The sequence below is a fragment of the Microcaecilia unicolor genome, chromosome 1, assembly GCF_901765095.1.
Source record: "Microcaecilia unicolor chromosome 1, aMicUni1.1, whole genome shotgun sequence".
NCBI lineage: Eukaryota > Metazoa > Chordata > Amphibia > Gymnophiona > Siphonopidae > Microcaecilia > Microcaecilia unicolor.
In genome coordinates, this window is record NC_044031.1 from 767,873,171 (window position 1) to 768,113,896 (window position 240,726).

Genomic DNA, 240,726 nt, shown 5'->3' on the forward strand with positions numbered 1-240,726 from the left:
GATGGGAGTAACTAGTGAGGTAATTAAATTTGCTGATGACACAAAGTTATTCCAAGTTGTTAAATCGTGGAAGATTGTGAAAAATTACAAGAGGACCTCACGAGACTGGGAGACTGGGCGTCTAAATGGCAGATGACGTTTAATGTGAGCAAGTGCAAAGTGGGAAAGAGGAACCTGAACTATAGCTACGTAATGCAAGGTTCCACATTAGGATTCACCGGATCAGGAAAGAGATCTAGGTCTCATCGTTGACGTTATGTTGAAACCCTCTGCTCAGTGTGCAGCAAAATGGTAGAGACTATTATTAATAACAAAATTACAGAGCATATTCGAAAGCATGGATTAATGAGACAAAGTCGACATGGATTTAGTGAAGGGAAATCTTTCCTCACCAATCTTCTACATTTCTTTGAAGGGGTGAACAAACATGTGGATAAAGGTGAGCCAGTCGATATTGTGTATCTGGATTTTCAGAAAGCGTTTGACAAAGTACCTCATGAAAGACTCCAGAGGAAATTGGGATAGGAGGTAGTGTTCTATTGTGGATTAAAAACTAGTTAAAAGGGGGGGGGGTCATGTGATGCACTAGAGAGTGAAAGACGTGGTTCTGCGCTCTCTTAGGCCCTTCCGTCAAATTTATGCAAATTTGTGGAACTGCAAGGAAAAAGTTTACCTGCCAGAGGAGGAAAACGGGAGAAAGAAAAGCTGAAGGTGGCGAGTGGACAAGATGAACTGGCAAAGCGCGAGAGCTCCGTTTTCATCCCGGAGCAATTAAAACAAATTAAAACAAATCACCGAAGCAGTGAGCTTAGCGCTGGAGCCGAGGTTGGCGTCCTTCACTCATGTGACACCGGTACATGAGTGAAGGACACCATAGCTTAAGGTATCGTGATTTGCCATTAGTTACTTGGCCCCCTGACGAAGCAGATTGCAGAGTGAAACGGAGAGCCCCGTTGGGCAATATAGCAGAAGCTAAGTAACACTTTTCTGTTTAAGCAAGTGATAAACACCACGATCCAGTGGAGTTTTTTATGACCAATGAAAATAACGGAGTCAATGAAATGCTGGCATTAAATATATTGATTGTCATATTGCCATGCTTTGACTATTGAGGTCTTTTTCTCCACTATAAACAAATCAAAAAAAGTTTTCAAATTGACACCACTTCCATTTCAACATTAAGTTGTTCTAATTATATTCAGCTCTGTATTGGTATATCTTTTTGGTCTCCAGAATTGTACACAATATTCTAAATGAGGTCTCAGCAGAGTCTTATACAGGGGCATCATCGCCTCCTTTTTCCTACTGGCCATTCCTCTCCCTATGCACCCAAGCATCCTTCTAGCTTTCGCCGTCACCTTTTCTACCTCTGTCGAGTGGGGACTGTCTCTTCGTGTTCAAGTGTACAGTGCTGCGTACGTCTAGTGGCGCTATAGAGATGATAAGTAGTAGTTTTTGTTTTGCTGTTAGAGACTATTATTAAGAACAAAATTACAGAGTATATTCAAAAGCATGGATTAATGAGACAAAGTCAACATGGATTTAGTGAAGGGAAATCTGGCCTCACCAATCTATTACATTTCTTTGAAGGGATGAACAAACATATGGATAAAGGGAAGCCGGTTGATATTGGGGCTGGTGGTTGGGAGGCGGGGATAGTGCTGGGCAGACTTATACGGTCTGTGCCAGAGCCGGTGGTTGGGAGGCGGGGCTGGTGGTTGGGAGGTGGGGATAGTGCTGGGCAGACTTATACAGTCTGTGCCCTGAAAAGGACAGGTACAAATCAAAGTAAGGTATACACAAAAAGTGGCACATATGAGTTATCTTGTTGGGCAGACTGGATGGACTGTGCAGGTCTTTTTCTGCCGTCATCTACTATGTCTATTAGATTGTAAGCTGTTTGAGCAGGGACTGTCTTTCTTCTATGTTTGTGCAGCGCTGCGTACGCCTTGTAGCGCTATAGAAATGCTAAATAGTAGTAGTAGTAGTATGTTACTATTACTATGTACTGTACCTGTTTGGCCACATTAAGATCATCATATAGGATCACACCCAAGTCCTGCTCCTCTTTCGTGCACACAAACTGTACAGTTCCCTTGGGGTTTTGCAGCCCAAATGCACGACCCTGCATTTTTTAGCATTAAATCTTAGCTGCCAAATTTCAGACCATTCCTCTAGCTTTGCTAGGTCCTTCCTCATGTTATCCACATCATTAGGGATGTCTATCCTATTGCAAATTTTGGTATCATCTGCAAATGGGCAAACCTTACCAGACAGCTATTCAGCAATTACAAAAATGTTTAAAAGAAACAGCCCAAGAACCAAACCTTGTGGCACACCACTTCAGAACGAGCTCCATTCACCACTACCTTCTGTCATGTTCCACTCAACCAGTTCCTAACCCAATCAGTCACTTTAGGGCCCCTACTGAGGGCACTCGGTTTATTTATTAGCCGTCTATGTAGAACCGTGTCAAAGGCTTTGCTAAAATCTAAGGACACCCATATCTAGCGCTCTTCCTTGCTCCAACTCTCTCGTCCTGAGAAGACCTGCCTCTAGTGAAATCGTATCAGGTCCTGTAATCCACTGGATTCCAAAAAACGTTACTATTCTCTGTTTTTAAAGTGTTTCCATTAATTTACTTACCACAGAAGTCAGATCTACTGGTCTGTTGTTCCCAATCTCTAACTTACTTCTGCTTTTGTGGAGAGGGACCATATGTCCACACTAGTGATATAACTGTTCAAAGAAGACTAGCTGAAAGTTGTTGAAGGTTGAAGGAAAATTGAGTGTTGCCTAATGCCACCCCACTTGGTCCTACATTACTGATTTTATAGAGTCTTCACCGATCGAGATACCTTGGGTCAAGCTTCTGCTCAGGATGGGGGTGAACAAAAGAAACTGACCACATTTGGATGGGTTGACGTTGACTCAAAAGGAAAAATATTTACTATTTATTTATTTGTGGCATTTATACCCCGCTCTTTCCCACTCAATAGCAGGTTCAGTGCGGCTTACAAAGTATGGTACATAGTATCATAGAGATAATACGAAGTATGGTACAAAGTATCAAGGAGATAATACAAAGTATGGTACAAAGTATCATGGAGATAAGACATTTATAAAGAGTGGGACAATAGTATGCGATGTGGGGAAAGGATTGAAATTAAGCTTGTAATACAGAATAACTTGAGGTGTTCAAGACTCTTTAGTGAACAGTGCACAGATGAAATAGTATTTAAAGTGCAAATGATGTTATTTATTAAACAAAATGTTAATATAAAATATTAAAACAGTTAAAATTACTATTTAAGGTTAAAAAGAGTTTTAAAAGATTTTTTTAAAACAGATTCAAATCCTTTTTAATGCCCTGTCTGAATTATTCTAAGACTATTACTGGATCTAGTTTTCCCCTCAACAGTATTTTGGGAGGGGGGGGGGGGGGGTCCCTTAGAAAACAAACACCAATAATAAATTTACCAATTGAGATTCTTCAATATAATTGATCAGCTGTCAGCTAAGTATAACAATATTTTTATAATTGAATTTTTTCTTAAATATTCACATTAAGAATTAGGTTCTTTGTGTAATAAATGGTTTTTTTTTCTTTTCAGTTATCCTTTCAGGAATATTCTTATAAGAACCTGATAGGTAAGTATAAACTGGTCTATTTTGTGTACGGGTTCAGTTTGTTTCTGTCTTTAAATGGCTTTAATGTTTAAATGTCCTCTAAGCCTTTGCTTCTTTTTCCACTTAACTGTTCCAACCCTCTTGGCTTCTTTTCTTCATCTATCTTGAGTCTTCTTCTGTATCTTCTTCCTTAAACCTGTTTCTGAATTTAAATAAAATAAAGACTGGGGATACGAATGCCAGATAAAATTTAATGTGGACAAATGCAAGGTGATTCACATTGGAAAGAATAATCCGAATCATAGTTACCTGATGCTAGGGTCCACCTTGGGGGTCAGTGCTCAAGCAAAAGATCTGGGTGTCGTTGTAGATAATATGCTGAAATCTTCTACTCGGTGTGCAACAGCAGGCAATAAACAGTGCTAGGAATTATGAGGAAAGGGATGGTGAATAAGACTGAAAATACTATAATACCTTTGTATCGCCCCATGGTGCGACCTCACCTTGACAATTGCATTCAGTTCTGTTCTAATATTTAGCAGGAGAAAAACAAACTCTATTGAAATGATCTAACTCTCTAAAAGGAGTTTGCAAAATTTATTTTAGTTTGTGAGTGTCCCTTCAATTGTGGAAAAACCTCCACTTTGAATATATTACAAAACAATTCCGGTACCATGCTTGATTTTAAAGATAAATTACATATTACTAACAATAGTTCTGCAAGTTCATTTTTCAATTCTATTAGTACTCTGGGATAAATACCATCCGGTGCAGGCTATTTGCTACTCTTCAATTTGTCAAATTGCACCATTACATCCTCCAGGTTTATAGAGATTTCATTCAGTTTCAACGACTCATCAGCTTTGAGTACCATTTCTGGCCGGTCTTGTTCGAATCCTCCATGCGGCTCCAGGCTCTCCACTGCTCCTGCGGTGGCAAGCAGCACCTGAGTCCACGGTCTTGCGGATAAGAGTGAGAAAGCCCTAGAGAGCTGCTTGTGCTCAGAGCTCTGGTCAGAGGAGAACCAGGAGGATAGACCTGCTGTTCCTGCAATCCCAACCTTTACTGGTGCACCTAATTGCAGGCTCCTGGCATCAGCAGACTGCGGCACAGTATTTCAAAAGAAAAAAAAAATTTAAGCTACGCTGGCTTTCATACCTGCAGCTTTTCTGCGCGTATGAGAGCTATCTGTAGCATGCGCAGAGCAGCCACACTTAGCAATTGGCTTGTCAATGCATGCTCAGCTGGCCGACTGGCTTCCCCCATATCGCATGCAAATGAGCCTGTTTGCAACAGCAACGAGCAGCTCATTTGCCTGTGATTCTCTTCAGGAATCCCTCTGTATTTCCAAATCAGTAATGTTTACTGATTTGGAAATAGAGAGGGATTCTTAATGGGGACCTTTGTGCATCTGGGCCTTAGTCAGCAGTAGAACAACGGCTGTTTTGAAGAAGGTGCTCTACCACTGACTGAGCCCACTAACAGATTCTTCTGGGCTCCCTGTCTGCTTTGTTCCTGCACAGTCCATCTGTAAAGCCCATACTCATACGCATGCCTGGAGAAATTTTACTGGTTGGGCCTTTAACGTGGGAGCACCATTGGCTCACCTCTACTCTTTTAGGTATAGGATCAAAATGTCGACATCGACCAGGACCCAGACATTTATGTGAGTGTTGGATGAATTATATCCTTTACTTTACAAACCCTATTCACAATTTCTATGTGTAAATATCGGCATTTAAATGTATACTGTACATCTTTAGAATGATTGTGTTAAGGAAAATAATATTATAATATACCTGATTTATTATGGCTCTGCTTTCGACCATAGCGAACCCAGAATAAAGTAGAAAAATCCAGCTTTACAAAGCTGTGATTTAAGTGTGTCAATCTGCATGACATGCATTTGGGAAGGGGAGGTGGTTGGGAGGACTGCGACAGCACCAAAATGTACATGTGTATACCCCTTCTCAGAAGGGGGATCGTACAGAGATCAACATCTGTTTGCCAATAGATAAACGTTTTGTAACGGTGCTCTTTTTGGGCAGCTCTTTTCGGGAGGGATTAAGGGAAGACTGCTCATTAATTCCATCCATACCCCCCCCCCCCCCAAAAAAAAAAAATTGTGATCTTTGGACTTAATTAGGAACATTTACTACTACTACTACTATTTAGCATTTCTATAGCACTACAAGGCGTACGCAGCGCTGCACAAACATAGAAGAAAGACAGTCCCTGCTCAAAGAGCTTACAATCTAATAGACAAAAAATAAAGTAAGCAAATCAAATCAATTAATGTGTACAGGAAGGAGGAGAGGAGGGTAGGTGGAGGCGAGTGGTTACAAGTGGTTACGAGTCAAAAGCAATGTTAAAGAGGTGGGCTTTCAGTCTAGATTTAAAGGTGGCCAAGGATGGGGCAAGATGTAGGGGCTCAGGAAGTTTATTCCAGGCGTAGGGTGCAGCGAGACAGAAGGCGCAAAGTCTGGAGTTGGCAGTAGCGGAGAAGGGAACAGATAAGAAGGATTTATCCATGGAGCGGAGTGCACGGGAAGGGGTGTAGGGAAGGACGAGTGTGGAGAGATACTGGGGAGCAGCAGAGTGAGTACATTTATAGGTTAGTAGAAGAAGTTTGAACAGGATACGAAAACGGATAGGGAGCCAGTGAAGCGACTTGAGGAGAGGGGAAGTACACATATAGGTTTCCAAAATGACAGACATACTCCCAAATTCTACAAATGGTGCTCAAAATTGCGCATGCGCCCAATTTAATTGACTAATGAGCCAATTATCACCAATAATTGGCCACTAACAATTATGTGTGCTAACTGGCAACCGTTTGCACTTACGCGCAGGTGTCTTCCTAGTCGACATTCTATGAAGCGGTGAGCGTGAATTTGTAAGCACAGATCCAAAAGTGGGCGTGGCCATGGGAGGGGCATGGATGGGTCAGGGGCATGCCTGGAATTCGTGTGTCGTGTTGTAGAATACGGCAGATCCACACCTAATCCAGGTGCAAGGAATTACGCTAGGTTTCCGTTGGTGTAAATTGGATCCTAGTGCTCTGTAAGTAGCGTCCTACTCAGAGCGCTTTATAGAATAGCACTTAGCACTCAGTTTTTTTCAGCGCCAGCACTGTCTGTCTGTCTAATTGTCAGCATTTACACATCTAGGTTCGGAAATACCATTTTTCACATGTCCGTCCCTGGTTCACAGCCCTTCCAGAGGAGGCTGTCACTCTTCACACAACAGCCACAAGTGGAGGCCAAACTCAGTCTCCATGTTAATCCATTTTCTCTTCTGAAATAGATTATTAAGATCTTCCACGCTCTGTTAAGAAAGCTTTTAGTGTCCTGGCGCTGTAAAAACCAGTGGCGTAGCCAAGGGTGGGCCTGGGTGGGCCCACACCTACCCACTTTGGGCTCAGGCCCACCCAGTAGCAGCACACCTATGATGTGGCTGGCAGGGATCCCCAAGCCCCAGTGTCAGGTTTTCACGGCAGAAACTAGGTTTGTGAGCCATTGGGCCACTGCCGTGGAGCAGCAGTGGCAGGCAAAACCACCCCCACACCAGAGACAAGGCAGAACTCTGACAGGAACAGCTATTCACCTGCACTTGACCGCCGTTCCTCAGGATTTGAGCCCCTGGGTGCAGGCAGCCAGCAGGACTTACCGGACAGGGCAGGAACTGAATACCAACTAGGCTGAACAGAGACTGAGGGTAAGAGGGGAAAAGAACATACATGGGCAGCAAGGCAGGAACTGGGCAAGGACTCACAGACAGACCATACTACACAAGGCAGGAAAAAGAACAAGCTAAAGGACAGGAACTGAAAGCTGCCAAGCAGCCACTGAAACAGGGTACAAATACTGACAGACAAGAGACAGGACTGAAAGCTGCAGAGCAGCCACTAAGCAAGAGACACAGACAAACAGAAACTAGACCAGGAAGACAGACCAGAAACAAGACTAAGAAAATAAGCAACAAACCTAAGCTAAACTATACACAGACTAACTATGCAAGAAACCAGACTAGGCAGAAGTGCAACAAAGCACCAACAAACCAGGGACCTTAGACGATGCAAAGGCAAACACAGAAGTTTCCAGGTGATTAATAAAGCCCATCAGCTGCTGAAATTCAGCTGCAGGAATCACAAGGCAGCTACGGGTGCTGTTCAGGCACAAACAAGAGAAGCAAGTCTGGCAGCCTGGAAGATCCGGACCGGACTGGGCTGAAGTCTGGAACGTGTGACAGTTCATAGCAGCCACTGATTCTGGCCACCAGGGGGCGAGGTGAGCCCAGACAAGGAAACGGTGACACCCACCAGCTGAAAACTCCCGACAACTGTCCCTTCTGCATACCTTGTAAATAACACCTTTGCCTGCAGTGAACAGTGACTGATACATACTACTCACACTGGCCCCACAGCCTTGCCTCTGATGTATTCCTGTCTATGCAGAAACAGGAAGATGCATCAGAGGGAAGGCTGTGATGTCAACATGAGCAGTGTGTATTAGTTGCTGCCAGTGAAAATCTACTACTTAAAAGGTATGTGTGGGGAGATGGGATGTTTTAGAGACCATAAAGCTAAAGGTGGACAAAGCCATGGGACCGGATGGGATCCACCCTAGGATATTGAGGGAGCTCAGAGAGGTTCTGGCGGGTCCTCTTAAAGATTTGTTTAATAAATCCTTGGAGACGGGAGAGGTTCCGAGGGATTGGAGATCGGCGGCTGTGGTCCCTCTTCACAAAAGTGTTGATAGGGAAGAAGCTGGAAACTACAGGCCGGTAAGCCTCACTTCGGTTATTGGAAAAGTAATGGAAGCCATGCTGAAGGAAAGGATAGTGAATTTCCTGGAAGCCAATAAGTTGCAAGATCCGAGACAACATGGTTTTACCAAGGGTAAATCGTGCCAAACGAACCTCATTGAGTTCTTTGATTGGGTGACAAGAGAATTGAATCAGGGACGAGTTATGGACGTAATCTACTTAGATTTCAGCAAAGCTTTTGACACGGTTCCCCACAGGAGGCTCTTAAATAAACTGGATGGGCTGAAGATAGGACCCGAAGTGGTGAACTGGATTAGGAACTGGTTGACGGACAGACGCCAGAGGGTGGTGGTGAATGGAATTCACTCGGAGGAGCGAAAGGTAAGTAATGGAGTGCCTCAAGGATCGGTGCTGGGGCCGATTCTGTTCAATATATTTGTGAGTGACATTGCCGAAGGGTTAGAAGGTAAAGTTTGCCTATTTGCGGATGATACTAAGATCTGTAACAGAGTGGACACCCCGGAGGGAGTGGAAAACATGAAAAAGGACCTACGGAAGCTAGAAGAATGGTCTAAGGTTTGGCAATTAAAATTCAATGCGAAGAAATGCAAAGTGATGCACTTAGGAAGTAGAAATCCACGGGAGACGTATGTGTTAGGCAGGGAGAGTCTGATAGGTACGGGCGGAGAGAAGGATCTTGGGGTGATAGTATCTGAGGATTTGAAGGCGACGAAACAGTGTGACAAGGCGGTGGCCGTAGCTAGAAGGTTGTTAGGCTGTATAGAGAGAGGTGTAACCAGCAGAAGAAAGGGGGTGTTGATGCCCCTGTATAAGTCGTTGGTGAGGCCCCACCTGGAGTATTGTGTTCAGTTTTGGAGGCCGTATCTTGTTACGGATGTAAAAAGAATTGAAGCGGTGCAAAGAAAAGCTACGAGAATGGTATGGGATTTGCGTTACAAGACGTATGAGGAGAGACTTGCTGAACTAAACATGTATACTCTGGAGGAAAGGAGAAACAGGGGTGATATGATAGAGACGTTCAAATATTTGAAAGGTATTAATCCGCAAACGAATCTTTTCCGGAGATGGGAAGGTGGTAGAACGAGAGGACATGAAATGAGATTGAACGGGGGCAGACTCAAGAAAAATGTCAGGAAGTATTTTTTCACGGAGAGAGTAGTGGATGCTTGGAATGCCCTCCCGCGGGAGGTGGTGGAAATGAAAACGGTAACGGAATTCAAACATGCGTGGGATAAGCATAAAGGAATCCTGTGCCGAAGGAATGGATCCTCAGGAGCTTAGTCAAGATCGGGAGGCGGGGCTGGTGGTTGGGAGGCGGGGATAGAGCTGGGCAGACTTATACGGTCTGTGCCAGAGCCAGTGGTGGAAGGCGGGGCTGGTGGTTGGGAGGCGGGGATAGTGCTGGACAGACTTATACGGTCTGTGCCCTGAAGAGCACAGGTACAAATCAAAGTAGGGTATACACAAAAAGCAGCAAATATGAGTTATCTTGTTGGGCAGACTGGATGGACCGTGCAGGTCTTTTTCTGCCGTCATCTACTATGTTACTATGTTACTATGGGTGAGAGAAGAGAGGCCAAATCACTTGTGGGACAAGGCAGAGTTCTTCTGCCCACCCATTTTGGACCCAGGCCCACCCAAAATTGGGTGTCTGGCTACTCCCCTGGTAAAAAACAAAAGGAAAGAGCCCAGTGGTGTAGCCAGAAAACAATTTCTGGGTGGGCCAACGGGTTGGACGGAACCCCTCCCCCCCCCCCCACACACGCGTCTTTCCAGCACATTTAAAGTTATCAGCGCTGCCTCCACTCACCTTCTCCCACCCCCACCGTGGCGCTGCCTTCTCTCCTGCACTTCATGGTCTCCATCTCCAACCCCCGTGGCAGCGCTCTATCGGCGCTGCCTGCCTGACAGCTGACAGACGCGGTGCGATGACGTCGTGCTCCGGGACCTTCCCTCTGCCGCGTGCAATCCGCCCTGCGTAAACAGGAAGTTGAATCAACGTGGCAGAGGGAAGGCCCCGGAGCAGGAGGACGTCGCGCCGTGTCTGTCAGCTGTCAGGCAGGCAGCGCCGATAGCAAATTGCAAGCGCTGCCGCGAGGGTGGGAGACAGAAACCGTGAAGTGCAGGAGAGGAGGCAGCGCTACAGCAGGGGTGGGAGAAGGTGAGGATGGGCCTGAGACAAAACTGGGTGGGCCTGGGCCCATCCAGGCCCACCCATAGCTACGCCCCTGAAAGAGCCACAAGAGAGAGAGATGGGAGGAAGGTGTTGGGCGATGTCTCCAGGGATTTGCGTTAGATCCCTTGAAGAGAGAACGTCAACATACACCTGACCAAATAAGGCAGGTTTGTTTGTTATGTGATTTCTTTCTCTCCTGTCCCCCAAAATGACATCAGGTTTGCAGAAAAAAATTCCAAAATACCTTCCTCCTTCTGGAAAAAAAGACAGGAAGGAGCAGCTGAAGGAGAAGGTTTTGCTATGATGTGGAGTCTGGCTGCTCTTCAGCGTTCCTGTAAAGCTGGTATTTATAGCACTAGGTAAGAATTACTCACAGACTAAAATAACGCCAAATCCTGGCTACTGCTCGTGGCTTGCAAAATCGGAAGTGGGGAGTACAGAAGCTCAGCCGTACCCGGGTACATTGCATTCCCCTTGCTGCAGTGCACACGCTTCCCTCTGCAGAGATAAGCAATTGGAACCATGTGTTTCTGATTAATTGTTCTTCAGCTGAAGCTCGGAATATGATGCTCTGAACGAGAATTTCTCCGAGACATTGAAATGCAGCCTGATGAATGAATCTGGCATGTTCCCAGGCCCAAGAATTTCTGCCTTTAATCAAAATGTTTAGGTGTTGCAATGTGTCAGGGATGCTGACTAACAACCCAGGCAGCCGCAATAAAAGTGCTAGGAAAAGAAATGAAGAAGAAAAGACGTGTCTGACAGCAAAAGGATATAGATAAATTACGGACAGCAAACCGTACTTGGACAAGAAGTGAAATCCTACAGGTGGCTAATCTTCTGCTCAGTGTGCGGCGGCAGCCAAAAAAGCAAACAGGATGCTAGGAATTATTAGGAAAGGGATGGTGAATAAGACCGAAAATACTATAATGCCTTTGTATCGCTCCATAGGGCGTCCGCCCCTTGAGTATTGCGTTCAGTTCTGGTTGCAGTATCTCAAAAAAGATGTAGCAGAATTAGAAAAGGTTGAAAGAAGAGTGACCAAAATGATAAAGGGAAACGGAAATGCGACTTGATATATGAATGGAAGTCCTCTTGTATGAGGAAAGTCTAAACAGGCTTGGGGAAAGATATGGTTGAGGGGAGATATGATTGAGGTCTACAAGAGTGGTGTAGAATGAGTAGAAGTAAATCGATGTTTTATTTGTTCCAAAAAGCACAGACTAGGGGACACTCGAGGAAAAGAAAAACGCAAGTGAAATAACTAACTACAGACCAGTAGCATCTATACCACTAATAACCAAAATAACCGAAGGGATGGTAACCAAACAACTCACAAACTATCTCAACAAGTTCTCAATACTGCATGATGCCCAATCAGGATTCCGGTCAAATCACAGCACAGAAACAGTATTAATTACCCTAAATTCAAACAAATGATTGCAACCGGCACCAATATACTCCTCTTACAATTTGACATGTCAAGTGCCTTTGATATGGTCGACCATGGAATCCTACTACACATTCTTGAATATTTTGGCATCAGAGGCAATGTTCTAAACTGGTTCAAGGGGTTCTTAACTTTACGCTCATATCAGGTCACATCAAATTCAACTACGTCTGATGCATGGACACCTGAGTGTGGAGCACCGCAGGGATCCCCCCTCTCACCAACTATTTTCAACCTTATGATGGTCCCCCTGGCAAAACTTCTATCAAACCATAACCTAAACCCATACATATATGCCGACGATGTAACGATATATATTCCTTTCAAACAAGACATTAATGAAATCTCCAACGAGATCAACCAAAGTCTACACATCATGAACACGTGGGCAGATGCATTCCGATTGAAACTGAACGCAGATAAAACTCAATGCCTCATACTTACCTCCCATTACAACACGAATAAATTTACTGCTATTAACACACCCAAACTAAATCTACCAATCTCAGAAACTTTGAAAATCCTTGGAGTCACTATAGACCGCCATCTCACACTTGAGACTCATGCGAACAACACTACCAAAAAGATGTTCTACTCCATGTGGAAACTGAAAAGAATAAGACCATTCATTCCGAGATCTGTCTTCCGCAGCCTAGTGCAATCACTCGTACTCAGTCATCTGGACTACTGCAACTCACTATTCGCAGGCTGCAAAGAACAAATACTGAGGAAACTTCAAACAGCCCAGAATACAGCAGCCAGACTCATCTTCGGAAAACCAAAATACGAAAGTGCAAAACCCTTACGTGAGAAACTACACTGGCTCCCACTCAAGGAACGCATCACCTTTAAAGTATGCACATTAGTTCACAAAATCATTCATGGTGAAGCCCCCACATACATGTCTGACTTAATAGACCTGCCACCTAGAAACGCTAAAAGATCATCCCGAACTTTCCTCAATCTCCACTTCCCCAATTGCAAAGGCATAAAATACAAAGTACTGCATGCATCAACCTTCTCTTATATGACCACGCAATTCTGGAATACACTACCACGCAACCTGAAACCGATCTACGAATTAACTGACTTCCGCAGACTATTGAAGACTCATCTCTTTGAGAAGATTTACTGCAAAGACCAAAACACATGAATCCATACACACGAAAAGAAAAGCACCAATACACTCTCTTCTGAATTCTCTTCCCCTTACTTTCACTACACTTAAAACTCCACCCACAGATAAAATTGTTATACCCTAATGTTCTCCTGCTATTGTTCTATCGCCCTATCATTTCCCCATTGCTACATTCCATTGTTCTATTCCCAAATGATACTTGACTTTGACTTTGTCTTCCCATAACTCTCCACAACGTACCCCATAATCGTACTGTGACCAATTGTATTTCGATCATTCACAATGTATTGTAAGCCACACTGAGCCCGCAAATAGGTGGGAAAATGTGGGATACAAATGCAATAAATAAATAAGTTACATGGAAATACTTTTAAAACAAATAGGGGGAAATATTTTTTCACTCAACTAATAGTTAAGCTCTGGAACTCTTTGCCGCAGGATGTGGTAACAGCTGTTAGTGTATCTGGCTTTACAAAGGTTTTGGAGAAATTCTTGGAGGAAAAGTCCATAGTCTGCTATTGAGACAGACATGGGAAGCAACTGCTTGCCCTGGGATTTGTAGTATGGAGCGTTGTCACGATTTGGGTTTCTGCCAGGTACTTGCGACCTTGCTTGGCCATTGTTTGGAAAACAGGATACTGGGCTAGATGGACCATTGGTCTGACCCAGTATGGCTACTCTTATGTTCTAAAAAGGGTGCTTAAAATCATGCACCCACATTGGGATGCATGCGTAATTTACATGAACTTTTTAAATGAGTAACGAGCTTCAATTGGGTGTTATCAATTATTGGCAGTAATTTGCAACAATTTGGATTTATGCATGCATCTTGCTAAGCGCTATTTCATAAAGATGCACACGTAAATTCTTTAGTGCAAAACTTAAAAGGGGATGTGGCAGCCTGAAAATACTCGGCGTTACAATCGGTTGCAACCTTACATTCGAGAGCCAAGTGAACGCCACAACAAAGAAAATGTTCCACTCAATGTGGAAACTTAAACGCGTAAAAACTTTCTTCCCGATGGAAATATTTCGTAAGTTCTGAGAGAAAAGGACATTTCTCTGGTAAGTGAACACTATTTTGCTTTGTGCTTTGGGAACTTAAAGATTGGGGTTTAAAGGAGGAATTGTAGGTTAGTGTTAGGCAAAATAAAAATATAAAAAGCACATTTTAACAACTAATCTCCATAGTCTTTTCCACTTAGTTTTAAAAGCCTTAAACCATAGCATTAACAGATAGAATCTAGCAGGCACTGTAGGATCTAGTTTAGTCTTCCCACCCACCCACTCTTCAATAATGGTCAGTTATTGTAATTAGGGTAACAAGCAAGGAGTGCTCTTACAGAGTTTTAAATACATTGCATTACCATCTAAGAAGGAAACACTAAATAAATCATACAATATACTATATAAACTAAAAGACACTTTTATATTAGGCTAATATCCTTAATACTGTAGCAAGTTTTAAATTATTGAAAAACTCAAAAACACTAAGATGGAGTCAGCAGTCCAGCAGCAAGTGAGATGCTATCCAGTCTTTTGCATTGAGTGTCACATGTATGATTATCTCCCAGTTGGTGAGATGTCATATGTGTGTGCCCGATGCAAAGAGCTCCTAGCTCTTGGAGAACGTGTCCGTTCTCTTGAGGCTAGAGTAGCAGACTTGGTGGAGCTGAGGGAGACAGAGAGGTACATAGAGGAGACCTACAGGAATGTTGTAGAGAAGTCCCACGTCCAGTCTGGTAGCCCTTGTGCTACCTTGGAGGAGAGAGGTCTCCTAGAAGGAGAGCATCACCCTGGTGAAGTAGGAAGTACTCCTGTAGCCAGGACCTGCCCACCAGGGGATATACTATCCTCTCGCACCGAGGATATGTCTCCAAGTGCTGCCCGGGAGGGAAAGGTTAGAACAGCCATTGTAGTTGGTGATTCGATCACTAGGCATATAGTGGTAGACGTGAGGATCGCCTGGTGACTTGCCTGCCTGGTGCGAAGGTGACGGACCTCACGCGTCACCTAGATAGGATTTTAGATAGTGCTGGGGAGGAGTCGGCTGTCTTGGTACATGTGGGTACCAATGACATAGGAAAATGTGGGAGAGAGGTTCTGGAAGCCAAATTTAGGCTCTTAGGTAGAAAGCTCAAATCCAGATCCTCTAGGGTAGCATTTTCTGAAATGCTACCTGTTCCATGCGCAGGGCCAAAGAGACAGGCAGAGCTCCAGAGTCTCAATACGTGGATGAGATGATGGTGCAGGGAGGAGGGTTTTAGATTTGTTAGGAACTGGGCAACATTCTGGGGAAGGGGGGAGCCTATTCCGAAAGGATGGGCTCCACCTTAACCAGGGTGGGACCAGGCTTTTGGCATCTGCATTTAAAAAGGAGATAGAGCAGCTTTTAAACTAGAAATGGGGGGAAGGCCGACAGTCATGGTTTGGGATAAGGTATCTTGCAGGGATACCTCACAAACAGGGAAGATAGGGTTTCTGGATAGTGAGGTTGCACAACAGACCGTGGTAGGCCAGGTGCCCTTAAATACAACTAAAGATCAGACAAAAGATGGCAAATCAATAGTGTCAAGTACTAAGCATCATGCAAATAGGAACAACAAATATACTCTGAAATGTCTATATGCAAATGCTAGGAGTCTAAGAAATAAGATGGGAGAGTTGGAATATATTGCACTAAACGAAAAATTGGATATAATAGGCATTACTGAGACCTGGTGGAAGGAGGATAATCAGTGGGACACTGTCATACCGGGGTACAAAGTATATCGTAGTGATAGGGTGGACCGGACTGGTGGAGCATTGTATATTAACGAGAGCCTTGACTCAGATAGATTACAAATTCAGCAGGACACAAATCACACCGTTGAATCATTGTGGGTTGAAATTCCATGTATAAAAGGAAAAAAAACGGTGATAGGAGTGTACTACCGTCCGCCTCGCCAGGATGTGCAGGTAGACGCAGAAATGATAAAAGAAATCAGAGACGCGAACAAAATGGGCAATGTGATAATAATGGGTGACTTCAATTATCCAAATATAGACTGGGTAAATGTAACATCGGGACACGCTACAGAGGTACAATTCCTTGATGAAATCAAGGACAGCTTTATGGAGCAGCTGGTGCAGGAGCCGACGAGAGAAGGAAAAATTCTAGACTTGGTCCTTAGTGGAGCGCATGATCTGGTGAGGGACGTTATGGTACTGGGGCTGCTTGATAACAGTGATCATAATATGATCAGTTTTGATATCGACCTTGAAGTAACTATACACAGGAAGTCAAATACGTTAGCATTTAACTTTAAAAAAGGAGACTATGATAAAATGAGAAGAACAGTTAAAAAAAACAGGGGGGCAGCTGAGAGGGTAAAAACTGTACAACAGGCATGGACGCTGTTCAAAAATACCATCCTGGAGGCCCAGGCCAAACATATTCCACTCATTAGAAAAGAAAGACGGAACTCCAAAAGACAGCCGGCCTGGTTGAAAAGTGAGGTGAAGGAAGCTATTAGGGCTAACAGAAACGCCTTCAGAAAATGGAAGAAGGAACCGTCTGAAAATAACAAGAAGCAGCATAAAGAGTGTCAAAGCAAATGCAAGGCGCAGATAAAGAAGGCCAAGACGGATTACGAAAAAAAGATAGCATTAGAGGCAAAAAAACATAGTAAAATTTTTTTTGGTATATTAAAAGCAGGAAGCCGGCAAAAGAATCGGTTGGGCCACTGGATGACCGAGAGGTAAAAGGGGCGATCAAGGAAGATAAAGACGTAGCGGAGAGATTGAATGAATTCTTTGCTTTGGTCTTCACCGAGGAAGATTTGGGTGGGATACCGGTGTTGGAAATGATATTTCAAGCGGACGTGTCGGAGAAACTTACTGACTTCACGGTAAACCTGGAGGGTGTAATGGGGCAGTTCAGCAAACTGAAGAGTAGCAAATCTCCTGGACCGGATGGTATTCATCCTAGTGTACTGATAGATCCACATTGTGGTTGGGGTGAGGAGGAAATGACATCAGAATTTGTGCATCTGGTCTTGGGGCCTCTTGCAGTGCACAGTGGTTCCGGGTTTGAGATCTTTGCGTAATTTTCAAGTCGTTTGTCGTGCCTCCACCTCCTAGGCAAAAATTGTCTTTATTGTGAGTAATGCTCAACTTAAAGTGATGTATCGGGGGTCGTTCAAGAACAAAAATGCAAATGCATCTATAGTACAAACATAGTTCTTGTCTTATTAAGGATGGATATCCAGCGCTGTTTCCCATCTGGACCACCCGGTGCTCACACGCTTCGGGAGCTTTTTGGTGGTGCGCCTGCGTCTGGGGTTATAACACCCAAAATATTGTTCACCAATAGAAGCGCTACAAATGGGCCAAAATAAAAGTAATAATAGGCAAAAGACGCCAAAGACATTTAACCCCGGAAGCAGGTGTGCCGCTGAAGTGCTTGTGAGGTGTGTGAGCGTCGGGTGGATTGTATGGGGTACAGTGCTGGATACCAAGAAACAGCAAGGCAAACAATCCGCAGACTGCAAAGTGAAAAACAACCAAGCAGATCAGTATTAGAGATGCACGATCTTTATTAGTATAGTTGTGTATATCAAAGATTGCCCGACAGGCCGTGTTTCGCACAGCAGGGCTGCCTCAGGGGCAAAGCTACTTGGTAATTCTTACTGCAAAAATGCTAGTAAAAGGACATAGGTTCCAACAGTTGGTAGCAGAAAAAACCTGCTGAGATCATATATGCTGTTCTAAAATGGCTGCCGTATAGAGGACTCAAGAACCGTTAGCTCCTGACCCCCTCACTGAAACGGACCGCTGTTTGGCTGTAACTGGTCTGATCTTTTCGGCAACTGCCCCTTCAGATGCTGCGGAACTCCGTTCATCATCTGTTCGCCTCCCGTCTCTTAAATCATCCTGCAATCGTCCGTCCTCGCTGACCACCAGCGTCTGGCAGGGGATTTGTGCATCGAGGGCGCGGTGGTGGGTGCCGGAGAGCACGGCCCGGCTTTGATCCACTCAGCAGGGGCCAGGTCATTGCAGGGGGCTCGATCGGGCCAGTGACTTCGGGCTTCCTTTTGTTCATCCAGGCCGCTGACTTCCTCTGCTCTGCGGGTATCCCCCCGGCGTGCTCTGTCTGCGCCTACTGTCGCTAAGCCTGCCGCTCGACCGCTGACCGTTGACCACTGCCGTTGGGGCCTCTTGAGGGTGCGTTTCATGGTGGGGAGCCCCGTCTCCTCTGTCTTGTCGGTTCCACTTGACGAGGTTCGCCTGCTTTTACTGCCTGCAGTTCGTTGGCTTCCACTACTTGATCAGCTGCTTGTCGTTGAAGATGCCCAATAGTGAGTGGATCGCTGCATCGGGAGGCTGGAGTAGACGGATGGGTGGTGCGGATCTTGGCACCTTATCCGCGGAGCAGGGCCGTCATGGTCTGCTCAAACAACTCGCTTCTCTTCCTGCCAACAATGATGATTCTTATTGCAGCACGATTTTATCAACTTGTCTGGATGGGCATCATTACAACCCTGCTGAAAGCTGCTCACATCATTCCACAACATCTCAGCATCGGGAATCTACCTCAGGTATTTGCGGGAAATTCAAATGCACTCAATGTTGTTAATTGCAAGCTCCAGCATTCCATCAAAGCAAGATTCCTACGGTTTGTTCCTTCCTGGGTATTACTACAGTTCCCAATTATGGATTATCTTGCCGAGAGCTGTTCAAGCCACCCTGATCCGTTTCATCATCTGGTCTTCCACAGTCCATTTTAGACTCTCTTACCCTTTCCCTTTTACCCTATCTAATGTAATTGTATTTGATTCCTGTACATTGTAAGCCACTTTGAGTCTGCTTAATGTGGAAAAAAGTGGGGTATAAATGTTCATACATAAATAGAACTGAAAAATTAGCTTGCGGAGATACTGTTAGTGATATGAAATTTATCCTTAAAATCGAGCGTGATACAGGAAGATTGGAGGGTGGCCAATGTAACGCCCATTTTTAAAAAAGGCTCCAGGGGAGATCCGGGAAATTATAGACTGGTGAGTCTGACTTCGGTGCTGGGGAAAATGGTAGAGGCTATTATTAAAAACAAAATTACAGAGCACATCCGAGGACATGGATTACTGAGACCAAGTCAGCATGGCTTTTGTGTGGGGAAATCTTGCCTGACCAATTTACTTCAATTCTTTGAAGGAGTAAACAAACATGTGGATAAAGGGGAGCCGGTTGATATTGTGTATCTGGATTTTCAAAAGGCGTTTGACAAGGTACCTCATGAAAGGCTACAGAGGAAATTGGAGGGTCATGGGATAGGAGGAAATGTCCTATTGTGGATTAAAAACTGGTTGAAGGATAGGAAACAGAGAGTGGGGTTAAATGGGCAGTATTCACAATGGAGAAGGGTAGTTAGTGGGGTTCCTCAGGGGTCTGTGCTAGGACCGCTGCTTTTTAATATATTTATAAATGATTTAGAGATGGGAGTAACTAGCGAGGTAATTAAATTTGCTGATGACACAAAGTTATTCAAAGTTGTTAACTCGCGACAGGATTGTGAAAAATTACAGAAGGACCTTACGAGACTGGGAGAATGGGCGGCTAAATGGCAGATGACGTTTAATGTGAGCAAGTGCAAGGTGATGCATGTGAGAAAAAAGAACCCGAATTATAGCTACGTCATGCAAGGTTCCACATTAGAAGTTACGGACCAAGAAAGGGATCTGGGTGTCGTCGTCGATAATACACTGAAACCTTCTGCTCAGTGTGCTGCTGCGGCTAGGAAAGCGAATAGAATGTTGGGTATTATTAGGAAAGGTATGGAAAACAGGTGTGAGGATGTTATAATGCCATTGTACTGCTCCATGGTGTGACCGCACCTTAAGTATTGTGTTCAATTCTGGTCGCCACATTTCAAAAAAGATATAGTGGAATTGGAAAAGGTGCAGTGAAGAGCGACTAAAATGATAGCGGGGATGAGACGACTTCCCTATGAAGAAAGACTAAGGAGGCTAGGGCTTTTCAGCATGGAGACGGCTGAGGGGAGACATGATAGAGGTATATTAAAATTCAATGCGAAGAAATGCAAAGTGATGCACTTAGGGAATAGAAATCCACGGGAGACGTATGTGTTAGGCGGGGAGAGTCTGATAGGTACGGGCGGAGAGAGGGATCTTGGGGTGATAGTATCTGAGGATTTGAAGGCGATGAAACAGTGTGACAAGGCGGTGGCCGTAGCTAGAAGGTTGTTAGGCTGTATAGAGAGAGGTGTGACCAGCAGAAGAAAGGAGGTGTTGATGCCCCTGTATAAGTCATTGGTGAGGCCCCACCTGGAGTATTGTGTTCAGTTTTGGAGGCCGTATCTTGTTAAGGATGTAAAAAGAATTGAAGCGGTGCAAAGAAAAGCTACGAGAATGGTATGGGATTTGCGTTACAAGACGTATGAGGAGAGACTTGCTGAACTAAGCATGTATACTCTGGAGGAAAGGAGAAACAGGGGTGATATGATACAGACGTTCAAATATTTGAAAGGTATTAATCCGCAAACGAACCTTTTCCGGAGATGGGAAGATGGTAGAACGAGAGGACATGAAATGAGATTGAAGGGGGGCAGACTCAAGAAAAATGTCAGGAAGTATTTTTTCACGGAGAGAGTAGTGGATGCTTGGAATGCCCTCCCGCAGGAGGTGGTGGAAATGAAAACGGTAACGGAATTCAAACATGCGTGGGATAAGCATAAAGGAATCCTGTGTCGAAGGAATGAATCCTCAGGAGCTTAGTCAAGATCGGGAGGCGGGGATAGTGCTGGGCAGACTTATACAGTCTGTGCCAGAGCCAGTGGTGGGAAGCGGGACTGGTGGTTGGGAGGCGGGGATAGTGCTGGGCAGACTTATATGGTCTGTGCCAGAGCCGGTGGTTGGGAGGCGGGGCTGGTGGTTGGGAGGCGGGGGTAGTGCTGGGCAGACTTATACGGTCTGTGCCCTGAAGGGCACAGGTACAAATCAAAGTAGGGTATACACAAAAAGTAGCACATATGAGTTATCTTGTTGGGCAGACTGGATGGACCGTGCAGGTCTTTTTCTGCCGTCATCTACTATGTTACTATCCAGCTTATAATCGAAAGTAATCGCCGGCTATTTCCCGACACAAATCGGGATATGGCCGGTGATTTCGCAAAAGCGGCGAAAAGCGTATAATCGAAAGCTACATTTGTGATAGCTTCGCCGCTTTCCCTTCGCCTCACCGGCGAAAGTTACATAAGTACATAAGTAGTGCCATACTGGGAAAGACCAAAGGTCCATCTAGCCCAGCATCCTGTCACCGACAGTGGCCAATCCAGGTCAAGGGCACCTGGCACGCTCCCCAAACTTAAAAACATTCCAGACAAGTTATACCTAAAAATGCGGAATTTTTCCAAGTCCATTTAATAGCGGTCTATGGACTTGTCCTTTAGGAATCTATCTAACCCCTTTTTAAACTCCGTCAAGCTAACCGCCCGTACCACGTTCTCCGGCAACGAATTCCAGAGTCTAATTACACGTTGGGTGAAGAAAAATTTTCTCCGATTCGTTTTAAATTTACCACACTGTAGCTTCAACTCATGCCCTCTAGTCCTAGTATTTTTGGATAGCGTGAACAGTCGCTTCACATCCACCCGATCCATTCCACTCATTATTTTATACACTTCTATCATATCTCCCCTCAGCCGTCTCTTCTCCAAGCTGAAAAGCCCTAGCCTTCTCAGCCTCTCTTCATAGGAAAGTCGTCCCATCCCCACTATCATTTTCGTCGCCCTTCGCTGTACCTTTTCCAATTCTACTATATCTTTTTTGAGATACGGAGACCAGTACTGAACACAATACTCCAGGTGCGGTCGCACCATGGAGCGATACAACGGCATTATAACATCCGCACACCTGGACTCCATACCCTTCCTAATAACACCCAACATTCTATTCGCTTTCCTAGCCGCAGCAGCACACTGAGCAGAAGGTTTCAGCGTATCATCGACGACGACACCCAGATCCCTTTCTTGATCCGTAACTCCTAATGCGGAACCTTGCAAGACGTAGCTATAATTCGGGTTCCTCTTACCCACATGCATCACTTTGCACTTGTCAACATTGAACTTCATCTGCCACTTGCACGCCCATTCTCCCAGTCTCGCAAGGTCCTCCTGTAATCGTTCACATTCCTCCTGCGACTTGACGACCCTGAATAATTTTGTGTCATCGGCGAATTTAATTACCTCACTAGTTATTCCCATCTCTAGGTCATTATAAATACATTAAAAAGCAACGGACCCAGCACAGACCCCTGCGGGACCCCACTAACTACCCTCCTCCACTGAGAATACTGGCCACGCAATCCTACTCTCTGCTTCCTATCTTTCAACCAGTTCTTAATCCATAATAATACCCTACCTCCGATTCCATGACTCTGCAATTTCTTCAGGAGTCTTTCGTGCGGCACTTTGTCAAACGCCTTCTGAAAATCCAGATATACAATATCAACTGGCTCCCCATTGTCCACATGTTTGCTTACCCCCTCAAAAAAATGCATTAGATTGGTGAGGCAAGACTTCCCTTCACTAAATCCGTGCTGACTTTGTCTCATCAGTCCATGTTTTTGTATATGCTCTGCAATTTTATTCTTAATAATAGTCTCCACCATCTTGCCCGGCACCGACGTCAGACTCACCGGTCTATAATTTCCCGGATCTCCTCTGGAAGCGTAGGCGGGACATGGGCAGGCTTGGGCGTGGCTACCAGATGGCCGGCTTTCGCGGATAATGGAAAAATAAAACCCGGCGATAAGCAGTATTTCGCCGGGTTTACTTGGTCCTTTTATTTTGCCCAAACTGACCAGATGACCACCGGAGGGAATGGGGGATGACCTTCCCTTACTCCCCCAGTGGTCGCCAACCCCCTCCCACACTAAAATTATTAAAATACAAACCTTTTTTGCCAGCCTGTATGCCAGCCTCAAATGTCATACCCAGCATCCTGACAGCAGTATGCAGGTCCCTGGAACAGTTGTTGTTGGTTGCAGTGGACTGCAGAAAGGCAGAGCCAGGCCCATTCCCCCGTACCCTGGGTAATTTTGAGCCCTCCCAAATCCCCCGAAACCCACTGTACCCACATGTAGGTGCCCCCCTTCAGCCCTTAGGGCTAGGGTAATGGTGCACACTTGTGGGCAGTGGGTTTTGGGGGAGGTGGGGATTTGGGGGACTCAGCACACAAGGGAAGGGTGCTATCTATGCACCTGGAAGCTAATTTGGTTGTTTATAAAAGATGTTTGAAGTGCCCCCTAGGGTGCCCGGTTGGTGTCCTGGCATGTGAGGGGGACCATTGCACTACAAATGCTGGCTCCTCCCACGGCCAAATGCCTTGGATTTCGCCGGGTTTGAGATCGCCGGCAGTTTTTTCCATTATCGCGGAAAAACAAAAGTGGCGATCTCAAACCCGGCGAAATCCAAGGCATTTCGCCGGGCCACACCATATTATCGAAAAAAAAAGATGGCCGGCCATCTTTTTTGAAAATACGGTTCCGGCCAGCTGTTGCGCCGTCGCCAAAATAGATCGCCGGCGACGTTCGATTATTCCCCTCCACTTTACTATGTATATAAAATAATGAGTGGAGTGGAACAGGTGGATGTGAAGCGTCTGTTCATGCTTTCCAAAATATTAGGACTAGGGGGCATGCGATGAAACTACAGAGTAGTAAATTTAAAACAAATCGGAGAAAATTTTTCTTCACCCAACGTATAATTAAACTCTGGAATTCGTTGCCGGAGAAAGTGGTGAAGGCGGTTGGCTTAGCAGAGTTTAAAAAGGGGTTAGACGGTTTCCTAAAGGACAAGTCCATAAACCGCTACTAAATGGTCTTGGGACAAATCCACAATTCCAGGAATAACATGTATTGAATGTTTGTACGTTTGGGAAGCTCGCCAGGTGCCCTTGGCCTGGATTGGCCGCTGTCATGGACAGGGTGCTGGGCTCGATGGACCCTTGGTCTTTTCCCAGTGTGGCATTACTTATGTACTTATGAATGAGAGGGCTCGGTGTGCACGGGTCCCCAATTGGGCTTGCGGCCCGTTTGAGCATTTTCTCTTCTGACTTTACTTGGTTCTGTCCCTGTGTTCCCTGCCTAGTCAAGTGCTGTTTCTTAGTACTGTCTATGTACATTGCACTTCTAGTCTGTTCCAGTCCTGCTTGTTCAGTCCAGTCCTGGTTGGAGGGTTTGCCTGCTGCTGCCTTTCGTTCATCGACAGCAGCCCAAGAGCTCACGTTGTTCCTGAGGTCGTGACAGTTTGCTAAGACCCAGAGACCGTGACACATAGGCTAGCAGTTATGGGACTATTCTAACCATAGCATCAGTGTAGAGCAGAGCTGATAGTCACAGTAAACCCCAGTCTAGAGTTTTAACTTTAGTTTTGCAGCACAGCTTAGTTTCCATAATATAAAACCCTTTTCCCTATGATTTTAAAACTTGAACTTTCAGCCACAACCTACAACACTAACAGATAGCAGGGCCTAGTTTCATCTTCAATCCCACCCACCCCTTCCCAACTCCCACCCAACCACCCACCCCTAGCATATCTCTTCATTATAGTCAGTTTTAGGATAACAAGGGAGGAGTCATCTTATAGAGTTTTAATTACATTTCATTACTTTCTAAGTAGAGGAGTGTGGTAGCCGTGTTAGTCCACTCTTAAGGTTATCAATAGAAATCAAACAAAATAAAACATGGAAAAGAAAATAAGATGATACCTTTTTTATTGGACATAACTTAATACATTTCTTGATTAGCTTTCGAAGGTTGCCCTTCTTCCTCAGATCGGAAATAAGCAAATGTGCTAGCTGACAGTGTATATAAGTGAAAACATTCAAGCATTACTATGACAGTCTGACAGGGTGGGAGGAGGGGGGTGGGTCGGAGGTTTGCATGGGGACATCAAAGCATATCATTGATATTCTAACAGGATGGGTGTGGATAGGTGAGGGGTGGGGAGATCAACAGAGACATACAGCTTTATGGTTTATAATGGGCTAGGAACCCCAGGTCCTTGTTAAGTCCTTTCTGTTGGGTGTTAAAATATTCAATCATTCTGACTTCAAAGGTCTTACGTTCTTGTATGGTTTTAAAGTTACCTTTCAGTATTCTCACTGTGAAGTCACTGGTACAGTGTCCTGGTCCTGTAAAATGTTGACCAACAGGCGTGGGAACCCTGCTGGCACCAGTATTGTTCATATGATGTCTATGTAAATTGAATCTTGTCTTAAGCATCTGGCCTGTTTCTCCATTATAGCATCCTTCGTTACATTTTTTACACTGAATGATATATACCACATTGGAAGATCAGCAAGTGAAAGATCCCTTTATGTTGAATATCTTTCCTTTGTGGATGACTTTGGGGTCCTGTGAAATATTTTGGCATAGTTTGCAACTGGATAAATTACAGGGAAGTGTGCCCTTCTGTTCCTTTCAGTCTGTGATGGAAGTTTACTTCTGATTAGCTTGTGTTTTAAGTTGGGTGGCTGTCGGAAGGCCAGTACTGGTGGGGATGGGAATATCTCTTTCAGTAATTCATCCTCCTGGAGTATAGGTTGTAGATCTCTTATGATTTTCCTCAGTTTTTCCAGCTCTGGATTGTATGTCACTACAAGGGGGATTCTGTCTGTGGATTTTTTCTCCTTGTACTGTAGCAAATTCTCCCTGGGTGTTTTGAGGGAGGAGGCAATATTCTTGGAGATTATTTTGGGGTTGTAGCCTTTCTGTTTGAAGGATGCAGTCAGGCTTTTAAGGTGTCTGTCTCTGTCCCCTGGGTCAGAGCAGATACGGTGGTATCTTGTGGCTTGGCTGTAAATAATGGATCTTTTGTATGTGAAGGATGGAAGCTGGAGTTGTGGAGGTAGCTGCATCTGTCTGTGGGTTTCTTGTATATAGATGTTTGTATACAGCCATCACTGATTGAGACCGTGGTGTCCAAAAAATTGACTTTTTCTGGGGAGTAGTCAATTTTGAATCTGATTGTAGGATGGTATGTATTGAAGGCAGAATAAAATTGTTTCAGAGTTTCTTCACCCTCCGTCCAAATCATAAAAATGTCATCGATGTACCGGTAGTATTTTAGAGGTTTGGTCTGGTGTGTATTCAGAAATGTCTCTTCCAGCTCAGCCATAAAAGGTTGGCATATTGGGTGCTGTCCTGGTGCCCATTGCAGTGCCCATTATTTGTAGATAGATATCATTGTTAAAGCGGAAGTAGTTGTGAGTTAAAATGAATTGATTAATTTTGTAATAGTTTCTGGTGAGTATTGATGGTCCAGTGTGGATTTTTTTAGGAGTCTTCCACATGCAGCTATGCCATCCTCATGTGGAATGTTGCTGTATAGTGATTCTACATCCATCGTGACCAGAAGGGTGTTAGGTGGTAGTTGCTTGATATTTTTCAATTTATTCAGAAAGTCTGTGGTGTCTTGTATGAAGCTGTTAGTTTTGTGTACGAGAGGTTTCAGAATTCCCTCTATGAATCCAGATATTTCTTCCGTGAGTGTGCCAATACCTGATATGATTGGTCTGCCAGTGTTTCTCGGTTTGTGGATCTTGGGTAGCATGTAGAATGTGCCCACAGCAGGCTGGTTTGGTATGAGTTTCTTCAGGTGAGGTTGCGCTTGTGTAGGAAATGTTTTGATAAGGTCTTCAGCTGTTTGTGTAATCCTGTGTGGGGTCCTCAGTTAGTTTCCTGTAGTATATTGTCTGAGAGCTGTCTGTGCCCCTCTTCAATGTATTTTTGTATGTCCATAATTACCACTGCGCCTCCTTTGTCTGCGGGTTTGATGATAATGCGTTCGTTAGTTTGTAGGGTTCTTATGGCCGCTCTTTCTGGTGGGGTAAGATGGTACAGGATTCTCTTTTGTTTGTTGGAAAGTTGGGATTTCACCCTATGTCACTTTCTATGTAATTATCCAGCTCGTAGTTTTGTTCCTCCTGTGGGGTGAAATAAGTGTTCTTTTGTTTAAGACTGTATTCCGGTCTGTTGGTGTCCCTTTATTATAGAAATGTGTTTTAAGGCGCATTTTTCTAAAGAATTCTTCTAGGTCTGAGTATAGTTGGAGTTCATCTAGTTGCCTGGATTCAATTTTCATAGACATCACATGAACAATGCTGGTGCCAGTAGGGTTTCCACACCTGTTGGTCAACATTTTACAGGACCAGGACACTGTACCAGTGACTTCACAGTGAGAATCCTGAAAGGTAACTTTAAAACCATACAAGAACGTAAAACCTTTGAAGTCAGAATGATTGAATATTTTAACACCCAACAGAAAGGACTTAACAGGATCTGGGGTTCCTAGCCATTATAAACCATAAAGCTGTATGTCTCTGTTGATCACCCCACCCCTCACCTATCCACACCCATCCTGTTAGAATATCAATGATAAGCTTTGATGTCCCCATGCATACCTCCTACCCACCCCCATCCTCCCACCCTGTCAGACTGTCATAGTAATGCTTGAATGTTTTCACTTATATACACTGTCAGCTAGCACATTTGCTTATTTCCGATCTGACGAAGAAGGGCAACCTTCGAAAGCTAATCAAGAAATGTATTAAGTTATGTCCAATAAAAAAGGTATCATCTTATTTTCTTTTCCATGTTTTATTTTGTTTGATTTCTATTGATAACCTTAAGAGTGGACTAACACAGCTACCACACTCCTCTACATGTTGAGTAAAGAAACATTTTCTCCAATTCGTATTAAATTTACTACTTTATAGCGTCATCGCATGCCCCCTAGTCCTAGTATTTTTGGAAAGAGTAAACAAACAATTCACGTCTACCCATTCCACTCCACTCATTAATTTATAGAACTCTGCTCTATCCAGACAGCCAGCTCCTCCCCAGCACTATCTAAAATCCTATCTAGGTGATGCGTGAGGTCTGCCACCTTCGCACCAGGCAGGCAAATGACCAGGCAATCATTACATCCACCAGCCACCCAGCTATCTAAATGCCTATTAATCGAATCACCAACTACAACAGCCATCCTAACCCTTCCCATCTGGGCAGTAGCTCCTGGAGACACATCCTCGGTGCGAGAGGATATTGCATTCGCTGGTGTGCTGGTCCTGTCTACAGGATTACTTCCAGCCTCACAAGGGTGATGCTTTCCTTTTAGAAGGCCTCCCTCCTCCAAGGTAGCACAGGGGCTGCCAGATTGGAGGTGGGACTTCTCTACAACGTCCCTGTACCTCTCTTTCTCCCTCATCTCCTCCAAGTCTGCTACTCTAGCTTCAAGAATGGACTCGTTCTCTGAGAGCTAGGAGCTCTTTGCATCGAGCACACACATATGACATCTCACCAAATGGAAGATAATCATACATGTGACAATCAATGCAAAAGACTGAGGTTGAAGGGGGCAGCCTCAGGAATGATGTCAGGAAGTATTTTTTCACAGAGAGGGTGGTGGATGCTTGGAATGCCCTCCCGCGGGAGGTGGTGGAGATGAAAACGGTAACAGAATTCAAACATGCGTGGGATATGCATAAAGGAATCCTGTGCAGAAGGAATGGATCCTCAGAAGCTTAGCCGAAATTGGGGGGTGGAGCAGGTGGGGGGAAGAGGGGTTGGTGGTTGGGAGGCGAGCATAGTGGAGGGCAGACTTATACGGTCTGTGCCCTGAAAAAGACAGGTACAAATCAAGGTAAGGTATATACAAAAAATGGCACATATGAGTTTATCTTGTTGGGCAGACTGGATGGACCATGCAGGTCTTTTTCTGCCGTCATTTACTATGTTATGTTACTATGACTGGATAGCACCCCTCTCGATGCTGGACTACTGACTGCATCTTAGTGTTATAGAGTTGTTTAATTAAACCTTCTTGAGGTACTAGGGATTTCAGATGAGTATAATGATCCTTTTGACTGGTGTAATTTGTAGTTTATTTAGGGTTTGCTTCTTATAAACTAATTAAATGTAATTCTGACTCTAATGAAAATTGAAAATTCCCCTCTTGTTGTCTTAATTAGAATAATTGACTGTAAATGAAGAGTTGAGCTAGGGGTGGGTGGGAATGAGGACTGCTGTGGCAGAAACTTCAAGTTTTAAAACTATGGGGGAAAGGGTATGGAGACTAACTAATTTATTTATTTATTTATTTATTGCATTTGTACCCCACATTTTCCCACCTCTTTGCAGGCTCAGTGTGACTTACAATAATCATGAATAGTGGAAATACATTAGAAAATAGTTTGCTTACTTTTTATTTTATTTTAAAATTAAAATTTTAACTGTGTTTATCAATATCCTACAATTCCTCTTTTAAACCCTAATCTTTGTTCTGATGGGTCATACCCTGTTGCTCAGGGCACCACAAATCACACTGACTGCACAATTTTCAAGGACCCTAGGACATTTAGCTTCACGTCTGGGACCCCCTAGGAGCCACTCAACTCACCAGTAGCCCCAGATAACTAAAAAAAAAAAAAATCTTTTTTGGAATCACTGGTTACATTACTAAGCCTTTGTCTCTATCAGTGTATAGGAGCCTGTAAAATTGTCTAAAAAAAAGTTTCAAAAAACATTTGGGGTGTATACCATCCAGTCCAGGTGATTTGCTGTTCTTATTTTGTCCTATTACATCTTCCATGTTCACTAAGATTCGTTTTAATTCCTCTTAATCATCACCATTACATGCCATTTCAGGCATGGGCAGTTTCCTTACATCTTCCTCAGTAAAGACCAAAACAAAGAATTAATTTAGTCTTAGTCATCCCTGAGTGCTCCTTTTACCCCTCAATCATTGAATGGTCTTATTGACTCCCTCAAAGCCATGTTGCTTCAAATTAAATCATGTTCCATGTATGTCTCCACATATGTATGCACTCTAACGCAATACCATTTGTAATCCTGCTACATGGAAATGGCAACCGCCATTCCGGCAAATGTAAGCCACATTGAGCCTGCAAATAGGTGGGAAAATGCGGGATATAAATGCTACAAATAAATAAATGTATATGAACTACTACTACTACTATTTAGCATTTCTATAGCGCTACAAGGCGTACGCAGCGCTGCACAAACATAGAAGAAAGACAGTCCCTGCTCAAAGAGCTATGTAATAAAAGTGAGCCAAGTATAGGACAATCAAGCCATTGTGACATCACTGATGAGGTTGGCTCTTATTGGTGGCCTGAGGCATTATGACATCACAATATCACCTCTGATTACAAGAGACTACTACTACTACTATTTAGCATTTCTATAGCGCTACAAGGCGTACGCAGCGCTGCACAAACATAAAGACAGTCCCTGCTCAAAGAGCTTACAATCTAAGGTTTTATTATGATATTTTCCCTCCACACCAAGCTTCTTTTCAAATTCTCTTTGCCTTCCTTAACAAAGTTTTGCCTCCAGCTTTCTAGCGCTTATGCTGTTTCCTATGGTCTTCATTTGGAACTTTTTTCTATTTTGTAAAAGATGTTCTTTTAGTAACAATAGTCTCCTTCATCACACCTTTCAACCATGACTGTTATTATTTGGCCTTCCTTCTGCATTTCACACATGGCATACCAGGAGCGTAGCCAGACAACAGATTTTAGGTGGGCCTAGGCAAGAAGTGGGTGGGCCCCAAGTGTTCTCCCCTTCACCTACCACCCAAACAAAATCTCAGCTGGTGGGAAAACGCTTCTTTCCACCTTGGCAGTCTGCATAGGGTTACCATATGGCTCCAAAAAAAGGAGGACGGATTGAGCCAGCCAGGTTTTACTTCCAATGCTTTCCATTGAAAGCAATGGAAGTAAAACCCGGCTGGCTCAATTACTTCCATTGAAAGCAATGGAAGTAAAACCCAGCTGGCTCAATCCGTCCTCCTTTTTCTGGAGCCATATGGTAACCCTAAGTCTGCAGCAGGCATGCGCTGAAAACTGAGCATGTGCAGGTGCCGGTATCGTGGAGAATAGTGTTTTCGTTACCATCAGGGGGAAGTCTTCAGCTGGCGTAGCATGGGATCCCCACCAGCTACCGCTAAACATGTGCTACTGTTGGGTGGGCCTGAGCCCGAATTGGGCCCACCTGTGGCTACGCCACTGTGGCATACTTCTGGCCTAGAACACTCTCTGTTCAGTTTCTTTTCCCAGAACATGAAAGAGTATCACTCAGCATCATGTTCACTGTCTCTCTGCTTCCGAGACCAGGAGAGAGCATTCCCGGTCTGATGCCTCACTAAGTCACCTCACCAACCCACTCAACTAGGAACGCCCACCTTCTATAACTACCCTAATCACTCCCTTCCTTCTTCTCTCTTCCCTTCCTAATCGCTACACATCACTAACTGTATCTGATATCCTGAAATGACAATGTGATCAAACCTATGTAAGCCACATTGAGCCTGCAAATAGGTGGGAATATGTGGGATACAAATGCAATAAATATATATAATATAATATAAGCTGACCATGAAGATGAAGCTGAACCACTGTAACATCCAACAAAACACATTTGCATTATTCATTTTATACCTTGTTACCTTATTTTCTTAAAAATGCTTTTCTGTCTGCAAAACTGCACCTTTTACTTTTTCCAAAAAAGACATCAATTGTGTGTGTAAAACAAGGGGAAGTGTATTAGTACAGGGATGAGATTAATAAAGGTCTCAGATGTAATGCATTAAATCTACCACAAGGGGGGGCGCTTGCTACATTATGCCGAATTAAGAACACACAAGGTCTGGTTTAGCCAAATTATTTTCTGCTAGGTTAAGCTTTATATTTCTAAACCTTTTTCTCAATAAGTGAAGTACAGAATGACAGTTAAGCCTCATGGTTTTGGTAGTGTGTTCATAAGGGTTGACAAGCGACTTGTAGGTATGCCTTTTTACTGGACTAATTTAAATGAAGTGGTCCTTTAACTAAGCAACATGAGGTGCTAACACACCCCTAAACAGAGCTTAAAACGTACTGTAAGATGCATTCGGACATCTTGCAGTAACTGCTAAATTAGCACACACTAAAAAATATTTTTTTTGCAGGGGGCTTCCCTGTGCTAAACAGCAGGGCCGCCGAGAGGGGGGGCAGGGGGGACAAAATTCCCTGGGCCCGGGCCTGCAGGGGGGGCCCGGCGCCGGGGTCAGGCCGCCGGCGCTGCAGTCCCCGGTCTCACCTGCCTGCTCTCGGCTCCGTCTGCCACCGGGCCCCCTGCATTAAGATCGGCAGCACCTCAGCTCCTTTTGGAAAGGCAGATCGCTTCCCTTCAGGCCCTCCCTGTGTCCCGCTCTCGCGGAAACTGAAAGTTAGATCAGATGAGGGCGGGACACAGGGAGGACCTGAAGGGAAGCAATCTGCCTTTCCAAAAGGAGCTGAGGCGCTGCCGATCTTAATGCAGGGGGCCCGGTGGCGGACGGAGCCGAGGGCAGTCAGGTGAGACCGGGGAGTGCAGCGCTGGCAGCCTGACTCCGGCGCCAGGGCCCCCCCTGCAGGCTTGGGCCCAGGGAATTTTGTCCCTCCTGCCCTCCCCCCCCCTCTCGGTGGCCCTGCTGTTTAGCACAGGGAAGCTCCTGCAAAAATATATTTTTTAGTGTGTGCTGAGGAAGGTTATCAATATTGGTTCTTTTTAACAAAGGTCTCATTATTGCAGATTAAAGTTTACCAGGGTACACTCCCTCTATGAAGGATTTGTTAGCATGTAACCGGTATAGCCAAATGTGCTTCAAAAGTTTTAATATCGGTCCTCAGAGGGAGTGGACAAGATGGCGTCCTGAGAGGTAATGCGTCTTGTGATATATTTTGATATAATGTCATTCCTAGATAATTTCTTACGCATATATTTTTTATATACTATAGGTTTTTCTATATACTAGAGTTCATTTGGTGTATATTAATGAGATTGAATGTAAGAGTTATTCCTATAAAACATAGATATACAAACGTTTATTTTCTGTATATTAATTAAGCTATACGTAATAGATATCCCAAAATATTCATTATTTTTTCTTTGATTATTTTATTACTTTTTATCATTGATATATGTATTTGTTTTTTCTTTTAACTTGATAGCTACCATGCCTTGAGTTTGATTTTTAATGTCATTTGTTTGATTTTAGTCTTTTGCTAATATTTTATTCATTTACTGTGTATGTGTTATGTACTGTTTTAGGGACTCCTGAGGCAGGCCAGAATGGCCGAAACACGACTCGTGTTGAGTCCAGGTTTTATTAATAAACTTTTGCTGTGAACATTTTCAAGTCCAGTGGAAGTTTCTTGACATCATCCATCTTGTCTCCTTCACTGTGACTTTGTGCAATGAAGAAAAACATGGTGTTTATTTAAACAGGAACGCCGACTCATAATTAACCAATCACTATTCAAGCTTTCTTCATTAACCTATGGGAAAATACTACATCATTGAAGTGTCAGAGAAAAGCTGTCCATTCAATTGAAATATTGAGACCTTCCAGTTCCAATGTTTTTAATTTGTGAATTCAACGTTGTTCTAACTGGAGCAATTTTAAATTTCTATCGCCACCCCGTATATTGTGCTGTACTTGGTGAATCACAAAACACCACAAGTGGTCAAATGAATGTTTGAATGTTGAATAGTGTGTCGTCAAAGGGGCCCCAGGTTTGTTACGATCTGCCCCTCAACAACTCACAACAGACCTCACGAATCACCTAAACTACATGCTAAAAAATGGCCTATTCCCCACGGATAAAGGAAACATTCTACTCACCCCGCTACCTAAAGATGCTAAGAAAAATACAATGGACCTAACCAACTATCGCCCAGTAGCATTTATTCCGCTTATAAACAAACTCATGGAGGGCTTAGTGACGAAACAACTCACTGACTACCTAGATAAACATTCAATTCTACACGAGTCTCAATCAGGATTTCGATCGAATCACAGCACCGAAACTGTACTAGTGTCTGTAATGAACTCATTCAAACAATCAATCAATCGCAACTGGCAACAACATACTCCTCCTACAATTCGACATGTCCAGTGCCTATGACATGGTCAACTATGGAATACTATTACACATACTAGAATACTTCGGAGTTGGAGGTAAAGTTCTTAGCTGGTTCAAAGGATTCCTGACCACAAGATCATACCAAGTAACAACGAACGCAGATACATCAGCCCCATGGACACTCGAATGTGGAGTCCCCCAAGGATCCCCCCCTCTCACCTACCCTCTTCAACCTGATGATGATACCCTTAGCTAAATTACTAGCTAATCAAAACCTCAACCCCTACATATATGCAGATGATGTCACGATCTATATCCCGTTTAAACATGACCTAAACGAAATCGCCAAAGAGATCAACCAAAGCCTCCAAATCATGCACTCCTGGGCAGATGCATTCCAGTTAAAACTGAATGCAGAAAAAACACAATGTCTTGTACTCACCTCACAATATAATACAAGCAACTTCACCACTATAACCACTCTAAACTTTTCTCTTCCTGTCTCAAACAATCTGAAAATTCTTGGAGTTACCATTGACTGAAACCTCACGCTCAAAACCCACATGAAGAATATTACAAAAAAAGAGTAAAACCTTTCTTCCCAAGATCCATCTTTCGTATCCTGGTACAATCAATGGTACTAAGTCATCTGGATTACTGCAACACACTGTATGCTGGCTGCAAAGAACAGACCATCAAGAAACTTCAAACAGCCCAAAATACTGCCGCAAGACTCATATTTGGAAAACCAAAATATGAAAGTGCAAAACCCTTAAGAGAGAAACTCCACTGGCTCCCACTAAAGGAATGGACCACGTTCAAGATCTGCACGATCGTACACAAAATCATCCACGGAAACGCTCCAACCTACATGCTAAACCTCATGGACCTACCTCCCAGAAATGCCAAAAGATCATCTCGAAAATTTCTCAATCTACACTTCCCCAGCTGCAAAGGACTAAAATACAAGCTTATACACGCGACCTCCTTCTCCTACATTAGCACGCAGTTGTGGAACGCACTATTAACTGACCTGAAAACAATCGACGAAATATCCAACTTCCGTAAATCCCTGAAGACGTATCTCTTCAATAAGGCCTACAAAGAGGACCCATAGCTTAACCATACCACCTCACCTATACACCCCAATCCGAAAGTCATCTTTCTATATCTATTTTCTTAGTACTTCTCTCCATCCTTAATTTCTTTGCATCAACAATTGTATCTGACACTCTGGAATGGCAATGCCATAACAGAACTCTGTAAGCCACATTGAGCCTGCAAATAGGTGGGAAAATGTGGGATACAAATGCAATAAATAAATAAATATGTGATTTATGTTCTCAAAAAACACACTGAGAGCTTTCTTGTTGTTTTTCCCACATAAGTACGATTACAGGAGCATTTTAAAGCGTATACAACAAAATTGGAGTAACAATTAGTCAAAGTTGGTAATTGATGTAAAGAATTATCGCTATAATTAACAAAATTGGAGCCTTCAAACATCAAAAAGCAGAAGTGGAATTCCCCGCATTTATAATGATCCCTTTTATCCAAAGAAGTTGTTCTGCCATTTAATGTTAGTAAGGCAGCTGGACTCAAAAGTTACTTTAAATTACGACTTCTTGGAAGGCGATCTGTGATCACAGAAAACCGGATGAGTTTTCATTATGTCCCAATTCTTTTGAATTATCGCAGCTACCTCCTTTTGAAATTCTCAACACACAAGTTTCACAAGGATATTGTTCAGAATTATTCCTTGAGGACTGAAGTGAAAGTTTATGATTATTGTATTTAGCTCTGGTGTATGGACTGAATTTGGATATCCTCGCTTACTTAAATTGTTACTTTGAAAATATCAATCTGCAAACAAACCTTTTCTGGAGACAGGAAGGTGGTAGAACTAGAGGACATGAATTGAGGTTGAAGGGGGGCAGACTCAGGAGTAATGTCAGGAAGTATTTTTTCACGGAAAGGGTGGTAGATACATGGAATGCTCTCCTGTGGGAGGTGGTGGAGATGAAAACGGTAATGGAATTCAAACATGTGTGGGAAAACACAAAGGAATTCTGTTTAGAAGGAATGGATCTACAGAATCTTAGTGGAGATTGGGTGGCGATGCCGGTATTTGGAAGCAAAACCAGTGGTGGGCAGACTTCTATGCTCTGATCATTAACTGACTAGATAAGGATGGGCTAGATTGTAAATGTTAAGGGGCTTTGACGTTAGCTTCAGAACTTTTAGTACAAGAACAGTGCTGGGCAGACTTTTACGGTTTGTGCCCTGAGAAAGGCAGGGACAAACCAAACTTGGATATACATATAAAGTATCACCTACTGTGTAAAATTAGTTTATCTTGTTGGGCAGACTGGATGGACCATACAGGTCTTCTTTATCTGTCGTCATTTACTATGTTACTATGTTAGATCCTTGGCTTGAACTTTATAATCTGAATCTTCAGTGCAAATCCTGCGGAATCTTAAACATTGTGAAAAGGGAACGAGAGTGATAACTCGGGTATTGCAAAAATGTATTGTGATCTGTTGGTTTCTCATGAACTCATGTTAGAAATTTATTGTGTAATTTCTACATCAAGAAAATGAATCATTGTCTCAGAAAAATCATATGTGAACTGTATTGCTGGATTACAAGTGTTTAACCAATTCACAAAATCATGTAGTTGTTGTATGTCTCCGTTCCATAACATAAAAATGTCGTCTATAAAACGATGGCAGGTTTTAATTTTACATCTGTGTGTTGACATAGGGAACCAATGTTCTTCAAAATTTGTCATGAAAAGGTTCGCTCTAGTTGGTGCAAAGGTAGCAACCATCACTATACCGGAGGTCTGTAGACCCAACAAACAGGTTACAAGAGTGGATTAAAACATTCACTCAAGAAGGAGTTGATCAAGGTTTTTTGACAAAGAAAGAAACGCAATTTTTACATGTACAACATCCTACAATTCCAGTTTTATACACTCTGCCAAAGATACATAAAGGGTTGGAGAAGCCACCCGGACATCCTACTCTTTCATCTAAAGGATCTTTATTAGAACCTTTATCGATATTTGTGGTCTATATCATTAGCTCAATCTTATATAAAAGATACCACACATTTTTGGAAAATGTTGAACAATTTAGTAGGTCCACAAGTTGGTGCTTTCTTAATGGTATCATTGGATATCAAATCTCTATACACCTCAATTCCACAAACTGAGGCATGCGTGACATGAGGGGAAAAGCAGCCACAGGGCTTGGGGACCCCTGCCAGCCAAACCAGAGGCCCCCAAAGCCATGTGTCTGCTCCTCTCCAGTCTCTAAGGGGGGCCCGGACCAAGAGTTTTCTCTCTTCTGCTCCTGTCGGGATACGATCACCTGAGTACTGTCAGGAGCAGGAGAGAGACAGACCCTGGTGCCAGGCCTGGGGCCATCTTGCCCCCAACCTCAGTGGCCCTGACTGCAAGGTGTCTATCCCAGTGATCAGCATATGGAGGATAAGTGTACAGTACCTTACAGGATCACAAAATATGAATTTTGCATTTGTTATTTTTGCCAATAAAATTAGCATATTTGAAAGCACTGAAGTCCAAAAGAGTGCTATACGGAACCAGTAAACACTGACACAACTGTTGCCACGATTGTCTCACGATTGTCTGAGGCGAGTTCAAGGCTTGACACTCTGCAAACATCCAATGCTCTTCCCCTGAGCCTGTAACAAACTGGAGCTTCAGTAGGGGGTCATTACAGCATTAACCAAAGTGAAACACCCCCTTCTCGGTGCTTCCTCGGGTCTGGGGTCCGAGCACGCGGGGAGCCTCCTCTACGGGCAGACTCCTTCGGACCCTTTCACCTCACAGTTGACGCATGCCTTCACCTGGGAAAAAGAAGTGGTTAGAGGGTTCAAAGACCCTTTTCTCCTTCCAGGAACTCAGAGTCTGCTCCAAATCTCCTGAGGGATGTAAGCTGGCAGTTAGAATGACCCCTGAGAGCCTTTGGTTCCCAAGGCACTTTCCAAGACTAAATCACTCCACAGTCCGGTGATTTATATGAAAACAACTGGAACTTTTAATAACTTCTGCAACCAGCAGCTCAGACAGTTCAAACCAGTGAAATGGATAACAGTCCAATATAAACAACTTGATTTTAGCAGAGTATTTACAAGAATGCAGATCAGAAATAGTAACATAGTAACATAGTAGATGACGGCAGAAAAAGACCTGCACGGTCCATCCAGTCTGCCCAACAAGATAACTCATATTTGCTGCTTTTTGTGTATACCCTACTTTGATTTGTACCTGTGCTCTTCAGGGCACAGACCGTATAAGTCTGCCGAGCACTATCCTCGCCTCCCGATCACCAGCCCTGCCTCCCAACCACCGGCTCTGGCACAGACCGTACAAGTCTGTCCAGCACTATCCCCGCCTCCCAACCACCAGTCCCGCTTCCCACCACCAGCTCTGGTACAGACCGTATAAGTCTGCCCAGCACTATCCCCGCCTCCCAACCACCAGCCCCGCCTCCCGATCTTGACTAAGCTCCTGAGGATCCATTCCTTTGGCACAGGATTCCTTTATGCTTATCCCACGCATGTTTGAATTCCGTTACCGTTTTCATTTCCACCACCTCCCGCGGGAGGGCATTCTAAGCATCCACTACTCTCTCCGTGAAAAAATACTTCCTGACATTTTTCTTGAGTCTGCCCCCCTTCAATCTCATTTCATGTCCTCTCGTTCTACCTCCTTCCCATCTCCGGAAAAGGTTTGTTTGCGGATTAATACCTTTCAAATATTTGAACGTCTGTATCATATTACCCCTGTTTCTCCTTTCCTCCAGAGTATACATGTGTAGTTCAGCAAGTCTCTCCTCATACGTCTTGTAACGCAAATTCCATACCATCCTCATAGCTTTTCTTTGCACCGCTTCAATTCTTTTTACATCCTTAACAAGATACGGCCTTTGTACAGCGCCTCTCCTTGTCCACCCCTTCCAAGGGCCTGTGTGGTTCCTGCGTACAGATTCCGAACTCAGGTGTCCCGGTTCCACTCTCCCCAGTTCCCATCTCCAGCTCCTCGACGTGACTCCCCCAATCAGTGCTCCAGAACTCCTGACAGTCTCTGTCCAACTGGACTATGACTTATTTCCTTCAGTTCTTAATTAGGGACTTCCCCTTACTCCACACTGGTCTCCGATCAAGGGATTTTGGACATCCTAAAGACATCCTTTTATCACTTCTTAACTCCTCCCAACATTTCACTCATCCCCTTCGCTGCATTTTATTTCCTAACCTGTCCCCTAAGGTTGGGCTTACTTCCCACCCAAGGACCTCCAGGATACCCCCCCACCCCCACCCAGTGACCTTCTACCAGGGCTCTATCCTCTCACTAACTGCATGTAATGGGGGTTGGGGGGTTACAAAAGCAACTGACTTGATAGTCACACAATGACTAGCTGTTTTCCCGACTGTTTACTTTCTTTTGAGCTGGACAGAGTAAAAGCAAAGAAAATAATATTCTGTCTTGCGATAAACAGCAGCAAAACATGATGTATCCTACCACCAGACCAGAAACAGGGTCTGAGCAGCACTTGTCAAGCCTCTTAAGACTTGTTAACTGTAAAGTCTCGATATCTTGAAGTATAACCTTGGCACACCAGCACACACCTGAAGTCTCTTTATTTTTCTGAAGTTTCCTTTATTGAATAAACACAGATAATTTACTCACAGTCAGATGTTCAGAAGTGTTGCCCCAGGGCACAGAGACTCCGTAATTCTGAGAGCTGTATCAGTGGTTGGAGGTAGAAATCTGAAGAGAGGCAGCTTTATTGCAGAAGTGAGAGAATAGTTGAATGGGTAGAAGTAGCTCAGAGCTGGGTGACTGGAGAGTGCATTATCTCAGGAAGATATATTCAAGGTAAAAAAAAAAAACAAGTTCGTTCCAAGGACTGAAGCAGGACAAGTGCTGTCTGAAGCAAGATGGAGAATGCCTCATGGAGAGGGAGAGGCTAAGAAGGGCTCACACAGGCCAAGGGAGGAGGGGGTAAATAGACCAATGGAGACAGAGCCTGCCATCGGGTAGCAAGGGGTAGTCCTAGAGGACAGCCCTCGATTGGAGGGAAAGGTCGTACCTGGCTGACCTCTCAGGACAGAGATAGTAAGAATGACCAGGAAATGATAGCAGGCTGAGAAAGAGAGGAGGTCTAGGCAGCAGCACAAACCAATAGTAACAGTTCTTATACAGACAGGCAAGTGTGGCTGCATTGCCTGTGAACTACATTACACACAATGCATTGCTCACGTATCTTTGCAGTGGGAACTGCACAATGAAGATCCTTAGAAGTGAGAATGACAGCAAAGGCATTAAACACATTTTAGGGTCACATTATAAACTAGTGCAAGGCTGTCAGAGGACAGAACAGCACTAGAACTTGGGAATTGTCCTCATCACTGTCTTCCCTATAATTTTATATTACTGCTAGTTTACAAATTGTATTTATTTATTTATTAAGATTTAAGTACATAAGTATTGCCATACTGGGACAGACCAAAAGGTCAATCAAGCCCAGTATCCTGTTTCCAACAGTGGCCAATCCAGGTCACAAGTACCTGGAAAGATCCCAAAACAGTACAATACATTTTATGCTGCTTATCCTAGAAATAAGCAGTGGATTTTCCCAAATCCATTTTAATAATGGCTTGTGGACTTTTCTTTTAGGAAGCTATCCAAACATTTTTTAAACTCCGCTAAGCTAACTGCTTTTACTACAGTCTCTGGCAACGAATTCCAGAGTTTAATTACACGTTGAGTGAAGAAATCTTTTCTCCGATTCATTTTAAAGTGACTACTTTGTAGCTTCATCGTGTGCCCCCTAGTCCTAGTATTTTTGGAAAGAGTAAACAAGCGATTCACGTCCACCCGTTCCATTTCACTGAGTATTTTATATACCTCTTTCATATCTCCGCTCAGCCATCTTTTCTCTCTTTACACAGGGAGAAACAGATCTGAGTTTAGAAAAGTCATTGACTCCAGAGTACAAGGGGGAGTGTCCTAAGCAGGGGCTTAGCTACCTCTTTTTCTGGTTTAGGGGGTGAGGTTTTTTATTTTATTTTTATTACATTTGTACCCTGCGCTTTCCCACTCATGGCAGGCTCAATGCGGCTTACATGGGGCAATGGAGGGTTAAGTGACTTGCCCAGAGTCACAAGGAGCTGCCTGTGCCTGAAGTGGGAATTGAACTCAGTTCCTCAGGACCAAAGTCCACCACCCTAACCACTAGGCCACTCCTCCACTGTTAATGTGGCCGCGCAGGCTTCTGCTTCTGTGAGTCTGACGTCCTGCACGTATGTGCAGGACGTCAGACTCACAGAAACAGACGCCTGTGCAGCCTTCTACATGGAATGTTGCTAGTGGAATAGCAAAATTCCATGTAGAATCTCCAATAGTAGCAACATTCCATGTAGAATGTCCAATAGTATCTATTTTATTTTTGTTACATTTGTACCCCGCGCTTTCCCACTCATGGCAGGCTCAATGCGGCTTACATGAGGCAATGGAGGGTTAAGTGACTTGCCCAGAGTCACAAGGAGCTGCCTGTGCCTGAAGTGGGAATTGAACTCAGTTCCTCAGTTCCCCAGGACCAAAGTCCACCACCCTAACCACTAGGCCACTCTTCCAGGCCACTGCTGGTTTCTCCTACAGACCATCAATAGAAATCAAACAAAATAAAACATGGAAAAGAAAATAAGATGATACCTTTTTATTGGACATAACTTAATACATTTCTTGATTAGCTTTCGAAGGTTGCCCTTCTTCCTCAGACCGGAAATAAGCAAATGTCCGATCTGAGGAAGAAGGGCAACCTTCAAAAGCTAATCAAGAAATGTATTAAGTTATGTCCAATAAAAAAGGTATCATCTTATTTTCTTTTCCATGTTTTATTTTGTTTGATTTCTATTGATACTTCAGGAATGAAATGCTCCAGTCAGGTGAGATCCCAGATGATGGACCCTCAGTTAAACTTTCTAATGCCAAAGACACGTGGAGGGGCATTTTCGAAAGAACGTCCTTCTCACAGCCATTTTCAAATAGGAAAAACACTGGGGTGGGGGGGGGGGGTCCTGTTTGAAAATGCTTGAGAACCAGCGGCGTATCCACGGGGGAGCCTTGGGGGCCTGGCCCACCCACTTTGGGCTTTGGGCCCCCTCCCCAACTGCAGCACCCCTTTGCCTTTGCTGAAGCCCTGCAGCCAAATAAATTCAGTGCCACCACTCCCTCCCTTATCGCAGAAGTTGGCGGCGTGCCTTCAGCTGCTGATACCAGGACTGAGCATGTGTGAGAAGTTCCAGCATCAGCAGCTGAAGGCATGCCACCAACTTCTGGGGCACCTGTATTTTTTTGGCTGGCAGGGCCTCGGCATCCCCAGCAGAAAGGTATGTTTACCATGGGGGGAGGGGAGAGAGGAGGAGGGAGGAATGGGAGCCCTCAAAATTGGAGGGCTGTCTATGGCCCTGTTGAGAACTTCCAAAATGAACAGCCATTGTCCAAAATAAAATGTGCAAATTACGAACACAACCCCCCCCCCCTCCATTAACAAAACAGGGACAAGGATGTCTATCTGGTAGCATTTTTATAAAAATGGCCACCCAGACGTCACTGAAGAGCAGAGGGGAAGCTTAGTGCAGTGAACTTTAATCCCCCCCCCCCCCCCCATAACTCTCTTTTTTATTTCAAGTACTGAGCCCTCCAGAGACAGGAAAATACCTACTGTACACCACCTCAATAACCCTCAGGCTTGCAGGTGTGTTTAATATATCTCTGTTTCTGGAGTTGAAGTGGGATTTGAACCTGGGTTCCTTGGTTTCTAGTCCACTGCACTGGCCACCAGGCTACTCTTCAGACCTGCTTGCCACTCTGTTCAGAATGGGCTTCCTGATATCATCAGATATTGTGGGCACTTTCAGGGGTGAGGGAGGGAGGGAGGGAGGCAGTAACCACCGTAGAACGAAGGGAGAGGTCATGCCTTAATCCCTACTCAATCAGGGCAATGTTTGTACCCTGGATGTGCTTGAAACTGGTCTAACTTAGAACATCTGGACATTTCTTCCCATTCAGTTCTCGCTATTGGATGTCCTAAATTTGGGCCCTCTCTAGTCCCCGCCCTAAACACACCCCTTTGCTATTTGGACGAACTGCAATGTAGGACATCCAAATTCTGCCTTTTGAAAATCGCAATGTGGACATTTTTTACAGGTGGACTTTATTGGTGCATTTTGAGACCTCCGTCTGCTTTGAAAATGAGCGCCATGGTCCTTTAGGGTCTCCAGCCCTTCTTTACAATCTTCATGCACCCACTGGTGTTCGATGTACAACTAGTTACAGAGATGCTACTCACATACCATGCCTGAAGGCAAGCTGCTTGCTCAGGCAGGTACTGGTTGCGGAGTACACGGAAGGCAACGTAATAAAGGAATTCTCTTTATAACTTCTTTGGACAGTGACTCAACCCAGAGCTGGAACAAGAGGTAATTTTAAGAGGAGGCTCTCACAATGTTTAGTAGGCTTCAGGTCTAGATGGGTCCTGGCAGGGATGGTTTCTGAACCCTGCTCAGCTCTTCCCATTCTTGGAGATCTCACTCCTCTTTGGGTCTTGCTCTCGCCTGGGGTGGCACAGGCTGGGAAAGGGTTGGTTGAGGGATACCAGCAGAGCTTTTGAGGAGAAAGAGGGGGGCCCCTTCCTGGTATTAATTGCACTGGTCCCAGGTCTTTGGCTTTGAGTGCAGGTCTTGCTCTCTTTGCTTCTGCAGCTGAACCTGCTCCCCGATAGCGTCTTGCAGTGGTGGCTGCCCTTCCAGGTTGACTCTGGAGCCTTGGTACATACGTAGGTCCTCTGGCTCGATGAGATCCTCCTGGCACTCATGACACTGCAGGCTCCATAGGGATTGGTTTTCTAGTGGTCAGTATTGCGAGCACTTGATGCATTCCACCATTCAACCCCCTTCAGATGCAAGGAGGGGCATTTTCAGTATGACGTCTAAATCTGACTTTGGACGTTTGTGGAAAATGTCCAGCAATCAAGTAGTGAAAATGACCAGAACAATGTTGATCTTTTTGCTTTGAAAATGATCATTTGCTAGATGTTGTTGTGCTTAGTACGTCATCTATCTTTTTGGATCCACATTGAAAAAAAAAATCCATATGAAAAACGCATTGGAGGAGCCAGTTTTCCTAGTAGACTGGCCACACAGGCATCCAGCAGAGCAGTGGGGCAGGGCCGCGGGGGGGGGGGGGGGGGGGGGGGGCAGGGGGGACAAAATTCCCCAGGCTCAGGCCTCCAAGGGGGGCCCGGCGCTGCAGTCCCCGGTCTCACCTGCCTGCCTCCACGGCTCCAGGGCCCCCGCATTCAAAGCGGCAGTCGCAGATTGCCTCTCTTCTGGCCTTCCTTCCCTGTGTGCCGCCCTTGCGGAAACCGGACATTACATCAGACGAGGGCGGGACACAGGGAGGGAAGGCCAGAAGAGAGGCAATCTGCGACTGCCGCTTTGAATGCAGGGGCCCTGGAGCCGTGGAGGCAGGCAGGTGAGACTGGGGACTACTGCAATTTGCTTCTTGCTGGCCTCCCACTTAGTCACCTCTCCCCTCTCCAGTCGGTTCAAAACTCTGCTGCCCGTCTCATCTTCCGCCAGGGTCGCTTTACTCATACTACCCCTCTCCTCAAGACCCTTCACTGGCTCCCTCTCCGTTTTCGCATCCTGTTCAAACTTCTTCTACTAACCTATAAATGTATTCACTCTGCTGCTCCCCAGTATCTCTCCACACTCGTCCTTCCCTACACCCCTTCCCGTGCACTCCGCTCCATGGATAAATCCTTCTTATCTGTTCCCTTCTCCACTACTGCCAACTCCAGACTTCACGCCTTCTGTCTCGCTGCACCCTACGCCTGGAATAAACTTCCTGAGCCCCTACGTCTTGCCCCATCCTTGGCCACCTTTAAATTTAGACTGAAAGCCCACCTCTTTAACATTGCTTTTGACTCGTAACCACTTGTAACCACTTGCCTCCACCTACCCTCCTCTCTTCCTTCCCGTTCACATTAATTGATTTGATTTGCTTATTTTTTATTTTTTGTCTATTAGATTGTAAGCTCTTTGAGCAGGGACTGTCTTTCTTCTATGTTTGTGCAGCGCTGCGTATGCCTTGTAGCGCTATAGAAATGCTAAATAGTAGTAGTAGTAGTAGTAAATTTAATACGAATCAGAGAAAACCTTTCGTCACTCAACATGTAATTAAACTCTGGAATTTGTTGCCAGAGAATGTGGTAAAGGAGGTTAGCTTAGCGAGGTTTTAAAAAGGTCTGGACTGCTTCCTAAAGGAAAAGTCCATAGACCATTATTAAATTGACTTGGGGAAAATCCACTGCTTATTTCTGGGATAAGCAACATAAAACGTATGGAACTTTTTTGGGGATCTTGCCAGGTATTTGTGACCTGGATTGGCCACTGTTGGAAGCAGGATGCTGGGCTTGATGGAACTTTGCTCTGTCCCAGTCTGGCAATACTTATAAGAGAAGATAGTTCATCCTCTAGAGAGCCGGTCTTGGCTATAGGCGTACTTTCTACTTCACCAGGGTGATGCTCTCCTTTTAGGAGACCTCCGTCCTCCAAGGCAGATATGGTGACAAGAATTGAACGCAACACTCAAGGTGAGGTTACACCATGGAGCGATTCAGAGGCATCATAATATTCTTGGTCTTATTTTGCATCCCTTTTCTAATAATTCCTAGCATCCACCTAGATCTTTTTCTTGAATGCTGCTCCCCCAAGGTAGACCCTAGCATCAGGGAACTATGATTCGGATTATTCTTCCCAATGTTCATCACTTTGCATTTGTCCACACTTATTTATTTTTTACATTAATAACCCACTTTAATCTCAAAATGGGTTACATAAAAACATTCATAAAACTAGCACAAAACACCAGATAATAATAATAATAATAAAAACAATATTATATACTAAAAGAAGGGCTGTAGGACTAATTCTAAGGACTAAATCTCCATAAACACCAGTACAAAATAAGTCTTTCAAAGTTTCTTAAATTGGTGCTTGCTAGGGCATAATCTCAAGTGGGTAAATTATTCCATAATTCTGCACCTGCAATAAAGAAGGATAATTTTCATGTGTCTCAAGACTGTTCAAAAATCACACAATGGAATCAGACCCTTCAGTTTACTGACAGTATACAGTTTATTTATTTATTGCACTTGTATCCCACATTTTCCCACCTATTTGCAGGCTCAATGTGGCTTACAAAGACCTGTTATGGCATCGCCATACCAGGGTACAGAATACAATTGATGTTATACAGAGGTCAAGGAAAACAAGAGGATCTGGTCAAGCAGTTATAGGAAAACATGTCGAAATAATGTAATCTACTTTATTGGTAGCCAATGTAGCTTATAATAAGAAGGTATCAAAGCATTAGAGGCAAAAAAACATAGTAAAAAATATTTTCGGTATATTAAAAGCAGGAAGCCGGCAAAAGAATCGGTTGGGCCGCTGGATGACCGAGGGGTAAAAGGGGTGATCAAGGAAGACAAAGACGTAGCGGAGAGACTGAATGAATTCTTTGCTTCGGTCTTCACCGAGGAAGATTTGGGTGGGATACCGGTGTCGGAAATGGTATTTCAAGCGGACGAGTCGGAGAAACTTACTGACTTCACGGTAAACCTGGAGGACGTAATGGGGCAGTTCAGCAAACTGAAGAGTAGCAAATCTCCTGGACCGGATGGTATTCATCCTAGAGTACTGATAGAACTGAAAAATGAGCTTGCGGAGCTACTGCTAGTGATATGCAACTTATCCTTAAAATCGAGCGTGGTACCGGAAGATTGGAGGGTGGCCAATGTAACGCCCATTTTTAATAAAGGCTCCAGGGGAGATCCGGGAAATTATAGACCGGTGAGTCTGACGTCGGTGCCGGGGAAAATGGTAGAGGCTATTATTAAAAACAAAATTACAGAGCACATCCGAGGACATGGATTACTGAGACCAAGTCAGCATGGCTTTTGTGTGGGGAAATCTTGCCTGACCAATTTACTTCAATTCTTTGAAGGAGTGAACAAACATGTGGACAAAGGGGAGTCGGTTGATATTGTGTATCTGGATTTTCAAAAGGCGTTTGACAAGGTACCTCATGAAAGGCTACAGAGGAATTGGAGGGTCATGGGATAGGAGGAAATGTCCTATTGTGGATTAAAAACTGGTTGAAGGATAGGAAACAGAGAGTGGGGTTAAATGGGCAGTATTCACAATGGAGAAAGGTAGTTAGTGGGGTTCCTCAGGGGTCTGTGCTAGGACCGCTGCTTTTTAATATATTTATAAATGATTTAGAGATGGGAGTAACTAGCGAGGTAATTAAATTTGCTGATGACACAAAGTTATTCAAAGTCGTTAACTCGCGACAGGATTGTGAAAAATTACAAGAGGACCTTACAAGACTGGGAGACTGGGCGGCTAAATGGCAGATGACGTTTAATGTGAGCAAGTGCAAGGTGATGCATGTGGGAAAAAACCCCCCGAATTATAGCTACGTCATGCAAGGTTCCACGTTAGGAGTTACGGACCAAGAAAGGGATCTGGGTGTCGTCGTTGATAATACACTGAAACCTTCTGCTCAGTGTGCTGCTGCGGCTCGGAAAGCGAATAGAATGTTGGGTATTATTAGGAAAGGTATGGAAAACAGGTGTGAGGATGTTATAATGCCGTTGTATCGCTCCATGGTGCGACCGCACCTTGAGTATTGTGTTCAATTCTGGTCGCCGCATCTCAAGAAAGATATAGTACAATTGGAAAAGGTGCAGCGAAGGGCGACTAAAATGATAGCGGGGATGGGACGACTTCCCTAGGAAGAAAGACTAAGGAGGCTAGGGCTATTCAGCTTGGAGAAGAGACGGCTGAGGGGAGACATGATAGAGGTATATAAAATAATGAGTGGAGTGGAACAGGTGGATGTGAAGCGTCTGTTCACGCTTTCCAAAAATACTAGGACTAGGGGGCATGCGATGAAACTACAGTGTAGTAAATTTAAAACAAATCGGAGAAAATGTTTCTTCACCCAACGTGTAATTAAACTCTGGAATTCATTGCCGGAAAATGTGGTGAAGGCGGTTAGCTTAGCAGAGTTTAAAAAGGGGTTGGACGGTTTCCTAAAGGACAAGTCCATAAACCGCTACTAAACGGACTTGGAAAAATCCAAAATCCCAGGAATAACATGTATAGAATGTTTGTACGTTTGGAAAGCTTGCCTGGATTGGCCGCTGTCGTGGACAAGATGCTGGGCTCGATGGACCCTTGGTCTTTTCCCAGTATGGCATTACTTATGTACTTATGATTCTTCCCTTCTTAAAGAGAAGATAACTCTAATTGCCAGGTTTTGTACTGAAAGCCTGACCGTCTGGGCTGCCTCCAGGACCAGGTTTGGGTACCACTGACCTACATAAATCTTTTTATTTTCTGTCTTCCTGCTGGCTGCAAAGTTTGCTTCTTCCATTTAGTTTTGTCGCTCTACAGTTGGTGACGGGGCTATGACTGATGCTGATAAAGGCAACCGAAGAGAGTTTGGGCTCTGCATTCAGGAAGCATCTTGTGATCTTGGCACATTGATCAGGATTCCACATCAACAAAGAGAAAAAAAAGAAAAGAAAAACTGAGGCCTGGCAGTCTGCTTCAGAACTGGCCACAAAGATGTAATATCTTGCTCTTTGCCACGTTAATGGTGACTTAGGGCGTCTCTTACTAAGGCGAGCTCACGTTTTTAGCACACGCTAAAATTGTGGGTGCGTTAAGCGGTGCAAAGAAAAGCTACGAGAATGATATGGGATTTGCGTTACGAGACGTATGAGGAGAGACTTGCTGACCTGAACATGTGGAGGAGTGGCCTAGTGGTTAGGGTGGTGGACTTTGGTCCTGAGGAACTGAGTTTGATTCCCACTTCAGGCACTTCAGCTCCTTGTGACTCTGGGCAAGTCACTTAACCCTCCATTGCCCCATGTAAGCCGCATTGAGCCTGCCATGAGTGGGAAAGTGCAGGGTACAAATGTAACAAAAAATAAAATCAAAACATGTAAAAATCTCCAAACATACCCAGAAACTTCGTAATGCGTCTAAAGTCTTATAATGTGTTCTGCTATACTATACCACTATCTTATATTTCATGACCATGTAACCCAAAATCCTTCTGTTAAATCAAATGTATATTCTCCTCTCATTTCCAGTATCCATGATGTACTGTAAGCCACATTGAGCCTGCAAAGAGGTGGGAAAACGTGGGGTACAAATGCAATAAATAAATAAATAAAATACCCTGGAGGAAAGGAGAAACAGGGGTGATATGATACAGACGTTCAAATATTTGAAAAGTATTAATCCGCAAACTAACCTTTTCCAGAGGTGCGAAGGCAGTAGAACGAGAGGACATGAAATGAGATTGAAGGGGGGCAGACTCAGGAAAAATGTCAGGAAGTACTTTTTCACGGAGACAGTGGTGGATGCTTGGAATGCCCTCCTGCGGGAGGTGGTGGAGATGAAAACGGTAACGAAATTCAAACATGCATGGGATATACATAAAGGAATCCTGTGCAGAAGGAATGTATCCTTGGGAGCTTAGCCAAGTTTAGGTGGCAGAGCCGGTGGTGGGAGGCGGGGATAGTGCTGGGCAGACTTATACGGTCTGTGCCAGAGCCGGTGGTAGGAGGCAGGGCTGGTGGTTGGGAGGCGGGGCTAGTGCTGGGCAGACTTATACGGTCTGTGCCCTGAAAATGGGAGATACAAATCAAGGTCACGTATACACAAAAAGTAGCACATATGAGTTGTCTTGTTGGGCAGACTGGATGGACCATGCAGGTCTTTTTCTGCCGTCATCTACTATGTTACTATGTTAGATGCCCATAGGAAAGCATTGGCGTCTCTAATGTTTAGCACCCACCAAAAATGTGAGCGTGCATTACAGTGGCGTAGGAAGGGGGGGTGGGGCCATCCGCCCCGGGTGCACGCTGCTGGAGGGGGGGTGTCCGCTCCATTGGTTCCTTGCTCCCACTGCCCCGGAACAAGTTACTTCCTGTTCTGGGGCAGAGAGAGCAATGAACCAACGGAGCCGACACAGCTCCCAGCGACGTGGACTCGGGGGCGGATCCGCCTGCCTCTCACTTTTAAATCAATTAAAAATGCGCTCCGGGGGGGAGGGTGCGCTCCGGAGGGGGGGGGGGGTGCGCGCTGAGGGGGGGCACCATGCTGCACCCGGGGGGGGGGGGGTGCGCAGCGGCGACCCACCCTGGGTGTCAGCCGCCCTCGCTATGGCACTGGTGCATTAGTAAAAGACCCTCTTAGTGTCCCCCCCCCAAATTGCCTGTGTGATGGCATGAAGCAGAAGACCAGTGATTCTAGTTCATATGTACCGTGCAGGCTGAATGGAGCCTGGGAGGCTGCACATCCTGGGAGAGAGAACTGCAGTCATTGTGCAACAGTGACACCTAGTGGCCAGGTGTACAGCCTGCGACTGGAGGATCTGGATGGAGCCCTGGTGCATGGCCCTCAGCTGAGGATCATTGCTGCAAAGTCTGGGCAGAGTGAAGTGGGAGATATAGAAAATAGAAGAGGAAAAGATCCCCAGTGGGGAATGGTCCTGACTGAGACACGGGCCCAAAGGAGCAGAAGGAAGCCGTGGAAAATGCCTTAAGAAACCCTAATACTTTCCTGGATGTCTTGGAGCCACTGGAAAGTGTTTCAACGTGGTGGACATATCATACAGAGGCCTGGAGTGACAAAATGTACCCCTCCGCAGGTACGCCTTGATCTTTCTTGTACAGAAAATCAGGGGCGTAGCCAGACACCCAGTTTTGGGTGGGCCTGGGCCCAAGATGGGTGGGCAGAAGAACTCTGCCTTGTCCCACAAGTGATTTGGTCTTTCCCTCTCTCGTCTGCATACCATATGGTCTCTCAAACATCCCCACCCCACACACACATACCTTTTAAATAGCAGATTTTCACCGGCAGTGAGCGCACTGCTCATGTTGGCCCCACAGAATGTATCAGTCACTGCTTTCTGCAGGTGAAGATCTATTTACAAGGTATGCAGGAGGGACCGTTGTTGGGAGTTTTCAGCTGGTGGGACTTGGGAAGAATCCCTGCCAGCCACATCATAGGTGTGCAGATACTGGGTGGGCCTGGGCCCACCCTTGGCTACGCCACTGCAGAAAATATGCATGTCTAGAGCATGCTAGGAAGGGCTGCTTTCTCCCCCTGGACCATTTGGGAACGCAGAAGAATGGGCGATAGTCCCTCTCCCATCCCAAGCGAATACATGCTGGTAATGGGGGAGGGCTGGGTTTCAGGATGCATCAGTTATCCTGGCAAGTGCTCCTTACAGGCCACTGACCTTGACGAACATTATACTGGCCACCAGTCACTAAAGGAGGCTGAGCTGGGATTGAAGAATATTCCAGTCTGTGTCATCTTCCCTCCCCAGCACTTTGAACCAGTCATCCAGGTTCATTCAGCTCTGGATCACAGTTTCCAGGATAAAGTGGGCTGGTAGCCCTGTTAGTCCACTTTAAAGGTAATAAATTGAAGTAAAGCGAAAGAGGAAATGGGTCCAACTAAGCACATTTTTAATGAGTTTTTCAAGGCTCGTCTTCAGGTCAGTAATGTGCAAAAGATGACAATATGGAAATATATAGAAGTGATTCAGTGAACCATGAAAAGCTTTCAAGGACACAGGGTGGGGGATCAGAAGGTGAGAAAGCAATATAATTGTATAGTTTGGAAGGAAACCCAGATCCTTATCAAATTAACTTCAATGATCTTGTGGTCTCGGATTGTCACAATGACCCTGACACTTAGCTTTTGCTTTTTCATTTCCTACAGGAGTGGAGAGGTGGGGTTTTCTGTCTGCTGAAAATCGCCCCTTTCCATCTGGACACTCACTAGTGAAAGCAGGATGTCGCTTGTGAACTCTGGGCACACGTGCGACAGAAAGTGACTTTGCTTCCGAGTCTGAGGCAGGAGCAGCAGGTGACTGTCCTGGATCTGGCAGCCCTGCGCTCCTGGCACTGCTTGGCATCGAGCTCTCGGGGGGGGGGGGGGGGGGGGGGGGGGGGGGGGGGGGGGGGGGGGGGGGGGAGAGGGGGGCCGCCTTTCTGCTTTTCTGCACTGCAGCCTCCCCTCCCGCCAGGAGGAGGAGGAGGAGGAGGAGGCGGTGACTGCGCTGCCTCTGGCCCTTCCCGCACTGCAACCAATGAGGCCGGTCCCTGTGCAGAGAGAAGAGCCTGCGCCGCTCCTCAGCCACTCTCTGCATGACTGTCACCAAGGTAAGACTGGCTGGGACCGATCCCGGGGGGAGGGGGCGAGGATGCACCCTCCGGGTGCTGCAGTTTTAAACCCTTCAGGGGTGGCAGCAAGCTGTCTAGATCCGGTGCTCGAGAGCCGGGGGGGGGGGGGGGGGGGGGGGAGGTGGTGCAGCTGAAAGGTGGCTTGTTTGCATGAATACTGGGTTCTTGCCCTGCCCAGTGGAGGCTGTGACCGGCATCTACCTTAGAGGTCGTTACTCTTTCAAACCGGACCCTGGCACCGGTGGCACCACAGGGGCAGCGTCTTCCCTTGTCAGAGGTCATGACTTTCAGGGAAAGAACGTAGCCCAGGGATCGGGTCTGAGGGTTCCTGGGTTCGGTTTGCCAGGGCTCCTCCACAGGTGGCTTCCTTCGCCTTCGCAGCCACCTGGGCTCTGTCTCCTGGACCGAAGCACAGAGACCGCAGCTTCTCTACGGCCACTAGGTGCCGCCATCGAGCAATGGCTGGAAGTCCCTCTCCCCAGGGCTTGTGGATGCCACCTCTGCAGCTTCCCTAGTCTGGCTCTGGAATCAAATCCAGCACTTCTGCAGATCAGCCATGCAGCACTAGTTCTGACCCAGTACCTCACTTTAGTCCATCCACTTTGCATATTCACAGACCAGCTCCTTCCTGTGACTGTCACAGGTCTGAGAGTTTCCTCTGCAGGCTCTTTTTGGACTGGAATAAGTAACTGAGAAGACAGGGTACTAATTTGAGTGGGTCTCACACAATGGTGAGCAATTGCAACAGGATGTGGGGGAGCAGCAAAGACTGGGGGGGTGTGGATGGGGGCGGTGGAGATGTGGGGTACCGGTCGGTGCTATGCTTTCCTTCTTGTTGACCAAGGAGGTCCATTTCCCAGTCTGTGCCAGGGCAATGTTTGTTCAGTAGATTTTGTGTGGCAGGGCTGGATTTCAGTGATGTGCACCCATAAGCATGATGAGAGGAGGTGGGGGGGGGGGATTGGCTCTTCCTTCTGAAATCTCTGGGGAGGGGGGTTCTCCCTCATTTTCCCCTCCTCCGTCTCACAGGATTTCCCCCTCCCCCAACCTTTACCTTGCCCTGGTGTCCCACCTCCTCCTGCAGCACACATGGAAACCTTAAGAAGGGCGTGGTGCCGCAGGGGCTGGCAGTGCAGGAAGGCCCCACGCTGAAGTTTCTTCCTGAAGCACTGGGGTAGCCTTTGACGCAGCTAAGCCAGGCTTAGATCAAATGCTCCAGGACCCATTAAACCACAGGAAAAGCCAGGCCTATATCCTGGGCTGGGCAGCTGCTCCTTCTGCCCAGTGCATGGGTCTGCTCCCCCTCCCCCATTCACGTGTGTCAGGAATTGATTGAAATGGTGGATAAAGTCAGCAAAGCACAAAGCAGCTTACTTAAACTCAGCTGAGGACGGAGGGGGGTGGGGGTGGGGACCTGGGGAGGGGGTCATAGGATTGTTTTCTTGGGATGATAACTGTGTTTTCGGTAGCTCTGCTGGTCAGTCAGGTTCACATAAGGGAGATGCTCAGGCCCTGATGCTCAATACCACCAGAGCAGCACAGAACCACGCCCTAATGCTCAATGCTAATGAGATGCAAATATAGGCGCGCTCATAGCAGTCAGCATTAGGGAGGTCAGCGGGAGGATTGTGCTGGCGCAGGCACAAAAGAGTTTCGAATTAAGCTCAGCTCCTGTGTTCCTGGTAAAACCCGAACATGAAGCAAACATTGGCATCTGTTTTCTGCAGCCTTATTTTTTTTCCGGCTTGGACGCTTATACTTAGATGCAGGAAACAGACCCCAATGTGTGCTTTCGCTTGGGTCTGCTGTTTCTCACAGCCAGCGCTTAGGGGCTTGCACGGGTATTCTTCCGCTTCCAAAAAAGCAATCAAAACCTGCAGATTTTGCAGAAAGAATCATGAGAGAAGCTCTTTTCCAACATCCTAATGCCTGCTCCGACCTGGGGTTATTTCTTGCAGCGGTAAGGCAGGAATACAAAATGACCTAATTTGCATGAGCTTAACTCCATTTTGAATGCTATCTGCGCTAGTGCCTGGCGCGTTTGTTGTTTCCCGCGCTCGAGCCCTCTGAACATTCGGTGCAGGTAAATGTGAGCGCTAGTACGCCTGCGTTGACTTTTGAGCGTCATTCCTAAGAGAAGTTGGACTGTTTGTACTGAAAGAATCTCACGGAAAAGGAAACTGATAAAAATGTCCCGAGTTTATACAAGACTTTTTGGGTTTATTTTGTTTGATCTTATTCCTGCATCTCTGTCCCTTTTCACTTTAAGTTACATACTTTTGGATGGCTGCATAGAAACAGGATGTGCACCATTTTGTATTTATAAAAGCCTGCTTCACTGAGTCTAGTTTTGCCAGCTGTCTGTGCTTTATTCACATTGATACTTTCATGAGGTTCTAATGCAGATGTCTGTGCTGTCTTCATGCTTAGCAGATGATGACATAGGGGCAATGTGAGTGCCACACTGGAGGTCTCCTGTCTCTTTCCTCTCTGTGAAACATAAGGCCATGCCGAACATTAGGGTTAGATGTGTTACCGAATGATGACGGAGGTGCTTGAGAAGGGATGGGAGGCCATAGTGCAGACTTGAGATGCACTGTCTCCCGTCTCCTCGTATCTTGTGGTGATTGTGACTGGCACTTTGCAGTAAGTACACCAGGGAGCAGCCAGAGGAACATGAGCCTTGCTCTCTTCACCTTCTGGCCTTGAACTGGAATTTAATTACCAGGTCCAGTAGCTGCTTCCCTGTAGCTGAGTCAGTGGAGGGTTAAGTGATCTGCTCAAAGTCAGGAGGATCATCGCTGGGATTTGAACTCGGGCTTCCCTGGCTCTCCCTCTGTTCTAACCATTTGCTCCAATGCTAGGTGTCTCTGATAGCCAGGGGTAGCTGCCATGGGATCCCTCTACAGACCTTCCTTGACACGTGGCTTCACTTGGGATATTAGAACTGAGACCACCTTTCCAGATCCACAGGCCTAGAGGAAACAAGGGGTGATTGGGGGAAAGGGAAGTGATATTTTTTTTTTTTGCAATTACATTCAAAGCGGTTTACATCTATTCAGGTACTTATTTTGTACCAGGGGCAATGGAGGGTTAAGTGACTTGCCCAGAGTCACAAGGAGCTGCAGTGGGAATTGAACCCAGTTCCCCAGAATCAGAGTCCGCTGCACTAACCACTAGGCTACTCCTCCACTCATTCCACCAATAAGAGCCAACCTCATCAGTGATGTCACAATGGCTTAAAGTCCATTGCACTAACCACTAGGCTACTCCTCCACTCATTCCACCAATAAGAGCCAACCTCATCAGTGATGTCACAATGGCTTGATTGCCCAATACTTGGCTCATTTCTGATATTGTGATGTCATAAGGGAAAGGGGGAAAGGGAAATGGGACTTGATATACCGCCTTTCTGAGGTTTTTTGCAACTACATTCAAAGCGGTTTTCATATATTCAGGTAGTTATTTTGTACCAGGGGCAATGGAGGGTTAAGTGACTTGCCCAGAGTCACAAGGAGCTGCAGTGGGAATCAAACCCAGTTCCCCAGAATCCACTGCACTAAGCACTAGGCTAGTCCTCCACTTGGGGCTTGGTGAGGCCTTTGGTCATAGGGACCAATTTTGTGGGTGCTCGAGTGTGTCCAGGGAGGGGTACCTTCCGCTGAGTTTGGCGCCCCTGATCATTTTGAAAAGTTGGCTGCCGTGCCTTTAATAGTGATTCCTGGTTGAGTCTGTGGAGTTTGTTGTTCAGTGATGCTTCACCATATAAATGTGTAGGACAGGGTTGTCCGCTGAATGGAGGCTTCTGCCAGGTACTTGTGACCTGGATTGGCCACTGTTGGAAGCAGGATACTGGGCTAGAAGGACTATTGGTCCGGCTCCGTGTGAGTATCCTTATATTCGTACCCAGTTTCCGTGCCTTGCAGGGTGAGGTTTTTGTATTGATATTATAATTTGCTATCTAATTGCTTTAAAAATGGAAATACTGGTCATTGAAAGTCATGCATAAAAGAGGTTAAGCTTCTGGGCTATTTTCCCTCTGCGTGCTGTTTGTTTTGCAGCTTTCCAGAAGTCGTGTAATTGCTCCAGGATACCTCGTTTCGTAAGCTCTTTGGAGAAGGGACATTGTGATGATATGAACTGCTTCTCTAGTGACTTGGCAGAGTGGGAGCCCCCGGAAGACTGGGAGCTGAATAGAAACTCTGTAAGTCGGAGCTGCCGTTTGCAGCTTCTCCATGGAAACACTTTGGAAAAACTCTTTTCTTCTAAGGGTACATCATTGTACAACAGATGGCCTGGAGAGAGCTCGTTACATATGCCAGAGCTCAATCAAACCACAGAACAGAAATTTCTCATTTGTACAGAGCTCGTGACAAACAAGTGAACTTCTGGTTCCAGCAGGAGGTTAGAACCACAGAGGTCTGAGTTCCAATCTAGCGCTATACTTAGCATTTCTGTAGTGCTGCAAGAAGGTATGCGGCAGAACAGACTGTGGAGCTTCTGCTGAATTTTGAATGGACTGTGGTGGAAGAGAGCTGATTTGCAGAAGCAGAAACTGACTGTGTGGATAAGGATTTTGGTAGCAGAGATGTGCACGGGGACAGGGGATGGGGTGGGGCTAGTGAGGGGATGGTAGCACTATGATGGGGATGGTGAGGGGACTGGAGCACTAAGATGGGGACGGGGTGGGGATGGAAAAGAATTGACTGGGGATGGGAACGAGATAGTGTCCGAACGCACACCTCTGTTTGGTGGTAGCTGAGAAAGGAATAGATTTTGGTGATGGTACAAAGAGAGAAGCAGATTTTAGTGAGAGAGAGGGAGAGAGAAGATGACTCCAAGGCTATAGCTGGGGGAATGGGAGAAAGACATTGTTATCCACAGAGACAGAAGTACGGGGAGGGTACCCAGGGGCCAGGGAGGACATCCTGCTTTTCTTCTAAACCAGATCAGTAGGGGAGAGAACTTGAAAATGTCTAATTGGGCTTATGATTACTGTCTCTTGGGATAATCTCAGAGACAGCATAAATTGCTATCCAGAGGTGGGCTCCATGGGAGTCAGTGTTCAGTCCCATGTAGCCCTGAGGTTGACATGCTATTTCCAGTGTCTACATAGTAACATAGTAGATGACGGCAGAAAAAGACCTGCACGGTCCATCCAGTCTGCCCAACAAGATAACTCATATTTGCTGCTTTTTGTGTATACCCTACTTTGATTTGTACCTGTGCTCTTCAGGACACAGACCGTATAAGTCTGCCCAGCACTATCCCCGCCTCCAAACCACCAGCCCCTCCTCCCCACCACCGGCTCTGGCACAGACCGTATAAGTCTTCCCAGCACTATCCTCACCTCCCAACCACCAGCCCTGCCTCCCAACCACCGGCTCTGGCACAGACCGTACAAGTCTGTCCAGCACTATCCCTGCCTCCCAACCACCAGCCCCGCCTCCCGATCTTGACTAAGCTCCTGAGGATCCATTCCTTCGGCACAGGATTCCTTTATGCTTATCCCACGCATGTTTGAATTCCGTTACCGTTTTCATTTCCACCACCTCCCGCGGGAGGGCATTCCAAGCATCCACTACTCTCTCCGTGAAAAAATACTTCCTGACATTTTTCTTGAGTCTGCCCCCCTTCAATCTCATTTCATGTCCTCTCGTTCTACCACCTTCCCATCTCCGGAAAAGATTTGTTTGCGGATTAATACCTTTCAAATATTTGAACGTCTGTATCATATCACCCCTGTTTCTCCTTTCCTCCAGAGTATACATGTTTAGTTCAGCAAGTCTCTCCTCATACGTCTTGTAACGCAAATCCCATACCATTCTCGTAGCTTTTCTTTGCATCGCTTCAATTCTTTTACATCCTTAACAAGATACGGCCTCCAAAACTGAACACAATACTCCAGGTGGGGCCTCACCAACGACTTATACAGGGGCATCAACACCCCCTTTCTTCTGCTGGTCACACCTCTCTTTATACAGCCTAACAACCTTCTAGCTACTGCCACCGCCTTGTCACACTGTTTCGTCGCCTTCAAATCCTCAGATACTATCACCCCAAGATCCCTCTCTCCGCCCGTACCTATCAGACTCTCCCCGCCTAACACATAAGTACATAAGTACATAAGTACATAAGTAGTGCCATACTGGGAAAGACCAAAGGTCCATCTAGCCCAGCATCCTGTCACCGACAGTGGCCAATCCAGGTCAAGGGCACCTGGCACGCTCCCCAAACGTAAAAACATTCCAGACAAGTTATACCTAAAAATGAGGAATTTTTCCAGTCCATTTAATAGCGGTCTATGGACTTGTCCTTTAGGAATCTATCTAACCCCTTTTTAAACTCCGTCAAGCTAACCGCCCGTACCACGTTCTCCGGCAATGAATTCCAGAGTCTAATTGCACATACGTCTCCCGTGGATTTCTACTTCCTAAGTGCATCACTTTGCATTTCTTCGCATTGAATTTTAATTGCCAAACCTTAGACCATTCTTCTAGCTTCCTTATGTCCTTTTTCATGTTTTCCACTCCCTCCGGGGTGTCCACTCTGTTACAGATCTTAGTATCATCCGCAAATAGGCAAACTTTACCTTCTAATCCTTCGGCAATGTCACTCACAAATATATTGAACAGAATCGGCCCCAGCACCGATCCCTGAGGTTCTCCACTACTCACCTTTCCCTCCTCCGAGCGAACTCCATTCACCACCACCCTCTGGCGTCTGTCCGTCAACCAGTTCCTAATCCAGTTCACCACTTCGGGTCCTATCTTCAGCCCCTCCAGTTTAGTCTGTCATTATAAAATAAAAATCTCCCCTGCAATCCCTCCCCCAAGCCCTCAGAACAGGTATAAAGTGTCCTGTGACAGGCGACTATATAACTGGTGAAGTCTCTGAACAGACACACAAAATCCACACTGGAACAATATCTGCAGTAGGCTGGAAAGGATTAGAATAAAAACACCCATTTATTGCCCCCCCCCCCCAAAGTCTTCAAAATCTACTAAAGGAGAACTGGAAAAACAATTAGGCATGTGAAGGGAACTCTAAAACTGGGTGTGTGTGAAAATATACAGGACAAGCACTTACATACACAAGTGCACACATAAGTGCATAAGTAATGCCATACTGGGAAAAGACCAAGGGTCCATCGAGCCCAGCATCCTGTCCCCGACAGCGGCCAATCCAGCACTTATATGCACAAGCACACAGTTTGCGGTGAATATGTACGCAATACTAGTGCTTACACGCACAAGCATGTAGTTGTGAAAATGTACACAATACTAGCACTTATATGCACAAGCATCCTTTAATGGACATCTGATAATTGGCTCCCTCCAAAATCCAGAAAAAACAGCAGTGAAAAAAACGAAAAAAAAAAAAAAAATTAGAGAAAACCACTGCTTCAAAAAAAAAAAAAAAAAAACGGATTTTGAGTTAAATATTACAACATCTTAACTTCATTCCAAATCAAAACTAGTATTTGAAGATAAAATTACAAACATTTTTGCAAAGTCTCAAAAAACTGTAGTTGAATATCCAAGCATGTGACCAATCACTTATCTGAAATTGCAAGACGATCTCGGCTGGGCATTGCAACTGCTCCAAACCTTCAAATCGGTCCAAAATGCTCCAGTCCCTTGTGTTGATGTATCACAGCTTCCACAGTGCTAAGCTGTTGCCACTACAGGACCAAACTTCTCTGCCTCAACAAGAGACTAGGGCCCTCCTTGTTTCGATACCCTGGAGGAATGCTATGTCTAAATGTTGCCATATAAATGCCAAATTACGCCAATATTTTATAACAGTAGTTGTGAGCTTAATTACTGTTATGCCCTCCCGCGGGAGGTGGTGGAGATGAAAACGGTAACGGAATTCAAACATGCGTGGGATATGCATAAAGGAATCCTGTGCAGAAGGAATGGATCCTCAGGAGCTTAGCTGAAATTGGGTGGCGGAGCAGGTGGGGGGAAGAGGGGTTGGTGGTTGGGAGGTGAGGATAGTGGAGGGCAGACTTATACGGTCTGTGCCAGAGCCGGTGATGGGAGGCGGGACTGGTGGTTGGGAGGCGGGAAATACTGCTGGGCAGACTTGTACGGTCTGTGCCCTGAAAAAGGCAGGTACAAATCAAGGTAAGGTATACACATATGAGTTTATCTTGTTGGGCAGACTGGATGGACCATGCAGGTCTTTTTCTGCCGTCATCTACTACTAAATAAGATGGGAGAGTTAGAATATATTTATTTATTTGTACATTTATACCCCACGTTTTTCCCACAGTTTTCCCATATATAGCACTAAATGATGAGGTAGATATAATAGGCATCTCAGAAATTTGGTGGAAAGAGTACGATCAATGGGACACTGTGTTTACAGGGTACAAATTGTATCACAAACAAAGGATCAAATTGGAGGGGGGTTGCTCTATATGTTAAAGAGGGAATTGAGTCAAATAAAATAAACATTCCACATGACACAGATAGCAGCGTGGAAACACTATGGATAGAAATTCCATTTGTGAAGGGAAGGAGTATTCTTGTAGGGCTGTACTACTGTCCGACGGGACAGAACAAACAGATGGATGAAGAAATGTTTACAGAGATTAGGAAAACTGGCAAACTGGACAGCGTCCTTCCCTACACCCCTCTGTTCCCTTCTCCACTACTGCCAACTCCAGACTTCGCGCCTTCTGTCTCGCTGCACCCTACGCCTGGAATAAACTTCCTGAGCCCCTACGTCTTGCCCCATCCTTGGCCACCTTTAAATCTAGACTGAAAGCCCACCTCTTTAACATTGCTTTTGACTAGTAACCACTCGCCTCCACCTACACTCCTCTCTTCCTTCCCGTTCACAGGCAGCTCCTTGTGACTCTGGGCAAGTCACTTAACCCTCCATTGCCCCATGTAAGCCGCATTGAGCCTGCCATGAGTGGGAAAGCGCAGGGTACAAATGTAACAAAAATAAAATAGATACTATTTGAGATTCTACATGGAATGTTGCTATTCCACTAGCAACATTCCATGTAGAAGGCTCGCGGCCACATTAAGTACATAAGTACATAAGTACATAAGTAGTGCCATACTGGGAAAGACCAAAGGTCCATCTAGCCCAGCATCCTGTCACCGACAGTGGCCAATCCAGGTCAAGGGCACCTGGCACGCTCCCCAAACGTACTGGTGATCTGCAAGGGCCGACTTCTACATGGAATGTTGCTAGTGGTTAGGGTGGTGGACTTTGGTCCTGAGGAACTGAGTTTGATTCCCACTTCAGGCACAGGCAGCTCCTTGTGACTCTGGGCAAGTCACTTAACCCTCCATTGCCCCATGTAAGCCACATTGAGCCTGCCATGAGTGGGAAAGCACGGGGTACAAATGGAACAAAAATAAATATTTCAAATTATGCTTATGGTCACTAAGTCTTTGTTTCAGAGACCGCAAGGTTTTCCCTACATATAATTTTAAACAAGTACATATCAAAATGTACACCACAAGTGTAGTGTCACAGTCAGTATCAAATTTAAGATAATATTCTCTGGCATCTAACGGATTGATGAATAACTTTGCCGTCATCATGGCTGGACAGAAGCTGCATTTTGTACATCGTCTATGTCCCTGAGACCTGACTGTTCTTGTAGCTGACACCTTAGCTTGCAAAATTTCTTTTTAAATTTGGATTTCGTGTATATGCTGTTCTCAACTTGTGGTTCTGAAAAGTAGGTGTAACTGCATAATTTTTCAATGTTTTCTAATTATTTGTACTGCTGCATTTGTCCCCTGCGAGTAACGTAATTTACAAGTTTGTAAATTCTCTGTATCAACTTTGAAGGAGTAAACAAACATATGGACAAAGGGGAGCCGGTTGATATTGTGTATCTGGATTTCCAAAAGGCGTTTGACAAGGTACCTCATGAAAGGCTACAGAGGAAATTGGAGGGTCATGGGATAGGAGGAAATGTCCTATTGTGGATTAAAAACTGGTTGAAGGATAGGAAACAGAGAGTGGGGTTAAATGGGCAGTATTCACAATGGAGAAGGGTAGTTAGTGGGGTTCCTCAGGGGTCCGTGCTAGGACCGCTGCTTTTTAATATATTTATAAATGATTTAGAGATGGGAGTAACTAGCGAGGTAATTAAATTTGCTGATGACACAAAGTTATTCAAAGTCGTTAACTCGCGACAGGATTGTGAAAAATTACAAGAGGACCTTACGCGACTGGCAGACTGGGCGGCTAAATGGCAGATGACGTTTAATGTGAGCAAGTGCAAGGTGATGCATGTGGGAAAAAAGAACCCGAATTATAGCTACGTCATGCAAGGTTCCACGTTAGGAGTTACGGACCAAGAAAGGGATCTGGGTGTCGTCGTCGATAACACACTGAAACCTTCTGCTCAGTGTGCTGCTTCGGCTAGGAAAGCAAATAGAATGTTGGGTATTATTAGGAAAGGTATGGAAAACAGGTGTGAGGATGTTATAATGCCGTTGTATCGCTCCATGGTGCGACCGCACCTTGAGTATTTTGTTCAATTCTGGTCGCCGCATCTCAAGAAAGATATAGTAGAATTGGAAAAGGTGCAGCGAAGGGCGACTAAAATGATAGCGGGGATGGGACGACTTCCCTATGAAGAAAGACTAAGGAGGCTAGGGCTTTTCAGGTTGGAGAAGAGACGGCTGAAGGGAGACATGATAGAGGTATATAAAATAATGAGTGGAGTAGAACAGGTGGATGTGAAGCGTCTGTTCACGCTTTCCAAAAATACTAGGACTAGGGGGCATGCGATTAAACTACAGTGTAGTAAATTTAAAACAAATCGGAGAAACGTTTTCTTCACCCAACGTGTAATTAAACTCTGGAATTCATTGCCGGAAAATGTGGTGAAGGCGGTTAGCTTAGCAGAGTTTAAAAAGGGGTTGGACGGTTTCCTAAAGGACAAGTCCATAAACCGCTACTAAACAGACTTGGAAAAATCCAAAATCCCAGGAATAACATGTATGGAATGTTTGTACGTTTGGAAAGCTTGCCAGGTGCCCTTGGCCTGGATTGGCCGCTGTCGTGGACAGGATGCTGGGCTCGATGGACCCTTGGTCTTTTCCCAGTATGGCATTACTTATGTACTTATGTAACTTTTTTTTTGTTATTTGTGCATAGCAGTTGATTTCGATGATTCTATTTAGCACGTGTATAAGCTGTTTTTACTACGTGCTCTGGGTATCCTTGAGTTTTAAACTACTGTTTTTGCTTGATCTTTAAATACACTTTTGCTACAGCAAATCCTGCGATACCTCAACATTTGTGAGAACGGCAAACTCTCCTTCATATTTTGGGGATGATTAGTAACATAATGCAACAATGTGTTGCGGTCTGTCGGTTTAATATAGACCGAGGTGTTAAACTTATTGTACTGTTGAGTATTAAGTACGTCCAAAAAATTGATTTCAACAGCCGCCTGCTGCATTGCGAACCGGTTATTTACATCCCTGGTGTTCAACCATAACATAAAGATGTCATCTATGTACCTGTTCCGCTTAATTATACTTTGAGACCAAGGGTTATTTTTTAACTACTACTACTACTTGACATTTCTAAAGCGCTACTAGGGTTACGCAGCGCTGTACAATTTAACAAAGAATGACAGTCCCTGTTCAAAGGAGCTTACAATCTAAAGGTCAAATGTACAGTCAGTCAAATAGGGGCAGTCAAGATTTCCTGAATGGGGGTATAATGGTTAGGTGCCGAAGGCGACATTGAAGAGGTGGGCTTTGAGCAAGGATTTGAAGATGGGCAGGGAGGGGGCTTGGCGTAAGGGCTCAGGGAGTTTATTCCAAGCATAGGGTGAGGCGAGGCAGAAAGGGCGGAGCCTGGAGTTGGCGGTGGTGGAGAAGGGTACTGAGAGGAGGGATCTGTCCTGTGAGCGGAGGTTTCGGGTAGGAGCGTAAGGGGAGATAAGGGTAGAGAGGTAATGAGGGGCTGCAGATTGAGTTCATTTGTAGGTTAGTAGGAGAAGCTTGAACTGTATGCATTTGTATGCATTATGTATGTATTTTTTAACCAGCATTCTTCGAAGTTGACCATATATAAACATGCAGTTAAAGGGGCAGATGACGTGCCCATGGCCACTCCTTTGTTTTGTTGGTAAAATTGATCTTTGAACAGATCCCTGGGGACCCCCACTATCACCCTTCTCCATTGAGAATACTGACCTTTTAACCCTACTCTCTGTTTTCTATCTTTTAACCAGTTTTTAATTCACAATAGAACACTACCTCTTATCCCATGACTCTCCAGTTTCCTCTGGAGTCTTTCATGAGGTACTTTGTTAAACGCCTTCTGAAAATCCAGTTACACAATATCAACCGGCTCCCCTTTATCCACATGTTTGTTCACCCCTTCAAAGAAATGTAGTAGATTGGTGAGGTAAGATTTCCCTTCACTAAATCCATGTAGACTTTGTCTCATTAATCCATGCTTTTGAATATTCTCTGTAATTTTGTTCTTTATAATAGTCTCTACCATTTTGCCTGCCACCAATATCAGGCTCACTGGTCTATAATTTCCCAGATCCCCTCTGGAACCTTTTTTAAATATCCATGTTACATGGGCTACCCTCCAACCTTCCAGTACCACCCCTGGAGAACCCCATAATCTACCCTTCTCCATTGAGAATACTGACCATTTAACCCTACTCTCTGTTTTCTATCTTTTAACCAGTTTTTAATCCACAATAGAACACTACCTCCTATCCCATGACTCTCCAATTTCCTCTGGAGTCTCTCATGAGGTACTTTGTCAAACGCCTTCTGAAAATCCAGATACACAGTATCAACCGGCTCCCCTTTATCCACATGTTTGTTCACCCCTTCAAAGAAATGTAGTAGATTGGTGAGGCAAGATTTCCCTTCACTAAATCCATGTTGGCTTTGTCTCATTAATCCATACTTTTGAATATTCTCTGTAATTTTGTTCTTTATAATAGTCTTTATCATTTTGCCCGGCACTGACGTCAGGCTCATCAGTCTATAATTTCCCGAATCACCTCTGGAATCCTTTTTAAAAATCAGCGTTACATTGGTCACCCCCCAGTCTTCCGGTACCACGCTTGATTTTAAAAACAAATTACATATTACTAACAATAGTTCTGCAAGTTCATTTTTCAATTCTATCAGTACTCTGGGATAGATACCATCCAGTCCAGGCAATTTGCTACTCTTCAGTTTGTCAAATTGTGCCATTACATCTTCCAGGTTTATAGAGATTGCATTCAGGGGCCCTTTTATTAAGCCACGGTAAAAAGTGGGGCCTCACCAAAGACTTTTTTCAAGGGCATTTCCTGCCTTCTGCTGGTTATGCCTTTCTCTACGCAGCCTAGCATCCTTCTGGCTTTGGCCATGGCCTTACCACATGGTTTCACTACTTTGAGATTCTTGGACACTGTCACCCTCTCCCAGTCCATGCACCTCAGCCTTTCACCCCCTATCACATCGAGCCTGTGGCGTAGCAAGGGCGGGGTGGTGGGGGCGGTCCGCCCTGGGTGCACGCCGCTGGGGGGGTGTCGGCTCCGCTGGTTCCCTGCTCTCTCTGCCCTGGAACAGGTTACTTCCTGTTCCGGGCGGGGCAGAGGGAGCAGGGAACCAGCGGAACCGACACCCCCCAGCGGCGTGCACACGGCAGGCAAAAATGCACTCGGGGGGGGGCTTGGATGATGTGCCGAGGGCGGGGCTTGGGTGATGTGCTGAGGGGGGGTTTGATGCGCTGAGGGGGATGTTATGGTGCACCGGGGGGGGGGGGTGCGCAGCGGTGAACCGCCCCGGGTGGCAGCCGCCCTTGCTACGCTACTGCTCCTTTGGATTTTTACACTTCAAGTGCATCACTCTGCTCTTCTTTAAATTTTAACTGTTAAGCAGCACAGAGTTCACTAATGAACCTTCTGTTCCACTCAATCCCCCAGATCAGTGATGAGATAGTGGAAGGATGGGGGAGGGTTTTCAGCAGTAAGACTGAAATGTTCTGATAGTATGTAGCAATAATAAGACAACAAAAGAGAGGGATGCGAAGCACAGAAAATCGAGCCAGGCAAAAAGAGCACTATGATCCTCCAAGTGGGTCGGCATCCAGTACTTTATTGAGAGACCCAACAAGGGTCGTGGTTCGGTGGAATGTCAACGTGGTTAAATTCATTCAAATAAGAGACAATTCAGCAGATGCTCTAGAGTCTTGGCAATGGAGGGACTATAAAGTCAGCAGGAGGTCAGAAATATAGCAAAATATATGAGCAAGCAGATCTGTAAGTGAGAGGAAAGGAAGCTTTTTTTTTTCCCTTTTGTTTCTCCTGTATAGGGTAGATGGAGATAAAGTCAGCAAATTTTCAAGGAACAAATGAAGAGAAGGACACACAGTTTAGAATCTATGAATCAAGCCAAACACAAAAATTGGCAAATACATAAATTCAGAAAGGTTTAGCTTTCTGGCTTGCAGTGCTTCTCAGGAATTCCCAACTGTCCAGGAAGCAGCCCCCCCCCCCTTTAATGACACAGACTCTACTAAGCACCAGGTAAAACGGGAGCCACACTAATTAAATTAAACCTGGGTCAACTCTGTAGTCTTTACAAGACCAGAACACTGCACCAGTGATTTCATAGTAAGAATCCTGAAAGGTAACTTTAAAACAATACAGGAACGTAAGACCTTTGAAGTCAGAATGATTGAATATTTTGACACACAACAAACAGGACTTAATAAGGATCTGGGTTTTCTAACTCATTATAAAACATAAAGCTGTATTTCTCTGTTTATTTCTCTGTTTATTACCCTCCTCTCACCTACCAACACCCATCCTGTTAGAATATCAATGAAATGCTTTGATGTCCCCATGCATACCCCCACCTTCCCACTCTGTCAGACTGTCAAAGTAATGCTTTGATGTTTCTCTCATATATACTATCTGCTACCTCATTTGCTTATTTCCGATCTGAGGAAGAAGGGCAACCTTTGAAAGCTAATCAAGAAATGTATTAAGTTATGTCCAATAAAAAAGGTATCATCTTATTTTCTTTTCCATGTTTTATTTTGTTTGATTTCTATTGATAACAGAGATCTGGAAATAAAGCAGCCTTCTTGAACAGCCAATTTCAGCAGAAAAACACAAGGCAAAAGAACAGTTATCAGCAGGAGAACAGAAATATAGTAAATTATAGGAGCAAACAGACCTGCACATGAGAGAAAAAGAACTCCTCCCCCTTGTATTTTCCTCCTGTATAGGATAGATGGAGATAAAGTCAGCAGATGTTGTAGGAAGAAATTAAGAGAGGGATACACAGTTTAGAATCTATGAATCAAGCCAAACACAAAAATTGGAAAATACATAAATTCAGAAAGGTTTAGCTTTCTGGCTTGCAGTGCTTCTCAGGAATTCCCAACTGTCCAGGAAGCAGCCCCCCCCCCCCCCTTTAATGACACAGACTCTACTAAGCACCAGGTACAACGGGAGCCACACTAATTAAATTAAACCTGGGTCAACTCTGTAGTCTTTACAAGACCAGAACACTGCACCAGTGATTTCATAGTAAGAATCCTGAAAGGTAACTTTAAAACAATACAGGAACGTAAGACCTTTGAAGTCAGAATGATTGAATATTTTGACACCCAACAGACAGGCCTTAATAAGGATTTGGGTTTTCTAACCCATTATAAACCATAAAGTTGTATTTCTCTGTTTATTTCTCTGTTTATTACCCTCCTGTCACCTACCAACACCCATCCTGTTAGAATATCAGTGAAATGCTTTGATGTCCCCATGCATACCCCCACCCTCCCACTCTGTCAGACTGTCAAAGTAATGCTTTGATGTTTCTCTTATATATACTATCTGCTACCACATTTGCTTATTTCCGATCTGAGGAAGAAGGGCAACCTTCGAAAGCTAATCATAAGTACATAAGTACATAAGTAGTGCCATACTGGGAAAGACCAAAGGTCCATCTAGCCCAGCATCCTGTCACCGACAGTGGCCAATCCAGGTCAAGGGCACCTGGCACGCTCCCCAAACGTAAAAACATTCCAGACAAGTTATACCTAAAAATGCGGAATTTTTCCAAGTCCATTTAATAGCGGTCTATGGACTTGTCCTTTAGGAATCTATCTAACCCCTTTTAAACTCCGTCAAGCTAACCGCCCGTACCACGTTCTCCGGCAACGAATTCCAGAGTCTAATTACACGTTGGGTGAAGAAAAATTTTCTCCGATTCGTTTTAAATTTACCACACTGTAGCTTCAACTCATGCCCTCTAGTCCTATTATTTTTGGATAGCGTGAACAGTCGCTTCACATCCAACCGATCCATTTCACTCATTATTTTATACACTTCTATCATATCTCCCCTCAGCCGTCTCTTCTCCAAGCTGAAAAGCCCTAGCCTTCTCAGCCTCTCTTCATAGGAAAGTCGTCCCATCCCCACTATCATTTTCGTCGCCCTTCGCTGTACCTTTTCCAATTCTACTATATCTTTTTTGAGATACGGAGACCAGTACTGAACACAATACTCCAGGTGCGGTCGCACCATGGAGCGATACAACGGCATTATAACATCCGCACACCTGGACTCCATACCCTTCCTAATAACACCCAACATTCTATTCGCTTTCCTAGCCGCAGCAGCACACTGAGCAGAAGGTTTCAGCGTATCATCGACGACGACACCCAGATCCCTTTCTTGATCCGTAACTCCTAACGCGGAACCTTGCAAGACGTAGCTATAATTCGGGTTCCTCTTACCCACATGCATCACTTTGCACTTGTCAACATTGAACTTCATCTGCCACTTGCACGCCCATTCTCCCAGTCTCGCAAGGTCCTCCTGTAATCGTTCACATTCCTCCTGCGACTTGACGACCCTGAATAATTTTGTGTCATCGGCGAATTAACTTAATCAAGAAATGTATTAAGTTATGTCCAATAAAAAAGGTATCATCTTATTTTCTTTTCCATGTTTTATTTTGTTTGATTTCTATTGATAACAGAGATCTGGAAATAAAGCAGCCTTCTTGAACAGCCAATTTCAGCAGAAAAACACAAGGCAAAAGAACAGTTATCAGCAGGAGGACAGAAATATAGTAAACTAGGAAAAAATGCCCGTTTCTGAGCGGAATGAAACGGGCGCTAGCAAGGGGCCCCCTCCCTCCGTCCCTCGAAGCTACTTGCCTTGTTCGCTGTGGGCCGTTTCAGCCCTGGAGTGTGAATAGCTCCGCCCTCGACGTCATGACGTTTTGACGCATCATGACGTTTTGACGCGAGGGCGGTGCAGACACTCCAGGGCACACCGGATATCTCGGGCGCCTCAACTTCCGTGGAGGCTTCAGAACGTTGGGGTTGCCTTTTATATATATAGATTATAGGAGCAAACAGACCTGCACATGAGAGAAAAAGAACCCCTCCCCCTTGTATTTTCCTCCTGTATAGGATAGATGGAGATAAAGTCAGCAGATGTTGTAGGAAGAAATTAAGAGAGGGATACACAGTTTAGAATCTATGAATCAAACCAATCACAAAAATCTGAAAATATATAAATTCAGAAAAGCTTAGCTTTCATACTAATACAATCGCACCACTAACATACAAAGCCATAAAAAAGCATATGAATCCATAAAAATAGACAGGCATCACCCCCTATAGAATCATACCAGTAACATATAAAACCTTAAAAATACAGACAGGCATCACCCCTCAGTAGTGCCCCCTCCCCCATTCAACTAACGTTTTGTCAAAGACAGAACACAGTCTGGGTAGCCAAAAGAGTGGCTAAGTAATAAATGGCCAGAAATATGAAGTCACATTGAATGAATTCTGCAGAACAGTAGGAGTCTGAAGTGGACAGAGAGGATTTCTGTCTCTCGGGTGCATATGCAGATCAGAGGACTGTATTCAGCACTGTTTCTCTCTGTGTGACACGGCCACAGCTGCTGCAGTGAATCCGTGACTGCTTCTCATTCTGGACCTGTGCCCAGAATATCAGCACTGGGAAACTTTCCCTCCTTTGTTCCTCTTAAAGCCCTTCGTCCAGCAGCTCCAGTGAAGCCAGGGCCTGCCATGGCACAAGTTGGAGGCATGGTAGCAGAGATCAATTAACTCTGGATATTCATTGCTCTGGCATTGTGCTCACCCAGAAGTTAACCGGTCACTGGCCGATATCCAAGCTCATGTCCCAGTCAGGACAGCCTTTTTCTCCAGCTAACTATATCCTCTTACTTAGCCAGTTAGCGGTGTGAATATTGCCGCTAACCGGTTCATTTCCGGCTCCACCTACGGGTGGCTGCAGCACTAACTAGACGGTGTCTGTGTGGTCGCAGGCAATATATGGTGACACTAAGGGCCCTGTTTACTAAGGAGCCAGGGCCGGCCCAAGGCAAGATGTCGGTTGAAGCGGAGCTTGCATACCACACCCCCAGGCATTTTACCTGGTCACGGTGACTTTCCAAACCCGGTAGTGGCAGCGATTCCCATACATTGCCCTGCTGCCGCCGGAACCCGCCTCATCCCTTTACTGTGGTTGCCTGAATGAAACAGGAAGCTACTTCAGGCGGCTGCACTAAAGGGAAGAGGCGGGTGGCGGCGGCAGCAGGGCAGTGTATGGGAATCGCTGCCACTACCGGGTTTGGAAAGTCACCGTGACCAGGTAAAGCGCAGCGAAGCCGCCTCCCGAGATCCTGCTCCTAAAGAGTGCCGCCTGAGGCCCCCGCCTCAGGTGGCCCGATGGGCCGTCCCTGTAAGGAGCACTAGCATTTTTAGCATGCATTAATGCTAGAGACGCCCATAGGAATATATAGGTGTCTCTAACGTAAGTGCGCACTAAGAACGCAAGAGCACCTACAGCACAGCTTGTCAATCAGGGCCCTAACCGCTTAAGTGCCGATGATCATTGCCAGATGGCCAGCTCAATGGCCTTGTTAAACCTTTTTGAATATTGAGCCCAGGATCTTTAGCTGAATTACGAAGCATTCTGTGCAGTGAAGGATATAGTTGGAAAGCCAACGTTTGAGATGTTTCTGAGGTTTTATCCACGTACTCAAGTGGGTACTAGAAGGAAGACGCTGTACTTTGTGACATGAGAACCACAAACTCCCCTGAGGACCAGATTTCAAGTCTAAGGGACAAAATCCTACAAGTCAATTTGTTGCCACCATTCTGAAATAGGACATTGTTACCCAAGCATTTACCCCTGGATTCTATATAGCGTGCCCAGAGATCCGCGCCGAAATCCAAGCATATTCTATAACTATGTACATAACTTAATTAGCTTAACAAGCGTTGATAAGAGCTCCTAACAAGCAATAATCAGCACTGATTGGCAATAATTAGAATTTACACGCAGAAATCGTTAAGTGCATTCTGTAATACAGTGCGCCTAACTTCTAATGCGGGCAGGCAAAAAGGAGCGTGGTAATGGGCGTTCAGAAATTTACGCGCATAATTATAGAACATGACCCAGTTCGCCTAAATCTACGTGCCGGGATCTACGCCACATTTTTGTTGGCGTAAATGGAGGAGCGTAGTTTTAGGCGCTAAGATATCAACTTAGCGTATTCTATATACTACGCATAAATCTAGACACTGCTTATAGAATATGTTCAATCAACTTTGAATTCCACGCCAATTTCTTAGGTTCCATATATAGAATCTTCCCCTTAATTTCCTGTGCTGATGTAGGAGACACATGGACAATGTCGCCTCTGGCCTCGGTGGACATCACCCACTACAGAGCCAATGGGTGGCCTAAATTGTCTTCCCTTGAGCTCTGATTCACTACTTTTTTATTTATTTATTTATTTATTGCATTTGTATCCCACATTCCCCCACCTATTTGCAGGCTCAATGTGGCTTACATAGCTTTGTTGACATTGTCATATCAGGATATTTGACCCTATTTTAGCCCTAGTGGGCTGGGAGAAACGGCCATTAAAGTGGGTGGGGTTTTTATCTGCTTCTCCCTTGTGAAATGCTTGTAGGTTTGCTATCTCCTGATTTCCCCAGAGGAATTAGATGCTGGTGGGGCTTGGGGATTACCTATGGATACACCAGTGGTGCATGTAAGTCTCTTGTATCTGCATTTATTTTGATAACTAAACAATCTATGAAGTGGTGGTGGATTCGCTAACATACAACTCGAAAAAATATAATCAAAAAATCCACTCAAGCAAATTCTGAATGAACAAAGTGCTATGATGGAGTGGTACACGTCATCTGTCTGCTCAGATTATAGAAGGAAAAACCTCAAGGAGCTCATGACTCAATGGTCTAAAGAGCTACTCACGATCATAACGACTTCAAGGTTTGGTCGAATTGATCTGTCCTCATCATCGGCTCAAAAACCTTCTTCTATAAGCGATTTAAAACTCCATTAAGTCCTCTTTACATCGCTTACTGAACGACTACTGATAGTTAGTGTCTTGTCTGCAAGGTAGGTGAGCCCTTAGGTCCCGCAAGGCCCCGAGGGACCTCAAAGGACAGCCGTGCAACCCCAAGTCTTCACCCGCGGCGACCGCCGTTCACCAAGGGTTGAGCCCCAGCAGCAGGCGGTCAACGGGACTTCAGGAACCGCGGGGTGCCGAACTGACCCGGACAGGGACCAGGAGAGCAGAGGGCAGATGGAGAATGAGGACATCCAATGACAGGCAATAGTTCAGGGCCGGCAGCTAACAGCGTAGTCAAGATCAGGCAAGAGGTCGAGGCAGGCGGCTAGCAGGGAAAACCAGGAACAGTCCAAAAGTCAACACCGGAAGTACAAGGAAAACAACGGAGCACAGGAACCAACGGAGACTGGCCTCGGGAACAGAACCTGAAGCAATGTTCTAGCTCAGTCTCCTTCCTTAAATACAGTTCAGCATCAGACGCCCCGCCCCCGTAGGTACAGCCGACCAATCCGGACCTGGTTATCGACAGAGCCTTTCTGATTGGCTCTGTCCGATCCCCCAGGCGGGACCACCAACCTGGCCTCCCAATCCAGCACCTCAGAGGCGTAGCTCCGGGCCCTCGCACCCAGGAGAGAAGAAGATGCCGGCCATCGCGCCTCCGCGCCGCCTCCTTCAGCGGCGCAAACATAGCCCCCACAGCCGGCGACTGAGAGACCGGCGGCCGCAATCGCCGGCCTCTGGCCTCGGCCCCGGACGGAACGGCCATCACCGAGGCAGGCCCCGGCTCCCCGCCGTGGCCTCTGGACCGCCGACCCTCGCCGTGGTGGACGCCGGCTCCCGCCCCCTGTGGCGGAGGAGCCCGAAGGAGCGACGGACGCGTCAGTTAGTTGCAGAGAACACAATCATGAAATGTGTACTTAGCTTTAGACTTCTCGCGTTTGCGGTCGTCTCTGTCCGCTGGGGGTTTCTTCTGCTGTTGCCCAGCCTTGCTCTATCAGTGCATTCATTAGCTTGACTCCTTCAACCCAGACCCACGGTGACCAGCGTTTCGCTCCAATCTCATTTGGGCTATGCTGTATCAAGGTCCGCGTGTCGGACGACAGCAGGAATAGAGCTGGACTGTTGTCATTTTGACCCTCGCGTGGACCCTGATGCACTTAAGAAGCGTGAGGATTTAGGGAGAATTAAGTGGCCAGGAGGAGCAATTGTCTGCTTTTACGACTGAGATGGGACACAGGTTTTCAGCATATCTATAATAGATACACATGAAACAAATATGTATATACCAGGTCTCCATATATGCAAATCTATCTCCTGCATAGTCATTGTGGACATTCATACACATATGGTGGGATTGTCCAAAGGTTCGAGAGTTTTGGGCTCAGGTGCTTCTTATGGTCCATACGATCATTAAGGTGGAGTACTCAGGCCGGGCAGAATATTGCCTGCTCCACCTTAGACCCCCGAAAGTGAGGGAGCACATGCACAAATTGGCTATTCAATGTTTTTTGGCAGCAAAGATTACACTGGCCCGGGTGTGGAAGCAGAAAGACACACCATCACTACAGCTGGTGGCTCGCAAAGTGGATTTTATTTATCAGATGTCAAAATAACAGCCATGAGAAGGGGCAGGTCACGCTGTTTCAGAAAATTTGGCAACCATATGAGCTTGTGAGGGAAGAGCTTCTATCTGCACCCTAGTGCAGGAGGGATGGGAGAGGGTGGGGGGATATAGTGGAGTGGAGGAGTGGCCTAGTGGTTAGGGTGGTGCACTTTGGTCCTGGGGAACTGAGTTCGATTCCCAGCACAGGCAGCTCCTTGTGACTCTGGGCAAGTCACTTAACCCTCCATTGCCCCATGTAAGCCGCATTGAGCCTGCCATGAGTGGGAAAGCGCAGGGTACAAATGTAACAAAAATAAAATAGATACTATTGGAGATTCTGCATGGAATGTTGCTACTATTGGAGATTCTACATGGAATGTTGCTACTATTGGACATTCTACATGGAATTTTGCTATTCCACTAGCAACATTCCATGTAGAAGGCTGCACAGGCTTCTGTTTCTGTGAGTCTGACGTCCTGCACATACGTGCAGGATGTCAGACTCACAGAAGCAGAAGCCTGCGCGGCCACATTGGTGATCTGCAAGGGCTGACTTCTACATGGAATGTTGCTAGTGGAACAGCAACATTCCATGTAGAATCTCAAATAGTAGCAACAGTGGAGGAGTGGCCTAGTGGTTAGGGTGGTGGACTTTGGTCCTGGGGAACTGAGTTCGATTCCCGGCACAGGCAGCTCCTTGTGACTCTGGGCAAGTCACTTAACCCTCCATTGCCCCATGTAAGCCGCATTGAGCCTGCCATGAGTGGGAAAGCGCAGGGTACAAATGTAACAAAAATAAAATAGATACTATTGGAGATTCTACATGGAATGTTGTTACTATTGGAGATTCTACATGGAATGTTGCTACTATTGGAGATTCTACATGGAATTTTGCTATTCCACTAGCAACATTCCATGTAGAAGGCTGCACAGGCTTCTGTTTCTGTGAGTCTGACGTCCTGCACATACGTGCAGGATGTCAGACTCACAGAAGCAGAAGCCTGCGCGGCCACATTGGTGATCTGCAAGGGCTGACTTCTACATGGAATGTTGCTAGTGGAACAGCAACATTCCATGTAGAATCTCAAATAGTAGCAACAGTGGAGGAGTGGCCTAGTGGTTAGGGTGGTGGACTTTGGTCCTGAGGAACTGAGTTCAATTCCCACTTCAGGCACAGGCAGCTCCTTGTGACTCTGGGCAAGTCACTTAACCCTCCATTGCCCCATGTAAGCCGCATTGAGCCTGCCATGAGTGGGAAAGCGCAGGGTACAAATGTAACAAAAATAAAATATATGTCTGAGTTAATGAAACAATGTTAAGTTAAGCCTATGAAAGATGTATGATGAGTTATGGCTATGGTTTGTTTTGTATTATAAAAATCTCAATAAAAATAGTTTTAAAAAAATGATTCGTAGTAGTAGTGAGCTTGGACATAGGTTAAACTTCACCCAGTCATGTCAGAAATTTGTTGTAGAGGGTTGAATACAGTGGCTCCTGCAGACGTATAGGGAGGCCAATCTCAGCTCAGCTCTCCTGTATATTATTTGGTTTTGATGTCAGGCAGAAATGGAAGAAACTAGAGGTCAGTGTGGTTTAGTGGGTCCCCCCATCCCGCCTTTGGGCTCCCAGCAGCTTCTCACATGGTTATGTATTCCGCCAGTGTCGTTATGCTCATATTAGCCCTCTCCTCAAGTCACTTCACTGGCTTCCTATCCGTTTCCACATACAATTCAAACTCCTCTTATTGACCTATAAGTGCATTCACTCTGCAGCTCCTCAGTACCTCTCCACTCTCATCTCTCCCTACATTCTCCCCGGGAACTCCGTTCACTGGGTAAATCTCTCTTATCTGCACCCTTCTCCTCCACTGCTAACTCCAGTCTCCGTTCCTTTTGCTGCCCCATATGCCTGGAATAGACGTCCTGAGCCGGTACGTCAAGCTCCATCTCTGGCCGTCTTCAAATCTAAGCTAAAGCCCCACCTTTTTCATGTCGCTTTTAACTCCTAACCCTTACTCACTGGTTCAGCACCCATTTTTATCATTCCCACCTTTGTAACTCCCTTATCCCGTATTTGGCCTGTTTCTCTGTCCTGATTAGATTGTAAGCTCTGTGGAGCAGGGACTGTCTCTTTTTGTCCAGTGAACAGCGCTGCGTACGTCTAGTAGCGCTATAGATATGATAAGCAGCAGTAGTAGTAGCGAGACACATTAAAGAGGTCCTGCATGGACACCCCAGTGAGGTTGGGGAGGACAGGTTTAGTAAAGTATAAAGTGTTTAGGACTGGATCAGTCTTGTGCTATTGTGTTTTGGGATTCTAAAGAAGTGGCGACTCGGCCCATCTGATTTGCACCTTGATCTTGAAGACTGGTCTGCTAGTAAAGCTCTGAGCTCTGGAGCCGGATGTCTCTTTGCTCATCTGACTTTCAGGAAACTTGTGCCACCTGGTGTCACAAGATTTGGGTTTTCATCAAGTCCATCTTTTTTTTTTTTTGCCTCATATTCTCCTTTGCTTAGTCATTGGTTTCGGGGTTTTGTTTTTTGATTGTTTTATAACTTTTTCTTTAACAGCAGTTATAAACAGAGGCAGTACATAATATACATCTGGATGCAAAGAGCATTTATACTGTCAGACATCCTAATCTCTCTTGTCCCTCACTGGGCCCAGACCACCATGCTGGTCTCCTTCTGCCCTCGCAATACACTAATGAGAAACTGAAGCCTGGCCATATTTTCTCTGTTTCTGCAGATCTAGAAGAGTCCTTTGTAAGGGTAGAGAGGTCTGACAGCAGGAATCTGTATAAGCTATATGTGCCAGAGCCAGTGATGGGAGGCGGGACTGGTGGTTGGGAGGCGGGAAATACTGCTGGGCAGACTTATATGGTCTGTGCCCTGAAAAAGGCAGGTACAAATCAAGGTAAGGTATACACATATGAGTTTGTCTTGGGCAGACTGGATGGACCATGTAGGTCTTTTTCTGCTGTCATCTACTATGTTACTATGTTACTCTTTGTCCTTATCCCTTATTTGCCTTATTTGTCTGTCTTGATTAGATTGTAAGCTCTGTCGAGCAGGGACTGTCTCTTCATGTTCAAGTGTCCAGTGCTGCGTACGTCTAGTAGCGCTATAGAAATGATAAGTAGTAGTAGTAGTCTTTGGGATTCTGGAACCTTGCTACTCTTTGGGATTCCGCACGGAATCTTGCTATAAAGGAATCCTGTGCAGTAGGAATGGATCCTCAGAAGCTTAGCTGAAATTGGGTGGCGGAGCAGGTGGGGGGAAGAGGGGTTGGTGGTTGGGAGGCTAGGATAGGGGAGGGCAGACTTATGCGGTCTGTGCCCTGAAAAGGACAGGTATAAATTCAAGGTAAGGTATACACATATGAGTTTATCTTGTTGGGCAGACTGGATGGACTGTGCAGGTCTTTTTCTGCCGTCATCTACTATGTTACTATAGAAATGATGAGCGGCCATTTTTGTCGTCCTGTTTGCTTTGTTTTCACTTGTTTTCCTCTCATGTCTTTCTCCTGTTTTCTTCTACTTTTATTTTCCTCTCATGCTGTCTCATCCCTTCTCCCTGCCTGGTGATTCCTGAGAGGTAAACCCATTCTGTGGCCCGGCCTCTCCTCCTCCTCCTCCTCCTGGTTTGTGTCTCACCCTGACTTTGAGAGGATCTGAGTGGGAGAGATGAGGCTGTTTTTAATTTACTCAGATATGTAGGGAGGAAGCAAAGTTTGGAATATCCTGTCCTTGGGTCTGTAGGGAGCACTTCCCTTTGTCTCTAGCAGGATAATAAATAGAAATAAAACAAAAGAAAAGAAGATGATACCTTTTTTTATTGGACTAATGCATTTTTTGATTAGCTTTCAAAGGTAAGCCTTCGTCAGATCAGAAATGAGCAAATTATGACAAATATCAGAATATAGAAGTGAAACGTAAAATCATTCCAATGACAGTTGCATGGAGAAGGTAGGAGTGGGTGAGAAACAGAGATGGATGGGTTTTTGTTTTTGTTACATTTGTACCCCGCGCTTTCCCACTCATGGCAGACTCAATGCGGCTTACATGGGGCAATGGAGGGTTAAGTGACTTGCTCAGAGTCACAAGGAGCTGCCTGTGCCTGAAGTTCCTCAGGACCAAAGTCCACCACCCTAACCACTAGGCCACTCCTTCACTGTCCACCCTAACCACTAGGCCACTCCTCCACTGTCCACCCTAACCACTAGGCCACTCCTCCACTGTTGCTACTATTTGAGATTCTACATGGAATGTTGCTATTCCACTAGCAACATTCCATGTAGATGTCGCCCCTTGCAGATCACCAATGTGGCCACGCAGGCTTCTGCTTCTCAGACTCACAGAAACAGAAGCCTGTGCAGCCTTCTACATGGAATGTCGCTAGTGGAATAGCTCTCTTCACAAGTCCAAAGATAAGAACTGTGTGTGTGCAAACGGCTTATTTATATAGTGATTTTATTACATTTTTAGTTTTTTCGTATATAATATTTTATATTATTATGTATTGATTTGGGAGCCCTCGGAAGATACCACTTTAAGGCAACTTCATTGTTTTTTGCCTAGTGGCATAGTCTCTCTTCATTGGGACGTCCCTTTATTTGACTATTTATAAGTGCTGTTGCAAACACACTCTACCAAGTGCTCAAAAAATATGCGTGCTCTAAATGAAAAAAATGAATAAAATGAAAAACTTAAACTTATCTTGAATGCCTAAGCGGACTCCAACAGCAAAAGAATATGTAGTGGCAATGCCAAACCACTGTGAGCTGCAATGGTATGCAGAAATCACTGGCAGGGCTGCTGAAAAAATAAAGCTGGGCCTGGGGCAAACAATCTTCAGTGCCCTGCTTACACCCCTCCCCCCCCCCCCCCCCCCACTGCTCTCCCCCTGCCACCCCCTCCAGCAGCAGTGAATGAGAGAGAGTGCTCTGTCTGCTGTAGGTCCTTCTTCCTGCCACGTTCCACCTCCTGTGATGTAACTTCCTGTTTCCACATAGGCAGGATGTGGCAGGAAGAAGGACCTGTGGCCGGCAGAGCAGTCTCTTTTCATTGCTGGTGCCGGACCCTCCTTGAAGGCTGGGCCCAGAGAATCTTGCCCTACCTGCTCCCCCCCCCCCACCTACCCCCACCCCCGGCAGCCCTGATAAGTGACTTGTGTTTCTTTATTTATGGCCACTAATTTTTCCTTGTCCTGATTGTGCTGGAAGTCGAAAGGGGGAATAGGCCTCTGTTTCAGGCTACAGCACCACAAGCCTTAATGCAGAACAACTTGGTTTGATTTGTCCTCCCCTCTTCCCCCCATTAAGACCAGATAGCCAAGTGACCAATCTCAGTCAGGAGCTCCCCAACAGCACCTTCCACCAACGCTGTGACGGGCCAATGGGGTAAACCACTGAAGCCTGTCTATGAAGTACATCTACGAAATTTACAATAGAATATTTAAAATATTAAGATAAGAGGGGAAGGGGAATCGAGAAGGAAAAAATGGGAAAGGAAACAGTTTTACATAAGAAAGAATCAGGGAGCGAGGATGTGACGCTCACTATCTCCCCAGAGAGCAGAAGGCTCAGGCCTAGCCCAATAAAGAAGGAAACGGCAGAAAAATGAAGTGGTCGACATTCAAATCAATTTAAGCAGGCAGGAAGAGGCTCCTGGCTGGTTAACTCGCTTATGCAGGGTTATCTGTTAATACTAAGTGGAACTAAACCAGTTACTAGGCTACCTAATGTCCACACTAACTGCTAAAGCCGGGGCGGAGTCAGCACTTATGCAGTTAAATGCCGATGTTCAAATCATCTCTCTTAACTGCCTAACCGCCTTATTTTCGAAAGAGAAAGACGCCCATATTTCGACCCAAATCAGGAGATGGGCGTCTTTCTCCCGTGGGCGGCCAAATCGGTATAATGGAACACCCATTTTGGGCGTCTTCAACTGCACTCCGTCGTGGAAACGGCCAAAGTTGACAGGGGCATGTCAGAGGCGTGGTGAAGGCGGGACTGGGGCGTGTTTATCGGCCGAGGAGAGATGGGCGTCCTCGGCTGATAATCAAAAAAAGAAAGGCGTTTTTAGCGCGAATTTGGGTCACTTTTTTGGACTTGTTTTCACGAACAAGTCCCAAAAAGTGCCCTAAATGACCAGATGACCACCGGAGGGAATCAGGGATGACCACCCCTGACTCCCCCAGTGGTCACTAACCCCCTCCCACCCAAAAAAAACAACTTTAAAAACTTTTTTTTCCAGCCTGTATGCCAGCCTCAAATGTCGTACCCAGCTCCATCACAGCAGTATGCAGGTCCCTGGAGCAGTTTTAGTGGGTGCAGTGCACTTCAGGCAGGCGGACCCAGGCCCATCCCCCCCCACCTGTTACACTTGTGGTGGTAAATGGGAGCCCTCCAAACCCCTCTAAAACCCACTGTACCCACATCTAGGTGCCCCCCTTCAGCCATAAGTGCTATGGTAATGGTGTAGAGTTGTGGGCAGTGGGTTTGGGGGGGGGATTTGGGGGGGCTCAGCACCCAAGGGAAGGGAGCTATGGACGTCAGAGGTAGTAAACCTTTTTTTTAATCGTTCCAAGTGCCCCCTAGGGTGCCTGGTTGGTGTTCTGGCATGTGAGGGGGACCAGTGCACTACGAATCCTGGCCCCTCCCATGACCCAATGCCTTGGATTTGTTCATTTTTGAGCTGGACGCCTTCAGTTTCCATTATCGCTGAAAAACGAAACCGCCCAGCTCAAATCCGCACAAATCCGATACATTTGGCTGGCACAAACCGTATTATCGGAAAAAAGATGGACGCCCATTTTTTCCGAAAATACGGTTTGTCCCGCCCCTTCACGTACCCGTTCTCGGAGATAGACGCCCATGGAAATGGGCGTTTGCGTTCGATTATGCCCCTCCACGTTAACTGCACAAATCGGACCACATGAAACACAGTCCTGTCTTTATCCAGTTTCACTTAGGTGATTAGTGCTGAATATGACACTTAACTGGATAACGGATATCCAGCAGCACAAAACCGGACAGGTCATAAGCCAGCATGCAATATCCAGGCATAAAAACCTCTGGCTGCTGAATATTTACCCCCAGAAAGCTTTAAGGAAAGATTGGAATGGAGCAGTGAATGACTCCAGTCTAATGTAATATAGAAGGGAGGGAGGGAGGGAGCCGAAACACTGGAACAGGACAGATGGAGCTGGGGATAGTGAGGATTAGAAGAGGGAATGAGGAAGTTGCCCAGGAATGGTGGATGTCCAAAACAAGGACCTTCTAGAGAATTCTTTAAGAAGGGGTGTGGTAGCCGTGTTAGTTCACTCTTAAAGGTTATCAATAGAAATCAAACAAAATAAAATATGGAAAAGAAAATAAGATGATACCTTTTTTATTGGACATAACTTAATACATTTCTTGATTAGCTTTCGAAGGTTGCCCTTCTTCCTCAGATCGGAAATAAGCAAATGTGGTAGCAGATAGTATATATAAGAGAAACATCAAAGCATTACTTTGACAGTCTGACAGAGTGAGAGGGTGGGGGTATGCATGGGGACATCAAAGCATTTCACTGATATTCTAACAGGATGGGTGTTGGTAGGTGACAGGAGGGTAATAAACAGAGAAATAAACAGAGAAATACAACTTTATGGTTTATAATGGGTTAGAAAACCCAAATCCTTATTAAGTCCCGTCTGTTGGGTGTCAAAATATTCAATCATTCTGACTTCAAAGGTCTTATGTTCCTGTATTGTTTTAAAGTTACCTTTCAGGATTCTTACTATGAAATCACAGGTGTAGTGTTCTGGTCTTGTAAAGTGTTGGCCCACAGGGTTACCTACCAACACCCATCCTGTTAGAATATCAATGAAATGCTTTGATGTCCCCATGCATACCCCCACCCTCCCACTCTGTCAGACTGTCAAAGTAATGCTTTGATGTTTCTCTTATATATACTATCTGCTACCACATTTGCTTATTTCCGATCTGACGAAGAAGGGCAACCTTCGAAAGCTAATCAAGAAATGTATTAAGTTATGTCCAATAATAAAGGTATCATCTTATTTTCTTTTCCATGTTTTATTTTGTTTGATTTTTATTGATAACCTGTAAGAAGGGGGAAAGCCAGTGCTTGGACTGTAGGCAGGGAGTGACACCATCATATTTTCCTGGCCATAAAGTGGTGTCATCGCTGTATTCTGTGCTAGCTGTAATCTTTGAATTTGGAAGTTTGGAAGAGCAAGTAGCAGGGAGTTACAATACTGGAGTTTGGAGATGTTTTTTTTAGTTAAATAAGTACATAAGTATTGCCATACTGGGAAAAACCAAAGGTCCATCAAGCCCAGCATCCTGTTTCCAACAGTGGCCAATCCAGGTCACAAATACCTGGCAAGATCCCAAAAAAGTACAAAACATTTTATTCTGTTTATCCCAGAAATAGTGGATTTTCCCCAAGTCCATTTAATAACGGTCTGTGGACTTTGCCTTTAGGAAGCCGTCCAAACCTTTTTTAAACTCCGCTAAGCTAACCGCCTTTACCACATTCTCTGGCAACAAATTCCAGAGTTTAATTACACGTTGACTGAAGAAAAAGTTTCTCCGATTCGTTTTAAATTTACTACATTGTAGCTTCATCGCATGCCCCCTAGTCCTAGTATTTTTGGAAAGCGTAAACAGACGCTTCACATCTACCCGTTCAACTCCACTCATTATTTTATAGACCTCTAGCATATCTGATAGAGGAATATCAATATTTTTAAAAATAAATAAGGCCAGGAGTGAGGTGCTGAGGGACAGAGGCTCAAGTATTAGATGTAGTGACCTGAACTGGTGCACAGTAAAGAAACAAGATGAGAAATTTGGGAATGGAAAAAGAACTCCTGGTGGAGGGCAATACCCAGGATCTTAACATACACTACAGCCAATGCACTGAAGCTGCCTAAAGACATAGCCTAATCGTATGCAAATATGCACAAACCTGAGCGAGCAGGATGGTCACCCTGGATCCATTTGCACATGGGCAGTGCAGTCGCAACAGAAGCGATCATTCTGCGCAAACATTTAGCAGTTACACCTGGAGTGTATGTAGAAATATTATTCACAGATGCATGTTTGGAATGGTAGTCTTTATATAAAAAGTTTATTTATTCATCAGCAAAGATACAAATCACCATAATACAGAAAGAAGTAACACATCACACCATTTTTGCAAAAACTTCATTGGCTACCAGTACTCTACGTCTGATCTTCAGGGCTCTTCAGGGCCCTCAAAGGAAATGGCCCCGAGTATCTGAAGAATAGGATGATCCTCCACATACTGCCAAGGACACTAAGGTCCCCCCAAGGACTTTCACTAACTACACCCTCTCCAAAAACCATTACACGATGTGATACCCGCAAGCGAGCCTTCTCCGGAGTAGCCCCCACACTCTGGAATGCATTGCCTGGAAGGCTCCGCTTAACACAAGACTATCTCTACTTCAGGAAGCAGGTGAAACTTTGGCTCTTCAACCAGGCCTTTAATGGAAGAAGTAACTAACTTGTTAGTCTCACTCACACACACAAGGATTGACTCGGGCTGCACATACTGCAGCGGGACATGTTTATCCACTCCTACCCTAGCTGAGATAATATTTAACCATCTCTCTGACCTGACGTGCAACTTTCTTCAACTCAATCACCTTACTTTCTAATTCTTCCTACTTTTTTACTCATCTATATGTTAAAACTTTGCCTTACCCCTCACTACCAATTATAATGTTCTAGTACATATTGTGTTGTCATTGTAAGTATTATACCATGCCATACTTTGTATTGTTATTTGAACATTTTTACTGCTCTAATTGCCTATTGCTCATGTTTGATCTATTCTTACTGTACACTGCCTTGAGTAATTCCTTCAAAAAAGCGGTAAATAAATCCTAATAAATAAATAAATAACGTATAATACATCCCTGCCGTCACCTAAAGACACTTAGAAATAACCACCGGTGAGCTCGTTATTCTACTTTGCCATTTTCACTGTTTTTTCTTAAAATCCCCTTTTTTCTGACTCAACCATTCTTTCACTCCTCCGTTAACCCCCTCCACCCCTTTCCTCCCCAGAGGTCCTCACTTCACCTTCTCATAACAAAAAGTAACACATCACCAGGAGTTAGCTTCAGTCCTTGCCTCAATGTATTCCAGCTGCATCTTTCACAAATAAAATTGAACCATAACATCAGCTCAGGCTTCAACGTTATGTCTACGTGTTTGTAATTCAAAATGGGACAGACACATCATCCAGTGCAGCCGTACTCAATGGTGGTGGGATTCAGCCCTTTGGAATTAGTTTTTTTCGCAAGCTTGAATGCATTGAATGTAAACTTTATCCCTCTCCACCCCATCATCCCTGTCTCCCTCACTAATTCAGATCTCTACCTGTTATATCCGCCACAGCTTGAAAGACATTGGTCTAGATTGCCTGACGCCACATACCCCTCGTCCACCCCCTGCATTCCATGCAAATAAACTCCCTCACAACTACATTGAAAACCTTGGGTAGAATTCTATTCTGTGCATAAGCCATTGTTAAGCTGTTAATAAGGTAGTAAGTTTTATGTTAAACTGTACTTGATATACTCCGCCTTGGGGGAATCTCTTTATAAAGGTGGTTAATAAATCCAAATAAATATTACTGGTCTGGATTCATTTACTGAGCAGTGACATCATCACCCCCAGCAACTCATTCCCTTCTACAAGGGCAGGACTGTCAAGCCTCTTAAGACTTGTTAACTGTAAAATCTCAATATATTGAAGTATAACCTTGGCACACCAGCACACACCTGAAGTCTCTTTATTTTTCTGAAGTTTCCTTTATTGAATAAACACAGATAATTTACTCACAGTCAGATGTTCAGAAGTGTTGCCCCAGGCACAGAGACTCTGTAATTCTGAGAGCTGTATCAGTGGTTGGAGGTAGAAATCTGAAGAGAGGCAGCTTTATTGCAGAAGTGAGAGAATAGTTGAATGGGTAGAAGTAGCTCAGAGCTGGGTGACTGGAGAGTGCAATATCTCATTAGGAAGATATATTCAAGGTAAAAAACCAAGTTCGTTCCAGGGAGTTTAGCAGGACAAGTGCTGCCTGAAACAAGATGGAGAATGCCTCATGGAGAGTGAGAGGCTAAGAAGGGCTCACACAGGCCCAGGGAGGAGGGGGTAAATAGACCAATGGGGACAGAGCCTGCCATCGGGTAGCAAGGGGTAGTCCTAGAGGACAACTCTCGATTGGAGGGAAAGGTCGTACCTGGCTGACCTCTCAGGACAGAGATAGTAAGAATGACCAGGAAATGATAGCAGGCTGAGAAAGAGAGGAGGTCTAGGCAGCAGCACAAACCAATAGTAACCGTTCTTATACAGATAGGCAAGTGTGGCTGCATTGCCTGTGAACTACATTACACACAATGCATTGCTCACGTATCTTTGCAGTGGGAACTGCAGCAATGAAGATCCTTAGAAGTGAGAATGACAGCAAAGGCATTAAACACATTTTAGGATCACATTATAAACTAGTGCAAGGCTGTTAGAGGACAGAACAAGGACAATTGCAGGGTCTTCATGCAATGCACAAACAAACAAGCATGAAACCCTCTGTTAATTAGATTGTAAGCTCTGTGGAGCAGGGACTGTCTCTTCATGTTCAAGTGTATAGCACTGTGTACGTCTAGTAGCGCTTTAGAAATGATAAGCAGTAGTAGTAGTCACTAACAGGATCTGTTAACTTTGCATTAAAGCTTAGTGTTAGTAAATCTTGTGTTCGGCCTTCGGCTCTTCTGTGTATTTCTTTGCATCCCAGTTCAATAGCTAATGCTTTTCGTTACCACTGGATTTAAATGTGCAGTGTGTCGAGATTAGGAGTCTTGTAAACAGTTTTCTTGTGTGTGGGATGGCCACACTAGTTGACAAAATTGTGTGCAGAACCCACGGCTGTATGCCCAGGCTCTCGCACCTTATTACACCGGCTAATAAGTCTGGCCCCAAGCTGCTGTGAAGCATCCATGATGCACCTGCACTGCAGTCTCAGCAGGGAGGAAGGGCACTAGGGATGCCGAATTTTAAATGACTCAAACACTTTTGTGTTTTATCTGCAGATTGTAGATTAATTGTTCTTGGCCTCAGTCTGCACCCCTCCTGATGCAGCAACTCCAATTCAACCCCCACCCCCACCCCCACTAAACTCATTCTCAGCTTGTTCAGCTTAAAAAGGGGCCCTGAAAAAGCCCTCTGTACACGATTTTAAAAAAGGGAAAGGGAAATGGGACTTGATATACTACCTTTCTGAGGTTTTTGCAACTACATGCAAAGCAGTTTACATATCAGGTACTTATTTTGTACCAGGAGCACGGACAGGGGAATTGTGAAATAACAGGCCAGACTCTGCTGGTGTTGGTGGAGGGAGGGAAGACCTGCGTTCAGATGCTTTGGCAAGAGGCACAATTCCTATATCCTTAGGGCCAGGCCTGACAGTGCACACGGAGACACACATACACAAATTTCATTTATTTGTGCATTTATATAGACTAGATTACTGCAGTGCATTATCCCTGCATTTGGAGAATTACATTTTTTAATCCCTCCAGGCAGTGCAAAATTGAGCAGCCCGTTATTGAAGGGATGTGTCACAGCTCAGCCTGTACTTTAATTTATAAAGCATTGTACAGGCACGATCCAAGCTATATTTTATTTATTTATTAGGATTTATTTACCGCCTTTTTGAAGGAATTCACTCAAGGCAGTGTATAGTAAGAATAAATCAAACATGAGCAATAGACAGTTACAGCAGTAAAAATATTCAAATAACAATACAAAGTATGGCATGGTAGACTACTTGCATGAGGAAGAGATTTGTGTCTTACATGCCTGTTAGAAACAGGATGCTGGGCTCGATGGACCTTTGGTCTTTCCCAGTATGGCAAAACTTACGTACTTATGTACAAATGTTTCAAAGCTTCATCATAAGGAGAAGAACTTCTGACTTCTAGGAGGTGACTTAAAAGCCAACTTGGCAGACATTTAGCTAATTCTCTTTTATCTGAAATCTGTTGTAATATTGTTTTGTGTGCTGACGTTATGATCTGCTGGGAACAGTCTTGCAAGTAGAGGGAAATTTTAATCCACTTATTAAAGGAATCCTGTTCAGAAGGAAAGGATCCTCAGGAGCTTAACCGGGATTGGATAGCAGAGCCAGTAGTGGGAGGCGGGGCTGGAGGTTGGGAGGCGGGGTTAGTGCTGGGCAGACTTATACGGTCTGGGCCAGAGCCAGTGGTGGGAGGCGGGACTGGAGGTTGGGAGGCAGGGATAGTGCTGGGCAGACTTATACAGTCTGTGCCAGAGCCGGTGGTGGGAGGCGGGGATAGTGCTGGGCAGACTTATACGGTCTGTGCCAGAGCCAGTGGTGGGAGGCGGGACTGGAGGTTGGGAGGCAGGGATAGTGCTGTGCAGACTTATACGGTCTGTGCCAGAGCCGGTGATGGGAGGCGGGGATAGTGCTGGGCAGACTTATACGGTCTGTGCCAGAGCCAGTGGTGGGAGGCGGGACTGGAGGTTGGGAGGCAGGGATAGTGCTGGGCAGACTTATACGGTCTGTGCCAGAGCCGGTGGTTGGGAGGCGGAGCTAGTGCTGGGCAGACTTATACGGTCTGTGCCCTGAAGAGCACAGGTACAAATCAAAGTAGGGTATACACAAAAGTAGCACACATGAGTTGTCTTGTTGGGCAGACTGGATGGACCATGCAGGTCTTTTTCTGCCGTCATCTACTATGTTACTATGTTAAAGGGGTAACTTTAGAACAAGGGTCTAATAAACCAGGTGTGTGTTTGGAAAGTTTCATGAACGTAACACGTGCATCTATTTGTCTTTAAAAGGCTCGTAGCGCTGTCCCCATTAGTACAGAGATGTTCAGGCACAATTATGCCCACGAGTGACCCTGTGACTCTCCTGCACCCAAACTGCCCCTGGGAATGCAGAAAAGTCGATTCGCTCCTGTATGTGTTGCCTCACCCATTTTATAAGAGCTGAAAGGGCTTTAAAAAACACATATGGGCAGTTCTGTAAATAGGTTTCCCGATACCATCCAATACTATAATGGCTTCTTGGAGCCGAGAGACCCAGTGTCAGCATTGGCGTGGCCACATTTAAGCCCGCCCTCTTACGTCGTCTCAATGTCAGTCATAAGTTGGGGCTCCCTAGTATTCTACAATCTACACATGTCACTGGGAGACACCCCAAGGCCTGCTCACATGTACCCCCCCCCCCTTTGTAGTTAGAGACTGCTGTTTAAAATAGGGTCTGGTGCACATGGAGGGGCATAATTGAACAGGGGTGCCCATCTCTAAGAACAGCCCCGTAAAGGGGCGCCCCCGACCGTATTATCGAAACAAGATGGGCGGCCATCTTTTGTTTCGATAATACGGTCGGGACGGCCAAATCTGAACATTTGGGTCAACCTTAGAGATGGCCGACCTTGGTTTTCACCGATAATGGAAACTAAGGACGCCCATCTCAAAAACGGCGAAATCCAAGCCATTTGGTCGTGGGAGGAGCCAGCATTCGTAGTGCACTGGTCCCCCTCACATGCCAGGACACCAACCGGGCACCCTAGGGGGCACTGCAGTGGACTTCACAAATTGCTCCCAGGTGCTTAGCTCCCTTACCTTGGGTGCTGAGCCCCCCAACCCCCCCCCCCCCCCAGGTCTGCCTGCCTGAAGTACACTGTACCCACTACAACTGCTCCAGGGACTTGTATACTGCTGCGATGGACCTGTGTATGGCATTAGAGGCTGGCAAAAAAGTATTTTTCACCTGTATTTTTTATGGTGGAAGGGGGTTAGTGACCACTGGGGGAGTAAGGGGAGGTCATCCCCGATTCCCTCCGGTGGTCATCTGCTCAGTTCGGCATCTTTTCACGGCTTCGTCATGAAAAAAAAATGGACCCAGTAAAGTCGGCCAAGTGCTCGTCAGGGCCGCTCTTCTTTTTTCTATTATCGGCCGAAGACGCCCATCTCCTAATCCCGCCCCAGTCCCGCCTTCGGTACCCTGCCGACACGCCCCCGTGAACTTTGGTCATCCCTGCGACGGAAAGCCGTTGAGGGTGTCAAAAAATCGGCTTTCGATTATGCCGATTTGGGCGGCCTTGCGAGAAGGGCGCCTATCTCCTGATTTTTGTCAAAAGATGGGCACCCTTCTCCTTCGAAAATAAGCTGGATAGACACATATAGTAACATATAGTAACATAATAGATGACGGCAGAAAAAGACCTGCATGGTCCATCCAGTCTGCCCAACAAGATAAACTCATATGTGCTACTGTTTGTGTATACCCTACCTTGATTTGTACCTGTCCTTTTCAGGGCACAGACCGTATAAGTCTGCCCAGCACTATCCCCGCCTCCCAACCACCAGCCCCGCCTCCCACCACCGGTTCTGGCACAGACTGTATAAGTCTGCCCAGCACCATCCCCACCTCCCGCCACTGGCTCTGCCACCCAATCTCAGCTAAGCTCCTTAGGATCCATTCCTTCTGAACAGGATTCCTTTATGTTTATCCCACGCATGTTTGAATTCCGTTACCGTTTTCGTTTCCACCACCTCCCGCGTGTGGGCATTCCAAGCATCCACTACTCTCTCCGTGAAGAAATACTTCCTGACATTTTTCTTGAGTCTGCCCCCCTTCAATCTCATTTCATGTCCTCTCGTTCTACCACCTTCCCATCTCCGGAAAAGGTTCGTTTGCGGATTAATACCTTTCAAATATTTGAACGTCTGTATCATATCACCCCTGTTTCTCCTTTCCTCCAGAGTATACATGTTTAGTTCAGCAAGTCTCTCCTCATACGTCTTGTAACGCAAATCCCATACCATTCTCATAGCTTTTCTTTGCACCGCTTCAATTCTTTTTAAATCCTTAGCAAGATACGGCCTCCAAAACTGAACACAATACTCCAGGTGGGGCCTGACCAATGACTTGTACAGGAGCATCAACACCTCCTTTCTTCTGCTGGTCACACCTCTCTCTATACAGCCCAACAACCTTCTAGATACAGCCACCGCCTTGTCACACTGTTTCGTCGCCTTCAAATCCTCAGATACTATTACCCCAAGATCCCTCTCCCCGTCCGTACTTATCAGACACCTGTCAGTTAATGGTACCTTGCTTACCTCCAGGCAGTGCACTTAATGCCTGGGATAATTTTAGAAATTAATTTGGGGTTCCAGGTGATTGAGGGCCTCTTACATCCAAATATACTGGGAGGAAACCAGAGCTGAGGCCAGCACAGCCTGTATCCCTGATTTCACTATAAAGCAGACTGCGGTTTCTGTGCGTCCGTCGCTGTTGTACATTCTGTGCTTATTCTTCAGTAAGTGTTTTCTTGTGGCGTCTGCGGCCTGATTCTCCAAGTTCAAACCAAATTATTGTACCCAGATTCAGGAGTTGACCTGTTGTTACTAATTGGGAGTTGTGCTTTGATGACTGGAATGCACTGAATCCTGCTCAGGGCAGCGATGAGAAAATTCAGTTCTCTGCTTCCGGCCAAAAAAAAAACATTTAAAAACCAACCACAATCTCACTGTCATGTCTTGTGGCAACTGTGGATAAATTTAAAAAATGTGTCCGTGCCAGAAAACTAGAACCACTTGAAAGATTTCTTTCTCAGCAGTAGATGAAAAGGAAGGGCAGATTCACTGCGGTCGTTCTGTCTACTTAGCAGAAAAGGCAATTGCATTAAAAAAATGTGGCTTGCAAAGGGGACGTGAGTCACACACGCATCTAACACTCCTTCTACACAGGGTGTGTGTATCACTTACACCTATGCAGCACTGAACACTGATATTTATTTATTTGTTGCATTTGTATCCCACATTTTCCCACCTTTTTGCAGGCTCAATGTGGCTTACATTATGCCGTAGTGGCGATCACCATTTCCGACATGAGAAATACAAAGTAGTATTACATTAAAGTTCATAAATGGACCCGATACGGGATCCCCCCGACATATCAATTTGCATACTGTCAATTAAGTCACTATGTTGCTTCCCTGAGGTGGACAGACCTCACGGAGGATGTAGTGGAGGTCCTCTCTGAGGAGTTCACACTGGGAGCTCAGCTCTCAGTCCCACTGAGATTCCATCACCGACAACTGAAGGACACAACAGCAGAATTAGATTTCAGACAGATTGCACGGGAATGGTCAAGGGACCTGGGTTGTACATTTACAGAGGAAGAATGTAGATCATATTTAAAAGCCATTTACAAACAACGACTCTCAGTACCTCAAAGAGAGAGGCTATACAGATGGTTGTTAAGAACACATATATCTCCACACAGAGCACAGAGAGCAGGGTTTTCTGCTGAAGGAGCTTGCCCCAAATGTAGTCAAGGGGCGGCCTCTCTGGGTCATATGTTTTGGGGTTGTCCCAATGTGGGGCGGTTCTGGAGGCAGATTATAGCAGGAATAGACTTATTATGGAATTGTACTTTCATTTACGAACCCCTAATTCTATTTAATCTTTTCAAATTCACTGCGGAACCCCCAGAGGGCTTTAGGGCATTTGCCAAAATGGCTATATATTTCGGAATAACCACAATTCTACAATTTTGGAGGGCAAAAGAAACACCCCCACTACAGATATGGCGTGCACAACTGGTACGACAAATGAGAATAGACAGATGTGGGGTGACTGATCTAGAAAGCCCTACAGGTCTCAGGTTCAGGGCACAGTGGGAAATGCTTTGGATTACTCTTCCGGCTAAGGCACGAAGTTTACTGTTAAATTTTTGAGGCCTTCACTTATATCTTAGGGGCACAACCTATGAATAGGAGTGTCGACGATGGAGGCATAAATCACACAATATTTGCTGATAGATGGGCAGACAGTGTGCAACGAGAAGTACCGTTATTTTGGGTGTAGACCTTTTGAGCATTGAATTCCCAACACAGTAGACGTGGTAAATGGAGCAAAGGGAGGGGAGGGGAGGGGTTAGGAGAACGGGTGGGGACAGATAAAACAGGGGGGTAGGGAGGGGGACCCTTCAGGATTAATAATGCTAAATGCCCTACATAAATTGACACCGAACGAAGGAGGTTATTTTGGAATGATCTAGACAGATGTATGTCAATTATTGTTTTGTTATATATGCAGTAATAACATGTGACCGATAGGGTGAATTATAGGGTCATTAGAAAGGGAAGGGGAAGGGAGGGGAGAAAATGTAAAATACTTTGTTATAGCTTGATCGGCTGATTCAGCCTGCTGGTTGACAAGTTCATGTATAATGTTACTCTGTGGCACAAAACTGTTTTATTTGTCTGTTACAACCAATAAAAATGATTTAAACTAAAGTTCATAAATGTTGAAGTACAGTATAAAGTAAATTAGATAAACAGTTCATATCGGTATAAGAGATAACATTAATGTGCGTTGGTGACAGATTAATTAAAGCAATCAGAAGAAGAGAGTTCAATTTTATCTGGTTCTAATAGAGTTTAGATTATAGGTGGCTGATGATGGGTCATTGTGGTATGTCTTCCTGAACAGGCTAGTCTTTAGTAACTTCCGGAATGCTGTTAAGTCGTGCATTGCTTTCAAGGCAGTCCATCTGCCAGGACTGTGCACTATACTCTGGTATCTGCGGTTCAGGTGTATCACTGTGGAACACATTACCCGGGTACTTTTTTGTGATATTTTATTTGTTACATTTGTATCCCACATTTTCCCACCTATTTGTAGGCTCAATGTGGCTTCCATAGTACCGGAGAGGCCTGTGCAGGCTCCGATGTGAACAAATACAAGGTGATGTCGTGGTAAGATCAAGTTCATGTTGCACAGCCACATTAGGGAATCGGAGAACGGAAGACTTATGTTATGTCCATTGTGTGCTTTAGTTTGGTCGTGTTGCTGAGATTGGGCATTTAGGTCAGGTCGTTAGGGTATGCCTTCTTAAACAGGTTAGTTTTTAGTGATTTGCAGAAGTTTAGGTGGTCATACGTCGTTTTCAAGGCTTTTGGTAATGCGTTCCACAGTTGTGTGCTTATGTAGCAAATACTGGATGCATACGTTGATTTGTATTTAAGTCCTTTGCAGCTTGGGTAGTGCAAATTTAGATAAGTTCGTGTTGATTCGGATATGTTTCTAATGGTAAGTCGATCAAGTCTGTCATGTATCTCGGGGCTTCACCGTAGATGATTTTGTGAACCAGGGTGCAGATTTTGAAGGCGATGTGTTCTTTGATTGGGAGTCGGTGTAGTTTTTCGCGGAGGGGTTTTGCGCTTTCAAATTGCGTTTTACCAAATATAAGCCTAGCTGCCGTGTTTTGAGCAGTCTGAAGTTTCTTTATATATAATTGATATAATATTTATAGCACGCATTGTGAAATCCAGTGCTGATATAAAACTGAGATACTGTCCTGCTTATAATCGAACGAGAAAAACGCCCAAGTTCCGACCTAAATCGGGAGATGGACGTTTATCTCACAAAAATGAATAAAGCGGTATAATCGAAAGCCGATTTTTGGACGTTTTCAACTGCACTCCGTCGCGGATGCGGACAAAGTTGATGGGGGCGTGTCAGAGGTGTGGCGAAGGCGGAACTGGGGCGTGGCTATCTGCCGAACAAAGATGGGCGCATTTCACCGATAATGGGAAAAAAGTATGCGTTTTTAGCTAGAATTTAGGACACTTTTCCTGGACCCTGTTTTTTCACGAATAAGGCCCCAAAAAGTGCCCTAAATGACCAGATGACCACTGGAGGGAATCGGGGATGACCTCCCCTGACTCCCCCAGTGGTCACTAACCCCCTCCCACCACAAAAAATGAAGTTTCTCAACTTTTTATTTTCACCCTCAAATGTCATACCCACCTCCCTGGCAGCAGTATGCAGGTCCCTGGAGCAGTTGTTAGGGGGTGCAGTGGACTTCAGGCAGGTGGACCCAGGCCCATCCCCCCCTACCTGTTACAATTGTGCTGCTTAATGCTTAGTCATCCAACCCCCCCAAACCCACTGTACCCACATGTAGGTGCCCCCCTTCACCCCTTAGGGCTATAGTAATGGTGTAGACTTGTGGGCAGTAGGTTTTGAGGGGGATTTGGGGGGCTCAACACACAAGGAAAGGGTGCTATGCACCTGGGAGCTCTTTTACCTTTTTTTTTGTTTTTGTAAAAGTGCCCCCTAGGTTGCCCGGTTGGTGTCCTGGCATGTGAGGGGGACCAGTGCACTACGACTCCTGGCCCCTCCCACGAACAAATGCCTTGGATTTATTCGTTTTTGAGCTGGGCGCTTTCATTTTCCATTATCGCTGAAAAACAAAAACGCCCAGCTCACACATTGTTGAATAAAACATGGGCGTCTATTTTTTCCCAAAATACGGTTCGGTCCACCCCTTCACGGACCCGTTCTCGGAGATAAACGCCCATGGAGATAGGTGTTTTCGTTCAATTATGCCCCTCTGTGTCATTTTTGCCCACGTCTGTCGGGAACACTAGGTAAACCCAATAGTCTTTTGGTACAGCATGTTACAAGAAGCTCCACTGGCCTGATGGCATCCGGCTTGGTGCAGCGTGCCCGTGGGGTCAGCTGTGGCAGAGTTTGGCAGTACATGGGATGGACGCAGAAAGCACTGATGAGAGTAAGATCCAGGGAAATGGGAGTTCTGGCTGTTGGATTTTGGTAACTATGGAGACAAGTTGTGCAGTCGACTTAACTGCTGTTCTAATTCAGAGATGTTGCTGAAATGTACTATGCGTTCTTCTAAAGTAACATATGAGTGCTATGGCGAGTAACTCAAGGAGGGCACATGCATTGACGGAGCATGGGCTGGCCGTAAGCATGGTGTCAAAAGCATGTGACACTTATAGAATACAGTACTATCACTTGTGCACCTTGCATGGCCCAACTAGACCAGCCATCGACTCTGGCGTAAGTGATTGCACCTCAACTTTGGCTTGTGAAGTGGGTTTACATTAGTATAACTTCTTAGGTATACTGAAGTGCCTTTAAAGAACTGGTGCTCATCATGGCGCCTAATTCGAGGTGCTAAGTTATAGAATTATATGTTTACTTCTGCTGGGAAAGATGGAAGGAGATCACAAAGCAACGTGAGCACAACTGGACCCAAGAAGAGGAAGTGTTGAGGTTCCCCAGCATTCAGTTGTGCTACTCTAAGAACATAAGAACTCCCACACTGGGTCAGACCAAATGGCCATAAAGCCCAGAAACCTTCAGTTCATAAGCACCAGCAGGATCCCAAAGAGTAGATCCATTTCTTATGGCACATGCTCAGAGATAAACAGTAATTCGTCCCAAGTCTACTTGGCCAATAACGTTTTTTCGAACTTTCACCCAGGAACTTACCTAAACCCTGCTTAAACCCAGATACATTACTACTATAAATCACTTATATAGCGCTACCAGTCATACGCAGCGCTTTACAATTGAACATGAACAAAAGACATTCCCTGCTCAAAAGAGCTTACAATCTAAATCAGGACAAACAGACAGGACCCAGTGGTGTAGGAAGGGGGGGCGATGGGGCGGTCCGCCCCGGGTGCACGCCGCTGGGGGGGGTGTCGACTCCGCTGGTTCACTGCTCTCTCTGCCCCGGAACAGGTTACTTCCTGTTCCGGGGCAGAGAGAGCAGGGAACCAGCGGAGCCGACGCAGCTCCCAGCGACGATGTGCACTCGAGGCAGAGCGCCAGTGGTAAGAATGCGCTCCGAGGGGGGGTGCACCGTGCTGCACCCGGGGGAGGGTGCGCAGCGGCGACCCGCCCCGGGTGTCAGCCGCCCTCGCTACGCCACTGACAGGACCAATAAGGATAAGAGTTTCACCACATCTTCCAGCAACAAATTCCATAACTTAATTATGTGGTGAGTAAAAAAATACATTGTCCAGTTTTTCATAGTGTCCCATAGCCTTAATCCTATTCGAAAGGGTAAACAACAGTTCCTTATTTACATGTTCTGTCCTACTCGTGATTTGCTTGTTTTTAATTCTATTTAGTGAACATAACACCAGTACAACCATTTCAATAATGTATTCAGCGTCCACATTTTCAAAGTGTTAATATCTTAGGTTAATTGAAGTCCAACGTCTAACACAGATTCATGGTATTTGACAAAACATTTTTCCTTTTTAACCCCTCACCATCTCCCTTCCCTGCCCCCAAACTTTGTGCAGAATCTATTATCAAAACACCCAACAAAGAGCTGGTGGGGGGAGGCGGGGCTGGTGGTTGGGGGGTGGGCCTTGTTCTGGGCAGACTTCTACGGTCTTTGCCCTGAAAATGGCAGAAACAAATCAAGGTCAGGTATACACATAAAGTAGCACATATGAGTTTAAATTGTTGGGCAGACTAGATGGACCGTGCAGGTCTTTTTCTGCCGTCATCTACTATGTTACTGTGTTACATACTCATTCCTTTTACATACCAACTCATTCTGCTATCTGTTTCATGTAGAATGTTTATTTTGTTTGACTCAATTCCCTCCTTAACCCATTAGTACCCAATGTTCCAATATGGGAGCTTATTATGGGAACACTGGGCACTAATGGGTTAATGTATAGCATAACCCCTCCCCCTCCAATTTGATCCACTCTATCATTAAGATATCATTTGTACCCTGATAACACTGTCCCATTGATTGTCCTCCTTCCATCATGTCTCCGAGATGCCTGTTATATCTACCTCATCATTTAGTGCTATATACTCTTAACTCTCCCATCTTACTTTTTAGAATTCTAACATTTGTATACAGACGCTTCAAACTGTGTTTTTCCCTTGCATCTACAAGGTGCTTTGAAGTTAATGGAGATAATTTGCATCCTTTACCCTGCTCTCTCCTGTTGTTATTTTGTTTTGTTTTAACCACTTTGTTCTGCGGGACAGCTTAAGCAGTATATCAAGTATGTACAAAGAATAAACACTGCTGGCTTTCTTGCCCCATTTCTTGCATCGTCTATTCACGCTTTCCAAAAATACTAGGACTAGGGGGCATGCGATGAAGCTACAATGTAGTAAATTTAAAACGAATCAGAGAAAATTTGTCTTCACTCAATGTGTAATTAAACTCTGGAATTCGTTGCCAGAGAATGTGGTAAAGGCGGTTAGCTTAGCGGAGTTTAAAAAAAGGTTTGGACGGCTTCCTAAAGGAAAAGAAGGCCGGCGAGGAGCATGCCGAGCAGCCGCCAATAACATGGCGGCTGCCACGCAGCAGCTCCCCGAACCGAGCAACCCTTCCCTTCCGGCTTCCCTCTGAATGACGTAGAGGAGAACCTCGCCCGTCATTGGCTGGCGGGCCGGAAGGGGCGGGGCTTCGGGGGATGCCCTCTTGCACCACTTAAAAGTCGCCGACGAGACAAGGGGAGTCTCTTGGTCGGCGGTTAGCGGTGCGGGAATTTTCCCCGCCCTCCCTTCCCCTTCACGTTTCTTAGAATGGCCACTGGGCTCATCTGGTGCTATGCAAGGTGAGAGGGGTTCTAGCAGTGTGCAATTTTCCTGTTTGGCTGTGATACTCACCGCAAACTATTGGGACCGCTCACAAGAGAATCTATTGTATGTTTTGTTACTTTCTGTTGTGCTGCATGGTTCATTCTCCATGGCATTGTGTTGCCATTACATTTTTTAAGATTCCCTTATAAGGTTAGGTTGCATTGTTAGTTCTCCAGGTCATTGTAGAGTTATAGAAGTTGATACAGAATGTGCCCACAGAATGACATTGTGTTGCCATTACATTTTTTAAGATTCCCTTATAAGGTTAGGTTGCATTGTTAGTTCTCCATGTCGTTGTAGAGTTATAGAAGTTGTTACAGAACGTGCCCACTTTTGTTTCCTTGCCATATATGTATATCGCTGCACTGCAGGGAATTTAGGCTCGCCTACGATTACTGTTGTCTCTTCACAGGCGGATGCTTAAAGAATCTGTACAATGTCACAGCAGCGGAGGCACCCGAGCCTGGGAACTCTGGGATGTGCTGGAACAACAGGCAAAAGGAAGATTGCCCGCTTCAGGCAAGGGACAGGAACACCCACTGCTGGCAGACCAATCACCTCGCTGGTTACACATGGCAGGTGGGACTCTGGTCTGGGGTGCAGTCCCAAGCTGGCTTGCCCGCTTCACGCAAGGGACAAGAACACTCACGGCTGGCAGACCAATCACCTCGCTGGTTATACATGGCAGGTGGGACTATGGTCTGGGGCGCAGTCCCAAGCGGGCGGATGCGCGGCCACGCTAAGGGCGGAGTCAAGGCTGGCCGTCGCGTGGGCGGAGATGTTGGCTCTCTAGCTGGATAAGCATGGCGGAGGGCTGGAGCATCTGCAATGTCCAACCCAAGGCTCGGGTGCTTCCTAGGGTGCAGTTTAATGTGTTGTCAATAAAGCTGTGGCCATTTATTCCCAAAAATTCTGTCTCATGCCTGTTTTGTGTGTGCTTGAGGGAAAAGCGAGGGAGGGGGCGCGAGAGTGTGCAGCCTGCCTATGTTAAAGTCCATAGACCGTTGTTAAATGAACTTGGGGAAAATCCACTATTTCTGTGATAAGCAGTATAAAATGTATTGTACATTTTGGAGATCTTGCTGGGTATTTGTGACCTGGATTGGCCACTGTTGGAAACAGGATGCTGGGCTCGATGGACCTTTGGTCTTTCTCAGTATGGGAAATCTCTGTTGGGATTCCCTAAATGTCCTGTTTCAATACTGTCCTTCAAGGATACTCCACAACGAACCATTTGCTCCTGGGCATTTCTGTTTCCATGTTCACTTTCCACTTAGTTGCATTAAAATTATAAGAGGGTTAAATTGCTGGACAATTTTCTAGAAAACAGTAAAATTTTGCTCTAATTTCCCTGGAAAGCAACAAGCTCTCCTCCAACTGCTCCCATCCCTCTTGCAAATTAAGGCTCCCCAAGACCTTATATAGTGTCACACTTGCAAATAGTATCATAATCTTTCCTGTCCAAAAATGCTGTTTGCACAGACTCTTACTTAATTCCCCCCCCCCCCCCTCTCGGTCACCAAGTCAGACATACATCATCCAAAGTCCTACATAAAGCCTGCAACGCCCTGGAGGCCCTAGTAATTCCTGCCAAATTGCTCCTGTTCTGTCTAACAGGTCCATTACTGCATTAAAATCTCCAGCTAAAACCGCAGGGGTCTCTTGATCAGAGGCAGAAAGTTTTGCTGTTGAATTGAGGAATTCCTGACTAAATACATTTGGCATGTAAATATTTATAACTAATTGTTCTGCCATGGACCATGAGCTTTTGATATGCTACTGACACTCCTTCTGTATTTGTATCTGTGGACACTGCATAGACCTCTCCCACCCTCACATCTGAGCTTCTGATATTCTTCACTTAACTGGTACTCCTGAAGACAAGCTATATACATAAGAACATAAGAGTAGCCATACTGGGTCAGACCAATGGTCCATCTAGCCCAGTATCCAGTTTTCCAAACAGTGGCCAAGCCAGGTCGCAAGTACCTGGCAGAAACCCAAATCATGGCAACACTCCATACTACAAATCCTAGGGCAAGCAGTTGCTTCCCACGTCTGTCTCAATAGCAGACTATGGACTTTTCCTCCAGGAATTTGTCCAAAGATTTTTTAAACCCAGATACACTAACCGCTGTTACCACATCCTCCAGCAAAGAGTTCCAGAGCTTAACTATTCGTTGAGTGAAAAAATATTTCCTCCTATTTGTTTTAAAAGTATTTCCATGTAACTTCCTCGAGTGTCCCCTAGTCTTGGGACTTTTGGAACGAGTAAAAAATCGATTTACTTCTACTCGTTCCACACCACTCAGGGTTTTGTAGACCTCAATCATATCTCCCCTCATCCATCATTTTTTCCAAACTGAACAGCCCTATCCTCTTTAGCCTTTCCTCATACAAAAGGAGTTCCATCCCCTTTATCATTTTGGTCGCTCTTCTCTGAACCTTTTCTAGCTTCATTGTTTTTCCAGATGAGGTCACCAGCTGCACACAGTTCAAGTTGTGGTTGCACCATAGATTGATGGAGGCACCATGATATTTCCTTCTCATTTCCTAACAATGCCCAGCATTCTGTTTGCTTTATTGACCCAAACAGCGTGCTAAACTGAAGATTTCTTTTTTTTTTAGTTTTTTATTTATGTAATTTTCAAAACCATACAAAACAAGATGAAAGACTTTTCTGTCACATAACAGGATATCCTGAAGAAAAGTTGCATGTTACAATAATTGGTCCTATCACAATAACCTCCTGTGAATCCCCCTCTCCCCTCCCCCCCTCCCTCCTTACTGTCCCTATTAACAGTCCTTAAGTCTCTATTACTGCGCAGCTGTTGCAGACCAAGTGTTATATAGTTCCCATATCTTCCTATGCTGTTCTAAGCGCCCTTTACTCATCGCTGTCAGCTTAGACATCAGTTGGATGTAGTTCAGTTTTTCCAGCACCACTGAGATGTCCGGTAAGCTACGTTTTTTCCAGGATGCCGCCAGCACCAGCCTGCCCGCCACAAACACCTGAGTGGCAAACTGGTGGACGTGTGATGGGATCACTGATGGTTTAAGGTGAAGTAGGCAGTGTTCCGCTTTCAGCTGGTATGTGCGGTCGTCACTAAGTTTACAAAGTCCACAATTTTCATCCAGTATCTAGATGCATATACACAGGACCACCATATATGATACATATCGCCTTCCTCTCCTCAGTCCCGCCAGCATTGGGAGGAACCCGTCCCAAACATCCTGGCCAGGCGACTTGGGGTATAGTACCAACCGTACAGTATCTTATGCCCGTTTTCTATCATAGCACTAGAGATTGACACCCTGAGCAAGGACTTGAGAGCCCTCCCCCACCGTGCGGAGTCATACGTTGTCCCCATTGCCACTTCCCATTTATGTATGTAATGTGCTACGGGATCCTCACGGGCCAACAGAGCCTTATATATTCTTGAGATGCCCCCCTTGTTTCCCCCTTTTGTCATCCCTATCTCCAGCTGTGTCTCGGCTAACTCCAACTCCTCCCTTGCTTTATTTTTGATAAAGTGCTGTACTTGATAGTAATGAAAAGTCTGTAAGGGAGAGAGCCCGTGTGTGTGGCATAGTTCCGAGTAGGATGGGACCGTACCCTCCTCACACATTTGTCCTAGTTCACAAAGTCCCCAGTCTTCCCATTCCTTATATACTATATCTAATCTACCTGGCCCAAATTGGGGGGCGAATCTGAGAAATGTATGTTTGAAGTATTTACGCTCTGGAAAGAACTGCTTTCTAACCTTGTACCAGATTGTTAATGGCCATTGCAGGAGAAGGGGACTTCTTTTAATTAATGCCCGGAGTGTGGATTTAGGTAGCCATGGTATTGCACGAAGTGGGTAGGGCTCCAGCCAGCTCTGTTCTACATCTTTCCAGATTTTCCCTGTATTCTGAAGCCAGATTGCTAAAATTCGTAAGTGGGCTGCATTCTGATACATTTGGAATTGGGGAACCCCCATGCCCCCCCTGATCTCTAAATTGATACATCATCTCTCGCTTTACCCGAGGTGGTCTCTTCTTCCAAATAAATGAAAACACCCTGCCCTGTAAGCCTCTGAAGAAGGCAGCTGGTATTTCGATTGGGAGGGCCGTAAATAGGTACAGCAGCTTCGGGAGCATCATCATCTTGACAGCGTTAATTCTGCTCACCCAAGATAATGTCAGTCCCTCCCAACGCTCCAAGTCCTTAAAGAATTCTCGCACCTTACTTGGAAAGTTATATTCAAATACATCCTCCATTCGACGTGGTAAACTGACCCCAAGATATTTGACAAACTTATTCGCCCACCTATATGGGAATTGTGTCTTCAGTGTTTCCAAGACCGTATCAGGTAAATTTATATCAAGTGCTTCGGATTTGGTAAAGTTAATTTTAAAGCCGGACACCGCCCCGTATGCCTGTATTTCTTCCTCCAAAGCGGGGAATGCAGCCAGGGGGTCCTTTAACAGGAGTAGGATGTCATCTGCAACAATAAGATTTTCGTCTCAATACCCCCCCCCCCCCCTATAAGACCCCTTATTCTCTCATGTGCTCTAATCCTCGATGCCAGGGGTTCCATTACTAGGGCAAACAGAAGGGGCGACAATGCACACCCCTGTCTGGTGCCTCTATGCAAGGGAAAGGAGCTAGTTAATGTCCTATTAATCCGCACCGCTGCCCTCGGATTCTTATATATGAGAGACAGCCATTCCGCGTACCGTCCCCCCACACCAAACTTCTCAAGCACTGTGAAGAGAAAATGACCAGCCGACCCGATCAAAGGCCTTTTCTGCATCTAATGACAAAATACAAGAGGAGATGTAAGTATTTGGGCCCCCTGAATAACCTGTAGAGCTCTCCTAATGTTGTCAAAGGTCTGGCGCTCGTGAACAAAGCCCGCCTGGTCTTCATGTATAAGCTGTGGGAGGTATTTCTGGAGCCTGGTGGCCATAATTTTGGAAAATATTTTATAGTCTACTCCCAACAAAGAGATAGGCCTGTAGGAGCTACACAGCTGGGGGTCTTTGCCTTGTTTAGGGAGAACCGTGATTGTAGCCAGGTTCCATGTAGGTGGGATGCCTGTGGCCCTGTCCAAAGAGTTAAACACCCGGAGCAGCAGAGGGACCAATTGTTTTTGAAAAGTTTTATAAAATTTATTTGTGAAGCCATCTGGCCCTGGGGCTTTATGCATAGAGAGCCCATGAATCATCTGTTCTATCTCTTCTTGTGTTATGGGTTCCCCCAGTGCTTGATTTGCTATGTCAGGGAGCCGTGGGAGCTCCACGCCCTCCAGATAATTCCTAATCTCTTCTGTTGCACAGCTCGCCGTATCACTATATAAGGTCTTATAATATCCACTAAAGGCTGCATCCAGAAACTCGGGTTCTGAGTGCACCAGTCCCCCCATATCCCTTAGGCCACCTATCAAGGTTCTGCTAGTATGTTGGGCCAGTTTATGGGCTAATAATCTGCTAGGTTTATTACCAAATTCAAAATGTTGTTGGCGTACCCTCTGTAGTTTTTCTGCCAGATCTGCTAGTTCCAGTTCATGTATCTGAGTTCGAATTTTGTGTGCCTGCCCCTCAGTTTCAGCGGATTTTGATCTGTTCCTTCTTGCAACAGTGTCTCCGTCCTGTCGGAGTGTTGGCGTAATTCATTTTCTCTAGCACATCTCTCCTTCCATCTCTTTCGCCCGCAAGCTATCAGATGGCCCCTCATTACTGCTTTAAAGCCCTCCCAGAGCACGGTTGGGGAGACCTTATCATTATCATTGAATAGGATATAATCCTGGATGGTCAGTTCTATCTGGGAAATATTAGATGGATCCGCCAGTAGAGCATCATCCAAGCGCCACTGCCGCTTTATTTTATTAGGGTCTAACCCCTTGATTGTTAATAACACCGGGGAGTGATCCGACCATGTATGGGGTAGTATAGTGTGTTCTCCCACCACCCCTAACAGAGAGGCGTCCCCCATCCACAGGTCTATTCTAGAGGAGGATTGATGCACTGTGGAAAAATATGTATAAGCTCGCTGGGAGGGATTGTCCCTTCGCCAAAAATCTATAAGTTGCCATTGCGTTATAAACTCATGGAAATGTCGCCTGTCTTGTTTAGCGTAGTTCGCATTACGTGTCGTATTATCTAGTAGCGGGTGCAGAGTGAGGTTGAAATCGCCACCTATCAGGAGAGAACCCTCCAGATGCCGAAGCAATAACTGATCTAGATCTGTGAGGAAATCCCCCTGCTTAGTGTTAGGGCAATATATATTCACCAGTGTGTAAGTTTTCCCCCCCATTGTGAAGACAATTAGCAGATACCTCCCACTTTTATCTTTGATAACCTTTTTTACCTCCCAGTTCTTGCCACTGCAAAATGCTATCAGAACTCCTTTGCTCTTCGTATTATCTGTATTGGAGGCAAAATATATGAGAGGGTATTTCTTATTAACACATAGATATTCGTATCTGGGCTTTAAATGGGTTTCCTGAATCATCCCTATATCTACCCCAAGCCGCCTCAATTCCCGGAACAGTAGCTGCCGTTTCCTAGGTATATTCAGCCCTCGGACATTGAGTGACATGCATTTAATATCTCCCATTACCCCTTAGTATACATCCATCCTCCCCGTTTCAGCGCTTTTACTTTGTTCATAACTTGTGTCCTATTTGCTGCTAGAGATATACATGGCCTGCTTCTGTTTCTCATTACTCCCCCCTGTTCACCCACCCCCCCCCCCAACTTTTCCCCATGCATTTTAGGCATCCCAAAAAAAATCTCTATGGGTGCCTACTCAGAGAGGAAGGAACAGCTGGCCCTGCCCCGGGGCCCCACAACCAAAACACATCATAACTACCTCTTGTCCAAGGCTGGAGTTCAGCTCAACATTTTCAACATCCAGCAACAATTTTAAAGATAATAACATTCCCAAATATAAAGTTTGTGCCTCATCAGGTGATCCTTGAGGCCGATTGTTGACGTTGTAGTCTTTTCGGGCCTTTTCCCACTCGTTGCCATTTTGGTGGGAGGGAGCGGGAGTTTGGTCTTGCTCCCGAACTGGCCTCCCGCCGGTCACTCTCATCTGCGGACTCCGGGCATATTGCTCTGGCTTCCAAGAGAGACTGGATCTGATGTTGTTTCCCATCTTTATAAAATACCAAGGCGAAGGGGTGCCGCCATCTGTACTGGATCTTCTGCTCTCTAAGATATCTCGTGAATGGCCGCAAATCCCCTCTCCGTCTCAACGTCGCCGCTGCCAGGTCCTGATATATTTCAACATGGTAGGAATCCCATTTAAAGTCTGAAGTTTGTCGCATCAGTTTCAGTATTTGTTCTTTAATTTATAACTACTGAAGCAGGCAATGATATCTTTGGGTCTGTTACCTCTTACCGGTCCCAGTGCCCGGTGTGCCCTCTCCAATTGCACTGCCTCAGGTCCATAGTGGCCCCGTTCTGTGTGACAGTTCTTGTACTATTTTTTGTACTACTTGCTCACTGTCCTGGTATAGAGGTGTGTCAGGTAGGCCACGGAATCTCAAATTGTTGCGACGACCCCGATTCTCCAGATCTTCCAATTTATCTTGTAGTATTTGCTGTTCGCCCCGAATTTCAGAGCTATGTTGATCCATCGAGCCGAGGGCCTCGCTGTGGGCTTCCACTTGGGCCTCCGTGTCCTCTAGCCGCACTCCCAGCTCTCTTATTTCGTCACGCAAGTCTGTGCCCAGCTTTGCTACCTCGGCTCGCAGTGCTTTAAGGTCAGCGCTGATGTTTTGCAGGCATAATTGCAGGCTTGGCTGCTCTTCTTCTGTGGAGTCTGTTACAGACCGCTGTTCCAGCGCTGGCTCCTGGAGTTTTATTTTCTCTGCCAATTCTTTATTTTTCCGTGCGTCCGCCATTTTGTTTTTCGTCGGGGTCGCGCCTCCAGCGAATGCAAACCTTGAAAGATCAGCCACAGTTCGGCGAAAACTCACGCACTATCGTGGTGCAAGTTCCCGATTTAGTGCTGCCGTCAATTTTAGCTTTCCAGCTTAGTTTTGGATCGCGAACGCGATCGTTCTTGCCGCGAGGCCACCGGAGCTAGCTACTCAGGCGTCCATGCTACTCGTTGACGTCACTTCCTCCCTAAACTGAAGATTTCAATGTATTATCCACAATGACGTCAAGATTCTTCTTCTTGGGTGGAGACACCTAATATGGAACCTCACATCATATACTTAGTTTGGATGATTTTCCCAATGCACCTCACTTGCTCACAGTAAATTTGGTTTGCTATTACGATGCCCAGTCCCCAAGTCTTGCCAAAGTCCTGACCGATCTCTAGATGATTGCAAAGAATTGTAACCACTCTGAATAATTTTATCATTTGCAAATTTGAATATCCTGCTAGGCGCTTCTTTTTTTTCCAGATCATATATGAAATGTTAAAAAGCACTAGTCCTAGTGCGAATCAATTGAGAAAATTGACTGTTTAGCTCTACATCTGGTTTCAATACACAATAAGACACTGTCTCCGAGTCTGGTCCCATGACTTTTTAATTTTCGTAGGATCTCTCAAGAAAGATGGCATCAAATGCCTTCTGAAAAATCAGATACATGATTTCAATCGGCTCACTCTTACCAGGTCGATTATTGCAACCCCTTACTTTTGGGTGTAGAAGAAATACTACCAAAAGGATTCAGAATATTCAGAATTGGGCAGTTAGGCTTTTAGACAGGTAAATCAGGTTTAGCCACACCAACTACTGGAGTTACCGTTGAAGCCCTTGATCCTCATCTGTTTTTGCTATTTTATGGGACCCAGACTGTAGAAGTCTGCCCGACATTGGTCTTACTTCCCAACCTCTGAAGCTGCCATCAGAGCTCAATCCAGTTATTTATTTTATTTTTATTTATTTGTTACATTTGTATCCCACATTTTCCCACCTATTTGCAGGCTCAATGTAGCTTACATAGTACCGGAGAGACTTTGAAGTCTCCAGTGAACAAATACAAGGTAATGTTGTGATAGGATAGAGTTCATGTAGCACTGTCACATTAGGGAGTCGTACAACGGAAGAGTTGAGTAATGTCCATTACGTACTTGAGTTTTGTTGTGTAGCAGAGTTCAGGCATTTAAGTTGGGTCGGTAGGGTATGCCTTTTGGAACAGGTTAGTCTTTAGTGAGTTCCGGAAGTTTAGTTAGTTGTACGTCATTTTCAAGGCTTTTGGTAATGCATTCTATAATTGCGTGCTTATGTAGGAGAAACTGGATGCGAAGATTGATTTGTATTTAAGACCTTTGCAGCTTGGGTAGTGAAGATTAAGAAATGTTATGAGGTCATTTAAGTTTTGCTTTAATTAGATTCCATCCTTTTTCTATATATAGGCATATTTTCAAAGCACTTAGCCTTCCAAAGTTCCATAGGTTTCTATGGAACTTTGGAAGGCTAAGTGCTTTGAAAATATGCCTAATAGTGTTCCTCTGTGTTTATCCCATGCATTCTTGAATTTCGTCACCATTTTTGTCTTCACAACCTCCCGTGGGAGGGCATTACAGGCATCCGCCACCCATTCTGTGAAAAAGTCTTCCACCCTATAACCTCAACTCATGAACTCTAGTTCTACTGCTTCCCTGTCTCTGAAAAAGATTAGCTTGCATATTAATATCCTCCCTCTTTATCTCTAGGGTATAGATAGTTAGGTCTTCAAGTCTCTTCTCGTAAATCTTTTGTCGCATGCCCCATATCATTTTTGTCGCCTTCCTCTGAACTGCCTAAGTCTTTTGATGTCCTTATTGAGATACAGCCTCCAAATTTGAATACAGTACTCCAAATGGGGCCTCACCAATGACTTATATAAAGGCATTAACAACACCTTTCTTATTCTGTAAATGCCTCTCTATGCAGCCTAGCTTCCTTCTGGCTACAGCCAATGCCTTAAGATCTTCTGACACTATCACCCCAAGGTCCGTCTTCCAGTCTGTGCTTATCAACCTCTCAACCTCTAGCAAATACAAATCTTTTGAGTTTCTACATCCCATGTGCATCACTCTACACTTCTTTGTATTACATTTTAACTGCTAAACAGACAATTCTAATCTTTTTAGATCACTTCTCATGTTGTCCACTCCCTCCGGGGTGTCCACTCTGCTTCAAATCTTTGTGTCGTCCATGAAAAGGCAAACTTTCCCTTCTAACACTTTGGCAGTATCACTCACAAATATGTTAAATAGAATCAGACCCAAGTACCAATCCTTGGAACCCTCCTCTACTCACCTTCCTTTCCTCTGAGTAAATTCCATTCACTACCAACCTCTGACTTCTGTTAGTCAACTAGTTTCTAATCCAGTTCACCACTTTGGGTCCTAATTCCAGCCTGTTCAATTTGTTCTTAAGCCTCTTATGAGGAACTATGTCAAAGGCTTTGCTGAAGTACAAATAGACCACATCTAGCTAGTGCCCTCTATCCAGTTCTCTGGCCATCCAGTTCTCTGGTTACCTAGTCAAAAGAAGTCAATCATTTGTAAGCCATTGGATTCTAGGAATTGTACTATCCTTTCCTTCAGCAGTGCCTCCATAATTTTTCTTACCACCGAAGTGAGGCTTACCGGCCTGTAGTTTCCCACTTCTTCTCTGTCACCAATTTTGTGGAGACGGCTACATCTGTTATTCTCCAGTCCTGTTGAACCTCCCCTGTCTCCAAGGATCTATTATACAAATCTTTAAGAGGGCCCACCAGAACCTCTTTGAGCTCCTTCACTATCATTAGATGTATGTCATCTGGCCCCATGGCTTTGTCCACTTTCAGTTTTTCCTGTTGTTCATAAGAACTTTCTGCTGTGAATGGTGTGATGTCTGCTCCACTCCTATATATGTCTTTGTCAACCAACAGAGGTCCTTCTCCAGGATTTTCTTCTGTGAACACACAACAGAAGTACTTGTTTACTGTGTCTGCCTTTTCTTCATCACTCTCCACATATGTAATCAAATTTCATGAAATACCACTACAATTAAAGGACAAAACTCTCACTTGCAAGTGACTGATGCTCCAGGAGGCCTCTAGAGGTGACCAGTGTCCCTGAGCCACATGACCTTCCTGTTAATTCAGTGGTGAGAACCACCTAATCCAGAGGATTCAGTGAGGTCCCCTTGAGAAGATGAGCTGGAGAATCGCACCATGCCAGGCAGGACTTCAAGCCCTTAAAGAGCAAAATCCTGATGTCAAACTGCTGAGCTCTGGGGAACTAGCGGTACAACAGCATTCACTGCAGTGGCCTCATGTGATCCCTTGCCCAGTTGATCCCTTGTTGCTGCCATGGAACAGAGGAGGTGCATGTAATCCCAAGATTAAGGAGACTTTTGCACACAAAACACTCCCTACTGGATCTGGAACTTGTTCAACTGCTGCCAAGTGAGGAACACCAATCCTTGACTGGTGTCAAAACCACACATCGAGATGCTCTAAACTCTGAGAGGGAATCTGTTAACTCTTGGCATACTCCACCAGCCAACCAAGGCACCCAAACGAGGAAATGACCAAAAAGTTGATTCCCTGGTGCTCCACTCAGATTTAACCCAAATTAGCCAATCGTCCAAATATGAATGGACCCAAACGCTGTGCTTGTGCAGAAAGGCTGCTACAGCCACCATGACTTTGGAGAAGATTCTCAGAGCTGTGGCCAGATCAAACAGATCAGCCTGAAACAAAGTGTTGTGCTTTGAGCATATTTCAATGTGGAAGTAGGCCTCCAAGAGATCTTCAGAGGTCAGGAATTCCCCCAACACAGCCACCGTGATAACCAACCTTAAGGTCTCCAACCAAAATTGTGGGATCTGGAGTAAAGCTTTGACTGCCTTGAGGTCCAGAATGAGAAGAAAGGAGCCTCCCTTCTTGCGCGTAATAAAGTAGATTGAATGCCAGCTGTTGCTCAGGACTGGCTCCACCTCTAACTACGGCAGAGTCACCAAAGCATGGACTCTACCATTTGAGGTTTTGCTGGGAGAACTGCAGGGGAACAGCATAAAGGCATTGGAAACTGGCTTTAACAGGCCCAAGGCATGCCCCTCCTGGACCATCTTGAGCACCCACTGGTTTGAAGTAATAATGGCCCACTTTGGGTAGAACATGGAGAGATGACTCCCCCGTCCAAATCTCTGTGAAGAGGGCCTGTGACTTCTCTTTGGGGCCCCTTAACAGTTTCAGAGGAGGCAAAGGAGCTCCCTGAAACTCTTTGTGACACAAAAGGTCAAACCCTTCTGGCTGTGGGGAGCTGACAGTCTTGAGGATGCTTTGCTTGTTCTACCGATACCAAGCCCAGTCCTTGGTCTGGGACCTAACCCTAATCTCAGGAAGATGTTGAGGCCTACGATCTGTAACGATCTTCTCTGAACAATAAGTGCCTTGAAAAGGGAGCTTGCTGCCTGGACTGGCACTTGGCAAATACAAAAATCATAGCACATTACTTTATCATTCAACAATTATTATTATTTTTTTTTTTGTTTTAGTATTTTTATTGGTTTTCAATACAATGCAAACAAGAGGCAATAACTATGTAAGACTACTAGTAAACAGTTATACAAAGTTGGTAAGAAAGAAAAGGAGAAGGAAAAAATTATTTTTTGATTTTATAAAGATTTGTAACATAAAGTCCTCTGTTGTTATTGTTTTTGGGGAGGGATTTGATATTTTTACGGCTGAATATAGTCCAGAAATAAGTGGATGTGAAAAAGCATTTTTACAGAAGGCTAATTCACAGCAGAGACGCATAATATGTCAGTGAAGACTTAATTTTCAAATGTTGGGGGCATGTGGAGATTTGTTTTTTTTAGATATCTTAAATCTACCTGCAAATGAGGTAATTTGGAGCCCTGAGACTAGATATTTAGGACCTCAATTCTGTAAATGAAAAACGACATTGTCTTCCATTAAGAGAACGCATTGCATTCAAGGTCTGCACCCGGGTTCATAAGATCATACACGGTGAAGCTCCGGGGTATATGTCAGGCCTCATAGACCTGCCAACCAGGAACTCTACTAGCTCATCTCGTACGTTCCTGAATCTCCACTATCCCAACTGTAAAGGACTAAAATATAAATTAACATATGCATCCAGTTTCTCCTATATAGGCAGGCAAATCTGGAATGAATTACCAAAATCCATAAAAACAACCCACGACACAATTAATTTCCGTAAATTATTGAAAACCAATTTATTCAAGAAAGCAATACCACAATAACTCATCCTAAATGCCAGTTAACAAAATCTACACTGGATGTACACAAAATGTAATTTTATTCATGATTTGAAGTTTAATATTCCTGATTGTTCAAGCTAATTTATTACGAATGAAGTTTAATCCAATACCTTTCATTTCTTATTATAAAATGAACTTTCCTTACCTGAATACCTACTCAATTCTGTCTCCTCTACCTTAACTATGTATTTCTCTTTTCCGGAACTGGTAATCACCATTACGGAACTGTATAAGCCACATTGAGCCTGCAAATAGGTGGGAAAATGTGGGATGCAAATGCTACAAATAAATGGGTGCCCAAAAAATGCATGCTAAGCGTTCTTCTCTAAAACAGCGTTCCAAGCTGAGCACAAGAATAATACATAGTGCTGGATTTGGGGTGTGAGCATTTACACCAACTGAACCCCGATCCCCCAAATTCTGTAATACTGTGTGCAAATCCTAGAAATGCACCTGACCCACCCATGGCTCCTTTTTGCTTCTACGCTGAAAAATGTACAATTCCAATTATTGCCAGATAGACCAATAATTCATTGATAGTTCCCAATCATCAGTACTAAGTGTCTTGTTATGCAATTGAATTACGCTCACAATTTGGGCATTATATATCAAATTCGGGGGGCTAATGTCTGTGCAGAGCTTTGTGACTTTTGATGGCGTGTATCTGGGCACAGTGAAATGAAGCTGAATTTTGAAAACATTCCATGAAGGCTTTTTTTCTGCGCAGGGCTTAATCGAGCATTGCCATGTCCTCGATGAAAAGGATCCGCTGACTGTTTCTCCCATTACTGGAACAGACACTGGCCTCATTTCATGGATGTCTCCTGGGGCAGTAGCTTCTTCCGGCAGACCAGGAACAAAAGGAAGATTGGAAGGACACACACTCTTTCTTTCTTGGTTCAACACATGATCTTGGTTATTTTTATTCCCGGGAGATCTTGGAAAGGGCAGCATGAGGACATTTCACCCTAACAGACTCAAATCGTGTTAGAACGTCTTCAGTGCAGTGGAATTCTTTGAAGCGCCTTTGCTTTTTTGGATTAGTAGACAAGCCTGTTACGGAGAAGTTTCTATCTGTAATAGCAGATTTGGTGTGCGTTTTAGGAAGGTTTATTGCAACCTGTTTTGAAATTCATTAGCAGAATATTATGTGTGCTCTGTTGCTGGCTGTTGAATGTCCCACATGGTTAGAGTAATGGGCAAAGAACCCCAGAGGCCAGGGTTGAATTCCTGTTGATACACCGCGAGATACCCAGTAAATGTAGCCCTTAGACTGTAAACCCTCTGGGACAGGGAAGTAACTGCTGGAGTTGAATGTAACTCACATCGAGCTACAGCTGCAAAAGGCATGAGCTAAACCCAAAATAAATTGATGATGGTAATGATGTGGCTGAAAGATATGCGACTTTCAGTTTTGACAGAGAATGTGGGAAAGTAACAGTAGTGGGTCAGTTCTTTGCTGACACTTGTTTGTGCGTTGAAGCAGGTTATATACCATGGAGATGGTTTCCATTTTAGAGAATGTTTATTAGAATCTAAGCAAATGCTGTGAAACCCCATTGATAGTTTTGAGATTAGAATTGGAGACATTTTTGTGTTTAATATCGGATTGAACATAAGAATAGCCATACTGGGTCAGACCGATGGTCCATCCAGCCCAGTATCCTGTTTCCAACAGTGGCCAATCCAGGTCACAAGTACCTGTCAGAAAGCCAAATAGTAGCAACATTCCATGCTACCAACCCCAGGGCAAGCAGTGGCTTCCCCCATATCTATTTCTGATCTGAAGAAGCTAATCAAAAAATGTATTGCATCAATTTATTTTATTTTTCTCTGTTTTTGTTTTATTTCTGTTTATTTCCCATATCTATTACAATAGCAGACTATGGACTTTTCCTCCAGGGTCTTGTCCAAACCTTTTGTAAACCCAGATTCACTAACCAATGTTACCACATCATCTGGCAACGAGTTCCAGAACTTAACTGTTCATTGAAAAAATGTTGTTATTATTATTAGCATTTGTATAGCGCTACCAGACGCATGCAGCGCTGAACACCTGACACAGAGAGACAGTCCCTGCTCAATAGAGCTTACAATCTAAAAATACAGACAGACAAGACAATTAAGGGCGAGGGAAGTACTGGGTGAGAAGGAACAAGGGGAGGTAACTGAGTAGTAGCTGGGAGCCAAAAGCAGCGGTGAAAAGGTGGGTTTTCAGCATAGATTTGAAAACAGGTAGAGATGGAGCTAGACGTACAGGCTCAGGAAGTCTATTCCAGGCATAAGGTGCCGCGAGGGAAAAGGAACAAAGCCTGGAGTTAGCAGTGGAGGAGAAGGGGGACGACAAGAGAGATTTGTCCAGTGAGCGGAGTTCACAGGGAGGAATGTAGGGAGAGATGAGAGTGGTTTACCTTTTGTAAACCCAGATAGACTAACCATAGGAGCCAACTCTGTGGGTGCTTGAGCACCCCCAATATTGAGAAAATTCCTTGTATGTGTCCAGGGAGGGGTTATTTCCACTGGGCTTAGCACCCCCAATAATTTTGAAAAGTTGGCTCCTATGAGACTAACCACTGTTACCACATCATCTGGCAACGAGTTCCAGAACTTAATAGTTCATTGAAAAAATATTACCTCCTATTTGTTTTGAAAGTATTTCTCTGTTATCTCATTGAGTGTTCCCTGTTCTTTATACTTTTTGAAAGAGTAAAAAAAAATCGATTCACTTCTACACCACTCAGTCATATCTCCCTTCATCCGTCTCTTTTCCAAGCTGAACAGTCCTAACCTCTTTAGCCTTTCCTCATACGAGAGGAGTTCCAGCCCCTTTATCATTTTGGTTGCTCTTCTATGAACCTTTTCTAATTCAGCTATATCAGAAGCAGAGCCAGGTTGACGGCGTGGGGGGGAGCGAAAGCGGACTTCCGCTGGTGCACATTTTCAATGCAACACATTGAGAAAAAAATAGGCGCCAGAGCTGGCAGAACTCCGTTTGGGGGATTGGCCGCTCCCCTGGCACCCCCCCCCCCCCCCCCCGGCTACGCCACTGAGCTATATCTTTTTTGAGATACGGTGACCAGAATTGAACGCAATACTCAGGGTGAGGTCGCACCAAGGAGCAATACAGAGGCAGTTGCATCCCATTCCTAATAATTTCTAGCATCCTGTTTGTTTATTCAAAAAACTATGTGCCTAACTTAGGTGAAGGTATTTAGGCCTGGTTTTATGTGGCCTACATGGGTGCGCCTACATTTTAGTCACAAGAATGGCATGTCAGCCAAAGACAAAGATAACCCATAGCCTTACAAAACTACTTCACCAACCCAGCCAATATTATAGTCCACCTTCTATACTATCCTGCATAACATCCTAATTCTCTCTTCCCTTACTTAAACCTTGTGCATTACCAATTGTATCTGATAACCTGGAATGACTATGTCATAACAAAACTCTGTAAGCCACATTGAGCCTGCAAATAGGTGGGAAAATGTGGGATACAACCCACTAAATAAAATAAAAAATAAATAAATTCTATAAACTATGCCTAACTTTAGCCGTAGTTTATAGAATCACCCTAAGCGCGTGGTTTATGGGCGCCAAATTTTCAACGCTATTTATAGAATTTGGCCCTAAATGTCCCCGTTCTTTGTATCCACAAAATACAGCCTCTTTCCAACAAAACCTTTTAAAAAATCCTAACTCCATATACATGTAGCACAAATCCTAAAATATGAAGTGGAGGTTTATGGTACCACTTAAGGTTTTTTGGCCGATGATGAAGAGAAGATCATAAAGATCTGTTTCAGCTCCGTCAGATTATGAAATATCTTGGCGCTCTTTGAGGCCTTTTTCCTTCCTTCCTTCCTGCTAATTTTGCACTCCTTGTTCGCCAGTGCAGTATTTATATATATTTTTCTCATTTTTTTAGTACGTGGATTTCTTAGGTTATTTGCTAGGTTCATCAAAACAACACCTTCTGGTTGTACCTTCATTTCGGCAAATTAGATATGATACCACACATCACTGCATTTTTTCATTTGTACGTCCCACCTTATGGAATGCCTTGCCCCTTTACCTTAGGCAATCGACATATTTAATCCTCAAACAAAAGTCCATAAGCCATTATTAGGGAAAGGGAACTGGGACTTGACATACCGCCTTTCTGAAGTTTTTGCAACTACATTCAAAGGAGTTTACATATATTCAGGTACTTATTTTGTACCTGGGGCAATGGAGGGTTAAGTGACTTACCCAGAGTCACAAGGAGCTGCAGTGGGAATCGAACCCAGTTCCCCAGGATCAAAGTCCACTGCACTAACCACTAGGCTACTCCTCCACTCATTCCACCAATAAGAGCCAACCTCATCAGTGATGTCACAATGGCTTGATTGCCCGATACTTGGCTCACTTCTGATATTGTGATGTCATAAGGGAAAGGGGGAAAGGGAAATGGGACTTGATATACTGCCTTTCTGAGGTATTTGCAACTACATTCAAAGCGGTTTACATATCTTCAGGTACTTATTTTGTACCAGGGGCAATGGAGGGTTAAGTGACTTGCCCAGAGTCACAAGGAGCTGCAGTGGGAATCGAACTCAGTTCCCCGGGATCAAAGTCCACTGCACTAACCACTAGGCTACTCCTCCACTCATTCCACCAATAAGAGCCAACCTCATCAGTGATGTCACAATGGCTTGATTGCCCGATACTTGGCTCACTTCTGATATTGTGATGTCATAAGGGAAAGGGGGAAAGGGAAATGGGACTTGATATACTGCCTTTCTGAGGTATTTGCAACTACATTCAAAGCGGTTTACATATCTTCAGGTACTTATTTTGTACCAGGGGCAATGGAGGGTTAAGTGACTTACCCAGAGACACAAGGAGCTGCAGTGGGAATCGAACTCAGTTCCCCAGAATCAGCGTCCGCTGCACTAACCACTAGGCTAGTCCTCCACTAGCAACATTCCATGTAGAAGCATGTCCTTGCAGATCAGCAACACAGCCGTGCAGGCTTCTGTTTCTGTGAGTCTGACATCCTGCACACAGTAACAGAAGCCTGCGCGGCTGCATTGCTGATCTGCAAGGGCAGGCTTCTATATGGAATGTTGCTAGTGGAATAGCAACATTCCATGTAGAATCTCCAATAGGGAAAGGGAAATGGGACTTGACGTACCGCCTTTCTGAGGTTTTTGCAACTACATTCAAAGTGGTTTACATATATTCAGGTACTTATTTTGTACCAGGGGCAATGGAGGATTAAGTGACTTGCCCAGAGTCACAAGGAGCTGCAGTGGGAATTGAACCCAGTTCCCCTGGATCAAAGCCCACTGCACTAAACACTAGGCTACTCCTCCACTCATTCCACCAATAAGAGCCAACCTCATCAGTGATGTCACAATGGCTTGATTGCCCAATACAGTTCCTCAGGATCAAAGTCTACTGCACTAACCACTAGGCTACTCCTCCACTCATTCCACCAATAAGAACCAACCTCATCAGTGATGTCACAATGGCTTGATTGCCCGATACTTGGCTCACTTCTGATATTGTGATGTCATAAGGGAAAGGGGGAAAAGGAAATGGGACTTGACATACCGCCTTTCTGAGGTTTTTGCAACTACATTCAAAGCGGTTTACATCTATTCAGGTACTTATTTTGTACCAGGGGCAATGGAGGATTAAGTGACTTGCCCAGAGTCACAAGGAGACACAGTGGGAATTGAACCCAGTTCCCCAGGATCAAAGTCCACTGCACTAACCACTAGGCTACTCCTCCACTCATTCCACCAATAAGAGCCAACCTCATCAGTGATGTCACAATGGCTTGATTGCCCGATACTTGGCTCACTTCTGATATTGTGATGTCATAAGCGAAAGGGAAATGGGACTTGATATACTGCCTTTCTGAGGTTTTTGCAACTACATTCAAAGCGGTTTACATATATTCAGTTACTTAGTTTGTACCAGGGGCAATGGAGGGTTAAGTGACTTGCCCAGAGTCACAAGCAGCTGCAGTGGGAATCAAACCCAGTTCCCCAGAATCAGAGTCCACTGCACTAACCACTAGGCTACTCCTCCACTAGCAACATTCCATGTAGAAGTCGGCCCTTGCAGATCAGCAATGCGGCCGCACAGGCTTCTGTTTCTGTGAATCTAACGTCCTGCACTAAACACTAGGTTTCTCCTCCACTCAAATGCATTTCTGTTACTTTTGTCAGTATTTTCACCGCTTATGGAATCTGACTTTCTTGGGTGCTCATGGTGACTGTTCTGCGGGGCTGACGGCGGACCAAGGGTGGGGCTGGGTGTGAGGCAGCATTTTATTTGTTTGTGCTCTACCCTGGGCCCCTACTACTACTTAACATTTCTAAAGCGCTACCAGGGTTGCGCAGCGCTGTACAATTTAACATAGAAGGACAGTCCCTGCTCAAAGGAGCTTACAATCTAAAGGACAAAAAAGTGCAGTCAATCAAATTGGGGCAGTCTAGATTTCCTGAATAGATGTATAATGGTTAGGTGCCGAAAGCGACATTGAAGAGGTGGGCTTTGAGCAAGGATTTGAAGATGGGCAGGGAAGGGGCTTGGCGTATGGGCTCAGGGAGTTTATTCCAAGCATAGGGTGAGGCGAGGCAGAAAGGGCGGAGCCTGGAGTTGGCAGTGGTGGAGAAGGGTACTGAGAGGAGGGATTTGTCCTATGAGCGGAGGTTACGGGTAGGAGCGTAAGGGGAGATGAGGGAAGAGAGGTAATGAGGGGCTGCAGATTGAGTGCATTTGTAGGTTAATAAGAGAACCTTGAACTGTATGCGGTACCTGATCGGAAGCCAGTGAAGTGACTTGAGGAGAGGGATGATATGAGCATATCGGTCCAGACGGATGGTAAGATGCGCAGCAGAGTTCTGAATGGATTGAAGGGGGGATAGATGGCTAAGTGGGAGGCCAGTGAGGAGTAGGTTGCAGTAGTCAAGGCGAGAGGTAATAAGAGAGCCCCTGAATGTCTAACACCAGGCCCTGGCAGGATGAGCACTGATCAAGGGTTTCTATCAGATTTAGGAAGTGATTATATGGAAGGGGACTTTTGCTGCTGCTTATAGCAGTTGCTTGGGTTTTTTTGTTGTAGGCATTGAAAAACTGAAATTTTGAAATCAATTCTAGTTCTGACTCATATTTCTCTGACATGCAATGATCTGGAAGATTATCTCAGTTATCCCCAGTCTTGTGCCCGTAAAATACAGAAAACCCTTTGCATCCCTTTGTTCCTAAGAGAAATGCAAAGCAGCTGTGATTTGGGGGGGGGGGGTGTAAAATTTAGTGTAGCAGAAGTGACTCTTTCACGACCCCGGTGCCTGTTGTGCGTTATTCCATATCAAGGTACTCCAGCAGGTCTAAATTGAAATGATCCAGAGGGCACTGTTGGTCAGTGAGTGACCGGTCCAGAGTCCTCCTCCAACACTCAACCATGCCCTGTAGCAAAGGCAGCCAGCATTAGAGCTTCAAGTGCTCTGATCAGGGGTCTTCCATCCTGGACCACATAACCTGAAGGGGGGAGGAGAAGTCTCCTCTTCCCTCCCCCCCCCCCCCCCCCCGAATACTCTGCTTCTGCAGAACATGGCAGCACTTCAGTCAGTCAGCACTTTTTGTTAAAATATATTTTTTGTAAAATATATTACATCAGCCCCCGAGTCCAGAGACTGGAGATCCGACCCACACCTCTCACTGGGGTCACTTCGGCTGCTTTTCCAGTGCTCTCAGCCTGGGTGTGCCGGGATAACTGGCTTCCCTCAGCAGTTTCTGACTTTCCATTTTACAATAACATAGGCAGCCCTGACCATTCCTCTTGTCCTGCTATTTCTGTCTCCTGCCTTTCTGGACTGCCTCACCAGGTGACGAATAGCTCTGCACCAGCTGAGGATTGACCTGCCACACAGTTTCTCAGTGCTAAAACATTAGGCCGCAGCTTTACTGATACATCAACATGTATTAACAACTTCGTACCCAAGCCATCTGGTATTTTTATTAACCATCATGCAGGCCCACCATGCGGTGCAACAAGGCTGTCATTATTGTTGCCCGATGAGTGTGGTTGGGGTGACACCCGCCGTGAAGCAAGGCAGCCCCATCCCACATCCGAAGCAGATATGTATGTGGAAAGCAATATTTAATGGATAAAAGTCAATAAAAATTAGCAAGCCCGACACATACAAAAAAGTAAATAAATTAAATTAAATTTAAAAAGTAAATAAATTAAATTAAAATGTAAATAAATTAAAATACAAAATGTGTCGGGCTTGCTAATCGGATTATATTATCATGGTGTTCTATGACTATCAGCCGAGCATGTAATTATGATAATGGAATGAAATTATTATTTTATTTTCATTTGTTTTTATACTTGTTCTAATTGTTATATGATTGTTTGTTTTGTAGCCCCTGATGCAGCCCAGTGGGCGAAACACGGCCTGTGTCGGGCTTGCTAATTTTTATTGACTTTTATCCATTAAATATTGTTTTCCACATACATATCTGCTTGGAGTTTGCAGATCGATTACCCTGCTGTTTTCTTGGACCATCCCATATCCGGACAGGATTGAGCATGCGCCATGCATTGCCTCGAGGGGTACACCGGCCCTGCAAGTAGGGCACCCCTCTCTCAGTCAATCTCAGTTACTAGTCCCTCCATTTTCTTTCTGACTTGGTTACCCCTGCCACTAGCCTGTGAACTTGCCCCAGGCTCCCCCACAACTAGCTGCGGCCTGTGGATAGGACGTTAGCACCCATAACCCTCTTCTGCTTCTCATTACGACTGCATTCTTTTCAGCGCTCCTTGCGTGTCGTTGTAAAGGCCATTACACCTATCTTGCTATGTGTTTACTGAAACCCCATACGTCCCTTCAGACTAGTGGCAAAGCCCAGCAGGAGCGATGTGAGAGTCTCTGCATCCGCCAGTCCGTACCCCTCCATCTACTTTCCTTCCTCATCTTCCTCAACAGGGATGTGCCAGAGCGCTTCGGGTGTGTACTTTCACACTGGAGCAGATTTGGAGAGGTCCCCCCGGCTGCATGTACAAGCTGGACAGGGCCTCACCTATATATGGTGCATTGCGTTGTTCTTTCTGGTTTTTCACTCTCCTTGCAGCTCCCTTTTTGAGAAGAAGAAGAGGCCAAGGTCGTTGTATACCCATTCAGCCCGTCCCAACAACTTCCAGCTTTCTTCCAGCGTGTCCCAGGTGGCCACCATACAGCCTCTCCTATGCCCACTTGCTGTCCAAGATACTTACGGATGCCCCAAGATCCACGCCATCCTTCCTTTTGCTGGACCTCCTGCGGGAAGAAACTCAAGAGAGCTGTTAGCATGGCAGGGTAGTCATATTGGCAAGGTACTACACCTTATAAAGGTCTTATAGGTATCAGACATACATCTCAATAGCTAACTTGCATGCATGTTGTGTAATCCCCTGAATGAACATCTTGCAATATCAGGGACCGCTGCCTGTCCCTCCCATATTCACCTGCGCCGCTCTAGGGTTCAACTAGAAATACAACGGGGGGAAGTTTTCCTATATTTATATTTTGCAGTACAAGCTTTTTGCATACTGACACAGGAGGTTTTTTTGCCCATGATGAGGAAGTCCCAGCCCTCTTTTCACTTTATTTATTTATTTTTATTTATTTATTGCAAAGAGGTGCTTCTTGAGTGCTTCTTGAGTGGAGGAGTAGCCTAGTGGTTAGTGCAGTGAACTTTGATCCTGGGGAACTGAGTTCGATTCCCACTGCAGCTCCTTGTGACTCTGTGCAAGTCACTTAACCCTCCATTGCCCCTGGTACAAAATAAGTACCTGAATATATGTAAACTGCTTTGAATGTAGCTGCAGAAACCACAGAAAGGCAGTTTATTAAGTCCCATTTCCCTTTCCCTATTGGAGATTCTACATGGAATGTTGCTATTCCACTAGGAACATTCCATATAGAAGCCTGCCCTTGCAGATCAGCAATGCGGCCATGCAGGCTTCTGTTTCTGTGAGTCTGACATCCTGCATGTATGTGCAGGACGTCAGACTCACAGAAACAGAAGCCTGTGCGGCCGCGTTGCTGATCTGCAAGGGCAGGCTTCTATATGGAATGTTCCTAGTGGAGGAGTAGCCTAGTGGTTAGTGCAGCAGACTTTGATCCTGGGGAACTGAGTTTGATTCCCACTGCAGATCCTTGTGACTCTGGGCAAGTCACTTAACCCTCCACTGCCCCAGGTACAAAATAAGTACCTGAATATATGTAAACCGCTTTGAATGTATTTGCAAAATACCACAGAAAGGGTATATCAAGTCCCACTTCCCTTTCCTTTGTAACATCAAGGGTTGCCAACTGGATCCAGATTTGCCTGACAGGGTTGATCCAGTCCTGGGCTTCCCCCCAATGCGTGCAGGGACTTGTACTCTTGCTTTTCGTAGGGAATCTAATGGGGAAATCAGACCATAAATCCCAGCATTTAATGGGGCAAGCCCAGGACTGGATCAAAACTGTCGGGCGAATCTGGATCTAGTTGGCAACCCTAGTAACATCTGATGGTACCACATGGACCATGTAATGATCCTGCGTAGTGGCTGCTTCCCAATCTCATTTTGTCCATCTTCCCCGTAGACACGAATCTCTCCGTCTTATTTAAAGGGAAAGTGGTTTCTGATACCCTCAGGTAGGCCTTGTTTTATAGTTGGAGCGGTTTACATCATATGATGTTGGTGTAATTAGTTTTATATCAGTAAAATCAGGAAGATTGCAAGAACTCAGTTGTGAACGTAGAAACTGTATTGGTCAGACTTCTGAGTGCTCCTCTTCGCAGTCACTGTATTGCTCTGAATTCTGTTTTTCAAGATGTGATGTTTTCAGCGTTGCAGGTTCCTGGTTGGTATCTTCGTGGTGGGGACTTTTGTATAATAAAGAGGTGGATCTGTAGATTGGTGCATTAACTCCTGTGGGGGTTGACCATTGATACTGATTGGTCTGTTTTTATTGTGACATAAGGTTCCAGTTAAAGGTGATTGGCTGCTGTGATTTGTGTGGTTTGTGTGAGTGGCGGGGGGGGGGGGGGGGGTGTTTAAAAATGGTGGTGACTGAGCATTTGGTTTGATAAGAGTTGGGAAGTGAACAGATGTATGTGAATCATCTTTTCATTTGCTATGTATTTACCTATGTTAGCATATGGTTTTTCTCTTAATTGCTTGTTTGACCTTCGTTTTCCTGAATTTGATATCACAAAATATTATCATTCACCATTTTCCTCAAAATATATTCAAACTGGACATGATTCTTAGCCTAGAGCATGTGGGTAAATTGAAGGATCGTACATTCAAATATGACACATTCAAATTTTTTTCTAATATGGACCTTGCCTTTCCCTCTGTTACTTGGGTCACCTCAGAACCTTTTTTTATTTATTTGTTTGAATATTGGCGTTATATTGACTAGCCTCGAGTCCACATATAGAGGTAGATTTGAATGTTAGGTTTACTGTTTTGTATTTGAATTTTTTGAAACCGTCTGGAGTGGATACTCTCCTCCATTTGCCCTACAGCAGTGGTTCTGAACCCAGTTTTGGGGCCCAACCAGCCAGTCTGGGTTTCAGGATACCTATAATAAAATATGCAGTCAGCTTTACATACAAATTATTTCATGCATATGCAGTGGTGTGCTGGAGCAGGCTCTCACAGGCTCTCAAGAGCAGGTTGTTAAGTTTATAAGAATTTTGGGAGCCGGTTGTTAAAGTAGAGCCCTCCATGGCTACTTTAACAACTGGCTCCCAAAATGTGGGCTTGGGCCCCCTGCTGAATTCTCTTTTACTTTGCTAGTGGGGATGCTGAGCCCTGCCAGCCAAGTAAATAGACTGCTGCTGCTCCCCGCTCCTTGTTTCCAGCTCTGAGCAGCAGGCTGGGACTTCTTGAGCATGTGAGAGAAGTTCCAGCATGCTGCTCAGAGCAAGACGTTGGGAGTGGTGGCAGTCCATTTATTGGCTGCCAGCAAAGGTATGCCTAGCATGCCTGCATGAAGGGAGGGAGGAGAGAGAGACAAGTGTTGCTACCCCTCCCCCCCCCCCCCCCCCCCCCCCCCCGGCCTCTCCTGGTCCTTCCAACTGCAGAGCTGGCTATGTCCGGAGAAAGAGCCTGTTGTTAAAAATTTACCAGCACACCCCTGTGCATATGTATTGTGAGAACCCTGAAAACCTACCGGTGAGGGTGCCCTGAAGACAAGGTTGAGCACCACCTGCTCTAGTACCTGCTTCCAATTTCACCTAGATTGGTTTCAGTTCCTCATACTGACCAGCACTGAGCATCCTGCACTGAGGAACAACGCAAAGGAGTAGTTTTTCCGTCATGATCTTAACCTCCCTGATTATGCATTTTCTTCTAGCCCAGATCTTTTATACCTTCACTGACACTCTTACTACTACTTAACATTTCTAGAGCGCTACTAGGGTTACGCAGCGCTGTACAATTCAAACATAGAAGGACAGTCCCTGCTCAAAGAGCTTACAATCTAATAGATAAGAGTGAGACAAATATAGGACAATCAAGCCATTGTGACATCACTGATGAGGTTGGCTCTTAGACATTGGTGGAATGAGGCATTATGACATCACAATCTCAGCTCTGGATACCAGAGACTGAAACTCTTCACACTAAGGGGGGAAGTGGGCCAAGTATAGGACAGTCGAGCCATTGTGACATCACTGATGAGGTTGGCTCTTGGGCATTGGTGGAATGAGGCATTATGACATCACAATCTCAGCTCTGGTTAAATCACTGCTATATGTAATACTACTACTACTACTTAACATTTCTAGAGCGCTACTAGGGTTACGCAGCGCTGTACAAAATAAACAAAAACAAAAAGGTCCCTGCTCAAAGGAGCTTACAATCTAAAGAACGAAATGTCAAGTTGGGCAGTCTAGATTTCTTGGGTAGAGGTGTAGTGGTTAGGTGCCGAAGGCGACCTTGAAGAGGTGGGCTTTAAGCAGAGATTTGAAGATGGGTAGGGAGGGGGCCTGGCGTATGGGCTCGGGGAGTTTGTTCCACGCGTGGGGTGAGGTGAGGCAGAAAGGGCGGAGCCTGGAGTTGGCGGTGGTGGAGAAGGGTACTGAAAGGAGGGATTTGTCTTGGGAGCGGAGGTTACGGGTTTCCAGTTTTTAAAGGATCCCTGTTTCTTTTGATATTTTCTTCCAGCAGCACCATTTGGAAAAATGTTTTATTTGGGCTTCCAAGATGTCTCCGCATAGTGACTGTTCCCTTTAGCTTTCTTCTGCTTTCCTTATTTTCTTGTGCTCTGCTCTTTTGATTTGTTACTGCAGTAATTGTATTTAATTTTTCCTCCAGGGATTATCTATGATTTGATTGCAGTGTGATCACCATTGCCTTTTGCTCCACTTCCTGCATCACTCTTAGCCTAGGGCATCCAGGCAAACTGAAAGCTGCATCTTTTATGCTTTTCATAGAAGTTTTAAATTTGTTCCTTGCTTTGAATAGCTCTTAATAGGCGAGTAATCACACAGAATGAATGAATGAAACGCATGTATTACCATAAGGTGCTTGCTACATTGTTTGGATAAAAATAAGAGAAAGACCCTTCCCCTTGGAGGATATAGTCTAGTCAAGTCAGACAACTGTTCGGGTTAGATCAGGGAAAGGATTTAATGTCTCAGAAGTGGTTTAACTGAAGATCAGTCCAAGCCATATAATGGGATTAAGCTGTAAAAATTGAATCTTTGCCTGCCAAAAAAAAAATCTATGTAAGAAAACCAGGAAATGGGGTGGGTGGAGGAGGGGCAGGGAGGAAGGGATTTTAGGGAAGGTTAGTCAGCTCTTCAAAAGAGGCCTTACATTCCAATGGAGATGCTCCAACTTCCTGACATTTTGGGAGACACCCCAAACTTTCAGTAGCTACCAAAACTGAGGAATCTTTTATCCAGCCTGCAATAGTTTGGAGAAGTTAAAGCCAGTACTTCTCTGCCTTTGCAGTAGCCGTTCTGAGCTGAAACCGGTCTCTGAATTGACTGGCCATGTTGAAAACCACCTTTCCTCGCATAAAGTTAAAAAAAAAAAATAACCTTCACACCAGTAAGCCCTTTAAAAGATTGCTTGGCAGAACTGCACATCTGGTTTCTATGATACATGGCTGAAAAAATATTCACTAGTCAGAATCTTCATGTGCCAAAAATCTGTGGATTGAATGCAACAAAAATATTAGGTGAGGAACAGTGTGGATCTAGTTTTGCAATATACCGTGGGAGTTTCCCAAAACATAGCTACCCTGCTCCTGAAACCCATACTGGTGTGGATTAGACGCAGAGTGGACACAAGAGAAAACTAGTTTAGGGGAGTAAGTGGATCGTAAAAAGTAACCAGAATCTGGGTCCCCACCGATGTGCAGACTGATTCCCAAAGCAAGTTAAGCATTTGTGGGGGGGCCGTGAACATACAACGTGCTTATCTGTATAGTTTTAGAAATGATGGGGTCAGCTTACTTTGTCTGCCTCCGGCTTTATGCCCAAACAGTCACTGTCGAGCCATGTCCGGAATTGAATATGTGGCTGGCTAAAACTTATATGGTTAAGTGCAATATTCGGCATTTAACTGCATAAAGATAGGACTGAGTTTTATGTGCTGGTTATTGGCACTTAACCACGTAAGTGCCGACTCTACCTCCAGACCACCTACAAAATAGCTGTTTGTCAGTTAGAGCCGATACCCAGCGGCATTAACCAGTCTAGTGCCTCTGAAAATCAGCGGATGGGCCAGGTTAGGTGCAGGATAGAAACAGTGATAGAGGTTATCCGTTCCCATTTAAGGCTTCTGAATAGAGTGACTAGCTGTTCCATAGCAGCGCTGAATGTACGTATGACATTAAGCACTGGCTTCAGCAGACCTAACCAAGGAAACCTGTTGTGCTAAGACAGAGTGGGGAAGTTTAGTAATGGTCCGTGTAAACCTACACAGCAATATGAGCCTATGGGAAGAAGGATAAAAGTGGCTGTATCTTTCAGTGAAGGGAGTCATTCAAGGACACAAGGAGATTCGCTAGCGGTGCTGTGATTTGAACCCTGGTTCTCAACCCACTATCCTAGCTATGCGGCCACTCCCACACTCTTGCACTATGTGACTGGCTTACAGGGGCCTAGCCAGACACCCCGTCCCATCCCACAGCTGATTTGGTCTCTCCTTCTCTTGCCTGCATGCCATATGGTCTCTCAAACTTCCTCCCTCTCCCGCATACCTTTTAAATAGCAGATTTTCACCGGCAGCGAGCAGCAACTAATACACACTGCTCATGTTGGCCTCACATCTTTCCCACTGATGCAACTTCCTGTTTCCGCATAGGCGGGAATACATCAGAGGGAAGGATGTGGGGACAGTGAAACCAGTATGTATCAGTCGCTGCTCGCTGCAGGTGAAGATCTGCTATTTACAAGGTATGCAGGAGAGACAGTTGTTGAGAGTTTTCAGCTGGTGGGGCTTGGGAATCCCTGCCAGCCACATCATAGTGAAACAGGTGGGAAATCAGGAGACGAAAGGCAAATTTTGGTTCCAAACAAGGCAACTTTATTGCTAGCAAGTGAACAGCACCGAGTAGCCTCGGGACACTGTGTGTCATAAATCATCTGACGCTTACATTTATACTTCCCTACTGGGCCTGCGCATTTGGCCCCTTACACGTCATACCTGTCATGCGCAGTAAACATTTGTAGTTCTTACAGTACAAAATTGTAGTCCCAGTACGTACACACGTCATAACACTGAAATGATACTGGCAAGAAAAACGAAACTTAGCAGCTTATTCTGTACACACACAATGCTCCTTTCTAGCACAGGAGATAAGGTGCGGCTCAGGAATGCAGGGGGGTGTCAGCACCCTCCAAGGTCGCCTATTCAGATGGCGTTGCTACGTGCAAGCTGGTCTTGTATAGGCCTTGCAAACTACTGTTACAAGCTATATATCTAATAGCCCTGCATTCTGTCTGTACATTAGTAAACAGCAAACTTGTCTTGTTAGTAAACAGTAAAACTGGATAAGGCACAAATGTCCAGTGCAGTAATAAGGTGTGGCCAAACAGCCAAAAGCAGAGGTAGAGTGCATAAGTAAAAGTCCATCAGTAGGCACAAAACATGAGGTTGTCCTGTTGCTCAGTAGTATTCAGGTAGTACCGGCGTTCCACTCCTTCATTCCCCCCTTTTGATACTTGAACATCCATTCTGGTGGAGAGTATCACCTCCATGAACCCTGAAAAGGAAAGAAAGGACAAGGATAGTTAGCGAGGGAGGCAACAAGCGAGCCCTAAGCCCTTGCGCAGCCGTTGGTTGCTTCGCCGGGGTTGAGACGGAGGGCCCCTAGTGGAATCCCCCCCCCTTTGTAGCCGGTCTTTTGCTGGCACAAGGGTGATGGCCCATTGAGTGACTCAGGGGGTTCAAAGTGCACATCAGCCACAAGGTGCTTCATCGTCAGCTTCATCAGACTGGGGAATGGGGGAGTACATCTGGAGAGCCATAAGTTGGGCAGCAGCACGGCGGTCAGCGATGCTTTCCATGGTGGAGCGGAGACACCTGAAAACTAAGGGGAGAGACAAAGGTATTATTAGGCAAGACAGCAAGAACAGGCCACCCATGACGAGGAGGCCTTGCAGGCTCCCGGAGGTTGGGAGCCAGCTGGTGAGGGAGGAAGTCCAATCCCACGCACTGTTCCAGGTCTGGACGGGGACGTGGGCTAGTTTGACCATCCGGTCAGTTATCTCCCTGATGACATGGCTCTGGTCATCAATCTGTAAGCAGCAATTACTGAGGTTAAACTTGCCACACACCCCGCCCTCCTGGGCTAAGAGGTAGTCAAGAGCCAAGCGATTTTGGTAGACGGCGGTAATGAGCTTAGTGTTCTGTCGAGCTAGGATATTGAGGGCCAGGGCAGAATCGTTAGTAAGGATTTCGAGTACGGCCTGTAGGCGAATAATGCGATTCAGCATGTAGATAGGGGTGCGGTACCCGTATGTACCATCTTCAGCCCATGTGGCCGGTCCATAGTAGTGAATGATTCGTTCAGGCGGCCACTCGTTGTCCTTCCAGTCTCCAATCTGGACTTTGGGCTTGATGATTGGGAAAGACCGTTTTCGTCGGGTAGGGTTATCAGGCCCCTTTTCCACGTATAGGGGGATTCCCAAAGTTTCGCCGACTTGTATGGGCAGAAGGAAAAAACTAGGTCGGACCGTGCCCAAGAGGCAGGTACCGTACCAGCGGGTCGGGAGTTGTTCATAGGCCCTGCGTCCGCAGATATAGTAGTAGCCCGCCGGGGCTACCCACTTGAGGGAGGCGTTCCCTCCGTATGTCCATGTCGTGTTCAAGGTGGGTTCTGTCCAGATAGGCTCCGGGGCGGGCAGGTTGTCCGTTTGCCACCAGGTCGTCCGGCTGCCATTATACTGAAGAACCCCCGTACAAGCAGAGTCTCCCACTGGTACAGAGTAACGCTTCGATGGCGCTCGACTAGCGCAGAGGGTACCTATGATATTTGTTCTCAGGGCCCATTCGTACGGCTTCGGCCGTTGGGGAAAGGTAATGTTAGTGGTGTTGAGTGCATCCCATGTGTGTTGTCGGATCTCTCTCGCTTCCCAGGGCCATTGTTCACCCATGTCGGTGCCTCCACAGACGAAACAGTTGGCAATTCCGAGGGAGAGGGCGATGTTTTCAGCCAAATTGAGGAACATATTTCGGGCTTCTGGGGAAATGGGGAATTTAGTCTCGGTCTGCTCAGCACGAGCAATTTCATCAAATACGTCTTGGTAGCCGACAACAGTAGTCTGGTAGTGCGTAGGAGGCTTCGTTTCGAGACTCTGATATATGGTAATATATGTCAACGGATCCATTCCTCCGCCGTCAATGCCGAGGCCCCACGTTCCTCTCCAGGGCATGTCGTGTCCTCGGATGGGCCAGTCTAGGGACACATAGTTACCAGAACCTCGACGAAATTCGCCCAGGCCGGCGCATCCGGCATATCCTCCTCCCGTATAAGCACATACTCGGTCCCAGCCCGAGGCTCGAGTGTCGCCGGCGCATGGGAGCCACACCCACGGGGAGCAGCATCTCATGTCTGGACTGAAGGGGCAGACATACTTGTGGTCCTTAACGTATGCCTCTCGCCAACTCTGGCTACCACACTTGCGAGACCAAGGGTGCTTGTCCATGGCGGCACAGACGTCGAAGGTGAGGGTTGCTACAGTTTGGATGCCACCGACAAGGATACGAGTAGAATTAATGTAATACAGAATGCCATCTCCCTCGACTCCCGGAGGTCCGGCCACATACGCAGGGAGTCCTACGCTGAGGGTGACATTGTAGTATCTTGGTTTGGTAGGGCTGTGGCAGATAGTGAGATTTCCTTGGAGGCATCTGTGGAACTGTTGGAGGCCATTCGGAGTGATGAGGGCACAAGTCGGGAGAAACTGGCAATCGCCTTCCGGGGGCTGCGTCTGGTGAATGAGGGTAGTGACTAGGTGATATCCTCCCTCTATACGGTGGCGCACGAGGCGCAAACATTCAGTGCAATTCAGGCTCAGGGTGGCAGGATGATAGCTCGGAACTGCACACAGGAGAAGGAAGATGGTCAGCATTATATATGTGGTGGGAGGTATCCGAGCTTTTGCAGCAAGAAGATAATGAGGCCCACGATGAAGGCTGCGATAAAGAGAGAGCCAAAAACGCAGTGGGTCCAGAAACTGAGTTCCTGTTGCTGGGCAGGCATGAATCTGGTGGTTCACGTCTTTCTTAGAGTCAGCCGTAATGGAGCGTCAGGATGTTGGTGCGCAGTCCAACGCTTCAGGGTGCTGCTAGTGGGAGCAGCAGGCTTCAATCGGGTCCAATGTATCCACACTGGGCTTCCTGCAATTTTAACAGCGGTGGAGGTCGTTAGGAGAACAAGGGAGGGCCCCTTCCATTTGGCTTTAGGCAGTCAGATTCATCCCACTCTTTTACCCAGACCTCGTCTCCCACCCTGAACCTGTGCGTAGGATTGGTGAGGACCAAGGGAGCTACTCTTTCAGTGTACTGCTGGATGTCTTGCACTACCTGGTGTAAGGCTCTCATCTGTTTCACTAAGGAACTCTCACCCTGTATCTGCAAGGAGTCGGGAAAGGAGGGTAGTGGTGGTGGCCTAGCATACATCATCTCGTAGGGAGTAAGGCCGGTAGCCTTGGGGGTACACCTAAGATGCAGCAAGGCCAGTGGAAGCAGGTCGGGCCACTTGGCTTTTGCTTCTTGGCATAGCTTGGCTAGCTGGTTCTTCAGGGATCGGTTAGCCCTCTCCACTACTCCACTGCTTTGGGGTCTCCAGGCACAATGCAACTTCCAATCGAGACCCAGCCTTGTACTGAGTTGTTGTGTTACTTCACTAGCGAAGGCGGGGCCGTTGTCAGAGTTTATTTGCTTGGGGAGGCCGTATCTGGGTAGGATTTGATGAAGCAGTAGGGAGGTAACTTCTTTAGCCATTTCCGTTCTAGTAGGCTGGGCTTCAATCCATCCGGTGTAGGTACACACGGCGACGAGGATAGCTTTGTAGCCGCGCGCCGGGGGCATGTGTGTGAAGTCAATCTGGCACACGTGGAAAGGGCTGGTGCCTCGGAGAACATGTCCTGGCATAGGGCCGGGCCCCGTTCGAGGGTTGTTCCGGGCACAAGTCGCGCATCGGCTGGAAGCGTTTTTGGTCCACAGGGATAGTTTGTTGATGTAGTAGGTCTTCTCAAGTAAGCGCCCCAGGGCGTCCCTTCCCAGGTGGGTGCGGTCGTGAGCCTCCTTGGCCACCGTCCAGGCCAAGGCTTCGGGTATCCATATGCGCCCATCCTGTAGTATCCACCAGCCATTGCGTGACTGTAGACCCTCTTGTTGGGCCCATTCCGTTTCTTGGGGGGTGTAAATAGGGGTCTCCTTAGGGAGCTGGACGACGAGTACGGGGTCAGGAGGGTGAGAGGAGTAGGGGAGCTGACTTGCCCTTTTTGCAGCGTCGTCTGCCCGCTGATTTCCCCGGGCGATAGGGTCCGTTCTTCCAGTGTGGGCCCTGCAGTGCATCACAGCCACCTTCTTCGGCTTCCATACCGACTCGAGTAATTGGCAGATCTCAGCGGCATTTGCAAGTCCTTTCCCTTCAGCTGTCAGAAATCCCCTCTCCTTGTACAAGGCTCCGTGCACCTGGAGGGTGAGGAAGCGTATTTGGAGTCGGTGTAAATGTTGACAACTTTTCCTTCAGCCCACAGGAGGGCTCTGGTGAGGGCGATTAGCTCCGCTTTCTGGGCTGATGTTCCGGGTGTCAGAGCCATAGCCTCGATCACATGGTCCTCAGATACCACCGCATAGCCAGCTCTTCGAATTCCCTCTATCACCTGGCTGCTTCCATCGGTAAAAAGGGTGATGCCCCCTTGCCAGGGTTGATCCTTCAGGTCAGGTCTGCTCGAGTGCACAGTGGCCATTACCTCTTCACAGTCGTGGAGTGGTGGTTCAGGGGCCGGAAGGAGGGTGGCAGGATTGAGGTTGGTCGTGTCCAGGATCCGCACCTCCGGATTTTCGCACAGGAGGGCTTGGTATTTGACCAATCGGGAGTTGGTCATCCATCTGGGTCCGTGGCTCTCGAGTAGGCCGCGGATGGTGTGGGGTGTGGTCACAAAAAGTGTTTGGCCGAATGTGAGTTTATTGGCCTCGTGTATCAGGAGACAAGCAGCCGCAATGCTTCGTAGGCAGCCCGGCCATCCTCGTGCCACGTTGTCCATGCTCTTGGAGAGGTATGCTACAGGGCGTTGCCAGGTACCGACCAGTTGGGTGAGGACTCCAAGTGCCAATCCCTTCTTTTCGTCGATGAACAAGTGGAACGGCTTAGTCACATCTGGCAGTCCGAGCGCTGGTGGAGCCGCAAGGGCATCCTTAAGGTCCTGAAGGGCTTTCAGTTCGCTTTTCTCCCACTGGAGATCCTGGCCCTCGAGTTCAGGCCCCTTCAGCTTGGCATACAAACTGTGGGTCAGGATAGCAAAATTGATGATCCAAATGCGGCAATATCCAGCGGCTCCGAGGAGTGCCCGTAATTCCTTCTTGTTTGCAGGAGTGGGTTGGTTGCGAATAGCTTGGGTTCGGGGGATACCGAGCCTTCGGGTTCCTTCTCGGAGGCGAAACCCCAGATACTCGACTTCGATCTCGCATATCTGCGCCTTCTTGCGACTGGCCCGGTACCCCTGGGCTTCCAGGGTCTTCAAGAGGTAGAGTGTAGCTTCAGCACATTCGGTGTACGTTTCACGGGCCACCAACAGGTCATCCACGTATTGGACGACCGGCCCATACTCGTCCTGATACGTCTTCAGGTCCTGGGCGAGTTGGTCGCCGAAGAGGGTAGGCGAGTTCTTGAACCCCTGGGGAAGACGGGTCCATGTATATTGCTGCTTGGTTCCCGTCTGCAAGTCTTCCCACGTGAAGGCAAACAACTTTTGGCTGTCGACAGCAAGAGGGATGGAGAAGAAGGCGTCCTTCAAATCAATGACACTGTACCACTTGGTCTGAGATGGCACTTGGGCTAGGATGGAGTATGGATTTGGTACGAGGGCAACTATGTCGGCTACCTGGTTGTTGACTTTCCTCAGGTCCTGGACGGGTCTGTACTCGGATGTTCCTGGTTTCTTAACGGGCAACAATGGGGTGTTCCATGCGGATCTGATTGGTTTAAGGACTCCCTGTTGAAGGAGTTTCTGTAGATGTGTATGCATACTATGCCGGGCTGCATAGGGGATGTGGTATTGTCCTTGGTTGACAACTTGAGCATTTGGTTTGAGCTCAATCCAGATGGGGATAGCGTTAACGGCCAGTCCGCCGGGGTTCAATTCTGCCCATACATCAGGCACTTCATCCATTATGGCTCGCCTCTGCTGGGCGAAAGGGGTGTTCTGGTCGTAACGGCAGTCGCCGGGTCCTACAGTTGGGGGAACGTGTAGGGTCCATTCTTCTCTTACTGGACAGATAAGTGTCACTGGCCGATCTTCAAAGCGAGCTTCCACTTCACCCGTAGTCTTGAACTTCAAGGTGGCCTGGAGCTTACAGAGTAGGTCTCGACCAATCAAGGGGACCGGGCATCCAGGGATGTGTATGAACTGATGGGACACCATCGTCCCTCCGATCTGGACTTGGCGCTCTTTGAGGAGGGGGGCCGCAAGGGATTTCCCGGAGGCTCCCACAATTGGTATAGTTTCTTTCGTGGCTGGGGCTATGGCAGTGGTGATAACAGATCGCTGGGCCCCCGTGTCTAGTAAGGCCTTCATAGATTCTGTCCCCACCCGAATTTCCACCAGAGGGTCAGTGGGGACTCTGCCCTCCCGGTTTCTTCATGCTGTGCTGTCTCGGGTAGCGTCCACAGCCATCTGCCATTCCCTCCGGTCATCCCGTCCTCTCTCTCTTCGGCCCCTTCCACGGCCTCGCCTAGGGGCCCCCGTGCGGTCGCCGGTCTCCTCCTCTTCTCTCGGGTTGTCCCGTATCTCCTCTGGACAATCAGCCCACCAGTGTCCTTCTTGTCGGCAATTTGCACACTGGTTACGCCCTATGGGGGACCGCGTTCCTCTTGTTCTCCTGCCCCTCCCCTTTGGTCTAGACCTCATTCGTTCTTCCAGCACCGTGGCCAACACATCTGCCTTCTCCCGCATCCGTCTGGTCGATTCCTTCCGGGCCTCCACCTTCTCCTCCTGGTCGCGATATCCGAATACGCGATCAGCTATAGCTTTCAGTTGGCTTAGGCTCATCCCTTCGAACCCCTCCGTTCTCTGTAGCTTTCTTCGTATATCCGGTGCTGACTGGCTAACAAAACTCATAACCACGGTTGGGAGGTTCTTAGGGTCTTCGGGATTTATCGGGCTGTGCCTTCTGAATGCTTCCATAAGTCGTTCAAGGAAGTCCCCTGGACTCTCGTCCTTTTGTTGGACTACACTGTGGATTTTTCCCATGTTGGTAACCTTCTGCTTCCCCTTCTTTAAGGCGGCCAGGTACGCCTGCTGGTATCGGCGGATAAAGGTTTGGCCTTCGGCGGTTCGGTAGTCCCACGTAGGGGCAGCGATGGGCGCCTCCGTTTCTATTAGGTTCTGTAAATTGGCATGGGCCGGATTCGCATCCCGGATGGCTTGCTCCATATTTTGTTGTAAAAGGCGGCGTTCTTCAGAGGTCAGGATGTGGGCGCTCAACTGCCTAAGGTCTGCCCAAGTTGGATTATAGCTGTATATAATGCCTTCCACCAGCTCTATCAGCTGCTCGGGTTTCTGGTCGTAGGACGGCCCATGGAATTTCCAGTTATACAAATCGGCACTTGAGAAGGGAACGTGGCTATAAACTGTTGATTCGATGGGCTGGCCCCCCCCTTCCGCCGGGTTAGGGGTATAGGTGGTGGACTGTCGAACTGGGAATAAGTGGGAGGTTCCCCCTTTTCGGTTGGACGGAAGGGCCTGGGCCTGTTGCGGACTCGATTGGGGGAACCGAGTAATGTTCTTCACAACCCGTTTACTCTTCCGTGTGGTTGCGAGGCCAGGTGACTCAGGTGAGGCTGGGCGGGACGTCTCCCCGGCATCCGACTCTGACCCGGAAGTCTCGGCGTCAGCGGGGCCTTCTGCTAGGCCCGTAAGGTCAGGGTACATAGGAGCATAGGGCGGCGGCGCAATGTCGTCTTCGTATGCCTCCGCCGTAGCAAGTATCGGGGCTTTTGGAGGCTTCTTCTCGGCCGAACCCTGAACTTTCCCTGCGGTTTTCTTTGGGGGTTTTTTTCTAGAAAGTGTGTTGGTGGTACTGGGCGTAGTTCCTGCCTTGACTCTGGTAGCAGGGGGCGTGGTCTCAGTGGCTTCAGTGCTAGGGGCGGTAGGCCGTATGGGGGCGGTCCCTGCGGCCTTCGGGACGGCAGCGGTTGCCGAGCTTTGGAGAGCGAAGGCATGGGTCGGCAGGGTTCTAAGTTTGGTTTTCCGGCCTTTTCTCTGCTTTACCAACATAAGGGCGGCCTTTTCTACCTTCCGTTGGGCCCAAGCCGGCGGATCCCGGACTACATCCAACCACGCTTCTATGTATGGAATGTCCTCGGGACAGCCTGGGTTTCCCTCAATTATAACAATATTCATGACCGCCGCCACTTTTTCATACTCGAATGACCCTTCCGGGGGCCATCCAGCAATTCCTAGCCCTGGCCACATAAATTGACATCTCTGTATCATCCCGGCCCTGCTACATTTATCTAGGTCGAACACTTCGCTAAAGTGTTCCGTCATTAAATCTAACGGTGAGGACCCACCCCCGCCCATCCTAACCTGAGTGCCAAAGGACAGGTGACGGACAAAAGGGGGAAAGGGGAGGTGGAGGAGTAAGGGGTCTCGTTCCACCAGACACAGAAGGGTCAACACTCGGCCTGACCAGGACGCGGTCGCCCGGCCTGGAACTGCAAGCCCATTCACACACTTTCATACGCCACAAGAAACCCTCCCGTTCGCCGCTCGGTTTCGTCGTCGGAGCCTAGTGAGTTTCGGGACCTAGTCGGATACCAATAGTCCGTATTAGTCACTGGCTAAAAGAGGGTGATCACGCCTCTTCTTCGGTCCTTACTGGGCCGGTCACTACGTAGAGTATACTCGCCTGTCCGCCGGGGTCGCAGGCTGCGCCGTCGTACGCTTCTCTCTGAAATGGAAAAAGGTGCCTTGTCGGAACCACACAGCCCCCTCTACAGTCAGGCGGAGTGGATCGGCCCTCCTCCGGGAGATGGACGCTGAAATCAGCGGTGGCCACTCACCACCTTCTCAGGTGGGGGTCGATGACCCGATCCGACCGCAGTGGGGGAGGGGAAGAATATAATCCGATTCCCCTTTCTACTTCTGTCCCATCTGGGTCGCCAATGAAACAGGTGGGAAATCAGGAGACGAAAGGCAAATTTTGGTTCCAAACAAGGCAACTTTATTGCTAGCAAGTGAACAGCACCGAGTAGCCTCGGGACACTGTGTGTCATAAATCATCTGACGCTTACATTTATACTTCCCTACTGGGCCTGCGCATTTGGCCCCTTACACGTCATACCTGTCATGCGCAGTAAACATTTGTAGTTCTTACAGTACAAAATTGTAGTCCCAGTACGTACACACGTCATAACACTGAAATGATACTGGCAAGAAAAACGAAACTTAGCAGCTTATTCTGTACACACACAATGCTCCTTTCTAGCACAGGAGATAAGGTGCGGCTCAGGAATGCAGGGGGGTGTCAGCACCCTCCAAGGTCGCCTATTCAGATGGCATTGCTACGTGCAAGCTGGTCTTGTATAGGCCTTGCAAACTACTGTTACAAGCTATATATCTAATAGCCCTGCATTCTGTCTGTACATTAGTAAACAGCAAACTTGTCTTGTTAGTAAACAGTAAAACTGGATAAGGCACAAATGTCCAGTGCAGTAATAAGGTGTGGCCAAACAGCCAAAAGCAGAGGTAGAGTGCATAAGTAAAAGTCCATCAGTAGGCACAAAACATGAGGTTGTCCTGTTGCTCAGTAGTATTCAGGTAGTACCGGCGTTCCACTCCTTCAATAGGTGTGCTGCTACTAGGTGGGCCTGAGCCCAAAGTGGGTGGGCCTGGGCCCACCCAGGCCCACCCTTGGCTACGCCACTGCTGGCTTAGGTTGGCTGTCTCAGGACAGAGAGAAGTCTGGTACTGAATTAGCCCAATAGCTGCAAAGTATGGTAGTATCTTATATGATTTCCCCACCCTCCCAAACCATTCAGCACTTACAGCCAGTAGATAAAGGAGCGCTGAGAACAGGGGACATCCCCAATGTTTTGAGCTGCAGAAATCTGAGGCACCTTCTAGAAGAACCTTTTCCCTCCCGGTCTGAGCCAGGAGAGGTCGGGCACTGCTCATTCCATTCCCTATTTGGCCTGCATTGAGGCTGGTGGTGCCCCTTCCTCCTTCCTGTCCTAGCCCAGGCGCCCCTTTCCTCCTTTCTTTCTGAACTGATACCCGTTCATTGATTTGCATTTAAATCTACCCATTTTTAATTGCAAAAGCTCAAAGTGAATTACAGTAAAAGCAGTAAACCACAATTCTTTAGCGACGTTAAAAATCCTTACCATTCCCGGACTTTATCAGTGTCATTACATACAGGACTCAGTATTCAAAAAGATGTGCCGGAGGGGGAGTTTCCAGAGAAGTCTTTGATTTAAAACATTCTCTGCCCACTGGCTGCATGCATTTTGTCCGCTCAGAGAAAATGGATCCAGTCCGGCAGTGTTTGAGGTGGTCTGGGAATGTGGCTTTCATTTAGCTGGACAACATTAAATAATAACCAGATAGGTAAGACTACCAAATTTATGCCCAAGTTTAACCAGTCATCACCCTACTGAATTCTGGACCCATAATTTTATACAAAATATATAAGAATATATTTGACAACCCCAAAACTAACATTACCACCTTCACCACAGTACCATAAGATGCATCTCAAGCTGATCCTACATCAGAATATCACACCATCCTGAGTAAACAAGCCAGCATCTCACATCCAAAAATTCCTCACCGTTCAAATACCACCAGTGCCACAGGGGGCGACATACATCACCCTAGAAACAGAAGAATGCTATGGAGGAGTGGCCTAGTGGGTAGGGTGGTGGACTTTGGTCCTGGGGAACTGAGGAACTGAGTTCGATTCCCTGCACAGGCAGCTCCTTGTGACTCTGGCCAAGTCACTTAACCCTCCATTGCCTGCCGCATTGAGCCTGACATGAGTGGGAAAGCGTAGGGTACAAATGTAACAAAAATAAATAAAATACAGGAGCAGCAGGGCATCTAATCCTTTGATCTAATATCCTTGGGACAGACAAGCCTGAATTGAATATAAGAATATAAGTGTTGCCATACTGGGACAGACCAAAGGTCCAGCAAGCCCAGTATCCTGTCAGGATCTCAGAATAGTAAAACCGATTTTATGCTGCTTATCCCGTCCATCGTAATAATGGCTTATGGACTTTTCTTTTAGGAAATTATCCAAACCTTTTTTAAAACCCTGCTAAGCTAACTGCTTTACCACATTCTTTGGCAACGAATTGCAGAGTTTAATTACACGTTGAGTGAAGAAATATTTTCTCCGGTTTGTTTTAAATTTACTACTTTGTAGCTTCATCGCATGCCCCCTAGTCCTAGTATTTTTGGAAAGAGTAAACAATCGATTCACGTCTACCCATTCCACTCCACTCGGTATTTTATAGACCTCTATCATATCTCCCCTCAGCTGTCTTTTCTCCAAGCTAGAGAGCCCAAGCCGTTTCAGCCTTTCCTCATAGGGAAGTCGTCCCATCTCCTTTATCATTTTCGTCACCCTTCTCTGTACCTTTTGTAATTCCTCTATATCTTTTTTGAGATGCAGTGACCAGTATTCAAGATGTCTTTTGAAGTATCAGAATAAGTTCCTGGTAGGTCTTTGGTGGAACTAAATTCAGTAATGCTGGTGAAAACAGGATAAAGCGAATGCTACATACCTGTACAAGGTATTCTCCGAGGACAGCAGGCTGATTGTTCTCACTGATGGGTGACGTCCACGGCAGCCCCTCCAATCGGAACACTTTCTAGCAAAGTCCTTTGCTAGTCCTCGCGCGCCGATGCGCACCGCGCATGCGCGGCCGTCTTCCCGCCCGAACCGGCTCGTGCCGGCCAGTCTCATATATAGCAAGACAAAGAGAAGGGAAGACACTACTCCAAAGGGGAGGCGGGCGGGTTTGTGAGAACAATCAGCCTGCTGTCCTCGGAGAATACCTTCTACAGGTATGTAGCATTCGCTTTCTCCGAGGACAAGCAGGCTGCTTGTTCTCACTGATGGGGTATCCCTAGCCCCCAGGCTCACTCAAAACAACAACCATGGTCAATTGGACCTCGCAACGGCGAGGACATAACTGAGATTGACCTAAAAAATTTACCAACTAACTGAGAGTGCAGCCTGGAACAGAACAAACAGGGCCCTCGGGGGGTGGAGTTGGATCCTAAAGCCCAAACAGGTTCTGAAGAACTGACTGCCCGAACCGACTGTCGCGTCGGGTATCCTGCTGCAGGCAGTAATGAGATGTGAATGTGTGGACAGATGACCACGTCGCAGCTTTGCAAATCTCGTCAATAGTGGCTGACTTCAAGTGGGCTACCGACGCTGCCATGGCTCTAACATTATGAGCCGTGACATGACCCTCAAGAGCCAGCCCAGCCTGGGCGTAAGTGAAGGAAATGCAATCTGCTAGCCAATTGGATATGTTGCGTTTCCCCACAGCCACTCCCCTCCTGTTGGGATCAAAAGAAACAAACAATTGGGCGGACTGTCTGTTGGGCTGTGTCCGCTCCAGATAGAAGGCCAATGCTCTCTTGCAGTCCAATGTGTGCAGCTGACGTTCAGCAGGGCAGGAATGAGGACGGGGAAAGAATGTTGGCAAGACAATTGACTGGTTCAGATGGAACTCCGACACAACCTTTGGCAAGAACTTAGGGTGAGTGCGGAGGACTACTCTGTTATGATGAAATTTGGTGTAGGGGGCCTGGGCTACCAGGGCCTGAAGCTCACTGACTCTACGAGCTGAAGTAACTGCCACCAAGAAAATGACCTTCCAGGTCAAGTACTTCAGATGGCAGGAATTCAGTGGCTCAAAAGGAGGTTTCATCAGCTGGGTGAGAACGACATTGAGATCCCATGACACTGTAGGAGGCTTGACAGGGGGCTTTGACAAAAGCAAACCTCTCATGAAGCGAACAACTAAAGGCTGTCCTGAGATCGGCTTACCTTCCACACGGTAATGGTATGCACTGATTGCACTAAGGTGAACCCTTACGGAGTTGGTCTTGAGACCAGACTCAGACAAGTGCAGAAGGTATTCAAGCAGGGTCTGTGTAGGACAAGAGCGAGGATCTAGGGCCTTGCTGTCACACCAGACGGCAAACCTCCTCCACAGAAAGAAGTAACTCCTCTTAGTGGAATCTTTCCTGGAAGCAAGCAAGATACGGGAGACACCCTCTGACAGACCCAAAGAGGCAAAGTCTACGCTCTCAACATCCAGGCCGTGAGAGCCAGGGACCGGAGGCTGGGATGCAGAAGCGCCCCTTCGTCCTGTGTGATGAGGGTCGGAAAACACTCCAATCTCCACGGTTCTTCGGAGGACAACTCCAGAAGAAGAGGGAACCAGATCTGACGCGGCCAAAAAGGAACAATCAGAATCATGGTGCCTCGGTCTTGCTTGAGTTTCAACAAAGTCTTCCCCACCAGAGGTATGGGAGGATAAGCATACAGCAGACCCTCCCCCCAGTCCAGGAGGAAGGCATCCGATGCCAGCCTGCCGTGGGCCTGAAGCCTGGAACAGAACTGAGGGACTTTGTGGTTGGCTCGAGATGCGAAGAGATCTACCAAGGGGGTGCCCCACACCTGGAAGATCTGTCGCACTACACGGGAATTGAGCGACCACTCGTGAGGTTGCATAATCCTGCTCAAACTGTCGGCCAGACTGTTGTTTACGCCTGCCAGATATGTGGCTTGGAGCACCATGCCGTGACGGCGAGCCCAGAGCCACATGCTGACGGCTTCCTGACACAGGGGGCGAGATCCGGTGCCCCCCTGCTTGTTGACGTAATACATGGCAACCTGGTTGTCTGTCTGAATTTGGATAATTTGGTGGGACAGCTGATCTCTGAAAGCCTTCAGAGCGTTCCAGATCGCTCGTAACTCCAGAAGATTGATCTGCAGATCGCGTTCCTGGAGGGACCAGCTTCCTTGGGTGTGAAGCCCATCGACATGAGCTCCCCACCCCAGGAGAGACGCATCCGTGGTCAGCACTTTTTGTGGCTGAGGAATTTGGAAAGGACGTCCCAGAGTCAAATTGGACCAAATCGTCCACCAATACAGGGATTTGAGAAAACTCGTGGACAGGTGGATCACGTCTTCTAGATCCCCAGCAGCCTGAAACCACTGGGAAGCTAGGGTCCATTGAGCAGATCTCATGTGAAGGTGGGCCATGGGAGTCACATGAACTGTGGAGGCCATATGGCCCAGCAATCTCAACATCTGCCGAGCTGTGATCTGCTGGGACGCTCGCACCCGCGAGACGAGGGACAACAAGTTGTTGGCTCTCGTCTCTGGGAGATAGGTGCGAGCCGTCCGAGAATCCAGCAGAGCTCCTATGAATTTGAGTTTCTGCACTGGGAGAAGATGGGACTTTGGATAATTTATCACAAACCCCAGTAGCTCCAGGAGGCGAATAGTCATCTGCATGGACTGCAGGGCTCCTGCCTCGGATGTGTTCTTCACCAGCCAATCGTCGAGATATGGGAACACGTGTACCCCCAGTCTGCGAAGTGCCGCTGCTACTACAGCCAAGCACTTCGTGAACACTCTGGGCGCAGAGGCGAGCCCAAAGGGTAGCACACAGTACTGGAAGTGACGTGTGCCCAGCTGAAATCGCAGATACTGTCTGTGAGCTGGCAGTATCGGGATGTGCGTGTAGGCATCCTTCAAGTCCAGAGAGCATAGCCAATCGTTTTCCTGAATCATGGGAAGGAGGGTGCCCAGGGAAAGCATCCTGAACTTTTCTTTGACCAGATATTTGTTCAGGGCCCTTAGGTCTAGGATGGGACGCATCCCCCCTGTTTTCTTTTCCACAAGGAAGTACCTGGAATAGAATCCCAGCCCTTCTTGCCCGGATGGCACGGGCTCGACCGCATTGGCGCTGAGAAGGGCGGAGAGTTCCTCTGCAAGTACCTGCTTGTGCTGGAAGCTGTAGGATTGAGCTCCCGGTGGACAATTTGGAGGTTTTGAGGCCAAATTGAGGGTGTATCCTTGCCGGACTATTTGGAGAACCCACTGATCGGAGGTTATGAGAGGCCACCTTAGGTGAAAAGCTTTCAACCTCCCTCCGACTGGCAGGTTGCCCGGCACTGACACTTGGTTGAAGGATAGGAAACAGAGAGTGGGGTTAAATGGGCAGTATTCACAATGGAGAAGGGTAGTTAGTGGGGTTCCTCAGGGGTCTGTGCTAGGACCGCTGCTTTTTAATATATTTATAAATGATTTAGAGATGGGAGTAACTAGCGAGGTAATTAAATTTGCTGATGACACAAAGTTATTCAAAGTCGTTAAATCGCGACAGGATTGTGAAAAATTACAAGAGGACCTTACGAGACTGGGAGACTGGGCGGCTAAATGGCAGATGATGTTTAATGTGAGCAAGTGCAAGGTGATGCATGTGGGAAAAAAGAACCCGAATTATAGCTACGTCATGCAAGGTTCCACGTTAGGAGTTACGGACCAAGAAAGGGATCTGGGTGTCGTCGTCGATAACACACTGAAACCTTCTGCTCAGTGTGCTGCTGCGGCTAAGAAAGCAAATAGAATGTTGGGTATTATTAGGAAAGGTATGGAAAACAGGTGTGAGGATGTTATAATGCCGTTGTATCGCTCCATAGTGCGACCGCACCTTGAGTATTGTGTTCAATTCTGGTCGCTGCATCTCAAGAAAGATATAGTAGAATTGGAAAAGGTGCAGCGAAGGGCAACTAAAATGATAGCGGGGATGGGACGACTTCCCTATGAAGAAAGACTAAGGAGGCTAGGGCTATACAGCTTGGAGAAGAGACGGCTGAGGGGAGACATGATAGAGGTATATAAAATAATGAGTGGAGTGGAACAGGTGGATGTGAAGCGTCTGTTCACGCTTTCCAAAAATACTAGGATTAGGGGGCATGCAATGAAACTACAGTGTAGTAAATTTAAAACAAATCGGAGAAAAGTTTTCTTCACCCAACGTGTAATTAAATTCTGGAATTCGTTGCCAGAGAAAGTGGTGAAGGCGGTTAGCTTAGCAGAGTTTAAAAAGGGGTTGGACGGTTTCCTAAAGGACAAGTCCATAAACCGCTACTAAACGGACTTGGAAAAATCCAAAATTCCAGGAATAACATGTATAGAATGTTTGTATGTTTGGGAAGCTTGCCAGGTGCCCTTGGCCTGGATTGGCCGCTGTCGTGGACAGGATGCTGGGCTCGATGGACCCTTGGTCTTTTCCCAGTATGGCATTACTTATGTACTTATGCTCTGCTGGAGCCAGTCAAAAGCTCGTCCCTTGCTTTTGCTGGGGAGCCGAGGGGCCTTGCTGAGGCGCACGCTGCTAACGAGAGCGAGTGCGCTGGGGCTTAGCCTGAGCCGCAGGCTGTCGAGAAGGAGGATTGTACCTACGCTTGCCAGAAGAGTAGGGAACAGTCATCCTTCCCCAAAAAAATCTTCTACCTGTAGAGGTAGAGGCTGAAGGCTGCCGGCGGGAGAACTTGTCGAATACGGTGTCCAGCTGGTGGAGCTGCTCTACCACCTGTTCGACCTTCTCTCCAAAAATATTGTCCGCACGGCAAGGCGAGTCCGCAATCCGCTGCTGGATTCTATTCTCCAGGTCGGAGGCACGCAGCCATGAGAGTCTGCGCATCACCACACCTTGAGCAGCGGCCTTGGACGCAACATCAAAGGTGTCATACACCCCTCTGGCCAGGAATTTTCTGCACGCCTTCAGCTGCCTGACCACCTCCTGAAATGGCTTGGCTTGCTCAGGGGGGAGCTTGTCCATCAAGCCCGCCAACTGCCACACATTGTTCCGCATGTGTATGCTCGTGTAGAGCTGGTAAGACTGGATTTTGGCCACGAGCATAGAAGAATGGTAGGCCTTCCTCCCAAAGGAGTCTAAGGTTCTAGAGTCCTTGCCCGGGGGCGCCGAAGCATGCTCCCTAGAACTCTTGGCCTTCTTTAGGGCCAAATCCACAACTCCAGAGTCATGAGGCAACTGAGTGCGCATCAGCTCTGGGTCCCCATGGATCCGGTACTGGGACTCGATCTTCTTGGGAATGTGGGGATTACTTAGAGGCTTGGTCCAGTTCGCCAGCAATGTCTTTTTGAGGACATGATGCATGGGTACTGTGGACGCTTCCTTAGGTGGAGAAGGATAGTCCAGGAGCTCAAACATTTCAGCCCTGGGCTCGTCCTCCACAACCACCGGGAAGGGGATGGCCGTAGACATCTCCCGGACAAAGGAAGCGAAGACAGGCTCTCAGGAGGAGAAAGCTGCCTTTCAGGAGAGGGAGTGGGATCAGAAGGAAGACCCTCAGACTCCTCGTCAGAGAAATATCTGATGTCCTCTTCCTCTTCCCACGAGGCCTCACCATCGGTGTCAGACACAAGTTCACGGATCTGTGTCTGCAACCGTGCCCGGCTCGACTCCGTGGAACCACGGCCACGGTGGGAGCGTCGAAAGGTAGACTCCCTCGCCCGCACCGGCGAAGCTCCCTCCGCCGACGTAGTCGGGGAGCCTTCCTGGGAGGCTACCGCACTCGGTACCGCAAGCGGCACCGATGTCGGAGACCTCACCCCGGACAATGGGCCAGCCGGCGCCTCGCTCGACGGTACCGGTGGTGCAAGCACCCCCGGTACCGGAGGGATAGGGCGCAACAGCTCTCCCAGAATCTCTGGGAGAACGGCCCGGAGGCTCTCGTGCAGAGCGGCTGTGGAAAAAGACATGGAAGCCGATGCAGGTGTCGATGTCAGAGTCTGTTCCGGGTGTGGAGGCTGTTCCGGCCTGTCCAAAGGGGAGCGCATCGACACCTCTTGAACAGAGGGTGAGCGGTCCTCTCGGTGCCGATGCTTACTGGGTGCCGACTCCCTCGGCGACCCAGAGCTCTCAGTGCCGACACGGGAAGGGGACCGGTGACGATGCTTCTTCGATTTTTTGGAACGAAGCACGTCACCGGAGCTTCCCGGCACCGACGAGGAGGACGTAGAATCCAGCCGTCTCTTCCTCGGGGCCGAGGCCGAAGAAGGTCGGTCTCGGGGGGGCTGTACCGCAGGAGCCCTCAGGGTAGGGGGAGACCCACCCGAAGGCTCACCGCCACCAGCAGGGGAATGGACAGACCTCACCTGCACTCCAGACGAAGCACCACCGTCCGACGACATCAGCAGAAGAGGAGGTCTCGACACCACCGACGCTGACGCAGCCCTCCGATGTCGCCCCGATGCAGAGGGCCGATGCCTCGATGCACTCGATGCAATCGGGGGCGAGGATGAAGGTCCGGGCGCCGACAACGTCGAAGCAGTCGATACTCCCGGTGCCGATGCCGACGAAGAGCCCGAGAACAAAACGTTCCACTGGGCTAATCTCGCTACCTGAGTCCGCTTTTGCAAAAGAGAACACAGACTACAGGCCTGAGGGCGGTGCCCAGCCCCCAGACACTGAAGACACGACGCGTGCCTGTCAGTGAGCGAGATTACCCGGGCGCACTGGGTGCACTTCTTGAAGCCGCTGGAAGACTTCGATGTCATGGGCGGAAAAATCGCGCCGGCGAGATCAAAACTCGAAATGGCGAAAATGGCACCGCAAAAATAGGGGGAAGAAAAACTTCGACCGAGGCCTAAATAGGGCCTACCCCGAAGACGAAAGAAAACTTACCGGGGCAAAACTAGAAGTACGGGAAGGGAGAACTTTGGGGCGCGAACGGCGAAACATGACCGTACCGAGCGCGGACAAAAGAAAACTGGCCGGCACGAGCCGGTTCGGGCGGGAAGACGGCCGCGCATGCGCGGTGCGCATCGGCGCGCGAGGACTAGCAAAGGACTTTGCTAGAAAGTGTTCCGATTGGAGGGGCTGCCATGGACGTCACCCATCAGTGAGAACAAGCAGCCTGCTTGTCCTCGGAGAATGCATATTATTTATTTATTTATTTATTTATTTATTGCACTTGTATCCCATATTTTCCCACCTATTTGCAGGCTCAATGTGGCTTACAGAGACCTGTTATGGCGTAGCCATGCCAGGGTAGAGACTACAATTGGTGTTACAAAGAAGTCAAGTAAAACAAGAGGATTTGGTCAAGCAGTTATAGAGAGATACATTCTGAATAAAGGTGGATGGGTATTGTGTTATAGTTGGTTATGTGTTCTCGTGGTAGGCCTTGTTAAAGAGATAGGTCTTCAGAGATTTGCGGAAGTTAGTTAATTCGCTGATCGCTTTCAAGTGGGTTGGAAGTGCGTTCCACAGCTGCGTACTCATATAGGAAAAGCTGGGTCGCGTGTGTTAGTTTGTATTTTACTCCTTTACAGCTGGGGAAGTGTAAATTGAGGAAGGTGCGGGAGGATCTTTTAGCATTTCTGGGTGGAAGGTCCACGAGGTCTAGCATGTAGGTTGGGGCATCTCCGTAAATGATTTTATGAACAGTAGTGCAGATCTTGAATGCGATACATCTTGTGACCTCTAATTTCACTTGTGGAAAGAATGGTGCTTCTGGTAGACACAGGTACAAGAATCTGGCAATCTGTGGGTGCCTAAGAGAATAACTTTGCAAGTCCTGTAGGGCATCTCCATGCAGACATCTGAAAATAATTATCAAAATCTTATACCAAATTATGAGCTGCACAAATAGCAAGTTCAGGTCCCGGACAATGGTTTAATATGGACTGAGGAAACAGCGGTGTTTGGTAACATCCTGACTGCAGGGAGTCCCTGACAGCTGCAATAATTCTCCCTGAGGTGAGAGTCTGAAGATCTTCTCTATGACACACCAGGTTAACCTCAATGACATCAATGAGATCTGAAGTACAGGGGAAAGTCGGGAATTGAAAGGGACTTCACGAACTGAAGACAGAACCAAGTTTCTAGGTCTGCTAAAGCTTATGATTTGGGTCTGGCAACATTGCCACTCTCTGTCCCGGGTGTGACTGGCAATACACCTTCTGTAGTACTTTTCCTAGATGGGGTGTGGCCTGTGGTGCCGGAGGGTAAAAGGGTAAAGAAATGTGGATTTAGCTCTTGCCCTTCTCAGTGTCAGAGTGAGTTATATTCACCTGCCCTGGGTATTTTCCTGTCCCTGGAGGGCTTATGCACCTGAGGCAGCAGAGGGTTAAGTGACAAGCACTGGCACTGGGATATTCAAGCCTGAATTCCTGGTTCTCAGCCCACTGCTCCAATCCTTAGGCTACATCTCACTCTGGTGTGTGTTAGAAAGGATAGCGAGGTGCATGGTGCTGGAAGGAATTGTATTTACAGATGCAGAATCCATCTGTCCTTCACGGATGAAGGCTTTGGAAGGGTCAGAGTCTTCGCCTCCTTGTTCTCACCGTTGATCTGAGCTGGGAGTTACTTTCTTGGAAACTCTTTGGACTCAGGGTAGGGGGAAGATTGTTTCTGTGCCAGCTACAGGCGTTTGTTTTACTTCTCAGAGTCACCAAGGGGAGCAAAGGCGCTGAGAACCAGTTTCCCATCCAGCCAGAAAAAGCTGTAGCAGGAATTCATAGGAAAACAAACCAACCCTCTGTTTCACATGCAAAGCAGGCCTGAAAGAGCAGAGAAGGGGGCCGAGGCTTACAGCAGCTCCACTAACACTAGGACAGAGCTAGAGGAGCAGCGGCATCTTCAGACAGGGGTAAAAGCCAAAGTGATATTTCTACACATTAGTCCCCAGGGACTTTTATACATAAAGCCAGAGCCACACCCCCCCCCCCCCCCCCCCCCCCAACCACCAACTTTCCCCAGTTAGTTGGAGCCACTTAGTACAATTAACAGTATAACATCATTTAAAATCCTAGAACATACGACCGATAGGCAAGTACATTTTAAATTTCAGTGATATGACCTGTTCCAGGAGCCATTTTTCTATTAAAGTCATCATAAGACATAAGCATTGCCACACTGGGACAGACCAAAGGTCCATCTAGCCCAGCACCCTGTCTCCGACAGTGGCCAATCCAGGTCACAATCACTCGACAAGATCCACGGAGCAAAGCATTTTGTACTGCTTGTCCCAGGAATAGTGGATTTTTCCCTACGTCCATTTAATAACATCAGCTCAGTCCTTTCCTGATTCGTGCAGTCACCTGTCACCTGCAGGTTGTTTCACCTGCTTCTTGTCCTCGTGGACTTCCAAATGGTCACACAACCTGGCCTTTACTTCTAGTAGCCTAGTGGTTAGTGCAGTGGACTTTGATCCTGGGGAACTGGGTTTGATTCCCACTGCAGCTCCTTGTGACTCTGGGCAAGTCACTTAACCCTCCATTGCCCCTGGTACAAACTAAGAACCTGAATATATGTAAACCACTTTGAATGTAGTTGCAAAAAACCTAAGAAAGGCGGTATATCAAGTCCCAATTCCATTATATGCATTGTTCTACTCAGTGGCATAGCCACAGGTGGGCCTGGGTGGGCCGGGGCCCACCCAACAGTAGTACATGTTTAGCGGTAGCTGGTGGGGATCCCAAGCTCTGCCAGCTGAAGACTTCCCCCTGGAGGTAACGAAAACGCTGCTGTCCACGATACTGGCACCTGTGCATGCTCAGTTTTCAGTGCATGCCTGCTGCAGACTGCCAAGGTGGAGAGAAGCATTTTCCCACCAGCTTGAGATATTTTTTTGGTGAGGGGGGGGAGAACACTTGGTGCCCACCCACTTCTTGCCTAGGCCCACCCAAAATCTGCTGTCTGGATACGTGCCTTAGATCCTTTTAATGTTATACATCTCTTCCTTTTCTCTCTACATTTTTTGTAAACCACATCGATGTCTGTGACCTATGACCTACGGCATTTTCAGCCCTGAGCTGTGCAAGCTCTCGTCCAAGCAGACCATTGTATTTTTCTGTGCCGAGATCTTGTTTTCAATCCTGGACAGGCGCTGAGCATGTGAATGAATTTATTGTTTGTCCTCTTGTGCAACTTAGCCTGTCTTTGATATCTGCTGCTCAGATTCACCCCATGGGGATCGTCGCTGCTACTTCCTCCTTATTAAGTGCCGCCATTTTGCTGTGTGTCATCTTGCTTCTGTCTCGCACCGCTGTAGGTGTTTTTCTCGGCATCCCACCAGGTTCACTCTCTGAACTATAACAACTGCTGCAGCCAAGCAATTCGGATACTTTTCAACCCCCTCTTTCTGCAAACCCAAAGTGATGTACAGTATAAAAATATGTCTCTATTACATACAGTACAAATGACAAAGTAATGCAGTAACTTGAAACAGGATTAAAATCTCACACCTCAGCTAACCCCGTTTCTTGCATTTCGACTTGCTAGTGATTCAATGAACCTCTCTTGAAAAGGAACCTGGACTTGATTTGTGTCCTCACGCAAAGTCTAGAACAGAGCCGGGACTAGAGCCCAGCATCCCTGACTAATGTCTTGAATCTAATTTATCGTTTTCTTTTTTTTTTACCCAATATTTGATCTTCTCTCCCTTTTCTTCCAGCTCGGTCAGAACCAGTGCTGGGATTAGCACCTTGAGCCTTCAACCAGAACCCTCATCCAATTGTTCCTAGTCATTGCAGCAGTGTTCCTGAGTTATCCACCAGGGCTCCTTCCAGAACCTTGTATCATGGGCTTTAAATCATTCCTAAACAATTCTAACCTATCTTCTAGCACCAGGAAAAGAGGGACACATGGGGGTGAGGAGGGGGATCTCCACCATCATGCAACCTGCGGGACTCCCTGTGGGTCTTCTGAAGGGGGACAGGAGAATCTTGCTTCTGGCCGTTAGGACTGCAGATACATTTATGGTCTAGAAAAGCAGAGAGTGTGACATATAAATTTTAAAATAAATTAATTAATTAAAGTGTAACTCCAAAATGAAGGTACTGATGTATAACTGTATAGTGATCAGTTGATAGCATACATGTTCTTCTGGTTGTATGAATATAATAAATGTAGGGATCTCTCAGAGTATTCCAGGGATCTCTTATATTCCTGGATTCCTTTCCCTGTGACTTTCTTCTAGCTGTGGGGGGGGAGTGAGGGGTAAAGCCTGGGAAAAGCACAGAGGCTGTGGGGGAGTGAGGGGGTAAAGCTTGGGATAAGCACAGAGGACCCTTAGCTGTGGGGGGGAGTGAGGGTTAAAGCCTGGGAAAAGCACAGAGGGCTGTGATGGGGGGTAAAGCCTGGGAAAAGCACAGAGGATCCTTGGCTGTGATGAGGGGTAAAGCCTGGGAAAAGCACAGAGGATCCTTGGCTGTGATGGGGGGTAAAGCCTGGGAAAAGCACAGAGGATCCTTGGCTGTAATGGGGGGGTAAAGCCTGGGATAAGCACAGAGGACCCTTAGCTGTGGGGGGGGGGGGAGTGAGGGGTAAAGCCTGGGATAAGCACAGAGGATCCTTGGCTGTGATGGGGGGGGGGGAAACCTGGGATAAGCACAGAGGATCCTTAGCTGTGGGGGGAGTGAGGGTTAAAGCCTGGGATAAGCACAGAGGATCCTTAGCTGTGGGGGGGAGTGAGGGGTAAAGCCTGGGATAAGCACAGAGGATCCTTAGCTAGGGGGGGGGGGGGGGGGAGTGAGGGGTAAAGCCTGGGATAAGCACAGAGGATCCTTAGCTGGGGGAGGGGAGTGAGGGGTAAAGCCTGGGAAAAGCACAGAGGATCCTTAGCTGTGGGGGGAGTGAGGGTTAAAGCCTGGGAAAAGCACAGAGGATCCTTGGCTGTGATGGGGGGGTAAAGCCTGGGAAAAGCACAGAGGATCCCTGGCTGTGATGGGGGGTAAAGCCTGGGAAAAGCACAGAGGATCCTTAGCTGTGGGGGGAGTGAGGGTTAAAGCCTGGGAAAAGCACAGAGGATCCTTGGCTGTGATGGGGGGTAAAGCCTGGGAAAAGCACAGAGGATCCTTGGCTGTGATGGGGGGGGGGTAAAGCCTGGGATAAGCACAGAGGACCCTTAGCTAGGGGGGGGAGTGAGGGGTAAAGCCTGGGCTAAGCACAGAGGATCCATAGCAGGAGGGGGAGTGAGGGTTAAAGCCTGGGAAAAGCACAGAGGATCCCTGGCTGTGATGGGGGGTAAAGCCTGGGAAAAGCACAGAGGATCCTTGGCTGTGTTGGGGGGGTAAAGCCTGGGATAAGCACAGAGGATCCTTAGTTGTGGGGGGAGTGAGGGGTAAAGCCTGGGATAAGCACAGAGGATCCTTAGCTGTGGGGGGGAGTGAGGGTTAAAGCCTGGGGAAAGCACAGAGGATCCGTAGCTGTAATGGGACAGTGGAGAGTTTGTTTGCAGATTTGATGATAATACAGTAGGAATGGAGAATGAATAGTGCCATTGCCATCTATATATTTACCATATTATAAAGCCTCTTTGCTAATGATCTCTCTGCTTACTGTGCTTTGGGTAGAATTTCACTGAAATTGTCAATCAGAAGCCATATGAAATGTCAGCATGAAGTGAAATCTGCATTTTCCACATCGGGTGTTTGAGTAGCAGAAGGCAAGAAGCAGCCCTTTTGGGCACTTACTTTTCCAGGGGGCTTTCCAGCTGTCACTCAGCCTAATTTCCCTGGCCACTGAAAGGAAAATGTACAAAGCGGTGACTCTGGGAGGCTGGACAGAAATTTGGCAGGAAAAGTGTGAGCAAAGCCTAATACATCATCCTGGCACAGGCAGCTTAGAGAAATGCTCTGTGCAAGAGGCCTGGGACACGGTTTGTGGCTCTTTACCGAATTGCTCACGCTGTGGCCCTGTGTGTGTTTATTGATTTATTTGCTGCATTTGTGCCCCACATTTTCCCACCTATTTGCAGGCTCAATGTGGCTTACATTATGTTGCAAAGGCATCATCATTAACAGAGTAAGATTCGGCATAATATTACAGATTAAGGTGTAAGAAATCAGACAACTAAGGTCAACAGAATGATATACATAACATAAAAGTGAGAGCAGGTTCTGATCGCTCATCAATATTGTCTCTTCGTTTTCTGGTATGATTGTGCACAGCTCACGTGTATCAAAAGTCTGGGCCCAGTACTTGGTCGGACAGGACTACAGTGACCTGGGGTCCGGTCCTGCTTCCAATTCTACCGTTTACTCACTGCTAGATCCAGTGTGGGGCTGTTCTCAGCACCTCTGGGCTGTTTCTTTTGTGTCTGGGACTGGGCCCGGTGATTTTAATATGGTTGTCATTGTTTTGGTGACTAACTAAGTGTGTGTCTGTGCAAGGAGCTTTCCAAAACAAGAAACTTCACTTTTTGTCATATGAGGGCCTTGGGGACCGTCTCCTGTCTGTAATGGGTTGTGGATATGTATTGTTTGTAAAACACTAGATGTAAACCCAGATTCCTTGCATTGCTGAAATTCTCAAGCCTGCTGTGGTTCCAAACACAAGTTCCCACCCTTTCCAGCCAGGGTTGCTACTGAAAGCCTTGGAAGACCACAGCTTGGGGGTCAGGAAAGCAGACAGACAGCTAGCAGTAAGGCATTTTATGTCTGTTCTTTTATGTCCTGCTGTGCAAATATCAGACACCATTGAACCCTGATTCTCCTTCCTATCTGGGAGGTCCCTTGTCTCCCCCTAACATTATTCCCTAGCAGATTATGCCTCATCACTTAAATAAACCCCTGGGTCTGATGACTGACTCACTGCGGATCTGTTGGCAGGCAGGTCACTGCACGGACACAGACCTGAAACTCACAACTCAGCACTATCACTGCTCTGGCCTCATTCCCAGCAGTCGGTAGATTGTGAAATCAGTTGTACGTGGGATTAGCTTTATGAAATCGTTTCTCCCACTTTCCATCCAGGGCCAGCCCTACCATTGAGTGACTGCGCATTGCGCACAACCCTGCTTTTTACTCATTACTGACTTAAACGAGACCCTGCAGTGAGTCTCTGCACATGGCTTCCCATCGCTTTGCATCCAGCCTCTGTTCCTATTTGTGGCAGGAAACCTTCAGCCTGCCTCACCCTCTTCTGGACTGATCAATGCGGCACTTCCATGTCCCTTCAGTTATCATCACCCCTCTGGTCAAGCCATCAGGGTTAAAATTTTAGACTCATGATGGAGTTATTCTTACCTGTTAATTCCCTTTCCTTGACTCCTGCTAGATCAATCTAGACTCATGGGTTGTGCTCCCCTACCAGCAAATATGTGGCAGAAAAATTTAAATATTCCAGCGACATCCCTGATAAACGGAGTGGTGCAGCCTGAACACTTCAGTAAGCCAATACCAAAGCCAAAATTAGATAACCAGCATGTGAACAGACAATAACCCAGGGACCCACCAATCTCTTAAATATACAATTATATCCACAGCCGAAATTAAAAGCTCAGTCAGAAATTCCAGGTGCTGCACTGGCCTAGCAGGATTCAAGGAAAGGAAATTAAACACTTAGGAATAATTTTACCTTTTTTTTTTTAATCCTGCTAGACCAGTTCAGACCAATGAGATGTACCAAAGTTTTATCCCTTAGGCTGGAAAGATATGCAGACTCAATTGTGGCTTTAATCCAGTGGACAATAGAGGATGTGGAAGCTGTCTGTCCCTTATATGGACCAATGAAAAGTACAAAGAAATGGTCTGATCTGAAACTATTGGTGACCTTAAAAGAGTGAAGAAGACCTCTGGGAACATCCAGCTTATGAAGTACTCTTCCAGAAGCCTCCTTCTTGTCTACCAGAAAAGAAAGGACGACACCATCTTCAGTAAAAAGGAAGGGACAGTTCAATATAAACTAAAGCCTCTGAAAGATGCAAGAAAAGGTCTTGACACAAAACGCCTGCAACTTTGAGACCTTCTGAGCCGAACAGATTGCCACCAGGAACACCGCTGACAAGGACGGATGATGCCCTGAAGCTATTCTCAGTGGTTCATAGGGCAGCCCAAGAAACACCTTCAAAATCAAGTTGAGGTCTACTTGGGAACTTCTGGATGCTTCAGGAAACAGATGTGCTTAACCCCCTGAACATAGTAACATAACATAGTAGATGACGGCAGAAAAAGTCCTGCACGGTCCTTCTAGTCTGCCCAACAAGATAAACTCATATGTGCTACTTCTTGTGTATATACCCTACCTTGATTTGTACCTGCCATTTTCAGGACACAGACCGTAAAAGTCTTGCCCAGCACTGGCCCCACCATCCAAACACCAGCCCCGCCTCCCAATCTCGGCTAAGCTTCTGAAGACACAGACCGTAGAAGTCTTGCCCAGCACTAGCCCCATCATCCAAACACCAGCAAACTACCTCTGAATAGGAAGTCCAGGGCTCTCCATGCACCTAGTCTTGAAAACACACAAGAACTGCAAATTGAACCTTAAGGGATGCTTCACAATCCTGGGTATCAGCCAACTGATAAGCGGCCATGACTAAATCAATGGATCAGTCCCTACTGCTCCTTCACCTCTTCTGTGACTAAAGAAGACGGGGCACTTGGCATTTCGACACTGCCATGAGATTGAAAAGAGACTTCCCCCAGCAGTTCACTAGCAGTTAGCATACCACATGATCCAACTCCCACTCTCCAACTGAGAAAGTTAGTTTGCATGTTTTCCACCCTGCCTATTGCTCCTGTCTATGCTGGCCCCAAACTCAAAATGACTGCTGCAGATCTTCAGTGGTGGTCTCTTGAGACTGATGCTGAAGGTCTCGGCAGCCATTTTGACAGCAGAGACGGCAGGAGCAGCAGCGACTGGGGATCGCTCCTGCTCCTGTTAGGCCACTAGACCACCAGGTTTTAAGGTGGCTCAGAAGGAAGGGAGCTCATGGGTGGATCCAGGAGGGGGGGCTCTGTCTTTTCACAACGTGCTTGTTGACATCCTAGTTCCTCAGTTTCCTGCACTGCCTGGTGATGTTTGGAATTCAGTGCCAAGCTGCATCTTTAGCCAGAGATCCTCTCAATAGCTCCCGTATCTCAGACAGACATGCAATGAATTTCACTAAGTAAGCTACAAACCCAATAAAATACTGCTCTGATTTTACATTTGCAGGCAGTGACATGTCTTCTCTGGCTTTAATCTTCTCTGGGTCTGATTCAGGCCCCGTGAAAATGGAATATGTCCAAGAAGCAGACTTCCTTCACCTTGAATTGTAATTTCTTCACGCTGAACCACAGTTTCATCTCTCTGCGGTGATAATTAAGACTAAGAGCTTGTTACCATGGTCCTGCTCTGCCTCATCAGAGTCGCCAGAGACAATGAGAATGTCACCTGCTATTAACTTAGTGTCACTGAGGACAGGCAAAAGCCTCTTGTTTCTGCTGATACAGATATTCCAAAAGGCAATTTGAGCCACCATTTCCTTCCCCCAAATTGTGGTCATAAGTACATAAGTATTGTCATACTGGGACAGACCAAGGGCCCATCAAGCTCAGCATCATGTTTCCAATAATAGCCAAATCTAGGTTATAAGTACCTGGCAAGATGCCAAAACAGTACATTTTATGCTGTTTATCCTAGAAATAAGCATTGGATTTTCCCCAAGTCCATTTTAATATTGGCTTATGGACTTTTCTTTCAGGAAGCTACCCAAACCTTTTTTAAAACCCCACTAAGCTAACTGCTTTTACTACATTCTCTGGCAATGAATTCCAGAGTTTAATTACACACTGAGTGCAACGCCGATTTTTTAAAAAGCTTCCAGAGGAGATCTGGGAAATATTAGACCGGTGAGCCTGACGTCTGTGCCGGACAAAATGGTAGAGACTATTATAAAGAACAAAATTACAGAGCATATTCAAAAGCATGGATTAATGAGACAAAGCCAACATGGATTTAGTGAAGGGAAATCTTGCCTCACCAATCTATTACATTTCTTTGAAGGGGTGAACAAACATGTGGATAAAGGTGAACTGGTTGATACTGTGTATCTGGATTTTCAGAAGGCATTTGACAAAGTACCTCATGAAAGACTCCAGAGGAAATTGGAGAGTCATGGGATAGGAGGAACTGTCCTATTATGGATTAAAAACTGGTTAAAGGATAGAAAACAGAGAGTAGGGTTAAATGGTCAGTATTCTCAATGGAGAAGGGTAGATAGTGGGGTTCTCCAGGGGTGGTACTGGAAGGTTGGAGGGTAGCCCATGTAACACAAATATTTAAAAAAGGTTCCAGAGGGGATCTGGGAAATTATAGACCAGTGAGCGTGATACTGGTGGCAGGCAAAATGGTAGAGACTATTATAAAGAACAAAATTACAGAGCATATTCGAAAGCATGGATTAATGAGACAAAGTCAACATGGATTTAGTGAAGGGAAATCTTGTCTCACCAATCTATTACATTTCTTTGAAGGGGTGAACAAACATGTGGATAAAGGTGAACTGGTTGATACTGTGTATCTGGATTTTCAGAAGGCATTTGACAAAGTACCTCATGAAAGACTCCAGAGGAAATTGGGAGAGTCATGGGATAGGAGGTAGTGTCCTATTGGGGATTAAAATCTGGTTAAAAGATACAAAATAGAGAGTAGGGTTCAATGGTCAGTATTCTGAATGGAGAAGGGTAATTAGTGGGGTTCCCCAGGGGTCTGTGCTGGGACCGTTGCTTTTTAACATATTTATAAGTGATCTAGAGATGGGAGTAACTAGTGAGGTAATTAAATTTGCTGATGACAGAAAGTTATTCAAAGTCGTTAAATCACAGGAGGAGTGTGAAAAATTACAAGAGGACCTTACGAGACTGGGAGTCTAAATGGCAGATGACGTTTAATGTGAGCAAGTGCAAAGTGATGCATGTGGGAAAGAGGCACCTGAATTATAGCTACGTGATGCAAGGTTCCATGTTAGGAGTCACGGACCAAGAAAGGGATCTAGGTGTCATCGTTGATGATACGTTGAAACTCTCTGTTCACTGTGCTGAGGCGGCAGCTAAGAAAGCAAATAGAATGTTACGTATTATTAGGAAAGGAATGGAAAACAAAAAGGAAAATGTTATAATCTTTTGTATCATTCCATGGTGCAGTTTCACCTCAAATATTGTGTTTATTTATTTGTTACATTTATATCCTCGGTCAGCCCACCTCCTCCCTTAGAATGGACAACTATATCCTTTTCTTTTTTAATTTTTATAAAGAATGCTACATCCACTGTGTCAATCAAAACTTCAAGACATCAAAAGGCAAAAACAAAGAAAACTTAGCTTGAAGCAGCGTGAAGAACGAGCTCCCCCGCCCGACGGACCCGTTTCGCCGCTGGGGCTTCTTCAGGGGAAATGGTAGCCCCATTTTGAGCTGCGAGTCAGACCATCAAGCAGACATCATTATTCGCTGATTGAGCAGTGATTGTTAATTGGGCTTTGAACCAGCTATTTAAATTCTCAGTACTTCGCAATTTTTTCTCTCCCCTTCCAAAGGGAGTGTCGTAGCACAAAGTCTCTTCCTTCTTATTTCAATGTTCTTCAAAATGAGAAAAAAAACTTTCAAAGATACAGAATCAAACATATAAACGGCGAGTGACCGTACTCACTCGCAAATGCGCAGTGGACTTCCCTCTCTGTCCCGCCCCCGCGTCAATACGAGATGACGGGGGGGCGGGACAGAGAGGGAAACTGCGCGAAGGGGAGGGAACCGCCGAGGTCGCCACCGCTCCCCCTCCCCCCCCGAGGTCGCTGCCACTGGTACCCCCCCCCGGAGTCGCCGCTGCCGCCACCCCTCCACCTGGCCCGTCTCTTCGCTATTCAACTTACATCTCCGGAGCAGGCAGATCAGCTGAGCTGCCGTTGGCCTTCCTTCCCTGCCTGTGTCCCGCCCTCCCCGACGTTACGTCGCACGAGGCCGGGACACAGGCAGAGAAGGAAGGACGACAGGAGCTCAGCTGATCTGCCTGTTCCAGAGATGTAAGTTGAATAGCGAAGAGACGGGCCAGCGTCGGTGGCGACTCGGGGGGGGGGGGGGGGTACCAGCAGCGGCAAACTCAGGGGGGGAGGGGGCAGCGGTGACCCAATAGCCCGTTTTAACGGGCTCAACGGCTAGTAAGCTAAAGAAAGCATGTGAAAAATGTTGCCAACAATTATAAATGTAGTACTTATCTTGGACATCACGGTCTCTCTTTCATCTCATTAATTCATGCTTTTGAATATGCTCCGTCAGGGGATCATGATAAGAGAGGAGTCAACTTCTTGATGAGGGAACTGTCGCTGATTGATATTTGGAGAACACTCCACAATGATGAATATGATTATACCTTTTTCTCTAACCCACATGGGGTCCATGCGCACTTGGACTATATTCTCATATCTCAAGGCCTGATTGGCGGTGTGACATCTTCTACTATTGAGGCAGACGAGTTTCTGATCATTCCCCGGTAGCAGTCACCCTACAATGGGGAGAACGCGCACAAGCAATCACGTGGAGAATGAATCCTGCACTAATTCAAGACACTAGATTCCGTACCTTCCTACGTGAGGCTTGGCTCGACTATCTGATAACTCTATGAATGAGGTGGGTTCTCGGATCTACTGGGAAGCTGCTAAAGCTGTTCTTAGGGGTAAGATTATCAGTTATCAGGCTAGTCTTCGTAGGAAGCAGGAGAAAGACCTCTTGGACCTGACCTCTCAGCTGCGGGCACTTAGACGGTATCTTCTCACTGGTCCTTCTGATCAGATCGGAGCGGAATACTTAGAGGTTAAGAAGCGTATCCAAAAACTGCTGGACTATAGTGCATTATTGGACATCAAATTATATAAGTATAAATTGCATCTTTGGGGTAACAAGACAAGGAAGTTATTGGCTTTGCTAGTTCATCATCGTGCATCTAAAAGCTATATTGGTAGACTACGTACGCCCAATGGAAAACATCATACCCACAGATGTTTCACATCTACCCATTCAACTCCACTCATTATTTTATAGACCTCTATCATATCTCCCCTCAGCCGCCTCTTCTCCAAGCTGAAGAGTCCTAGCCGCTTTAGCCTTTCCTCATAGGAAAGTCGTCCCATCCCCTTTATCATTTTCGTCGCCCTTCTCTGCACCTTTTCTCATTCCACTATATCTTTTTTGAGATGCGACGACCAGAATTGAACACAATATTCGAGGTGCGGTCGCACCATAGAGTGATACAAAGGCATTATAACATCCTCATTTTTGTTTTCCATTCCTTTCCTAATAATACCTAACAATCTATTTGTTTTCTTAGCTGCAGCAGCACACTGAGCAGAAGGTTTCAACGTATAATCAACGACGACACCTAGATCCCTTTCTTGGTCCGTGACTCCTAACGTGGAACCTTGCATGACGTAGCTATAATTCGGGTTCCTCTTTCCCACATGCATCACTTTGCACTTGCTCACATTAAACGTCATCTGCCATTTAGACACCCAGTCTCCCAGTCTCGCGCGATTTAACGACTTTGAATAACTTTGGATAATTCATTTCAATGAAGCATAGTGTTAAACCAAATTGGTGTTTCTTCTAATGAACTGGTCTTAAGTTTAAGCCCTATTTTAAATTCCCTGATAGTAGAGGTGCAGAGGCTTTTAATATACGGAGAGATTTGACATAAGGCTATGAGTCCATAAATGGAAGGATATGAAGAGGGCATGGATACACTAAGGATGCTTCGAATGTAAGCCATCTGGAAGAATTTTGAGTTGATTCATTTTGGAACCAGCTTATGCAGGGCCGTGCCTAGGGTCTCTGGTGCCCCCCTGCAGACTATCAGTTGGCGCCCCCCTCCCCCCGTGTGGCACAAGATGCAAATGAAATAGGAGCTGAAAGATGGAGTGCATCTTTGTGGGATTGCTGAACAAATAGAGGGTTTACAACCACTTAGCTATTCATGCTTTCTCATGTTCACGAAATTAGTAATTAAAGTTTTGATATCTAACTGGGCACATATATCATTCTCAATAGCGATCATGGCAAGGCTTACAAGCTTACCGTCTCCTGTTCTTGATCTAACCGCCTTGACTGCCACTAACACAAGCAGAATGGCACAATTAAAACCTCCCTCCGCAGCTGTCATTGCACCATGGCTCGGCCCTGGACATAAAGCTGCAGCTTCCCGAGAGAACTAAGTCAAGCTGCCTTAGTTGCTCTGCCCCATGCTCCTACCTGAAAAGGACAGGTACAAATCAAGGTAGGGTATACACAAAAAGTAGCACATATGAGTTTATCTTGTTGGGCAGACTGGATGGACCGTGCAGGTCTTTTTCTGCCGTCATCTACTATGTTACTAATGGAGATGAGACTGGGAGCTAGGGTGGCATTATACATTAAGGGGCTCCACAGACCATCTACAAGCTTTCTTAGCTTAAGCCAAACTCGGGGCCACTTGTAACATGAAGGTCCAGGGTAATTGCCCCTGTTTGCTACCCCCTAACGTTGCCCTGCTGGGAGAAGAGCGGAGCACCAGACAAGGAGCACTATACGTTCACAGGTACACTCTGTCTCCCCAGGCTACACAACAGCTGCCAGCTGCACTGGGCCCTGTAAAAGCTTATTTTAAGGTGGAATTAAGAGGATCTACCTTTCACTCAGTCTCAAGGGCTACCCAGCAAGACGAAGAGAGTATTCACCAAAGGTGAAATCAGTGAACCAATTCAGTAATCCTATTTGTTGTTTCTTTACTAAGAAAGGGAAGTGCTAATAAACTTTATATGAAGGAGATCCAAAAGAGGGCAGATATCCAAGCTGCCAGCTTGGCGTTCCCTGTTACTTGGCTCTTTTACTGCCAAGAGAGCGTGTGACCCGAGGTGGCACTGGCAGCTGCAGGAGCGCCCTCACTGCCTGCCTTCCCCTTCCTTTTTTTCAGAAACAGAACAGGCTGTTAACTGGTTTAGACTGGACTGACGGCAGAAAAAAACGAGAGCGCGAGGAGGCCAAAATAAACAGTACCCCCTCCCCCTGCAATGCACTGCAGCTCGACTAGAAATCGCAGAGAGGGGAAGGGCGAGAAGCGGCGTGCGCAGTGATCCACAACCAATTTAAATTTACCTCCGTCATGGCAGCAGCTGCACAGCGTCAGTGAAAGCGCTGCCGACGTCTCCAGCCTTCCCTTCGCTCCCGTTCGTTCCCTCAGTGTCCCGCCTTCTTCTGACATCATTTCCTTGTGAGGGCGGGACACTGAGGGAACGAACGAGCGCGAAGGGAAGGCTGGAGACTCGGCAGCGCTTTCACTGACGCTGCTCAGCTGCTGCGACGTCAAAGGTAAATTTAAATAAGGTAAGCGGTGAGGGTAAGCATGGCGCGGCGGTGCCCTCCAGAGGTCGGCGCCCCCCTGCGGTGCTTACCCCGCTTACCGTGTTGGCACGGCCCTGAACTTATGGATTGTTCTAATCTAAAGGCTGCATGGTATTTTTTTTAAATCAGGGATGTTAAGTCCACCTTTATCCTTAGGTAGTTTGAGCTTTTTTAGAGCAATTCGAGGGGGTTTTTGTTTCCACAAAAATTTATTTATTAGGGAATCAATGTTTTTATAGAGTGAATTTGGGAGGGGAAGAGGAGTCATGCAAAAAAATATAATTCAGTTTAGGAGCCAGCACCATCTTGATGGCCTCTGCTCTGCCTCACCAAGTGAGAAAAAGAGGGGACCATGGATTTAAGATTGAAGAAGTTAAAGAGGTAGTATTATTTTTAATAAGAGACATTGATTTATCAATCGCATTTGAGTACCATATGCCAAGGTATTTTATTTTGTTGGGTTCCCAAGAGAATGGCAGATGTGATGTCTATGGACTAAAGAGTTTAAAGGCATCACAGCTGATTTGGTCCAATTGATTTTATATCCTGAGATTGGTGAAAAGGAATTTATTATTTCCGATAAAGATGGGAGAGATTTTGGTGTAGTATATACTAATATATCCTCAGTGTATATAGAGAGTTTGTATATATCCTTACCAGGGGAAATCCCATCAATATTAGGGTTAAATCTAATATCAACGGACAAAGGTTCCAGCGCAATGTTAAAGAGAAGAGGAGATAATGGACATCCTTGTTTGGTACCTCTACTAAGATGGAAAAATTGAGATAAAGTGCCATTAACTGCGGTTGAGGCTAAAGGGTCTTTATGAAGGAGTTGGACCATTTTAATAAATTGAGGGCTAAAATTAAACCAATGTAGTACATGAAAGAGATAAGGCCATTCTATTCTATCAAGTGCTTTTTCAGCATCAAGTTATCAATAGAAATCAAACAAAATAAAACATGGAAAAGAAAATAAGATGATACCTTTTTTATTGGACATAACTTAATATATTTCTTGATTAGCTTTCGAAGGTTGCCCTTCTTCCTCAGATCGGAAATAAGCAAATGAGGTAGCAGATAGTATATATGAGAGAAACATCAAAGCATTACTTTGACTGTCTGACAGAGTGGGAGGGTGGGGGTATGCATGGGGACATCAAAGCATTTCATTGATATTCTAACAGGATGGGTGTTGGTAGATGAGAGGAGGGTAATAAACAGAGAAATACAGCTTTATGGTTTATAATGGGTTAGAAAACCCAGATCCTTATTAAGTCCTGTTTGTTGGGTGTCAAAATATTCAATCATTCTTATTTCAAAGGTCTTACGTTCCTGTATTGTTTTAAAATTACCTTTCAGTATTCTTACTGAAAGGTAATTTTAAAACAATACAGGAACGTAAGACCTTACTGTGAAATCACTGGTGCAGTGTTCTGGTCTTGTGAAGTGTTGGCCCACAGGGGTGGGGGCTTGACTGGCACCAGCTATTTTCATGTGATGTCTGGGCAGATTGAATCTTGTCTTAAGCATCTGGCCTGTTTCTCCAATATAGCATCCTTTGTTACATTTTTGATAATATAACCCCTAATGTTTGCTTTTAATTCATCCCTCCAAGTAAGTGCAGCATATTCATAGTATTCTAGTAATTTGGTTTTAATATATTGTATAAAATCTACGTCTTGTAACAATGTAGAATTAAATCTCCATGGTGGTTTTTGTTGTTTGCCCCTTATATTGTCAAGGGAGAGTTATAGGAGAATGGTCAGAGAGAGCTTTGCTGAGTATTTCAGCATTATTGGTAATAGATAACAATGATGAAGATATTAGAAAGTAATCAATTCTAGAATAACTACCATGTGGAGAGGAGAAGAAAGTAAAATCTTGTTCTCTAGGGTGAAAAATACGCCATGGATCTACCAATCCAAAATTGTTCGTTCTGTTCTGAGATAATAAAGATATATTTAAAAAAAAGAATCTCCTAGTGAGACCGTCATTTCAAGTTGTACAATTCGATATCATTTGTCAGGTCGTTTTTGAAGTAGCCAAGGACTGGGTTGAGAAGCACTGCTATAGGCTAGGAACCAACATTTGCAAATTTCTTTTCTGCAAGGCTGAAGCTGAGCTAGGGGCTAGCTAACTGCATGAAAAGAACATGCTGGAAATGACTGATAGGGGTAAATGGGGTTAATAAAACAAGACAGGTAGGTTAACAAAACCCAAAGCAAATAAAAGATCAGGATAGCTCTGGAGGAAGAGAAGGAGAAAGGCAAGATTGATGTCTGTAACCAGTGCTCTCTCTTTGTCCCATAGATGTCATGGCGTCCTCAGTATCGCAGTTCAAAGTTTCGGAACGTCTACGGGAAGGTGGCAAACCGAGAGCATTGCTTTGATGGTGTGCCCATCACCAAGAACGTCCATGATAACCATTTCTGTGCCGTGAATGCCAAGTTCCTGGCCATAGTAACGGAGTGTGCTGGTGGAGGAGCCTTTCTGGTCATTCCCCTGGAGCAGGTTCGTAGTGTCCCTTCAGTAACTTCAAACACAGGGACTGCAGTATTTGATATTGGATTTTAAGAAACTTGGGTGCAGTGTGTCCAAATGGGTTTGTTTTGAGCATACCATGATAGTAATGAATCTCACTCCCATGCCATGGCATGTTATGATCGCAGTCTCTTCAATTTACTGCTAATGCTTGCTGTAGTACTTGCATCGGACTGGCTGTGTTGAGAACTAGGGTCGTAGATGGCAATGAGTGTGCTCCAGTATACCTACACCCAGGAATTGCTACTGGCTGATTTCACAGAGATAATATGGAACAATAGAGGCTTTGATCGCAGATAATCCACAGGAGAACAGTGCCGACCAGAGTGAATGTAGGCTCCGCTCATTCTGCCTTGCCTCACCCTATGCCTGGAACAATCTTCCTCAACCCCTACGCCAAGCCCCCTCCCTACCCATCTTCAAATCTCTGCTTAAAACTCACCTCTTCAATGCTGCTTTCGGTACCTAACCTTTCGAGAAATATAGTATGCCCTATCAGATTGACTCTACACTTGTCTTTTAGATTGTACACTTGTCTCTAGACTGTACACCTGTCTTTTAGATTGTACACCTGTCTTTTAGATTGTACACTTGTCTTTAGATTTACACCTGTCTTTTAGATTGTAAGCTCTTTGAGCAGGGACTGTCCTTCCATGCTAAACTGTACAGCGCTGCGTAACCCTAGTAGCGCTTTAGAAATGTTAAGTAGTAGTAGTAAGTAGTAAATACACTCTTTATTAAAATCAATTGCCCGACGTGGCAATCGATTAAATAATAATATCATGAATTGTTAATCTAGTTAAAAGTAAGTCATCCAAATAAAAACTAACCCTGATAGGTACATGTCCATTTTATTTTCTTTTTAAGAGGCACATATGACAATATGTTTTGTATGACTGAATAATATTTTTATGCTTATGTTGTTAATTACTTGTTTTGGGGTTAGTTTTTATTTGGATGATTTACTTTTAACTGGATTAATAATTTATGATATTACTATTTTATTATTATTTTTAATGTGTATTTTTATAGTGGAATGATAAGCCCCTGAAGAAGCCTTATGGGAGGCGAAACATGGCCAAGTCGGGCAATTGGTTTTAATAAAGAGCGTATTTCTACTTTCATTCTGGTCTGCATTGTTCTCCTGTGGATTGACAAAGAGAAATTGGTGGTGCTCACCACCGAATCATTTACAATCTGAGGAGGATGCATTGTATTCTGCAAAGTTTCTACCTGCTCAAAAAAATAATCCATTAGATTCTGAGTACTTAAATCACTTTGATCTGACAGAGAGGGGCACTTTCGAAGGACGTCCCACCAAAAGGTCCATCTTGCAGCCATGTTCGAATAGGAAATACGTCAGGGTTTTATGTTTGAAAATATGTGAGAATATCCAAAATGAACAGACAGTTTATAAACTGCAATGTCCAAATTATGAACGCTAGAAAATCACGGACAAGGACATCTGTCTGGCAGCATTTTTTTAAAAATGGCAACACAGATATTCTTGCAGAACAGAGGGGCAGAGCTCCTGGGTTCATATCCCCCTGCAACTCTTATGTTATATTTAGGTACAGTAGGTATATGTCTGTTTCTGGAGGGCACATAATTTAATGGAAAAAAAATAGAGCTGAAGTGGGAATTGAACCTGGGCCCCCATGGTTTATAGTGCACTGCACTGACCACTAGGCTACTCTACAATCCTGCTGTCTGCTGTGCTCAGAACGCCCATAATACCTGATGCTGTCATGAAGCCTGGTATTCCTTTCCAGTTTCACTTTCAGGGGAGAGGGATGGGGACAACAACCACTGGAGGATCCATGAGGAGTCATGCTTTAACCCCTCCAGTGGTCAGCAGCTCAATCAGGGCACCTTTTTGTACCCTGGACATGACTGTCAAACCTCTCAAGACTTGTTAACTGTAAAGTCTCAATATCTCGAAGTATAACCTTGGCACATCAGAACACACCTGACGTCTCTTTATTTTTCTGAAGTTTCCTTTATTGAATAAACACAGATAACTTACTCACAGTCAGATGTTCAGAAGTGTTGCCCCAGGGCACAGAGACTCTGTAATTCTGAGAACTTTATCAGTGGTTGGAGGTAGAAATCTGAAGAGAGGCAGCTTTATTGCAGAGGTGGAAAATAGTTGAACAGGTAGAAGTATCTCAGAGCTGGGTGACTGGAGAGTGCAATATCTCATTAGGAAGATATATTCAAGGTAAAAAACCAAGTTCGTTCCAAGGAGTGAAGCAGGACAAGTGCTGTCTGAAGCATGATTTTTTATTTTTTGTTTTTTATTTTTGTTACATTTGTAGCCCGCGCTTTCCCACTCATGGCAGGCTCAATGCGGCTCATGGAAAGAGAGAGTGAGAGGCTAAGAAGGGCTCACACAGGCCCAGGGAGGAGGAGGTAAAGACCAATGGGGACAGATCCTGCCACCAGGTGGCAAGGGTGGTCCCAGAGGACAGCCCTCGATTGGAGGGAAAGGTTATACCTGGCTGACCTTTCAGGACAGAGATAGTAAGGATGACCAGGAAATGATAGCAGGTAGACAAAGGAGCCAAGCTTGGCTGAGAAATAGAGGAGGTCTAGGCAGCAGCACAAACCAATAGTAACAGTTGTTATACAGACAGGCAAGTGTGGCTGCATTGCCTGTGAACTACATTACACACAATGCATTGCTCACGTATCTTTGCAGTGGGAACTGCAGCAATGAAAATCTTTAGCAGTGAGAATAACAGTAAGAGCATTAAACACATTTTAGGGTCACATTATAAACCACTGCGAGGCTGTCAGAAGACAGAACAATGACTGAAACAGGTCTAAATAAAAACATCTTCCTTTTTAGTCTTGGACGTTATTTCCTGTTCAATTATCGTTCTTGGATGCCCTAATTTTGGGCCCTCCCTAGACCTACCCAAAACATGCACATGACACCTCCCCTTGCTATTTGGACAAACTGCAGTGTAGGACTTCCAAATTTTGCCATTCCAAAATCACAACTTGGACGTTTTTGGCAGATGGAAGGTTTTTTTGCCATTTTGATACCTCCATGTGCTTTGAAAATGATCCTTAAAGTGTTTTTGGTGTACTAAGTGATTTTAAATTATTAAAAAGTCTGGAAGCATAGATGAATTAGCACCTCTGAAAAAAAAGGAATGGCTGTTTAAAACGGAATCACTGATATACACCAGAGTTGGCAAATCTTAAGAGGGGCTGTAGGAGGCTAGAGAGATCCTGGAGTAAAACTAAAGATCCTGCTATTTATAGACAGAGGAAAGAAGAGATTAAAATATATAAAAATTCTGTAGCTGTGTCAAAAAGGGAGTATTTTGGAAAAACTAGTAAAAGAGGCCCGTTTCAGAGCAAATGAAACGGGCGCTAGCAAGGTTTTCGTCGCCAACCCCCCCCCCCCTCCGTCGCCAACCCCTTCGTTGTTCTGCCATTGCTCCACCCCCAACGTCATGACGTTTGACGCGAGGGCGGGGCCCGGAGCGATTTCCCCCCCCCCCCCCCCCGCCTCCCTCCCTGCCAACCCCTTCGTTGTTCTGCTATTGCTCCGCCCTCGATGGCAGGGCCCGGAGCGATTTTGGTGGCTTCACCACCACGAACCTTCGAACCTTTTTGAAGGAAGTCAGGGCTTGGCTTCACTGACGTCAGTGTCCTCAGAACGTTGAGGGTGAGTTTTATTATAGTAGATGATAGTTGATTTAGAAAATTCATCAAAACGGCTTTTCCAAATATTCAACTCATTGATAATAACTGATAAGATGCAGATGATTCCACACAAAGTACAACCTACGGCGGATGAGTTGGCAAATTATTTTCGCACTAAAATAGATATTATTAGGTAAAGTCTTGTTGAAAGCAGTCAGGTTGGCAATGGTGGGAGGAGAGAGGAGATAACTCTGTAAAAGGAGACATGCTATGCAATGAATTTTTGGAAGTTGAAACAAATACTATTAATGTCTACCTCAAAAGGGTGTCTAAGAAAGCTAGGGGCCCCTTTTACTAAGCTGCATAAGCGTCTACATGCGGCAAGATGGAGTTACCACACAGCTACTGCGTGGCTCTTGTGGCAATTTCATTTTTGCCGCGTGGCCCAAACATTTTTTTATTAGCGGACGCATGCCAAGTGGCATTTGGCGCGCGTATGTCATTATCGCCCGGTTACTGCGTGAGACTTTACCGCTCGGTCAATGGCTGGCGGTAAGGTTGCATACCCAAAATGGACGCGTGGCAATTTTGATTGTGCCGCATGTCCATTTTCAGCAAAAATTTTAAGAAGGCATTTTTTTTACAGGTGCTCTGAAAAATGATTCTGCACACTCCCAAAACCCGCGCCTACACTACTGCAAGCCATTTTTCAGTGCACCTTAGTAAAAGGACCCCCCTTGTTACTTAGATGTTTGTTCTTCCTATCTACTTAAGACAGCTAAACTTATTTAATATTCCCTTATCTCTTGTTTGTCCTGTTTGTCTGTCCTAATTAGATTGTAAGCTCTGTCGAGCAGGGACTGTCTCTTCATGTTCAAGTGTACAGCGCTGCGTACGTCTAGTAGCGCTATAGAAATGATAAGTAGTAGTAGTAGTCGTTGGGATTCCGGAATGTTGCTCTTTGGGATTCTGAACGGAATGTTGCTACTCTTTGGGATTCCGGAATCTTGTTACTCTTTGTCCTTATCTCTTATTTGTCCTGTTTGTCTGTCCTATTTAGATTGTAAGCTCTGTTGAGCAGGGACTGTCTCTTCATGTTCAAGTGTACAGCGCTGCGTACGTCTAGTAGCGCTATAGAAATGATAAGTAGTAGTATTAGTCGTTGGGATTCCGGAATGTTGCTCTTTGGGATTCTGAACGGAATGCTGCTACTCTTTGGGATTCTGGAATCTTGCTACTCTTTGTCCTTATCCCTTATTTGTCCTCTTTGTCTGTCCTAATTAGATTGTAAGCTCTGTCCAGCAGGGACTGTCTCTTCATGTTCAAGTGTACAGCGCTGTATACGTCTAGTAGCGCTATAAAAATGCTAAGTAGTAGTAGTAGTCTTTGGGATTCTGGAATCTTGCTACTCTTTTGGATTCTGAACGGAATGCTGCTACTCTTTGGGATTCCGGAATCTTGCTTCTCTTTGTCCTTATCCCTTATTTGCCTTATTTGTCTGTCTTGATTAGATTGTAAGCTCTGTCGAGCAGGGACTGTCTCTTCATGTTCAAGTGTACAGCGCTGTGTACGTCTAGTAGCGCTTTAGAAATGATGAGTAGTAGTAGTAGTTATTGAATCTGTTGTGAATATTAAATTATGTGACTACTTGAGCAAATTTGATATTCTTTATATTTCACAACATGGTTTCAGACCACTACATACTACTGAAACTTTGTTGCTGGAAATGGTAACTGAAATCAGACTGGCTGTTAGTAAGGGAAAACAAATGATTTTGCTACAATTCGATATATCAGCCGCCTTCGATGCAGTGAACCCTGATCAACTGTTGAATAGGCTTAGTCAGATTGGACTGAGTGGTACTGTTTTGAAATGGTTTAGTGAGTTTTTACAGAGGAGAATATATAATGTAAGAAGGGATTCTAATGCAGATTGCGGATTTCCTCAAGGGTCACCGCTGTCACCTTCTTTATTCAACATCTATCTAAGTACAATGGGAACAGTGCTGTCCACCTTGAGAGCATTGGTCTACTCATATGCTGATTCGTTCAGTTTAATTCTTGTATACTGATAATATCCCCTTTCCAGGGTTCAGTGAGGTTTACATTCTAGGTGAGACCAAAGCAGGTAGTGTTAGTATGAGGTATAAGAAACATTAGAGACCAATGGGGTAATGAATGAGACTAAAAACATAAAATGAAAGGATAATGGATGATACTAGGAAGTAGAAGTCATGATGGATTATTATGAAACAGTCTTTGGGAAGAGAAAGGTTTTTAGTCTCTTCCTGAAGCTGAGGTAGCTGTTTTCAGTTTGATGGGAATAGGTAGAGAGTTCCATATTTTGACTCCAAGAACGGGGAATAGAGAGCTGAAAATCTTCTGATTTCGAATTGTCTGTTGAAATGGTGATGCTAGCATTAGTTGTTGTTTCCATTGGCTGGAGCAGATGATATCTTTCTTCTGGGTGAAGCTCAAGAAAAGTGTGGAGATACTATGAATTTCTTCAGGGAGATGGTCATCAAAACTGATAATTGGGCTAAAGCTAATTTTCTGAAATTGAATAAAGACTAAGGTTGTTTGGTTTGGAGATTACGAGAAGCTGACAGCTAAGTGTTTGGAATTGGATACAGGTGAGAAACTAATGATTGAGGACGGCTCGAAAGTGTTGGGAGTCAAAGTTGATTCAGGCTTAACTTTTGAATCACATGTGAAGGCTTTATAAAAAAAAATTCCAATTACGACAGCTGAAAGCAATTTGATCTAAATTACACCCCGATAACTGTAGAACAGTGGCACAGCCAGTTCTGATTCCATACTTAGATTATTGTATCTCGCTATTTGGGGATCTTACTAAGAAACTGTTACAAAAACTTCAGTTTCTGCAGGATACAGCAACAAGATTGATTTACAGCCTGGGAAAGTACCAAAGAGCATCCCCACTGTTGAAGGAGCTACATGGGCTTCCTGTGTCTTCAAGACTGAAGTTTAAGCAAGCATGTATGATGTACAAAACGCTGTACAGAGATGGATCTAGTAGACTGGCAGACATCCAGTCTGCTCAACAATCACATTCATTATTAATTCAAGATTTAAATCAACAATGAACATGATATTATATACTAAAAAAGAAATGCAATCAACTAGCAGAAAATTACATATTAAATTTCTGAAAGAGATATGTTTTAAGAGCTTTCCTAAATCTGTATTAATTGTTCTAATTTGTAAACAAAGAGTATGCCACCATTTGGTTGATTGGGAATTTAAAAAATGCCATTAAACACAGTTCTGTAGATCACTCCTTTAGGGCTGGGGTATTGTAGCAATACTGGGAGCATGTCAAACAAGGTTCTATTTTTCCATGTAAGATTAACAAGATCAGACAGATATTCTGGAGCAGATCCATACAGAATAAGAAAAAGTCATAGAACACTGTACAGTCCTTGATGTTTTATACACGTTAGCTAGACTGTCAACTAAACATCATTGTGAAGACTCGGAACTCTTGAATCAAACTTCTTTAATGCAAATCAAAGAAAATATGACTTACAGTTTGCAGTGATGCATAAGAGTCTCTGCCCTGCGGAACTGGGAGTCTATTCTCTACCAGCCCAATTACTACTTTACAGTCTTTAGCCATGTGTTTGGATGAATAGCAACATTTGTAGCATATTCTGTACTTTAACAGATCGTTACGTTCTCTTAAGACCCTAAACCCTCTACATTTCTTAAGGATCTTCTACTTTCTCTGTAGTAGGACGATCAGTTGGTGGGGTTGCTATGGATGACACGTCTGTTATGTGTACAGCTACAGGTTTCCTGGCATTACCATACTTCTTGAATGGCCTTTCACTCAGAAAGTAGCCTGTCTTGACTGCTTCAGGTACATCAAACATGAAGCTGGGATCATTTCTCCTCTTTGTCAGATCCTGAATAAACTTTACAAAGACAATGAAGAGAGGAATCCTCTCTTGGTGGTTGTTTTAATACTTGGTGCCTACTGATTACCATTTTTCTCTTTGTCATGCGGCAGCTTTGATATAATCTCATTTATATCCCAAGCTGTGCCCAAGTAGTACAGTCTAGGAAGGTTTGGATCAGCTTTGAGTGCTTCCAGCTCCCGGAAGAAGTCTCCCAATGCCTGTAACTTGTTATTATCTTTGTTTGTGACCTTTTGGAAACTCCTTATTCTTTCATCAGTGCCTGTTGAATAGCTTCTGGGCTGCCATAGCACTGGTCAAGTCTCTCCCACATTTCTTTCAATCCTCTGGAAGGGTTGTGCAAATATTCATCTGGCATTCCCTGCAGACGCTCGGCTGACTCTGTTCTCAGCCATTTCATTATCTTGTTTATTTCCTGGTTCGGGGTAGGCTTCGTGATTGCCATGGCCTCTTTCAGTGGCGTACCAAGGGGGGGGGGTCCACCCCGGGTGCACGCCGCTGGGAGGGTGCCGCATGCCTGTCGCCTCCGCTCGTTCCGTGCTCCCTCTGCCCTGGAACAGGTTACTTCCTGTTCCGGGGCAGAGGGAGCATGGAACGAGTGAAGCCGAGAGGCGCGTGGCACCCCCCCCCCCCCAAGCAGGTAAAAATGCCCCTGGGGGGGGGTGTCCTTTCTCTGGGGGGGGGGTGCATTGGTGATCCGCCCCGGATGTCAGCCACCCTAGGAACGCCACTGGCCTCTTTAAAGTTTGATTTCCATCTCCTATACTTTTGGGGGCAGTGATTGAACTGAATGAGCCCCATATTTACCATCTTTTTGTGAGCCATGTATGTTGCTAGATCTTCTCTCTATAAAGTTTTTAGTGTGCTGTAGGAAGGTGCCTGTGGCTGGCTGTATGCTGGGGTTGCTCTGGAGTCAGGTGTGAAGTGTGGCTGGTCAGATGCCTCTGTTTTGCTGGGTTTAACTGCTCAACGTTTATCACCAGAGTCTGTGGTTGAAATGAAGCAACAAGAAAAGGTCTGGTTATTACCAGATCATAGCAGGGGCGTAGCCAGAAACCCAACTTTGAGTGGGCCTGGACCCAAGATGGGTGGGCAGAAGAACCCCTCCCTATCCCTCAGGTGATTTGGTCTCTCCTTGTCTCACCTGCATGCCATCTGCTATTTACAAGGTATGCAGGAGGGACAGTTGTTGGGAGTTTTCAGCTGGTGGGGCTAGGGAATCAGCATAGTTGTGCTGCTACTGGGTGGGTCTGAGCCCAAAGTGGGTGAGCCTGGCCCACCCTTGGCTACGCCACTGGATCATAGAAGACTCACAGTGTGCACAGAATTTGCAAGTTTTTAGTGCTCAAGTATTTTGGAAGGTCTACAGCTTCGTACACGAGCAGAGCTGTGGTCCTGTGCCTCAATCTGGAGTTTACTATTTGACCCCTGATGTAGGCGCTTGTATGCGTCGAAACACTGTTTGATTCATATCTCCAGTGGTGATTCGTCTTTGGTCAGCCTCTACTTTTGCCTGCTGTGATACGTCATCGTAGAGGATTTCCCTGCTTTGTACTTTTGACCTTTCCTGGAGCAACAGCCATTGTTAGTGCATCCATTTGTGTACAAGCTTATGGATCACTGTGGTGGCGGCTCACCTCCGTGACGTGCTTTACATTAGACTTGCTTCTTTCAGGCGAGTGAGGCTTTGGTATGGAGGAACATGCTTGCTCAGAATCTGATGACTCATTCTGAGTCAGACTGTGACTGTGCAGTTTTGTGAGCCAGGGTATGAGCCTTCACATGTTGTGCTGTTCGCTGGGTAGAATCTTCTGCGATGACGTGACTGAGCTGACTCTCCATGCCATCCTGCTTTATACCTTCGAAGACAGCTGCTTCTTCCTTCTACTGTAGCAACTCTAGGGCAATGTCTAACGCTGCCGCCTTGCGTTCAGAGGCGGCAGCCTTAGCTTCAGCTTGTAGTTTAAGTTTCTCCATTTTTATAGCTGCTTCTTGCTTACCATAAAGAACTCTCGATTTGGCCGCAACTGAATCCATTTGCAACTTAAGAGCAAGAGAGCTTTTAGTGGACCTGTGTGATTTCAGGGACCTAGGACTTCTGCAGGGGCTGTGTGTGTTTCAGTGCCTGCCGTCTCTCCCTTCTGGGCCAAACTGTCTGATGTTTTTTGCCTGCTCAGAAATTCACAATATTCTTGTGATTTCTGTTGATATTTGTAAATAATTGTCACAAATTGGGCCAGGTGCAGAAAAGTTCAATTTAAGGATGAGCGAAGCTTGGAGATAAGAAAAACCTACCAAGGTTGAAACTTGGTCATAATTGGATAAGAGATAAGAAAGTTGGAACTTGGGCATAATTGGATGTATGTGCCAATTATGATGAAATTGCAGGTGCCTCATAAGGGGTCTATGGGATAAAAAAAAAAAGGATAAAAGCTACCTAAGCAGTGCCTTAGAAGAAGAGAAGAGAGAAGTCTCCAGACGGCTGTAGACGTGTCGTCAAGTGCTGTTCTACTATGTGAATACCTGATTGCCTGTACTGCCTTTGGGTGAGATGCTTATGCTAATAAACTATCTTATTATTTCTATTGAATACTGGGTTTCTTTCTAATTACTGAATTTGCTACTGCCCAAACTGTGTAAAACTGTCACGAGCAGATACAAGGTCGGGGTAATTAAGTATTATGAGGGAACCTGCAATCCTTTTCAGGATAGTAGAAAGCCCATGGCTTCCGCTGCCCAAACAGAGGTGGCAGACCTAATTATTATCATATTGCAGTGGCGTTCCTAGGGGGGGTGCTGGGTGCGGTCCGCCCTGGGTGCACGCTGCTGGGGGGGGGGGGGTGCCACATGCGCCTGTCGGCTCCGCTCGTTCCGTGCTCCCTCTGCCCCAGAACAGGTTACTTCCTGTTCTGGGCAGAGGGAGCATGGAACGAGCGAAGCTGACAGGCACGCGGCACCCCCCCCCCCCCCCAGCAGGTAAAAATGCACCCGGGAGGGTGTCCTTTCGCCGGGGGGGGGTGTCCTTTCGCTGGGGGGTGGGGGAGCGCTGCACCGGGGGGGGGGGGTGCATCGGCGATCCGCCCCGGGTGTCAGCCACCCTAGGAACGCCACTGTCATATTGCTGATAGGTAGCTTGTAGCAGGTCAGTATTTAGGCCCCCCCCCCCCCCATTGGAACCGTGCATTCCTTCTTGTACTTTGACCCAAAGATTGTTGAAAAGGGAAACATATTCTTTCACTTTAGCTTCACACACCTCTGTAGCTGTCTCTGTTGGTTTATGTAGTCTTGTGGACTTTTGAAGCCCTGTCACTGCTGCTGCTGGGTTGTTCAGTGTCTCTTTGCTGTTCAGTTACTTCAGTCTCCTCAGTTACTGGTTTGTCTGACTGAAGAATAACTTCAGAGTCTGCCATGGCTTCAGGAGCAAAGATAAACTGTGACTGTAAACCTTGGCTCTGTGCCGAAAAAAACCGTTACCTTTTGTTCAGAGGCTAGGAAGTCAATATTTGGCAACCTTGTTTCTTTTAAAAGCAATAAGTTTACTTTGAAAAGGGGGGGGGGGTCCCAAATGGATACTTTTTGCTTGAGACTGAAGAAGACGGAATGTCTTGGCAACCTGTGCTCAAATCGCAACTTTGTTTGCTAGCAACAGTGAAAGGGTTGGCTGCAGGAATGGATACTTTACTGATTGCTCTGGAAACGATGAGGCTTATGCAGGAATTGTTACTTTTGCTAACTGTGCATCTGCCAGCTAATTAATTATGCGGGTTTGCACTAACTGAATGCTGTCTGCATAGATGACCAGCACCAATCCCATTAATTTCTGCTTTCTAATATGCTTGTGATGGTGCCTGTAATATTCTGCACCTTGCACCAGGGCCGTGCCTAGGGTCTCTGGCGCCCCCCTGCAGACTATCAGTTGGCGCGCGCGCCCCCCTGGACCTGCCTGGCTCCAAGGCACGTGGAAGAGATGGGCTCCATCCCCAATTCCCCGGCGCTTTAAATTTACCTCTCTCCGCCTCCGGCATCTGCGCAGCGTCAGTGAAAGCGCTGCCTGTCTGATGTCTCTCCACCAGCCTTTCCTTTGCTCATTCGTTCCCTCTGTGTCCCGCCCTCAAGGAAATGACGTAAGAAGAATGCGGGACACAGAGGGAACGAACGAGCAAAGGGAAGGCTGGTGGAGAGACGTCAGACAGGCAGCGCTTTCACTGATGCTGCGCAGATGTCGGAGGCAGAGAGAGGTAAATTTAAAGCGCTGGGGAATCGGGGATGGAGCGGAGCAGTAAGGTTTTTAAAAAAAAATACAACTACAGCGCGGCGCCATTGATGGCAGGCGCCCCCCTGCGGCGCTTACCGCGCTTACCGTGTTGGCACGGCCCTGCCTTGCACCTTTCCCAAGTTTATTGTTCCTTTGTAGTTTCCACAAATTTTCACTGTACATTCCTTGCAGAAATGCTGTTTCATACACTTAGCTAGACTGTCAGCTAAACCATACATCACTGTGAAGACTCAGAACTCTTCAATCAAAACTTCTTTAATGCAAATCAAACAAAGAACATACGACTTACCGTTTGTAGTTACGCACAAGTCTCTGCCTTGAAGAACTGGGAGTCTGTTCTTTACCAGCTCAACCTGTAACCAGGGAAGCCAGGAAATCTCAGCACTGGCTGATGGGTAATGATATCAATACTGTAAAGGGTGAAAATCTGATGATGTTACAAGACTTTTTGAAAGGATTAAAAATAGTTAGGCACAGTGTTAGATTCAGGCCATAACAAGCATGCTACAGTCAGATTCCTATTACTCAACGGAGAGAGAACGTGCAGGCTACATCCCACCATACACAGATAAGAATCAGCCAATAGAAAAAGTCTCACGAAGCATAGGGAACTGGGACATATGCTCAGGAAATGCCTATTACTGAGCATTGCAGGAAGACTAATATTTGTAGTCCAAAGGCACTTCCTGCCTTTCTTAACGGCACAAGCAATGTAATCTGTTATAGGCAATGCAATCTGATGTAACAATGTCCAACATATACATATAAAAAATAAACAACCACCTCCATGAATATGGGGACAGAACATACACAGTTTAAAAATAATTCAGGCCCTAAAGGGGAGCCAATGAAGATTTAACAACAATGGAACAGCTGATTCATATTTAGATGATCTAAAAATAATTCTTGCCACTGTATTCTGAAATGTCTGGTTGTTTTAAAAGACGTTCAGGTAGATTACTGCAATGCAATATTTGTAGATTTATCTGTGATAAAAGTAAAGATTGTGTCACTAGTCTAAAAGCTTTAAAACTGAAATTTGATCTAATTCTTAATTTTTTCATAGTGTAAAATCTCTTTTTAACCACTTGATTTACGTGTTGTCCAAATGTCAAGAATTCATCAAACACAACTCCTAAAATGTTTAATTGCTTCTCCAGATGAAATGTAACACTAACTAATACAGTTTCCCTAAAAGGTTTTAAAGTGCTTCCTAAAACTAGGAACTTTTTTCTTCATTATTTAATTTTAACCTAAAATATGAGGTTCATTCCTTAAGAATGTCAAACCCACATTCTATATGTTGATTAATTTCCAATAAATAAAAAAAAAAAAAAGGGATTATTACTGTGACATCATCAGCATAAATATAGGTATGAGGACCTGCTCTAGGAAGTATAATGGCTAACTGTGACTTTAAGACATTAAACAGAATGGGAGAAAGGGGAGAATCCTGTGAGACTCTACATTCAGGTATCCAAATAAAAGATAAGTTTCCAGCTTTCCTTACATGGTGCAACTTGTACAGAAAACCTGCAAACCATTTAAGGACTGATCCACCTATATCATAAAATTCCAAAATAATATTTCATGATGACACAAAGTTATTCAACGTTGTTAAATTGCGAGAGGATTGTGAAAAATTACAAGAGGACCTTACGAGACTGGGCGTCTAAATGGCAGATGGCATTTAATGTGAGCAAGTGCAAAGTGATGCATGTGGTAAAGAGGAACCTGAACTATAGCTATGTAATGCAAGGTTCCACATTAAGAGTCACGGACCAAGAAAGGGATCTAGGTGTCGTCGTTGAGTAGATACATTGAAACCTTCTGCTCAGTGTGCTGCAGCGGCTAAGAAAGCAAATAGAATGTTAGATATTATTAGGAAAGAAATGGAAAACAAAAATGAGGATGCTATAATGCCTTTGTATTGCTCATGGTACGATCGCATCTCGAATATTATGTGCAATTCTGGTCACCACATCTCAAAAAAGATATAGTGGAATTAGAAAAGGTACAGAGAAGGGCGACGAAAATGATTATGGAGATGGGATGACTTCTCTATGGCATTGACCACTGCGTTGTCCGAAGTTATAAATGACCTAGAGATGGGAGTAACTAGTGAGGTAATTACATTTGCTGATGACACAAAGTTATTCAAAGTTGTTAAATTGCAAGAGGATTGTGAAAAATTACAAGAGGACCTTATGAGACTTGGAGACTGGGCGGCTAAATGGCAGATGATGTGTAATGTGAGCAAGTGCAAAGTGATGCATGTGGGAAAGAGGAACCTGAACTATAGCTATGTAACGCAAGGTTCCACATTAAGAGTCACGGACCAAGAAAGGGATCTAGGTGTTGTCGTTGATGATACCTTGAAACCTTCTGCTCAGTGTGCTGCTGCGGCTAAGAAAGCAAATAGAATGTTAGGTATTATTAGGAAAGGAATGGAACACAAAATTGAAGACATTATAATGCCTTTGTATCGCTCCATGATGTGACCGCACCTCGAATAGTGTGTGCAGTTCTGGTCACTGCATCTTGATTTTCGGCCTTTTTGGTCCCCACCCTAGATTATTAAATATCCACTATCCAATATATAGAGTGAGGCAAGACCAAGGCTACATATGAGAAAGGTAAACTGCTTTACTTATCAAGTACAGATCACACGATACAGTTTCTCATGGGAGACAAGGCTGTTACACATCCGTGTTAGCTGCACACGATCTCCAGTACATTACTTCCGTACATACATATATGTATGCTTATTTAAGGAAGCAATTCATCATACATATGTAATATGACAACAATCACTCTTATTGGTTATGATATGTTGTGGTTAATATCAATTGGATCTATGATAATAATATGATTAATGCTTATTGGTTATATGATAATAAGTTGGTTACATTTCTTGGAAGCCTGGTCATCTTCCCGAGGAACTACATGGTTCTTTCTCCTGAACATCTGCTAACTGTCACATTGCTAAACCTTGGTGGTCAGCTATTTTGCACTTCCACCCCTTCCTCATATTGCACACCAGTGTGTCACAACAGATCATGAGTTCTTGAGTCACTCTGGAGTTCAGCTCACAGTCACCCAGAGTTAGGCCTTGTCAGTTTTATTGTCATATCAAAGCCTGAACCAAGGTGGTTTGTTATGCCTGGATAATACCCCAAATATACATCTCCCCCCTTGAAGGCCTTCTCAGGGAAGGGCTTCACAAATGTGGATTGTGTCTGGCAGTAGAGCTGGTCCTGCACCCAGCTCCATGCTCACCCCTTGAGTTGTAACAAAATAGTGCACCGTCCGATGGCTGTCTTAGGTTGCAGGACCGAGGGAGTCCCTAAGCAATATGGGACCACAGGTCCTGTCTTACCCGTCATGGCCAAATGACCTCAGGAGCACTATGGAGGTGGAAGGTGACACAAGTGGTAAAGCCAAAATATGAGTATAGGGGGAGAATGTTGAAAATGGTAAAAGTGGGAGGGTGGAGTAGTAGACCGTGGGTAGCAATGACAGAATTCTAAGGAAGGATAACCAAAGCCACAAAGAGAGCGTAGCATAGTGAAAGTAAAATAACCATATAGCAGAAAGTCATGTAATCATCTAGAGAGGAGTCTCAATGTCATTGGCAGGGCAAGGGGTAGCAGTAGAAGAAGCAGGAAGCATTTGTGTATATATGGTGCTTGGATCATCAGTAACTTGTAATGGTTCGTACTGGGCCATAGCATACCCTACAGGCTCCTTCTTAGTTAAAGCAGTTTCAATTAAGCGTTGTACTAACCCTCTAGCGCATGGAATGGTGCAACAGCCAAAAAGTACAAACACAGCAATAACAATAATAACAATAGTAAAAGCAGAAATGATACAAGTTTTCCATTTACCAAAGGTTTTGTCAAAGCATCCTGTCCAGGATGTACCAATTCCAGAGTTTTCTGCAAGTTCTTCAGCCAACGACTTAAGTCCTTTCAAGGCCTTAATGACGGTGCCATCAGGGGCTGTGTTATTGGGAATAAAAGTGCAACAATGGCCACCTAACATAGACAAATATACAATCTCAAAAAAGATACAGTGGAATTAGAAAAGGTTCAGAGAAGGAAGACGAAAATGATACAGCTAGGGCTCTTCAGCTTGGAGAAAAGATCCCTGAGGGGAGATATGATAGAGGTCTATAAAACAATGAGTGGGGTGGGTCGGGTAGACGTGAATCGTTTGTTTACTCTTTCCAAAAATACTAGGACTAGGGAGCACGCAATGAAGTTACATAGTAGTAAATTTAAAACAAATTGGAGAAACTATTTATTCATTCAACGTGTAATTAAACTCTTGAATTCGTTGCCAGAGAATGTAGTAAAAGCAGTTTCTTAGTGGGGTTTAAAAAGGGTTTGGATTGCTTCCTAAAAGAAAAGTCCATAAGCCATTATTAAAATGGACTTGGGAAAAATCCACTGCTTATTTCTAGGACAAGCAGCATAAAATATATTGTACATTTTTGAGATCTTTTCAAAACTTGTAACCTGGACTGGCCACTGTTGGAAACAGGATGCTGGGCTTAATGGACCTTTGGTCTGTCCCAGTATGGCAATACTTATGTTCTTAGGTAACTCGTCGATGCTGGTACATTCTCAGTGGTAGCTGATGTCTGGACTGCCATCGAAGTTGATGCTTCCAATGTTGATGGATTGGCCTTTGAGGAACCAAAACGTGTCTCCTGCTGGATGTGATGTACCCTCTGTGTCCTCAACTGCATTTTTGAACAGAGTGAACAAGTGTTAGGCTCATGGTTAGGCCCAAACACCCGATGCACCAAGTGTGTGTGTCCATCACCAAAATCACCTGACTACATTGGACACACCTCTTTAAGCCAATGAGGGTCTTCTTGGACATCACAAAAAAGTATTGGGCTAAATTAAACTCCTCAATTTTGAACCAGGGGCGTAGCTAGGTGGGGCCACGGGGGCATGGGCCCCCACAGATTAAGCCCTGGCCCCCTCTACTTTTGACCGCCCCGAGCCGCAAACCCCCCCTGCCACTTTGGACTCCCCCCGCCGCCAGGTGCCTTTGCTGGTGGGGGTCTCCAACCCCCGCCAACCGAAGTCTTCTTCAGCGCTGGTCAACTCCGGCGCCTTCGCTGATGATCTGTTTCTCACTCCTGACGTCCTGCATACAAGATGTGCAAGCAGGACGTCAGGAGTTAGAAAGAGAATATCAGCGAAGGCGCCGGAGTCGACTGGCGCTGAAGAAGACTTTAGCTGGCGGGGGTTGGGGACCCCCTCCAGCCAGGGTACCTGGTGGTGGCAGCGGTGATAGGGGAGGGGTGGCAGCGGCAGGGGGGGTCCAAAGTGGCTGGGGGAGGCGGGCTAAACTGTGCCCCCACCTACCTTGGGCTCTGGACCCCTCTCCGTCTGGCTTCGCCCCTGTTTTGAACTATAAAATGGGGTAGAGTCCAAATCAAGGTTGATGTTCAGGCCTATCGAACTGCGAAAAAGAAAGAAAACTTGAGGGCTGAAAACACTAAGAATTAAAAGGGGAAATAAATAAAATAGAAATTAGAGAAAATAATGAAGACAATGAGGGGGAAAACCCGATGGAAAGGCAGTGCAAAGGCAGAGAGAAAAGTGCTGAGGCGAGACCGCAAAGACGCATCCTTCATGCTGCGTGAAGACTGATGTATGACCCACACTCATACATTGGGCAGGAAGGCACTCTCCTATGCACGATAAGACGCTGCTAGAATGTTCTTGAAAAATCTATACATTAGCCAGCGTCTGCACCAGGCTCCGTTGGATAACGTCACGTACATGTGAGAATACAACTGGGCCTGCTTGTCCTCGGAGAATTTATATCACTTTCATATGACATTCTATGAGAGTATCCAAGAGGGGGAAGAGAGACACCTCAAGGCCGACCCCCCCTCCCGCCATTTTTAACCTTCCCGCTGCCACCACCACCTTTGACCCCCCCCCCCAGCGCCAACCCTTTTGACACCCTCTTCCCACCGCAGCCGCCAACCCTCCCCCGCTGCCGGGTACCTTTGCTGGCGGGGGTCCCCAACTCCCGCCAGCCAAGGTCCTCTTCTCCAGTGCGGCCGCGTTGCTCGACGTCAGACTCATAGAAACAGAAGCCTGCCCTTGCAGATCAGCAACGTGGCCGCACCGGAGAAGAGGACCTCGGCTGGCGGGGGTTGGGGAACCCCGCCAGCAAAGGTACCCGACGGCCACGGGGGAGTGTTGGCGGCAGGAGGGGAGGTCGAAGGGGTTGGCGGCAGGGGGGGGGCCAGGGCCAAATCTACAGGGGACAATGCCTCTGTGGCCCCTGGTTGACATTGCTGCAAATTTCCAACTGCGTTAGTTGTGGCGCCTTTATTTGATCACGAAGAAGTGTAACCTTTACAAAGTGGCGGATGCAGCTTTGTTCGCCTTCCTGGGCAGACTGGATGGACCGTGTGGTTCTTTAACTGCCAGTCCAGAACCCAGTTCCACCGCTTGTTTTCAGAGTCTAGGGCAGTAGGATTGTTCTGCTTCAGCCCCTCTCTTGCGCCGCACCGCTTGCATTAGAGCCCTTTGTCACAGTGGTGTGACCTCTGCCCACCGTGCTTCACTCTGATCCACTCTAGGCCCCTGGCAGGTCAGAGTTCACAAATGAAGCTGGAAGAAGGTGGTGGTGGTGGTGCTCTCTGCTGGCAGCTTGGTTTTATTACAGGTCAGCTCTATATGCAGATCTTGTTCAAAAGTTTAACATAGCACCTGAAAAATTTAGAAGTGTTTTCTGATTCTGGCTTTGATTATTCAGACTGGACGGGTCGAACCGAACTACCCAAAAGTATGTGGCCACCAAGGGAATGTTCTGGACATCAAATGGAGCCCGTTTGTTGAGAACGTCATCGCCTCGTGTTCTGAGGACACCTCGGTGAGTGATGTCAGCGCTCTCCTCAGCTGTGCAGAGATATGAGCAGGCAGTAAAGTTATTCAGCAGAGGGTTCGCAGGCCTGGCTTTCTCTTCCCCTCTTCCTTTTCTTCTCGTCTCCTGTGTGTTTTCTCCTCTTTCTTTACCCTTGCATCAGTGACGATCCTAGGTTGGCTGCCACCCGGGGTGGATCGCCAATGCGCACCCCCCCCCCCCAGGTGCATTTTTAGCTGCTGGGAGCAGCCTCGCGGCTCCGCTGGCTCCCTCTGCCCCAGAACAGGAAGTAACCTGTTCCGGGGCAGAGGGAGCAGGGAACCAGTGGAGCCGACAGGTGCGCGGCTGCTCTCTGCACCCCCCAGCAGCGTGCACCAGGGGCGGACCGCCCCCCACCACCCCGCCCTTGATACGCCGCTGCCTTGCATACACTCTTCGTTGCCGATATTTCCAGTGGCAGCAGGAAAAGCATCTCTGACAGTAGCAAGGAGATGTTTTCCTGCTGGCATTGTAGAAACTTTTCGACTCTTTTATTTGTAAACTAGCACTAACCCCTCGATATTCAGCGCTATTTAACTGGCCAGAATGGCTGCTGACTGGTTAAATTTATTTATTTTATTTTTTTATTGCATTTGTACCCCACATTTTCCCACCTATTTGCAGGCTCAATGTGGCTTACAGAGTGTTGTTATGACAAAGTCATGACAGGAAATTGGATACAATCAAAGTAATCAGAAGATGTATGAGGGATTAGAGAGGATGGTATTAAATAGCACTTAACCAGCTTATCTGCTGATATTTAGCGGAGAATAACCAGCTGTCCCCTGCTGAATATCCCCAGTTATCAGCTAGCAGGTAGGTAGTTATATCGCCCATTAGAACTGGCTATCCGCTGATTTTTAAAGCCAGTTTAGCGGCCATATTTGGCTGCGTGAAAACGTGTGATATATTTGGTCGGTTTAAAGATAACCGGTTAAGTGACTTAGCCGGTTATCTTTAAACTGGCCAAAAATCAACTGGATATTCAATGTGTCCATCAACCAGCAGGGGGAGATAGAGAGCACTGGAAAGCCACAGTGCCTCATGGCCAGCTAGCTCCATCTGCCTCTTCAGTATTTGGAGCTTCCAAAGCAGTGTTAGACTGCAAAGCATAATAACATGAACTTTCCTCACAGCGGATGAACGCCCCAAAACTGGAGCTATAATTCAAAGGAGGGAATGAGCACTGTGGCACTATCCAGTACCATCTCTAGGGAGCTGTTCTGAACCCGGAGCTGGCTAGAGCAGAAGCAAATGAGGATCACGACTGCCCTAGACCACCAGGGGAGTCTTAACATAGGCCTGAGGGGGCCTACAGAGGGGTGAAGGGAAGCTAATCTTGAGGAAGGGGAGGTCTTCAGAAGAGGGCCAAGTGAGAGGTCATCACAAGGGGGCCAGATCTTGGGAAAGGGCTTCAGAAGGGAGAAGTTCTAAAATATTTGGCACAAACACCTCAGCCTATAGTTAAACTCAATTAGGGTTACCATAGGTCCGGTTTTACCCAGACATGGCCTCTTTTTGAGGACATAGCCGGCCAACCGGGCGGATTTTGCCAGCCAGCCCGCTTGTCCGGATTTCCGGACAAACGGGCAGGCTGGCGGGCAGGCCTAATGGTGTCCTATCCTAGCCTTGCCTCCCCTTACTTACTCTGCTGCCCTGATGGTCTAGTGACCTCTTTGGGGTAGGAAAGAGCCCCCTCTTTCCTGCCCAGAACGCTACCCTGCATCCTGTTCCTCTTGCAATGCTGAGTGCTGACGGTCCCGGCGCTGATTCAAAATGGCTGCCGAGAGTTGAAGTCTTGCGAGGCCGCTTCAACTCTCGGCGGCCATTTTGAATCTGCACGGGGACCGTCAGCACTCAGCATTGCAAGGGGAACAGGATGCAGGGCAGCGCTCCGGGCAGGAAAGAGAGGGCTCTTTTCTGCCCTGAAGAGGTCACTAGACCACCAGGGCAGTAGAGTAAGGTAAGGGGAGGGGAGGACACCCTTAGGGGGGTGTGACAGGGGGCGGGGTGTTGTGGGGGGCGGGGCATGTGTCCTCTTTTTGGGGGGACCAAATATGGTAACCCTAATATCTGTGTTATCTGGTTAACTTTGGGGAGGTGGCCAGAGCCTGAATTCCGGTGCTGGTACCTGCATAGATACTGGTGCTGAATATTGGGGGCTCAGTTCAGAAGTGTGGACTGAATATTAGCGGGGGGGGGGGGGGGAGTACTTTTATATGTAAGATAGTCACTGTTGGATCCTTTAAATTTACTTAGTCCCAGTGGATTATAAATCTGGCTCACTTGCTTCATACAGTTGTGAACAGAAAGGTAAGTGCCATACACATTTTACCGATATGAGTAATATATTCTTTTTGTAACAGTTTGTTTCATTTAATGGACTGTAAAATATGTTTTGTGTACAATGATTGGATGTTGTGATGTATTTAGGGGGTCAGTGCAACAAGTTGATTTTCTAATAGGTTGATTTAATTTAAAATTTGTTTTGAATTTCAATTTCCTAAGTTTCACATTGTTAAATACTCCTTTCCGTGGCTTTAGGAATTTTTTTTTTTGTTTTTCCTCCTCCTTGGCTAATTAATTGTAGCACATAACAGTTGCATGAGCCAGTGGCCAGTATTGTGTTTTTAGCCTGTGTCTTCTGCTTCAGGACTGGTATACCAGGAGCTCAACCCCTTTCCTCCTCCCCCCCTTTCACCCCTTCTCTCCTTCCAGCCACTGTTCCCTCTAAGTTTTGTTTGTAGACAGAGGGAACATATTTTCTTTGTAATCTGAATCACAGGCCAGTCCCCCGCTTGACTTCAAGTCCACATTGGCTGGAAAGAGGGCTGATTTTGTGTATATTAATCTTAAAGACAGCTACCTCTGAGATCTTTTGTTCCCATAATGTAAACTTCACAAAGATCAGCATAATGCCATAACGGAACATTGCAAGCCACATTGAGCCTGCAAATAGGTGGGAAAATGTGGGATACAAATAAATAAATAAATAAATAAATAATTGTTGGCATCAAGAACAGTGGTATGGTAACCTCAGCCAGTTACTTCTGTAACACAGTCCACCCCATTCCTAGCTCCAAAGATTCCCTAATCCTGCATCCCCTTGTCACCCCATTCCTCACTCTTAGGTTCCTCCAACCCTGTGTCCTGTCATCCTATTTCAGACTTCAGGTTCTCCTCAGATTTTGTTTCCTGTTGTCATGTTCCTGACTATCCAGACGTCACTTTCTCTATTGCATCCTTGCTCTCCTATTCCTTCCTCCCTGGCTATTCTCACCCTGTACCCCTATAAGGGGCGGCCCTATCATTAGGCCAACTGAGGCAGGGCCCTCAAGCGACACTTTTCAAGGAGAGGCATCTTGCCACCACTGGTGCCCACCGGCCTAGTGGTTGCATCCCTTCTTCCATCCACTTCCTCCTGGGCCGGCATTTCTCCTTCCCCCCCCCCTCCCCCACAGCCTCTGGTCTGGCTTTCTTCCTCAACCTCCGTACCTGAGTCTATCTTCCTTGTTTTCCTAAAGTCTGTGGTGAAAGCAGCGATTACCATATGCTGCCCTGCCATTGGCACCAGCCTCTTCTGTCTACTGCAGCCTGCCTGAGGAAACAGGAAATTAGATCAGAGAGGTGGGCCACTGTAGAGAGAAGAGTCCAATGCCGGTGTCAGGGCTGCCGCTGAGATACACTGAGGGAAGAGGGTTGAGGAAGGAAGGGGGGAGATGCCAGATTGCGGCCAGGCTTCTTCCTGACTTGTGTTTAGCAGCCCTTCCCTTTAGCCTACTTTTTACGCTTTGTTTGCTGTGCTTGTCTCCTGATTCTTGTGTACATTGCCCTTATCTGTTTGGTGTATGTAAAGGCAGCCTTTCCTGCTTGCTGTGTCCCATCCTGTCCCCAGTTTTCCTTTTTTCTCTGTGGGCTTTGCCTCTGCTACCTGTGTTTCTGCCTAGCCTTTGTTTGCATTCTCTTTCTCTGGTCATAGCTTGTACCTGCCAGCTTTTGTCTGTCATCCTTCCCTTGTGTCACTAGCTAGCGCTGTGTGTGTTGCATGCGCTTCAGTCCCTTTTGGGCCCCCTTGTTGTTCTTTCTCCCTTTCCTCGTGTGTGACTCGGTTCCAGATCAGCCGTGAGGCCCATACACTTGGACTCTGTACGAATGGGTTCCCGTTCGGCTGTGAGGCCCGCCTGAGTGGTCTATTTCCCTTTTCTGGTGGTGCTAGTGGATTGTGCTGAGTGTGCGGGGCTTTGTGGCCATGGTACTGCTGTGTGCCTGGTCAGTCTACCCTGGGCCTTGGCCAAGATCCTTCCTAAGCCTCGGCCTAGGCACAAGGGCTCACGAACAGTTTAACAAAGAGATCAATATTCAGAGACAGATGTAATAAGGGAATGGAGCAAGGCAGGAGGAGAGAGGATAAATGACAAATGGACAGTGGCTGTTGGAAATAGAATTAGTAGAAGACAGGAAAGCAGAAAAGAGAAACTGGGACCAATATGATAGAAAAATAAAATGCCCAAACACACAAAGGTAGAAAAAAGTATTTTATTTTTAATTTATTAACTGGAATATGTTATTTTTGGGAAATGTGCGTTGCAGATGTCTATGTATGTTCAGTATAAAAGGAAATGCATTCATTTTTGCTTCTCCAGTGTTACAGTATCTGCTGAGCTTATCTGCATCTTCCCATCCAGCATAGCTTATGTCCCCATCCTTCCAGTATCTTCCCTCTTTCTTTCTTTCTTTCTTTCTCTCTCCCTCCTTTCATCCATCATTCCTCCTCTTTCTCTCTCCATCCTTCCAGCCAGTCTCCTCCCCCTTTCTCTCTCCTTCCTTCCAGCCAGCATCTCCATCTACCAAGTATCTTCTCTCCTGTCCTTTTCCATCCATGTCCCCTCTTTCGCTCCCCATTTTTCCACTCATCATCATCATCTCTCTCTCTACCCCTCTTCCATCCAGCATCCTCACTTTTATCTTTTTCTCTCCTCTCTTCATTCAGCATCTCCTAGCTGTCTCTCCACATCCCCTCCCCTTCCCCCTTACTGTTTCCTGGCCACTGCTGCTTTTCCCGATGAGCTGCGGTGACCACAGGAAAACAACAAATAGCAAATGTGGGGCCACAGCCTTCGGGCATGCACTGTCGACTCTGCCAGTCCTCTGCCCCAGAATGGGAAATTGACATCACCGGGGGGCAGGGGACCAGCAGCGCAGACAGCACATGTCTGAAGATTGCAGTCCCACGCTTGCTGTTTTGCCATCGATGCTGCTCATTGGGAGAAACAGCAGTGGTGGTGCGGCAGAGGCAGTGTTTCGGCACTGAGGTGGTGAATTTCCAGCTTTGGCGGGAGTGTGGAAGATGACCCACCAAAGCAGGAGTCTCCAGCTCAATGCGGGAGACTTGGCAGGTCTGGGTCAGTCTGATGCTGGGGCTGGGTAAAGGAGGCAGGTGTGAGATGTCTGGTAGTGGAGGGAGTTTCTGTTGCTATCACTAATTTGACATCAAAGTTTGTATGTTGAGGTGTAAAGTGAAACATTCTATTTCTGCTGTGTACTTCTTGTTGGGAGAGTTTTATTAGTTGACCTGGGAATGCTCCGTGAATTAATAATTATACTCTACGTTCTCTGTGAGTACTTGTGCTCCTCACTTCAGGCCTCAGAGGGGTACGGCTAGGCCCCGGCAGCCGCCAGCACCAGAGGACTCCACCCTGGTGGAATGAATGAGACATTTTTCTTTTCGGTGTGGTTTGACTCCATGAGGCTGTTCCACTTTGGTTTTACGTGTATATAATATATATATAGTTTATGTATTTTCATAATTTTTAAATAAACTTAATTGACTCCAGTCAGTTTGTTGTTTTCTATCATCCCAAGCCCCTTACTCCCTGATTGTAGCTCTGAGGAGGGAGTTGGAGGGGAGGGTCCAGGATGCTTCGCTTATCCCTCGCTTCAGGCAGTAGATTGCCTTGGGCCACCCCTGATCCTTATGCCTGCCTCCCTGTTACTGATTCTCAGCCACTTCTCACCCTGTGCCTCCCTGTTGATTCCCAGCCTCCTCTCACCCCATGCCTCCCTGATTTCCAGGCTCCTCTTGCCCCATGCTTCCCTATTCCTGATTCCCAGTTTCTTCTCACATCTTGCCTCCCTGTTCCTGATTCCTAACCTCCTCTCTCCCCCCCCCCCCCACTGTGCCTTCCTGTTCCTAATTTCCAGCCTCCTCTCACCCCATGCCTCCCTGATTTCCAGGCTCCTCTTGCCCCATGCTTCCCTGTTCTGCATTCCCAGCCTTCTCTCGCACTATGCCTCCCTGTTCCTGATTCTCAGCTTCTTCTCGCCCTGTTAATTTGTTGTTTTCTATCTCTCCCAAACACCTTACTTCCTGATTGTATCTCTGAGGAGGAAGTTGTGGGGAGGGTCCAGGATGCTGGCACCATCTTATCCCTCGCTTCAGGCAGCAGATTGCCTTGGGCCACCCCTGATCCTTATGCCTGCCTCCCTGTTCCTGATTCCCAGCTTCCTCTTGCCCCATGCTTCCCTATTCCTGATTCCCAGTTTCTTCTCACCTCATGCCTCCCTGTCCTGATTCCAACCTCCTTTCGCCCTATGCCTCCCTGTGCCTGATTCCCAGGCCTCCTCTCACCACCCGTGCCTCCCTGTTCCTGATTTCTAACCTCCTCTCCCCCCCCCTCTCCACCGTGCCTTCCTGTTCCTAATTTCCAGCCTCCTCTCGCCCTGTGTCTCCCTTCTTCCTAATTCCCTAGCATCTTCTTGCCCTAGATCACCCAGACCAGTATCTTATTTTTTATTTGTATTGTAGCTGTAATCTCTTTAAACTCTCTTCTGCTTTAGAGTGTGATGAGGGAGAGATCAACATATAGATAGATACTTATTTCTTATGATCATCCCAGTCTCGCCTCTGCTGCAGTCTCATCATTATTGTCACCATCTCTTTACCCTCATATTCATGAAAACAAATTACTGTGCCTCTTGGGAGGTTGGCTTTTGCCTGATACTAAACCCTGTGGGCTCTGTCCAACTTGTCTCCCCCTTCAGTAGGGCCTTCCCATTGTCAAAATAGCTTTACATATTGTGATTGACGTTCTGTTTGCAGTTCACATATACCTTTGTTTCAGGCACTCTTCTGATTGCAGATTAATTCACCACAAAAGATTCTCTCGGTGGCATAGTTAGGACTGAATGGACCTGGGCAGAAAGATTAAGATGAGCCCCCTATAACACCATCTCTCCCAAGGTACTGGAGATAGGTGGGGGACATTCAGAGCTCCAGTAAACACATTGTGAAAAATGCAAACACATTCCAGACCTATAGAGAAAACCTGTCCTAATAATAGAAATAGAAACTGAAATTCAAAATATCAGACATGCACATTTCCCAAAGCTGACATATTACAATTAATTATTTTTTTCTACCTTTGTTGTCTGAGCATTGCTTTGGTCCCAGTATTTCTTTTCTGCTTTTCTCTGTTTTTTTTTTTCCTTAACTCTTTCCAGGGTCTCCTGTCCTTTCGACATTTCTTCTCTCTCTCTCTCTGTCTACCATTATCTTCCCTCTGCATCCTTTGTCTGTCCAGTTCAGAATCTCCCTTCTGTATCCCTGTCCCTATCTTCCCCACTCCATCTTCAGTATCTTTCCTTTGTGTCCATATTTCTCCCCCTGTGTCCAGCATCATGCCTATGTGTCCCTGTCCCTCCCCTCACTTCCCTTACTCTTGCACCCCCCCACCCTGGATCCAGCATCTCTCCATCTCTCACCGTGATCCTCTCCCCCTATGGTCCAGCATCTTTTCCCCAGTTCACTCTCTCTCTCTCAAGCTTTCATGGTCCTCCAAACTTTCAGCAAGTCACCAGCAGCAGCAGCTATGAAAACAGGCTGCTTCTGGCTATACCCACGCACCTTTCCTCTGCCACATCCCATCTCCCTGATGTAACTTCCTGGGGGGTGGGGATGAGCAGAGAAAATACACTGGTGGGGCCAGCTGGAGGTAGCCTGTTTTGATAACTGGTAGAGACCCGCCATAAGTTTGGAGGACCAAACGGGTGGGGTGGGATGGGGGTCTAGAGAGATGCTGATCACAGGCTGAGGAGGGATATATGCCAGACTGTGGGGCCCTGGGCTTTTTGGATGGCTTGCTCAATGGTAGCTACATTCCTGAATTATCTGTATCCTCCAATCATGTTTGTTGGTTTGTTTCTTACATCTGTCAACTCTGAGTGCAGCTTTAATTGATGATGGTTCCTCCTTATGTTGTTCATCTCTAATTTTCACCTCCTCCATGTGTTTGCTGAGATTGCCACCTCCACTCTGATTCTTCCTAACCTTCCCAATAAAACAGATTTTTAAATCTACCATTTTCTTTCTAGACCAGGGGTTCTCAACCCGGTCCTTAGGAAACACTAAGTCAGTCTGGCTTTCAGGATATCCACAATGAATATGCATGAGAGAAATCTGCATGCACTGCCTCCATTGTATGCAAATCTATCACCTGCATTTTCAGTGTGGATATCCTGAACACCTGACTGGTTGGGTGTATGTCAGGGACTGGGCTGAGAACCGCTGTTCTGGACGGCATTCCTTGTTGTTCCAATGCCTGTTGTCACTGCAATTGACTGTACTTTTGTGCCGTTTGACTTTCAGGTGTGCTGGAAAAATCTTTAGTTTTACGAGGCACAGGAGCAGAGCTCATCTCTCACTGTCTGGTCCAGAGGATGTCACTTTCTCCTTGAGTTGCTGTTTAAAAACCAGAAGGTGTCTAGCCCTAATATCTGATAGGATGAGTTTCCTCAAACTTCCCGTCTCCAGCATATGTGTTCTGACTGAAAATACGAGAAAGAGCAATGTGTCTGTCTGTGATATCTGCACTGCATGCAAGTGTCTGAGATCACATATCTGTGGTGTTTCAGGTGCGCATATGGGAAATCCCAGAGGGGGGTTTAAAACGTCACATGACAGAGGCTGTTCTGGAGCTGTATGGACACAGTCGTCGGGTGGGGCTAATTGAGTGGCACCCAACAACCAACAACATACTCTTTAGTGCTGGATATGACTACAAGGTGAGGCACTAGCAGGAATGAGGGAACACACCCAATCCCATTCATGGTCAAACAGAAATGTCTATGGCCTGTACTGAACGCAGTAACACTGTAGAGTGGTGGAATTAGCACAAATGTGAAACTTGTTAACAGTAAAGCTGCTGTCTAGGTTTAAAGCAAAATTGCTTTCCTGAAATGGAGGTTCTCTGTGGACCGCAGGGAGATGTAGTCACAGGTCTGGGTGATGTTATCCTCATATTGCCTGTTCTAGATAGCTTGCTCTCCTAGAGCCCCATAGATCCTGCTGAGCACACACAGAGATTCCCAAGCTACCACTGGTCATCTCTCGACTTCAGTTCATCACATAGCTGAAGTCCACATGTGTGGGGAAGGAAGGTGGGATTGCATGGTTCCATTCCCCTCTCCTGTCTATGGGGAACCTCCTTTACAGGTAAGCAATTTCATTTTCTCCAGGGACAAACCAGGGAATGGAGCCACAGATCTGTGGGATTTCAGAGCTCAGGGCTGCTGGTCTTTGCGACCTCGAATGTTGATTTGGTATGATGGAATTTAGTAAAGAGGAAGTACAGACTGTCCAAAATCACTGTCCATCCATGAAGAGGAACCAAAGAGTATTGTTTTTCATGAAGGTATGGCCACTCGACCATGTTGCTGCTTTGCAAATGTCTGTAGAGGTTGACCTAAGGTTGCTAACTGACTTGGCCCTGAGACAGTGAATGGTGGTGCGATCATGCTTATCTAATGACACAGAAGAGGCTGACCAGCTTGAGTGTAACAAGTCAGTACAGTCTGAAATCCAACAAGAGTCTGCTTTGTCACTTAAAGGCCTGGTTTGTTTGGGCTAAAGGAGACAAACAATTGGGAGCTCTTCCTGATGCTCTGATTGGTCTTCAGGTAATAGAGCAAGGCATACTTGCTGTCCAGCCGGTGTAGAACCTTTTTGGCTGGGTGGTCATGGGGTTTATTTAAGAAGACTGGAAGAACTATGGTATAGTTTAAGTGGAACTCCAATACAACCTTGGGTTCTAATCCTGGGTGAATGTGGAGCACCACTCTGTTAGAAAATAACTGGGCACTTGGAAAGTAGTGAACAGGGACTTGAAGTACACTAATTTGTCTATCCAACGCAATGGCTATTAAAGAATATTACCTTCTAGGACGTGTGCAGGAGTGTCACTTGGCCCAGGGGCGCAAAGAAGACTGTTGCGTAAGAAAGATGTTAAGGTTACATAGAAGAGGTGGGTGTTGAACAGATTGTCTGTATGGAAGAGACCTTGAATGAATATGGAGATAAGGGGACGGGTGGACACTGAACTCCCATCTAATAGTTTGTAATAGGCTGCAGTTGCTGAGAGATGCAAACATACTGAGGAAGTCTGGCTATTATAGTTTAATGTTTAACAGGTCCAAAAGACAGTCCAGTAAGAGAGATGGACACATGAGAGTTTTTTTGGAGTACTAAGCACACCATATGGCAAAGCATTTCCACTTGGAATGGTGAGATTTTCTGGAGGCTAAGAGAATTTCATAATACATTTTGCAACACCATCAGTGAGATCATTTCTTTCAGTATCCATTCTGCCAGTGACAAGGCGTTGAGGTTTGGGTGAAGCAGATGGCCATCTTGTTGCACAGTAGAAAGGGTTGAAATCCCAGGTGAAAGGGCTGCTGCTGGCAAGGGTCAGGAGCCACAGAAAGAGTGATTGATGGGGCCAGAATGATATGGGCTTGGTCCCGAAGGATCTTCTTTGTAACTCCGGACAGAAGAGGAACTAGACCCAAGATATATTGAAGGCATAGTGAGACACTGAGGGGGCAATTCTAGAAAGAATATAAATGCATATAAATGACAAGAATACTGGCATAGTACCTCAACAAGATGATGAAGTGTCCCCACAAAAAAACTAGGAATAATCAAACACAAACCAGAGTGAGGAGCACCTAAATTAAATACGATCTAATTACCTTACTTTGAACATTTACAGATCAAAATACATGTGCACCAAATAAGTACACATTATCTCTGGTAATGGAGGAAAAAGACCTCAGTAGCAGAATAAGCCATGAACATCAATGGCTTAACACACCTTACAGCGTTTCAATCATTAGTCAAAAAACCTCCTTCATCAGGAGCAGGTTCCTGGACCCGGTCAAACAAACGCTGCAGTAGCTGTTTGACCAGGTCCAGGAACCTGCTCTTGATGAAGCTCCTTTTGAGTGAAACAGGCAGTTCCGTAGAGCCATTGAAAATATAAGTTCCCGGTTTTGCTTTTGCCCCTTGCTAAGTGATCAGTTCACTGACACATGCTTTTGAAAATATTTGAAAATGTTGAAATACTTAGAATGCTTGAGTGCTCAAAAATGTTTAAAAATGTTTAGAAGGTATCTTAGATAGATAGATAGATAGATAGATAGATAGATAGATAGATAGATAGATAGATAGATAGATAGATAGATAGATAGATAGATAGATAGATAGATAGATAGATAGATAGGGATATGGAGGGGTTTTTTTGACCAATGATTGAAATGCGGTAAGGTGTGTTAAGCCACTGATTTTCAGGGCTTACATAAGAATATAATAAGAACATAAGAATAGTCTTACTAGGTCAGACGAATGGTCCATCAAGCCCAGTATCCTGCTTCCAGCAATGGTCAATCCAGGTCAAAAGCACCTGGCAGATACCCAAATAGTAGCAACATTCCATGCAACCAATCCTAAGGCAAGCAGTGGCTTCCCCCATGTCCATCTCAATAACAGAGTATGGACTTTTGCTCCAGGAACTTGTTTGTACCTTTTTTAAACCCAGATATGCTAACCACTGTTACTGCATCCTCTGGCAATGAGTTCCAGAAGTCAACTATTCTTTGAGTAAAAAAAATATTTCCTCCTATTTGTTTTAGAAGTATTTCCATGTATTTATTTATTTATTCATTGAATTTTTATCCCACATTTTCCCACCTATTTGCGGGCTCAGTGTGGCTTACAATACATTGTGAATGATGGAAATACAATTAGTCACAGTATGATTATGGGTTACATTGTGAAGAGTAATGGAAAGACAAAATCAAAGTTGAAATATCATCTGGGAATAGAACAATGGAATGTAACAATGGGTAAATGATAGGGCGATAGAACAATAGCAAGAGAACATTAGGGTATAACAATTTTATCTGTGGGTAGAGTTTTAAGTGTGGTGAAGTTATGGGGGAAGAGAATTCAGAAGAGAGTGTATTGGTGCTTTTCTTTTAGTGTGTATGGATTCATGTATTTTGGTTTTTGCAGTAAATATTCTCAAAGAGATGAGTCTTCAATAGTCTGCGGAAGTCGGTTAATTCGTAGATTGTTTTCAGGTTGCATGGTAGTGTATTCCAGAATTGCGTGCTCATATAAGAGAAGGTTGATGCATGCAGTACTTTGTATTTTATGCCTTTGCACTTAGGGAAGTGGAGATTGAAGAAAGTTCGGGATGATCTTTTAGCGTTTCTAGGTGGCAGGTCTATTAAATTAGACATGTATGTAGGGGCATCACCATGAATGATTTTGTGAACTAATGTGCATACTTTAAAGGTGATACGTTCCTTGAGTGGGAGCCAATGTAGTTTCTGACATAAGGGTTTTGCACTTTCGTATTTTGGTTTTCCGAAGATGAGTCTGGCTGCTGTGTTCTGGGCAGTCTGAAGTTTCCTCAGTATTTGCTCTTTGCAGCCTGCGTATAGTGAGTTGCAGTAGTCCAGATGACTGAGTACAGGTGATTGCACTAGGCTGCCGAAGACAGATCTCGGAAAGAATGGTCTTATTCTTTTCAGTTTCCACATGGAGTAGAACATCTTTTTGGCTGTGTTGTTCGCATGAGTCTCAAGTGTTAGATGGCGGTCAATAGTGACTCCAAGGATTTTTAAAGTTTCTGAGATTGGCAGATTTAGTTTGGGTGTGTTAATTTTTATCATTTTATCATTTCTATAGCGCTACAAGGCATACACAGCGCTGTACAGTAAATTTATTCATGTTGTATTGGGAGGTAAGTATGAGGCATTGAGTTTTTTCTGCATTCAGTTTCAATCGGAATGCATCTGCCCAGGTGTTCATGATGTGTAGACTTTGGTTGATTTCGTTGGAGATTTCATTAATGTCTTGTTTGAAAGGAATATATATCGTTACAATGTCAGCATATATGTATGGGTTAAGGTTATGGTTTGATAGAAGTTTTGCCAAGGGGACCATCATTAGGTTGAAAATAGTTGGTGAGAGGGGGGATCCCTGCGGTACTCCACACTCAGGTGTCCATGCATCAGACGTAGTTGAATTTGATGTGACCTGATATGAGCGTAAGGTTAAGAACCCCTTGAACCAGTTTAGGATATTGCCTCTGATGCCAAAATATTCAAGTATGTGTAGTAGGATTCCATGGTCGACCATATCAAAGGCACTTGACATGCAAATTGTAAGAGGAGTATATTGGTGCCGGTTGCAATCATTTGTTTAAATTTGGTCATTAGGGTAATTAATACTGTTTCTGTGCTGTGATTTGACCGGAATCCTAATTGGGCATCATGCAGTATTGAGAACTTGTTGAGATAGTTTGTGAGTTGTTTGGTTACCATCCCTTTGGTTATTTTGGTTATTAGTGGTATAGATGCTACTGGTCTGTAGTTAGTTAGTTATTTCACTTGCGTTTTTCTTTGTGTCTTTGGGTATTGGGGTGAGTAAAATTTTTCCTTTTTCCTTTGGGAAAAGTCCGTTTTGTAGCATGAAGATCATGTGGTTCGTTAGGTCTATTATGAATTGTTGAGGAGCTGATTTCATGAGGTTGTTTGGGCAGATATCTAATTTGCATTGGGATTTGGCAAATCTTTTGGGCGTTTTAGAGATGAGGTCCTCTGACAGTAATTCGAATTCGGTCCAGATCCTGTCTGCTGGATATATTCCATCTTCTGGGTCTAGACAGTTTAGGAGTGTGGCGTATTCAATAGGGCTGGTGGGTATTTTAAGTCGTAGTTGTATGATTTTCTCCTTGAAGTATTTCGCGAGGTCGTCGGCCCCTGGTATATCTTTGCTGTTGTTTGTAACTGGTGTGGTGTCTAGCAACTTATTTACAAGGTAGAAGAGTTTGTGTGTGTCTTTGTAGTTTGGTCCGATCATTGTTTTGTAGTGTAGTCTTTTAGTCTGTTTTATGGTATATTTGTATTTCCTCCGAAGTGATTTCCAGGCATTCAGTGTGTGTTCATCTTTCTTTTTGTTCCATGCTCGTTCTAGTTTTCTGACTTGTGTTTTGAGTTTTTTCAGCTCTTCGGTGAACCATTGATTTGATTTTTTTCTATGTGATGTTCTGGTTTGGATTGGGGCAATTGTGTCTAATGTTGTCTTACATATGTCATCCCATTCTTGGAGGAATTGAATGGTGTCTGTGTTTGTTGACCATTCGTTTTGGTAGACCTGTTGCCAGAATGTTGTGGGGTCTATTTTTCCTCTCGTGGTGTATGTTGTTCGTTCATGTTTGTTGGCTGCGTTTCTGTGTATTTTTCGCCAGTGGAGGGAGACATTTGCTTTATGGTGGTCTGTCCATGGTGTGGGTGTCCATCTTGTGTCTGTAAGTAGGAGAGTTGAGTCTGGGTCGAATTTGTGTGTAATGATGTCTAGTGTCCTTTCTCGTGTGTTGGTTGAGTGTTAGGTGCGTGTAAATCCCAGAGTTTTAAGAATTCTTTGCACTCTTGTGTGCCTGTTGAGGTGTCGTCTTCGAGGTGTAGGTTGATGTGTCCTATTATGAGGATGTTTGAGGCTGAGACACATGTGTTGGAGATGAAGTCCATGAGTTGCGTCTGAGAGTCTTTCCATTTTCCTGGTGGTCTATAGAATAGGATTGCATTGAGGTGTCCTTGTAGGTTTGGATGAGTGATTCTTGTTGAGGCGATTTCGAGTTGTGGTGAGGTGGATTCGCCAGTGGTTGTGATGGTGAACTCGGATTTGTAGATTATGGCTATTCCGCCACCTCTCTTTCCATGTCTTGTCCAGTGGGTGATTTTGTATTCTGGTGGGCAAGTCTCTATGATGGCGGGGTCTGTAGGGCCATGGAACCATGTTTCCATGATGAATAGAAGGTCTAGATTCTCTGTGGTAATCCAGTCTAGTATGTCTACTGTGTTGCTTACTGCTGATCTAGCGTTGATGTATCCTATTCGGATTGAGTGGTATGGTTATGTAGGGAGGTTAGATGTGTTTATTTTAATTAGTTGTCTGTTTCCTCGGTGGTTGAATTTGTCGTTTTTGTTTTTTTTTTCTCTTTCTGTTGGTGGTGTTCGTGTGTGGAAATTTTTCCTTTTGGTTGGTTATTGTATTTTTGGTTTGGTGAGTTGTTGGTAGGTTGTAGATAGAGTTGGTGAATTGTGGTTGGGTTGTTGTTGATGTTGGGGGTGGTCCATGCGTGGTAGATTAAGGGAATGAGATAGATTATTATCAGTAGCTTGTTAGTGTTCCGGAGATGGGAATATGGGAAGATGGAAGAACGAGAGGACATGAAATGAGATTGAAGGGGGCAGACTCAAGAAAAATGTCAGGAAATATTTTTTCACGGAGAGAGTGGTGGATGCTTGGAATGCCGTCCCGCGGGAGGTGGTGGAAATGAAAACGGTAACGGAATTCAAACATGCGTGGGATAAGCATAAAGGAATCCTGTGCCGAAGGAATGGATCCTCAGGAGCTTAGCCGAGATTGGGTGGCAGAGCCGGTGGTGGGAGGCGGGGCTGGTGGTTGGGAGGCGGGGATAGTGCTGGGCAGACTTATATGGTCTGCCAGAGCCGGTGGTGGGCAGCGGGACTGGTGGTTGGGAGGCGGGATAGTGCTGGACAGACTTGTACGGTCTGTGCCAGATCCGGTGGTTGGGAGGCAGGGCTGGTGGTTGGGAGGTGAGGATAGTGCTGGGCAGACTTATACGGTCTGTGCCAGAGCCGGTGGTTGGGAGGAGGGGCTGGTGGTTGGGAGGCGGGGATAGTGCTGGGCAGACTTATACGGTCTGTGCCCTGAAGAGCACAGGTACAAATCAAAGTAGGGTATACACAAAAAGCAGCAAATATGAGTTATCTTGTTGGGCAGACTGGATGGACCGTGCAGGTCTTTTTCTGCCGTCATCTACTATGTTACTATGTTGGATTTTTGTGGACGGTGTTCGTGTGAGTGTTGGGCAGTGTTGGTGATATCAGTGGTGCATCAACAGTCTTAACAATTAGTCCGTAACAGTGGTTGGATCAACAAAATATGGCAGTGCGTAATACTAGCCGTGCTTAACCTGAGTTTAGCAAACATTTAAGAGATATATAAGTTACTATGTTATAGAAGGTCTAGCAGACAATTAAGAGGCTTTTAAATTGCAGGCACTTAGAGCTTTTAGAAATAAGGCAGCTAGAAGCAAGGCTTAGAAGTAAAACAATATGAGAGGCTTTTATCATGTGTTTGAAGGCAGTAACGCAAGTAAAACCTTTATGCTAGCATTTAAATAATCAGTGTAGCAGTCAACTAGCAGCAGCGTTAAGCAGTTTACCATTCATCGGGTCTGCTGTTGGTTGGCGGTCCCTAGTCTTTGTTCTTTTTGAAAGAGTGAAAATTTGATTCACTTCTACTCATTCTACACCACCTAGGATATTGTAGACCTCATCTGTCTCTTTTCCAAGCTAAAGAGCCCTAACCTCTTTAGTCTTTCCTCATATGGGCTTATACCATTATGGAGGTCGTTTTCCTCCATTACCAAAGATAATGTGTGCTTATTGGGTATGCATATATTTTGATTTAGATCTTATTTATGTTCTCCTCACTCTGGTTTGTGTTTGGTTAAGAATACTGGCATATACATGCATGTCTTAAACATATGTGCATAAATGCCAAAAGTCAATCCAAAAACTATTCTATGAAAAACAAAAACCTGCCTAAGAGCCATAGCACATAGTTTGAAGGTAGGAAGACACATGGGCAGAGTTTGGGCAGAACATGCAGAGGTAGGTGCATAATTGATAAAATGCTAAATTTATGCAATGTTTTAAAAATTTAGGCATAAGCCGTATGGCTGGTGTAAGTATTTATGCCTGAATTACAGGTCCATACTTGACCTGTTAATGCACTCGGTTCTCTGTATATGATAGATGCCCCCATGGTGTCTGGTTGGCCTTGTGGAACAGAAGAGGCTATATGTCTTGTTCTGCTTTGAGGTAAATAGATGAATTAGTGGTAAGCCTCAACACTTGAAAATTCTCTGCACAATGCAGTTATCAAAGGACCATTCTTATCGGTCCAGCTGACAACTCAGTCTGCCACCAACTGGGTGCTGTCTCTGGGGAGGTACGATGCCTGGAAGACTGCTCGCATAGAGAGGACTAGTTTCCGTATCTTGACAGGTTCCTAGAAGAGGGGTACAGAACTGAAAAACACCTTGCTTGTTGATGTAGAACATGGATGCAGATGACTCTTTTTGTGATCTACTGGTGAAAGGTTGTTATGGCCACTGAGGATCACCCAAGAATCCAGAAGGTTGCTGTGGAGATACTCGTTGCATCCTAACTACAGACCTTGTATACAGAAATGTAAAAGATGCACCCCTATCCCATTATGGACTCCGAGGCATCAGGATTCTATGGGGTTGCAGTAGTTAGAAGAACAGTTGCTCTGCAGTTTTTCAAGGGCAACAACACCAGCATTGGTTATGCTTCAGGATTGGAGTAACTTCTATCTTTGTAGATAATGGCTGATGGAAACCGATCCTGTTGGAACATTAGAAGCCACTGAAGAAGTCACATATGCAGTCTCACTAGGGACTGTACATGCTCTGTACATGCTCTCTCATTAAGAAGACCTTCAGCTCTCTAAGATCTCATAAGTTCAAGTCATTCTGATTTGTTGGGAATGAAGAAGTATCTTGAGTAAAAGCCCTGGTTTCTTTTGTGACAGCAACTTCTCAATCACCTTTGCCTGGCTTAGTATGTGTATCTGGCTCCAGTGGAGAAAAGTGAGGATAGGAGTCTTTGAGGCCCAGGAGGGTGGGGGTTAAGGTAAACTTCTCAAACTGGAACTTGTAACCTTAGGCCACAATCTTCCATACCTACTTGTCTATCATGATGGTTTGTCAAGCAGTCTTGAAGAACTGGAGGCAACTCCTCATTGTAAATTGTCAAACAAATTTTTTGTTTTTGGTTGTGGTTGATGGCGGTTCCTTTTTTGTGGTCTATCTCTGTGCATAGGGTTGAGTAGACTGACTGTGAGGTGATGAGCAATTGTAGGGTTGGAAATGTCTGTGTGCATTGAGTGCCTGTAGGCATTGGGTTTGGTACTTTTGTGCCATTTGACTTACAGGTGTACTGGAAATCTTTAGTTTTACGAGGCACAGGAGCAGAGCTCTTCTCTAATCTGTCTTGTCCACAGGATATCATTTTCTCCTTGAGCTGCTGTTTTAAAACTAGAAGGTTTCTCGCCCTAATACCTGATAGGATGAATTTCTTCAAACTTCAAATCTTCAGCATATGTGTTTGGACTCAAAATACAAGAAAGGGCCAAGAGTCTGTCTGTGAGATGTGCACTGCATGCAAGTGTCTGAGATCACGTATCTGTGGTGTTTCGAGTGCGTATGTGGGAAATCCCAGAGGGAGCAGCTCTGTGGACCGATGGGCTTTGGTCTGTCAGTAGTGCTGAGAGGTCACACAGAGTAGCGCAGTGGTCCTTGATAATGGTGTCTAAGTAGAGTGAATACGGTGGGGTACTCAAATTTTTTGACGTCAACAGGTGACCAGTGTTGTGGAGATCTCAGCTGGGAACACTGTCACAGCATTCAGAGACTGCTGGAAGATGTGCTGGTGTTGTAACATATGTAATTGATGGGATGTTATTTGCAGATTCAGCTTTGAGCTCTGGTACATCTTCCAATTCTGTCCAGGGGTTAGCAATGGACCTAGGGGTTTTAGTCTTAATGGCTTCTCCTACCTACTGAGGGAGTGCATATCTTGAGGCTGGTTGCATTTTATATTTGAGGTCCAGCCTCATCAATAGTGTAAGGATTCGGAGAAGTGTTTATCAGATCTTTACTTAGTGATCCTGGATTTGTAATACCAGAGCTACCTGAGGGGTATTGATCGATTGCAAGATAGCATTAAAATCTTGTCTATTTTGTGGGGTTTCTGGAAAGGCAAGTGGCAGTGCCTTCAAGAGCTTCTGAAATAATTTGGGTAAGACATTTTGGGTTGCTCTTCTGAATCCCCAGTGTGGTCAGGGACCTCAGGTTCATAAGTATCCAGTTTCCTGGCTCAAGAGGACTTGAGGGGGTTCAATCTGCTGATGGATCTGCCTTGATCTCCTAGAGATTCCCTTCTTTCATAGGCAGGAGCAGGGTAGTCTTGGACATGGTGACTATTCTGGGCTGTATACCAGTGCTGCAGGTTAGAAGGGTGCGATTGAGTAGTTACAGCAGGGGAGACTGATGTGTTATGGAGTAGTGTAGAAGTGTCCAGCACAGATTTCTCCATTAGCTGCATAAGGAGTACACTGCTATGATGTGTTGGTGTAGGGGTGAAGTGTGGCTGCTCCCTTTGGAGGATGGATATCATTCAGAGAGGTCTCACTGGGGAAGAAGTGCTATGTGTGCTTTGCTTGTGATGCTGCCTCCTCCTTATCTTCACTTGTGGGGGCATTTCTGGCTTTTAGCTGCAGCTGTTGCATCATGCTTTGGACTTGTGTATTTTATTATAGTCCAGGTCACTGACAGGTTTTCCTTTCTCCTGCTTGGTGCCAGCATGCAGGGGCTTGAGCAAGAGGCCCCGGTGGGCAGCCCAGAATTACAGAGGGTTTTGGGGTTGGAAGCTTGGCTGTGGTGCCTACTGTATTGCTTGTCATTTCCCTTATCTGTTTGACTTTTCCTCGTAGGGGAGGACCATGGCGCTGTGGAGGACCTTGCTGTATTGGAGACTCCTGCAAGTACCTGGTTCGAGTCTCTTAGGAAGAGGGCAACTACATCAGAAAAACTGCCCTGTGGCCCTCTGGCTGTCTTGGAACGACTTGTTGGGGTATGGCCTCTGACGCTTTCTTCAGCCATTTCTTGTGTGTGGATATTTTGGATGTTTTTGTTGTTTTTGTTTGGAGAACAGAAGAAAACTGTACAGTGGGTTCTGACGGATAAACAAGAATGAGGCAGAGAGGTGACTGGGTAGCACAGCAATGCCCTACATGCTCAGGAGTGTCAGTGAGGGTTCTTCTGAGCTTTAGGAGAGCAAACTTTCCAGAACGGGTGATGTGAGGATGATACCACCCAGACCTGTGGCTCACTCCCTTGGCTTGTCCACGGAGAAACACTCTGGCCGATATTCAAAACTGTTTAACCGGCCAGGAATGGCTCCTGGCCAGTTATATACCTTTTTAGCACCTAAACACAGATATTCAGCGGGAGATAACCGGTTATCTCCGCTGAATATTTGCGGTTAGCGACATAGCCAGTTAGGCATGGATGTTCAGCGCCAAACTGGCTATGTTTAGTGGTTAAAATAGGCTGCATAAATAGCAAGCCTATCTTTAACCGCTGTGCACTTAACCAGTTAGCGTTGAATATCAACTTAACCGGTTACGTTGCCGCAGTCAAAAGTGAAACAGGATATTCAATTTTGGCTGCTGGATAGGGGCTGGCATTGAATATCCATTATGAGCGCCAGTGTCACCGCATAGCCCGACACTGGTTGAATATTGGGGGGGACTGTTACTATACATTCTACATGTGAGAGATACCTCCATACTCTCAGTTTTCAGAAATGCTCCCATGCTTCTCAGTAGACCGTTTTGGCCACTTAGAAAATTCATTAGGAAACAGTTGGAAAGCAACCTAAAACCTAAATCACTGCTTGGGTCTCCCTGAAAGTCTGGAGGTTTGGGCAGCCTTTCTGAAATTTTCACAGCTGAATATTGACTTCTTTAGTCGGCAGCGCTGCGTATGCCTTGTAGCGCTTTAGAAATGCTAAATAGTAGTAGTAGTAGTGCCACTGTTTGGATAGTGGACACCGCTGAATATCCGGATAAAGTTGTCAGGACCAGAACTTATAGGTGTAATATTCAGTCTGCTACCCAGATAACATAGGACATTCTTCCCTCTGTCCTAAGTAATTCAGATAGCAGACTGAATGTGGCCACTGTCCAGATAAATTCTGGGACTGTCCTAACTCTGCCCACACTCCAGATATTGCTGAGGTGGTCCCTCTGAATATCCCAGTCAGCAGCATTTGTCCAGACACCAGACATTATCTGAATAAGTGCTTTGAATATTGATTCAGTTTTCAAAGAAGGCACCTAATGTTTGTTGAAGATTTGATTTCTATATTAGTATTAGATATACACAGCACTGTAAACAGATACACAAGAGACAATCCTTGCTGAACAGAGCTTATGATGTAGTCAGTACAGACAGGACAATTAAGTGAATATAGGAATGATTAAAACAACATAGGTATTAACAGGTAAATAAGGGGTTAAGATTTTAAAGCAGCCTCAAAGATGGACTTTTGCCTGGATTTGAATTGGGCCAGAAACAAAGTATGATAATACCAGCTTAGGAAGTCTGTTCTAGACATTATGGTGCAGCAAAATGGAAGGAATGGAGTCTGGAGTTGGCAGTGGAGAAGAAGGATACAAGTAAGAGTGGCTTTCCAGATGAATGGAGTTCCGAGGGGGGGGGGGCATGCAGGGAGAGATTAGAGGAAAGATACTGAGGAGCTGCAGAATGAATGGACTTATAGGTCAGTAAGCGAAGTTTGAACTGTATATGCAAAATGGATAGGAAGTTAATGAAATGACTAGAGAAAAGAGTTATGTGAGAATAGTAACACTGGTGGAAGATAACGTTGTGCAGCAGAATTTTGAACAGATGAAGGCATTGGGAGACCTATGAGGAGCAGGTTGCAGTAGTCTAAGCAGGAGGTGATGAGTGTGGATAAGGGTTTTGGTAGTATGTTCAGAAAAGCAGCAAATTCTGATGATGTTAGAGAGAGATCAAGAAAGAAAGAGGTCCAAGAAGGTTACGAGCTGGGGAGACAGGAAGGATGTTAGCAAAAAGCAACACAGACAGAAGCAAAATCCTCTGCAAAAAACACCACAGGTAACCAGAAAAAAACAGAGAAAGTCCAGACAATGGAAACTCTCCAGTTCATCCACAAATGAAGTTTATTGAATAATGACCCGACTTGGCCAAGTTTCGGCACTTATACGTTCGTCAGGAGTCAAAATCCTCATTGGCACTTGAAGACTGAACTCATCAGTTCGGCTGACAGTGTCACAGTATGCACAGGTGAGAGTGTTAACCACAGAATGAGGAAAGAGGAGAGGTGGGTTTAGAGGGGGAAAGATAAGTTACTCATTCTTGGCCATGTTCAGTTTTAGATGCTAGTGAGACATCCAGGCAACAGGCCTAGACTTGGGCCTGGATTCCTGGTGAAACGTCTGGTGCAGAAAGGTAGATCCGGGAGTCATCAGCATAAATATGGTACTGAAAACCATTCAAGGAGATCAGAGCACCAAGGGAACAAGTGTAGAGCAAGAGAAGAGGTCCCAAGACAGATCCCTAAGGTACACTGACTGATAGTGAGATAGCATTAGAGAAGAACTCACCAGAACATACACTAAAAGCGCAATAGAAGAGAGGACAACATATCAAGGAGTAAGTAGTGGCCAACAGTGTCAAAAGCAGTAGATAGGTCAAGAAGTATAGAGATCTTGGCAGGAATAGGTCACTGGAGACTTCGGCAAGCATGTATTTGCTTCTGTAGAAAGATGAGTGAAAGCCAGATTTCAGTTATCAAAAATAACGAGATGAAAAAGACAGCAGCAGTGAACAGAACGTTAAGTAGCTTGGATGTGAAAGGGAGGAAGTGAGATGGAACAGTAGTTGGAAGGACAGGTAGGGGCCCAGAGAATGTATTTTTGGGGAGTGATGTAATCACAGAATGTTTGAGGCATTAGGAACTGTTGCAGTAGAAAGTGACAGGTAGAGAATTTGACACATGGATTGGGGTGACAGTAGGGGAAATAGTACCAAGTAGATGGGTGGGAATGAGATCTGAGGAACAGATACTCAGTTAGAAGAAGAGATGTGCAGTTTCTTCTTCTCTGATTTTGGAAAAAAAATGGGGGGGGGGGGGGGGGGGTGGAAGAGGTTGAAGGAAGGAAGGAAGTGGAAATGAAGTAGGGGAAGAGCAGATGGAGATGACCTGGTGAACTCAAAATGAATCTGGTCATGGAAGTACTCTACCATAGGCTGGGCAGAAAGTGAAGGGAGATTGAAGGTGGAGGCACTTTGAGGAGGCAGTTTAGGGTGGCAAAGAGATGACGGGGTCTGTCATCTGCTGCAGGTGTGTGGTTTCTTCTGTTCCCCCTCAGATTCTCATCTGGAACTTGGAAAGTGGTGAGCCAGTAAAGATGATAGACTGTCACACAGATGTTATCCTATGCATGTCCTTCAACACTGACGGAAGCCTGCTGGCTACCACCTGCAAAGACAAGAAACTGCGTGTGATGGAGCCACGCTCAGGAAAAGTTCTTAAGGTAATTGGCCCTCTCTCTCACACACACACACACACATAGAGTACATGGAGAGGAATGGAAACCCTGGGATCCAGACTCGATTGGATGGCCATGGAACTTTCAAGTAAAATGCAAGTGGAGCCAGAGGGAAAGCTGGAACACTCCAGTGTGGCACTTTGTGCAGTTCCTGGAGGTTGGGATAAAGTATTTGTAATTTACAGGAAAACCTTGTGGGGCTTTGAAGAACTCCTAAAAACCCAAATCCTAGGAGGAACTTCACATCCTGATATCTTATTCCAGTCTGCAGCCACTAGAGGGGGCTTGTCATACCTCTTTAATAATGCTTATTTTATAGCACTATATTGTCATCATCTCCCATTGCCTCAGGTACCCTATTAAATTGTAAACTCATTGGGGCAGGGACATGCTTGTACCTGAGTACTTATCACTATTGTACTCAGGTACAAGCATGTCCCTGCCCCAATGAGTTTACAATTTAATAGGGTGCCTTGAGGCAATGGGAGATGATGACTTTGTCAAGGTCACAAGGAGTGCTAGTTGTAGGATTAGGATTTGAACCCTGGCTTCCCCTATACTTAGCCCATTGCTCTAACCACTAGGCCACATCCCCTGAGAGTCTAGCCTAGCTTCATTCCCTGAGGGAAGTCTTTATGTTCTGAAATCCTGTTCCAGCTTCCAGTCACTAGAGGGAGGTCTTCATGCCTCGAGGTTCTATTCCAGACTCCGTTGTGCCATCCTTCACTGGGCACATCAAGTCAGTTTACAAACTGTACAGTTTGATGCAGAAGACACAGATACTAAGAAAGAACAGTCGGACTTTAAACTAAACAGATAACTTATCCAGATAGCAGTTGAGTAGTTTCACTATCTGGATATTTTTTTGTCCTCCCTCACACCTCCCTTAACCCAGCAGATAATATGGGGCCATTTAGTGACTTAAATGCACAGATAAGGAAATGCATAACTCCATTTGAAAATCAGCCCTCAGGTGTCCTGCCTGGAAGCAGACACAGCTGGGTAGAGGAACAGCATCTGTTCTATGAGTGTCACATGGACCAACCAGAATACCGCACAGGTTCACCCTCTCCCTGTTGGACACTGGTGGTAGCTGGATGAAGCAAAGGCCAGTGGCAGCTCCAGTGGGAATGCAACAGCAAACCTAACCGATGTTGACCTTCATAGACAACTCATGGTTAGGTACACACGACCGGGGGGTGCATGTTTTGAAGCCTTGAAGTATGCCATGGAGACTATGAGTTCAGCCACAATCACTTTGAACAAAGTCAGTGGAGGAGTAGCCTAGTGGTTAGAGCAGCAGACTTTGATCCTGGGGAACTGGGTTTGATTCCCACTACAGCTCCTTGTGACTCTGGGCAAGTCATTTAACCCTCCATTGCCCCAGGCACAAAATAAGTACCTGTATACAATATGTAAACCACTTTGATTGTAACCACAGAAAAGTGGTATATCAAGCCCCATCCCCTGTACCCAAGTTGCTGGAGGAAAAGTTACAGGGTTTCTAGCAGGAGTAGGGATTGGCACCAAACATAATGGTGCTGGTCCAAGTGGACTTATTTAATAAATTGTACACGAGGCTGTAAAAGGGTGATGTGACTTGCCCAAGGTCCCAAGGAGTGTCATTGGCGTTTGATCCCTGGTTCTAAGTTCACTGCTCTTTCACTCTAGAGTGCAAAGGCAGAATCATCTCAAACCCCTCACTCAATGTGACTCTTATATGCTTGCCACCCTGGAGGATTGTCCAATTTACTAGGGTGCAGGATTATGAGTGCAAAAGACAGAGGGGCAGTAGAGGTGCAAAGGAGGCCCACTCTTTCCTCCAGTAGAATCAGCACTCCTGTCAGCTAACACCTTCTCCCCTGTATCTGCTCCCCCAGCCCCCCCACCACTATGATCACCACAGGACAGGATCTTGTGACCAAAGTAATAGGAGGCGTCCAGGAGAATCTTTTCCCCATTCTTAAGAAAATAATTCCACTCTTGGAGTTGCCACTGTCATATGCTACAAGCAGTGAAGCCTTCATGGCTGTAAGTTAAGATATATCATTAGCAGTGCGGAGAAGAGGACTGAGCATGTGACCACATATCATTGAACCTTTCTTCTGCTTCTCACTTTCCCCATTTCCAATTCTCTTCTTCACCTTCCCTCATCAGTCTCAGTGCCAGGAGTGTAGAGAAGTCTCTGAATATGCAACAGGAGAACACAGGGTACAGTCTGAATGTATAACGTGAGACCATCTCGCTAGTCTGTTGTGCAGTGTCAGACTAATGCACTCTCATTATTTGTAGGACGTCAGCTGTAAGAATCACAGAGTGAACCGTGTAGTCTTTCTCGGGGACATGAAGCGTCTTCTAACAACGGGCGTCTCGAGATGGAACACCAGACAGATCGCACTGTGGGATCAGGTCAGGAAGAGGTGCTTCTGTCTGCTATTAATCCAAGCAACCTGCCCTTTTACTCTGACAGTGAGAAGGTCATTCAGAAGTGGGGAGCCCCAGTCAGCAGTTCACTGTAAGGATCAGTAATGGAGGTTCTGGCCAGACTAAATCCTTTGCAAAAAAAAAACAAAACTCTCCCTACAGCATGATTTTAAGAAACTGAAATTCAGTCCCCATAACGTTTTTCTTACATGAGCTCAGTTTGTTGGGGGGGGGGGGGGGGAGGATGGGGAAGGGAATTGAGGTGGGGAATGACAGTTGGCCCATTCTGCTGAGAGATGGAAGGGGAGGTTGAGACTAATATGGTAATGTTGTGGATCTGAGGGATGAACGGATTTGAGTGGGCAGGGGAAGAAAAAAAAAAACTGGGCTTTGAGTAAGGGAGATGGAGAGAGAAAGGACTGGGAACTGAGCAGACAGGAAAGATACACAGAAAGGCGCCGGAAGTTAGACGTAAAAAAAATTGAGTGCTAAGTAAATATTCTACAAGGTACAAAAAAAGGAGCAGATCAAAAGAACTGGTGATCAGAGAAATATTTATTCATAACGAGAATTAAAATAAACAGTAGCCCAACACGGCCATGTTCGTCAGAGTATGAATAAGATGTGACCCAGATGGTAAAGGCAAACTTTTGTGCCACAGCACCATGCAGGTCCTTGTTGTGTTCCATATTGGATCTTGCGGATTGGCTGCCCTGTTGTTGTTTTTGGAAATATTCTAGAAGGGCATAGTTGGGTGCTGAAGCCATTAGAGAAGAGTCAAAACTAGCATAAGTCAGTATTTGAGCAGCTGACTTGTCAAAGGCCTGGTACTAAATGCTGTCAGTTGTGTGTAACTGACAATACTCTGTAATCTTAGCATGGAACTGCCTGACACGCCAATCTTAATGCCTCCTTTGCAGTTAACATAGTAACATAGTAAATGACGGCAGATAAAGACCTGTACGGTCCAGCCAGTCTGCTCAACAAGATCAACTCATTTTACATGGTATGTGATACTTTATACCCGAGTTTGATTTGTCCTTGCTATTCTCAGGGCATAGACCGTAGACGTCTGACCAGCACTGTTCTTGTACTAAGTTCTGAAGCTAACGTTGAAGTCTCTTAAAATTTACACTCCAGCCCAGCCCTATCTATTCAGTCACGATCAGGATGTAGACCGTAGAAGTCTGCCCAGCATCGGTTTTGTTTCCCAATTACTGGCGTCACCACCTAATCTCTGCTAAGATTCTGCAGATCCATTCCTTCAAAACAGGATTCCTTTGTGTTTATCCCATGCATGTTTGAATTCTATTACCATTTTCTTCTCCACCATCTCCCGTGGGAGGGCATTCCACATATCTATTTATTTATTTATTGCACTTGTATCCCACATTTTCCCACCTATTTGCAGGCTCAATGTGGCTTATAGAGACCTGTTATAGCATATCTATACCAGATTAAAGAAAACAATTAGTATTACATAGAGGTAAAGGTTTGGACAAGTCGTTATTGAAAGATACATTCTGTGCCATTTTGGTTAGGTGTTGTGTTGTAGTTAGTTAAGGGTTCTCGTGGTAGGCTTTGCTAAAGAGGATTTGCGGGAATCGGTCAATTCTTTGATCGTTCTTAGGTGTATTGGAAGACAGTTCCACATCTGCGTGCTTATATAAGAGAAGCTAGACGCGTGTGTTAGTTTGTATTTTATTCCTTTGCAGTTGGGGAAGTGTAGGTTAAGAAAGGTGCGGGAAGATCTCTTAGCATTTCTGGGTGGCAGGTCCACGAGGTCTAGCATGTACGTCGGGGCCTCTCCATAAATGATTTTATGAACAATCGTGCAGATTTTGAAAGCAGTATGTTCTTTCAGTGGGAGCCAGTGTAGTTTCTTTCTTAGGGGTTTAGCGCTTTCATATTTTGTTTTTCCAAATATTAATCTGGCTGCGGTATTTTGGGCTGTTTGAAGTTACACCCTCTCCATGAAAAAATACTTCCTGACATTACTCCTGAGTCTGACCCCCTTCAACCTCAATTCATGTCCTCTAGTTCTACCACCTTCCAGTCTCCGGAAAAGGTTCGTTTGCTGATTAATACCTTTCAAATATTTGAACGTCTGTATCATGTCACCCCTGTTTCTCCTTTCTTCCAAGGTATACACGTTCAGGTTAGCAAGTCTCTCCTCATAAGGTTTGCAATGCAAATCCCATACCATTTTCGTAGCTTTTCTTTGCACCGCTTCCAGTCTTTTTACATCTTTAGCCAGAAATGGCCTCCAAAACTGAACACAGAACTCCAAGTGGGGCCTCACCAATGACTTGTAGAGGGGCATCAACACTTCCTTTCTTCTGCTGGTTACACCTCTCTCTAAGCAGCCTAGCATCCTTCTGGACGTAGCTGTCACCTTGTCGCATTGTTTCTTCACCTTCAGATCCTCAGACACCAACACCCCAAGGTCTTTCTCCTGAGTCGAGCTTACTAATCTCTCCCCTCCTATTCGGTATCTCTCTTTAGGGTTTCTGCACCCCAAGTGCATCACTCTACACTTCTTGGCATTAAATTTTAACTTGAAACTCAAAACCACAGCCTTAACCCTCCATTGCCCCTGGTACAAAATAAGTACCTGAATATATGTAAACCGCGTTGAATGTAGTTGCAAAAACCTCAGAATGGCGGTATATCAAGTCCCATTTCCCTTTCCCATAGTGACCTGTGTGGGATCACACAGTAAATGGTGGAAGTTAACCCAGGGTCTTCAATTTCCAGACTCTGTGCAGTAACATGTGAAGCACCTACCATGATAGAAATTGTAAAATGATGGTTCATGATTGCGTGATTTGACCACTGTCACCCCCAGAAGCATGCAGGTGTCTAGTAACTTGTGAATCGTTTGTGCCCACTGGTGATCTGTGCTTCAGATGTTGGGGCCTCACTGTAACAGTGTAGAGTATTTGCTGGTACCAACCTTCTTGCTTTCTGTGCAGGAAGATGTGTCCATGCCCCTGATGGAGGAGGAGATTGACGGCCTCTCTGGGATGCTTTTTCCTTTCTATGATGTGGACACACACATGTTGTACTTGGCTGGAAAGGTAAGTCAGTTCATTTACAGGTTGGGACACTGGCGACACAGCTTGCCCAGTGCATTCGTCTTGGAGTCCTGTCTCGACCCCAAAGAGAGCTACCTAGTAGATAACACCGCATTTAGCTGCTAAGGAGCATAAACTGAGAAAAATGCTGCCTTTACTTGTTTTGTTTTTCCTCCTCAGGGTGATGGAAATATACGGTATTATGAAATCACAACAGAAAAGCCTTATCTGAATTACCTCATGGAGTTTCGATCTCCAGCCCCACAGAAAGGACTGGGTAAGAAACCCTTTACTTGTCTCTGGGGCATATTAAGACCAAGAGAGACACGTGAGCTGGAGCACATTTTCACACATTTATATAGTTTAACAAAATCATCATTTGGTTTCCATAGCTGTCCTGTGTGTAGTGTTGTAGATTTGTGTGTGTGAAGGAGATTTCAGCTCTGCTCAGTCTTACTAATCAGCCACATCATGGCCCTTCACAGTGGTCACTATACTGAGTCAGTCCAGCATCCTGTTTCCAACAGAGACTAATCCAGGATATAAGTAGCTGACAGATTCCCGATTCTGTGCTGCTGACCGCTAGGATAAGTACTGGTTTTCCCTATGTCTACTTTAATAGTTTATGGACTTTTCCTCCAGGAACTTATCCAACCCGATTTTAAAATCCAGATACACTGACTGCTGTTAACACTTCCTCCAGCAATCAGTTCCACAGCTTAATTGTGGGCTGTTTTACTAAGCCGCAGTAGTGATTCCCGGCGCGGCAAATGCAACAATGCCCATTCAATACCTTTGGGCTTTGTTGCATTTGCCTCGGCTTAGTACAAGGAGCCCTGTATGTTCTTTTTAAATGTAACATAGTACTTAATAGATGACGGCAGATAAAGGAATTTTACCTCCCTAGCTTGCCCCGATGTTACATTTACTTAGTCGATATCGGGGTAATTGAAATCACCCATTGTTATTGTGTTGCCCAGTTTGTGTCCCTAATTTCCTTTAACATTTCTGCATCCGTCTGTTCATCCTGGCCAGGCAGATGGTAGTACACTCCTTTCAAAATCCTTTTCCCCTTTACACATGGAATTTCAATCCACAGTGATTCCAAGAAGTGTTTTGTTTCCTGCAGAATTTTCAATCTATTTGATTCAAGGCTCTCGTTAATATACAATGCTACCCCTCCACCAATTCGATCCACCCTATCACTACGATATAATTTGTACCCCGGTATGACAGTGTCCCACTGGTTATCCTCCTTCCACCAGGTCTCAGAGATGCCTACTATATCTAATTTTTCATTTAGTGCAATATATTCTAACTCTCCCATCTTATTTCTTAGGCTCCTGGCATTCGCATATAGACATTTCAAACTATGTTTGTTGTTCCTATTTACATGATGCTTAGTACTTGACAGTATTAATCTGCAATCTTTTGTCTGATTTTTATTTAGGGACACTTGATCTACTACGGTCTCTTTTGCAACCTCACTATCAGGATACTCTAACATCCCTGTTTTGGTGATACCTTTGAAAGATACCTTATCCCGAACCATGCGCTTTTGAGCGACTGTCGGCCTTTTCCCCCATTTCTAATTTAAAAGCTGCTCTATCTCCTTTTTAAATGCCAATGCCAGCAGCCTGGTCCCACCGTGGTTAAGGTGGAGCCCATCCTTTCGGAATAGGCTCCCCCTTCCCCAGAATGTTGCCCAGGTTATAACAAATCTAAAATCCTCCTCCCTGCACCATCGTCTCATCCACGCATTGAGACTCTGGAGCTCTGCCTGTCTCTTGGGCCCTGTGAGTGGAACGGGTAACATTTCAGAAAATGCTACCCTAGAGGATCTGGATTTGAGCTTTCTACCTAAGAGCCTAAATTTGGCTTCCAGAAGCTCTCTCCCACACTCTCTTATGTCATTGGTACCCACATGTACCAAGACAGCCGGCTCCTCCCCAGCACTATCTAAAATCCTATCTAGGTGACGCGTGAGGTCCGTCACCTTCGCACCAGGCAGGCAAGTCACCAGGCAATCCTCACATCCACCAGACACCCAGCTATCTATATGCCTAATGATCGAATCACCAACTACAACAGCTGTCCTAACCTTTCCCTCCTGGGCAGCACTTGGAGACGTATCCTCAGTGCGAGAGGATAGTACATCCCCTGGTGGGCAGGTCCTGGCGACAGGAGTACTTCCTACTTCACCAGGGTGATGCTCTCCTTCTAGGAGACCTCCCTCCTCCAAGATAGCACAGGGGCTACCAGACTGGAGGTGGGACTTCTCTACAACATCCCTGTAGGTCTCCTCTATGTACCTCTCTGTTTCCCTCAACTCCACCAAGTCTGCTACTCTAGCCTCAAGAGAACGGACATGTTCTCTGAGAGCTAGGAGTTCTTTGCATCGGGCACACACATATGACATCTTTCCAACTGGGAGATAATCATACATATGACACTCAATACAAAAGACTGGATAGCACCCCTCTCACTGCTGGACTGCTGACTCCATCTTAGTGTTTTTGAGTTTTTCAATAATTTAAAACTTGCTACAGTATTAAGGATATTAACCTAATATAAAAGTGTCTTTTAGTTTATATAGTATATTGTATGATTTATTTAGTGTTTCCTTCTTAGATGGTAATGAAATGTATTTAAAACTCTGTAAGAGCACTCCTTGCTTGTTACCTTAATTACAATAACTGACTATAAATGAAGAGTTGTCCTAGGGGTGGGTGGGTGTTGGGGAGAGTGGGTGGGAAGACTAAACTAGATCCTGCAGTGCCTGCTAGATTCTATCTGTTAATGCAGTGGTACAAAGTTTTTAAACTAAGTGGAAAAGACTGTGGAGATTAGTTGATAAAATTTGCTTTTTATATTTTTATTTTGCCTAACACTAACCTACAATTCCTCCTTTAAACCCCAATCTTTAAGTTCCCAAAGCACAAAGCAAAATAGCGTTCACTTACCAGAGAAATGTCCTCTTCTCTCGGAACTTCTCAGAGAGAAAGTTCAGTGGGCCCTTTCCTCTTTATTAAAATGGACTTGGGGAAAATCCACTGCTTATTTCTAGGATAAGCAGCATAAAATGTATTGTACTTTTTTGGGATCTTGCCAGGTACTTGTAACCTGGATTAGCAACTGTTGGAAACATGATACTGGGCTTGATGGACCTTTGGTCTGTCCTAGTGTGGCAATACTTATGTTCTTATGATTGTGGCTTCATGGTATCAGGCAGTATAAAGAGGGACTAAACCTGGAAGTTTTGTAACACCAAAAGGGTGATGTGGGGTGGGGGGGGGGTGAGGAAGTTATATGAAGCAACCTCCAGGAAACACAATGGGGCAAAATCAGAAACAAGATTCCTGAAAGGATCACCAGGTACTAACAATTGCTAAGTAGTGGTGAACTGCAGGGAACCAGTGATGAAGTGGGGTCAGAAAATAAACGGGGTCGACTAGGCGGGCCTTTCAAACTGTCCACCTCAGCACTTTGACTAGTCCCTGTAGCTGAATTTTGTTTGCTCCGTACTTGAAACTCTTCAGAGTGACCTTTTATTTGTTCATAAATTTTAAACGGATTATGGATAATGGGGGCGGGGGGAGAAGGGTCTTCTTTTTTTTTTTTTTTAAGAATATTTGCACTGATTACTCATGGTCTATTGCGTCTGTCCTTTGCTGCCTGTCTCTCCAGGGGTGATGCCAAAACATGGACTGGATGTGTCTGCATGTGAAGTTTATCGTTTTTATAAACTTATTACTCTGAAAGGACTTATTGAACCAATATCCATGATTGTGCCAAGGAGGGTAAGTATTGAGAGGCACAGGACTCCCAGCGCCGATTCCAATATCCATAAGTTCTAGGATCAGACCATGTATCCTAATGTCTTTTGTGGCAGTCTGAAGGTGGACAGACAAGGAGCCTTTCTTGGCTTTTTGAGGAAATAGCGGTAAATTCATCCTAGTACAGTTTGTACCCATTCAGGGCTACTTTGCCAAAAGAGGGAGCCAGCCTGAACCCTGCTAACAAGTGGCCCTTAGGGAAAACCAGCCTGGAGTTCAAGGCCCACCATCTAAAAAAGTTCAGAATACATTGAAGTAGATCAGAAATAAGCAAATTTTGATAAGTAACAGCATGCAGATACAAATCAAGGTAAGGTATACACAAGAAGTAACACATATATAAGTGAAACATCAAAGTATTTCAGTGACAGTCAGAAGGGATGAGGGAGGGGTGGGCTAAGTGAGAAACAGAGAGGGCTGAGAGGATGAGGGACAGGTGATCAGAGGGTGACAAAGCAGTGAAATTTTATGGTTTATAATGGGCTAGAAAACCCAGATCTTTAAGTCCTGTCTGGTGGGTGTCAAAATATTTAATCATTTTGACTTCAAAGGTCTTGCGTTCCTGTATTGTTTTAAAGTTTCCTTTTAGTATTCTCACCATAAAATCATTAGTACAGTGTTCTGGTTTTGTAAAGTGCTGCCCCACAGACGTGACATCTTTATTAGTACTGGTATTTTTCATATGATGTCTATGTAAATTAAATCTCTTCTTCAGCATCTGACTTGTTTCTCCAATATAGCACCCTACGTCACATTTTTTACACTGGATGACATATGGAAGATGAGCATGTGAAGGATTCCCTTATGTTGAATATTTTTCCTTTGTGAATGACTGTGGGGTCTTGTGAAATGTTTTGGCATAGTTTGCAGCTGGATATATTGCAAGGATGTGTGCCATTCTTTTCTTTTTGGGTCTCTGTTGAGAGCTTGCTTCTCACTAGCTTGTGTTTTAAGTTGGGTGGCTGTCTGAAGGCCAGCACTGGTGGGGATGGGAATATCTCTTTCAGTAATTCATCCTCCTGGAGTATAGGTTGTAGATCTCTTATGATTTTCCTCAGTTTTTCCAGCTCTGGGTTGTATGTCACTGCAAGGGGAGTTCTGTCCGTGGCTTACTTTTCCTGCAATCCTAACAGGCCCGAACAACTTGGATACACTTTACAATCCATCTGAGGCATGTGAAAATCAAAATCTGAACAAACCAGGAGATCAAGAAAGTCTGCAAATACCATGTAGGCAAACTAACACGGCTACCACATCTCTCTACTCAAGATGGAATTATTTTAAAGATGTGTGTGATCTTAGTTTGGAGGGTAAATGGGGCCGACAACGGAGAAGATAGAGCTGTGGGTAGTATCATACGTGATATGGCGAAAAGAGGGAGTGACTACAAATATGTTGCTTGGAAGAGCTTTCAATAGCAGTGTAACATGGTCATATTTCTTTGCTCCAGTAATTAATAGAGATCTATTGGATCGGCGCCGGGCAAAATAGTGGAAACTATTATAAAGAATAAAATTATGGACTACGTGGAGAGGCATTTTCAATATGACATCTAAGTTTGACTTTGGATGTTTTGCACAAAACGTCTAAGATCCAAATAGGAAAGGAAGTCATTTTCAAAAAAGAAAAACGCCTATCTTGGTTTTTTTCCCCCCCAAAATACTAAAAATACTGTTTCGAACAAGGTTTTGTTTTTTGGTCAATTTTCAAAAAACCCCCCAAACAACTGAATAAGTGAAAAACGTAGAAAATCAAGCCATTGGGATGTAAGAGGCACCGGCATTCTTAGTAGACTGGTCCCCCTGACATCACAGGAGAGCAATGGGGCACCCCTAGAGGGCACTTCTGTGCACTTCATAAAAATGCTCCCAGGTATACATCTCACTTTTGCTCCCTTATCTTGTCCCCTGAGCCCTCCAAAACCCACTGCCCCCCCCCCCCCCCCCACTGTGCACCACTACAATAGCCCTTATGGGTGAAGGTGGCATCTATATGTGGGTACAGTAGGGTTTTGGTGACTTTGGGAGGGGTCACAGTTTTCACCACAAGTGTGAGAGGTAGAGGGAGATAGGGACTCATGTTCCCTGCTCCATAGTGCATTACACCATCCACTACACTACTCCAGGAACCTGCATGCTGCTGTAATAGACCTGGCTATAACATTTGAGGCTGTCATAGAGGCTGGTAAGTCATTTTTTTTAATTCACATTTGGGGTGTGGGGTGGGAGGGGATCAGTGATCATTGGGGGGGGGGGGGGTTATCCCTGATTCCCTCCATTGGTCATTTAGGGGCACCTTTTTGTGCCTTATTAATTATAAAAAGAAAACAAGCATGAGACCAGAGAAAATTCTTTAGGAGATACCTAAGTGAAGGAATTGACCCAGTGGAACTCAGTACAAAACAAATAATAATTTGTGATATATCTTTTTGATAATAGAGGTGTTCTCAGAGTTGTAAACTCACCCAAGAGTGGTGCCGCTAGATTAAGTAGCACCTCTGAGGGTAGTTCCATAAAACGTCACCGTCCAACAGTGGGAACGTTTTATGGGACTATCCTTATGGTTTATGGATGTAGTGCAATCTGCATGAATCTTTAGGGATTACAACTACCGAGGAACCTCTTCAGGATTACAAAAAGATGTCAAGTCAGGACTACAAAAGACCTTAAGTGCCTAAATTATATGATTGAAGCACATGTTATTTTGAATGTGCATTGAGGTTTTTATTGGAGTAAGTGTAGGAATTGACTCATTTAGGCTCTAGGTTAGACAAGGTATTAGACACATCTCTATAAATATTTGATTGGCACATGGGTGTGTTTTAAAAGAAAAATTTATATAAAAATACCTTAAGAGGAGTTCTATGATCGAGAGGCTTATCCACCCTCAGAGGTGCTACTTAATCTAGTGGAACCACGCTTGGGTGAGTTTACAACTCTGAGAACACCTCTATATCAAAAAGATATATCACAAATTATTATTTGTTTTGTACTGAGTTCCACTGGGTCAATTCCTTCACTTAGGTATCTCCTAAAGAATTTTCTCTGGTCTCATACTGATTGAGTTTTTTTCCAGAGGTCGAACTGGGAATTATAACTTGTATTAATTATAAAAACAGGTCTAAATCAAAACATCTTAGTTTTAGTTTAGTCTTGTTCCATTAAGGGTGAAAAACATCTAAGTCTTAGGAACGCCCAAATCTCGCCCCTGACACAACCCCTTGAGATTTAGATGCACTGCAGATGAACAGCATAGAAAAACATCTAAAAAATAGGTTTCAAAAATACTGGTTTGGATGTTTTTGTGAGAGAAAAATCCAAATGCTACTTTATCCCACTTTTTAAGACGTTTTTCTCTTTTGAAAATGAGCCCCATAGACAAATATGGTTTAATGGGACAGAGTCAGTATGGGTTCAGCCAAGGGAAGTCTTACGTCACCAATTTGCTTCATTTCTTTGAAGATAATTATTATTTATTGCATTTGTATCCCACAGTTTCCCACCTCTTTGTAGGCTCAATGTGGATGTGGATAAAGGTAAGCTGGTTGATGCAGTTTATATAGATTTTCAGAAAACTTTTGACAAAGTTCCTCACGAGAGACTTCTGAGAAAATTAAAAAGTCATGAGATAGGAGACAATGTCCTTCGGTGGATTAGGAATTGGTTATATGGCAATTTTTCTCAATGGAGGAGGGTGGATAGTGGAGTGCCACAGGGATCTGTACTGCGACCAGTGCTATTTAACATATTTATAAATGATCTGGAAAACGGAACAACAAGTGAGGTGATTAAATTTGCAGATGACACCAAACTATTCAAAGTTGTCAAAACATATGTGGACTGTAGAAAATTGCAGGAAGACCTTAGGATACTGGAAGACTGGGCATCCAAATGGCAGAAGAAATGTAATGTGGACAAATGAAAATGATGCATATTGGGAAGAATAATCCAAATCATAGTTAACCTGATGCTAAGGTCCACCCTAGGAGTCAGCGATCAAGAAAAGGATCTAGATGTCGATACAGATAATACACTGAAATCTTCTGCCCAGTGTGTGGCAGCATTCAAAAAAGCAAACAGGATCCTAGGACTTATTAGGAGAGGGATGCAAAATAAGACCAAGAATATATAATGTCTGTGTATCGCTCATGGAGCAACTGTATCTTGAGCATTGCGTTCAGTTCTGGTTGCCGTATCTCAAAAAAGATATAGCAGAATTAGAAGAGGTTCAAAGAAGCGTGACCAAAATGATAAAGGGGCTGGAATTCCTTCCATATGAGGAAAGGCTAAAGAAGTTAGGCCTTTTCAGCTTGGAAAAGAGATGGCTAAGGGAAGGTATGATTGAGGTCTACAAAATCCTGAGGTGTTGTAGAATGGGTAGAAGTGAATCAATTTTTCACAGTTTGAAAAAGTACAAAGACCAAAGGACACTCAATGAAGTTACATGGAAATACATTTAAAACAAATAGGAGGAACTTTTTTCACTCAACGACTGGCTTTGGAACTTGTTACCGGAGGATGTGATAACAGCAATTAGCTATCTAGGTTTAAAAAAGGTTTGGACAAGCTCCGGGAGGAAAAGTCCATATGTTCTGAAGCAGATCTCCATACCATTTTGGTTGCCTTCCTCTGAACTGCTTCCAAGTCTTTGTGTATCCTTAGCAAAATTATTATTTTTTATTTATATACTCACTAGTGAGAAATGCCCGTTTCGGATAAAAATGAAATGGGCGCTAGCAAGGTAATCCCCCCCCCACCATCCTCCCTCCCTCCCGAGTTACAGACCCCCCCCTCCGTCCCTCCCTTCCAATTTCCACACATCCCTCCCTCCGTCGCTCTCCCGCTGCTGTCACAGAATCTGTGGAACTCATGCGTTGTGCCTTCCCCGCCCTGCCCTCTACATCATCGCGTTTTGATGCGAGGGCGGAGGTACAGTGACTGCAGGCCCGCCCCGCCCTCTACGTCATCGCGTTTTGATGCGAGGGTGGAGCTACACTGACTGCAGGCCAAACACCGGATATCTCTGGCGCCTCAAGTTTCTGGCTTGAGGCTTCATTGGAACATTGGATGTGCCTTTTATATATAAAGATTATCAAATTTCTATCCTACATTATCTGACCCATTTAAGCAGGTTACAAAAGAACATAAATCATAAAAACATAAAAACACAATAACTCTAAACAAAAATCATTGCATAAAATACGGAATCATTACATCCTACAAATCAACATCATTTATTTATCTGCCCACTTTTGTCAGTTAACTTTTTCAGAAAATGTCTCTCAAAATAAATATGTTTTTAGCTGCCTCTTAAAGTAAAGAAGTTATCTGACATAGTTGTAGAGGAAGATCGTTACACATTGTTGGTCTAGATATAAAAAACATTCGCGAACAATCTTCCTCCAGACAGACCAGGTGAAATGAGGAAACATCTAAAAGACACTTTCCCTGCGATCTTAGGCTCTAGATAGTAAATTTTCAAGCTTTCTGAGATAATTATTGGTGTATCATTATGTAAGCTTTAAAAACTAACAGTAATATTGTAATCTTGATATGCCAAAGTACAGGAAGCTAATGAAGTTACATAAGTTGTGGGGTAATATGATCCATCCTATTCAATCCTCCAATCATTCCAGCCACAGAATTTTGAACTACCTGCAGTGCCCTAAAAGACGTCTGAGGAACACCACAGAAGAGAGCATTGCAGTAGTCCAAATACAGCATAACATAACTCTGCATCACTAAACGGAAATTGTCCACGGATAATAAACAGCAGCAGTCTGTAGATTGAATGAGGAGTCTAAAATGACTCCTAGGCTTCGAACTGAATTTAAAACAGGGAGTGAAACATTCTCATACTGAAAACTTGATAGCGGGACCATCTCATCAAAGCAAGAACCACAAGATTTGGATTTTCTCTACATTCAAAGAGAGACAGTTGGTAGTCATCCAAGCTCATACTCCATCTTTGACCTTTGATGATACAGAAAAATGAAAATAAACATTGCCAGCATATAACCGACAGCCAATACCTAAGTTTGCTAATAACTTACAAACTGGAAATATAAATAAATTAAACAAAAGGACAGATAAAGAAGAACCATGTGGAACATCCAATTTATGGCCTTCAGAACTAAAAGCAGTGTTCAAGTAAGGCCTCACCAATGACTTATACAGGGGCATTACTACCTCCTCCCTTCTGCTGGTTTACCTTTCTCCAAATATTCTAGCATCCTCTCGCTTTGGCTACTGCCTTGTCGCATTGTTTTTCCACCTTGAGATCATCCGACACTATGACCCTGAGATCCCTCTCCTGTTCTGTGCACATCAGCCTCTCTCCTCCTAATGTATACATAGTAACATAATAAATGACGGAGGATAAAGAACTGTACGGCCCATCCAGTCTGCCCAACAAGATAAACGCATTTTACATGGTATGCGATACTTTATATGTATACCCAAGTTTTGATTTGTCCTTGCCATTTTCAGGGCACAGACCGTAGAATTCTGTCCATCACTGTTCTTCTACTACAATTTCTGAAGTTAACGTCGAAGCCCCTTAAAATTTATACTCCAGCCCCTCCATATCTATTCAGTCCCAATTACCAGTGTTGCCACCCAATCTCCACTAAGATTCCGTGGAACCATTCCTTCTAAACAAGATTCCTTTGTGTTTATCCCATGCATGTTTGAATTCCGTTACCATTTTCATCTCCACCACCTCCCGCGGGAGGGAATTCCACGTATCCACCACCCTCTCTGTGAAAAAATACTTCCTGACATTACTTCTCAGTATACAACACCTTTGGATTTCTGCACCCAAAAGGTATCACTGTACGTTTCTTTGCATTAAAACTTTGTGTGGATCACTTCTCATGTTGTCAACTCCCATTGTGTGTCCGCTCTGCAAATCTTTGTGTTATCCACAAAAAAGGCAAATTTTTTTCTCTCAGCCCTTCAGCAATGTTGATGACAAAGACATGGAACCAAATTGATCCCAGGACTGACTCCTCAGGCATATCCCTACTTGCCTTATTTCTTGAGTGGATTCCGTTTATCACCATTTATTTTATTTATTTATTTATTTATTTATTGCATTTGTATCCCACATTTTCCCATCTCTTGCAGGCTCAATGTGGCTTACAATGTGTCGTTATTAGAAGATAGTAGATTAGGAGATAACAGTTGGTGTTAAATAGAAAGTAGCATGATCGAAATATAGTTCTTTGTAAACTTTTTGGAAAGGGCCTTATCATACACAACACAAATGTATCTTGTGCTAAACGTGGAAAGCAGAGATACTGAGACACATGTAGTTGGAAGACTCCCCATCCACAGAGACCCCTTCTCACACATCTGGGAGCTGGACAGAGGCCTGAAGCAGGGATTGTTCCAGTGCTGACAGCCACAGAAAGGGACAAATGCAGCAGGAAGAGAGAAGAAAGGGTACCAGAGCTGAGGGGCAGGGTAAGCCCTCTGGAGAGAGTTGGCATTGATTATGTCTTGGATATGCAAAGCATGTTATTTTAACAAGCTGCAGATGTGGGCTGTGATTGTGTTTAGTGCCACCTTGCAAAGACAGGAAATTGCCACTTGGTTCTCCTGGCACAGGGAGCAGTACATAGAAGGTCACACACCAGTGTACCAGGGCCGCCGAGAGACTAGGCCGGGCCCGGGGCAAGGCCGCCCCACCCCCGCCCCCCCCCCCCCCCCGTCGCTCCCCCTGCCGCTGCAGTCCGCGGTCTCACTTGCCTGTCTCCACGGCACCGGGCCCTCCTGCATTCAAGGCGGCAGTCGCAGATCGCCTCCCTTCGGGCCTTTCCTCCCTGTGTCCTGCCCTCGTCTGATGTAACTTCCGGTTTCTGCGAGGGCGGGACACAGGGAGGAAAGGCCTGAAGGGAGGCGATCTGTGACTGCCGCTTCGAATGCAGCGGGCCCAGAGCCGAGGAGGCAGGCAGGTGAGACCGGGAACTGCAGCACCGGCGGCCTGGCCCCGGCCCGGGGAATTTTGTCCCCCCTGCCCCCCTCTCAGCAGCCCTGCAGTGTACTGCAGGCAGACCACGTAGAGATGTAGCAAAAGTTAACGTGGGCAAGCAGAACATGACGGGCAACCTACAACTTAAATAAAATCAGAGAAACTTAAATATCATTTTGTATTACTAGTTTCATTTGCAAAGCAATACGAAGTTCACATCTACAGATTTACACTCTGAGCACATGGCCTGAAAAATCTCACTCATTTGGGCAGAGCTGTAGCGAGGGGAGCTGACACCCGGGGCGGGTCGCCGCTGTGCACCCCCCCCCCCCCCTGGGTGCAGCAAGGCGCACCCTCCTCCCGCTGGAGTGCACCCCCCCCCCCTGGAGCAGAGAGGGCAGTGCACCAGCGCGGAGCCGACACCCCCCAGCGGCGTGCACCCGTGGCGGACCGCCCCCCCCCCCCCCCCCCCGCCTACGCCACTGCATTTGGGATCTCTGGGAAAGGTACAGAAATACAGAATATTTTAAAAGGTACAAATAAGCAGATGTTTTTCTCTGTTTCAGCCTATGAAACTCTAATGCAAAAGACAGATGCATCAAACAGCCAAGAGATGCTGAAACCCTGCCCGGTGCTGGTCCTGGGAATTCTTATGTGGCTATAGGAAGGTGTTGGCCATACAGTGCTCTCTGCCTTTATTTCTATACCTGCTTCATGTTTCTGAACCATCTCCTGCTAATGAATCATTTGTAAAAACAACACGTAGATGTAAAACTTGGTTTTAATGTGGTGGTGCAACTAACGAGAAGTTTCTCTTTTCCAGTCAGATACATATCAGGAAGACATTTATCCAATGACCCCAGGAATAGAGCCAGCTCTCAGCCCCGAGGAATGGCTGAGTGGCATCAATAAAGGTAAAAGATCATCAGTACTGCAGGCCCTTAAAAACAATTCACGACTTACTAGCCTTCCGGAAGTTACTAAAGACCAACCTGTTCGAGAAGACATATCATATTGAGCCATCACAAATGACATAAGATCAAAACTTGATTAGAACCAGATGATACCATATTCTCTACACCTGATTGTATCTATAAGTTTGTCACCTATGAACATTAACGCATTACCAACTTATCTCTTATGCCTGTAATGAACTGCATATCCAATCTACTTTATAATTTACTTCTAACATTTATGAACTTTATTAGAACATTACTTTGTATTACTCACTCCGGAATGGCGATCGCCATCACGGAATAATGTAAGCCACATTGAGCCTGCAAAGAGGTGGGATAATGTGGGATAGAAATGTACAAACAAACAAACACTCTATTTGTGAGGAAAGGAAACCAGCAGGCAGCGAGCACTTCTGACCCATAGCTGTATTGAAGAATAACTATAGCATCACTTTTAGCTATGGACAAAGGGGGCAGCTGCTCCAGGTCTAGCTTAACAGAGGGGCCCATAAATTAAAGTGACCCTGAGCACAGGGTCCACCCTGGTGCAGCAGCTTCCTTATCCTGCCAACCCTGCTGCTTCCTGGCAGAAAGAAAAGCGACATGCAGATGCAGACTCACTGTTAGACTGTGCTGCTGATGGCTCTGTTGGTCCAGCCCTTCAAAAATAGGAAGTCAGATCAGAACGGGCAGAACCACTGGCAGATGGATTACACAGTGGGTCTGCACCTTTATGCTGCTTTTCTTTTCACTTGTAGAGGGGTAAGGGGAGGGGGAGATGAGGGAAAACATCGCTGTTAGACTGAAGGGGCCTATCCACAAAAATTTGCCCAAAGCACCATAGGTGGTTAAAGTAGTACTGAATAATTTGAGATTTGCATGAAATACCTTTCCCATGCTGATTGGGGAGGGGGGTGGGGAGAGAGAGAGGGTGCTGCAGAGAACCTGACTTGCTGCAGATGAGAGCTGCTGCTTTGTAAAGGCAATGATCAGAGCAATTACAGTGTAAAGATTAGCCTGAGGCCTTAATATTCTGTAGGTTCACAAGACTCTTCAACATCCAGCGTCCCTTGTGTATCTGCGTGCGTGTGTATGTGTTACATGTGTGTGTGTGTGTGTGTGCATTTATCTTTGTGTGTGGCTTGTGCATGTGTGTGGTATGTGTGTGTGTTTTATGTGTGCATGTGTGTGGTATATGTGCATGTGTGTGGTATGTGTGCGTGTTTTATGTGTGCATGTGTGGTGTGTGTATGTGCATGTGTGTACATATGTGGTATGTGTGTATATGTGTGTGGTTTTTGCATATGTGTGTGGTGTGTCTGTGCATGTGTGTATTTGTGTATGTGTGCATCTCTGTGATGTGTGGTTGTGTTTGTGTGTGTGTGTATGTGGTGTGTGTCTGCACATGTGTGGTTGTGTATGTGTATGTTTGTGTGTCTGTGCATGTGTGTGTATTTGTGTCAGTGTGTGTATGTGTATCTCTGCATGGTGTGTGTGTATGTGTGTGCGTGTCTGTGTGTTTGGTGTGTGCATGCATGTGTGTGTGTGTTTTTGGTGTGTGCATGTGTGTGTGTGGTATGTGTGTGTGGTGTGTCTGTGCATGTGTGTGTGTCTGTGTGCGTAGCGTGTATGTGTGTGTCTGTGCATGTCTGTATGTATGGTGTTTGTGCATGGATGTATGTCTGCATGTGTGTGTGTGACATGTATATCTGTGTGGTATATCTGTATGTGTGGTGTGCATGTCTGTGCGTCTTTGTGTGTTGTTTGTGTGTATAGTGTGTATCTGTGCATGTGTGTGGTGTGTGTGTACGTTTGTGTCTGTGTATGGTGTGCATGTCTGTGTGATATGTGTCTATGCATATGTGTTTGGGTGTGTGGTGTGTGTCTGTGTATGTGATGTGTGTGTGTTTCATATGTGTCTGCATGTGTGTGTGTCTGTGTGCATGGCGTGTATATGTTTCATATGTCTGCATGTGTGTGTGTCTGTGCGTGGTGTGTATATGTGTGTCTGCATGTTTGTGTATGTGTGGTTGTGTTTGTGTGTCTGTGCATGTGTGTGTATTTGTGTCTGTGTATGTGTATCTCTGCGTGGTGTGTGTCTATGCATGTGTGGTGTGTGTCTGTGTGTTTGGTGTGTGCATGTGTGTGTGTTTGGTGTGTGTCTGTGTGTGTGTCTGAATGTGTGTGTCTGTGCATGTCTGTATGTATGGTGTTTGTGCATGGATGTGTGTGTGTGACATGTATATCTGTGTGGTATATGGTGTGTATCTGTGCATGTGTGTGGTGTGTGTGTGTGTCTGTACGTTTGTGTCTGTGTATGGTGTGCATGTCTGTGTGGTGTGTGTCTGTGCATGTGTATGTGATGTGTGTGTGTTTGATATGTGTCTGCATGTGTGTGTGTGTGTCTGTGTGCGTGGCGTGTATATGTGTGTCTGCATGTTTGTGTATATATGGTGTTTATGCATGGGTGCATGTCTGCGTGTGTCTCTGTGTGGTGAAGAAATTGCAGAGTCATGGAATCGGAGGTAGGGTATTATTATGGATTAAGAACTGGTTGAAAGATAGGAAGCAGAGAGTAGGATTGCGTGGCCAGTATTCTCAGTGGAGGAGGGTAGTTAGTGGGGTCCCGCAGGGGTCTGTGCTGGGTCCGTTGCTTTTTAATGTATTTATAAATGACCTAGAGATGGGAATAACTAGTGAGGTAATTAAATTCGCCGATGACACAAAATTATTCAGGGTCGTCAAGTCGCAGGAGGAATGTGAACGATTACAAGAGGACCTTGCGAGACTGGGAGAATGGGCGTGCAAGTGGCAGATGAAGTTCAATGTTGACAAGTGCAAAGTGATGCATGTGGGTAAGAGGAACCCGAATTATAGCTACGTCTTGCAAGGTTCCGCGTTAGGAGTTACGGATCAAGAAAGGGATCTGGGTGTCGTCGTCGATGATACGCTGAAACCTTCTGCTCAGTGTGCTGCTGCGGCTAGGAAAGCGAATAGAATGTTGGGTGTTATTAGGAAGGGTATGGAGTCCAGGTGTGCGGATGTTATAATGCCGTTGTATCGCTCCATGGTGCGACCGCACCTGGAGTATTGTGTTCAGTACTGGTCTCCGTATCTCAAAAAAGATATAGTAGAATTGGAAAAGGTACAGCGAAGGGCGACGAAAATGATAGTGGGGATGGGACGACTTTCCTATGAAGAGAGGCTGAGAAGGCTAGGGCTTTTCAGCTTGGAGAAGAGACGGCTGAGGGGAGATATGATAGAAGTGTATAAAATAATGAGTGGAATGGATCGGGTGGATGTGAAGCGACTGTTCACGCTATCCAAAAATACTAGGACTAGAGGGCATGAGTTGAAGCTACAGTGTGGTAAATTTAAAACGAATCGGAGAAAATTTTTCTTCACCCAACGTGTAATTAGACTCTGGAATTCGTTGCCGGAGAACGTGGTACGGGCGGTTAGCTTGACGGAGTTTAAAAAGGGGTTAGATAGATTCCTAAAGGACAAGTCCATAGACCGCTATTAAATGGACTTGGAAAAATTCCGCATTTTTAGGTATAACTTGTCTGGAATGTTTTTACGTTTGGGGAGCGTGCCAGGTGCCCTTGACCTGGATTGGCCACTGTCGGTGACAGGATGCTGGGCTAGATGGACCTTTGGTCTTTCCCAGTATGGCACTACTTATGTACTTATGTACTTATGTGTGTCTGTACATTTGTGTCTGTGTGTATGGTGTGTGGTGTGTGTGCATGTGTGTGTCTGTGTTTGGTGTGTGTCATGTGTGTTTGGTGTGTGTCTGCATGTGTGTGTGTCATGTATGTGTGTATGTGGTGTGTGTCTGCATGTGTGTGTGTCTGTTTGTGATGTGTATATGTGTGTGTTGTGTGTGTCTGTGCATGTCTGTGTATGTATGGTGTTTGTGCATGGGTATATGTCTGCTTGTGTGTGCGTGGCATGTATGTGTGGTGTGTGTCTGCATGTGTGTGGTATATCTGTATGTGTGGTGTGCATGTCTGTGTCTCTGTTTGGTGTGTGTGTGTGTGTATGTGTGTGTCTGTGCATGTGTGTGTATCTGTGACTGTATGTTTGTGTGTGTGGTGTGCGTTTCTGTGTGGTGTGTGTCTGTGCATCTCTGTGTGGTGTGTGTGTATGTGTGTGGTGTGTGTGTATGTGTCTCTGTGTGGTGTGTCTGTGCATCTCTGTGTGGTGTGTATGTCTGTGTCTCTGTGTGGTGTGTCTGTGCATGTTTGTGTGTGTGTCTATGTGTGTATGTGGTGTGTGTCTTTGCGGTATGTGTCTGTGTACGTGTGGTCTGTCTGCAGTATGTGTGTGTGTGTGTGGTTTGTATCTGTGTGTCTATTTATTTATTTGTTACATTTGTATCCCACATTTTCCCACCTATTTGCAAGCTCAATGTGGCTTACATATTACCGTTAATGGAGATAGAAGATTCCGGTATGAACAAATACATGGTTTGAATAATACAAAGTGATATTGTGGTGGGATGAAGTACATGTACGTATGGTAGGTTGGATTAGGGGGTCTTAGAGAGGGAGAGGGAGGAAGAGTCAGGTAATGTTCATTCAGGTCTTTGCATATGTGTCTCTGTGTGTGGTGTGCATGTATGTGTCTGCATATGTGTGTGCATGTATTCATGTGTGTGCATGTGTATATGTCTTTGTGGTGTGTATGTGTCTGCATTTAGGGGTGTGTGTATGTGTTTTAGTACATGTGTGTCTGTATAGATGTATGTTTGGGTACTTGTGTGGGTATTTGTTTGTGTGAGAATAGCTTGTGTTGTGTCTCCATTCACAAAATTATTTTCTATCCTAGATCCTGTTCTCATGTCGCTGAAGGAAGGCTACAAGAGGACATCAAAGGTGATTTATAAGGCCCCAATGAAAGAGAAGAAGCGTGTCCTGGTGAATGGAATCGATCTGCTTGAAAATGTTCCACCAAGAACAGAGAATGAGGTAAAGATACGATTCCTCCGTTTCTTACCATATCAGTCCCAAATAATCCATGAACTGGGCTGGTGACAGAGCATCTTGAGATACTGAGGTTGGCTTGGAGTGCAGGGGTGACCCTCCGTCCTGACCCTGAATTTTGCATAATCTTGGCCCTTAGGTTGAATGAGGGACATCAGAACGTCCAGCTCTTCCTAACAGAGGCTTTAAGGTTTACACCTGCCGTGAGCTGCTTGAACTCTCCTGCAGTAGAATCCATGTAATTGTGACTTTTCTTTCAGTTCAAAGAACAGCTGCTTCTGGTTTTCCTTTTGCAGGAAGATTTCCCTTACTCCACAGCCCTGCTTCAGCTCCACATGTTCTGCTGCCACACTCTTGTGCCATGTTCAGTATGTTCACCTGGATTTTGATTGTGGTACCACAGAAAGTAGTGGTAGATATTTGATGTGTGCTGTAAGGTGCAGGAGATTCAGGGCAGGCTTGGAGGGATCTGGTGTATCACCGCTTTCCTTGAAGATTTCAGTTCATAAGTGGTAAGAGGTGCAGTGTTGACCGTGCCCAGCTCAGCTCTCTTACAGATACTAGGTGCTCAATCAGGAGGTGGAAGTCTGGAGAGAACATGTATATAAGTGTTGTGCTTCCTCGTGGTGTATCAGTGGCCCTTCTGCTTGTGAATGGCAGCAGTAGTGACACTTGTGCTTCTTCGTAGTATTTGCAGTGGCCCTTGTGCTTGCTCGTGGTGTAAGCAGTAGTGGGCCTTGTGCTTGCTGTTGGTGACAACAGCAGAGGCCTTGTGCTTGCTTGTGGCAGCAGCAGTGGCCCTTGTGTTTGCTCATTCAGCAACAGTGGACCTTGTGCTTGCTCATGGTGTAAGCAGCAGTGGTCCCTGTGCTTGCTTGTTGTGTAAGCAGCAGTGGCTCTTGTGCTTGCTTGTTGTGTAAGTAGCAGTGGTCCTTGTGCTTGCTCTTGGTGACAACAGCAGAGGCCTTGTGCTTGCTTGTGGCAGCAGCAGTGGCCCTTGTGTTTGCTCATTCAGCAACAGTGGACCTTGTGCTTGCTCATGGTGTAAGCAGCAGTGGTCCCTGTGCTTGTTTGTTGTGTAAGCAGCAGTGGCCCCTGTGCTTGCTTGTTGTGTAAGCAGCAGTGGCTCTTGTGCTTGCTTGTTGTGTAAGTAGCAGTGGTCCTTGTGCTTGCTCTTGGTGGCAACAGCAGAGGCTTTGTGCTTGCTTGTGGCAGCAGCAGCGACCCATGTGTTTGCTCGTTCAGCAGCAGTGGACCTTGTGCTTGTTTGTTGTGTAAGCAGCAGTGGCCCCTGTGCTTGTTTGTTGTGTAAGCAGCAGTGGCCCCTGTGCTTGCTTGTTGTGTAAGCAGCAGTGGCTCTTGTGCTTGCTTGTTGTGTAAGTAGCAGTGGTCCTTGTGCTTGCTCTTGGTGGCAACAGCAGAGGCTTTGTGCTTGCTTGTGGCAGCAGCAGCGACCCATGTGTTTGCTCGTTCAGCAGCAGTGGACCTTGTGCTTGCTTGTGGTGTAAGTAGCCCTTCTGCTTGCTCTTGGTGTAAGCAGCAGTGGCCCTTGTGCTTGCTCGTTCAGCAGCAGTGGCCCTTGTGCTTGTGTAAGAGGAAGTGGCCCTTGTGCTTGCTCTTGGTGGCAGCAACAGTGGCCCTTGTGCTTGCTCTTGGTGTAAGCAGCAGTGGCTCTTGTGCTTGCTCTTGGTGTAAGCAGCAGCAGTGGCCCTCGTGCTTGCTCTTGGTGTAAGCAGCAGTGGCCCTTGTGCTTGCTCTTGGTGTAAGCAGCAGTGGCCCTTGTGCTTGCTCTTGGTGTAAGCAGCAGTGGCCCTTGTGCTTGCTCGTGGCAGCAGCAGTGGCCCTCGTGCTTGCTCATGGTATAAGCAGCAGTGGCCCACTTGCACATAAATTTAATGCTTAGCTAGTTATATGGTTAATGTGAGGACTGTCACTTAGCTGCTTTCATGCATCATTACTTCAGTCATTTCCTCCTTTTTGCTCTTTTAGCTTCTGCGAATGTTTTTCCGGCAGCAGGATGAGATTCGGAGATTGAAAGATGAGCTAAACCAGAAAGACGTTAAAATCCGGCAGCTGGAGTTGGAGTTGAAAAATCTGCACAACAGCTCAAAGCCTAAATAAGCAGCAGGGACCCCCTTTCCCCAGTTGCTCTCTAAATGTATTCCTGTGCATGCCCATAACACCCATTCTTTTCAATCACTCATTAATGTACCCCTGTGTCTGCTGACTCAAAACATAGCAGTCTTCTAACTTGGAACCATGTCCTTACTGTCACACCCAGTGCTGCAAGAATCCCAGTTTGTATGAGCCTCACTGTACTGGGAAATATCCTCAAGATTTCAACGATCACAACTGGAATACCTGTATGTGTGCTACAAAGTAACTGGAACCATGTCATTGCTGTTACACAGCACCACAGAAATACCCATGTGTGTGTGCTACACTGTCACAAACTGTCCTTATTGTCTAGGACCCCCCAGTGTATATGCTGAAGAGTACCTGGAATCATGTCCTCGCTTTCATACCTAATGCTGCAGGAACACCTCTCATGCTGTAGGTGTGCGTGGGTGTTGCAACATAACTGGAACTGTGTCCTTGCGGTTGGAGTCAGTGCTACAATGTAATGGTAATCATATTCTTGCCGTAGCACCTGACCCTGCAGAAATAAATGTGTGTGCGTGTGTGTGTGTGTGTGTGTGCGTGCTACGGTATAATTTGAAATTCATATTTTATTAATAAACTGCTGATTCAAGTATATAGTATTATTAAGAGTATAAACAAAAGCTGAACTTTAAAATGCTCTGATTAGATAACCCCCCCCCCCCCCCCCCCCCCACCTCCTTAATGGTAACCTACCTCTCCAACCTTAGCTAACTCCCAGCTTATGGTTGTGCTCCAGACTGATATAAGGACTCCACATTTTCTCAGAGTGGTTCAAGGAGTTATGTAGTATAGCAGTAATACACATTCCACACTCTCTGTAGTAATTTTCCACAGGGAGGAAGAAACCTCTACTTCCAGAGTATTGCTGTCTCCAGCCAGGCTGCAATGACACAGTGTAGAAAAAATGCTCACAAGGTCCCTCAAAAGTTCTCCAGGAAATATAAGTTAGACCCTAGCCTCCAAGTGTATACTTATCCCAAGAACTTCAGGTAGCCATGGACTCACCTGTATCCAATCCTGCCTCATCAGGGCAAGCCCATCATATGTGCATAAAGGTCCCCTAAAACCTGCCCTGCCTCCAACACTGCTTATTCACTTTTGGGAATAACATGCGTATCCTAGTAGGCACCATATATGATCTGTAGATCATCTTAACCCCATTTTTGACCAGACTGGCAGAGATACAGTCTTGTGTGGACCTGAAAATTTTCCTTCCACTTCTTCTCTTCAAGTTCTTCCCCAGATCCCACTCCCACTTTTCTATATGTCTGTCTTTGCCTTCTAGGGAATACATTTAATAACACATGTGTCTTTGAGATGATTCCCCTCAAGGAGATTAGCTGAAAACATCTCAAAATCAGACTTTGGTTCTGTCCATTCTTTCATAAGGACTTTCCTTTTTAACCGGTGCCTCAGTTTTAGATAAGGATAAAAACCAATAGGCCCCAAATGATAATGTTCACTCAAAGCCTCCCTTCTCTTTATGAGTTGGCCCAAAGAATATAAGAATATACTACAGAAACTGAGGTGGGGGCAGTCCACAAAAATAACTAAGAAATACCATCAAAAATAAAGTTAAAGGAAGGAAAAGCCTCAAAGACGCTCAAACCCTGCTGGGTTGCAAAGAGCGGTAGTGATCTAAACAGATCAGGTCTTCATCATTGGCAGAAACCTTCTAAGAGCTCGATGTCCGATGCTCAGTAGTGCTCAAAAGTACTCAAAATTAATTTTTAAAATTTTTATAAGAATTAATAGAATTTGATAGAGCAACTTATCTTAGAGCTCTAAAGCTCAGAGACAACTTCAGTTGGATGTCAGAAAAATGATGACTTGCCCCCGGGCCAACGTTTCATAAAAACTGTGTTAAGGTCCAGATGTCAAGTATGTCTGCAAAAAGAACAGAAAATATACAGTTAGTATTTCATAGTGCAAACAGAACAGGGTCCATTTTAGAACACTCACTAGACAAAAGCGAATCCAACGAGTCATCCAAAGCATACACGCAGAGAACATAAGAGTAGCCATACTGGGTCAGACCAATGGTCCATCTAGCCCAGTATCCTGCTTCCAACAGTGGCCAATAGTAGCAACATTCCATGCTACCAATCCCGGGACAAACAGTGGCTTCCCCCCATGTCTATCTCAATAGCAGAGCACAGGGTTATTTTCTCCCAATGTGCAAAAGTGCCCCTCTCATCATCCCAGGCAGGAACTCATCATATCATGTCTGTGTAAATAGACAGTAGGTATTCCCTTCCAACAGCCAGTACTTATGTCTTCCACATCCTGGGAAATTTAGGGGTTTACCACTTTGCTGCTCTCTCTGGGGAGCCAAGACAGATAGTGTAATGATTTGCTTTTCAGAGATCATTGCTCAACTCTTGCCAACATGACTCAGTACCAGCCGTTCAATTCAAATCAGTTCTTGTATACTGCTAATCTCCCCTTTTCAGGGTTCAGTGCAGTTTACATTCTAGATGAAACAGAAGCAAAAACTGTTAAAGTATATGCATGAGACAAAAGCCCTTAATTGGGCTGCAGCATAACGGTCTGATATTTGGCATTCTCCCTTCCTTTTAGCCTGGAATAATATCCTCCTAGCAGCCCAGCCAAAAATCTGTCATTCTAATGATTTAACCAAAGATCCAGGCAGCACGATTGGAAGTGTCAGGAACAGATAAAGTAACTTCGCAAAGAAAGGCTTAACCTAGACCACGCTGCTAAATCTTTAGCCAATCCTCACACTAATGAATCATAATTCAGCCATATCAGTTGTGCCCTACTAGGGTATGCAACTATCCCCAAACATTTCAAACACTCCCCCTTGTCCATTAAAAATGGAAAATTGGGTTGCAATCTTTCCACCATTGCCCTAAAAATGGTAAGATTCATTAGCTCTGATTTTACCATATTACCTTGAATCCAGAGACCTCCCCAAAATGTTTTAGGTCATGCATAAGAAGAGGCAGAATTATATTACCACCAGTTGAACTCGAGATGACACCATCACTGAAGAGGGATATTTTATAACTCTCTTCTCCTATGTCCATTTCAGATTTTAGAGGCCAGGGGCTCAGTATGCTTCTGACTGTTGGAGTATGTTACCTGCAATTACCATGCACTGAAGAGTCATAGTGCATTATTTGCAACTGTTGCAATGTTTGATGATGCTTTGCAAAAAGTTAATAAAAACAAATTTGCAACGATAAAGGGTGTCCTTGTCTAGTCTCTCAGTAAAGCTAAATCACTGCAACCCCCCCTCCCCCTTCATCTTGATACATACAGTACCTGAGATGTCTTCTATATAACCTTAACCCATTTAGAAGGTTCCCCACAAGAAGCCCCAGCTCACCCCATCAGACACTTTTTCATCATCTAATAACACAAGTCGTTTTTCGATATCTGGAAAATACAGGGGAAAAAAACATTTAGAAAGAGGACACACTGCAAATGTTATAGATGTTTGGAGATGAACGTCTCCACCAATCGGAAATACAGTATGCAAAACATGCAATTTGTAAGCACTACCACCACCCCCCCCCCCAACCACGTCGTCTCCATGAGGGCATGGAGATCCATCAAAGGCACCCTGGCAAGGTGAGTGTGAAGCATTGCTCCCAGGATCACAGCACTACTCGTGCAAGCACCATGCATAGGTAGGGTCACATACAGTGAGGTCCCTTTGTTGTTTGCAATGCATGTTATTAATTTTTCAAAACATTGATGAAATCAGAATGTGCAGAACATCCAATTGTCAGCAGTCATTTTCTAGAGATGGTCCCAGGTCCAGTTCACAGAGGCAGTGGGTTCCCAAAGAATACACAATCCACACAGGTTTGGATATATATAGAAAGTATATTGTATGTACATATATAGACTCACAGCACTTAGTACAGGTATGACAATGCTGTATCGGTGTGTGTGTTTTGATGGGAATCAATAAGAGAAAGAAAGGATAGTGGTGTTCAGAGGAAGAGAGACGCTTTGGGGTAGAGCTGGAGATGAAGGGGGGAGAAGAGAAAGAAAAGCGAGAGCAGAGCCCTGTGCTCTGGGGCTCAAGATGGTGGCGTGCAGAGAAAGAAAGAAAGAAGAACTGCCAGCCCAGAGCCCTGTGCTCTGGGGCTCAAGATGGTGGTGTGCAGAGAAAGAAAGAAAAAGGAGCTGAGCAGAGCCATGTGCTTCTGATATATATATATATAATATAACAGGAACAGAGAAAAAATCAAACAACTTCCTTTCTTCCCAGTCTTTGTTTGTCAGCTCTTTCCTTTACAAACTCCATTTTACATTCCTGAAGTCAAGGTGACCATTTTCACAGATTTTACTCTTTGAAGTCCCTAGTTCTGGAGCCTATCTGCCTGGCTTTCTTTGTTCTTAGAGAGCCCTGCTCCCAGATAGGACAAAAGGTATGTTAATCAGGGGTAATTAAGAAAACACAGGGCTAGCAGGCAGCTGGGTACCTTTTGTCTCCATTTGCCATCCTTAGTGATTCCTGAGGGAGGGGGGAGTTCTCAGAAGTCAGAAGCTGGTTTCATCAATCAATCCTGATATGCAGCCATCCTGACATCTCCACCGCTTTTTTTTGTGTGCCTGGAGGCAAGATGGAAGCAAACCTGGATACCTGATCTGTCACTGTAGTGACGACTGTTCATGTTCCCATACCTCCAGTTATATTGCTCCTGCTAGTTCTAGCAGGTCCACTGTCCTGCTTATTTGTATCTCCACCCAGTGGCTTTCCTGGCCTGGATGGCACCCGGGGTGGAGCACCGATACGTCCCCCCCCCCCCGGGTGCAGCGCGCCCACCCCCGCTAGATGACACCTCCCCCCCTCCAGCAAAATGACCCCCCCCCGGTTGCACGCCACTGGGGGGGGGGGGTGCCGTGGCGCGTGCCTGCTCCTCCGAGTTCGCTAAACTTCGTTCGCTGCAGCTCCCTCTGCCCCGGAACAGGAAGTAACCTGTTCCGGGGCAGAAGGAGCTGCAGCGAACGAAGCTTAGCAAACTCGGAGGAGCAGACGCGTGCCGCGGCACTCCGCAGCGGCATGCACCCGGGGCGGACCGCCCCCACTTGGTACGCCACTGTCTCCACCATAGTGAGATGTTTAAGACCCCTTATGCCTTATAAGTACGAGCCTCATGCCTTAGGTTGGGCAGTCACTAGTGGGTGGGGATAACCCAATATGCCACCTCTTACCCGTCTTGGAGAATGGATAGTGCATATGGGATGCAGGCATTTTGGAGGTTGCCTACAGGTACCAGGATGCTCAGTATAAAAAGCCCAAATTAACCTGCCAGACTAGAGTGTAAATGCTGGGAAGAAAGTAGTTAAAAAAATTCAGATGAGAAGGAAAAATTCAGATGTGTTTGTGTGTATGGCTGCCTTATAGGGGTGAGGGTATTTTATAGGTTAAACTTTGCACAGAGTTGTACATATGTCTACGTTTACAGCACATGAAAATCATAACAAGGCATAGCAATACTTGTACACCAGGTACAATAATGATAGGGTGAATTAAAACATTAAAGACATGATCAGCTGTAGGTGAATATCTAAAGAATAATTCCCATGCTGAGACATGGGAGTCTTGTAGCAAATTTTGAACAGTTTGTCTAATTTGTCGATTCTCATAGGTGATGGTATGAATCACTTCTGTGGAGGTTGTTTTCAGATGGTCCATATAGGCATAGAGTTCAGTAAAGTTCAGTAGTTTGTGTAAAGTCTCTTCTCCCATGCCCAGAGGGAGTGGATGTACAGTGTATGGAATAAAATCTGGAATGTCAAGAAAGTCATTGGTAACCAGAGGTGTAGAATATGTTGTCTCATTAATGGTGATGGAGACCAGCGGTTTATGACTGCACCAAGTATTGTTCTGTACATAGTTCGAACTGTAGAGCAAAGAGTTCTTAGGGAGGCGGATGTCATGTAATTGGGGAGCAATGGAAAAAGAAATATTTTGAGGAAGAACAGATTAAAACAAAAGTGTCCAGCTCCAAGGTAGTACAACCTATGTGAGACAGTGGGTGAATACAAAAGTTCGGCAGTCAGAGCACAGGAGGATGAATTGTTCCAGCAGGAGCTGTCACTCTCTTTAAACTGATGAGGTTCACACTGAAAATGAAAGGGCGTCTGCTGGCACAGGCTAGGGCCCATTGGTTTGAATGATGGGCACTTATTATCCAGGGGCTGCACCCATGCGAGATGGTCCAAAGGATACATTATCACATTATTAACTTGCACACCAATATTAACTACCGGGTAAATAACTGTATGTTGTCCTGACCATGGGACCAAAGTACAGATAGAGCATCCTTGTTGTGAACAGATTGGAACACTAACCGTCCACCAATCAAGGTGAGCTATAGCAAATTCTGGTAATTTGGTGCTAGCCATCTGAACAAGAGATGGTGGCCAGTGGCCTAACTTAGACGTGATCAGAATTTCCTTTAAGATAGTAATAAGCTCGATCTGTATTTGATCACAGGCCATAGCCCATGAAATATTCTTTCCCAGCCTGTATTCTTCATGTGCTAAAGTCACAATTTTCTGCTCTATAATGGGGGATATAAGAGCAAAGGTATCTACAATTACATTAGATAGTTTAGCTGAAGCCTCATTAATAATATCTTGTGAAGTAAACCCTTCAGAAGCATGTTGAGCTGTGGATCCCATCTTATTCCGGAGCACCTCTATATCAATTGTATTAAGGGCTCCCAGTGCAGTTCCTGTGCCCCCTAAAATGGTGTCCAATAATTCCTGCTTGTATCTAGAGGGATTGGCTGGGGGTGTGACTGACTGCATATCCAACCACGTATTAAGCATATGTATGTGGCTGGCAACAAGCAGTTTGGATATTTGGTCGTGACTAGAAATATTTTAGGAAACAGATGCCAAGTAAGAAAGTGGTATTCTACATCATATATTTTTATTTATTTATTTATGTTACATTTGTACCCCGCGCTTTCCCACTCATGACAGGCTCAATGCGGCTTAATAGGGCAATGGAGGGTTAAGTGACTTGCCCAGAGTCACAAGGAGCGGCCTGTGCTGGGAATCAAACTCAGTTCCTCAGGACCAAAGTCCACCACCCTAACCACTAGGCCACTCCTCCACTGTTGCTACTATTTGAGATTCTACATGGAATGTTGCTATTCCACTAGTAACATTCCATGTAGAAGTCGGCCCTTGCAGATCACCAATGTGGCCGCACAGGCTTCTGCTTCTGTGAGTCTGACGTCCTGCACGTACGTGCAGGACGTCAGACTCACAGAAACAGAAGCCTGCGCAGCCTTCTACATGGAATGTTGCTAGTGGAATAGCAACATTCCATGTAGAATCTCCAATAGTATCTATTTTATTTTTGTTACATTTGTACCCTGCGCTTTCCCACTCATGACAGGCTCAATGCGGCTTACATGGGGCAATGGAGGGTTAAGTGACTTGCCCAGAGTCACAAGGAGCTGCCTGTGCTGGGAATCAAACTCAGTTCCTCAGGACCAAAGTCCACCACCCTAACCACTAGGCCACTCCTCCACTCCACATATAAAACAGCATGGGGTGCATCGTATTTAATCTGAAATGGTTTCCCCTCCTGGAACAAATTAATATCTGAGAGGTACAGAATAGGAGGAGTTGAAGTGGTAGGGGAGGTGGGAGGAGGGGTGGTAGGTAAACAAAGTACATCAAAAAAGAAAGAAGTCTCAGTAATGTGCCATTGATTACTTTGAATCCATGTATCTGCCAAGTCCCTTTATCCTGACAGGAAATATTGTACAGAATCAAGGCAGGAGGGCCTAGAAAGTATTTCTCTAGGGGTGCAATCAATTCTTGCGTTCTTTCTAGAGAAGTGGAAATTGGTGGAGCCCACTCTGCGTGAGTGATGTTTAAGGAATAGTATACTGGTCTGTCTTGCGCCGAACAGAAATTCAGGATAACCAGGTAACATAGTAACATAGTAGATGACGGCAGAAAAAGACCTGCACGGTCCATCCAGTCTGCCCAACAAGACAAACATGTGTATACCTTACCTTGATTTGTACCTGCCTTATTCAGGGCACAGACCGTACAAGTCTGCCCAGCAGTACTTCACGCCTCCCAACCACCAGTCTTTTCGTTCAGGGAATGGTGGGGGTATTTCTTGACAGTGATATACCCCATCTGTGGAATTGGCCCAACCAATTGTGCATATTCGGACGATAGTTCCTGTAATGAGACTTGGGTAAAGGAGAACACATACCACACTAAACAGAAAACGTGCCATACTAGAAGCACATTGATTATTACAGTACAATAACTAACCTACTTATAAACTTACTTAAATAACACCTCAACAGAAATAATGTTTACTAAGTATTATTATCACTATTGAATGCGTGTATCAACTATACAGACACTATACATCATGAGTGACTAATATAGTTACCACTCTTTAAACATCTTTTATACTATAAAAGTAATGTAAGGCTGCCGGGGGACAGAACCGTTCCTAATGAACACAACCTCAGTATGATTCTCAGAGTCCCTCACCAGAATTCACTAAATGGCAGTAGTGGGCCACAGGTAGGTAAGGAAATTTGTTGCAGAGAAAGAAGTTATTAAGAGGAAGACACATCTGCCCACATGGGTGCAGAGCAGAACAATGTGTAAGTAGCAGAGCGCACACCCCTTTACAAATTTGTTAACCTGCTTCTGGAAAATTCAAAGGGAAAGATTAAACCATTTGTGGTACTGAGCCCTAGGAAAGAATGAAAACAGCAGGGCATGTTTAGCGCAAGAAGAGATTTAATGCCTTGGTTTCTGGGGATGGGAAAATGAAGTAAAGAGAGCTAGAACATGAGGTGACCTCTCACATGGAAACTCTGGGGCCCTTTTTCCAAGCTGGGGTAGAAAGTTGCCTTACTGTACCCTTACATGGGTTTTCCCCATATGCTAAAGCCATTTTTACTGCAGCCAGAAAATGGCCAATTTTCCATTTTTCTTATTACTGGCCATGTGTTAATGTTGCCATTAGCATTTGGCATGTAATCAGTTAGCGTGTGGTAATGTAGCTGCGCTGATTAGCCCACTCTCTACCCCCAAGACAAGCCCCCGCCACAGAAAAA

General features: G+C 45.6%; 1 protein-coding gene across 2 annotated transcripts; it reads left to right on the forward strand.

The window, feature by feature from the left end:
- Positions 1-52,408: 52,408 nt before the first annotated feature.
- On the forward strand, positions 52,409-233,706 carry CORO2B (coronin 2B). 2 transcript variants are annotated; one of them, XM_030189811.1, is made up of 13 exons: positions 52,460-52,510; positions 138,695-138,746; positions 163,539-163,739; positions 182,441-182,557; positions 191,498-191,647; positions 206,031-206,195; positions 208,503-208,619; positions 211,610-211,714; positions 211,892-211,988; positions 215,399-215,511; positions 224,345-224,435; positions 229,311-229,450; positions 231,455-233,706. In XM_030189811.1, exons 3-13 carry the CDS (start codon positions 163,539-163,541, stop codon positions 231,584-231,586), a joined length of 1,428 nt encoding a protein of 475 aa, XP_030045671.1. In that variant the 5' UTR covers positions 52,460-52,510; positions 138,695-138,746; the 3' UTR covers positions 231,587-233,706. The 2 variants fall into 2 exon arrangements, with proteins under 2 accessions (XP_030045670.1, XP_030045671.1); XM_030189810.1 differs by lacking the exon at positions 138,695-138,746 and having other exon boundaries at positions 52,409-52,510.
- Positions 233,707-240,726: the final 7,020 nt, after the last annotated feature.

Coding starts and splice junctions, on each gene's coding strand:
- CORO2B (XM_030189810.1), top strand. Junction 215,512..224,344: donor CCATGATTGTGCCAAGGAGG/GTAAGTATTGAG, acceptor TCTCTTTTCCAG/TCAGATACATATCAGGAAGA. Junction 224,436..229,310: donor GCTGAGTGGCATCAATAAAG/GTAAAAGATCAT, acceptor TTTCTATCCTAG/ATCCTGTTCTCATGTCGCTG.